Source organism: Ornithorhynchus anatinus, chromosome 12 (genome assembly GCF_004115215.2).
Source record: "Ornithorhynchus anatinus isolate Pmale09 chromosome 12, mOrnAna1.pri.v4, whole genome shotgun sequence".
Lineage (NCBI taxonomy): Eukaryota > Metazoa > Chordata > Mammalia > Monotremata > Ornithorhynchidae > Ornithorhynchus > Ornithorhynchus anatinus.
The window spans coordinates 54,087,736-54,334,504 of record NC_041739.1 but is presented as its reverse complement, the minus strand read 5'-3'; the positions used below and the strand labels follow the sequence as shown (position 1 = coordinate 54,334,504).

At 45.4% G+C, this 246,769-nt stretch overlaps 5 protein-coding genes, 1 non-coding gene and 1 pseudogene across 9 annotated transcripts; 4 read left to right on the top strand and 3 right to left on the bottom strand.

The window, feature by feature from the left end:
• The first annotated feature begins 24,985 nt into the window (after nucleotides 1-24,985).
• SPP1 (secreted phosphoprotein 1) lies at nucleotides 24,986-35,669 on the top strand. Its single transcript, XM_001515917.6, has 7 exons — nucleotides 24,986-25,157; nucleotides 26,358-26,424; nucleotides 26,545-26,595; nucleotides 28,553-28,633; nucleotides 31,198-31,242; nucleotides 32,269-32,523; nucleotides 34,759-35,669. Exons 2-7 carry the CDS (start codon nucleotides 26,371-26,373, stop codon nucleotides 35,188-35,190), a joined length of 918 nt encoding a protein of 305 aa, XP_001515967.1. The 5' UTR covers nucleotides 24,986-25,157; nucleotides 26,358-26,370; the 3' UTR covers nucleotides 35,191-35,669.
• A 9,527-nt stretch (nucleotides 35,670-45,196) lies between these two features.
• On the top strand, nucleotides 45,197-45,714 carry LOC120638730 (polycystin-2-like; the record flags this gene model as incomplete). The annotated part of the gene is made up of 1 exon (XM_039913705.1): nucleotides 45,197-45,714. A coding segment is annotated over exon 1 (333 nt), but the record flags the coding sequence as incomplete, so codon positions are not given.
• A 20-nt stretch (nucleotides 45,715-45,734) lies between these two features.
• On the top strand, nucleotides 45,735-94,757 carry PKD2 (polycystin 2, transient receptor potential cation channel). 2 transcript variants are annotated; one of them, XM_029076808.2, is made up of 15 exons: nucleotides 45,735-45,775; nucleotides 59,225-59,338; nucleotides 61,615-61,748; nucleotides 63,702-63,952; nucleotides 65,087-65,311; nucleotides 72,680-72,908; nucleotides 74,648-74,815; nucleotides 76,273-76,454; nucleotides 79,617-79,737; nucleotides 83,613-83,711; nucleotides 86,680-86,801; nucleotides 87,302-87,419; nucleotides 88,748-88,908; nucleotides 89,959-90,106; nucleotides 92,543-94,757. In XM_029076808.2, exons 2-15 carry the CDS (start codon nucleotides 59,245-59,247, stop codon nucleotides 92,783-92,785), a joined length of 2,295 nt encoding a protein of 764 aa, XP_028932641.1. In that variant the 5' UTR covers nucleotides 45,735-45,775; nucleotides 59,225-59,244; the 3' UTR covers nucleotides 92,786-94,757. The 2 variants fall into 2 exon arrangements, with proteins under 2 accessions (XP_028932641.1, XP_028932639.1); XM_029076806.2 differs by having other exon boundaries at nucleotides 88,745-88,908.
• A 4,113-nt stretch (nucleotides 94,758-98,870) lies between these two features.
• ABCG2 (ATP binding cassette subfamily G member 2 (Junior blood group)) lies at nucleotides 98,871-151,791 on the bottom strand. Of its 3 annotated transcripts, XM_029077154.2 has the most exons (17): nucleotides 151,704-151,791; nucleotides 141,414-141,507; nucleotides 137,927-138,140; nucleotides 131,702-131,761; nucleotides 130,732-130,846; nucleotides 129,988-130,140; nucleotides 126,917-127,074; nucleotides 124,682-124,833; nucleotides 122,145-122,249; nucleotides 121,197-121,447; nucleotides 116,209-116,291; nucleotides 114,555-114,644; nucleotides 111,074-111,198; nucleotides 108,281-108,435; nucleotides 105,508-105,597; nucleotides 104,323-104,408; nucleotides 99,236-99,383 (listed from the first exon to the last, which is right to left on the bottom strand). In XM_029077154.2, the coding sequence occupies exons 3-17, from the start codon at nucleotides 138,118-138,120 to the stop codon at nucleotides 99,236-99,238; spliced, it is 1,965 nt and encodes a 654-aa protein (XP_028932987.1). In that variant the 5' UTR covers nucleotides 138,121-138,140; nucleotides 141,414-141,507; nucleotides 151,704-151,791. The 3 variants fall into 3 exon arrangements, with proteins under 3 accessions (XP_039769678.1, XP_028932987.1, XP_028932988.1); XM_029077155.2 differs by lacking the exon at nucleotides 141,414-141,507; XM_039913744.1 differs by lacking the exons at nucleotides 141,414-141,507; nucleotides 151,704-151,791 and having other exon boundaries at nucleotides 98,871-99,383; nucleotides 137,927-138,120.
• On the top strand, nucleotides 147,530-147,667 carry LOC114815823. Its single transcript, XR_003763624.1, has one exon. It is a non-coding gene; the product is annotated as a small nucleolar RNA SNORA7 (small nucleolar RNA).
• Nucleotides 151,792-184,964: 33,173 nt separating the features above from the next.
• Nucleotides 184,965-185,997, bottom strand: LOC100085902 (annotated as a pseudogene).
• Nucleotides 185,998-191,719: 5,722 nt separating this feature from the next.
• On the bottom strand, nucleotides 191,720-240,378 carry FGF2 (fibroblast growth factor 2). The gene is made up of 3 exons (XM_029076753.2): nucleotides 240,182-240,378; nucleotides 216,826-216,929; nucleotides 191,720-196,701 (listed from the first exon to the last, which is right to left on the bottom strand). The coding sequence occupies exons 1-3, from the start codon at nucleotides 240,366-240,368 to the stop codon at nucleotides 196,516-196,518; spliced, it is 477 nt and encodes a 158-aa protein (XP_028932586.1). The 5' UTR covers nucleotides 240,369-240,378; the 3' UTR covers nucleotides 191,720-196,515.
• Between the last annotated feature and the right edge of the window lie 6,391 nt (nucleotides 240,379-246,769).

Sequence of the window (246,769 nt, the reverse complement as noted above, 5' to 3'; positions counted from 1 at the left end):
TTATCTGATTACCTGGGCTGTTGCCATTTGTAAGTGAACACTGGGGGAACTGGCATTCTGAACAATCTTTCCATTTTGAGTTGTGTCTTCCACGAAGTTCCCTCATGGAAAATTTCTGACAGCCACCAACTGCCTTTCCTGGGGCAGATGTAGAAATTCTGTGGAAATTTCCTCCTCTGTGGAAAATTTTGGCAAGGCATGTCTCTTGCTTTGCATGCAGATCAGGTGCCCTTGCCCCCCCAACCCCCCAAATAATGAATGTTAAGGCCATTCAAACCCAAGTGAGCCAATGTGGAAAAAAAAAAGCATTCTGGGAAGCAGCACGCAGGAGTGGGTGTATTTACATGATCAGAGTGCAGTGGTGAATTGGACTTGTTCCCAGTTTACCAGTCTGTCCAGTTCCAATTCACTGGACAGACTGGTAAAATGGGAACAAAGACAGTGAATGAGTGGAGGAGGGAGAGAAGATAAGAGGGAGGGAAATGGAGAGGGTGAGTGGAGAGATAAGGATGAAAGGGGAAAGCAGGAAGGAGAAGGGAGAAATTTAATTAATTAATTCATTCAATCATATTTATTGAGTGCTCATTATGTGCAAAGCACTGTACTAAATGCTTGAGACAGTAATTTCCTTGGTAACCCCTGGAACTGAACACTACATTCAGAATTTCCCTTGGGGATGCCTTTCTCCATACTGCTAAGCCCTTCCTGTCAACTACCCTGTTTGTCCCTTACTATAGCAGTGAACATATGACCCCTAAACCCAAGGGCATTAATCCAGGGAATTGAACCTTAATTCAAGTCGAAGCAACCTCATATTCTCTTGGGTCAAATTGCTCAATCAATTATCTATTCTTCTTCTTATGGTATTTGTTAAGCACTTACTTTGTGCCAGGCACTGTATTAAGTGCTGGGGTCTATACAAACTAATCGGGTTGGACCTAATCGGGTTGGACAATGTCCATGTCCAAATTGGGACTCACCGTTTTAATCTCCATTTCTCAGATGAGGAAACTGAGGCATAGAGAAGTGAAGTGATTTGCCCAAGGTCACACCACAGACAAATGGAAGAGCTGGAATAAGAACCCAGTTCCTTCTAACTTCTAGGCCCATTCTCTATCCACAGAGCACAGTACGAAGCACCTTTGGAGGGTCCAATATTTCTTGTGGGCAGGGAATGTGTATGTTTATTGTTGCATTCTACTCTCTCAAGAGCTCAGTACAGTGCTCTGCATACAGCAAGCACTTAGTAAATGCATTTGACAGACACGATGCCTGCTCTCAGGGAGCTGACGTCCTAATGGGAGAGCTTTCTGCTCCCCTTCTCATCCCCACTTGGCCATAGACGTTACATTCACCGCCAAGCATTTCTGGACTCTGCTCTGCCCACGTCTCCACAAAACACCAGCCAGACCCAATACAGGCTCCTTTCTTTTCAACTGACTGTTTCCCCAGTTGTTTGCTCTGCTTCTCCACGCATGCATTGTCATTTCCCACAAAGAGGAGACTGAAAATAGCTGTTGGTAGGTTCTGTGAGGCGTCAAACATTCTATTTTCTTTTGACCCCTGATAAAAAAGACCCTGTACGGGAATTTACTCTGGAAAGTCAGTGCTGCTCCAGCATCAGACTGTGACTCATTCCGCTCTCCCGTCTCATTGGCTGGTCTCGGGCCAGCTGGGGTTACCTTTAAGAAAGTGTCCTTGAAGACAGGATCCTGGAGGTTGTTTAGCATTCACGGGAGCGAGAGTGCACTCTGGTACATATTAAAAATCAGAATCAGACTGAGGCATGCTCCTGCCTTGGCCCAGTGATTCTGAAGTGATTCAGAACTTCTGGAAGGAGAAGACTTGTGTTTCTGTAGCCAAGAGGCAGGCCGCAGTTACCGCCCGCCACAAAGAATGGTGCTCTGGAGGGTGCTTCCAGGAATGGCCTGGAGTGGGGGATGAACCCACCAAGATATCCTTAGTCTCGAGGGCAGGGGTGGGGCGTGGTGCACACTTATGAAAAGAAAATGGCTGAAACACAAGTTCTGTGGGTTACTAAGGAGGCGAGAGCCTCCTGACTAACAAACTGGAAGATGCTTTCAGGTTGAAGGAAAACTGGAACGAGTCATGACACTAAATGTTAAGAGCTTTAAGATCTGCTGTTGATGATGATGATGTTGGTATTTGTTAAGCGCTTACTTTGTGCCAAGCACTGTTCTAAGCGCTGGGGTAGATACAGGGTAATCAGGTTGTCCCACGTGAGGTTCACATTCTTAATCCCCATTTTACAGATGAGAGAACTGAGGCAGCGAGAAGTGAAGTGTCTTGCCCAAAGTCATACAGCTGACAGGTGACGGAGCCAGGATTAGAACCCATGACTTAGAACCCATGACCTCTGACTCCTAAACCCTTGATCTTTCCACTGAGCCACGCTGCTTCTGCGATATTGTTTCCTTATGTCCCGGAAAGAGGATTTGGAGCCATTTTGGTGGTATAATAGAGCACCAAGTGTAGCCTAGCAGAAAGAGCATAGGCCAAGGAGTCAGAGGACCTGGGTTTTAATCCCAGCTCTGCCACTTGACTGCTGTGTGACCGCGGGCAAGTTACTTAACTTCTCTGGAGTTCAATTTCCACATCTCTAAAATGGAGATTCAATTGAGAAAGAGTGTTACCCAGTGGGTAGAGCTCAGGCCTGGGAGTGAGAAAGACTTGGGTTCTAATGCTGGCTCTGTCACTTGTCTGTTGTGTGTCCTTAGGTAAGTAACTAAACTTCTCTGTGTCTCAGTTACCTCATCTGTAAAATGGGAATTTAGACTGTGAGCCTCATGTGGGATGGACTGTGTCCAACCTGATTATCTTTTATCTACCGCAGCACTTAGTACAGTGCCTGGCCCATAGTAAGTACTTAAATACCATAAAAAAGTACACCTGTTCTCCCACCCTCTTAGACTGTGAGCCCCACGTGGGACAGGAACTGTGTCCAACCTGATTATCTTGAACTGACTCCAGTGCTCACTACAGTGCCTGGCACACAGTAAGCACTTAATAAGTATCACAATAACGATGATGATATTAATACTTTCCCTCCCCTCACCAACAGAACACAGAACTTTTATTCGCCCTCTGATGCTCCCAAGAAAGGTAGCACAGCCTAGCAGATAATGCACAGGACTGGGTGCCAGGAGATCTGGTTTTTAATCCCAGCTTTGCTACTTGCCTGCTGGGGAACTTGGGGCAAGTCACTTAACTTGTCTGTGTCTCAGTTTCCTCCTCTGTAAATTGGGAATTAAATACCCATCTTCCCACTCCATTAGACTGTGAACCCTATGTGGGACAGGGACTGGGTTTGATCTGAAGATTAACACAGTGTTTGGGCTATAGTAAGCATTTAAATACTACAATTTAAATTACTACCACCCAAACCACCCAAACGGCTACCTTACTGTTACAGGCTCTCGTTATATCCCGGCTAGACTACTGTGTCAGCCTTCTCTCTGACCTCCCTTCCTCCTCTCTCGACCCGCTCCAGTCTATTCTTCACTCCGCTGCCCGGCTCATCTTCCTGCAGAAACGATCTGGGCATGTCACTCCCCTTCTTAAACAACTCCAGTGGTTGCCTATCGACCTCCGCTCCAAACAAAAACTCCTCACTCTAGGCTTCGAGGCTCTCCATCACCTTGCCCCTTCCTACCTCTCCTCCCTTCTCTCTTTCTACCGCCCACCCCGCACGCTACGCTCCTCTGCCGCCCACCTCCTCACCGTCCCTCGGTCTCGCCTATCCTGCCGTCGACCCCTGGGTCACGTCCTCCCGCGGTCCTGGAACGCCCTCCCTCCTCACCTCCGCCAAACTGATTCTCTTTCCCTCTTCAAAACCCTACTTAAAAATCACCTCCTCCAAGAGGCGTTCCCAGACTGAGCTCCTCTTCTCCCTCTACTCCCTCTGCCATCCCCCCTTTACCTCTCCGCAGCTAAACCCTCTTTTTCCCCTTTTCCCTCTGCTCCTCCACCTCTCCCTTCCCATCCCCACAGCACTGTACTCGTCCGCTCAACTGTATATATTTTCGTTACCCTATTTATTTTGTTAATGAATTGTACATCGCCTCGATTCTATTTAGTTGCCATTGTTTTTACGAGATGTTCTTCCCCTTGACTCTGTTTATTGCCATTGTTCTCGTCTGTCCGTCTCCCCTGATTAGACTGTAAGCCCGTCAAACGGCAGGGACTGTCTCTATCTGTTGCCGACTTGTTCATCCCAAGCGCTTAGTACAGTGCTCTGCACATAGTAAGCGCTCAATAAATACTATTGAATACAATTATCATTATCTAAAAGACTTGGGGATAGAGATCTCGATTATAGGTTAGAAGTTTGCCCAGGACCCCCTCCATTGTGTCATCTCTGTCTGTAATGCTTCCACCTGCAGCACAGCATGCAGACCATAGCATAACTAGACAGACAAGGATGCAGCATATTGCAGTGGCACCCAAGATTTTTATTACAAAATCCATATGTAGACCAAGCAATGCAAGTAGAGAGCACTGTACGAAACACTTGGATGAGTACAACAGAACCAGAAGAGATGGGCTCAGTCCTTCAGGAACCAGAGCTATGTATAAGCTTAGCTATATGTTCACTTCTACCACTCCCTTCTGCACCACTCTTATTTGCTCCTTCATTCAGCCTCCCTCCCATCCCCACAGCACATTTAAATAGATCTGTATAGATCTGTATTTTGATGTCTGCCTTCCGCTCTAGACTGCGAGCTCATTGCGGGCAGGAATGTATCTGTTGTTATACTGTATTCTCCCAAGCCCTTAGTACAGAGTTTTGCACACAATAAGTACTCAATAAATAAGACTGAATGAATAAATGCAAGAATGTCACGAGTAAACTATGTGATCTAATAGACACTGGGCCCTTGATCCTGGTGGAAAGGGAATCTGTCTAGCAATTCTGTTGTATTGTACTCTTCCAAGCATTTAATAGTGTTCCCTATACAGTAACCACTCAGTCCTTAGCACTGACTGATAAACGTGTCAGCAAGATAACCTTCCTCTCCAGTGACCACCAATCTATTCTAGTAGAGTGTTATTCTAGCTGTCTCTGTGAAGAGAGGAATGGTTATGCATTCATGTCTTCCTTTTCTTCACTGGTTCTGCCACCCAATTTGTCCCTGTAAACTTTTTTAAACTGTAAACCTGTGGGTAGGGAACGTATCTGTCAACTCTGTTGTATTGTACTCTCCCAAGTGCTTAATACAGTGCTCTGCACATAGTAAATGCTCAATAAATACTGTGCTGATCGTGAAGCCCTGAGCTCTGCAGACTTCTCCGGCCCATTTGGAAATAAAACTGGGGTAATCACCAGCTACTAATATAAACTGGCCTTCTAGCTCATGTGTCTTTCTTTTAATTGCAAGGTAAAGTTGAAGCTGAATCCAAAATATCCATCCTTCGGGTCCCAGAAATAGTAAATAAAAAGACAAGTTCCACAGCTTCCTGAGCTGGGTTTCAGTCCACACGACTCATTCAACCCAGAACTCACACCCACATGACGAGCAAGACATGAATGATTCACAGTCTCACGAGAAGCAGTCTCACTGTGCTGGCCTCTTAACCTTTAAGCTTCATGGAGGAAAGCTTCGAAGTCAACAAACACCTTGTGGCCACAGACCATAAACTGAGAGAAATAAAAACAACTAGTGCTCTAGAATGCCTCCAAGCAGGGTCAGGAAAAAAAAAAATCCTCTCCCAAAAGACTGGGTCTACACTAGCAAACTAATACCAAAACTGGTCTGTAAAGCATATCTTGACCTTAATTGTCTAGATATTTCAGGAGAAAGTGGGGTATTGATGGTGGGGAAGGAGTAGAGGGCAGCCACATGCCCAGTATCCAAAGTGTATTGTTCAATATGAATATTATGGGTAATTTTCTAGTGGAGACTCAACATCTGTGTTTTCCTGGGGCAGGGAGGAAATTCTAGGGAATTTTAGCTTACTGAGAAATATGTCTAGACATTCATAGGTCCAAGTTGGAATCTGTTGGAAGTTCCTAGTTGGAATCAAGTACACAGACACGCATGCAGACACTGTAAAGGTCTTATCTCACACAGACACACACACACACAGAGGCATGATCTGGGGTGAGCCTTGCTTTCAGAGACCCTGCACTTTAGGGGGTTCAGCTCCCCACCACACCAGAAGCAGAGTGTTTGGCTGGGCCTGTTTTGAATGAAGCAGGGATTCCCAGAACCAATATCTTGCTGGTTCAGATGGATTAAATAACCGAGCATCTGGAACACCCACCCTGTTCCCCACCAGAAAATGGCCTTTCAGGCCTAAATTGACAGCCTCAAGGGTGTAACATGGAGCCACCGAAATTCCTACAAAGACCAGCTTTGACACTCGAGACACCTCCTCACCCAACTACATCCACTCTACTCTATGAGGTGTAGGATGGAAACTTAGGCCAGTTTAGGCACACACCATGGTTGAAAATTGGACTGTCCCTCTTTTCACCAGCCTTTTGGCAAGTGTTGGGACCAGACGGTTGGATTGTGAAACTGCCCCACCATAGGCGAGAAGATGGGCATGTTCTATTTCCTGCCCTGCCACTATCTCCCCAGAAAGGTACTGTTGGTGTGGCTTAGTGGAAAGAGCTCAGACTTGGGAGTCAAGAGTCTCAGGTTCTAATCCTGGGCCCACCACTTCCCTGCTGTATGACCTTGGAAAAGTAACTTTACTTCTTCATACTTCAGTTTCCTCATCTGTAAAATGGAGTCCCCCTTCCCTTCCCCTCAGCACTGTGCTCATTTCTATATATTATTTATTACCCTATTTATTTTGTTAATGAGGAATACATCCCCTTGATTCAATTGATCATGATAATGTTGTCTTGTTTTTGTTTTGTTCTGTTTTGCTCTGCTGTTTCCCCCGATTAGACTGTGAGCCCGTCATTGGGCAGGGATTGTCTCTATCTATTGCTGAATAGTACATTCCAAGTGCTTAGTACAGTGCTCTGCGCATAGTAAGCACTCAATAAATACTATTAAACGAATGAATGAATGAAATACCAGGTCTCCCTCCCTCTTAGACTGAGAGCCCCATGTGGGACAGACACTGTGTCCAATCTGATTATCTTGTAACTAACCTAATCTAGAGGAGAAATGGATAAATTTTGAAAGTCACTTAATTCTATGCTTCAGTTACCTCCTCTACAAAATGGGGCTTAAGTCCTACTCCCTTCTAGTGAGATGGTGAACTCCATTAAGGACAGGGGCTGTGACCAACCTGTGTAACTTATCTACTCGGTACTTTAGGACGGTTCTTGGTGCTTAGTAAGTGCTTAACAAGGACTATTATCTACCCCAGTGTAGACCCCAGTGATTGGCACATAGTAAGAATTTAAGACCCCAATTATTATGATCATAACTCCTTTGACCCAGCAAGACAGCTCTTTTGGTTGAAAATGATTGGCTGGATTTTCTTCAGCTATTTCACTCTCCCTGGGGTTTTGTCCAGGTCATTAGTCCTGCTAAGGACAAACCTAACTTACCCTTCTGATTTGGCCTGACCCTGCACCCTGGTCATTTTGAACTAGAACAATGAAATTTTCTCGAGAAAGTCATCTAATTCAGTATCCAACAACTGACTTTGTGTGACAAAACATTCCCATACACTCATTAAAGGGCAGAATTAAACAGTAGAAAGAGAGATAATTCCTTTATTGTTTGATTTCTATGAAAATTTGAGTTTGGGGACATGGAAGGAGACCACTGGAGAGTTATTTACTTGCAGCCTGATCCTGGGGTCCTTGTTTGCTACCTCCCTTCTCCTCCCTATTCTCCTCCACCTGCTCACCTTTTCCTATCCAGAGAGTAGCCTCAGGGCCAATGCCTTTGCTCTCTTCAGAGCAACAGAGGTTTTACTTGGATCAAGGGAGGGAGATAAAAGCAAAGGCAACGACTCCAGCCCAAGAGGCAGACACCTCAGAGCTGATGAGAAAATCATATGTGATCCTGTCTTTTCCCTAGTCGGTCTATAGCCAACTTTGTATCTGTTTGGGTTGGATTTGGGGGGCATGCAGCAATTGCCAGAGCAGCGTGGCTTAGTGGAAAGACCACAGACCTGGGAGTCAGAGGACCTGGGTTCTAATCCTGACTCTGCCACATTTTGCTGCGTGACCTTGGGCAAGTCACTTCAATTCTCTGGACCTCAGTAAAATAAAGATTAAATCCTACTCCCTCCTACTATGATTGTGTCCAACCTGATACACGTGTCTCTACCCCAGCATTTAGAACAGTGCTTGGCACATAGTAAGTGCTTAACAAATACCATTATTATTATTATTATTAGAGTCTGACACCAACGATTCATGCCAACCTAGCAGCTATGCCAAAATATACATATATTTGATTGTTGGTGTTCAAACCCCCTATAGCCTCACTCATTGGCTAAAGGGAAGTAAATTTCTTCCAGGGAATGAACTATTATTAGAGGTTAGGGTAGCCCTTCCCAGACCACTGTCTCAGGGCTTGAACAGGAAGTTACAGTGCAGACTGCTTTTTAACAAACCAAAGTTCACCGATTTGAAATCGCAGAAACCAGAACCCAAAATAACTGCCTCGAAGCTCATGCTTGCACTCTTAATTTCTCTCCTCGCTCTGCCTCAGAGCCAGGAGAGAGCCCAGTTTCTGCCAGGAAGCAAAGTCTGAAGATGTCATCCCAAACAAGCTACACAGCGATTACCATGATGCTCTGCAGGAAGCAAAGTCTGAAGATGTCATCCCAAACAAGCTACACAGCGATTACCATGATGCTTGGAGACATCAGAAATACAGCAAAGATTCCCGGAGATACAGCAAAGATAACCTCATTCTCCCACTCTCAATGGCTGAAGCATCAGGTGTATTTTGTTTCCCATTTATCACACTATAATTCGTGATTTTTAGAAGGAAAGAAGGACCCGAGTAGGCTCTAGGGCAGACACCTGCTAATAGGACTCTCCCAAGTGCTTAGTATGGTGTTCTGCACTTAGTAATAATAAAAACTGTATTTGTTAAGCACTTAACTCTGTGCCAAACAGTGTATCAAGTGCTGGAGTAGGTGGTAGAGCACAGGCCTGGGAGACAGAAGGTCATGGGGGCTAATCCCGGCTCCGTCACTTGTCTGCTGTGGGACCTTGGGCAAATCCCTTCACTTCTCTGTGCCTCAGTTACCTCATCTGTAGAACGGGGATTGAGACTGTGAGCCCCATGTAGGACAGGGACTGTGTCCAACCCAATTTGCTTGTATCCACCCCCCAGCGCTTAGTACGGCTTCCCTCTTCTAGTGTTAATCTTCTCATTGTATCTCAATCTCGCCTATTTCACCAACTCCTACCCCACATCCTGCTTCTGGCCTGAAATGCCCTCCCTCTTCAAATCCAACAATTACTCTCCCCTGCTTCAAAATCTTATTGAAGGCACGTCTCCCCCATGAGGCCTTCCCAGACTAAGCCCCAACTTTTATCATCTCCAACTCCCTTCTGCATTGCCCTGACTTGTTCTCTTTGCTCTTCCCACCAACCAGCCCCCACAGCACTTATGCATGTATCTGTAATTTTATTTATTTGTATTCATGCCTGTTTCCCTGCCTCTAGATTGTAAGCTCCTTGAGGGCAGGGAATGTGTCTGTTTACTGCTCTATTGTATTCTCCCAAGCGCTTAAAACAGCGCTCTGAACAAAGTAAGTGCTCAGTAAATACAATTGAATAAATGAATATCATGGATTAGTGTTTGCATGACATCATTGCACTACTCTCCCTACCCACACTTAATACAGTGCTCTGCACATAGTAAGCACTCAATAAATATGATTGAATGAATAAATGAACAGGGTGCATGATGGATTTTTCACCTCCTTTCTATGACTGAAGATTGGAAACCAGCCCAGCTTGGGGGTGGGTAGATAATAATAATAATGATGGCATTTGTTAAGTGCTTACTATGCACCAAGCACTGTTCTAAGCGCTGGGGGAGATACAAGGTAATCAGGTTGTCCCACGTGGGGGTCACAGTCTTAATCTCATTTTACAGATGAGGTAACTGAGGCACAGAGAAGTTAAGTGCCCAAAGTCACAGAGTTGACAAGTGACAGAGCCAGGATTAGAACCCACCATCTCTGACTCCCAAGCCCGTGCTCTTTCTTCTAAGCCAGGCTGCTTCTCCTGATTTTGTACTGCCTCAGTTTCTCTTCCAGTCACAGCCCTCTCAACTTCCCAGGTTGCCTCTGATTCCACCCAAATTTCCCAGGCATTTTGTGGTATAAATGGGATTAATACAATATTTGCCTTTAAATCATCCGTATCTGTCTGTGTTTCTCTAAGAAGTATTGCCATTTCCTTCATCATCATCATCAGTGGCATATATTGAGCACTTATGTGCAGAGCACTGTACTAAGCGCTTGGGAAAGTACAATATAACAAAGTTGGTAGACATATTCCCAGTCCATAACAAGATCAAGAGGGGAAATGGGCTCAGTATTCATCTCCAAAATGTATGAAAGTCAATGATATTATCTTCCTCACCCTACCCAATTTGATCCGTACAAAATCATTTATTTCATCAAAAAATATTGGGCTCATCCACTCGGTTCAGAAGTCCAGCTCCCTTACAGCTCTTCATTTTCCATTCCCAAAGAAAAGCCATTTGACTTAAGCTAAAGAAACCTTCAAGACTGCCAACACGGCTTTACTGTTAATGACATTTTTCAGACAAGATTTCCCAAGAACTGTTCCCTTCATTGCTCTGCTCATCTCCCAAACCAAACCCTAATGGATTTCTTGCCCCACGTTAATGTATCGTTATGGCAAATTTCTTCTCAAAATGGGCAAGCAGCAGGTGATGGAAAGGGGAGGGCGCATAATGATTCACCCCATTATTAGTCACTTCCAAATAATCTGGTCAATCTCTTTAAATAATTATAATAATAATTGTGGCATTTGTTAAGTACTTATTATGTGCAGGCACTGAACTAAACTCTGGGGTAGATACAAACTAGTCAGGTTAGACGCAGTCCCTCTTCCACATACGGCTCACAGTTTTAATCCCCATTTTACAGACAAGGCAACCAAGGCACGGAGAAGTTAAGTGACTTGTCCAAGATCACACAACAGACAAGTGGCAGAGTCAGGATTTGAACCCAGGTCCTTCTGACTCCCAGGCCTGTGCTCTATCCACTACACCACACTATTTCTTACTTCGCTTACTTTACTTCCCCTTTGTCTCTTTTTTTTTCTGTTTGCTGTGAGCCCTAAGTGGGACCTGATTATCTTCTATCTACCCCAGCTCTTAGTACAGTTCTTGTCACATAGTAAGCGCTGAACAAATACCACAATTTTCAGTGTTATTATTTCCTTTCACTTAATTATTCTTCTCATTTTTCCCTTCCTATTTTCTCCTCTTCTCCTTTAACGTATCTTTTTCTATGCTCCCTGTAACCCCCATCTTCCCCCGTCCCCCGATTACCTCCATATTGCTAAACCTGTTAATAATATTGGTATTTGTTATGCACTTACTATGTGCAGAGCACTGTTCTAAGTGCTGGGGTAGACACAGGGGAATCAGGTTGTCCCACGTGGAGCTCACAGTCTTAATCCCCATTTTACAGATGAGGGAACTGAGGCACAGAGAAGTTAAGTGACTTGCCCGCAGTCACACAGCTGACAGGTGACAGAGCCGGGATTCAAACCCATGATCTCTGACTCCAAAGCCTGGGCTCTTTCCACTGAGCCAAAGGCTCAGCCTCTTGTCTGCTGTGTGACCTTGGACAAGTCACTTGACTTCTCCTTGCCTCAACTGCCTCATCTGTAAAAAGGGGATAAAGACTGTGGAGTCCTTGTGGACAGGGACTGTGTCTAATCTGATTAACGTTTTTCTACCCCAGCCCTATGAATAGTGCTTGACACATAGTAAATGCTTACTGAGTCCCATAATTATTATAATTATTAAGAACCTTAATTGATGATAAGCAAACCTTCCTCTGCCTTTTTCACCGATTATAATTCTGGCTGGCAGTGGCCTGTCTACCACCACCATTTCCCCATTACCCCTCCTGCCACTCGCACCCACACTCATGACCCACTAAGCCTGGCATCTTTGCCTCAAGTGGCAGAGGACCTAGATCTTCTCTGACTGTGCCTACTTCAGCACATAGCACAGTGCGAAGCACTCGAAAAAAAAAAAAAAGCATTTGACAGATACCACAGTTATTACCAACGTCACTATTATTAACTGGTCTTTCAATGTCCAACAAGTGTCCCCACTCAGTCCTTTTTACATGATTTGTCTTCAGAATGAACATCTCCTCCCTTTTAAAGTCTGTAGTTGGTGAATTTAGAATGGCATAGCTTAAAAACAACTTTTCTTAAAAGAGTCTCTCTTTCTGAGCCATCCTGGTATTGTGGAAATTGGGGTTTCACCAGATAAGCTCATTGTGAGCAGGGAATTTATCTACCAACTCTGTTATATTGCACTCTCCCAAGCGCTTAGTGGTCTGCACATGGTAAGCACCCAGTAACATTGATTGATTGGGGGAAAAGATTTGTCTGTTAAACTTTTTTGGATGGTATTTGTTAAGCACTTACTAGGGGGTCAAGCACAGTTTTATGGTATTTGTTAAGAATTTACTACCGGACATTTAATGGTGTTTTTAAGTGCTTACTATGTCTAGGACACAGTTTCTCTTCCTCTCAAGCTAACCCTCACCCTCAGTGCTTCCACCTCCAATCTCTTGCTCAAACCCTTCCTCCTGCCTTAAAACTCCTTCTCCTTTCATATCTGTCAGACTAGTGCACTCCTTATGTCCAAAGCTGGCTGAAATCATATCTCCTTCAGGGGCCAAATCGATTTCTTCGCTTCCCCAGATTCTTCCCTGCAACCACCACTCCAGCCTTTGTGCCTAATATACACTTAATCAATAAATGATATTTATTGAGAGCTTACTGTGTGCAGAGCACTGTACTAAGGGCTTGGAAAATATCATACAATAGAGCTGGTAGACGTGATCCCGGCCCTCAAGGAGCTTACAATTTACAGGGGGAGAGACAGAAATACAGATGGGGGAAGATAGGTACTTATAACCTCTTGTTGTACTTCGTACAGACCCTATTACTTAATCACTCTCCTAAATATTCACTTTCCTCTTCCTTTCTACCTGTAAACTATTTCAATGTCTGCCTCTCTTCCTTAGACTGAAAACTCTCCAGGAGCAAGGATTGTGTCTACGAACTTGATTGCGCTCTCCTAAGTGTTTAGTTCAGAGCTCTGCACACAGAAGTTCCCAGCGTTTGCAATCTAATCGAGTGGACAGACAGAAATTAGCAACAGACAGTGAGAACAAGTGGCCGTTTTCACCTATGTAGATCCAGCCAGAATGTGAAATAGAATTTAGAACATCAAATCCCACTTGAAACAAGTGGAAGACTGCTGCCAAGCTTGTTTCTCAGCAAAGCGAGATGGAGAGTACCATTATCTAACTTTCTAATTTCAGAGAAAGCAACTTCCTCACTTGTGCATAAACTCAATTGTTAAGGGCACGAAGCCAGAAGGGACAAGATAAATGCCAACGACTGATGCAGTGGCCAGGGAAGCCGCAATATTGTTCGTGCAAAAACCAACTTGCATAAACATGCAAGGCTGAAACCCATAACTAGCCAAGACCCTTGGCAGTGTCTAAAGAAAATATTCCGCCATTGACCCCAGCCCCCACTTCCTCCCTGGCCCCAGACAAGTGGGTGTATAGCCTGGTACCCTCCACCTAACCTCTTCTGCCACATAACTGAAAAGTCTGGCTGAACTTTAAACTTCGCTCTGTGCTGCAAAGATCCATTTCAACCCATAAAGCTCCACTTCCTGCCCAGAATGCCGAGGAGGCCGAGAGGCTAGGGATCTCAAAAAACACATGGAAAGTTCCCACTTGATCGTGCAACATGTAAACTCCACGACACAATGCTAAAGAGCTTTTATAAACAAGTTTGTGAGCCAAGGACCATGTAATCACTCTGATAATAATAATAATTATTATTATTGTCATTGTGGCATTTGTTAAGCACTTATTATGTGCCAGGCACTGTACTAAGCGCTGGGGTGGATAAAAGATAATCGGGTTGGACACCATCCCTTGCCCACAAGGGCCTCACAGTTTTCATTTTACAGATGAGCTAACTGAGGCAAAGAGAAGTGACTTGCCCAAGGTCACACTGCAGGCAAGTGACAGAGCCAGAATGAAAACCCAAGTCTGCTAACTGCCAGGTTCATGCTTTTTCCACGAGACCTTGCCGCATCTCAGCAAAAAGATGCCGCCGCCAGTATTGAGACTGTATCCGCTAAGCTCATCATGGGCAGAGAATGTGTCTGTTTATTGTTGTATTGCTCTCTCTTGGGAGCTGAGTACAGTGCTTTGCACACAAGAAGCGCTCCATAAATATGATTGAATGAATAAATGATGAGAATCACTTGTACACTTGCACAGGGTGCCCATGTTAACAGGGCAGTGGCCCCTTATGGCTCTCTAGGCTTTGGGGGGAGTAATGCTCAGTCATTGGTGGTTAAGAGAGGAAAGGTACACTCTAATGCAAGAAAGACCTTGGGCTCAAGTTATTTGGACGCATAATCAGGAGGACTAATTCCCTGGAGAAGACACTAATGTTAGGAAAAGTCCAGGGAAAACGAGGAAGAGGCAGACTGGCAGCTAGATGGCTAGAGACCATAACAACAATAATGGAAGAGCTGTTAGAAAGGTTGCGGATAATGGCAGAGGACAGGATATTCTGGAGAAAACATATTCCATGAGTCGCTATGAATCGGAAATGACTCAATGATACTTAATAATAATGATTAATCATATCAACCATCTCACCCGATCCTATGTCGAGTTGTGTTCATTGCAGGTTGGCTAGTAGGAAGAATGGGTGGCCACGGACCAGACTGTCTCAGCGCTCGTTACATTTTAAATGTTTAATCCAAGGAATTTACCAAAACAGCAATGCCTTGATTCTAAAGAAGAGTAGGAATAGTAGTAGAGTAATTGTAAATACCCCTAACCTTCAAGAATAACTAGATTTAGTATTGTGACAGACTACTGAGCACTTACTGTGTGCAAAGCACTTGGGAGAACACAATATAACAATAAATAGACACATTTCCTGCCCATGACGAGCTTGCATTTAGAGGGGGAGACTTGTGGTATTCATGAAGCACTTATTATGTCCCAAGCCCTGTACTGAGCCTTGAGGTAGATATAAGGTAATCAGGTGGCATCTAGTCCCTGACCTACAGAGGGCTCAACGAGTGAGGGAGAACCAATACTGTTACGGGCTCTCGTTATATCCCGGCTAGACTACTGTGTCAGCTTTCTCTCTGACCTCCCTTCCTCCTCTCTCGCCCCGCTCCGGTCTTTTCTTCACTCCGCTGCCCGGCTCATCTTTCTGCAGAAACGATCTGGGCATGTCACTCCCCTACTTAAACAACTCCAGTGGTTGCCTATCGACCTCCGCTCCAAACAAAAACTCCTCACTCTAGGCTTCAAGGCTCTCCATCACCTTGCCCCTTCCTACTTCTCCTCCCTTCTCTCTTTCTACCACCCACCCCGTACGCTCCGCTCCTCTGCCGCCCACCTCCTCACCGTCCCTCGGTCTCGCCTATCCCGCCGTCGACCCCTGGGTCACGTCCTCCCGCAGTCCTGGAACGCCCTCCCTCCTCACCTCCGCCAAACTGATTCTCTTTCCCTCTTCAAAACCCTACTTAAAACTCACCTCCTCCAAGAGGCGTTCCCAGACTGAGCTCCTCTTCCCCCTTTACTCCCTCTGCCATCCCCCCTTTACCTCTCCACAGCTAAAGCCTCATTTTCCCCTTTTCCCTCTGCTCCTCCACCTCTCCCTTCCCATCCCCACAGCACTGTACTCGTCCGCTCAACTGTATATATTTTCGTTACCCTATTTATTTTGTTAATGAATTGTACATCGCCTTGATTCTATTTAGTTGCCATTGTTTTTACGAGATGTTCTTCCCCTTGACACTGTTTATTCCCATTGTTCTTGTCTGTCCGTCTCCCCCGATTAGACTGTAAGCCCGTCAAACGACAGGGACTGTCTCTATCTGTTGCCGACTTGTTCATCCCAAGCGCTTAGTACAGTGCTCTGCACATAGTAAGCGCTCAATAAATACTATTGAATGAACCAATATTAAATCCCCATTTTGCAGATGAGGAAACAGGCCCAGAGAAGTTAAGAGACTTGCCCGACACACAGCTGGCAAGAGGAAGATCTGGGACTAGAACCCAGGCTCTTTGATTCCCAGTCCCGATGCACTTTCCACTAGGCCAAATTGCTTCTCTACAGAATACAGACTCTTTCTCTCCATTCGCTCCACATATGGCAAATCAGGTATAAAAACATGAAAGCAAAGATTGACTTTCACTGATGCACGTAATTGACTAGGAAAAGTGCTACCACCCTCACTTCTACCTCCTTTCATCGATTCACCTCTTTAATCAGAGCACCACTCTTTAATCTCCTTGGCTCTCTTTAATCTTATTTCTATCTGATGAGTCCAGGAGCTGGGATAACTAGGTTTCTCTTAGGCAGTCCACTGGTAAAAAATCGATGCACTACTCATTTCAAGCTATGTTGAGAGGAAGGTAAATAAGTGATAAGTGGAGGATTTTATGTCGGTAAAAGGAAGAGAAAAGGAGGGGGAAAGAAGAGATGGGATTAAAAATAAAAATTGGTCATTGGTCTCACTAATAAACCATCAAGCAATGCTCTCTGGGAAATTGTCTAGTAGTCTAGACTACTGTCACCCAAACGGCCTTGCTCTGCAGAGGATGTGACTGGGAAAAGAAGATCTAAAAACATCCCATGATTTTATGGAAAGTCCTGATGTGCCGGCATCTGTTTTGCAATGGAACAGTCCCCTATAACCACAAGGTAGTTTTCCGGAAAGGAACAAGTCAAGTCAGCCTCCTATCAACTACTTCCAAACTCTCTGTGCTTATTTACCAGAAATACAAAGAAACACATCCAAACTGTTTTCAGACCATGCAACTCTAACACAGAACAGAGGCCTAAAACTGACCTTGAGCATCCCGAGGTTCATAACATTTCCAGGAAGAGTGACTAAACTCAACATCTAGGTCGTGGTTTCAAATCCCCCTCCACCATGTATCACCTCTGTGACTTTAGGCAAGTCACTTAACTTTTCTGTTAACTTAACTGAATTACCTCATATGTAAAATGGAGATTAAGACTGTGAGCCCCACGTGGGACAACCTGATTATCTTGTATCTACCCAAGTGCTTAGAACAGTGCTTGGCACATAGTAAGTGCTTAACAAATGATGGCATAGTACTGAATTATTCCAACTGGTCAAGGGATAGTGTTAGGCACTTTTGATGTCTCATCCCCAGAACACCTCTCGGGAATCTTTGGGGAGATGAGACGGGGGGTACAGTGGGGGCAGGAAGGGGAAAGCAGGGCTGTCAGCCTGGGGGATAGAGGAAGACAAGAGTTCATGAAAATGAAGGTGCCAGAGATGAAAGGTGAAAAGGTGGGAAGGGAGCAGGAGATACGAGGGGATATGGGGACGGGGGAGATGGAAGGATGAAGTGGGGCACAGGGATGAGACAGAGAAAAGACAGAGGGAATTGAGGACAAAAAGGCAGGGGACTATGTGGTCTAGGGACACCACTGTTGCAAGTTAAATTTACAGCCTATATAGTTGAACATGATTCTCTTCCAGAAATCAGTCATGTTTATTGAGCCTTTCCTGTGTGCAGAGCACTGTACTAAGCACTTGGGAGAGTACACTAGGACAGAGTTGGTAGACACATTCCCTGCCCACCATGAATTTACAGTCTATAAATGCTGGAGAAGGATGGAAGTGCTGTGGAGCTGAAGGAGGGGTGAAAAAGGGAGCAAACCCAAGTGCAAGAGTAAGGCAGAAGGGATTAGGAGAAGAGGAAATAAGGATTTAGAGGTGACCAGGTGGAGTTGAGCAGTGGGGTAACTGACTCTTCAGGCTCTCACTCAGGGGGCAATGCCCCTCTCATTGGGCTGGGAGCATAGGGACTCTGGATATGGCAGTTTACTTCTAGAACAATCCCAGACTCATGTGAACATCCCACGTTCTTCGGCCACTCTGTGTCCCCATAGAATTCAACTCATTGCATGCTTGGGCATCAGCTCTGTGCCACCCACAGAATTACACCTGGTGCTGCCTGCTGGGTTACTCAGCAGAACGGCTTACTTAGAATTTCACGGGTACTCGGGATATATGGAAACAAATGTTTAAGCTGATAGATCCTATCCATCAATGAAATTATTGAGGAACTACTGAGAGCAAAGTACAGTTATAAAGAAGCAAGATTGATGGGCATTCTCTGACCTCAAAAATTACAATGGCATTTGTTGAGCACTCGATATGTACCAATTACTGTAATAATAATAAATGTGGTATTTTTAAAGACCTTATTATGTGCCAGGCTATGTGCCAGGCACTGTACTAAGTGTTGGAGTGGATACAAACAAATCCGATTGGACACAGTCCCTGTCCCACGTGGAGCTCACAGTCTCAATCCCCATTTTATAGATGAGGGAATGGAGGCCCAGAGAAGTAAAGTGACTTGCCCAAGGTCATACAACAGATAAGTGGTGGAGCAGGGATTAGAACCCATGACCTTCTGACTCCCAGTCCCAGGCTGTATCCACTACACCACACTGCTTCTCCTGTACTAAATGCTGGGATAGATACAAGATAATCCGGTCAGACCCGATACCAGTCCACATGGGGCGCACAGTCTAAGCAGGAGGGAGAATAGGTATTGAATTCCCATTTTATAGATGAGGAAACTGAGGCTCAGAGAAGTTAAGAGACTTGCCCACGGTCATCCGGCAGGTGGTGGAGGAACCTACCACCTCACGAGGGAAGACAGGCCAAAATTATTTATGAATAATGGAAGCAGTAGGAAGGACAAACATTGAGCAAATTTGTAGCCTGATCCTAGATCTCTTCATGACAATTTTGGATACTCAAAGGGGAGAAAAAAGTCTGTTTGTTTTGAAGTAAAACTACTATTTACCAATAGCAAATCATCTTTTCTTTGGCAAGCCTTTCCTACCCAATATGTGTTTAGCTGGACACTGCTAAATAGTGTTCTATAGTTTTAGTTCTTAACTTCTTGTGCTTTGTAATTTTAACTCAGAAACCTGCAAACAGTCCTGCTTCTCATTCCATGGTTGTTTTCTCCAACAGGGTCCTTCACTCTTCTGTCCAGAGTGGCCAACTTGGCTTTGATTTGTTGTGACGTCCTATCTCTTTCTTGCCTCAGAGACCTCAGAACTATGCCAGGGCAACAGAGTGCGTTCTCTAAAATAAAATATCTAAGCAGAAGCTTAGACGAAGCCATTTGAGTATAAACTCCTTGTGGACAGGGTACATTTCTCAAGTTTCTATTGCAAATTCCCAAGCATTTAGAATGGTGCTGTGAGAGGCATTGTGTCTCAATGGATAGAGAATGGGCCGGGGAGTCAAAAGGACCTAGCTTCTAATCCCTGCTCTGCCAATTGCTTGCATTGTGATTTTGGGCAAGTCACTTAACTTTTCTGTGCCTCTGTTCCTTCATATGTAAAATGGGAATTAAGACTGAGACATAGACTGTGTCCAATCAGATTAGCTTGTTTCTACCCCAGTGCTTGGTATAGTGCCTGACACAGAGGAAGTGCTTATTACCATAAAAATAGCAAAAACCAGTGCACTGCACCAGTGGACTCTCAAATACCACCACTACTAGTATTGCTACTCACAGCAGTAGTAAAAGCAGAATGTTTTGAGCACCCACTGGGTGCAGGACACTGTATTAAGTGCTTGGAATTACCGAAAAATAGAGTGATACTTTTCCTACCTACAGGGAACTTACAATCAAGCAGGGGAGAGAAATATAAAAATGTTTACAACTAGAGAAGCCAAAAATAAATACAGCAGCCACATATATTCATTCATTCAACAGAATTTACTGAGCACTTACTATGTGCAGAGCACTGTACTAAGCACTAGGAATGTACAATTCGGGAACAGATAGAGACAATTCGTGCCCAATGGTGAGCTCAAAGTCTAATAAAGCGAAGCAGCATGGCCTAGTGGACAGAGCATGGGCCTTAGAGGCAGAGGATCTGGATTCTGAACTCAGTTCTGCCTCATACCTGCTGAGTGATCTTGGGCAAGTTAACTTCTCTTTGCCTCAGTTTCCTCAACTGTAAAATGAGGATTGAATCCTGTTCTTCCTCCCACTTCGACTTGGAACCCATGAGGGACAGGGACTGTGTCCACCCTGATAGACTTGCAACTACCCCAGTGCTTAGAACAGTGCTTGACATATATTAAGCACTTAACAAATACCATAATCTATATAGTACTGAGGTTATAAATAAGTTCATAAATATTAGAGTTGGGTCAAGGTGCTGGGAATTCAAGGAAAGTTGGTTTGAAGAGGTGGGATTTAAATGGGGGTGGGGAGTTGTATTTTAATGTAGGGAGAGTAATGGTCTGTCTGATTTAGGGTGGGAGTTCCTAACTGGGGGAAGAGCATGAGCAAGGGGATGGGTGCAGGAAAGTTCAGAGCAAGGTACAGCTAGAAGGTTGGCTTGAGAGGAAGGAATAAAGATGGCAAGTCGAAGAACAGCGGAAGATAATTACAGATAGGTAAGGTCAGGACAGACGGTGGAGAAGCCTTGAAGCCAATCATGAGATTTTGTTTAATGCAAAGAGAAAGAGGCAGTAGAAACTTCTGAGAAGAGGAGAGATTTGGGCGGAGTGGTGATTCAGACTATAGCAAAGACAGCAGCATCGACCCATCAAGTCGGTTAAATGCATTGTACTATAATTGAACTCTTTTAAGCGCTTAGTAAACCGGGAGCTTGTTTTAGGCAGGGAATGTGTCTACCAACTCCATTGATTTGTACTCTCCCAGGCTACTCTCCCAGGCATTTAGTATAGTGCTCTATACACAGTAAGTGTTCAACTAATACCATCGATTGATTTATTAATGTGAAGTCATCAGCATTTCCATTTTTTATGGCATTGGTTATGCTCTTACTATGTGCCAAGCCCTGTACTTGGGGAAGATATAAGTTAATCATGTTGGACAAAGTCCATGTCCCCTATGGGGCTCACAGTATTAATCCCCATTTTATGATGAGGAAACTGAGGTCCAGGGAAGTGAAGTGACTTGTCTAAGGTCACCTAGCAGACAAGTGGCGGAGCTGGGTTTAGAACCCAGGAAGGTTCTTTCCCTCTCCACAGTCTCCCTCAAGCCCTGTGTCCCTCCCTTACCACTCACTCCAAGGGAGATTCCATTCCCATCCCCTATTCCCCTCACAAACCATTCCAAGGGATTTTCCCAACTCTTTCTCCTTTGTCCTTCCTCCCTTGAATACCCACTGCTCTAGCTACGGTGGAAATACCCTGAAGAGGAGGAGCGAGGGAAGATTGAGGGATAGATAGGAGTGGGAAGCCTCATGTCTTGGGGTATGGAGAGTGAAAAGTGAGAGGCACAGATCCCCTCTGGAAAGCAAAGGCGAGTGAGATAGAAGGGAGAGAGTAAGCTAGACTGTAAGCTCAGTCTAGCAGGGAATGTGTCTGTTTATTGAAGAAGCAGCATGGCATAGTGGGTAGAGCATGGGCCTGGGAATCAGAAGGTCAGGGGTTCTAATCCCGGCTCTGTATGCCTCAATTACCTCATCTGTAAAATGGGGATTAAGAGTCTGAGCCCGATGAAGGACAGGGATTGTGTCCAACCTGATTATCTTGAATTCACCCAGTGCCTGGCACACAGTAAGCACTTAAATACCACAGTTATTATTATTGTTGTACTGTACTCTACCAAGCACTTTACAGTGCTCTGCACACAGTAAACGCTTAACAAATATGATTGAGTGATAGAAGGGAGAGAGGGAGGGTATTAACCCACCACGGAGCAGAGTGCCCAGCCCATAGCAGTGATGGTGAAGTCATCCATCAACAATGATGGTTCTTCTCGGTCTTACATTCCCACTCCCACTGGGACAAGGAAGGCAACTGATGAAGAGGAGGACCATATTTTTATGCACAAGATACATTTACAGCTGAAGCGGCCACAGCCCCGTACCTTAATGCCATAACCCAATAAGTAGTTGCTTTGGAAGCCACCGAGGTCACATCAGCCATCTACTTTCCAGGATTCCTGCTAGGTTGGTTCACTTCATGTAATGATCTATGTGGCCCGTTGGACACTTTACCACGATGGCATAGCCCCAAGCCAGAACCAGAACCCAGGTCTTCTGATTCCCAGAATGGTGTCTTTCTGCTGGACCCAGAGCAGAGCCAATATTGGCACATAATAAGTACCATCACTAAAGTTCCCAGAGGTCTCAGGGCAAAGGCATTCCAATTATCGAGCTGTCAGGGCAGAGCACCAAAAAGGATAGTCTCTGCCTTATTTTGTTGCTGAGAAGCAACGTGGCCTCTTAGAAAGAGCCCAGGTCTGCTAGTCAGAGGAATTGGGTTCTAGTCCTGGCTCTGCCACCTGCCTGCTGTGTGATCTTGGACTACTCACTTAACTGCTCTGTGACTCAGTTTCCTCATTTGTCAAATGGAGATGACATATCTGGTCTCCTTCCTACTTAGAATATGAGCCCCATATAGGACAGGGGCTGTTTCCAACCTGATTCTCTTGTATCTACCCTAGTGCCTAGTACGGCGCTTGGCACAGAGTAACTGCTTAGCAAATACCACAGTTATCATCAGCATTATTATTACTCCCAGCATCTTACTTTTTCCCCTTTTACCTCCCTACCAACCTCTCTGCCTTTACCAGATTATCACCGGTGAGCAGAGATGTCAGAAGGGATGGGTCTTTATATTTATTATTATTTATATATGAATAATAGATATTTATTATTTTGTTTTGCTATAAAATACATGGAAATAATCCCCCAAACAGGAGAAAGGCAGAACTAGTTTGGGTATCGGAAGGGCATTTTCAGAAAGAGTGCCATCTGGTGGCACTTTGGAAGTGTGACCGGGAGAGGGGAATGTGGGGTCAACTGGTTCAACCCGAAGACAGTATTCCAAAATCTATTCCTATAAGACTCTAGGTTTACATTAAGCTACATAAGCAGCTCCCGAGTAAACTGCAGGGGATGTTGTGGACATGAAGTTGGGATTAAAATATATGAGCTTCCCCCCACAAAATGCAAAACATGGTAAGTATGGGCGGTTGGGTGTTTTAAGGAAAAAAAACAGATTGGAAACGCTGAAATAACATTCCTATTTTGATGCTGAAAGTCCTGTTAACTTGATACCTACACAAACTGAGCTATTAAAACATATCGCCCCTGTAGGCAACCCTAATAACACCAAGTCATCTGGCAAACTTGCAATTTTAAGGAAGAGCGTGGTCTCATTTGCCGGTGTTTTCTCCAGGCCATAGATTGAATATTATGTTGATCTCATCAAAGAACGTAGACACAAAGAAAAATCAAGATTTGTGCTTCTACTTCAGAGGGCTGTTTGGCAAAATTTCAAACAAAATAAGAGCTGATTTTATAGCTCATCATAAATCTCTCTTATGTCTTTCTACAGTTCTTGAGCTAAATGAATGACATAACTTCAGTTAGCCACAAGGAGGGCTGGAACTGGGACCTAAGTGAGAAACCCTAGGGTTCTAGGGTCCAGTCCAATATTCCCACTATATTTTGTTTCTATTATTCCCCTGACAAACTTTCCCTCTCTCTCCCTCCCATGTTTTCAAGCTTTCAGAAGCATAAATAGGAGAACGAGAACCTAGTCGGCAGAAAAACTGATTCCACAACAATGCTTAAATTTGCCAGTGGGAATGAGCTGGGGGAGTTGTGATTCAGAAGCTTGTGCCCAAACTAGGGAACAGTTTATACATTGCTTGGAAATACAGTTTGCAATGCTTACATACATAGCATATCCTCCAACTAATGAAAAATCTCTTACATTGTCCCAAAATGTAATATTGAGGCAACTAATCTCTGGCTTGGACTATACTACTGTTCATAATAACATGTCCACCTGATTCACCCTCCCTCGTTGCTGAATATCATGCAGCCAAGGTCGAACAACAAAAAATGATGCATCATAGTAAGAAAAATGTAGGCCCTGCTCAAGGTCACATTGGGATGTTATGAAAGCTGAAGCTACTTCTTCTGCATAAATATCTTATTTGGAAATATCGATCCACAGGAACATTTGAAATTATTGGCCAGGAGTAAGAGAGAAAGGCGATCATGTTTCACTGATGGGAGGCGATGTGGTCTAGTGCAAAGAGAAGGGAGAAAGGAGAGAATCCAAGCTTTGAAATTGATTTACTGTATAACCTGAGAAACCTCACATAACCTCTGGGCCTCAGTTTCCTCTTCTGTAAAACGGGGACAATATTGCCGGCCTCACAGGATGTGATTAGGACAAAATGAGATGAAAGATAGGAAAGTCCACTGGAAAATAAAAGTGCTACCCAAATGGCAGCCAACTCAAGTTACTGACATCTTCATGTGTGTGAGACCAACACTTCTTTGAGATTCTACACCCCTGGAATTCTGACAAAATTGATAGTAGAAAGTGGGCCCCACCTTAGCCAAAAGCTATGCAACCCAGTTCAATTACTATACCTTATCATTCACAGACTGTTTATTAGGATCTATTACCTCCTGAGGACTACAAAATGAAGAAGACTTTTCTAGGGATCCACTTCTACCTTAAACAAGATAATGTCTAAGGGTGTCCTTAAATCCTTCTTAACATGATGTCGAATGCGGGGCATTCAAAAGAAAACCTGGTTAATGATATTGTACATAAGTTACGTTTTAACTGTAGAGTAGTTTTTGTTGTTGTTTAAAGCCACAAAACCAAAAGGGAAGTGTGGGAGAGGGTGGGCTGGACAGTGGCAGGAAACCTCATGACATGTCTCTCACTCCGCCTCCTGGGGTTGGCTGGTGATGCCCGGGACAGCATTTAAATTCAGAAGGGCACAGCTGTCCAGCAGCAGAAGAGGAAAAAGAAGAAACGGTGTCCGGCACCAGAACAGATCTCAAACATTGACCTTCTTTCTAACTGCAGCTTTCCGGCTGAGTTAGACGCCAAGTAAGTGTGCATTCTGCTCCTCTACTTATTTTTCAATGTTTGCTTCATGCTGCTTCCAAGTAAGTGGGCTTAAACATCATTCTATTATTCTATTATTCTATCATTCTATTATGTTTCAAACAGAGATTTGAAATGCTCTGTTTCATTGATTGAAAGGTTTGACTGGACTAATGGTCCTCTCGCTGACAAAAGGGAAGAGACCCCCGGGTCATAATTTTGATCCAGCAGAAAGAGAAATGAATTAATTAGCTATCAGTGAGTCCTTAGGAGAAAGAAACCATCTTTTCCAGCCAAAGGGAAAAAAGTCTATTTTACAGTGACTTGAAAGGATCACTAACTTTCTTGACAAGTACAATGTGTATGTAGCTTGACCTTGGTGCGATTTCCTTTTTTATGGTGGCAATTATCAGTTGGAGGAACTGAAAATTCTTCCCATCAGTCATTTAAATTCTGGTTTAATCTGTCCTTTTGCAGGAAATAAGTCGAATTTTGTCTTTTCTATACATTTCTAACATCTCATCTTTGTGCTTCTAATTTCCTGCTGAATGTTTACTTGAAAGCATTCTGGAATCTGTGATGCAAACTAGAAAACCTTATTTTCTGCTGAATATTTTCTCTCTTTCTTTTCAAATTCCTACCCAAAGTCTAGGATCAGTACACCTAGTATCTTAAATCCAAGTTTTAATGAAATACTAAATCCAACTCATCAGTAATCCCTATAAGGATGCAAAAAGGAAATTTGATTTTCTCCTTTCTTGAGTTCCTTTTCTCCAGTCACTAAAGAGTGATACTTCCTTTTATCAATTTATCAATTTCATTCCTAATGATCTATTTTTTATAAAATCATGTGGTAACCTCAGCCCCAGGTAATAATGGGCTAATCGCTGCAGCTAGAGTAGAAAAGTGGAATGGTAAATGAATTGCTAATTTGCCCCCCTTTTTGAAGGAAATCTTTCAGATTCTGCTTCTTTAGAGTTGTTTTTTGGTATAGGATGGGAGAAAGAACTCATCTTGAGCAACTGAATTCCCAAGGGGAATTTCAACTCCATACAATAATGCATAAAAGGGGAGAGAGGAAAAAATGGAGAGGAGAATCTACTAGAAGAACATTATTCCTTGTTTTGGAATGTGGCACTCAAATAGACAGCATTGTTTTAAGCGGCTGTGCCCTCACCTGGGAAATCTTGAACTATTTTACAGGAAAGATACCAAGATGAGAACTGCAGTGATTTGTCTTTGCCTCATCAGCATTGCTTGTGCATTGCCGGTAAGTGAATCTATATTCTAACCTACATCCTGCAAGGAATTGATTGTGCGCAGTAGTTTCTTTTGTGGCCCAAGCCAGACATGCATATTGAAAACGATTTTCATCTCTCCTGCTCAAAAGGTTAAACGATCAGGTCCTGAAGCCAATTCGGGAAGCTCTGAGGAAAAACAGGTAGGTTTATTTCCGAATCCCACTATTGTTTCTATTTTACACTGTCCTCGTTATGGCATAATGCAAAGTAGGAAATGCTTGTAGCAATTACATCTGCTCCCCCCAAAAGAGCTGAGATTGCTACCTGAGATCATTCAAGCATGCTACGGGCTCATATTTTTCAGATATGCAATCTAATACACAAAACCTAATTGGGTCATGAAAAAGGGCAAAGGAGTTTGGCTCTGGGTGATTATTTTTCACATATTACGCGATGGCACAATCTTTCCCTTCCCTGAACCAGTACATTGCTATGGAAGTAGATCATTCTATTGTTTAACTTAAATAGCTTAAAGTGAAGTTTCACACATGATATTGATCTGTTCTGGACATTGGAACAGTAGAACAGACAGTGTCTAAATGATTCGCTGCATAAGCTCACTCTTAAAGGAAAGTTCATTTAATGTTGGGGGGCAGAGGGGATTGTATCAGCTAGCTTAAAATAATCCACTATTTCTCCCAAAATGAACAACAACCAAAAAAAAAAAAAGTCTAAAACTGATGTTTTGAATCCTGCCATTAAGGTACTGGCTGGTTCACAATAGATTAAACGGTGCCAACCAAACAAAAAAACATTCTGCCTGAGGCTTTAAAAGCACCAAGTGTTCAATTCCAGAAGAATGGAATGCAATAGAGACAAACAAAGAGTGCTTTGAGGGCAATTAGACCGCTTAGTGGAGGAATAGGAGGATTTTTGAATGGTCTTTTTTCTAATTATTAATCATGTGACTCCCTCGTGAAATGGAGATGATATCATTTCCCAAGAGAACAGCCCCTCATTTGGGCCTGAAATTAGGAGCAGAATAACACAGAGACAACTGGATAATTTGCCCCAGTGTGTCTGTGAGCATTAGAAAGGTTGGGGTTGGGGGGGGTGGGTAGGGGGAAGGGAAGCGTTGTACTTGGTGATAGCGGTCCACACACCCCGCCCCGCCTCACCTAGCCCTCCTGGCCGGGGGGCAGGGGATTCATGATCCCGGCTCCTCCTGAGGCTTATCTGTCCTAAGTGGTTCCCATCCATGTTCATCCTTCAGCATTTACTGAGCACCTACTGTGTGTAGAGCCCTGTACTAGGCGCTTGGTAGTGAACAATAGAAGTAACAGACATGAACCCTGCCCTTGAGGCTCTTATAATCAAGATGCAATCTCCCTGAAGTTCCCTGTGCTTGATTAAAACCCAAATACAACCCTGAGGACCCCTAATAAATGGCTTCATGTCCACCATAACAGCTTTCCTCGTTTAGTAAATTATACTCAAATCAAGGCAAGAGGCATCCACAGATGGTAGGGCCAGTTCAGGGGTCAGTTCATGGTATGGCCTCACTTGGAATACTGCATACAGTGTCTGAGGGTAGATTGGAAAGGTTAGAATTTCATCTGGAAATATGAGACCATATGTGGTAGTAGCCAAGAATCTATCTGGTTTTTGAATAATAAGAAAATAATATAATAATAGTAATAGTGGTATTTGTTGTACAGGTCAAGCACTGTACAACCTGATTCCCCTATGTCTACCCCAGCGCTTAGAACAGTGCTCGGCACATAGTAAGCGCTTAACAAATACCAACATTATTATTATTACTAAGTGCTGCAGTAGGTACAAGTCAATCAGATCAGATGCATTCCTTGTCCTATTTAAGGATCATAGTTTAAGGGCCTCAAGGGAGAACAGGTATTTAATCCCTATTTTACAGATGAGGAAACTGAGGAACAGAGAAGCTAAGAGACTTGCCCAGGGCCACACAGTAGACAGTAAGTGGAGCCAATATTAGAAACCAAGTCTCCTGATTCCCAGTTCTGTGCTCTCTGCTAGGTCATGCTGCTTTTTTTTCTCTTTCTCTCCTAGCATCCTTTTCTCCACCAAAGTTGACAATCAGTAGTTTCCCCTTTTCATTACAATATTCTGTTTTCTGTCTAGCTTTACAACAAACATCCAAACCAACTTTCCTCATGGCTGAACACAGATCCATCCCAGAAACAGGCCCTGCTAGCGCCTCAGGTATTTCAAACCTCAATCTTTTGTGATTAAAAATGGCTGGCCTTCTTGACAGATCCATTGGGTTGATTGAATTTATCAATTACTTGTTCCACCCACCTGCCCCCCAAAAATATATGAGAAACAGCCTAGAGCTTTAAGAAATAAAATATTCTATCACTTGCCATCTACATGCAGATAAATAAGCTCATATGTGCAAGAAGGTAAGAGATGCTTGGAAATAGCTCTTTCTCCTAGTCATTCAGACGGTCAGTTGTATTTATTGAACACTTACTGTGTTCAGAGCACTGTACTAAGCACTTGGAAGAGTACAGTATAACTGGCACATTCCCTTCCCACAACGAGCTTGGATGAATAAAAGGAGCAAGTCAGGGAGAGGTAGAGGGAGTTGAAGAAAAGGAAAAGAAGGCTGTCAGAGAAAGCCTCTTAGAAGAGATGTGTCTTCAATAAGCCTTTGAAGCAGGGGAGGGTAATTATCTGTTGGATATGAGGAAGGAGGGCGTTCCAGGCCAGAGGCAGAACGTGAGCAAGAGGATGGGGGTGAGATAGATGAGATCAAGGTACAGTGAGAAGGTTGGCATTAGAGGAGCGAAGTTTGTGGGATGAGTTGTAGTAGGAAAGTAGGGAGGTGAGATAGGAGGGTGCAAAGCGATTGAGTGCTTTAAAGCCAACGGTAAAGTTTCCGTTTGATGTGGAGGAGGACAGGAAACCACTAGGGGTTCTTGAGAAGTGGGGAAACACGGACTGAATGTTTTTGGGCAGCCAGAGTGAAGTATGGACTGGAGTGGGGAGTGGGGAGAGACAGGAGGCATGGAAGTCAGCAAGGAGGCTGATACTGTAATCAAGGTGGGATAGGATAAGTGCTTGGATTAACACAGGAGCAGTTTGGCTGGAGAGGAAAGGGTAGATTTTAGCATTGTTGTGAAGGTTGAACTGACAGGATTTAGTAATAGATTGAACAAGTGGGTTGATTGAGAGAAGTCAAGGATAACACCAGGTTTTGGGCTTGTGAGACAGGAAGGATGGTGGTGCTGTCTACAGTGATGGAGACGTCAAAAGGATGATAGGGTTTGGGTGGGAAAATATGCATTATATATGTTATATTTAAGGTAATTGCAGGACAACCAAGTAGAGATGTATTGAAGGCAGAAGGAAATGTGAGACAGCAGACAGGGAGAGAAATCAGCACTGGAAATGTAATTTTGGAAATCATCTGTATACACATGGTAGTGGAAGTCAAGGGACAGAATGAGTTCTCTAAGGGAGAGAGTATAGATGGGGAATAGAAGAGGACTTTAAAAATGAACTGTGCAGAATACCCACAGTCAGAGGGTGGGAGGCAGAGAAGGAGTCCACGAAAGAAGCTAAGAATGAGCGGCAAGAGAGATGAGCAAAACCAGGAGAGGACCTTTTCAGTGAAGCCGATAATGTTTCCAGGAGAAGAGGGTGGTGGACTGTGTCGAAGGCAGCTGAGAGGTCGAGAAGAATTAGAATAGAGTGGAGGCCCTTGGATTTGGCAAGAAGGAAATCATTCTTTGATTTCCACCCTCTGAGAGGGTGGTTTCTATGGAGTGAAGGGGACAGAAACCAGAATGGAGGGATCAAGAACAGAACCAGAGGAGAGGAAGTTGATGCCTTAAAGGCAGAAGGAAATGTGCCTTAAAGCAGGCATCTACGCATGAGTGCTAAGAAGGGTACAAGTTCAAGTGTTAGAATTGGCTGAAGGGTTCTTATGGCTCAGGGTGCTGGGAAAATATCAATTGAATTTATTGAATGCTTACTATGTGCAGAGCACTGTATTAAGCCCTTGGGAGAGACTCATACAATGTTGATAGGCACATTCCCTGTTCACAACAAGCTTATAGTATAATTGGGGAAGGTTTGTAGGAGGAATTGGGATTTAAGGAGGGATTTGAAGATGAGAAGATCTGTGGTCTGTCTGATATGCAGAGGAAGAAGTTCCAAGCCAGGGAAATAGTGTGAGCACGAGGACAGAGGTGGGAGAATCAAAAGTGAGCTACGAATAGAAGGTTAGCCTGGAAGACACAAAGACAGGCAGTTGGGGAATAGTGGTTGGAGAGAGCAAATCAGAGAGGCAGGAGGAGACTGAGAATTACGGGCCTGGAATCGCAAGATGGAGGGACCCAGAAGCTCTCTCCTACCCGGCCTGGATCTAGAGAGGGCTCCACCAAAATGGGGAATGGGTCCACCAACTCTGTTATGGTGTACTCTCTCAAGCACTTAGTACACTGCTCTGCACACAGGAAGTGCTCAATAAACATCAGACTGACTGATTGGTCTGAATCGAAAGCAATTTACAGCCGACTTCCCCGACAAACCCTGTCCCTACTTAGGAATAGTCAATGCTCAGTGATTTAGGGGATAGACAGATTTGTGATAGGTAATGTGGGACTGGCATATTCCATAAGCCAAGAGGGATAAGTCTCCAGGCTTTTAGGTATCTGTGATAAAACCACCCTTACGGAACACTCAACTGAGTTTTTAGAGACTGAATCTATGGGTCAGAAATGAATGATCCTGATGAATATCTGTGTCTTCCATTTCAGAATTTGGTGTCGTCTGAGGAAAGCAAAGAGAACATCCAACAACAGGTCAGTTTCTCAATCCCAATAAATGACCCAACCAGGTCAACAGATCAGCTGTCAAAATCAAGCTTCTCTGCCTAATCACAACAGGCTTGACTCTCTGGTGTGGAGATTTTAATGGAGAATTTTCTGGGAATTTGGTAGACACCCCACTTTGCAGTCTCATGATTTTCACTGAAAACCCTTAAGACCAGTCATCATGGTAGGGTGCCAGTTGGAGAGAAAAAATTTGAAAAATCAAATTGAGAAAGGTGTTATTCAGAGAGAAAAAAGTTCACATTTTCCCAAATGAGTGTGTTGTCTCTTCAGATTAATTCATTCAATCGTATTTACTGAACACTTACTGTGTGCAGAGCATGGTACTAAGTGCTTGGGAAAGTACAACATAATAAACAGACATTCCCTGCCCACAGTGAGCTTACAGTCTAGAGGGAGACATTAATATAAATAAATTACAGATATGTACATCACTACTGTGGGTCTGGGATGGGGGAATGATAAGGGCGAGGGAGAAAAGAAAATGAGGGCTTAATCAGGGAACCCCTCTAGGAGGAAATGTGCCTGCAAGAATGAATATTTGTGGATCAAAGTAAATCAAATGTTACCTCAAAGATTACCTCCTAGTCCACATTCATAGCCTGAAAATCACTTTCAATAAACTATACTTCTGAAAAAGGTAAACAAAAGATTCTTACTCGCAGTGGCCTCTGAGTCCCTTTATAGAAAGATGGTTAGAACAATGTTTCTCATATGCTCAGACAGCAATTCTCCAGAATGTTCCGAAGCTGTCAAACTACATAGTATGGTACAGAAAAGTGGCAGAAAGCAAATGAAACACCAAACTTACAAACATCTTCAGGCAATGAAAATGGGGATTCAATCCCTGTTCTCCCTCCTACTTAGACCGTGGACCCCATGTGGGACCTAGTGATCTTGTATCTACCCTAGCACTTAGTACAGTGCCTGGCACATAGTAAAAACTTAACAAATACTAGAATTATTATTAATTTGATGGCCAACTCTGCTTTTCAGACCCTCCCTAGTATCTCAAACGAAAGCCATGATGACGTTGATGATGCAGATGACCAGGATGACAGTGACCACAAGGACGAGTCTGACGACTCTGATGAATCTGATGAGGTTGTCACTGATTTTCCCACTGATGTCCCAGCAACTGCAGTTTTCACCCCAGCTGCCCCAACCCGGGGTGATAATGGTGGCAGAGGAGACAGGGTCTACCGTGGATTGAAGACAAAACCTGGGGTGCTCTATAAGGCTGCAGTACAGGTAAGCGCCTCTGGAAATCATATAAATGGGCGGTACCAAATAAACTTGTTTTCAAGAAAAAGTGGGTCATTGGATGAGATCAAGGAAGGCACATTCAAAGATGTGCATTTGGAATTAGTTCAGGAACTGCTTATAAGTAGCAGAAATAGCATGGCTTAGTGGCTAAAGGACGGGCCTGGAAGACAGAAGGACCTGGGTTCAAATCTTGGCTCTTTCATTTGTCTGCTGTGTGACCCTGGGCAAGTCACCTCACTTCTCTGTGCCTCAGTTGCCTCATCTGTAAAATGGGAATTAAGACTGTGAGCCCCATGCAGGACAGGGACTGTGTCCAACCTATCTTATACTTAGCCCAGAGCTTAGTAAAGTTCCTGGAAAATAGTAAGTGCTTAAATACCATAAAAAGTAGTGGATTAGGTTGTCTAGATAATAGCAGGAGTAATGGTATTTATTGAGCACTCACTGGGTGCAATGAGATAGTAGAAGGTCCCAGGACCTGGGAATAGAAATTAATTTGTGACATGGAAAAAGGCACCTAATCCTTCAGTACTTCAGGCACCACTTTAAAACTTTAGGTGTCACTTTCTGTAAATGTAAGGTGACAGCCTAGTAGGTCTAGACTCTTAGCCAAAAACAAATTTTGCATTGATCAGCACCTGTAGAAAAGGGGGCACAGAGAATTTCAGATGGGTGTGCTTTATGAACCTGATCCTTGGTTTTGCCGTCTACCAGCTCCGTTATACTATACTCTCCCAAGTGCTTAGTATAGTGCTCTAACCAGAGTAAGCGCTCAGGAAATAAGACTGATTAGACAATCTCATTTTAAGCCATGTGTGTATATGGGGGTCCAGACTCTTCCTCTTTCTGAATCGAGTTTCTGCCGAAACAGGAAGGAATGGAGCTTCCCATACTCCTTACTGAAAGAGATGATTCTGGTGAAATATTGATATTTTCACTAATGATCATAAATACGGTACTTAAGTGCTTACTCTATACTAAAATAATCAAGGTAATCAGATCAGACCTAATCCCTGACCCACACAGTGTTCAAAATCTAAAATATAGGGAGAATAAGTATCTTATTTTACAGAGAAGGAAACTGAGGGACAGTCAAGTTAAGTGACTTGCCCAAAGTCACATAATAATAATAATTTAAAAATGAGTAAAGTGCTATTTACCAAGCACTGTACTAAGAGCTGGGGTAGATACAAGATAATTAGGTAGGACAGTCTAAGAAGGAAAGAGTACAGTTTTTAATATCCATTTTACAGTTGAGGAAACAAGCACAGAGAAGTTAAGTGACTTTCCCTAGGTCACACAGCAGGCAAGAAGCAGATTGGGGATTAGAACGCTTGCCCCTGAATCCCAACCCCCTGCTCTTTCCACTAGGTTATGCTGCTACTCTAGTAACAGAGCTGGGTGCTAGAACTCATATTTCCTGATTCCAATTCTCTAAGTTCTCCTACCCCTAGGCTCTGCAGCCTCTGCTAGAAATTTTCCCCTCAAAAATTTAATTTCTCCCACATTGAATTGTTCAAAAGATGTTAAACTGTAAGTTCCAAGTGGGAAGAGAATGTCTACCAAATCTGTAATACTGTACTTCCCCAACACTTAGTGCAGTGCTCTGCATACAAAAAAGTTCGATAAATACCAATGATTGACAAACAGAGTAGGGGAGTAATCCCCTATCTTAGCCATGCCACCACCTAACCGCTATTTGACCTTCCCAGCTCTCAATCAAGCTTACCCCCAACATACCTCCTCAACCAAACCTGGAAGTCAAAAGTTCAGGCACTTTTGGGTAGGAAGACAAGAAGCATAGTCACTGTTATCCTTTGGGAGAAAGTCTTACTGAATCTTTTCAGAAGTTTCAATATTTTTCCATTAATATTTTTAGGAAACACTCAGAATTTTCCCTCATTTTCTCTCTGGAACACTTGGTAACTTTTAAATCTGGGCCTAAAAGTTCTTCTGACATAGGGATTCCTGAGAGGGAAAAAAATTATCCTCTCAGGAGGTACATCTTTAGAGATTTACAATCATTTAAGCCACATGCTAAAGCAGAAAATAGAAAGACCAGACTTAGCAGCAGAAAGGCTAAATCAAGCACGGACCTCAGTAAAAACTGCAGCGTCTCCTCTAATTTGTTCACAGAGAGCAGGGAAGATTAATTTGCTCCAAATAAAAAAGTAAAGTGAGGCAGGCTCACTTACTGGGCTTACCTTGTGTCTGACCCAGGGGCACGATGCTTCCGATGATTTCACATCCCGCCTGGAAAGCCTGGAGTCGGATGAATCTCCAGAGGCGTACCCCGATGCCCACAAGCTGCAGAAATCTTCAGAATGGCATAGCAATGAGGCCAGCCACCAAGACGATCGGAGCATGCAGAAATCTTCTGAATGGCACAGCAGTGAAGCCAGCCACCAAGACGATCGGAGCGTGGAAACACACAGTCACGAAGAGGCCAAAGGCTATCGGCTGAAGCAGGAAGATCACAGCAGCCAGCAGGATGATCTGAATGACAGCCAGGAGAGTTATAAAGTCAGCAGAGAAAATGACAGCCAAGAGAAGACAGCCCAAGACGCTGACAGTGATGAGTTCAACAGGAAGCATTATCTGAAGAGTCATACCTCCCATGAATTTGATAGTGCTTCATCTGAGACCCATTAAAAGAGCCCCTGGGCACCCCACCACCCCAGGCAAGAAAATGTATCCCTACTGTGTATAAAAAAAAAGGTTTTGCAGTAGAGCTGGGTGGGAGGGGTACAGGAAGTACTTATTGCTAAACTTGTATGTGAGGGAGAGTGTTTTGGTGTGTGCATACCTACAAACAGTGTCTGGTTTTGACCTGAAGCTATAGCTGTGGTTAGTGGTAGCTTGAGTAATCATGTAAACTAAAGTCGCAGCGTAAAGTCTAGCGCCTTCCATCTGCGAAATGCAAACTCTCCTACTGCATATTATTACTGATTGTTATTCCTTATGAAGAAAAATACTGCCTAGAAGCAAAACACAATTTTACCCAAACCCACACACACTAGAAAAAGCATTACTTTTTATGGATACTGTGCCTTTTTTGTTTTATAAATCATTGTATATTTTTGTTGTGATTTTTTTTGTGCGAGTTAAATAAAACTTCATAAAACCACAAACAATGGATTTAATATGAATGTTGACTGAGAAGTGTGCGCCAATGTGGTGGCATCAGGAACTCTTGGGTTCAAAGTGTAATAAGAATTCCTAATTCTAAGGGCTTCCTGATTCATAAAGTTCACTACCTATCAATCAATCAATGGTATTTTTTGAGAGCTTACTATGTGTAAGTTCACTCATTCAATCATATTTATTGAGTGCTTACTGGGTGCAGTGCACTGTACTAAGCATTTGGAAAGTACAATTCAGCAACAAATAGAGACAATCCCTACCGAACAACAGGTTCACAGTCTAGAATGGGGGAAACAGACAACAAAACAAAACAAGTAGACAGGCATCAATAGCATCACTAGGGAGAGAAGAGTACAACTGAGTTGGCAGACACACACCCGATTTACAGACTTACAGACTAGAGGGATTGCAAGTAACCTAAATGGAAAGCTGAGAACAGACCATAAATCAAAAGGTTTAGGCTTAAGCACAACTTTCTCATCTATTTCTTAACTCAACGGCACATTGGAATCTATTTGAACTCTCTCATCGTATTCGCCTTCTGGATCCAGGAAGGAAGTTAAGCTACAGAAAGGTTTCTCTGTCACTTTGAAGGATTTATAAGCTTTCTTTCAGGGACTGCCTCTCCAGAAATGATTGATTGTATCCCCACTTCAGGGCTTAATAGGAAACTCGTTCACAGGTGCTATGAGTGGCTGAAGGAGCCATTTGGTGGCTGTGGAAACTCCTATCTCGAAAGGGTTATCTCCAGCCTGATATATAATCAATCATATTTATTGAGCGCTACTGTGTGCAGAGCACTGTACTAAGCACTTGGGAGAGTACAATACAACAATAAACAGTCACATTCCTTGCCCACAACTAGCTAAAAGTCTAGAATATCACTGATTGATTGCCTGATTTCCAGGGCAGAGGGCTGGTGGAGTGAAACAGCCAGAAGAGGGAAGTCTGGCCATTTGACCAGAGAACCACCACGCCATCTCACACGGTGGCCTGGCTCCAAAGGAGTCCCAAATGAAAAATAGCAGGCTAACAGGGCTGGTGAAGACCGCAGTGGCTTTGGAGGTGTTTACCCGGGCAACGGCTAGCTGGGCTTTGGCACCGAGGTACAGCATCTGCACTATCCTGTGGTTACTACTTCTCACTGTACTGGACTCCTGCCCGCCTCCTCGTTCGTGTTATTTCCAGCAAGAACAAAGCTGGCAGAAACAGAGAGTCTGAGGGTCTCTGTGCAAATGATATTTGTCAAGCGCCTACACGTGTCCAGCACCATTTTAAGCGATGGGGTAGATACAAGCTAAGAAGGTTGGACACAGTCCCTGGCTGTGAGGTGGCTCACAGTCTCAATTCTCATTTTACAGATGAGCTAATAGAGGCCCAGAGAAGCGAAGTGATTTGCCCAAGGTCACACAGCAAACAAGTGGTAGAGTCAGGATTAGAACCCAGATCTTTCTGATTCCCAGGTCCTTACTCTGTGCACAGTACTGTAACCATTATTACAGTACTTTTTAAGCATCCATTCATTCATGTGTTTGGGAGAGTATAATATGATGATAAGCAGACACATTCCCTGTCCACAACACTTAGTATAATAATAATAATGGTATTTATTAAGCACTTACTATGTGCCAAGCACTGTTCTAAGCACGGGGGTAGATATAAGGTAATCAATCAGGTTGACCCACGTGGGACTCACAGTCTTAGTCCCCATTTTATAGATGAGGTAACTGAGGCACAGAGATGTTTAGTGACTTGACCAAAGTCACACAGCTGACAAGTGGCAGAGCTGGGATTCAAACCCACAGTCTCTGACTCCCAAGCCTGGGCTTTTTCCACTAAGCACTGTTCTAAGCACTGGGGTAGATACAAGATAATCAGGTTGGATATAGTCCCTGACCCTCTCGGTGCTCCTTCACGCAGATTCTCAGTCCCCGAGTCTTTGGGGCTGGACCAAGGCTCGTCTGTCATATTTGATGGGAGACCATCACAAATCAGAGAAGGCAGCAACAATATTTTGGAATATTCTTGTTTGATGAGCAATCTATTAGCAAGCTGTTGCTGTCTACACAGAGTAAGCTATCTCCAATCAGTGATATTCATTGGCATCTGAAAGCTGAACCCTGATCAAACACAGTTCAATAAAAGATGCAATTTTGAAATTGGAAAGACATTTTTGAAACTCATAATTTTAAATCTTTCTGGAAGTTCACCCGGCCAAGAGCATGTCTCAGTTCTCTCAGAGCAAGCTGGGCTCTGGTATTTGTTAGAATATTGTCCTTCTGTTTTTCCATGTGGAATGAACTGTCTGAATTTGGCAAGAGCTAAAGTAGCTCGAACTCCCCGATAACTGCGATTGGTCACTGAGTCACAGTCTCCGCCTTCAAAAGGAAGTCCAAAGAGTTCTGTCATGGGTAGTGTAACCTAGCAACGCAAACAAACATGTTTTTCCCACCCCTACATTTTTTCTTGACCAGTTGCTATTGATTCAAGAATGCTGTCGGATATATTTTTGCTAGAATTCTCCAGCGCATTCAGGATTCATTAAAAGAGAATCTGATGTTGTGAGTTCTGTAACAACTTCAGGACTAAAAATCCTGCCGGGAGGAATCTGATTTTGATTCCCAAACTCCAGGAGCAAGAATTGAATTGTGAGGGGATGAGCACACATCTTTCATTCTGGGCTGTTTTTGTCCTTTTGTATCCATGTCAAACCGTTACTGGATGTTTACAGGATGTAGAGTACTCCTAGGTCAAGCACGCACCTACCCACGGTATAACTGAAAAGTCCCCGGTTCAAGGATTAGGATCGGGTGAATTTGGGCAGCAAAATGGAACCAGAATTCCCTAGGAACTTTGTTATTAACTAAGAGGTGAAGGGTCAGTGTTCAGCTTTCAGGTGCCAATGAATATCACTGTCCTGGGGATAGTTTACTTTTTGGGGCCAGTGTTAGCTTGCTAATGGTAATAATGGTGGCATTTGTTAAGCACTTTCTATGTGCCTGTACTAAGCACTGGGGTAGATACAAGGTAATTGTATTGGGCACAGTCCCTATCCCACATAGGACTGAGAGTCTTAATCCCCATTCTCCAGATGAGGTAACTGAGGCCCAGAGAAGTGAAGCAACTTGCCCAAGGTCACACAGCAGACACGTGGCAGAGCTGGGATTAGAACCCAGGTCCTTCTGACTTGCAGCCCTGTGTTCTATCCACTAAGCCACACTGCGAGTGCAGGAAAGGCTCAGGATTGGAGTTTGATGTCAATGTGAAGCCGTCTCCGGTTACCCTGACCCAAACCAAAGACCATCCCAAGGAACACAGTGGTGGTAGGGCCAGCTTTTTTTTTTTTTTAAACAAATGATATTACTTAAGCACATTTCATTCATTCATTCACACTTACTGTGAGCAGAGTCCTCACCTAAGCACTTGGGAAAATACAATATAACAATAAATGGTGACATTCCCTGCCCACAATGAGCTCACAGTTTGGCGGCGGGAGGCGGGGAACAGACATCAATACTGCACATAAGTGCTGCACGTATTAAGTGGCAGACACCGTTCTAAATACTGGTAGAGATACGAGATAATCAGTTTGGACCCACTCCATGTCCCACTTGGGGCTTACAGTCTTAATCTTCATTTTACAGATGAGGTAACTGAGGCACAGAGAAGTGAAATGACTTGACCATGGTCACACAACAGACAAGTGGCAGAGCAGGGATTAGAATTAGAGAAGCAGCGTGGCTCAGTGGAAAGAGCCCGGGCTTTGGAGTCAGAGGTCATGAGTTCGAATCCCAGATCTGCCACTTGTCAGCTGTGTGACTGTGGGCGAGTCACTTAACTTCTCTGTGCCTCAGTTCCCTCATCTGTAAAATGGGGATTAAGACTGTGAGCCCCAGGTGGGACAACTTGATTCCCCTGTGTCTACCCCAGCACTTAGAACAGTGCTCTGCACATAGTAAGCGCTTAACAAATACCAACATTATTATTAATTAAGGTCCTCTGGGATGTTTCCACTAGGCCACCCTGCTTCTCTGATATGTACAGAAGTGCTGTGGGGTTTATTTATTCCTATTATTGTCTGTCTCCCCCTCTAGACTGTAAACGTGTGCCTGCTAATTCTCTTGTACTCTCCCAAGGCCTTAGAACAGTGCTCTGCACATTCATTCATTCAATTGTATTTATTGAGCGCTTACCGTTTGCAAAGGACTGTACTAAACGCTTGGAAAGTACAATTTGGCAAGAGAGAGAGACAATCCCTACCCAACAATGGGCTCACAGTCTAGAAGAGTAAGCGCTCAATAAATACAACTGATTAATTGATTCAGGGTGGGGTGACTGTCAAGTGCCCATTGTGTTTGGATGGTGGAGACAGCCCTGGCTGACAGCCATTAAGGTGAACCTAGGCAGCGAGGGGATTGGAAGCATGTGATGGGCTTTCATGTTAGTTTCCCAATTGGTCTCCGAGTCCACCCCAATGACGAAGGTCTCTTTGGGTGCTGGGTTGTTCCTCTCCTCTGCTATCATCCTGCCTGGTCTCTGGGGATCACCTAGAGGTGTCCCCACTGCTCAATCGGGCTGGGCTGTTGAGCCCCAAATGCCTTCTGTCAATAAGGCAGATGGTTTGACCACTGAAGCAGGTTCTGGGACAGGACTGAGAGACTAACCTGGTCTAATTAAAAGAGCATGACTCATTCTGGACATTCAGGTTCAGAGGTCCCAGTAATGGCACAGTCTGCAGCGTGATCTTGGGCGAGTTGTTTCACTTCTCTGGGCTTCAGTGCCAGAGCTTTAAAATGAGAATAATAATAATATCTGCTCTTTCCCGCCAGCACAGAGGCATGTGGTGAGAATATATTATTGATAATATAGTAGCTAACACTGAACCAATTAAAAAGAATGTAAAACCAAATCAATATATCGATGGTGTTTATTGACCTCTTACTGTGGGCAGAGCCCTGAACCAATTGCATGGGAGCATACAACATGACAGAGTTAGTATACACATTCCCTGCCTACAACTCATAATAAGCTCCAAAGACATTATCTCTGTGTGGATTTGGAACTGACTGTTAGATAAGCTCCCTTCAGATTTGTATTGCAATTGGAAATGGCCAGAAAAAGGACCCTCTCTAAAAAGCAATTTGCCTCTTGCAGACAATTGTCGATATTCTGCTTAAATAGAGTATGTAAGTCAATATGTATTCTATAATCTACTAGCAAGCTGCCACTGTCCAATATCTCTATTTCGGATTTAGACTTTCTGCCATCACAATAAATTCCCTTGATTTAATCATACTTTTCTTTTTTCTTGCTTGTGTTCACATTTCACTTTGTACGTATATACTACAGTGCATTTACAGGCTTCTTTATGATTCCTTTATTAAGGTTTGTATTTTTACCCTGAGAACAGTTTATTAAGATAAGTAGCAACATCAGCCTTTTTTCCAGGAAAAATTCATAATGACATAAGACACTGCAAACTAATATTAATTTACATCCCACTCGATTTTATATTTAAGAAACTCTATCAGCTCACTCCTCCATACATTTTCACCCTCTTCACAGACTACACTCCAGCACACACCCATTCTTCCAAAATCCACCTCCTCTAAAGGCCTCATTCCTGGCTTTTCCCATCTCCAACCCCTGACTCCTGCCCTTCCTCAATCAATGGTATTTATTGGGGGCTTACTATATACAAAGCACTGTGCTAAGTGCTTGGGAGAGTACAATACAACAGAGTTGGCAGATATGTTCCCTGTCCACAATGAGCTTACAGTCTAGTGGGGAAGACAGACATTAATATAAATAATCATGTATAATTTAAAGATATGTACACCTGCCTGCAAATTCAGATCTGCCAGCCCTCAGCTCTCCTCATCTTCCAGCACCTGAAATCCCACCTCCTCCAGTTTTTTCTTCTCCCCAGATCACATCGCTCGAATCACCTTCTCAGCACTTTGCATTCACATACTCCTGTTCACTTCTCTACATATTGATTTACATACTTTATTGAAGCACTCCTTCCTCCTATCTAGAAATTTTGATGTGCCTCTCTCCCCAAATTAGATTGTAAACTCCTAGTGGTCAGGAATCATCTCTCCTCCATTTACTCTGGTCTTCCAAGTTCTTAGTAAAGTGTGGGGCCCACCGTAGCCTCTCCAAAAATCCTACTGATGGACCGATTGATTGAACGCCATCCTTGCCTCTACCCTCCAGAAGCAGTTAAAGGTTAACGGGACCATGGAAGAACTGAATTATGCTGTACCAAGATATTGGAATCCTAGAAGATAATAATGTTGGTATTTGTTAAGTGCTTACTATGTGTTAAACACTGCTCTAAGCACTGGGGTAGATAAAAGGTAATCAGGTTGTCCCAAGTAGGCTCACAGTCTTCATCCCCATTTTACAGATGAAGTGAGGCACAGAGAAGTTAAGTGAGCTGCCCAAGGTCACACAGCTGACAAGTGGTGGAGCCGGGATTAGAACCCATGACCTCTGACTCCCATGCCCGGGTTCCTTCCACTGAGCCACACTGCTTCTCAAGATAAACCATTATGTTGCTTGAGTGGGTTGAATAACATTTTAGGGTCAAGACAAACCACCATAACACGTTTAAGGGGTTTGGCATTTGTCATAAATGCAATCTGTTTAGTGCCCACAAAACTGTATAGTTTTTGTACTTGTTCCAGGAGGTACCCGGTCTCCTCTGTTGAATCAATTTGCTGCCCTTTTATCCCATTCATTAAAGGATCATTCAGTAATAACAAACGCATGTTGCTGTGAACTCAAGCCCCTCTCAGCTCTGGGATACAATCTTCTTGGATTGGCCTTGCCAGTTGCTCAGCTGAACAACAGCAATAAAAGTGGCAGGCGAGTGCTTAATACAGTGTTGTGCACACAGTAAGTGCTCAGTAAAAATACCATTGATTCAGTAGGGTGTTGACAAGATCAGTAACTCTCTTTGGGGCTCATCCCTTGCTGTCTGCAATCTCACACTGCTCACCTCACCACAGTTCCTCTCCCCACCCTCCCCACTAACTTGCATGGGGTGGGGGTCCCATGAAATGACTCATTGGGCCACTTGCTTCAGTTGCCATTGGGTAAGGGAGAATAGTAGTTAAATAGGACATGTGTGAAAAGGGTAAAAGCAGTACTAGCAAATGGGGGGGGGAGGGGTGGAGGCAGGTCATGAGTATGTAGAAGACAGTCTGTATTCTTTAGACCTGAACTCATCTTCCCACCCAAAGCCTAGCCGCCCAAGATTTTCCCATCATTGTAGCTAACATTATCATCTTCCCGTTCTCACAAGTCTTTAACCTCGGCTTAGACACCAATTCTCTCATTCAACTCACATATTCACTCTTTTACCAAATCCTATCAGTTCTACCTCTCATTCAATAGTATTTATTGAGTGCTTACTATGTGCAGAGCACTGCACTAAGCACTTGGAATGTACAAATAGGTAACAGAGACAGTCCTTGCCCTTTGACGAGCTTACAGTCTAACTGGGGGAGACAGACAAGAACAATAGCAATAAATAGAATCAAGAGGATGAACATCGCATTAAAACAGCAGCAAATAAATAGAATCAAGGTGATGTACATCTCATTAACAAAATAAATAGGATAATGAAAATATATACAGTTGAGTGGACAGTGCTGAGGGGAGGGGAAGGGAGAGGGTGAGGGCAGAGGGAAAGGGGGGAAAAGAGGGCTTAGCTGAGGAGAGGTGAGGGGGGTAGAGAGGGAGCAGAGGGAAAAGGGGGAGCTCAGTCTGGGAAGGCCTCTTGGAGGAGGTGAGCTTTAAGTAGGGTTTTGAAGAGAGGAAGAGAATTAGTTTGGCGGAGGTGAGGAGGGAGGACGTGGCCCAGGGGTTGACGGTGGGATAGGCGAGAACAGGGGACGGTAAGGAGGTGGGTGGCAAATATTTCTCAACTCCTACCTTTCCTCTCAATCCAAACTGCCACCACACTGATCCAAACATTTATCATATCCCACCTTGACAATAATAATAATAATAATGTTGGTATTTGTTAAGCACTTACTATGTGCACAGCACTGTTCTAAGCGCTGGGGTAGATTCAGGGTAATCAGGTTGTCCCACATGAGGTTTACAGTCTTCATGCCCATTTTACAGATGAGGGAACTGGGGCACGGAGAAGTTAAGTGACTTGCCCACAGTCACACAGCTGACAAGGGGAAGAGCCTGGATTCGAACCCATGTCCATGAATGACAACTACATTCATTCATTCAATAGTATGTGCGCTTACTATGTGCAGGGCACTGTACTAAGCGCTTGGAATGTACAATTCGGCAAACAGATAGAGGCAATCCCTGCCCAATGATGGGCTCACTGTCTGTCCCCCCTTCCTTTCCGCTGTGCCCTCCTCTCCCCCTCCCCTGTGCTCCACTCTAGTGCCCCTTTCCCTGCGTCCCCCTCTCCTGTGCTCTCCTCTCCCCTGTGCCCCCCTTCCTTTACCCCTTTGCCCTCTCCCGTGTCCTCCTCTCCCCCTCCCCTGTGCCCCGCTCTTCTGTGCCCTCTTCTCCCCCTCCCGTGTCCCCTTTCCTTTACCCCTGCACCCTTCTCCCCCACCCCCGTGCCCTCCTCACTCCCTCCCTCCCTCCCTTTACCCCTGCATCCTTCTTCCCCACTGCACCCTCCTCTCGCCCTCCTTTCACCCCTGCACCCTTCTCACCCATTGCGCCCTCCTCTCCCCCTCCCTTATCCCTCCCGTGTCCCCCTTCCTTTACCCCTTTGCCCTCCTCTCCCCTTCGTCCTCCTTTCCCCCTCCCGTGTCCTCCTTCCTTTACGCCTGTACCCTCTTCTCCCCTTCCCCCGCACCCCCTCCCCTGCGGCCTCCTCTCCCCCTCCCTTTACCCCTGCACCCTCCTCTCCCCGTCCCATTACCCCTGTGCCCTCCTCTTCGCCCTCCCATTACCCCTGCACCCTCCTCTCCCCCTCCCTTTATCCCTTTACCTCTGTGCCCTCCTCTCCCCTTCCCCTTTGCCCCCCTCCCTTTACCCCTGTGCCCTCCTCTCCCCTGCCCCTGCCTCCCTTTACCCCTTTGCCCTCCTCCCCCCCTCCCCTTTGCCCCCCCTCCCTTTTACCCCGTGCCCTCCTCTCCCCCTCCCATGTCCTCCTCCCTTTACCCCTGCACCCTCCTCTCCCCTTCCCCTTTGCCCCCCTCCCTTTACCCCTGCGCCCTCCTCTCCCCCTCCCCTTTGCGACCCTCCCTTTACCCCGTGCCCTGCTCTCCCCCTCCCATGTCCCCCTCCCTGTCCCCCTGCACCCTCCTCCCCCCCTCCCCTGCCCCATTCGCCCCCCTCCTTTTACCCCTGCACCGTCCTCTCCCCCTCCCCTTCGGCCCCGTCCCTTTCCCCCCCGCTCCCTCCCTCCCTCCTCTGCCCCTCCGGCGCGGGGTGTGCGATGGGGCCCGGCGGAGGGCGGTGCGTGGGGCGGGGGGCAGGCGGGGAATTGGGGGGGGAGGGGGGCGGGGAGCCGCCGGAGAAGGAGGAGGAGAAGAAAGGAAGATGGCTCCGGCGTGTGGCCGGGCTGCAGGCATTTCCCGGCAGGGGCGCGGCCGGTTGCAGGGGGGCTCCCGCTGAACCCGGGCCCCGCCGCCCCGGCCCAGGCCCAGCAGGACCGGCCGCCGCCGCCGCAGGACCAGCCGCAGCAGGACCAGCCCAGGGCGGCGGATGGAGGGGCTCCCGGGGTCCCCGGGGCCGGGGGGCGGCGGCGGGGGGCCGCCCCGCGGGCCCGACATAGAGATGGCCCCCCTGGGCCGGACGCCCGGGACCCCCGGGACCCCCGGGACCCCCGCGCCGCCCCCGGCGTCGTGCTGGCGGCAGGCCTGGAGCCGAGACAACCCTGGCTTCGAGCCGGAGGACGGGGACGAGGAGCGGCGCCCACCCCCGGGCCAAGGCGACGACGACGACGACGACGAGGAAAGCGAGGAGGGCGGCATGGTGGTGGAGATGGACGTGGAGTGGCGGCCCGGGGGGCTCCGGGCCGCCCCCCACCCCCGCAGGACGGCCCCCACCCCCCCCGACCCCGCACCCCCTCGCCACACCCTCCTCAACACGCTCAGAGGTATGCCCTCCCCCGCCCCACCTTCCCCCTCCTGCCATCCTAACAGTCATAATTCATCCAATAGTATTTACTGATCGCTTACTATGTGCAGAGCACTGTACTAAGCGCTTGGAATGAACAGGTCGGCAACAGAGACAGTCCCTGCCCTTTGACGGGCTTACAGTCTAATGATGGTTAAGCGCCCACTATGTGCCAAGCGCTGGAGTGATGATGATGATGATGATGGTATTGGTTAAGCGCCCACTCTGGGCCGAGCACTGTGCCAAGCGCTGGAGTAATCATAATGATGATGGCATTGGTTAAGCGCCCACTCTGTGCCGAGCACTCTTTAAAGCGCTGGAGTAATGATGATGACGGTATTGGTTAAGCACTTACTATGTGCCAAGCGCTGGAGTAATAATAATAATGATGGTATTGGTTAAGCGCCCACTCTGTGCCAAACACTGTTTTAAGCGCTGGAGTAATAATGATGTTGGTATTTGTTAAGCGCTTACTATGTGCAGAGCACTGTTCTAAGCGCTGGGGGAGATACTGGGTCATCAGGTTGTCCCACGTGAGGCTCACAGTTAATCCCCATTTTACAGATGAGGTCACTGAGGCACAGAGAAGTGAAATGACTTGCCCACAGTCACACAGCTGACAAGTGGCAGAGCTGGAATTCAAACTCATGACCTCTGACTCCCAACCCCGGGCTCTTTCCACTAAGCCACGCTGCTTCTCCATAAATAATAATACTGACGGTATTGGTTAAGTGCCCACTCTGTGCCAAGCAATCTTCCAAGCGCTGGAGTAATAGTAATAATGGTGGAATTGGTTAAGCGCTTACTATGTGCTGAGCACTGCTCTAAACCCTGGAATAATAATAATAATGGTGGTATTGGGTAAGCACTTACTATGTGCCGAGCACTGTTCTAAGCACAGGGGTGGATATAGGCTAATCAGGTTGTCCCACGTGAGGCTCACAGTCTTCATCCCCATCTTACAGATGAGGGAACTGAGGCACCGAGAGTAGAAACGAGGCCAACAGGGGGTCCCACGTGGGGCTCCCAGTCCTCAACCCCATTTGAGGTCACTGAGAAGTGAAGTGACTTGCCCAAAGTCACACAGCTGACAAGTGGTGGAGCCGGGATTAGAACCCCTGACCTCGGACTCCCAAGCCTGGCCTCTTTCCAGGGAGCCACGGTGCTTGGATCAACCTCCCCAGCGGTTGGAACAGTGTTTGGCACGAAGGAGGGGCTTAACAGATCATTGGGGCGGGGTGGTCTCTGTCGCCGAATGGTACATTCCAAGGGGTTAGTACAGTGCTCTGCACATAGTAAGCGCTCAATAAATACGGTTGAATGAATGGATGGTCTCTGTCGCCGAATGGTACATTCCAAGGGCTTAGTACAGTGCTCTGCACATAGTAAGCGCTCAATAAATACGGTTGAATGAACTGATACTACCCTCAGCAGCAGCACGGGCTGGGGAGACGTGTCGTGGATTCTGATCCCGGCTCCGCCGCTTGTCAGCGGTGTGAGTTGGGCCAGTCACTGAACTTCTCTGGGCCTCAGTGACCTCATCTGGAAAATGGGGATGAAAACTGTCAGCCCCACATGGGACAACCTCATTAGCTTGCATCTACCCCAGCGCTTAGAACATAGTAAGTGCTTAACAAATACCAACATTATTATTAACAAATACCATCATCATCATTTCCTCCGTTCCCAATTGTCCCTATACCCTCCCTCTACTCTACCCCCTCCCCTCCCCACAGCACTTCTGTATATTAGTATATATTATTACTCCTTTTATTGTAATAATGATGTGCATTTATCTATGGTTCTATTTATCTGTTTTGATGGAAGTGATACCTGTCTACTTTGGTTTTGTTTTGCTGTCTTCCCCCTTCTAGACTGTGAGCCCATTGTTGGGCAGGGCTTTTCTCTATCTGTTGCTGAATTGTACTTTCCAAGCGCTCAGTATAGTGCTCTGCACGCAGTAAGTGCTCAATAAATACGATTGAATGAGTGAATCTTCTGGACTAAGTGCCGCGGGTGGGGACTGGTCACTCGCTCGCTCCTTCGTCCATTCAGTTGTAATTAGGGAGCGCTTAGAAGCAGCGTGGCCGAGGGGAAGAGAGCCTGGGCTCAGGAGTCAGGACCTGGGTTCTAATCCCTCCTCTGCCACCCATCAGCTGGGTGACCTCGGGCAAGCCGCTTCACTTCTCTGGGACTCAGTGACCTCATCTGGGAAATGGGGATTCAGACTGTGAGCCCCACGTGGGACAACCTCATTACCTTGTATCTATAAATACTATTGAATGAATGAATACCCCAGTTTTTAGCACATAGCACTTAAATACCATTATTATTATTATTATTGTCACTATGCACAGGGCAATTACAAGTACTTTATTGCTGTATTGTACTTTCCAAGCACCTAGTACAGTGCTAAGCGCTCAGTAAATGCTGTACTGTGCTTTCTAAGAACTTAGTACACTGCTCTGCACACAGTAAGAGCTCAATAAATACTACTGAATGAATGAATACAATACAGCAATAAAGAGTGACAATCCCTACCCACAAAGCCTTGTAGTCTGGGGGGTGAAGACATCAAAACATGTAAACAGGCATCAATATAAGTAGAATAGACTTGATTGAGCACTGTATTAAGTGTTTAGAAAGTACAATTCAGCAAGAGACAATCCCTGCCCAAAATGAGCTCACGGTCTAGGAGTGGGGAGACAGACATCAAAACAAGTAAACAGGCATCAATATAAGTAGAATAGAATTGATTTAAGCCCTTATTGTGCCCAGAGCACTGTACTAAGCGCTTGGGAAAGTACAATACTTGTATTTTCCCAAGCGCTCAAGAAATATGATTCAATGAATGAATTCAGTACAGCAGTAGAGACAGACATCAGTACAAGTAAATAGAAATCAATAGAAATAAGTAAAATGACAGATCTATGCATAAGTGCTGTAGGGTGGGAAAGAACCGAGGGAGCAAGTCAGGGTGACAGAAGGGCGGGAAAGATGAGGAAAAGTGGGGCTTAGTCCCCCTCCCACATGAGGCTCAAAGTCTCAGTCCTCATTACGCAGATGAAAGAACTGAGGCCCAGAGAAGTGAAGTGATTTGCCCAAGGTCACACAGCAGAAGAGCTGCAACTCTGGGACGCTGGTTAAACACTATGTGCCAAAAACTGTTCTAAGCACTAGGGTAGGTACAAGTTAATCAGGTTGACACAGTCCCTGTCCCACCTGGGGCACACGGTCTTAATGACCATTTTTTACAGATGAGGTAACAGGCCCAGTGAAGCGAAGTGATTTGCCCAAAGTCACATAGCAAAAGAGCTGCAGCTCTGAGGGACCTGAGCCACCTACCTCCAGTGCTCAGTGCCCCTTCCCCAGGACTAAGCCTTGCACACGATTTTAGACTTGTACTCTCCCAATTAATCAACCGATCAGTGGAATTTATTGAGCGCTTACTGTGTGCAGAGCGCTGTACTAAGTGCCTGGGAGAGGACAGCACAAGAGAGGTTTAGTTGGCAAAATCGTTTCCTGCCCATAACCGCTTACAGTGTAGAGGGGGAAGACAGGCATTGATATAACTAGTACAATGTACCCTACAAAAGTAAGCGCTCAATGATGTTTTTTAAGCTATAATTTCTTAAAACCACCCACAATTGCCCCTTGCCAGGATAGCCCGGAATCGTTGGGCTTTCATAAGAGGGATCACAGATTGCCAGCGGCACCTAAATCTTTCTCAGTTGTACGAAAAGCAATACTGTCAAGCATCAGGAGCATTCGGAATCTTCAACAGCTTGTTAGGAGAGGACTTGTCCTCAGATCCTCAGCCGTTTGTTTTCAGCCTGAGTTCTGTAATAACTGAACACAATTTCTAGAGTAATCTCACTAGAGCCAAAACTCCTTAGTCACTTCTGCTGTGTCACATAGTCAACAAATATGCCGGGCACATGGTTCTTCATTAACAGTGATGTCTAGTGGGAAGTATGGCATTACAACATCCATCCAATCCTTAGGGTGGCTGGAAAAGTTGCTACAATGCAGATTGTAGGAGGAGGATTTAGGATTTTTTTTTTTTTTTAAAGAGTTACATTGGCTAGTTCAGTTTTTTTGTTTTGTTGTAATCATTTCAAAGAAAAACACCCATTGAAGTGGGAGGGGAAAATTGAAAGGGAATATAAAAAGCATCGTACAGAGTTAACCAATAGCCCCTGAGTGGACCTCACCTACCAAATTCCAGCAGGTAAACACAAATGAAGTTAAACTAAAATAAAAGTATTTCCATTAATGTCAGTCTCCCGATGTAGATTATAAACTCATTTGGGGCAGGGAATGTGTCTACCAACTCTGTTATGTAGTACCTTCTCAAGTGCTTAGTACAATGCTCTGCACACATAAAGCTTTCAATAAAGATCATTGATTGATCAAATACCATTGATGATGATGATGATGAGGTAAACAGAAGGAAAGATTATGTGAGAATGTACCCTACCGCTAGCCACCCACCCTCTGGGAAGTATGGGGAAGAGTTTGCAAATGAAGTGGTAAGGCTTAGGAATGGAAGTTTGGTGACTACAGCTTGGAAAATTGAAGCAAATTTTTCCATGAACCTCAAATGGTCTGGATTCTTGGCTAAAATCACTGTGGATACAGCACTAATACAGAATTAATGAACTTTTCAGACTTACATCTTTCTAAAATGACATTTTACAGCTTTAAAAATTATAGTTTATATTAGGTGAGTTTATACACTCTGGAAAACCACTTCTTTGGAGTCCTTCAGCTGCAAGCATCTATTTTCATACTTTAAGCTTTTAACATGTTAAATCCTTTGTAAACTCGTTCATACATTTTCAGATAATGTTTTCAAGGAGGGCCATGTTCTCTGAGGTCAAATAACAAGGTGTGGTTTTCTGTGAGCAATGTTATTAGTAGACGGTCTTTCTAGATACATTTGGGAAATAGAATCATCTTTGACTAGACAGGTAATGAGGGATAAGGAGGGGCAAAATATATATTTTTCACCTGGACTAGATTTCATCAACTTGAATTCAGAGTTTCATTTTTGTACTTCCTCTTACTTGTAGGATTCATGGCTGAGGGGTTGGTTGGAGAGGAGCTGGTAGAACTATCTGCTGCCCTTCTGGAGCAGACCATTGAGTCAAAGATTCAAATGCCTAGAAAGACCTCAAAAGTGCTTCTAGTAACATATTTCGGAAGCAGGGTGGCCTAGTAGATAGAGCCCAGGCCTGAGAGTCAGAAGAATCTGGGTTCTCCTCCCGCATCTGTCATTTGTCTGCTGTGTGACCTTGGACAAGTCACTTCACTTCTCTGGGCCTTAGTTGCCTCATTTGTAAAATGTGGATTAAGACTGTGAGCCCCATGTGGGACATGGATGGTGTCCAACTCGATTACCTCGTATCTACCCCAGTGCTTAGAACAGTGCCTGGCATATAGTAATTACTTAAATACCATTAACAAAAATAAAATTATCGAGCCTTCCTGGGCACTTGGAGGGTGAACTAATAATAATAATATTGGTATTTGTTAAGCGCTTACTATGTGCCGAGCACTGTTCTAAGCGCTGGGGTAGACACAGGGGAATCAGGTTGTCCCACGTGGGGCTCACAGTCTTAATCCCCATTTTACAGATGAGGGAACTGAGGCCCAGAGAAGTTAAGTGACTTGCCCACAGTCACACAGCTGACAAGTGGCAGAGCTGGGATTCGAACTCATGAGTCCTGACTCCAAAGCCCGTGCACTTTCCACTGAGCCACGCTGCTTCTCAATGGTTTGGCCATTCTGCTTAGTGCCTGGTGCAGCCGTGTCACTTAAGGGCTGCATAGAACATACAGCTTTATGTACCTTATTTTCCTGTGAGTGCAATATGTTCTGTTACACCTTGGGTCAGAGAATAACTGCAGTTAACAGAGACTACTAATGAGCTAAATAATTGTATACTTTTAAAACTAAGTGTGCCCCTGAGCTCTTAAATCAGATGAATTCCAGCTTTCCCAGTGTCTAGTCATTAATGCTCCTGGTTCTTGGCCTGCTTTTCTCTTTCTGGAAGAAAGCTCTATAGACCAAGAATGGTAACGGTAAGGCCTGGCTGAAATATCCAGGCAAGAAAAACTGTAGTGTGGCAATCTCCCGAGATCAAAATCAGTCAATCAGTGAACAGGGTTGCTGAGCATAAATTGAGTATGGAACCCTGGGGGAGTTTACAATACAACAGGAGAGAGTCAGAACAGACTCAGGACAGTCATATGTAACGACAGCTATGTGGACATGGGTTCTAATTTCAACTCTGCCACTTGTCTGCTGTGTGACCTTGGGCAGCACTTCACCTCTCTGTGCCTCACTTACCTTATCTGTAAAATGGGGATTAAGACTGCGAGTCCCACCTGGGACAACCTGATTTCCTTGTATCTACCCCAGTGCTTAAAACAGTGCTTGGCACATAGTAAGTACTTAATATCATTATTATGAAATTACCAGGTCGGGTGTTGATGGAGGCACATCGAAACCACTCATCTTAATTATCACAGAATCTCTCTGGCACATAGGTTTTGTGTTCACTTTTCTGACAGCTACAAGATGATAGAGCAATACGAAGGGAAGGCAGCATGGTCTAGTGGAAAGAGCACGGCCTGGGAGTCAGAGGATTTGGGATCTTTCACAGCTCCACCACTTGTTGGCTGTGTGACTTCAGGCAAGTCACCTCACTTTCCTCATCTGTAAAATGGGGATTAAGACCGTGAGCCCATATGGGATTTGGGGCGTGTCCAAACCTGATTAGTTTGTATCTACTCCAGGGTTTAGGACTGTGCCTGGCACATAGTAAGCCTTTTACAAATACCATTAAAAAAAAAAGGACTTGAGCCCTAGTGAAGAAGAAAAGTACCAAGATTGTTCTTTCAGGTATATTCTGCTCAGAAGTACAGTGCAGGTACCAGGGAGTTCACTTAATGATCCTATTATATGGGAGTTGCATTCTAACAAAAAACTCACCCAAGTCTGCCGCATGCACTGGCTCACCACAGTTCCTGACACTAAACTGAATCCAAACAGGCTCTTGCTGTTGGAAGAACATTCCCTAACAAGAGTTTTTGCCAAGGCACAGTGAAGATAATGGTTGTGGCAAAACCAGGTACCTGATGATACCCAAATCTCCATCTCCAGCCCTGATCACTCTCCCTCTCTGCAGTCTCACATTTCCTCCTGCCTTCAAGACATCTCTACTTGGATGTCCTCCCATCATCTCCAACTCAGCCTAAAACATAAGTCCTTATCATCCCACCCAAACCTTGTCCTCCCCATGACTTTCCCATCACTGTAAAGGGTACATAAACCCATAATCTTGGTATTACCCTTGTCTCCTCTTTTGCATTCAATCAATTCATCACTAAATTCTGTCAGTTTTACCTTTACAACATCACTAAAATACATCCTTTACTCTCCAGCCAAACTGCTACCACATTAAGCCAAGCGCTTATCCCCGCAACTACTTGATTACTCTACCAACCTCCTTGCTGACCTCCCAGCCTCCTGTCTCTCCCCCCTCCAATCCATACTTTGCTGTCTGTCACAAGCCCTCCTCTTACCAGTCAGGATCTTCCTGGACTGGGGGAGCATCAGTGACATTTAGTACAGTCAAACCACACCACCGACCACCAAGGTTACTGTGGAAAGTTTTTTTTTTTTTTTTACTTAGTTTTACCAATGTGCAAGGAAGTGATACATACACTTATTCCACCAAGAGCCCAATACTAGTCTGCTGGCCAAGAGAACTCAATGTACCAATGCTTCTTCTTTCTACTTCCAAATGCTGTTCCTGCTTGCTTCTCTCTGCATGTTTCTGCTGCTTCTCTGTGTGCTTCCACGCAGTTCAAAAGGACCACCTATAACCTGCCTTAGATGCCACACTGGAGTGCTACATGGCAGTCATTGATTGGTCCAGGCCTGTTACCAGGTAGAGTAGTGAGAGAAGGCCACGCCCCCTTGCTCCACCCCCACAGGCCAGCCATCACCTACCTCAGATTAAGCCCATCAGTGCCTTCGTGAGTCTTTTCCTCGTTGTTCGCGGGATCACAAACATTCACTAATAAGGCAGCTTGTTCATTCATTCATTCAACAGTATTTATTGAGTGCTTACTATGTGCAGAGTACTGTACTAAGCGCTTGGAATGTACAAATCGGCAACAGATAGAGGCAGTCCCTGCCCTTTGATGGGCTTACAGTCTAATCGGGGGAGACAGACAGACAAGAACAATGGCAATAAATAGAGTCAAGGGGAAGAACATCTCATTAAAACAATAGCAAATAAATAGAATCAGGGTGATGTACATCTCGTTAAACAAAATAAATAGGGTGATGAAGATATGTACAGTTGAGCGGACGGGTACAGTGCTGAGGGGATGGGATGGGAGAGGGGGAGGAGCAGAGGGAAAGGGGGGAGAAGAGGGTTTAGCTGCGGAGAGGTGAAGGGGGGGTAGAGGGAGCAGAGGGAAAAAGGGCAGCTCAGTCTGGGAAGGCCTCTTGGAGGAGGTGAGCTTTAAATAGGGATTTGAAGAGGGGAAGAGAATGAGTTTGGCGGAGGTGAGGAGGGAGGGCATTCCAGGACCGCGGGAGGACGTGGCCCAAGGGTCGACGGCGGGATAGGCGAGACCGAGGGACGGTGAGGAGGTGGGCGGCAGAGGAGCGGAGTATGCGGGGTGGGCAGTAGAAAGAGAGAAGGGAGGAGAGGTAGGAAGGGGCAAGGTGATGGAGAGCCTTGAAGCTTATTGTGGGCTTACCACACTAACCAGGTCATTTTTCTACAAAAACATTCAGTCCATATTTTCCCCACTCCTCAAGAACCTCCAGTGGTTGGTCATCCACCTCCATATCAAATAAAAGCTCCTCACCATTGGCTTTAAAGCATTCAATCACCTTGCCCCCTCCTTCCTCAGATCGATACTCTCCTCCTACAAACTAACCCACACACTTTCCTCCTCTAATGCTAACTTCTCACTGCACCTCAATCTCATCTATCTCACCACCAACCCCTCGACCACATCCTGCCTCTGGCCTGGAATGCCCTCCTTGGTCATATCTGACAAAGAATTACTTCCCCCCCCACTTCAAAGCCTTATTGATGGCACATCTCCAAGAGGCCTTCCCTGACTAAGCCCGCTTTTCCTTTTATTCAACTCACTTGTGCATTGCCCTGGTCTTTCCCTTTATTCAGCCCCACAGCACTTAAGTACCTATCTGTAATTTTTTTCATTTATATTAATGCTTGTCTCCCCCTCTAGATTTTAGTCTCCTTGCAAGCAGGGACTGTGTATGTTAGAGTGCACTCTCCCTAGTGCTTAGTACAGTGCTTACTGCACACAGTAAGTGCTCAATAAATGCAATTGACTGAATCCCCATCACTGTCTTCCCACTCCAATATTCATTCTTCCAACCTGGTGCAGCATTCCAGGGTTCAGTCAGCATGCTCCAGGAGGGACCTAGGCCATTCAAGCAAATGAGATCCAGCACCCCAGTTCCTGACACTCACCTGAAAGGAAATATACAGGCATAGCCCTGTCAAACCCACGGTAATGGGGACCAGAGATTGCCAGAGTGCACATTCATTCATTCAATCGATCGTATTTATTGAGTGCTTACTGTGTGCAGAGCACTGTACTAAGTGCTTGGGAGAGTACAGTACAACAATAAACAGACACATTCCTTGCCCGCAACGACCTTACAATTTACAGACTCTCCCCACATATCAAACCACCAATCGATGGTTGGGACAATTGAGTATCTGAACTGAGACTAGTTTAGATAACTCTCCCCAAGAGAGTTGGGATAACTGAAAAGAATTGGGCCAGTGCCAGTCTGTACAACCACACTCAATTTCATCCTACCAGGGAACCTTGATCAGTGACAACAAGGAGCACACTTAAGTGATTTGTGTTTTGCCTGTCTCCTACTTCCCACAGCTGGTCTCTGTCTGTGCCCTTTATAACCACCATATGTGGCAGCAGGCCAGAGCCAAGCCCCATTGGAGCTTGTGATTAAGGATAGTTTTGGAGCTTTAGAGCCATTTCCTTTTCAGAGATAGTTGCTGATGTTTTCTCATGTTTTCAGCAACTGGAGTCTGGGATAATCCTGAACTCTAGGGCTGTCTCTGCTAAACTAAGACATAAGATTTCCACAATACTGGGACCTCCACTTTGGGGCAAGAAGAATGAACTCTGTGCTCTGGTATGAACTCTTTAAAATGTGCCAGTTCCAAGTCCCACACCAGGATGAATTTATTAATCCAGGTAGCATTCTGCTAAAGCTGGTCGACCAGAGTTATTGGTCAACGAAACAGGGAAAAGTTAATGAACATCTCCTTTGTTATTAAGTCATTTTAGACACCATCTTAATTGTTCTAGTTAGAAAAAGGAGAAAGTCTAGATCCAAATGCCCATACTTCTCAAATTATACAAGATTCAGTAAATCCCTAAACTTCTATATACAAGTATGTGAACTTTCATGAATACAAAAATGCAAAGACAAGTTTCCTAACAGTGTACCAAGTGGCCAGTGAAACTACAGGGGTAACACTTCAGCAAAAAATCACAGAAAAAAGGGCTTGAGCTCTGGTTATAAATACTGTCTCAGCTGCTGATTGGGTCACCCCTCTTCCCTGAATTCTGGGTAATTGTACCTTCAGTTATATAGTATGAGCTGGAAGTTTTCCATAGCTAAATTATACCCGTTCTCTGCTCTATATTATATTCCTTTATAAGTCTGGAAGGATCAGTGGGTTTCAGAAGACAAACTTTTGTCTCACACAGTTTCAGGGGTAATGAACTCAATTTAATTAACTAATGTAAGAATAGTGATTTTAAGACATTGTTTCTGACCCCTGTTTCTGAAGTGGGACAGAAGCTGCTATTAAATTTGATCATTCTTATTCACGTGGTGACACTGAGAGGATGTGAGAGGATCCAGAATTGGGAGTCTTCCTTTATGACCACCTCTTTCCCGTGTCCTCCGCAAACCTAAATATAATAACAGTTCAAGAGATTAATTTTTACTCTAAAAAATACAGTGAGCTATTACCCATGAGCAAGTAAAAATTTTCTGTCTTATTTTGAATTAGTATAGGTGAGTTGGGTTTTTTTGTTGTTTGGTTTTTTTTTGTTTGTTTTTTGTTTTGGTATGGCTCAAAGGACCATAAAGTAACCATTTTGGCTTTACTCACCATCTTATTCTTCCCATACTGGATGGCAGTTTCTGCCATTTTCCACTTGCCATTAAGAAAAATCTTGGTATTTTGTCCAAAATGTTGTAGACGGCATATCATCTACAGGAGTGCAACCAGTTAACTTTCTGATTAGTACACCCATCTAGGGAAAAGTAGCATCTGAAGTATGTCTGTTTGGCAGTTCTCATCTTCAAAAGAAATATTTTCAAGTTAATGGTTTAGTGGTGAGATATTTTAATGTTAATCCTAATCTTTGGCTGCTTCTGAGTTGTTATTCAAAGTGGTAGTTTTCCATGTCATTTGAACTTATAATAATTCTTCTACATGACAATTTCAGCTTGCTAAAATTTTGTGAGTTGCATTTCTTCTGCATGAGTAATGTACAGACCACTACCAGACCTCGGCCAAAGTGAAACTCATAATGTACTCTGCTTTTGCGTTCAGATGTGGCAAAACTTGAAATGTGTAGCACAGTAATATCTGTGCCTTTGAGGGTTTAGGTTTTGTTTTTTTTTTTGAAGAAATTGAACATTTGAAGTACTTTCATTTAGTGGGTCAATTCATTTTGGCTGTATTCAAATGAAAACATTTCTTAAAAATAGATAAACATTTGTAGCAAAGTCATTCCAACCCAAGAGTAATGGGTTTCCATTAAGTTTTCCCATGTGACTTAAGTTGCTACACTTTGAAGGTGTGAGTGTGTGTGTTGGGGTGGGGGAGGTATTCAGATTATTGGACATGTTAATGTTTGTTGAGGGAAATACGAAATTACATCCAGATTCCAGACTGGTTTTCATTAGTGGTGTTCTCCTGTCCATATTGGAAGGAGTGCGGGCCATTTAGAAACTCTCCAGTTCTCTCAAGTAATCAGGGCAGTTCATTAAAATGGGTTTGGACTGGCTGTTGCAATTATTGAACGATTGCAATGACTTTCTCTAGCAGATAGCACCAACGCTGGTGTCTTTGTCGGCTAACCTCTTCAGCCATTTTTTAATGTAGGATGAAAAATAGGAAAATATTAAAAGTTGACTATTAAATCCACCAAATGTTTAAAACGTATGAACATTTCTATTCAGTTTAGAAGCTAAATTGGTTCACTTTTAGCAAAGCAATGAAATAGAGGACTGCCTTTTGGATTAAACATGGCGTGCTTAGTTTCCCAGTATTTTAGACCTGGTGATAGGTGGCCAGCCAGGGTAGAGAGTAGCAGCCAGCATAATGCCAAATGCCCTGTAGACATTAGCTTAAATGGAGTAGCCATAATTGTGTTATTTGTTAAGGGCTTACTTTGTGCCAAACACTGTACCAGATGCTGGGGTAGATGAAAGATAATCAGGTCAGACCCACTCTCTCTCCCACTAGGAGCACATAGTCTAAGTAGGAGGGAGAATAACCTCTCAATACTGTCCACTGTCCTGTGGACAGTCCAGGGCCTGGAAAAATGAACATGATTTGGACTAGGCCTTTAACACGTTTGTATAGATGCAGAGAATTTTTAAGAACAGCTGCAACTTTCAGATTTGATATTGAGAGTACAAAACATATCATTAAGATGTAATTGACAATTTCTTTATAACAAAATATGAAGTTTCTGTATCAACACTATCTTATTCCTCAGCTTAATCAGGACATTAAGCAGTATAATGTAGGCATTTAGAATACATTATTATGCTCCATTATTGAATATAATTGAATATAAATGTTCTGGATGGATGACAGATATCCAGAGGACAGCCCTAGCTTTCAGAATTCAAGTCTTCCTGTTAGAGCGCCACTTTATTTTATACTTCCCAAGCGTTTAATACAGTGCATTACATCCAATGGGTGTACAGTAAGTACTGTTAATGCCACTGAATTCCCATTCCTGAGGTGGTTAGTGTCTTAATAATGATGGTATTTGTTAAGCACTTACTATGTGCTAAGCACTGTTCTAAGTACTAGGGGGATTACAAGGTATTAGTGTATGTGGAGTGTGCAGTCATTAAGATTATAGGCTTTACTTTATTATCTTGGTGAAGGCAAGTATCTTAGTCTGCTGATATTTAAAAAGGGGATTTTAAGATCCTATAGGGTAAATGAGTGAGCAGTTTTATCTTGATTTATGTGGTTAAAAACAGCCTCAATGCCCATTTTCCTTTCAAATTGCATCTTCCCTTTGACATTCATATTCCACCTGTGGTCGCTCTGCTCATGTATATCTTCTTGCAGGTTTGTGGGGTACCCGATTGATGGAGGAAGGCAACACAAGCCGGGAGAAATACCTGAAAAGCGTTTTACGAGAATTGGTCACGTACATTCTTTTCCTTGTGGTCTTGTGCATCTGTGAGTATGGCATTTTTTTCCCCCATTCACAGCTGGGTTCTAAAAGAATTGCGTGCTACTGCTGGGCCATAGTGTCACACCATGGAGGGTGGTTACCTTGGTAGCCACTGCAGTCTTGGCGACCCAAGTTAGCCAGCTGTGATTCAGGACTCCTGCTGGGCCGGACTACCACTCAGGATGCCCTCGGTGGTTCTTTTGTCAGAAAAATTCTCCATTTAGCGGCATAGCCAGCAGGAACCCCATTATGTCCCTACCTGTGGAACCATGACTAGAACATAGATCTCCTGATTCCCAGAGCTGGGCTCTTTCCATGGGACCAACAACCGGGTGATTGGGGAGTGTCAATCAATCGATCAATCAATGGTATTTATTGAGTGCTGACTATGGGCAGAGCACTGTACTAAGTGCTTGGGAGAGCACAATACAACAGAAGGGGTAGACACATTTCCTGCCTACATAGCTTACAGTCTAGAGGGGGAGGCAGTTACAGAAGTTAGGGCAGCCATCTGCCCCACAGATAACCATGAACGTGGACTGTGGTTGTGTGCTTTGAGGGAGCGTTTATTTCCAGTCAGTCAGTCATGAGTACTCATTGTGTGCAGAGCAGTGTACGAAGCACTTGGGTGAGTACCATACAAAAAATTAGTAGGCATGATCCCTGCCCTCAAGGACCTTACCATCTAGGGGGATAACACCCAGTCAGAAGATCTCTGTGGAATTCACTTAGGTGATTTGTGGGTTAGGAGCTTTGGAGTGAGAGAGGGAGGCATTCAATCTGAAGAATGAGACAAAATTATTTCCTCACTTTGACTGGGTTAAGAAAAGCGCTAGCAAAGAGTGGGATTTGGAGAGGCCTTGGAAAGAGAGGCTAGGTGTTTGGAGGCGAGAGTGAAAAAAGTCCTATGCGGGTATAGAGAACAGTATGATGAGTGGAGACCAAGCCATATTTTAGATGACATAATCCCTGACCACCAAAGTTTTCAGCCTAAAGTCAGAAGCAGTGCAGACTTTAGAGACATACAAATCATTTGTTCTAAAGCCTAATCGTTATTTTTCTGTTTGGTCTTTCTTCTCTGGTATAGTTTGCATTCTAACTTTGCTTTCTATGAGGAAGCAAGGGATAGAGTGGATGACAGGAAAAGTGTTGTTGGACTTAACTTCTGTGCTCTCCCAATCCCTACATGGACTCTGAGACTTCCCCTTCTATTTTATTTTCCCTTTAAGTTCATTTGTCCTATCCTAGTGTTCTCGGCTTGGGTCTCTCATTTCTCCCTGTTCATGTCAAAGCTTGAGCAAACCAGTAGGATGCAATTATTCTCCTTCTCTGTAGACTGTGACCCTTGTGTGAAACAGGGACTTCTTCTGATCTGCTTATATTGTATATACCCCAGCTCCTAGTACAGTGCTTGGTGCAATATAAACTCCTAATTATTATTATTATTATAGTTATTATTCATTGTCAGACAATTCATTCAACTATTCCTGTGTTGTGAGCCACCCTCTGCAGGCTTCCAAGAGGAAAGAGAACGAGCCTGAGGATTTTTCTCATGGTAAATGAGAATGCCTAGGGTTTAGCCAGGCTTAGTTAGCTTCCATCGTCCTTCTGGAGCTGCATTTTTTCCTCCGGGTGACCAGGAGGTGTCACTGGAGACAAGGATTAAGCTCAGAAAAGGCTAAAATTGCTGAGTCCTAAACCGTACCTCGCAGAAGGCAATCGTAAACCACTTTCGGTTTTTTTTCCAAGAAAACTCTGTGGATATACATACCAGAACAACTACAGATATGACAGAAGATAGGACATTCTGGAGAAAATATGTCCATAGAGTTGCTATGGATTAGAAACGGCTAGATGGCATTTGCTGATAATAAAACCCAAGCAGGCATGACCCAAGCCGAATTCTAGAATCAGTCAGTGGTATTTATTGAGCGCTTACTATTGGCAGAGTCCTGCACTAAGTACTTGGGAAAGTATAATACAAGAGTAGTACTTCTCTCTTGGTCTGGGAGAAGAGAGCACATGCAGTCTCTCTTGAATCAAGGAAAGGAATTGAGAGAGAAAGGGGAAGTTTTATACATATACCTTTGAGAGAGAATCTCCTTCCCACTTGTCTGAAAATACAGGAGCATCTTTCCTGGCCTTTGCTCACCCACTAATGATTAAGAAAGGAAAAATATGTAGGTATGTGTTTCCTCAATCAGGATATGTGTATGAGTTTTTGTCGTAGTGGTAAATATGGTGAAGGAACTTTCGATTTGTCAATTTTCCTGTCTTTCAGTGACCTATGGGATGGTGAGTTCCAGCATGTACTACTACACCAGGGTAATGTCCCAACTCTTCTTAGAAACTCCCGTTTCTAAAATGGAGAAAACCAACTTTAAAACCCTGTCTACGGTGGAAGACTTCTGGAAGGTATTTAGAAAATCATTTCATTTTCATGGTCCTCGAGAGTGTAAAGGTTTGGCTTCAGGGATTGTGACTGGACCTGAAGTTCAGTGCTCTGCACACAGTAAGCACCCAATAAATATGATTGATTGATTGATCTAGAAAGGTTTCATTTCAACTTTAAAAAGTTCATCCCTCTGACAAGTAATTTAAACTCAGATAATACGGATACTGGTTTAGTCAATGTAAATGGATTTTTTCTTCAAAATATAGTCACAAGTTTGCACTCTGCTCAGTGTTGTAAAAAGTCTATTAAAAGTTTCAGTGTTCTTATCACTGGGGTTTCATAACAGAAAATTTGTGGCACAGAGAGTGCCCACCCCCCCATGACTTTTGGGACACTTTTTAAAATGGTATTTGTTAATAATAATTATGCTATTTGTTAAGCACTTACTGTATGCCAAGCACTGTTCTAAGCACAGGGTTGGGTACCAGAAAATAATAATAATAATAATGTTGGTATTTGTTAAGCACTTACTATGTGCAGAGCACTGTTCTAAGCACTGGGGTAGATACAGGGTAATCAGGTTGTCCCACGTGAGGCTCACAGTTCATCCCCATTTTACAGATGAGGTAACTGAGGCACAGAGAAGTGAAGTGACTTGCCCACAGTCGCACAGCTGACAAGTGGCAGAACTGGAATTCGAACCCATGACCTCTGACTCCCAAGTCCGGGCTCTTTCCACTGAGCCACGCTGCTTCTCTCAGATTGAACACAGTCCATGCCCCATTTGGGGCTCAGAGTCTTAATCCCCATTTTATAGATGAGGTAACTGAGGCACAGAGAAATGAAGCGACTTGCCCAAGGTCACACAGCAGACAAGTGGCAGAACCGGGATTAGAATCCAGGTCCTCTGACTCACAGGCCCGTGTACTTTCCACTAGAACTGCTGCTTTCTTCAGCAAAAGTATCATGCACTTGAAGTACAGAAAGGAGAAATGCTCTGTGTTTTAGTATAGTGCTCTATACCCACCAAGCACTCAGTAAATGCCGTTGATGGATTGAATTTGCAAAATGAGCAATTATTCTTTTGGTAAATCAAATCTACATTAAAGTCAAACATCACAGCAACTGTTCTTGGGGCTAGAGAAAGCTATTCCAGACTTTCTCATGAGGAAAAGGTTCCCAGAGCGAGTTTGGCTCTCATTCCCAGGAATGCCAGTTGGTCAGTAGTAGACCGACCGCCAGCTGTACCGAGAGCACCAGTGAGGCCCTGGGGAGAGTTAGAGAACAGGTGCAGTTCTGAAGCTTCCAGTCAAATGGGTGTAGCCCCAAATCTGAATAAGGACCCACACCGAGCAGGCTGGTATACCCATGATGGAAACGCTTGCCAAAAGAACCATTAAGAACACTAATGACAGAAACACACACAGCAGAATTCCCTATCGGACTCCCCATCCAGACTTTATAAAGGACAAACAAGCTTATCCAGAAAAGTTGAACTTTTACAACCTTGAAGGTGACACTATTGATGGTGAAGTTCACCACTGGGAGGTGTGTGAGTGTATGTGTTTATGTGAGTGGGAGGGTGAGGGTGTGACTAGAAAGGCCAAAGAAAGACCACGGTCTGCATACACAGAGACCACTCTTTGGTCTTGAGCTCTCAGGTTTATTGTTCCTTTTCTGGATGGTCAGTTTGCCTTTACCTGTGTAAAAGCATGGAAAAACAGATTATGTAAATAAATACATGAAAATACACTCACCTAATGTAAAGTCCAAATAAAGCAAGTGTCCGCCTATTTAAATCACGTCTGGACAACTTTCCAGTCTTTTCATTAATCAGAAAGGGTGAGCCAGCCCCCTCTGACTCTTAGAGTCCCCTACACCTTGGGCTGCTGACCTTCAGGGTGGCCCAGGCTGTTCTCAGCATCAAATATTCCTGTGACTTTGGACTTTTCAACATTTCCTTTCCCTCTCAGTTCACAGAAGGCTCACTGCTGGACGGCCTCTACTGGGAGATGTGGTACAACAATAACTCAGGGGCTGAAAACCGAAGCTTCATATACTACCAGAACTTGCTGCTAGGAGTTCCTCGCCTCCGCCAGCTAAAAGTCAGGAATGGCTCCTGCTCTGTCCCCCAAGACTTGAGGGATGACATCAAAGAGTGTTATGACGTCTACTCAGTCAGTAGTGAGGACACGGCTCCTTTCGGCCCTCGGAATGGAACAGCGTATGTATTTTTTTCTCTCAGACCTGTGGGTGCACACTGGCTCTCTCTCTCTGTCTCTCTCGGTCTCTAGCTCTCTGTTTCTGTCTCTCTCTCTGTCTGTCTTCCTCCTTTGCCTCAGAACAAGGGTGTTTAACCTTTATTTTTAGAAACTCCATATAATAACAATGATAATAATTGTGATATTTGAAAAGCACTTATTTTGCCAAGCATTGTAACTAACCAATGGGGTATATACAAGATAATCAGGTCCCACATGGGGCTCACACTGTAAGTAGGAGGGAGAACAGGAGGGAGAAAATCCCCATTTTGCAGATGAGGGAACTGAGGCTCCGAGAAGTTGTGACTTGCCCAAGGCCACACAGCAGACCAGTGGCAGAGCCCGATTTAGAACTCAGGTCCTCTGACTCCCAAGCATGTGCTTTTTCCACTAGGCCATGCTTCTTCTCTAATATCTACAAGCTCCAGGTTTCACCTTCCCCCATCACTTATGTTTCCCTCACAGCCTCCTCTCCTCCTCCCTCAACTTCTTTCCACACACATTCATACAGAATTTAGTCCAGAGGGAGGTTAGAATTTGGTGACAAAAGGAACCAGCCCTTGTTTTCCTCAACCTAAAACTCCAAGAGAATCTCTCCCCTCTGTTGCCACTTCTCACTCATCCCTAACATTTCATTTGCCCCTTCCTGTCCCCAAGTGTGCCATAATGGCTCCTCCTCCTGCAGTGCAGTGGTGAGGCCCAGGAGATCCGAAAGGCAGGCCGAACTCTCAACCTTATATTTAGCCAAATGCATGTTCCCCCCAAAAGAAGCCTTCTGGACTTTGGCAGGGAGTGTGTTTGTATGTGTGGTATTCCCAGACTCTCTACCTGCGGTAGCATCTAGTGATCTTGCCACTAAAAATATTTCTGTTGACTGGTAAATGGAGAAGCTTATCAATTCCATTTTAGATGCTCCCTGGCAGAGAACCATAGATATTACCATCTGTTGAAATAATGTTTTCTGAAACATCTAGTGCCTCCTTTCTTGTTACTAAACTCCTTTCTGCGGTACAGCCATCTCTTTCCATACTGACTAGAGATGATAACATTTATACAATGGGTGTTTTTTGTTTTTTGCTGCTTTTTGATTTCACCAGTTGGATCTACACAGGGGAAAAAGACTTGAATGGAAGCAGGCACTGGGGTTTGATTGCTACTTACAGTGGGGCCGGCTATTACCTAGATCTGTCAAGAACCAGAGAAGATACGGCGGCCCAGATTGCTATCCTCAAGAATAATATGTGGCTGGACCGGGGAACCAGAGCGATCTTTATTGACTTCTCAGTGTACAACGCTAACATTAACTTGTTTTGCGTGGTCAGGTATGTGGTTGCGTTCTCAAGAATCCTGCAGGGAAGCAAACCCTAAATAATGGTTCACTCGTTGGCTTCTGTTCCTGTAACTTTGGGATAGGAAAACTGGGTGGGGAAACGTGCTGAACATAGCAGGTAGCTGAGATTGACAGAATTCAGGGGATTCATGGGTAGGCAGGAAGCCATGAGATGATTATCAATCAGTAGTATTTACCGAGAGCTTACTCAGTGTAGGGCACTGAACTAAGCCATTAGGAGAGTACGGTAGAGATGGTGGACACGATCCTGACCGTAAGGAGCTTACAATCTAGTGAGGGATTAAACTTCTTGAGGGTTCTCTAAACTGTAAACTTCTTGTGGGCAGATCTGCCAACTTTGTCGTAGTGTACTCTCTCGAGGGCTTAATTCAGTGCTCTGTACAAAGTAAATGATCGATAAATTTCATTAATTGATTGAAGGTAGAGTGGCATCTAGGTGGGCACTGATGGCATTAAAAGATACCAGATCCCCTTTGCTGACCAGGAAGTAAGAGACAGTTGGTACATGCATTATGCAGGTTTTGCAACATAGGTTAATGACATCATTCAGGACCCTTGATAGAAATGTGCAGAACCTTAGGGACTGCCACTTTGGGCGCCTCTGTCCTTTCCCCTCCCTTCTCCCCCGGCATTGCTCCAGAGCAGTTCCATCCCTCTCTTCCACATCCCTGTGGACTCATGTACCGTGTCCAAGCCAAGGTAATTGACAGGTCACAGATTAGCTGAAAACCAGGCTGTTTAACCTAAAACCAAATGAGCGGCCACTTTGCTTGCATAGTACACTCCTGTATGTCCTCTGAGTGACGAGTTAAAATGTTTTCTCCCAGATTGCCTAGGGACTTGGAGTCTAGGAGACCTCCCAGTCTTAATCCCAGTTTTGCCACTGGCCTCCTGGGTTACCTTGGCCAAGTCAGTTAACTCTAGGCCTCAGTTTCTTCATCTGTGAAATGGTGGTGATACCTGCTTTCCTCACCTCTTAGATTGCGAGACCTGGGTGGGGCAAGGACTGTGTTTGATTATGTTGTAGCACAGTGTTTTGACACCTGGCAAAAGTCTAATAAATACCCTTATTATAATGATAATACCGGGAGTGGGTCAGGTGATGATGATGGCGAGCAGGACCATTTTGCTCAGTGGACCAACTGGGCCAAAAGAGGAGCCTGGGGAGTTCAGAGAGGTCACTGCCACTGACTTTTAATCACCTCTCTATCCCCTGTCCCCTCTAAAAGTAGCCCAGGAGTGTTGGGAGGAGCGGGATCGTGCAGGGGAGAGACCAGGCTCCATGAGGCAGAGGAAAGGCATGCCTACTGGATAGAGCGCCAGCCTGGGAGTCAGAGGACCCAGGTTCTAATCTCCACTCCACCACTTGCCTGCTGTGTGACCTTGGGCTAGTCACTTTACTTCTCTCCACCTCAGTTATCTCAACTGTAAAATGAAAATGAAGCCTAGGAGCCGCATGTGGGATATGGACTGTGTCCAACCTGATTAGCTTGTATCTTCCCCAGTGCCTAGTACAGTGCCTGGCACAGAGGAAGTGTTTCAAAAATACCATCTAAAATAAAAAACCACTTGAGGCCAACTGGAAGCTTAGATAGAGGAGCAGCATGGTGTAGTGGATAGAGTAGAGGCCTGGGCGTCAGAAGGTCATGGGTTCTAATCCCAGCTCTGCCACTTGTTTGCTGTGTGGCCTTGGGCAAGCTGCTTCACTTCTCTCTGCCTTGGTTACCTCATCTGTAAAATGGGGATGAAGACAGTGAGCCCCGTGAGGGAGAGGGACTGTGACCAACTTGATTTGCATGTATCCACCCCAGCGCTTAGTACAGTGCCTGGCAAACATTAAGTGCTTAACAAATACCACAATTATTATCCCTTCTAGACTGTGAGCCTGTTGTTGGGTAGGGATTGTCTCTACCTGTTGCCGAATTGTCCTTTCCAAGTGCTTAGTACAGTGCTCTGCACACAGCGTGGCTCCGAGAAGCAGCGTGGCTCCAGTGGAAAGAGCCCGGTCTTGGGAGTCAGAGGTCGTGAGTTCTAATCCCGGCTCTGCCGCTTGTCTGTGTGACCTTGGGCAAATCACTTAACTTCTCTGTGCCTCAGTTACCTCATCTCTAAAATGGGGATGAAAGCTGTGAGCCCCACATGGGACAAACTGATTACCTTGTATCTCCCCCAGTGCTTAGAACAGTGCTTGGCACATAGTAAGTGCTTAACAAATACCAATATCATTATTATTATTCAGTGCTTAGAACATTGCTTTGCACATAGTAAGCGCTTAACAAATGCCATCATTATCATTATCAAGCGCTCAATAAATATGATTGAGTGAATGAATGAATGAATTAATTTACCCCAATGAATAGTATGGGTGGAGTTAAGGGCTCAGCTGTGTTCAAGGTCTGAGACAGGCAGCTGATAGAGGGGAGGGGAGAGATTAAGGAGCTTTATGAGACCCTGTCAAGGGGACTGGGATGGGGAGATGGAGGAAGCTCAAAAGGATTCAGTGTCCTCTGGGGGCCAAGTGGTGTTCCAGAAACACCGTCAGGCACAGCAGGATGAGATGTGGAATACAGCCATCTGTCCCCAGAGGGCTGAACCTATAAAGATTCAATCTGTGGATTTAGAAAGATTCAATCTTTATAAATTCATTTTAATTCAAGATGACTCCTGGTGAGTCATCAGCCCAGGCTCATCTCTTTTCCTCCTTTCCTGATTCATCCCTGAGCAACAGACCCCTCAAGATAAACCTGTGTACTCAATGCCAGAGACAGAAATAGGATTTAAGGCTAAATTTTCACAACATTTTCTACTACAGAAATACGGAAGTTTGATTTCAGTGTGCTGGACTCGGCTTAACACATTTCCCTATGGAAGCAGCGTGGCCCAGTGGAAAGAACATGGGCCTGGGACTCAGAGGATTGGGGTTCTAATCTCAGCTCTGCAACTGCCTGCTGCGTAACCCTGGGCAAGTCACTTCTCTAAGACTCAGTTTCCTCATCTATAAATGGAGGATTAAATATTTCTTCTCCTTCCTTTGAAGACTGTGAGCCCCTTGTGGGACAGGGACTGTGTCTGACCCGATTAAAGTGTATCTATCCCAGTGCTTAGAATAGTGCTTCCTAACCTCTCTCCAGAGAAACCAGCTGTTGCCTAGTGGGGATGATGATGATGATGATAATAACAATAATAAAATTATTATTATTATCCCCACTAGGCAACAGTTGGTTTCTCTGAAGAGAGGTAAAGAAGGTGACTCATCCATGGGCATTCTTAGTTTGGTCTTAGTCACAGAAGTTTGAAACTTGGACTAAGTGGATGGTCAGGATCTCTCCCAGCCCCCATTTTATGGATTACAAATGACGCCATCATCCAAGATTCTCAAAGCAGTAGTAGGCTGACCCAGAATCCCCTGGGTAAACAAATTCATTGGGGTTCAGTAACCCCACCAGTACAAGCCAGAACAAGGCATACAGCAGCTCTTGACATATAGTAAGTACCTAACCAACACAATAGTTATAATAATAATAATAATGATAACAAGTGCCCACACATGCAGAAATGCCCCACTCTGCCCAGGAAGCTGGAGTCTGATCATGTCTACCCACCTGGTCATTCTGTGTCTCTTGTTCAGTTCTCTGGAGTGATCAGGTCTGGTCCCCATCCCTCTTCTTCCTCTCCCCCTTCACTCACTTCCCTCTATCAATCAATCAATGGTATTTATTATGTACTGTGTGCAGAACATAGGATACATTTTTTTTAATGGTATTCATTAAGTGCTTACTATGTGCCAGGTACTGCCCTAAGCACTAAGGTAGATACAGCCTAATCAGTTTGGACACAGTGTCTGTCCTACCTGGGGCTCACAGTCTTAATCCCTATTTTACAGATGAGGCAACTGAGGCACAGAGAAGTTAAGTGACTTGCCCAAGGTCACACAGTAGATAAGTGGTGGAGTCAGGATTAGAACCTAGGTCCTCCTGGCTCCCAGACCCGTGCTCTATCTACTAGGCCACGCTGAGCTTATTGTCTAGAGGGGTTCAGACAATGATGTGAGTAACTATATTATGGATATTTCCATAAGTTCAGTGGCGCTGAGGGAGGGGTGCCAATTTGGGCCAGAGCACGGACAAGGAGAAAGCAAGAGAACCAGGAAAAGAGAATGACACCAAAGGGCGGGCTTTCCTTTATTTTTATTTCACTACGTCTTTCCCTGCTTCTGGCCCCAGAGGGCTCATCCTGAACAGCTCTAAAGGCTACACCAGATAACCTCAGCCTTTATGCTAAACTCATGTCCCAAAATTCAGTGACCGAATGTTTTTTTTCCTCATTTTGGTTGGTGGACCCTGTATTTGGTTAATGACCAATTAAACTCTTAGAACTTGTAGAGATGGATTTTTAGGTTTTATGCGATTAACCAATTTCAATAACTCCTCGCCTCCCGGCTCCTTTCAGGAATGTATATTTTTTAAATGTCCTTTAGTTCTGGCACAAATTTAACGTTTTCTTCTTCCCACTTCCGCTGCCAAAATTGACTTAAATAGGTTTACAAATCCAACCTAATTCTGCCAAGGCTGATTTAAGTCAATTCAGTGCATTTAGATGAATTGGCAGCATCTCCACTGTTTGTAGACTAAACATGTATTTTGCGTTGTGGTATCTAGAAAGTTTGGTCATTTTTAAATGATCATAAGTTTTTTTTTCCTGAGGTATTTTCCTTCGCCTCACTCTGTAAAGAGTCTGGAGTTTCCCTGGGTAACTGGCCCCTGTGGTCAGTCTTTGATTATCTCTTGGGCTACTGTCGTCATTCTTCTCCCACAAAAATAAGATCTAATTTAAACATGGTATTCATTAAACAGTGACTATGTGCCAAAGCTATGGGGAAGTAACAGGATAATCAGATTGGGCACAGGCCCTGTCCGATAGAGCCTTGCCCAATCTTAGAACTAGGAAAAATAGTTACGGATGAGTCATTTACGGATGAGTGAAGCAGCCTGGCCTAGTGGAAAGAGGACAGACCTGGGAGTGAGCGGACTTGCGTTCTAATCCCAGCCCCTTCACCTTGGGCAAGTCAGTTAACTTATCTGTGCCTCCTTTACCTCATCTGTAAAGTTGGGATTAAGATTGTGAACCCCATGTGGAACATAGACTTTGTCCAACCTTATATCTACCCCAGCACTTAGTATAGCGGCTGGTACATAGTAAGCACTTAACAAATACCATTAAAAACAATGAGGAAAATGAGGCACAGAGAGGTTAAGCGACTTGCTCAGATCGCACAGCAGGCCAGTGGCAGAACTTAATTAACAACCCGGTCTTTGGCTTCCCGGAGTCTCATGCTCTTTCAGTGGGCCATTCAGCCCTCCCTTCAAAAACAATCTTTGGCTATTGTCCTACTTCGGCACCCTGCTCCAAATTAAATTAATTTGCCTTTGAATTTGCAGTGCTCACCCAGAAGTAGCAGTGATGTTTTACAGTTGCTGGAAAGGGGAACATTGCTGAGGAAATAGTTGCCATGTAGATGTAGTTGTATTTAAGGTGAGCAGTCATCTGGTTTTTAGCTCACCCTTTTTTTTTAAATGGTATTTGTTAAGCGCTAACTCTGTGCCAGGCACTGTACTTAGCTCTGCCTTCTGACCAGCAGGGATCCTGCCCCAGATGCTTTTATGTCTGGGATTTTCATTTTCAGCTCTCAGCCTCCCTCCTCCTTGGCTCCCATCACCAAGTTCCAAGACTCAGAAGTGGAGTCCATTCTTGGAGGGGCCTGGGAGGAAAAAACAAAGGCTCCGAAGCAAATTGTCTGGAGAAATGCTCTAGGTCTGGGCAAACTATACACTGTTGCAAAATGTCTATTACGTTGATGTTAAATTGCACTGCAAGGCCGGCATAACAAATGGGTTAGTCACATGCTTAATACATGTGTTATCATGTGTATGCCTTGGTCCGATATTTTTGAGTACTATCAGTAGCTATCCTAACCCTATATGAGTCATAAAAATACAGAAGTGAAAAGAAAAGTGAAACTTTTGAACTATAAACCCAGTTTTTACACAAGTTAAAAAAAACCCACCTGAATATTATCCTTACATACATCAATCACAAAATCTACATCTTACAGATGAGTCTACCTCTGCTAACTGACAATAAAGCAGTGCAACCTAATGGATAGAGCATGGGCTTGGGAGTCAAAAGGACCCGGTTCTAATTCTGACTCTACTACTTGTCTTTTGTGTGAGCTTGAGAAGGTCACTGAACTCTTCTGGGCCTTAGTACCTCATCAGTAAAATGGGGATTAAGACTGTGAGCCCCATGTGGGACAGGGGCTGTGTCCCACTCAATGAACTTGTATCTACCCCAGTGCTTATTAACAGTGCCTGGCACATAGTAAACACTTAACAAATACCATTAAAAATTAAATGTAAATATAGACCTGTGTTGAAGATAGGGGAGCCGAAACTCTGATTTGCCATCAGGCCTCGTAAAAAGTGATTGGAAAAGCCTTTTAATACCATCCTGTTTCCCTGGTGACAGAACCCTGTAACCTCATGGGCTGCTTCTTTTAGAGACCTAATCAGCCCACAGCAAAGTTTCTATGCTTCCCAAATTGCCCCGAGTCAGAAATATTTGATCTGGAAGATTTTTATGAGTCTCTTCTGACAGTTAAATAGGCTCCTATCTCTTTAGAGATGCTTCTTAGGGCTACAAAACCCCCTTCCCATAGCCATATTAGCAGTGTGGGCTGACAGTGGATTGGGTGTGGTGTCCGATTTAGAGCTAGGCTCATTCCCAAACAGTGGTTCTGCTCTTGGTCCAGTCAACTTGGCAGAAACACAGAGGAATAAAAAACCCCAAGAGATTGTAACTTCCTTTGGCACTTGTGTGTCCTGTCTTTTGTTTTTGTTCTTCTGAAGTACTTAGTAGGGTGTATTGCATCCAGTGGGTTTTCAGTAATACTATTATTACTGTTGTCTGACCCCGAGAAGTATTGTAACACTAGGGCTTGATACGTCCGACAAAAGTTGCAAATGAGCCATGGTTGTCTTAAGGGGGCATTCTTCCAGTAGATCAGGATTGGTTTTCCACAAGAAGCACCCTCAGAATACTTGGTGCAAAGCAACTTGGACCTGCTGGGAGTCCAGTTGCTTGGGAATAATGAAGTCACACAGGTCTTCTAAGAGATGGTCTTCCATTCAAAGAGATGGAACAATTTTCAAGACTTTCAGGAACAGGTTAACAATGAGGAGACCCAGTCAACCTCATCATTGCTGTAGATTTGCATGCTGGGACCACATCTTGACACTCATACTCAAATGCGTGTGCTGTTTTCCTTCTTATTGCAACACAGATTACTGGTTGAATTCCCAGCAACTGGTGGTATAATTACCTCTTGGCAATTTCAGCCCGTGAAGCTAATCCGCTACGAATCTACTTTTGATTTCTTCCTGGCGGCCTGTGAGATTACCTTCTGCTTCTTTATTCTCTACTATGTGGTGGAAGAGATCCTGGAAATCCGTATTCACAAGCTGCACTATTTCAGAAGTCTCTGGAATTGTCTGGATATTATTATTATTGTGGTAGGTGCTGGAGTCAGGCATAATCCTGTATTACCCATCTTTTTTTATAGTTGTGCATATGGGATACTCATACCAGAATGACTTTATGACAGAAGATGGGTTGTTCTGAAGAAGGTGTGTCCATGGAGTTGCTATGGGGCAGAAACAACTAGTTGGCATTTGAAGAAGATGTAGTTCATTTTAAAATTCTTCAGCTTGCCTAGTCTCACCATCTATGAAAGAGGGTCCAAAACGCCTCAGGGATTTTCATTTTGAGTATGAGGGTGAAAAGGGGTTGGGATTTTAGTGGGGGTGTGGACTGGAGAATCAATCAATCAATGATATTTATTGAGCACTTACTAGGTGCAGAGCACTATACTAAACACTTCGAGAATACATACAACAAAGTTGGTAGACCCATTACCTGCCCACAAGGAGCTTATAGTCTAGAGCCTTGATGGGAATCCTTCAGATCTTGTCAGAGACATGGGATGAGCAATCCTGGGAGTCCATCTGAAAACAGCTATGGGGACATAGCCCTTGTGGAGTGGACATCACTGGCTAAGGGCTAGAAGACTCTCTCCTTGCCCTTCTGGGTTCTAGGGAGTTTAGAAATGTGAGTAACTGATTGTTCAGATCCAAGGTCAGCTGGTGGACTCTGGGTCCAACTAGTTGCCTACTGTTCTGCCAATGATAGGTGCTCAATAAGTACTTTTGATCGACTGATTTGATTGCCTCTTCAGAAAGCTTCACTTGAAATATTGGTCAGAACAGTGAAGCCATGCAGTATGTTTTAGCTTATCCAGATCCTCCTTAGCCAGACCATGTTGAAACAAGCATCAATGCAGACGGGAGTGTAGAGGTGTTAGGCAGTTCAATTCTGGGCTTTCCAATTCTTGGCCGCCAATGTAGTTTGTTCTAAAATCTCAACTCCTTTGATTAGTTTTTCTTCTGCATATAATTTTAATCTCTGTTTCCATACCTATCTATCTTTGAGCCAAAAGGTTTTCAGAGAACCATCTTAAAAACAATCCCTCCAGCTAGGACATGAAAATAGAAAATATCCCAATGGGGATAGTAATGTGAGTCAGTGAACCACAGTTGTACAGTGAGATGTGTCTGCTAATTCTACTGTATTGTACTCTCCCAAGCGCTTAGTACAGTCCTCTGCACATAATTAGCTCTTAATAAATACCACTGTTTGATTGATTAAGATTTTACTTCTAATTAGACAAAATGATAATGTCCCCTGCTGGACCCTGCTGAATGTGCATCCATCCCACCACCCCCAACCATGGATAAGAGGACAACTCTTCCCCTGCAAGGGTCCATAAACCCCCCCATATAGTGCATGTGAAGGATTGTGGCAAGGCAGGGATTGGACCTTAATTTCCCTTGGGTTTATTTTCTGGTTGCCTTTTTCTGGGTGAGGATCCCACCCTTTACTGCAAATCCAGAGAGCTGACAGAAGTTTCTCCTGTGTCTGGGTGGTAGTCTGGGGGAAAGGGAGAGTGTCCATATTAGATGCAGCTGATTTTAATTGGAGGGAAGGCATGGTGCTCCTTGATGTGACTCCTCCAGCCCCTAAAGCAGAACCTTGTTCATGAAGACACTTCCCTACATGCTGTTTCAGTCAAGGTGATGTGACCTGAGGATTTCTGCATCTCTAGCTTTAAACAACTTACTGAAATATTAAGGGGTGAATCCAAGTTGCAGAGGGCATTGTTCTAAAAATGGCTATTTCTCCCCCCCTCCCCCAGCTATCGGTGGTAGCTATCGGCATCAATATATATAGAGTATCAACTGTGGAGTTACTGCTGAAATTTCTAGAAGATCAAAGTACCTTTCCCAACTTCGAGCCTCTGGCATATTGGCAAATACAGTTCAACAACGTTGCTGCTGTCACTGTATTTTTTGTCTGGATTAAGGTAATGTAAAGCTTTCCAGTTTGGGACATTTAAAGGAAATTGTGGGGATTGTACACTTAACAAATTCAACTATGAATCATCCCACTGCCTCCCGTGCCTTTGGCATGATTTTTCTCGCTTGGCTCCATTCAACAGCTCTTCACTGAAAGGGAAGTAGGAAAAAAATCTCCATGACTTTATCTGGTGTTAGACACTCCTTGGACGAAGGATAGGCCCAGATTCCCCTTGGGGCTGAATGGGGAGAAAATGACCCAGGAGGGCGGAAGAGAGGGAAGAAAACAAACTTCGAAAAGCTCACTGGGTGTTTCACCTGATTGCTGCCTCTGGACCCGGCGGGGGTTTCAGGGAGCATATCCTGTTTAATATTTAAGTTGGAGCCAGCACCATGTTCTGCCCCACCAAGGCTCTGTTTACTCCCAAGGAGGGCTCCTTGCTATGGCCAGGATGTTGCAAGGTCCCATCCCTCATGACCCAAAGACCCAAAGACAGTAGGAGCTATCTGAGGACCCAAACCTGAACCATTTTTTAAATGTGAAACAGTGTGGTGTAGTGGAAAGTTCACAGACCTGCAAATTAGAGGACCTGGCTTCTAATCCCGGCTCTGCCACTTGTCTGTTGTGTGGCCTTGGACAAATCACTTTACTTCTCTGTAGCTCAGTTTGTAAAATGGGGATTAGTTACCTGTTTTTTCCCTTATTTTGATGGTGAGCCCCATGTGGGACAGGGATTGGGTCCGCTCTGCTTATCTTCCGTCTACCCCAATGCCAAGTATAATGCTTGACACAGAGTAGACACATAACATATTCTACTTTTATTATTATTATTCCTATTGCTATCAATAAGTACCCTAGGCCAGCCCCCATGTCTAGGGAGCTCCCACTTCCTTATCTTCATTCCCTGTAGAAACTCCCAGAGAAATTCTTAACCTCCAGTGAAATAATCAAGGTCTCTATTTGTATCGATATCTGTCTTCCCTTGCTGTAGACTGTGAGCTTGTTGTGGGCAGTGAATGTCACTGTTTATTGTTGTATTGCAGTTTCCTAAGCACTTAGTACAGTGCTCTGCACATAGTAAGCACATAATAAATGCGATTGAATGAATGAATGAAAGGTCTCCATTGATTGGGATTGCAGTATGGCATCACTTAACTTCCCCAAACTGGGAAATAGCTGTGGGGAGGAATTTGTAGTGAAATTGCCAGAAACGTGTCTCCAACCATGTACTTTCTGATGGAATTTTTTAGTGGTTTGGAGGGGTATTCCTCATTTTTTTTAAAGCCCTGCTTTGGGGGAAAAACATTAAATAAAAGTATTTTTTTTTCTTTTTGCTTGAAATGTGGTTTCTCCATGAGGCACACAAACTTGTTAATTTGGTGTCTCCATGAGGCACACAAACTTGTTAATTTGATGTGGTTATTGTTTTATTTGTTTTTGATTATTATTTCTTTTATTTAACAGCTCTTTAAATTCATCAACTTCAACAGAACGATGAGCCAACTGTCTACCACTATGTCACGCTGTGCCAAAGACGTTATTGGCTTTGCCATTATGTTCTTCATTATCTTCCTGGCATATGCTCAGTTGGCATACCTTGTCTTTGGGACTCAGGTAGATGACTTCAGCACTTTCCAGGAGTGTATGTAAGTAAAAGGGGATATTGTGAAAAGTTTAGCTTGGGGTCTAAATCATTGAAAAACACATTGTCCAAATGGTTCTCCATCGCCATTTGGTCAGATAATGAAAAGAAAAAAATGTGAATTGACTCTCACAGGAGTCACTGAGTCTCTGGAGACTGTTTTTCAAAAAATGAATGTTTGAAAACCCTACAGTCTCTGTAGTTTGAGATCACCGATTGCAGTCAGTCAATTTATTGAGTGCTTACTGTTTGCAGAACACTGTACTTAGTGCTTGGGAGAGCGCAATACAACACAGTTGGTAGACATGTTCCCTGCCCCCAAGAAAGATTCACTGATGTGTCATTGGCAGGTATTGACATTTGAGTGAATCCTTTGTTCCTAGACATTCCCCTTTTCCCAAGATCTTGATTCTAGGTGTCAGCTAAATAGGACGATTGATTAATCAGTGGTATTTATTGATTTAGTGAGTGAAAAAAAGGGTACTAAGTGTTTGGGAGAGTCTAATAGAGTTAGAATACATAGCCCTCAAGGAGCGTACTGTGATCTAAAGAGAGGGAGAGAGACACACTAAAATAATTTTCAGTTGGGAAGATAGAAAAGTTGACATATATATGATTTAGTGTTTATGTAACAGATTGGGTAAATAGTTCATGCATTCATGATATTCCAGGTAGAGTACTGTATCGTTCTCCCTGCCTCTGGTCTCTCCTCTCCAAGCTGCAAACCCTTCAGGAACCTTTAGTAACTTTATAATCCTCTAGTATCCCCTCCTCTCATAGATTCAGGGAAGAAAGATTATTGGAAAGGCTATCCAAAACCCTTCTAAATCCCTATTTCCTTGTAACTTCCCTAACTTTGCTTTCTAATGGCTCTTTATGGACCCCTGGGCCCCTCTTGATCCTATTGAGACTTTCTACCTGCAGAGTTCAGGAAAGCAGTGTGGCCAAGTGGAAAGAGCATGGGCCTGGGAATCAGAGGACCTGAGTTCTAATTCTAGCTCCGCCATTTGCCTGCTGTGTAACCATGGGTGATCTCAACTTTTCTTTGCCTCAGTTTCCTCAGTGGTAAAATGGGGATTAAATCCCTCTTCTCCGTCCTATTTATCCTGTGAGCCCTCTATGGGATAGGGAATGGGTCTCACTTAATCTTCTTGTATCTATGACAATCCTGTGAGCCCTCTATGGGATAGGGAATGGGTCTCACTTAATCTTCTTGTATCTATGACAGTGCTTACTTAGAGTGCTTGGCACATAATAAGCACTTAACAAATACCACAATTCTTCTTCTGATTTTATTATAATTAGTAGTAGGATTACAATAAGTATATAAGAACAATTTGTTTGGAAGAGTTGAGCTCAGCCGAAGCAGCGTGGCTCAGTGGAAAGAGCCCAGGTTTGGGAGTTAGAGGTTATGGGTTTGAATCCTGGCTCTGCCATTTGTCAGCTGTGTGACTGTAGGCAAGTCACTTAACTTCTCTGTGCCTCAGTTACCTCATCTGTGAAATGGGGATTAACTGTGAGCCTCACGTGGGACAACCTGATTACCCTGTACCTACCCTAGCGCTTAGAACAGTGTTGTGCACATAGTAATAATAATAAAGTTGGTATTTGTTAAGCGCTTACTATGTGCAGAGCACTGTTCTAAGCGCTGGGGGAGATGCAGGGGAATCAGATTGTCCCACGTGGGGCTCACAGTCTTAATCCTCATTTTACAGATGAGGTAACTGAGGCCCAGAGAAGTGAAATGACTTGCCCACAGTCACATAGTTGACAAGTGGCAGAGCCGGGATTCGAACCCATGACCTCTGACTCCCAAGCCCGGGCGCTTTCCACTGAGCCACGCTGCTTTTCTAGCAGCTTCTCTAGCCACGCTGCTTCTCTAGTAAGCGCTTAGCAAGTACCAACATTATTATTATTATTATTACCTGCAGGCCAAGGCTGGGGTTTAGAAGATATTTTTGGCTATGTGGTTCTCTCCCCTAAGCCTAAATTTACACACTTCAGGAAAGCAGAACAGAGAATATCCTGGAAATCCAGAAGCAAGGGGACAACAATTACTCTCTCCCCATTCAAAGTCTTATTGATGGCACATCTCCTCCAAGAGGTCTTCCCTGACTAAGCCCTTCTTTACTTTTCTCCCACTCTTTTCTGTGTCACCCTGACTTGCTCCCTTTATTCATCCCCCTTCCCTGCCCCATAGCACTTACGTACATATCTGTCATTTATATTACTGTCTGTTTCCCCCTCTAGGCTTTAAGCTTGTGGGCAGGGAATGTATCTGCCTGTATGTTATATTGTTATAATGTATTGTTATATTGCACTCTCCCAAGTGTTTAGTACAGTGCTCTGCACACAGTAAGTGCCCAATAAATACAATTGAATTGAATGAAAGAGATTTTGCTAACAAACCTCCTCAAGGCCCTTGATCCCCGTTGATGAACATTTTCAGGCTGAAAGTAATAGTTGCCTGGAAGGTTTCAGCCTAAAGTTTTGTTGACCACTTTTAAAATAGCATTGTAGTTTAGTGCAGGCCTGGGAGTCAGAAGGACCTGAGTTCTAATCCCAGCTCTGCCACTTGTCTGCAGTGTGAATTTGGGCAAGTCACTTAACTTCTCTGTGCCTTAGTTACCTCATTTGTAAAATGGGGAATAAAGAGTATGAGTCCCTTGTGGGACAGGGACTGTGTCCAACCTGATAAGCTTGTGTATTTACCCTAGCAGTTAGTAAAATGCCTAGAACATAGTAAGCACTTAACCAATGTCATTTTTAAAAAAAAAAAACCTTTAAGAAGGTTCCCTTCCTCAAGTTTTCAGTTTTAAAAACTTACAAGATTTGAATTAGGAAATACCATTTTATGTGACAGCCAGCTTCTGAATTTATGCTGCAGAGGAATTTATGTACTCCACTTTACATATAGCATGTAATTACCGTATGTTTCCTCATTTTTTACCTCTCCCAATGATAAGGTCACTTCAGCACAAGGTCCATTCTGGTGTCCATTAACGTGTGATGCTGATGCTTTTCCAAAGGGGAGAATCTGTGTTGTTATTTGCCTGAGTTGGGCTGTGTAGAAAGACTTGGTTGGGTCCAGATGTGGGAAATAACATTTTGAGAAATGATAAATCACCAGCCGGACGCTCCGTGTTTTTGTATTTTTATGTTGTAGCTTCACTCAGTTCCGTATAATTTTGGGAGATTTCAACTTCACCGAGATCGAGGAAGCTAACCGAGTTTTGGGACCCATTTATTTCACCACCTTTGTGTTCTTTATGTTCTTCATTCTTTTGGTATGTATGGTTTTGCTTCCAGTGAGGTGGTTTTGTGTGTGCAGGATTTTTTTTTCTTTTTAATCATCATCTTTTCTTCCATCTTCATTATTTCATTATCATCTTCAAATTCCCTAGCCTTTAAGATCAATCAGTCGTATTTATTGAGCACTTACTATGTGCAGAGCAGTGTACTAAGCACTTGGGAGAGAACAGTATAACAGAGTTGGTAGACACGTTCCCTGCCCACAACAGGTTTACAGGCTAGAGGGGGAGACAGTCATTAATGTAAATAAATAAATTATGGATTTGGACATATGTGCTGTGGGGATAACACTAATTTTAACATAAACCCAGAGAAGCAGCATGACCTAGTGTTAAGAGCATAAGCCTGGGAGTCAGAGGACCTGGATTCTAAAGCCAATTGCTTGCTGTGTGACCTTGGGCAAGCTGACTTAGCTTCTCTGTACCTGAGATCATCAATTGTAATAATAATAATAACAATGGTTTTTGTTAAGCACTTACCATGTGCCAAGAACTGTAGTAAGTGCTGGGAGAGGATACAAGGTAATCAGGTTGTCCCATGTGGGACTCATAGTCTTAATCCCCATTTTATAGATGAGGGAATGAGGCACAGAGAAGTGAAGTGACCTGTCCAAAATCACACAGCTGACAAGTGGCAGAACCGAGATTAGAACCCATGACCTCTGACTCTGAAGCCTGGGTTCTTTCCACTGAGGCACGCTGCTTCTCAATAATAATGGTATTTATTAAGTGCTTACAATGTGCCAGGCACTGTACCAAGCACTGGAATGGATACAAATAAATCAAGTTGAATACAGTCCCTGTCCCATGTGGGGCTCACAGTCTCAATACCCATTTTACAGATGAGGGAACTGAGGCACAGAGAAGCAGAATGACCTGCCCAAGGTTACACAGCAGACAAGTGGCAGAGCCGAGATTAGAACCCATGACCTTCTAGCTCCCAGGCCTATGCTCTATCCATGGGGTTTAATTACCTGTTCTCCCTCCTACTTAGATTGTGAGCCCCATTTGGGCAGGGACTGTGTCCAACCTAATTATCTTGCACCTACCCCAGTGCTTAGAACAGTGTTTGACACATAGTAAGCGCTTAATACCATTTAAAAGAAAATTTGTAAAGCAGTTTCTATGAAAGAATCCTCTTCAAAGTCGATCCAATTGGTTAGCCTCAGATTTGAGGAAATATATTTTTTTCCCTTAAGGGCGGTAACCACACACTCTTGCTGTAGTTTAGTATAAATCTGAGGGAGGGAGATTGTCCCACATTCTGAAAGGGGTGTACACTCTGCCCTGCACAACTGCATAGGGCAGAGGTAATGTAAATACTCTCAGTTGATCGCTATGGGGAGTTATTAACGCCCCTAGTTCCACCCCATATGTGTGAACTCGAAGTCTTCAAAATACTAGAGATGGAGCTCTTCTTTACCAGCTGGTCTTTCTTTTACTTTTGTTTCACTGTGGGTGCGGGGGAAGGTCTCAGAGTGTCCACAATGTCATTGTACAGCACCTTATCTTTAAATATAAGCATCTCAGGTGTTTTATTTCAGTGGCTATAGTTAACAGTCGATAGTCGATTAGACTATAAACCCGTCAATGGGCAGGGATTGTTTCTATCTGCCGAATTGTACATTCCAAACGCTTAGTTCAGTGCTCTGCACATAGTAAAGCGCTCAAATAATACCATTGAATGAACTCGCTCAGAAATGAAAATAATACACCCTGTCTCTCCTAGAAATGTTGGGAGAATAAACATAAGGTGCCTGACATGAGAGCATTTTGGGAATGTTAAAGCAAAATCACTTGATTATTTCAAGGGATTATTATTATCTCCCTCTCACCGCCTTCAGGTAAAAAATTCAGGATTGGGGGAGAGACATAGGTGACAAGGTGACATTTTATCTATTTAAAATGTTAGCAAAAATTCAGTAAAACTTTTAGTGCAAGACAGTTCTCCTTGGAGGGGTAACAAGCAACTCCCCACTCTACTAAGAAAGAGCAAATCATTTTTTTGCCACTGTCTCTTTAATAATGAAAATAATCGCATCAGTGGTAGTTGTTTGCTTAGTAGTTGTTGGAATAGTTACAAGGAATAGATCACTGTGTGGGACAAAGTCCCAGTTTCACATGGGCTCAGAGTCCAAATAGGAGGAAAAACAAGTATTGAATTCTCATTTTATAGATGAGGAAGCTGAGGCCCAGAGAGGTTAAATGACTTGCCCAAGGTCACCCAGCAAGCAAGTGGCAGAGGTGGGATTAGAGTTCAGGTCCTCTGACCCTCAGACCTGTGTTCTTTCCATTAGGTCACACTGCTTCTCAGGTGGATGTGGTAGAGCACCCGTCTCCCTTCCTCTCTCTGCAACTGACCTAAAAAAGTGAAGTTTGACTTCTCATCTTCCCCAGTTTTCCCAACTGCAATGAAAGGCAGTTTCTCAACTTGGTGGGAGAATATGACTTCTGGATTCTGTTACAAATGGAATCCATCCATCCATCCATCAATCCTTTTGTCAGACAGCCTCAGTGTGGGGAAAAAAGCAGCCCCCTGAGGTGTGTAGATGGAATGGAACCTAAGTGGGATAAGAAGCTGGAGGAAGATTTTAGGCTACCGTTCATCTAACCATTTGGTTTGAGAAAGTGCTTGCTTTCCTGAGAGCAAATCCGTGCTTTTCAGGATACTTCTGAGTCTAGTTCAGAACTGTGGGCTCTGGATTCAATAGGAGGGTTTTAAGTAAAGAGAAGAGGGTTATTTATAGGGAGCATGGTATATGCAGGTCTGCCCAGAGGCAGATGGATGGAAGCATCCATATAGCATCCAGGCAGGTAGCTCTGTAGGGTTTTCTTCTAATTCTGTCAGTCCTGCCTATAGAGAGGAGCAGTCAAGGGGAAACAGATAGAGCTGAGTAGACTCGGCTTTGGCTAACTGCCTCCTAGCTAAGGCCCTTGATGGGGGTGTACTGTTGTGTGCATTTTGACTCTGTCACAAAACAGCAAAAGATCAGATGGCCTAGTGGATAGAGCATGGGCCTGGGAGTCAGATGACCTGGATTCTCATCCTGGCTCTGCCATTTGCCTGCTTTGTGACCATGGGTAAGTCACTTCTATGAGGCTCAGTTTCCACATATATAAAATCAGGATTTAATATCTGATCTCCCTTCTACTTGGACCGTGAGCCCCACGTGGGCCAGAGACTATGTGACCTGATTATCTTGTATCTACCCCAGGCTTAGTATAGTGCTTGGCACATACTAAGCACATAACAAATGCTATCCAAAAAAAAAAAAGAATGAGGTGAGACTGCGTGACGAACTCAGAAACACTTTGAGCTTTTCGGGAAGAAATGGGCCATGGAAATGCAAAGATCTGGGTATAGTAAGAAGCGCGCTGCCTCCAGAATCAGAGTGCAGACAGAAAGAGCTAAACATCACAGCAGAGATGGCTACTTTTGTTTTTATGGCATTTTGTTAAGCCCTTACTATGTGCTGGGCACTGTACAAAGCGGTAGGTACAAGCTAATGAGGATGGACATAGTCTGTGTCCCACATGGGGCTCACAGTTTTAATCTCCATTTTACAGATGAGGTAACTGAGATACAGAGAAGTGAAATGACTTGCCCAGGGTCACACAGCAAACAATTGGCAGAGCCGAGGTAGAGGCCATGTCTTTTTGACTCCCAGGCCCGTGCTCTATCCACTAGGCCAAGGCTGCTTTCCACTGCAGAAGCATGGGACTATTCCCAGATAGGTGTTTCCAAACTCTTCAGAGGCAAAGAGTTGGGTCGGGGATAAGCTCTGTGACTTTATCTTGGGGCTTGGCACTATCTTTTGGGAGTATTTAAGCCATGTCTTATTTTAAACTAGAATATGTTTCTGGCCATCATCAATGATACATATTCTGAAGTGAGAGCCGACATGGCCCAGCAGAAGACTGAGATGGAACTGTCAGATCTCATCAGAAAGGTAAATATAAATTCAAGAAAGATATGTTATGCTATTTAAAAACTCTTTGGGTTTGGCCAGATTGGCAAGCGAGCTGCAGAGGGTTTGAAGGAGAGGGTAGAGTGTGATCTTTCTGGCCCAGTTGAAAGGAACCCTGCCCAAGGCAGGTGGATGGATCGGAGTCCTCCGATGAGCAGGTGATGAGCCCCCGGAGAAAGGAAGCTTGGGAGGGGAGATTGGTCTCCTCAGAAGCCCTGGTGAGGGGGAGGTGGGTAGACCCAAGTGTGTCTTGCAGCTCAGCGCTGAAGGTTTTGCAGCCCAAGTCCTCCGCCACCCACAGAAGGGATTCCTAATTGATGAGCTGATGAGATCACCCCCCTCCGGAGACGCAGGTTACAGGTGAGTTGCCCCAGGGTAGCATCAAGGCAAACCTCGTCATCGTCATCAGTATTGATGGGCATCCACCGTGGACAGAGCCGTTCTAGGGGCTTGGTACGATGGGGGAGACCCGTTCGATGTGAGGACAGTTCAGACTTTGGCTTGCCTCTCAACGTCAGGAATTTGTGCAGGTGGAATTATCAGGAGGTTCGGGAAGGCTTTGGCAAGACTCACAGATGGTTAGTCGGTGAAGGATCATTAGGGGACAGAAATTCATAATGGTTTGTTCCCCCCAAAATGAGGGGGGATGGAAACCAGCACCTAGCACCCCTTGGTCCTGGGGTGCTCCTGTGAGAGGCTGATAGCCGTCCTGCCCAGATCTAAAAGTTGAGATGTCTTCAAACCCGGGATGATATTGCTTGTGTATATCTGTATGGAAAATCATTTTTAAAAGGGAAATGACTCGCTTCTCATTAGCTGGAGGCTCTCTGCTGTGACGTGGCATGGCCTAGCAGAAGGAGTCTGAGCCAAGGAGTCAGAAGATCTGGGTTTGAATCCTGGCTCCTCCACTTGTCTGCTGTGGGACCTTGGGGCAGTCACTTCACTTCTTGGTGCCTCAATTTCCTCATCTTCAAAATGGGGTCTCAATTCTTATTCTCCCTCCTACTTAGACTGTGAGCCCCATGTGGGATCCCAATTATCTTGTATCTACCCTCAGCACTTAGTACAGTGCTTGGCACATAGTAAGTGCTTAAAAATATCACTCATCCTTATTATCATTATTCTTACTTAAACTTGGATTGCCCATTCTTTCAAATATCTTTGCTGTTAGAGAGTAACTTCTGTCCTGAAGGCAGCTTCCCAAGTTGTTTCCGAAAGTAATTATTAGAGAAGCAGTGTGACTTAGTGGAAGAGCCCGGGCTTGCGAGTCAGAGGTCATGGGTTCTAATCCCGGCTCCGCCACTTGTCTGCTGTGTGACCTTGGGCAAGTCACTTAACTTCTTTGTGCCTCAGTTACCTCATCTGTAAAAATGGGATTAAAAAATGTGAGCCCCATATGGGACAATCTGATTACCCTGTGTCTACCCCAGCACTTAGAACAGTGCTCTGCACATAGTAAGCGCTTTACAAATACCATAATAATAATAACCATTGGATGTTCTGGATCATTCTTCTGTCTTTTTTTTTTAATGTTTTGGTCTCTCCTCCCTGCTTGTGTGAACCCCATTTTCCCAGTTATCCATCAGGCAGCCGCTTAGATGTCTTGCTGTCGTTCATTCTCCTTATACCTCCTACCTGGTGAAATGGTGTTGCACTGACTGCACGCAATCCCTTGGTTGATGATCCTGTATCGCCATTTGCTTTTGAGTAAGGTTTGTAGGGGACATTGGAGAATCCACTTGAGAAGCAGGTGGATCTTCTGTGGTAGGTTCAGGACACTCAGCCATCTGAAAGGGTGGAAGCCATCACATCTGTGTACTCTGCACACCGTAAGCACTCAATAAATACGACTGAATGAATGAATCTTTATAGCTTCTCCATTTGGAGCAAAGCTTGAGCCCCTTTAGCCACCTCTCAATCTCCCAAAGAGATTGGGATTCATTTTTCTTCTTGTCTTCTTGTCTTTTCTTCTTTTCTTCTTGTCTTGTCTCAATTCATTTTTCTTCTTGTCTCTCATCAGTGACTGAGTGCACACTGAGCAGAGCACTGTTCTAAGCCCTTTCTATGGAATGGTTCATCACTGGGTAGTGTATTGCCTAGTTAGCAAGATTTGGAGGTGGCATGAACCTCTTCGTTGCTTTGGTTGGGGGTAGGGTTTTCTGGAGGCAAGTTGGGACACAACTTTGGTCTTCTGATGTTCTGACTGCACAGGTGTACGTGTTTGACTGCGTATCCTTTTGGGCCTGCATTTCCAGAACTCGGTCATCAGCAAAGAGTGATTCTTGGATAACTGCTGAGACTTTTGATGATGCTCCTAGCCCATTGAGTTTTCCAGTGTGATCAAAAGTGCCTTCCGACTCTACCTCCAGGTTCCTCATCTTATCCTCACACACAAATAGAAAACTTAGATTCCCACTTCCTTGATTACTAGGGTAGAGACATTGCACACTTCAGCAGAGCAATGTAATGTAGTGTGTAAGGGTCCATATCACTTCATTAATAAAAATTGGGATTCTTGCAGGCCAACACGAGAAACAGCACCGTATGCTGAAAATGGCAAATATGCGCGAGGGTTTGCCCACTTTTTTTCCATGAGATTGTAAATCAGTCTGCAGTGGGGATTGGATTGTGGGTGTGGGTGTGTGTGTGTGATCCACAGTAAATCCTCTCCCCACAGAAGGTACTCAGTAAATGTTGTTGATGATGATGAAGTCTCCGGGCAGCAAAGGAGGCTCTTCACCTGCCATTTGTGTGGGTGTGTGGGTGTATGGGTGTGGGTTGTCACGCAGTCAGCCACACCCATATTCATGAATAGGGTCTTAGAAAAGAAGGACAGTGGGCACTTTCTCTCTCTCCAGGTAGGCTCGACATAAAATGACTAAAATGACCACAAACAGATTTTACCATTACCTATAGAAATAATAGCATTGCTCTCTTCGGTCATCTGCAGGGATATCATAAGGCCATGGTGAAACTTAAACTCAGAAAAAACACAGTGGATGACATTTCGGAGAGTCTGAGGCAAGGTGGAGGCAAGTTAAATTTTGATGAACTACGACAAGACCTGAAAGGGTAAGGATCCCACCTATCGCAGCCCTTTGGCAAGTCCTGCTGTATAGGCCCAGTTCATGGGTGGAGGGAGGGGTTAATGGTATTTGTTAAGCGCTTACTCTGTATCAAGCTCTGTTCTAAGCGCTGGAGCATATACAGGTTAATCAGGGCAGACATAATCCCTGTCCCACATAGGGCTCACAGTCTAAATAGGTTGGAGAATAGGTATTTTATCCCCATTTTGCAGTTGAGGAAACTGAGGCACAAAGAAGTTAAGTGACTTGCCCGAGGTCACACAGCAGACTACTGGTGGAGCTGGGATTAGAACCCAGGTCCTCTGACTCCCAGGCCCATGTTCTTTCCAGTAGACCTCGCTGCTTCTCTTTCTGGGTAATGCCTATGTTTGCAGACATCAAATTTTTAGGAAGAAAGGATTGTAACGGAAGAAATAGTCTTTATGCAAGTTTTGGTCAGGGGTATGTGATTTGGATGAATCTACTTAAGACACTTTCTTCTTTCAGGAAGGGCCATACTGACGCAGAAATAGAGGCAATCTTCACCAAGTACGACCAGGATGGGGATCAGGAACTCACAGAACACGAACACCAGCAGATGAGAGATGACTTAGAAAAAGAGAGGGTAGGTCCAACTTGAGACCATATGATTCCATCTCACAGCTAAGGTTCTGGGAATGAGAGACTTTTGGCAAACTGTTCCGTCATTTTGGTTATCCACTGTGAATTTTGAACTTGTCTAAACAGGGATTTTTGACCTCTTTAAGAAACCGTAATCTGACATTTCCCTCATTTCCACATTGAGTATTGGGAAGCCCCTAAGTAGGATGGACAATGCAGTGAAGCTCTGTTAAATTATGGGTGCTGTGGTAGTGTCATTACTAGTTCATTTTTTATTTGGGTAGCTTCTAGAAGTTTTATTTTGGTGCCCTTTCCATCTTTCGCATATTCGAAGAGATATTTAAGTCCTGTTTTCCCAGTTAGGAAACCAAACCCATATTGGTTAAGTGACTTGCCCAGGGTCACATATCAGACAAGTGACATAGCCAGGATTAAAACCCAGGTCTTCTGACTCCCAGGTCTGTGATTTTTCCACTAGGCTATACTCCCGGAGGGTTGGCACAAGGCAGGGCCAGGCTGGCTTCGGGTAGGAATTTGTTCTAGGCGGGTGTGGATTTGATGAGGAAAGGCAATTTGGAGAAGGCAGGAATTGACGTAGATCAGGGCATCCAGCAGGACCACAGACCCTTTCCTCATTGAAGTGCTGCTGTTGGAGGCAGTGGTAAGAGAAGCAGCATGGTATAGGGGAAAGAGCAAACACCTGGGAGTCAGAGGACATGGGTTCTAATTCAGGTTTTGCCACTCATCTGCTGTTTGAACTTGGGCAAGTCACTTCACTTTTCTGGGCCTCAGTTACTGCCTCTGTAAAATGAGTTTAAAGATTGTGAGCTCTATGTGGGACAGGGATGGTAACTGACCCTATTATCATGCATCTACCCCAGTGCTTAGTATAGTGCCTGGCACATAGTAAGTGCTTAACAAATACCAATCAAGAAAATATCGATTAAATCCATGCCTCTCTTTCAAACTCCCTTGAATGATAGTGATAATTATATTAAGGGTAGATAGAAGAATCAGATCCCTCAGAAGGCTGACAATCTGAGGTAGAGAATAGCTAGCACTGTCCCATTATATACCTGAGATAACTGAAACTCAGAGTGGTTAAGTGATTTACCCAAGGCCACTCAGCAGGCCAGTAACAGAGCTGGGGCTTGAACATAAATCTCCCATGTCTGTGCTCTGGTGTAATCTCTGGTATCTCCATCCCCTGACTTATGGGTGATTGTATACAAAAATCCACTCTGGGCCACCCGGCCCGGGACCTAGATCGGGGTAACTGCCTATTGGATCAGCCCCCCAACCCCCCTCAGCTCCTTTGCTTCCCCCCAGGAGGACCTGGATCTCGATCGCAGTTCATTACCACGGCCCCTGAGCAGCCGAAGTTTCCCTCGCAGCCTGGACGACTCTGAAGAGGATGACGATGAGGACAGCGGGCACAGCTCCAGAAGGCGAGGGAGTAGCTCCAGTGGTGTTTCCTACGAAGAGTTCCAAGTGTAAGTCATAATCAATCAATGGATTTTTTTTGAGCTCTTACTGTGTGCAGACCACTATACTAAGTGCTTGGGAAAGTACAATATACCAAGTCCCCTAAGTGCACACCTATGTGACATGGACCAATCTTCCCCTTTGCCTAGCACTCCTAATCTGCTCCTGTCTCTCTCTCTCTTCCACAACTGGAAGACTCAAGAGCTTTGTGATATTTTGGAGTCTCTCTCTATCAGAGCACATGGCCTAGTGTAAAGAGCATGGGTCTGGGAATCAGAGGACCTACCTTCCAATTCTGGCTTTGCCAACTGCTTGCTCTGTGACCTTGGGCAAGTCACTGAACTTCTCTGTGCCTCAGTTTCAGTTTCCTCAACTGTAAAATGAGGATATTCAAAAACTATTTTCCCTCCTACGCAGACTCTGAGCTCCAAGTGAGACAAGGAATGCATCAAACCTGATTAATTTGTATTTACCGCAGCTCTTGGAACAGTGCTTGACACATAGTAAGTGCTTAACCGTAATAATAATCAATCCATCAATCATTGGTATTTACTGAGTGATGACTCTGCAGAGCACTGAACTAAGCACTTGGGAGAGAACATTAAAGTTAGTAGACAGGAGCAGCAGAGTTAGGAGCAGAGTGGCCTGTTGGATGGAGCATGGGCCTAGGAGTCAGAAGCACCTGGGTTCTAATCGACCCTGCCACTTGTCTGCTGTGTGACTTTTGGCAAGCCCTTAATTTCTCTGTGCTTCAGTTACCTCATCTGGAAAATAGGGATTAAGACTGTGAGCTCCATTTGGGACATGGACTGTGGTCAACTTGATTATCTTGTAATCAGTGTACAGTGCCTGGCACATAAAAAGCGCTTAACAAATACTGTTTTTTAAAAAAAGATCCCTGCCCTCAAGGAGCTTACCCTAAAGGTAGTGTCTCTTGGCGGGGGGTCTCTTAGAACAAGTGCTCCCAAGGCATTCATTTTTACAGGCCAGCTGTCAAAGCAAAGAGCAGCCGGTGACCTTAGCTCTTGGGACTCAATGCCTTTTCTTCTCTTCCACAGTTTGGTGAGGCGGGTTGACCGGATGGAGCACTCCATCGGCAGCATTGTATCCAAGATCGACGCTGTGATTGTGAAGCTGGAAACCATGGAGCGAGCCAAGCTGAAAAGAAGGGACGTGTTAGGCAGGCTGCTGGAGGGAGTGACAGAGGTGGGTGGTCCCGCGATGGTCGACTTCTATCTGGCCTCCAGACTGGGGGCAAAGAAGCTAAAGGGGACATAGTGTTTGGCCTCTTGGGGACCCACAGTAACTGCAGTTACTGTGGGAACAGCGGGAAGCAGTGGGTCCTAGTGGAAAGAGCGTGGGCCTGGGAGTCAGAAGATTTGGGTTCTAAACCCAGAAGATTTGGGTTCTAAACCCTGCTCTGCCACTTATCTGCTGTGTGATCTTGTCACTTCAAGTCACTTCTGTGTGGCTCATTTTACAAATGAGGATTAAGACTGTGAGTCCCATGTGAGACATGGACTGTGACCTATCTGATTATCTTATATAATTAATAATAATAATAATCATTGTTATTATTCTGGTACTTGTTAAGCCCTTACTGTGTGCCAAGCATGGTTCTAAACCCTGAGGTAGATACAAGTTAATCAGGTTGGACACAGTCCCTGTCCCATGTGGGGCTCACACTTTTAATCCCCATTTTACAAATGAGGTCACCGAGGCCCAGAAAAGTTTAAGTGACTTGCCCAAGGTCACCCAGCAGACTTGTGGCAGTGCTAGGATTAAAACTCAGGGTCTTCTTACTCCCAGGCCCATGCTCTATCCACTAAGCCATGCTGCCACTACATCCTAGGCTTAAATCAGTGCCTGACACATATAAAGCACTTAACAAATACCATAAAAAATAAAAAAAAAATGGCCTTCTTGGTTAGTCTCCCACACCCCAAAGTGGATAGAAGTACTAATGGGATTTACTGACTGGAGTGTATGATATTAAGCGCTTGGGAAGGTACAGCATCTTCTGGGCCAACTTGAAATTACTGGTTCTATAACAGGTGTGAGGTGCAGGATTCTGTTTTACCGTATTCTTAAAGAACTATACCTCTCCGGGGACCAGTGGGGGCACCTCACTTTCCCTCTTGCTAGAGGATGTCTATCTGGATTCTTGCACAAGAGTTGACACACAGGATGGAGGCTTTGTTAGCAAGGTGACTGGCCTCCGCTCTGAAATACTCACTGGCCATGGAGAGTTCCTGGCTGGGATGCTAAGAACCAGAAGTACAGAGTGCCCTACTCCTATGCATCCCCTTTTTTTTTTTAAAGTTGAGCTTTGGGAAAGTTAATTCTGTCAGAGGTATCACTTTGATCTGTTTTTGGGCATAGAAAAGAAAATCTGTCTTGAGGTGGCCTTACTGGTCTTCGATCAGATTATGGGCCCAACCAAGGGGTCAGACCACAAAAGTTATCAGTTCCTCTTGCTACTTTCCACTAAGTCACTAGCAGGGTAGCCTCGAGGAAACAACAGGCTTGAGAGTCAGAAGACCTCGTTTCTAATCTTGGGACTATTACTTGCCTGTTGTGTGACTTTGAGGAAAGTGAGCCCCTCATGGCATAGAGACTGTGTCCAGCCTGAGAAACAGCATGGCCTAGTGGATAGAGCACAGGCCTGGGAGTCAGAAGGATCTGGATTGTAGTTTTGCTCCACCACTCTGCTGCGTGTTCTTGGGCAAGTCACTTAACTTCTCTGTGCCTCACTTCATCTGTAAAGTGAGGATGAATACTGTGAGACATGGACTGCATCATTCATTCAATCATATTTATTGAACACTTACTGTGTGCAGAGCACTGTACTAAGCACTCGACTGTGTCCAATCTGATTATCTCGTATCTACTCCAGTGCTGGGTACAGTGCCTGGCACGTAGTAACTGCTTAACAAATACCTTAAAAAAAAGAAAATGAAAAATTGCTGATTAACTTATTTACCACAGTATAGTGCTTGGCATAGAGTAAGCGTGTAACAGATTCATTCAATAGTATTTATTGAGTGCTTACTATGTGCAGAGCACTGTACTAAGCGCTTGGAATATACAATTCGGCAACAGATAGAGACAATCCCTGCCCAATGATGGGCTCACAACAAATACCACAGTTATCAGTATTCCCTTATTTCATTTCTAGTGCCCTGGCACTTAGAGGGTCTGTAAGAGAGAGAATGGGATTCCCCACTTCAGTCCCCAGACCCCCAGGGGTAGGGAAGGGTGGGGAGGGAGGGAGGGCTGCTCTGAAGACTTGGACTCCCCCTCTAGGCTGTCAGCTTGTTGTGGGCAGGAAATATTACTTTACTGTTGTATCGTACTTTTTCGAGTGCTTAGTACAGTGATCTGCACACGCTAAGTGCTTAATAAATACGATTGGATGAATGAATGAGTGGATTCACCCATAGTCATTGGGCACATCCCCTCCCACACCCCAGGGCAGTCCCAATTTCAGTCCCCCAGAAAGCGTTCCTTTCCAGCTGCCTCACGCCTGGATGTCCTCAACCAAACCTTTTCAGAGAATAGCAGCCCCGTTCAAACCCTGGCTGTAATCTACGCATCCTGCCCCTCCCTCCATTAAGCATTTCTCCTTTCCCGCTTGCTCAGGACGAACGGCTGGGCCGGGACAGTGAAATCCACAGGGAGCAGATGGAGCGGTTAGTGCGTGAGGAGCTGGAGCGCTGGGAATCAGATGACGTGGCGTCGCAGCTCAGCCATCGCCTCGGCACCCCGCTGGGCCTGAACGGGCCCCCGCGGCCCAGGACCTCCCGCCCATCGTCTGCCCAGTCTACGGAAGGCCCTGAGGGGCTGGGGGCAGAGGGAAACGGGAGCGGCAGCATCCATGTCTAGCGGGGACCTATTTAAGGGCAAGGCGGGAGTACCCCTGGACGCAGTGGGAAATACGCTGTTTACGTCTCCTGCCTCACCATGGTACGCCGTTGGTCACCACGACCAGATGTTCTCGATGTTCTGCACTTTAATTTATTTTATGTGGACTGTGCCCGTGGAGATCAAGGAAGTTTCTCTTGCTCCCGTAAGAGACAAATAGGTGTATATATTGAATGCAGAAACGCCCCAATCGCTATTCGAGCGGGTCGGGAACCAGTTGCTGGCGGGGTTGGCTCTTACCCAGGTGACAACGAAATACCCTCTGAAGCTGAAGCAACACCCACGAGAGGTTTCTAAGCACCACCAGCACCCCGAAGTAAGCATTAGATCGAGCCTGCCCAAGGACTCCAGGGCAGAAGGCAACACTCTTTCAGCCCGGGCTTGCCTCTTAAGTGAAGATGTCACCCCATTTCACCGGCTCACCTCTCGCTGATGGCACAGCAAGTAGTCCTTCTCTCCAAGCCCAGATCCCAGGGCAAAAGCTCGTATCGGACATTGGAAAAAATCCAAAGCAACAAGGAGGCCTATTTGCTCCAGTGGAGTCCGGCCTGAAAGGAGTCACTTTCTTCTTGATGTGGTTGAATCTCTGTCATCGCGCATCGAAGTAAAGAGTGGTTCAAAACAGCCATATTGGATCAGGGTTTGAAAGTAGTCGGTGAAAAAACACCCGAGGGTAGATAGGATGCACTAAGATGCCTCCGTCCTTCGGAAGGTTTGATCTGTCAACTGATGGACTTATAGTAAGTGTGCACTTGTTCGGGGGGAAGCCAGAGAGATGTGCCCCTTACCAGGCCAAAGGGAAGATTGCATCATGTGATCTTCTTAAGTGAATGAACTGACACATGACACGCTGTTTTAGTCAAGGTCAGCAAATGCCAGAGCGGTGGTTGAAAGGCTGCTTGTCAGATGCTTTTGAAAAAGGCCCATTTATTTCACTTCAAAATCATAGTAAGCTACCACAACTACCACAAGCGTGCCCTGGGATTTTTACCTCCGCCCAGCAGGATATTTGAGGTTGAAAACTCAACCACTATCATAAGAAGTTGACTAGATTTCTGGGTTTGCTTACACACCGTGATTTTATAACACCCATAGGGGCATCTTCTATTTCGTGTGAAGCTGGAATTTTCTTGACAATGAAGCAAAAAACGGGTTCTGGGAAGTATTAAGTGGGTGTACTGATAGCCACAAGAAAAAAAACTGGTAAAAGGCATTACCACCTGATTCAGATCACTGATGGCATTGAGGTGTATTAGAGTTGTAAGAGTTATGGCTGGTTTACTTGAATTCCAGTGAATTCATGACTTTTGAGGAAAAACTTAAAGCATCCTGACCTCTTAGATTGAAATCTGGGGGAAATGACACTTTTTTTTTTCTCCACAGAATCTTGTTTTAGCCTGACTTCAGACACACACCTTTTTTGGAAAGTAAGACCTTTCTGAAGTATTCTATTTCACCACATGAAACTGCATATTAATATATTATCCAAAATTCATATTAATATGGGACCCAAAAGTGTTTGGAAACCTTTCGGTGTGTGTCTGTCTCTGAACTGTGCCAATGCTTATGAACAAACTTCAATTTTGAAGTGCATTAAGTTTCATGGTATATCCATGTATGCGTTGACCATGTGCCATACAGTAATTATGGCTACTAATGAAGTCTTATAATTCTTTATATTATGGCACTCTGATTTAAATGTAGACTTTTGTATAGCTTTCACTCTTTAGCCACTATGGTAATTATCTTTTTTTTCCTATAATTGAAAAACTTAGTCTTCCTTCACCTCCCTTCTACCAAACTGTGTTCGTTACTGGCATTACTAGGAAGCTGTAACTTTTGCGGTTTCCACTGAGAACAAGTTTTTTTTATTATTAATGTGTAATACTGAGCACTTTATTTCGTAATAAAGATTTTATATAATATATGATACCATGCAGAACAGATGTCTTCCCAGGTTAAAAAAAAAACCAAAAACATAAGTGTTGCTTATTTGTAATCTTGGTTTTCCAAAGGTGTGAGGATTTCCCACTTTGAGGTTGGAGCCTGAAGATCAACTGGGGAAATAAGATGCAGCCTTCCTGTAGACTAAGGTAGAAATAAAAAAAATCCCTCTCTGTGACACTCAATTTGAACCTAGAGTGTGATCGAGCAGCAAAGCCCGTCAAGTAGTATTTTGGAGTCTCCTCAGATGAGGGCAATGCCCATTCTCTTCTTAAATCTCCTAATGGGGGGGCAGCAAGGGAAATGGCAGGGTGAAGAGAGAATTGTTGTTCACCAAATCCCACAACTGCAGGGAAATGGGGAAATACGCAGTTAACCTTGAGAAGGAAATATTTAAAACACACCCAGGAAACACTTGCTCACTCTCCATGCTTGGGTTACCCTGCATGTGTACCTTGGTTCCATTTATCAGATTAGTCTACCCACTGAGCGCTTACTCTGCACAGTCAGTACAGTAGACATCATCCCTGCCTTCAAGGAGCCCACAATCTACAGGAATTACTGTGAACTAAATTCCACATCCTGCATTCTACCTAGCTCTTGAACTGTTGGTTGAAAACGTTAACTCTCAAAGCTTATTTTTGGGAGCGGTAATGCACCTTGTCCTCAAATTCATCTTTTGGGCCAATTGTCAGCTTGGGGTTATTAAGGATTCAGAAGGGAAAGGCATAATAATAATAATAATAATAATGTTGGTATTAAGTGCTTACTATGTGCAGAGCACTGTTCTAAGCGCTGGGGTAGAGACAGGGTAATCAGGTTGTCCCACGTGAGGCTCACAGTTAATCCCCATTTTACAAATGAGATCACTGAGGCACAGAGAAGTTAAGTGACTTGCCCACAGTCACACAGCTAAGTGGCAGAGCCAGGATTCAAACCCATGACCTCTGACTCCCGAGCCCAGGCTCTTTCCACTGACTTGCAGCATTTATTTGTGGTACCCAGAAGGCTAAAATTGAAAAAAAACAAAACAACTTTACAAATTGGCATTCATTTGTCCATTCTGATTCCAGTTCAGTAAATGAGTTCTAAGGTACCTCCGTGGAGTTAGGTTTCTTCCCCAAAACGAAACTGTCGCGATACTAGTTGAAGTTGAGTTAGAGAAGACTCAGAGTTCCAAAACAATCATTTATGTAAGCCCCATATTCCCACATGCAACCGAGGGGACAACCTGCCTCCACCTGCCAGAGTGATGCTATCGGTAACACCTTTTAAGCTTAGTTTTTTGTGTGTCACTTCCTTAGAATCCTGCCCCAAAGGTCACTATTTAAAGGGTCAATTGTAACTAATCTGTAACCTTGAGGGTTCCCTTTATCTTATTCTTGCCCACCAGTTGTTGCTTCTATCTTTTTGATTACTCTATCAGGAGAATTAACTGTTTTTACTCCTTTGGTTTTTTTTTTTATGGTATTTGTTATGTGTCAGATACTGAACTGAGCTCTGGAGTAGATACAAGCTAAGCAGGTTGGACACAGTCCATGTCCCACATAGAGCTCACAGTCTTAATCCCCATTTTGCAGGATGAGGTAACTGAGGCACAGAAAAGTTAAGTGACTTCCCCCTCTAGACTGTACACTCATTATGGGCAGGGAACATGCCTGCTAATTCTCACTCACCCAAGTGCTTAGAACAGCACTCTGCACATAGTAAATGCTCAATAAATACCATTATTTATAAATACTATTGATTGACTCAATCGTGTTTATTAAGCGCTTACTGTGTGCAGAGCACTGTACTAAGCACTTGGGAAAGTACAGTACAACAGTAAACAGTGACACTTCCTGCCCATAATGAGCTCAGAGTCTAGAGTTTGGGAGACATCCATACCAATAAATAAAATTACAGATATATACATAAGTGCTGTGCAGCTGGGAGCGATATGATTGATTGCCCAAGGTCACTTGCCCAAGGACAAGTGGCAGAACCAGAATTAGAACCCAGGTCCAGAGAGTGTAAGTCTTGCCACGAGATCAAGCTTTTGTGAAGGAATGATGTAGGATTACTAGAGTACTGAGACGTGTTCTAGTGGGTTTTACCTATTTGCCACCTGAAGGAACACTGTTAGTGGAATTGGGTGGGTGGGGTAGGGGGAGAGAAACTCCTTGATCACTATGATTCTCCTGTTTGTCAGTGATCAATATTCTTCAACAGACTCTGCAGGATGATTCTAGCTATAATCTTGCTGGCCACAGAGATAGTGAAACCTCACAGAAATTTTTTGAGTTTTCTAACTGTTTCTTTTGAAGATGGCGATTTATGGTAGCATCCATGACATATTGTGGCATTTCATCTTTTTGAGCTGAGTAAAAATGAAAATGCTGGATCACTTTGTATTCTCCATCATGGAGGCCCATTGTTAATATTCCTTATTCTGACAATCAGAAAAAATCATCAGGTTCCACATGAGGCTCGCAGTTTAAGTAAAGAGGAAGCACAGGTAGTGAATCCTCATTTTGCAGATGAGGGAACGGAAGCACAGAGAAGTTAAGTGACTTATTCAATGTCACACAGAAGGCAGATGGCAGAGCCAGGATTGGAAGCCAGGTCCTCTGACTCCCAGGCCTGAGTTCTTTGCAATAGGCCATACCGCTTCTCTTAGGCTGGTTGTGATTTGATATGGCTGAGGCACTTTGAGGTCCACTCTGTGCCCAGAACTGTATTTTGTGCTAAGATTTAACATCAAGCATTTTTATTTTGCAGCTGTCCAAAGTTTACCCCAAACAGAACATTTTGGCCCACTTCGGCATTCTTTTTCCCTCCAGTAAACATGGCAGTCTTCACTTCCCTGTAGTAAGATCCAGAATAAACAGTGTGTGAATACTACCCATCCAACTTGAAATCTCCAACTACCTCCCCTCTTCAACTTCATAGCTTCATGTGGCCCAAATTTTAAATCGCACACCTCTCCTAACATCAACAAGCAGCTAGTCAACTCATCTGGAAGTCAGAGAACCTGGGTCCTAACTCCAACTTCACCATTTGCCTGCTGTTTGACCACGGGCAGTTCAATTAATTTCTCTGTGCCTCGTTTTCCTCATCTATGAAACAGGAATTAAATATCTGTTTTCCCTCCCCTCTAGACTGTGAGCCCATGTGGGACAGGGACTGTGTCCAACCTGATAATCTTGTATCTATCTGCAGTACTTAGTACAATGCTTGGCCCATAGCATTTAGCAAGTGTCGTAATTATTATTATCCTTAGCAGGGTTAAATACTGAAGGTAATCAGGTGTCCCACATGGGGCTCACAATCTTCATCTTCATTTTACAGATGAGGGAACTGGGGTGCAGAGAAGTGAAGTGACTCACCCAAGGTCACACAGCAGACACGTGGCAGAATAGGGATTAGAACCCAGGTCCTTCTGATTCCCTGACCTGTGCTCTATCCATCAAACCACACTGCTTCTTTCCTCATCTCTGTGCTCGATCCATCAAGTCACACTGCTTCTCTCCTTATCTCTGCAGAGGAACCTACCACGATACACTGGTGGTACACCCCGGGTGTTCTCAAACATTTGTTGATGCTAGAGCATCACCTCCCAAAGCGGAACAAACAAGCCTCTTCCACCTGCCACGCCAACTCATTTTAGAGTCCTCGGTATCATAAAGCAGCCTGCCTTTCTAAAGATCTCAACTTTCCCCAGCCAATTCATTTCTCACAGCAAGCAGCCTGGCCTTTGGGAAGCAGTGTGGTCCAGTGGAAAGAGTAAGAATCTGGAGTCAGTGGACTTGGGCTGCCACATACCTGCTGTGTGACCTTTTGTAAGTCATTACCGCCACACTGAGCTTGGCCAGAAAACCTCCGTGTTAACGCCCAACCGAGAATTGCTTGTATTTTCCATTTGTATCTCGGGTCTTTCTAGGCCTGATTTTCTCTTGTTCCTTCAAGAGATCAGCTATCTCAGACATCCCTTCCAGAATTCCCCAAATCATATTATGCCAGACCTTTGATGGGTCTCCACGACACAAAACAATGACAGCAGAATAAGCCTTCAGAATCATCAGTGAATAATGCCATTCTTATTATTACAATGATACTCGTGTTCATGTCATCAATAAATATTTATTGAGCAAGATTAATAAATTAGAACTACATCCTCTTAAGGCCCCCAGTCTAATTTGACTAACAGGGAATCGTCACCATATTAGTTCACAGATTTTTTCCCCAGAAATGGACATAGCTGGGTTAATTCTGACAGGCCTCTTGAGGTCATAATTTAGTGAGGAGAACTCTGGTACAGCACTTTGGAAGCGAATTAAAGGCAGCAGCAGGTGAGAACAAGTTAATCTGTCTACTGTGAGGAGGCAGAGGCAGTGCTACAAAAGATGCAAATGATGAATTCTTAATACAGGTCAGTTCTCCAAGCGACTGCTTTGAAATCCTATGGCACCTCGTTCCTTGAATCGTTTAAGAAAACTTCTTGATCAAGAGCAGCTTCAGGTATGCAATCGTGAGGAAGATCACTATCATGCATGCCAAGGCTACATGATTCTGCCAGAGGCCCCAGGGGGACAGGTCGATGCCTTGGTTTATCAGATGCTGCTCTCCAGTACACCTGAAAGTCAACAGAGGGCAAGGATGTTAACCAAGGCACTGGGTGGCAGTAGGTAAACCCATTTGCTCTACCTGTTCCCTCTGTAACCCCCAAAGATAAAGCACCAGAAATCCCAGCCTTAACGAACCCAATTGACATCATAGCTGTTTCCTCTTGGGTCCACAGAGCGAGGTACAAATGGATGGGTGTTCACAGCTCTATCCTACAGGCCAGCGTCAGCTTGCCAGTGACATATCGCTTTAATCGAGAGGCTTTTCATTTTTTGCCTTCGCAGACTTTCATATGGGGTTTGTTAAACACTTACTACGTACCAAACACTGTACTCAGCGCTGGGGTAGATACAAGATAACTAGGTCCGACACAGTCCATGTCCCAATGGGGTTCAAAGAAGGGAAGGAGAACAGGTATTGCATTTCCATTTTCCAGATGAGGAAACGGGCACAGAGAAGTTAAGTGATTTGCCATAGGTCACACAGCAAGCAAGTGGCAGAGCTGGGATTAGAACCCAGGTCCCCTGACTCTCAGGCCTGGGCTCTTGCCACTGTGCCACAGTACTTCTCTAATATAGAAACAACAGAACCCTGGAATGATCTGCATTTCCCCTACATTTTGCTTTGGAAAAACACTACACCCTTCAGAGACCCACAGCACGGCAAAGTGAATACAGCACGGGCCTGAGAGTCAGAAGCTCAAAGGTTCTAATCTCCTCTCCACCACTTGTCTGCTGTGTGACCCTGGGCAAGTCACTTCACTTTGTGCCTCAGTTACCTCATCTGTAAAATGGGGATTGAGACTGTCCCACATGGGACAGGGAATGTGTCCAATCTGATTTGCTTGTATCCACCCCAGCACTTAGTACAGTGCCTGGCACATAGTAAATGCTTAAAAAATACCATTATCATCATTACTGTTCACTTCAAATGCAAATAAAGCACTTAGCTCATCCTATTTTCTCCTCAACCTTGAGAACTTAGAAAATGTCTCCTCTAACCCCTCAACCACTCAGGGGAAAAAGGGTATATAGATGACCAGTGTCCTCCGAGACTCCTCCAATCCCTACAACCTCCCTCTGTCTGGCCATCATGCCCCAGACATCAGGGATGGGTGTGGCTGTCCAACTGCTTGCGGGTTTAAAATCATCATCATCAATGGCATTTATTGAGCACTTACTGTGTGCACAACACTGTGCTAAATGCTTGGGAGAATGCAATACAATATAGTAGACAAGTTCCCTGCCCACAGTGATTTTATAGTCTAGAGAGAGAATCAGACATTAATACAAGTAATCTGTAGGCTTTCCTGTTTATAGGTCTGCCAGCCCTTTTTCCCCACAACAATCTTCAGGGAAGGGGGGTTCAAGTTACTCAAGTGCAAAAAGGAATAAATCCCAGATTGTATAGGAAACTCGATCAATGATGATCTTGTAGATGTAGTGGGGAAGAACACGGGCCTGGGAGTCAGGAGAGCTAGGTGCTAATCCCAGTTTCCAGCTGAGTGATCTTGGGCAAGTCACTTCATTTCTCTGTGCCTCAGTTTCCTCATCCATCAACTGTTCTCCCTCAGACCATGTGAGGGAGGGCACACCGTGTGAGGGACTGTGTCCGATCTGCTTATCTTGTATCTACCTAGTGCTTAGCACCTAATAACTGCTCAAGAAATATCATGATTATCATCATTCTGAGTTTTGTGGCATGACAGTTTGCAGTGGGATCTGAGCTGCGGGTTATCTCCTCTTCAATCACTGAGGAGCACTGTTCCATGTCCTCTGGCAAGAAGGCGTAGGGTGGTAACTCTGTAGGAGCCCCGGGGCCCAGCAGCAGTAGGACTCGGATCAAAAACTCACATACTAGAACTTGCAGGCCTGGACCCCATTTCCTCTCCCCAAGAAGTGGATCAGTGCCACCACAGCCCACCTGTTTGGGGATTTTCTTTTATTTTTAAGGTATTTGTAAAGTGCTTATTTGCCCCACATCGTTCCTGTCCATCAGTCTTCATCCCCATTTTACAATGAAGTAACAGGCATATAGAAGTGAAGTTACCTGCCCATGGTCACAAAGCTGACAAGTATTAGAGCTGGAACTAGAACCCAGGTCCTCTGACATCCAGGCCTGTGCTCTTTCCAGTAGGCTACACTGCTTCTTATGAAGGACTTTGGTGAAGGAAGAGGCCTGGATGGGGGCCCAGGGGAATCCAGAGGCAGAAACAGATTGGGAGTCAAAAGGCCTGGTTTCTAGGCCCAACTCCTCTATTGGTCTATTATGAATCTTTGGGCCTTAAGTTTCTTATCTTAGGGCATGGACCTCGGAGACAGAAGGTCATGGGTTCTAATCCCAGCTCCACCACTTATCTGCTGGGTGACCTTGGGCAAGTCGATTCACTTCTCTGTGCCTCAGTTATTCTCAGCTGTAAAATGGGGATTGAGACTATGAGCCCCACGTGGGACGGGGACTGTGTCCATCCTGATTTGCTTGTAATCACCTCAGCGCTTACGATAATAATGTTGGCATTTGTTAAGCGCTTACTATGTGCCAAGCACTGTTCTAAGCGCTGGGGTAGACACAAGGGAATCAGGTTGTCCCACGTGGGGCTCACAGTCTTAAACCCCATTTTACAGATGAGGTAACAGGCACAGAGAAGTGAAGTGACTTGCCCACAGTCACACAGCTGACGAGTGGCAGAGCCGGGATTCAAACCCATGATCTCTGACTCCAAAGCTCGTGCTCTTTCCACTGAGCCACGCTGCTTGTACCACACTTTTTGTTATCTGTAAAATGGGAGGCAGTCAGGAAATCAGAAGCCAAATGCACACAGGACATGGGCCAACAGCAAACAGGACAGAGGATCTGGAACCGGTATCTGCTTCCAGCACTATCACAGCGAGAAGAATAGGAATTATGGTATTTGTTAAGCGTTTACTATGTGCCAGGCACTGTACTAAGTGGTAAGGAGAAAGCCCCCCACAAAAACTCGGGAGGACTAACATCTACTGTAGTGATTGCTGTGAACATGTTGGTGCCTTGGACTCTGCTTAGCTACAAAGATCTTGAATTTCTGCTACTCTAGTCAAAATATCCTACTGATTTTTTGTTTTATTTTGTCTATTTGTCCTTGCTTTTGTTTTTATTTATTTTATTATTTCATTCCTCATGTTGCCAGTACCCTCTTACCCTTTATATTCTTCGATCTGTGAGCTCCTTGAGGACCCATGTCTAATTTCCATATTTGCATTTTCTTCCCAGCACATAATACAGTGCTCTGCATAAAGTAAGCACTTAATATTATTACTATATTATTATATTACTATATTACTACTATAGAACTCCCAGCTCTGCCATTTAACTGCTCTGTGACCATGAGCAAGTTACTTAACCCCTCCTGATCTCTGTTTCCTCCTCTGTAGAAAGGGGATAAAATACTTGCTCTCCTTTTCTCCTCAGATCGAGAGTCCTGTTTGGAACTAGGATTGAGTTCATTCATTCATTCAATCATATTTATTGAGTGCTGTGTGCACAGCACTGTACTAAGCACTTGGAAAGAACAATACAACAAATAAAGAGAGACATTCCCTGCCCACAACAGGCTTACAGTTTGGTGGGGGGGGGGGGGGGGGAAGGGAGGGTCTGATTCTGATCTGATCTGAATCTGATCTGATTTTCTTGTATCTAGCCCAGCATTTAACAGATGGTATATAGTAAGCTCTTAATACCATCGTCTTTACTCATAGGGATGTTGTGAGGACAAATAAAAGACAGGATATGAAAGTGCTATGGACAAGTGCAATGTGTTACTACAACATATCATTCAAAAACATAACAAGATGTACATTATTGTCAATAGAGGATTGGCCTTTTCATTTATCTCATTCTGTCTTCAGCCACCATTTCCCCTTCATCCTTAATCTGAGCTTCATATTGTACTCCTAGGAGGAAGGAGCACTTTTTTTTTGCTCTGGGCAGCACCTAAGCACAGCTAGTGCTCAAACTGTAAAAATTAGCACCTTCCATATCAGAACACTAAGGTTTAGAGTTGCTGGAAAACAGACACAGCATCTCTAGAGAAGACACTAAAGCTAGGAACAGTCCAGGGAAAATGTGGAAGAGGCAGACCAGCAGTTAGGTGGAAAGAAACCATAACAAAGATAACAGAAGCACTGTTAGCAAGGTTACAGATTATGGCAGAAGACGGGAAGTTCTGGAGAAAAAATATCCTTAGAGCCGCTCAAGATCGTAAATGACTTGACGGCTTTTGATAATAAGAAGAGCTGGCAACTGTTCAAGAAATCCAATCAGGTCCTTTTTTCCCTTAACGGTATTTGTTACACGCTTACTGTGTATCAATAACTGTTCTACACACTGGGGTAGATACAAGACAATCATGTCAGACACAGTCCCTATGGCACTTAGGGCTCACAGCCTAAATCAGAGGGAGGATTTAATCCCCATTCTACAGATGGGGTAACTGAGGCACAGAGAAGTAAAGTGACTTGCCCAAGGTCACAAGGTCCCCTGACTCCCAGGCCCATGTTTTTTCCACTAGGCCACACTTCTTCTTGCATTGTGTAACTACTGTCATCTCATGGGAGAAACTGGGGTAAAATTAAGCTGGGGTAAAATTACCCTTTAAATCAAAATAATCAGAAGAGGAACAATCAAACCAACTGTTGAAAAGCCTTGATCAACATGAAAATTGACAGAGTTGAGACTTCCACAGAAATATCACTCTTCCCGGGCTTGTCCTCGTTTTGAACTAGGTCGCCTCGTATTTTGGTAAACAGATACCGCACTCCCACCCCTCTGGCTGCCCCTTCCTCTGAAACCACATCTCCAGAAGGACTGGGCCCCAAATCCTGAAAATGGAGAGAAGCTTGGCCTTAGGAATTGGGGCTTGAGGAGAGAGGAAATGTGTAATGGACGTGAGGCGATACACAATCAGGACTTACACTGCAAAGTGACAGGTGGAGTTTTCGCTCGTCCCATTGATGCCAGGGCAAAAGGTTAGGCCTCTGAATTCATTATACTGCAAAGCCTTTTGAGGGAAAGAGACAAAGAATGGATTAAAACAATTTACTGCTTCAAGGAGTTCCCAACAATAGCCCACTAGGGTCCTTCATTTGAACTCCGCTGGGCTTCACTGCCTTTGGTAAACCCCAGGAACTCCTGTGGGCGAGAAAGTAGGCTTTGGCTAACTTCCATCCCCACGGTAAGTGGGGATGGCTCCTCATCTTGGCCTTCCCACTTCCCCCAGCAAGATGGCATGAAATTGGGCAAAAAAATTAAGGCCTGGATTTTTTTTTCAGGTTGGACCAATCACCTCTTCAAATTTGAGTCCAATCCCCAGCCATTAAAAAAAAAAAAAAAAATGCTACCTTTTTCTCAACCCTATTACTGCCCAAATGGACTTGTCAGTTTACACATCTACCATAAATCTGGTTACATTGCTTTGTCCCACTTTAGAATCACCCCATCCCTAGTCTGCTGAATCACCATGGGCGAGTCACAACCTCTCTGTGCCTCTGTTTTGAGAGGGAAAATGATACTCGTTCTCCCATTCTCTAATATTGTGAGCCCCTTTTAATATAGGGAGTGTGTCTGATTTGATTATCTTATGTTCAGCAAAGTGCTTGGCACAACATCCACCCTCAATAAACACCATAATCAATCGATCCTATTATTTATTGAGCACTTAGCATGCAGAGTAATGAACTAAGGGCTTGGGAAAGGACAATATAACAGAGTTGGTATGAACATTCCCTGCCCACAACGAACTTTCATTCAGGCATGGAATGAAGCCGAACCTCTTTGAGGATTGAGGGTTTAGAGAAACAAAAGCATCGACCTGTCTACTTGTTACCCACAGGTACCATCCATACAGGTGTCGTGTAGCACTTCTCCCACTATGTCCTGAACGGCATTCAGTCAATTGTATTTACTGAGCGCTTGCTGTGTGCAGAGCACTATACTAAGCACTTAGAAGGGTGAGGTCACCTGGCCACCCACCCTCATTCCAGCAGGTGAAGCAGTGGAATGAGAGTTCATCTATAGCCACTGGTGTTTGTGTCTTTGATCGCTCCCCATCAGACCCAAGAGGTTTATCCCCCTAACTGAGAGAAAAACACAGCACTTACTGCAAAGCCATATCGAGGAATGCTGAAGTACTTTAACCAGGAGATCCAGCTTCCAATGGTGGTAAGGTTGACTAGCAGTCCAGAAAAGAGCTACAGGAAGCAAATACAACACTGGGTCATGAAACTGATTTCACAGTTAGAGAGTTCAGAAACTCAGCTGCCTGCTCTGGAATGACGAGACCAAATGAACTCTTCCAAAGATCAGAGCGGAGTTTATGGAAAAACAAGTGGCATGGCCTAATGGGAAGATCACAGGCCTGGGAGTCAGAGGAAGGACCTGGGTTCTAATCCTCGTTTTGCCAGCTCTGTGTTGCATGACCTTGGACAAGTCTCAACTTCTCTGTGCCTCAGTTATGTCACTGGTAAAATGAGGATTAAATCCTCCTCCCCACAATTTAGACTGTGCCCTATGTGGGACAGGGACTGTGCCATCCTGGTTAACTTTTATTATCTACCCCAGCACTTAGAATAGTGCTTGACACACTGTAAGTGTTTAACAAATAACTTTTTAACAAATAACATAAAAAAAGAGACAAGCGAAATTAGGCTATTGGGTTAGCCTAATTCATAGCCTTATCCCTTCTAGATTTGCCTTCAAACTTCAAATGGTGTCCTTCACTCTGGAGTTGTAGGATTTGATGGATAAAAACTCTGTGTTCACCCTGTCTACAACCTTCATGCTTCTATAAGCTTTAATCATGACCCTTCACCATTACCTTCCCTTACTGAGGAGATCAGTGTGTTCTAGTGGATCAGAGGACCTGGTTCTAATCCCAGATCCACCAATTGTCCACTGTGTGACATGGAGCAAATCACTTAACTTCTCTGCTTCATCTGAAAAATGGGGAGACTGTGAGCTTCATGTGAGACATAGGTTGTGTACAACCTGATTAGCTTGTATGTACCCCAGCCCCTAGTACAGTGCCTGGCACTTAATAAGTGTTTAACAATTATCATAAAAAAAGGAGAACAAATCTTTTCTGTCTGTCCTTTTGAGGAAGCTGCTCCCAAATCTCCCAGTCATCTTGCTTGCCCTGTCTCTACGGCCTCTCCTGGTAATCTTCCTTATTTGCATCCAGAACAGCACCTGGTTCTTTAGGTGAAGGTGTATTATGGTTCTAATAATAATAATTATGGTAATTGTTAGTACTTACTATGTGCCAAGCGGTGGTCTAAGCACTGGGGTAGATACAAGTTAATCAGGTTGGACATAGTCCCTTTCCCACATGGGCTCACACTTTTAATTTACACTTTACAGATGAGGTAAACCCAGAGGAGTGAAGTGACTTGCCCAAGATCACACAGCAGACAGGTGGAGCCAAGATTAGAACCCAAGTCCTCCTGACTCCCAGGCTCATGCTCTATCCACTTAGCCATGTTGTTTCCATGTAGTGGATAAACAATATTCCTTGGTCCTGTATCAAGAACTACAATGCAAGGTCGAGTTTATATGCAGATTAGACCTTTTTTTTTTTTTTTTTTTAATAAAGGACTCCACTGGGTTCTACTTATACTGATTTTGAGAATTTACAGACACTAAAAGCAATGTGGCCTTGTGGAAAGAGCACAGGCCCGGGATCCAGAGGACCTAAGTTCCAATCCCGGCTCTGCCATGGGTCTGCTCTGACTCTGGGCAAGTCACTTAACTTCTCTATGCCTCAGTTACCCCATCTGTAAAATGGGGGTTAAATCCTTCTCTCTCCTACTTAGACTGTAAGGTCCATATGGGACAGGGACAGGGTTCAACCCGATTAACTTGTATTTACCCCAGCTCTTGAAACAAGACGTCACCAAGTAAACATTAAATTTTTTTTAAAAAAAAACAAACCTCTCAAATCCTTGTCTAGATTGGACTGTGGTTGTTGGCTTTTATAGGCCAAAAGAAGGATCTCTATACACACCGTACACTCGGGTTATACTCTTGACGAATCCCACATTAAAGAAAACTCAGTTTTCAGAATTCAGGCCTTGACCAAAGGCACATATCTATGTACAACTCTTCCTTATGATAACTCATCACAGTCAATTGCACTTGTTGGAAGAACATTCCCTAGTTCTCTAACAGTATTCCTTCTCAAAATTCATTCAATCATATTTATTGAGCACTTACTATGTGCAAAGTACTGTACTAAGCACTTGGAATGTTCAATTCGGCAAAAGAGACAATCCCTGCCCAATAACAGGCTCGCAGTCTAAACCGGGGAGACAGCAAAGCAAAACAGAACAAAACAAAACTAAACAAAAACAGAACAAAACAAAAACAGAACAAAACAAGTAGTCTGGCATTGTCAAAACACATGCTCTGGAAGAACAGAGATAATCATACTTATGGAGCAGTTATTGTGTGCAGAGCACTGTACTTAGCACTTGGGAAAGTTCAGAGTTGGTAGTCATGTTCCCTGCCCATAATAAGTTTAGAGTCTAGAACTTGTAGTCTAGAGTGTAGCGTATTTTTATTATTAATCTGGTACCTAGAAAAAGAAAAAAAATCAAAGGACCTCCAGACAAATAAAGAGGGGAACCAAAGTAGAAATGGGATCATTTCCAAGCACACAGTTCCTCCACATTGCAAGTATAGCAAAGTGGGCAAAAGTCAGTCTGTGTGGAAGAAACCCAGGCTCATTAAGTGAAGGAAGGCTTTAAATGGACCGCCCCTGAAGAGGACAAGAAAGCTATTTTTTCAGAGCAGTTCTTGACAAGATTTTAATCAAGTGACTCAAATCAACATCCACCCACCCACCCTTCCTCCCCATGCACCAGAGTGGCTACTTACAATCATGAAGACGAAAGAGATGGTCATGAGAAGGTTGGCAACGGCCACCACGCTTTGACCTGCAGCGATAGCCAGGGCCATGGAACTGGCCGTATACGCCACCATCATCAGGGAAAACATCATGATAAAGAAGGCCTCAACCGTGGGCTTCAGACCTGGGGGAGCAATAGGGTCAGTCACGGGGAGCCTCGTCTGTCCGTAGGGAGCTGGCTGCCCCTCCTTCCAGCCTCCCACACCCTCACCCAGAAGGGAGAGAGGTGGGGGGGGAGGGGGCGTAGGGTTGTCACCTGCCGATAAAACCCACCTGACTTATCAGGTGGGTCGTCTTGCCTGATAAGGTGTCAGGCAAGAAATGCCTCCTTATCATTTCCCTAATTTTTCAGGAAATAGAACAATGGATCTGGACTGTGACTAAGAGACTCCATTGTTACTTGAACATGATCGGAAATACCCAGGATACTGCATCTCCAATTTCATTTCTCCCTTTTACTCTAGCGTAATTGGAAGTCTTCTCTCCTCTCCTGGTCTCTTTTCTCTTCCTCTCTCCTTCTTCCCTCCCTCACTGGACTCCGCAGTCCATCTTTCCGTCCCTTCCTTTCTCTTCCCCACCCAGCTTTCGCCAATCTAACATCTCTCTCTCTGACTCTTTTGCTTCTATTCACCCTGTCTCCCCTCCTCCATCCCCTCTTGTAGTTAATGCCTGGGTGGTTCTACACAGGGAATGGAGAAACCACAAGCACCCCTTGTTTGCTCCAGTTTGGGGGAAGCTGCGTGGCCTCATAGCAAAGCATAAGAGTGGACGTAGGATGACTGGAGGCTAATCCCAGTTCCCCCACCTATTTACTGTATGACCTTGGACAAGTCATTACATTTCCTGTACCTCAGTTACCTCATTGGTAAAATGGGGAATAAATTAATGTTCTCCCTCTCCCTTAAGACTGAGAGACCCTTGTGGGCCAGGGACTATGTCCGATCTGATTGTACTGGGAGAAGCACCGTGGTCCAGTGGATAGAGCCTAAGGCCTGGGTGTCAGAAGGACCTAATTCTAATCCTGGCCCTGCAACTTGTCAGCTATGTGACCCTGGGCAACTCACTTAACTTCTCTGTGCCTCAGTTACTTCCTCTGTAAAATGGTGATTAATGCTGTGAGCCCCATGTGGGATATGGATCGTGTCCAACCTGATTAGCATGTATCTATGCCAGCGCTTAGAACACTGCTTGACACATAGTATGAGCTTAACAAATACCATTATTATTACCTACTTCAGTGCTTAGCACAGTGCTTGGTACATAAAAAATGATTCAATCTCATAATGATATACTATTATTTTGATACCTTCTTCAGAGAACCAGAGAGGACTTGGGAGGAGAGAGGACTCTGCTAGCAAAAAGGGAGGTTGACAGATCAGTGCTCTGCTCCTTCTGGCCAGGGGGACCTGCATCCTCAGCAATGAGTCTCTTTAAAGTGGCTGATGACCATAGCTCTGCCTGCCTTCTCAGTGGGTCCTGCTTGACACAGGAGTGGTGGGGGTTGAATATTTTGGTCGGCGAGGTCTCTCTTCCCTTGCTTCTCTACTTCTCTACCAAAGGTGCAGGCACAAGGTAAAAGCCGGCACTCTGCTCCAAATTGGGCGCAGCAAAAAGGCCCAAAGCAGAGGCTGCTGGCATTACCCAGCCCAGCCACAACTCCAGCTAGTTCTTCCTGTGCCATCTGAGAAGTCACAAGGCGTGATGGATAGGATCCGAGCGTGAGGAGGTCATGGGTTCTAATCCTGGCTCCGCCGCTTGTTTGTTTTGTGACTTTGGGCAAGTCACCTCTCTGTGTCTCAGTTACCTCATTCGAAAAATGGGGATTGAGACTGCAAACCCCATCTGGGACAGGGACTATGTCCAACTTGATTTGCTTGTATCCACCTCAGTGCCTGGCATGCAGTAAACACTTAAATTCCACAATTATTACAATCATCATCTCTGCATCCAACCCAAAAGGCCGTTTTTCTGGCTCCCTGTGATCCCTCTTTTTGGTCTCTGAGATTCTTACTTTTTTGCTTTGTAGTCTCAATCTTCAAATGGGCACATACACAAGAGCTACCCAAGGAAGTCTGGTTCACATGCCCAGATTTCCAGAAATCAATCATGTTTATTGAGCGCTTGCTGTGTGCAGAGCACTGTACTAAGTGCTTGGGAGAGGGAGACATAACAGTTGGTAGATACGTTCCCTGATCACAACGAACTGACACTATAGAGGGGGAGAGATATATTAATATAAATAAATAAGGGATATTACAGAAACCCACCCAGAGGCTGATCTCCAGCAAAATATTTTAGATTGAGTATTCAGAGCTCAAGAGAGTTGCCCCTAGCAATTTCAACGTGGAGAATCAAGGCTTTGTGGATCTAAAACAGAGTGCACAGGTATAAGATCTTTTTCTTTTTGCAAATATTGTGATTGCAAATATCCCTGCTGCCCCTCCCCCTGTTGCCATCCAAAATGGCGGCACATTTAATCTCAAACTGAATCCCAAAAAGGAATTCAAGCCAAAACAAACAGCGCCTATCTTTGAACCATTCAGTTGGGTAAATTTTAGACCCCACACTCCTAAGGGCAGGAACAGATTCATTTGGCATCTTCTGTGTCCAGCAAAGTGCCCAGAATAGGCACACAGATCTAAATCTAGACCGTTTTATTTCCATCTTAGAGTTGATCCTTTCTTCCCAACAGCCTAGTGTCAACCTTTTCTCCAAGTCTGTCACTTAATCTTTTTGGACTCGTCTTTCCTGCGGTCACTTACCCAACATGAAATAAGTTACACAGGTGAAGATGATGCTCGGCATCACCCTCATGGGTAGTAAGTCCGACAGCAGTTTCCCGAAAAAGTAGGCCGACACTCTGTAATAGCCACTGATGTACTCATGTCTGGAAAGCCAAAATACACGTGTCCATTACACACCCTACCTTTTTTTTTTTTAAATGGTATTTATTAAGCACTTACTATTTGGCGAACACTGTTCTAAGTGCTGAGATCAGACACCATCCCTATCCATGTGGAGCTTATAGGCCAAGTATGAGGGAGAACAGGCAAATGAATCCCCATCTTGGAGATGAGGAAATGGAGGTTCAGGAATGTGAAGTGACTCACCCAAGGTCACACAGCAGGCAACTGCCAGAGCCAGGATTAGAATTTTGGTGTTAAGGACTCCCAGGCCCATGCTCTTCCCACTAGGCCATGCTCCTCTACAACCTGTATAACCATTTATGTAGTAACAGTAATAATAATATTTATTAAGCATCTTATAGGTGCACTATACTCTTTTCAGAACTTAAGATAGTAGCTAAAAGCAGCCTAGCTTAATGAAAAATGCCCAGGCTTGAAAGAGTCCCGGCTCTGCCACTTGTCAGTCTTGTGACTTTGAGCATGCTGCTTAACTTCTCTGTGCCTCAGTTATCTCATCTGTAAAATGGGGATTAAGACTGTGAGCCCCATGTGGGACAACCTGATTACCTTGTATCTTACCCAGCGCTTAGAACAGTGATTGGCACGTAGTAAGCGCTTAACAAATACCACAATTATTATTACCTAAGTGAAGGGTAATTCTAATAGTTCACAGTGCTATCAGTCGGTAGTATTTACTGAGCGCAGATCACTGTACCAAGTGCTTGGGAAAGCACAATAGAGGTAAAAAAAAAAAAAGGATTGCACTTTGAAGATGGTTGATTTTGTAAGGAATGAGTGAAAAATTAAGCACTGAAAGTCCTAGTGCTCAACACACATTTTGGGGTTAAGAAGAGATCCCTCAGTAATGAATGATGCAATCTACATCTAAGTTATCCCAGGAAGAAATCAAGTGCTGATAACAGCCCCGCCGCCACTCCCCCTCCCCCCAAAAAATAGCTGCTGATCCCTTCAAAAATCACGGACAAGTTTTAGATTTGTCCATCCAACCATTTAATCCCATTTCTACATACAGTAAAGGGTGAGGACAACTACAACAATTTGTTTAAATACTCTGACCTATTGTACTGATGGGGTTCCTCATTCTTACTTGCCAGGGAAAGTGTTAAGAGGAAGTGCCTTCAAGGAACAATTTACTGGAATTAAAAATCTATGTCACCGCTAATAGGAATGACAGCCAATAAGATATCTAGACCAAGTTGGCAGCAAAAATCAGCATCTGATGGATGAGGCCTTCTCCAGGTAGAATATGGCTACTGGCCTGCTAAAAAAGCTACCCAAATAGCATTGGCCAGATGCCACTAAGAGTTGGTTCATAACCTAAATGATTCTGGATTAGGGGGAGAAAGTTTTGTTCAGGGAGCATGTGCTGTTTCTCAAGAATTATCATGTAACATTCTTTAAGCTTCTGCAATTTGTTTATAAAACTTTATTATTATGAAATGGGGCTCACAGTCTACTTAGGACGGAGGACAGGAATTTAATCCACACTTTGTAGATGAAGTAACTGAGGCCCCAGAGAAGTTAAGAGATTTTCCCAAGGTCACACAGCAGGCAAGTCACAGAACCAGGATTAGAACCCAGGTCCTCTGACTGCCAAGCCCATGCTCTTTCCATTAGGCCAGGCTGCTTCCAAATAAGTCCTTGCTCTCTCTACATCTGATATACAGCTCCTATTTTTCATCCGTGGTTGAGTTTGGGTGGGGCAACGACCCACCAAATTCTCCCAAGAATGTGCATTATCGCAGAATCCTGGGTTTAAAGAAAAACTGTGCTGTGATCCTTATCCATTCCCCACTGACGGCGGCCAAGCAAGCAACCAGACTCGTGGGACAACCAGGAGCCAACACCAAGGATAAAACTTACATTAAAACCCCTCTCTATTCTGCCTCAAATAGCTTTTGGTCCATCTATATCACTTACAACAAAAACAGCCACAGGAAAACCTCACTGAATTTGGAATCTGCAGTGATTCAGACTGAGCTTTTGCTGTGCATTTCAAGAAAAACAATGCCCTACCAACTTGGAAGAGAAATTAGCTATTGCAGAGAAGAAGGCTGCCTGGAAGAAAAGCTAGCTGTTGCAGAGAAAGAAACTGACAGAGGAAGCTGAAAAATAGGGAGAGGAGGGGAAGAAGAAATGGTTTGGGGGCGGAGGGGTGGGGGTGCCAAAGGGTGTTGGCAAGAAACTGGAATAGAAGTGTAGAGCAAAGCAGAAGTGGGAATGGGAAGGTGGGGAGACATAAAAATAACAACAGAAAGTATAGGTCGAGTTTTCAGGCTTCTAATAGAGAGCCCTGCTGGGACTGGTGAAGGAGAGTTGGAGAGAAAAAAGGGAGGAGACAAAAAGAACCAATCAATGATATTTACTGAGCACTTACTGTGTGCAGTGTATTGTAATAAGTTCTTGGCGAGGGGGTAAAATAGCTTGCTTTGGGCAGTGAATGAATCGACTGGCTCTGTTATGTTGTACTCTCCCAAGCTCTTAGTACACTGCTCTTATTGCTTGATTACAATAGAGTTGATATTCTCAATCTGTGTCCCTCAAAGTTTACTCCTTGTGGGCAAGGAACATGTCTCCTAACCCTGTTGCACTATGCTCTCCCAAGCACTTAGTACAGTGTCTTGCACATAGTAAGTGCTCAACAGATAGCGTTGATTACTTGATTACAATCCTGGGGGAGGAGTATGTAATCTAGAGGGAGGAGCCTGCAATCCCGAAAAAATGGGAGCAGGAAAGAGAGAGAGGGTGTTTCGAAAGAAGTTAAACAGCTTCACAGATTCAAAACCTTTCCCAGCCCACCCTTATAGCAAATTAGAGAGGTTTTGAGAAGCAGTTTCGCCTACTGGATAGAGCATGGGCCAGAGAGTCAGAAGAACCTGGATTCTAATCCCCACTCCACCACTTCTCTGCTGCGTGAATTTAGGCAAATCACTTAGCTTCTCTTTGCCTCAGTTACTTCATCTGCAAAATGGGGATTAAGACTTTGAGCCCCATGTGGGACATGGGCTATGTCCAACCTGATTGGCTTGAATCTATTCCAGCACTCAGTATAGTGCCTGTCATGTACTAAGCGCTTAATACCACAAACAAAACAAGGTTTTACTGCAGTTGTAAATTTTACTGCCATTTGCACGTTTGCACAGTTACAGACCCGGGTGGACTTGATCTTTTTGGGCAAATGAGTTGGCAGGTTCAGACAACCGGGAATGAAGTATTTGAAAAAGAGTCAATGCCAACACCATAGTAACTCCTCTCGCCTTTCCCTCTGCCATCCTGGACTCCAGCCCATACCATTTCACAAAAAGCATTTACTCACATAAATAGTTTTTTTTCCACCACAAACAGTTCAATGGCTGAGATGCTGCTGAAGCACTGGTTCGTGGTCAGGAAGAACATAACGCCAACCCTGCAAGGACATCAAATTTGCAACACCATAAGCAGTGAATGAGACTCTCCAAACAGCTCTCCTGCTTCAAATGGTGATAACCACACTGAGTATCTAAGTGCCGTTGGTGGTGTCAGGAGGGCCAAGAGCTGCCCCAGTGGACTGGCAGTACCAAGGCTATAATGCCGCTTTTTTTTCTTCCAGAGCCATTCATCTACACCAGTACCCTGTGCTTGAAGCAGAGGATTGTAGGTCTGAATTTGCCAATAGATTTTAGCTGGAGAGACCCAGCTCACCGCTATGGGGGATGAAGTCCTCTGTTCTCCAAATGATGATGCAGCATCATCTCCGGTGCCCAAACCCAAGTGATTTCACTGGGGTGTTAAGAGCTGAACTCCAATTTTCCACTAAGACTCAATGCCTTAGCTTCTCTGAAGGCCAAATAATAATAATAATAAAAAGACTCGGTCACCTTACCAGCTCAAGGCCTCCAGATAATACTTGGGGAGAGAATGAGAACAGAGAACAGTTACCTAAACTTTCAGTGGAAACTTTTTCCTTTCCAGCAGTTTCTGCAACCCATTTGTTTTTTGGATCCATACCCCTGGAAGGAGTAGTAATGGGATTTGTTGAATGCCAAAGGAACGCAATATACTGTATTAAGCACCTACCATTGGGAATGTCACATCAAAGCCACAGGCCACATCAGGGTGCAAATGTGCCCTTATGGAAAGTCAGGGAGGACCAGAGTCAGGTCAATTTCCAACAATTCTTAGCTCAGCCCAGAATCCTAGTCTGTACAATAAACTGGAGCCTCACCCTTTCCCAGTCTGCCCTTTCCCCTGGGGTCTTCCTAACACGTTCTAGATGTAGGAATGATCAGTTTGGGGGTCTTGTTGCATTTACTCTCCCAAGCACTTAGCACAGTGCTCTGCACACAGTAAAGCGCTCAGTAAAGCTCAAACTGAACACATTATTATCTATCTGAAATTTATTTATATGAGTGTCGGTCTTCCCCCTAAAATTAGAGTTCTTCGTGGGCAGGAATGTGTCTGTTGTTACACTGTACTCTCCGAAGTGCTTAGTACAGTGCTTTGTACAAGGTAAGTGCTCAATACAATTGTATGAATTGAATGAATGAAAGTAAATAATGACTAATTGATTGGGGAGGGGCCAGAATCTTCAAGTGGCTGAATAAACTGAGTGCTCAGAAAAAACTACTGAAAGAAACCAGGGCAGTACATGTTCCACAGATAAAATGGGTTCCGCCATACCGTATGTTTTCACACACAATGGGGCTAGAATGGGAATTAGGGACCCTTCTCCCAACAAATTAAACATGGTTGGGCTCTGTGGGCTACGGTTGTGAGGTTCTTGTGGAGAATTTTCCTTAATGTGAAGCTTCACAAGAACACAACCTCCATGAGAACCGGGTCCACGACTGAATGACTGAAGGTTATGGAAATCCATGCATTTCTCTAGCTCAGGCAGCCTCTCTGGTACTTTATGTTAATTCATCAAATGACCAATTCCTAGACTTTAATCAAGTTCTGCCTTGTGGCACCCAGAGGGAAAATTCACTTACCGATTCTGAATTCCAGTCTGATTGTCTTCCAGTCCAAAGAATATGGAGCCTACAACCAAGCCCATGATAGTGGTGACAATTATCTTGGGAAGGAAAAACAAAGGCAACATTGTTAATGATGGAAGATTGAAAAAAATCCCAAAACTATAAACATTTGATGTGAATCAGCTCTGAAGCACTTCAGTGATACAGATGGATAATTGAGGAGAAATTGCAATGTACATGGGAAGCATGGGCCTGAGAGTCAGAGGACCTGGGTTCTAATCTTAGCTCCACCACTTGTCTGTGCTTTGTGGCCTTGGACAAGTCACATAACTTCTTTGTGCTTTTTTTACCTCATCTGTAAAACAGGGATCAAATCCTACTCCCTCCTCCACAGACTACAAGATCCATGTGGGACAGGGCTTATGTCCAACCAGATTACCTTGTATCTTACTTCAGGACCTTGAACAGTGCACAGCACATGTGTTTAAATGGTACCCTAATTATTATTACACCCAGTTCTCTTATAATGCGAGGGCTGTGCCCTTGCAAAACTTCATATTTAGGAAAACTCCCACTATCCTGCTTGCTTAGTGGATAGAGCACAGACCTGGGAAGCAGAAGGACCTGAGTTCTAATCCTGGCTCCACCACATGTCTGCTGTGTGACCCTGAGCAAGTCACTCAGCTTCTCGGGGCCTCAGTTACCTTATCTGTAAAATAAGGATTAAGAGTGTCAGTCCCGTGTGGGAAAGGGACCGTGTCCAATCCAATTTGCTTGTATCCACTCCAGCACTTAGTACAGTGGCAGGCACATAGTAAGCGCTTACTGAATGCCACAATTGCTATTATTATTATTTAAAGCCTCACGCTTGTGCCCACATCACACAGGATACAAACAAGCTTACACAAGTTTAAACAATTTACCAAGCTGGATGAATGTTTCCTAAGTCCCTAAAAGCATTCAAGCCAAAATGGGTAGTGATAGCAAATGCTCAGGCAGAACTAACTTTAACCCTTCAGAATCGATGCTCAGAATTTGGGTCTAAGTTTTGCCTTCTATTAAATTGGAGGCACTGATTATTCCCTAATGCCAAAGTGGCCTTACTCAAAAGACAATCAGGGCTCACCACCAATTTCCACATCTAGAGGTGTCACGACCTGAAATATCCTCCTCTCCTTGGGTGCCACAGGGAGTTTTTGTTTGATGTGGAGGTGGATGGACAATCACTGGAGATTCTTGAAGAAAGGGGAAACATGGACTGAACGTTTTTGCAGAAAAATGATCCAGGTAGCAGAGTGAAGAACGGACTGGAGTGGGGAGAGACAGGAAGGTCAGCAAGGAAGCTGATACAGTAATCAAGGAGGGATAGGATAAGTGCTTGGATTAATGAGGTAGCAGTTTGGAATGCACTCCCTCCTCAAACCCAACAATTACTCTCTCCTCACATTAAAGCCTTATTGAAGGCACCTCTCCACTGAGGTCTTCCCTGACGAGGCTCCCCTTTCGTCTTCTCCCACTCCCTTCTGCATCACCCTGACTTGCTCCCTTTATTCATCCCCCCAGCCAGCCCCACAGCACTTATGTATATATCTGTAATTTATTTATATTAATGTCTGTCTCCCCCTCTAGATTGTAAGCTCACTGTGGTCAGGGAATGTGTCTGTTTGTTATATTTTTCGCTTCCAAGTGCTTAGTACAGTGCTCTGCTCACAGTAAGCACTCAATAAGTATGACTGAATGAATGACAGATTTTAGCGATGCTGATGAATCAACAGGACTTAGTAAGAGACTGAATATGTGGGTTCAATGAGAGAGAGAGAGAGAGGAGTCAAGGATAACACCAAGGTTATGGGCTTGTGAGGCAGGAAGGATGGTGATACTGTCTATAGAGATGGGAAAGTCAGGGAGAGGACAGGATTTGGGCGGGGGGGAGGAGAGATAAGGAGTTCTGTTGTATACATGTTAAATTGGAGGTGATGGCAGGACATCTAAGTAGAGATGTCTTGAAGGCTGGAGGAAATGCAAGACTGTAGAGAGGGAGAAAGATCAGGGCTGGAGATGGAGATTTGAATCATCCATACAGAGGTGGTAGTTGAAGCCATGTGGGCAAATGAGTTCTCCCAGGAAATGGGTGTAGATGGAGAACAGATGGGGACCCAGAACTGAACCTTTAGAGATACCCACAGTTAGGGGGTGGGAGACAGAGGAAGAGATTGTTAAAAAAGACTGAGAATGAGCAGCCAGAAAATTAGGAGGAGAACCAGGAGAGCAGTGTCAGTGATGCTGAAGTTGGATAATGTTTTCACTAGAAAGGGGTGGGTGACAGTGTCTAAGGCAGCTGAGAGGTCTGGGAGGATTAGGACGGAGTAGAGACCATTGGATTTGGCAAGAAGGAGATCATTGGTCATCTGAGAGGGTGGTTTCTGAGGAGTGAAGCGGGGGGAAGATAGATTGGAGGGGGTCAAGGACAGAACTGGAGAGAGGGACTTCAGACAGCGGGTGTAGCCAACTCACTCAAGAAATTTGGAGAGGAATGGTAGGAGGGAGATGGGATGATAACTGGAGGGCGATGTGAAGTCAAGGGAGGGGGTTTTTTTAGGTTAGAGGAGACATAAGCATGTTTGAAAGGAGTGGGGAAGAAGCCACTGGAGAGTCAATAGTTGAAGATGGTAGTCAGGGAGGGAAGAAAGAAAGGGTGAAGGTGAAGTGTGTAGGGAGTCTCAAAGTGAGAGATGAACCCTTGGCAGATACCCTCAGAACAGAGCTTGGAATTTTCTTTACCTCTGTAATTCAAATTTACAAACTTCCCTTCTGGCTAGCTCCAGGAGCTCTTCAGGGGACTTTCCCTTGATAGTGACGATGGTATTTATTAGGCACTTACATACCAAGTACTGGTACTGGCCCAAGTGTTGGGACAGATACAAGATCTCTATACTGTAAACATGTTAAGGGCAGAGAATATGTCTGTTAATTCTGTTGTATTACACTCTCCCAAGTGCTGAATACAGTGCTCTGTACACAAAGTAAGTGCTCAATAAACATGCTTGATTGACTGATACTTGATAATCTGACCAGAGTGAGTCCCTGTCCCATATGGAGCTTCCAGTCAAAGTGGGAGAACAGGTATTTTAATCCCATTTTACAGATGAAGAAAGTGAGGCAGAGAGACGTTAAGTGAATTGCCCAAGGACTCAGAGCAGGCTCATGACAGATGCCAGACTGGAGCCAGGGTCTCCTGAAGCCCAAGGTCCATGCTCTTTCCACTAAATCACCCTGTCCTCAGCCATGCCACAGTTCTTGCCTGCCCTGCAAATAGCTTAAGTGCAGGAGAAGAGAGAGGGGAAGAATTGAGTTCGGGATTCTCCTTGCTCCTCTCTGCTTAGCTCTCAGTATGGACCTGCACCGTCCAAGCTAAAAAAAGGTAACTGTGTCTTAAAATTTCTAATCTATATAATCCACTCAAATCTCACATGCACAGCTCCCCATAAAGAATCTGCCCTGGCCAAGTGAGTCCCAGAACAAGACGTTTCAAATAAAACCAAGAAAGTCAAGGGGCCTGGGAGTCAGAAGGTCATGGGTTCTAATCCCAGCTTCACCACTTGTCTGCTATGTGACTGTGGGCAAGTCACTTCACTTCTCTGGGCCTCAGTTACCTCATCTGGAAAATGGGGATTGAGACTATGAGCCCCGCATGCAACAAGGGACTGAGTCCAACTAGATTTGCTTGTTTCCACTCCAGCGCTTAGTACAGTGCCTGGCACAAAGTATGTGCTTAAATACCATCAATATCATCATCATTATTATATAATCTAATTCTCTAGATTGTAACTCATTGTGGGCAGGGAGCCAACTCTGTTATATTGTACTCTCCCAAGTGCTTAGTATAGTGCTCTACAAACAGTAAGCGCTCAATAAATACGATTGATGTATTATTTGTTTTTTAAAACTAGGGAAAAAAAATGTTGGGCAAATCAATCTCTTGGCTGGCTACCAGTAAACCAGGATGGAGTCAGGAGGTCCAGACTTAATAACGATGGCATTTGTTAAATGCTTACTATGTGCCAGGCACTGTAGTAAGTGCTGGGGGGGATATAATCAAATCGGGTTGGACACAGTCCCTGTCCATTTGGGGCTCACAGTTTCAATCTCCATTTTACAGATGAGGTCGCTGAGGCCCAGAGAAGTGAAGTGACCTGCCCAAGGTCACACAAACAGGCGGTGGAACTGGGATTAGAATTTAGAGGAACAGCAGGGCTCAAGGGAAAGAGAACAGGCTTGGGAGTCAGAGGTCATGTTTTCTAATCCTGGCTCCGCCACTTGTCAGCTGTGTAACCTTGGGCAAGTCACTTAACTTCTCTGTGCCTCAGTTACCTCATCTGTAAAATGGGGATTAAGACCGTGAGCCTCATGTGGGACAATCTAATTACCTTGTATCTGCCCCCCACCCCCCAGTGCTTAGAACAGTGCTTGGCACATAGTAAGCACTTAACAAATACCATCATCATTATTATTATTATTTTTATGACCTTCTGACTCTGACTCCTAGACCCATGCTCTATCCACTACACCATGCTGCAGATTTGGTCATGGGTCTTGGGCAACACAAAGTCCAGGGTGAAACCTTGATTCTGGTTCCCTGGCCTCCCTAAGCACTTAGCACTATATAGATGCTCAATATATGACAAAAATGACACAATAATTATAATAATAATATTTGTTAAGCGCTTACTATGTGTGTTAATGAACTGTGTGTCAGATGAGGTAACTGGGGCACAGAGAAGTGCAGTGTCTTGCCCAAGGTCACACACCAGAGAAGTGGCGGAGCCAAGATTAGAATCCATGACCTTCCCATTTCCAGGCCTGTGCTCTATCCACTATGCCATGCTGCTTCTCCGAAACTTCTCGCTGGCCCTGACTGCCCCCTCAAGTTAAACTGAGCTACAACAGTGTTCAATTCATACCGCTCCTAATCACAGTCACATTTAAAAAGTCAGTAACGATACCTGAGCAATAGAGGCCTGCGGGTTCCCCAGCAAGTTTTTAAATGAACGCCTGGTCACCCACTTGAGTTGATGAAAGAAAGGAGTGATATATGTTATCTCTCTGAAAGTCACTGTCGCCTTCCTTCTATTCCCCAGTGTAAATTTCTCCAGTTCGGCTTTAGTTTGTTGGTGGTGGGTGGAATTGACATAGTAGTCTGCTAATTTCTCCAAAATAGTTTTGCCGCTTTTGGGTGTTTCTACGTCTTCATTAGCTTTAGGATAAAAGAAAAAGTTGGGGAGGGGGGTAAAGAGAGGGTATGGAGAAGAAAATAAACCATGAATAAGAGTTCCATCCTTTTTGTTTTTATTCTTTTCTAATTTCCCAATAGTGGAGTTTCAGATCAATATTCCGCTCATGCAAACACCAGCATTCATTTCATTTAAAACAGCAATTATTCATCCCTTCTCCTCACTCATTTATGAGCATGATGATCTTTTTTGGGTTATTCTTTATGGGGGTGGAAGGGCAGGAAGAGTTCCCCATGCTTGTTCCATTTTGGGGATGAATTTAAATTCCTACTTTAAAACCTGACCACTGCTGCCTCCTCCAGGGATAAGATTTCCAGATAAGATGCCTTATGATTGGGAATCCCAGCAGAAGTTGAAACTCTAATGCCTCAGCTCAGGCATTGACCCCAGCAGTACCCCAGGGAAACAAATAAACAACCTTGGGGTTCTAGGGAAAACAATCAGTTCATCCATGGCTGACTAGTGCTTCAAATAGTGCTTCGCATATAGTAAGTGCTTAATAAGTACCATAAGTATTACTATTATTATTATTAAACACCCACCGTTGGGAGGGGGACTATAAATCCACTTCCCTCAATTAAATCCCAAAATGTATGCCTGATATGAGTTTATGAATGCAACACATAAAAATTCATGAACAAATCTCTTCGCTTCCACTACCTGTACTGCTTCCTTCCTCTTTGTTTAGCAATACGGCAGTGGATTCGCCGTTTATAACATCCAGGAAGAAGTCTGCTGGGTTGTTGAATGGCTCGCACTGGTAACCTGCAATGATAGAAAGATGTTACTGTGGCCACACCTGACCATCTTGGAAGCCAACCGTGCTTGGCCTCGGAGGCTGGGAGAAGAGAGGGTTATGGGAAAGGTCTAGTCTAATCTCTCCTCTTCCATGCCTTTCTCAATCTTTCTTTTTCTCCCTCTGCCTTGACCCCATGCTCCAAGGGGCCAGAAGCAGTGGCTGGCCTAGGTGTTGTGGGGTGAGGAGGTGGGGAGGAGAAGGAAAAAGCAGCATTGCCTAGTGGATAGTGCACTGGCCTGGGAGTCAGAAGGATCTGGGTTCTTAACCTGACTCCGTCACCCATCTGCTGTATGACCTCGAGCAATCACTCACCTTCTCTGTGCCTCAGTTACCTCATCTGGAAAATGGGGATAAAAAGTGTGGGACAGGGACTGTGTCCAACCTGATTAGCTTGTATCTACCCAGCGCTCAGTGCAGTGCCTGGCACTTACTAAGTGCTTAACAAATACCTTAAAAAAAAAAAGAGCAGTTTACCATCGTGAACTCCATCTCCCCAAAGCTGGGCAGTGGGAGGTGAGATGAGGGGAGGGGAGAGGATCCAGCAGTAGCTTGAGCAGGAGAGCCCATCACTGCCAAATCCCCTTTAGCACCAACATCTCTCCTGCCCACAGATTAGAGACAGGAGTCAGGCCTGGAGGGGTTCAAAGATCCTCTGGAGTTTGTTGGCAGCCAAATGGGATTCAGGATGTGCAGGAAGACCATGCCAACTCAGAGAACCCCAACCCCATGGGCTACTGAAGCAATGCTCTCTGCCAAAGATTTCTGAGAATTCAATGGCACACGAAGAGCCCTTCTAACCACTTCATGCTCTTGAATGTGGCCCATGGAAAAGTTCTAAAAGAGACCTTGGAGGGAAATGAACTAAGCCCAGAAGGAAAAGAATGCCACAGTAGGTGATCCATTTTATTATTCTTATTATGGTACGTGATAAGTGCTATGTGCCAAGCACTGTTCTAAGCTCTGGGGTAGATACAAGTCAATCAGGTTGGACATGGTCGCTGTCCCACATGGGGTGCCCAGTCTGAGTAGGAGGAAGAACAGAACCTGGGTCTAATAGAACACATCTCCTAGGGTAGTACATTGCAGGAGCCCAGAGAGCTCTCAGCCTGGGCGCCCGAAGCAGATCTCTTCAGTGTCACCTCACTCAGGGAGCAGGAGGACAACTAGCTTGCTTTCAATTATTCATTGCAGTAACTGTTTGCTTCCAATAACTTTTGGGTCTCTCACATTCTGTGAGTCGGTTAGTGTAAGTGTTTGCTTTCATTCTCCTTTCTGGGAAAATAGATCCCTGCCCTCCTTCTGCTTGGCTGAGGGACAGAAAGGGTGGGACTGAACAGAACATGGACAAGAAGTGGAAAAAGCCCCACTCCCAGAGACCCAAGAGATGCCAGAAAGTGGGTCTCACCCACTGTCCCTATTCAAGATTTTCTCCCTATCCCCCAAATCTGGGCAGCTGGGTCATGTGATTCCCCCACACTGCCTCTCTCCCTCTCTACAACATCTGCTGTGCCCCAAGAGAGGGGTGAACTCCTCCAATCCATGCCTCCTCATTCCTTATGCTGAGACCCAAGACCTTCCCCAGTTTGGGTACATCATGGTGCCTGGTGTTGCAGAAGTGACCAGCCACATCCAAGCCAGCGGGCCTAGCCTCTGGGCTGCACAAACTCCAAAGTGGGGAGACATCCCAAATTAAAAAGAAAAACAAAAAAGCTTAACTAGTTCCAATTCAACCAACCTCACCGATGAAGAGAGAAAAAGAAAAAAAAAATCAAACAAAAAGAAACAAATATCCCAACCACACCTACTAGAAGTTTTGGGGCCCCTTGAACTGCTTGAATTTTAGATTTTTCCTGACACCATATGAAAGGTGATGTCAAAGAGGGTTAGAGTTGACTGGAGAAACAGCATATTACTGGTGAAGCAGTACAGCCTAATGGATAGAGCCCAGGGCCTGGGAGACAGAAGGACCTGGGTTCTAGTCCCAGCTCTGTCATTTGTCTGCTGTGTGATCTTGGGCAAGATTCTACCAACTTGATTGTATTGTATTCTCCTAAGCACTTAGTACAGTCCTCTGTTTGGCCTCAGTTAGCTCAACTGTAAAATGGGAATTAAAACTGTGAGCCATATGTGAGACATGGACCATGTCCAACCTGATTACCTTGTAACTCATCCGGCTTTCAGAACAGTTACTTGCAAAAAGCAAGCATTTAACAAGTGCCATGAAAAAAAAAGTTGACCTCCCCTCAGAAAGGAATCATGGGTTGGTGAGGCCTTAAAAAAATGGCCAATAACTGTTGGAATTGTTTGTTGTTCCCATTCAATTCTATGTGTTGCTGCCTTATTCAGGACGCAGTTCATGCAGCGCATAAGCACTGCGGCCCTAACACTGGACCATTACCAGCAGATGAGAAGTATTCCAATGCTTCCTGGGCAGGACCGTGGTAAAGGAGCCGTCCAGATGCCAGCAAGGTCAGGCTGTCGAACAGTTTGAAGATAGAGTAGCGGGGCTGGTGGATGGAAAAGATGATGGTTCTTCCATGCTTAGACATCCTGGATTGAAAACAGATGGCGTGAAATAACAACAATAATAGTAACAATAATTATAACAACCATTGCCATATTTGTTAAGTGCTTACTATGTGCCAGGCACTATGCTAAGGCCTGGGATATATTCAAGCAAATCGGGTTGGACACAGTCCCTGTCTCAAATGGGACTCACAGTCCTAAGCCCTAATTTACAGATGAGGAAACTGAGGCTCAGAGAAGTGAATTGACTTGCCCAAGTTCACACAGAGCAGACAAGTGGTAGAGCCAAGATTAGAACCCCTGTCCTTCCAACTCCCAGGCCCATGCTCTTGCCACTAGTCACGGTGAAACCCCTGCACAGACGAGCTGCCCGGCTCCTCCTTTCATCTCTCCTCACACCTCCATGCTCTTACTGACTCTTCACGTACTGAGGTACTCACTGAATGCCACTAATAGATTGACTGAGCCTTATATTCTGCTGCTTTCCCTATCAGTAATTCATTTTAATGTCAGACAAGGGAATTAACTTCTTGTGGGCAGGAATCACATCTCCCAACTTGATTGTATGGTACTTTCCCAAGCACTTAGTACAGTTCTCTGCACATAGTAAGCTGTCAATAAATACCACTGATTAGTTGATTTTTTTTACGGTATTTGTTTAGCACTTACTAGGTCCCAGGCACTGTACTAAGCACTGGAGTAGATTCGAGCTAATCAGGTTGGACACAATCCCTGTCTCACATGGGGCTCCCAATCTTAATCCCCATTTTACCGATGAGTTAACTGAGACACAGAGACATTAAGTCACTTGCCCAAGGTAACATATCAGACAAGTGGCAGAGCTGGAATTAGAACCCAGCTACTTCTGACACCCAGGCTGATGGTCCATCTACTAGGCCACACTGCTTTTCTTGAAGCAGCGTGGCCTTCTCAATCAACCTCTCTTGATTCGACTGCCACAACGATGAGTTTTACCTCAAAGGCCACAGCTGGGTCAGGAAAGCATGATTTACAAAGAGAATATTTCAGTAGAAAAATACACTTTGGGTTTGCAAAGGCCCGGGCACAGAGTATAAGCTTCTTGCTGGCAGGGAAAGCAGGCAGACACCCAGAAAAAAAATCAATAAAAAATAAACCTCAACCAACTTTAATTCAACCAACCTCGCTAACAGAGAAAAAAAAAAACCCAACTAAACTGAAAGAAGAAACACAGTATCCCAATCAGATTCCCTGAAGTCTCAGACCCCCTTGAACAGTTTGAATTTGGGTTTTTCCTGATGTTGAAGTGGGTTGGAGTTGATCTCTCCCCTCAGGTAGGCGGCAGGGCTTGGGGAGGCCTTAACAACAAACAATTCCAATAGTTAGTCTATTTTTTAAGAGACTCTTCCCATTCAATTCTACATGTCACCATCCTACTCAGGGTGGCTTTGTGAAGCATAAATTTTGCTTTGTGAAAGGAATATTTCAGTAGAAAAATACATTTTGCAAAGGCCTGGGGCACAGAATGTAAACTTGTTGCTGGCAGCGAATGTGTCTTATGCATCTGCTGTACTTCTGAAGGGCCCAGTACAGTACATGCATTCATTAAGTACCATTATAAATGTCATTATTGCTTCTAATGGGAGACCTCAACCTGACACTAGTAGTGACTGTGTGTTAGGGATGCCCTGGAAGTTCAGTAGGCAGGGGGAGGGAAGGTGGACTGACAGAAACAGGAAAAAAGATTCAGTGTTAGGCCCAAATCATCATATTTGGACCATTCAACCTCATGGTTTTCAGGCCTCTTGTGCTGGAATGCGACAGGAAGTTCTGGGCCTTTCCCTCAACAGTTAGATTGTTATTTGCGCCACACAGACCCAAATGATCTGACACCTCCACCCTCCACCCCCAGGTAGCCCCATGGCTTCAAAATTGTGCCCTGTTCCCACTGCTTAAATAGTATTTGCAGTGTTTATTAAGCACTTGCAATGTCCATCAGACAATCGTTACACATTGGCTCGCCTTTATGCCCAGCAATATCAGCCCTACACCAGACCTCAAACAATGTGGGCACTCGAGGTGCCAAAGCAACCACTCCTTGACAAATTCAGCCCCACCCCCATCTTACTTCTTCAGGAGTAGCAGAACAGCATTAGCCGTACTAGCATCTAAGCCAGTGGTTGGCTCATCCAAGAACAAGACTGCAGGATCTGGAATCAGCTCCATCCCAATGCTGGTCCTCTTTCGTTCTCCTCCAGATACCCCACGGGTGAACTGGGTTCCAACCTAGAGCAGGAAAATCAGCAAGCTTCAGTCCATGCAGGATGCTTGGGAAAATCTTCTCTCTGGAACAGTGAGGAGCTGAACTGTCTCCTTCATAAGTCCTGAAAAACTGTATACCATATTCTAGTCACCTAATAGCTAATTGGCTCTTGGTGGTAATCCATTCATCAGACTGTGAGCCCTTAGTGAAACAGAGCCCATGTCTAAATTGTTTACTTTGCATTTTATCCAGTGTTTGGGCTTTAGTACGAGCTTAATAAATTCCATGAATAATAACCAGTGCAGTCATTTGAAACAGGGAGAAAGGAGCTTCTGATCCCATGAAATCTCAAACAGTGGTAGACTAAAAAACACCTTAAAAAAATCAAGATGGGGAAAGCAGTTGGGAGGGAAAGTAGGGGGAGATGAATTTTCATTTCTTTGCACTTCCCTCAAGAAATTTCATGCAACAAATAGCAGATGGGTAGTATGTGTGAAAGACATAGGGGGAGGGAGGACGTAAAGAAAGGGTTTGAGGGAGTGATGAGAAAGTGAACTGGAGGAAAAAAAAATGAGTTCTCTGGGAAATAGGGAAAATCGATCACAGACAAAATAATACACCACTACCAAGCTGAAGTGTAGACAGGAATACACTGTACACAGAAGATAAGCTAAAAGAGATAGTCAAAGTCAACTTTTGCTTAGTTGTGGTCAACAGAGGATAAGAAAACCATGGATTACTGAGCTCCATGAAGGATCCTCAAAATAGGTTCTATCCAACAGCTTCAACTCCTCCCAACAAACCTTTTATTAATAATAATAATAATAATGATGGTATTTGTTAAGCACTTACTATGTGCAAAGCACTGTTCTAAGCGCTGGGGGATACAAGGTGATCAGGTTGTCCCACGTGGGGCTCACAATCAATCCCCATTTTACATGTTAGGTAACTGAGGCCCAGAGAAGTTAACTGACTTGCCCGAAGTCAACAGCTGACAAGTAGCGGAGCCAGAATTAGAACCCATGACCTCTGACTCCCAAGCCTGGGCTCTTTCCACTGAGCTACGCTGGCAAATTAACCGATCCAGTTGCCACACAGGCTGAGCTTCACCTCTGTCCTGCCACATTTTGGAGTGGGAGATATGGAGATACACTGTAAAATAGCTAAAATGTGGGACCCAGGAGGGTAGAGGAGGAAAAGAAGCTTTGGCAATTCACTGGATAGCTGGCCTTTCAATAATCAAAGCTTAACTGCATTTAAGTTGTGAGTTTCAGAAGCTTCCTCCACAGGTAGAGCAAAAATAAGCCATTATTATTCTGTAGGCTGGGCTGCTAGTGTTAATCTAATTAGAGTCCTTTGTTGTCTAACATTGCTCACAAAGGTATCTTCTATAGGATAAAGTGGTGCCATTCCCAAGAACGTTAGGAGACAGGGAGTTGAAATCCGCATCCAGAAGTGACAGGGAGAAGGAGTTGGAAGTTGTTTGGGCTAGAAGGGAAAAAGAGGGGAATAACATATGCAAAGTCATTACTGGGTCAAACTAATGATCTAACCATCTGTTGCCATTGGCAGCAGGGCACATGGAAGAACTACATAATGGTTGTCCTTCTGGCAGAGGAACAAAAGGAAATTCATCCTCATCTAGTGTGATGAGCATATGAAAGTGATTACCACAAAAAGATGTGCAGGCCGAAAAGTGTTCAGAGCTCCAAGAAGGGCTTGGATAGACCAGTGAACAAGTAACGTGGTGAGCATATGAAAATGATTACCACAAAAAGTGGGGCAGCCCAAAAGAAGTTTGGATAGAACCATGTGCTCTGCACACAGTAAGCGCTCAATAAATATGGTTGATTGATTGATTTGGACTTCTAGGCGGAAAGTTGAAGATGACATTTTGACACACTAGGATTGGTGACAAGGAAACCACCTTCCAAACATCCTCTTGCCCTCTTTAGGAGACAGAATATTGGACTGGATTGACTATTGATTCGACAAATGGCCTCGATGGACAAATGTTCTTAGAGAATGATGGGAGGGGAAATAAATATAAAAAGTGGAACAGATCTGTGCCATTATATATTGGAGGGAGAAGCAAAAATGCTAGAATGGCATGTCGCCTCTCTCCCAGTTCTAAATTTTACTATTTGCAAAACTGTCATTATAAGCCTGCAGAGAAAATGCCATTGCATATTAACTAATGCACAGTAAGGAAGCAGGGTGGCCTAGTGGAAAGAGCAGGACCCTGGGAGTCAGAGGACTGGGGTTCTAATCTTGGCTCTGCCACATACCTGCTATATAACCTTGGGCAAATCACTTCACTTCTCTGTGCTTCAGTTCCCTCATGGGCAGAATGAGGATTTAATATCTGTTCTCTCTCCTACTTAGACTGTGAACCTCATGCGGGACCTGATTATCTTTTATCTAACTCCAGCGCTTAACATATAGTAAGCACTTGATTCCATTATCATCATCAACTAATGAGTTCTCAGGGCATTCTTTCTTAGAAATGGTCTTTTAATCCACTAACCAAAAAGTGGTGAAAGCCATCCATTCAGGAATGTAGTGTTGCTAAGCCTGGAATGTCACAGGCAAAGAAAATAATAATGATGATGGTATCTGCTAAGCGCTTACTATGTGTCAAGCACTATACTAAGCACTGGGGTAGACACAAGCAAATAGAGTTTGACACAGTCCCTGTCCCATGTGGGGCTCACAGTCTCAATCCCCATTTTACAGATGAAGTAACAAGCACAGAGAAGTGAAGTGACTTGTCCGAGGACACACAGCAGACAAGTGGTGGAGTCAGAATTAGAACCCATGACCTTCTGACTCTCAGGCCTGTGCTTTATCCACTATACCATGCTGCTTCTTGCTTCCCCTAGAATTATGATATCCTTCTGGGTATAGAGTGCCACAACCCCATTTTGGCCTATTACCTTGGAATCAGCCACCTTGGTCAAACCAAGCTCTCTAAGGACCTTGTTGATCCGCTCATTCTTCTCATGATTCTTCATGGTGGTTGGAAGCCGCAGTGCTGCTGAAAACTGGAGGTTCTCTCTCACGGTCAGAGTCCCCATCACCACATCGTCCTCACAAGGCAAAACAATAATTCTCTTTTAAAATGAAGAATTGGCATTCATTCTGCAGCACTGTTTAAATGAGAAGCTGCAAGCGGTCAAATGGAAATCTAATGGATGGAGACCGTCAGAGAACTTTTTGCAGAACTTTAGAACTTTTCTGAAAGCTAGTCAACAGACGTTCTAGGGAGTCGTGGAGTTTTTGTTATGATGGATAGCATTGTCCTAAATCACCAAATAGACCGTGGGGCCGAAATCTGCTTAGCTGATCCATACGAATCCCACCTCGATATCAGATCGGCCTAACAGGGCAAGGGCACCCATTCTTTTCCTCACCCAACCTATGGCCGAAACCCAAATGTTTGTTTACAAAGGGTAGGCAGTATGGGGGCTGGAGTATGGACCTCCAGGAATTGTATACTGCCAAATTCAGGATGACGAACCAAACTCCTCTCACCTTCCTCCTATCCCCTGCCAGCTGACAAAGCCTCCTTTAACAGGCTTGGGGGTTTGGAAAGATAGATTTGGACAAATTGACTCCCAGCAATGGAGGCTCCAGGTGGAACTAGAGGTGCAGAAAACAGAGTCCAACTCAGCACTCACCTGCACCACGTAACCCGAGCTGCATTTAAAGTTGGAGGGCTGTGGAGCACCATTTACCAAAACATCACCAGTTAGTCCTTTGGGATCTTTCCTTGCAGCTAAAACATCCAACAACCTAATTCAGGAAAAGATGGTTAGACTCAGGTGGGAAATTTGTCTCATAAATAGCATCTCAGTAGTTCCATTACAAAAAATTGAGATGATTACATAATTCTGCAGCTAAGTTGTAAATTCTAAAAAAATGGAGCAATCTCTCTTGGGTGTGTGCATTCTCCCTCTTTCTTTCTCCTGGAAAAGAAATTTAACCCTTTCAGAGGCTAAACTGGGAATCTCCCTTGGGGACTGAAGGAATGGGCAGGGGAAGGACAGTCTCTCTAGAATTCTCAACCTCCATGATTAGACCAGCTTCCGAGTGCTACTCGCACCTCTACCATTCTCCAGTAGCAAGAGTAATTAGTAATTGCTTATTATGCACAGAGCACTGTGCTAAATGCTTGAAAAGACTATGCAGATATGAATTAACATGGTCGCTGTCCCCTGGGGGGCTCACAATCTAAAAATCAGTGGAAAAGGGGGAAGAGACCTAGAACACTTTCAGAGTTCCATATACCAGCTTTGGACCCCACTCCCAGTTTCTAGAATCCAAATCAAAGATAGCATCAGGGGAGGGTTCAGCTGCTCCCAACAGGTCTTGGAAACAGGCAGTGGAGCAAAAATGAATGTTTCTAGAACTACAATTCCCAGAAACACTTGCCTGGTCCCAGATATATCTTCCTATTCCTCTATCCTCAGGAGGAAAGGTGAGAAGAATGTGTCTATTAACTCTGTTATTCTCTCAAGCACTTAGTATAGTGCACTGAACACAGTGAGCCCTCAATAAATACAACTGAAGGACAAGTCAAATATTTCCCATTGATAAGGTCACAGAAAAGTTCACAGACATTTTGACCTTTGCTCATTCAATACTTACGATGATTTGCCACCACCCGTGGGACCCAGAATTGCGTTGAGTCCGGGTTTCATGATCCCACTATAAAGCAAAACAGAGGAGGCCACTGACTCAGGATATCACCTTTAAGCTAATTTTGCATCTGAAATGTTTAATATGGATGATTGCCTTGTGGTTAACATCTGGGAATGAGTCAGGACCCAAGAGACTGCATGCCAGGGGCCCACCACACCACCACCAGTGGGGAACCACCATGGGACCACACAGCATGAGCAAGTGGCATGGCCTAGTGGAAAGAGCACAGGCTTGGGAGTCAGAGAATCTGGGTTCTAATCCCAACTCTGCCACTTACCTGTGTGACCTTGGGCAAGGCACTTTTCTTTCCTGTGCCTCAGTTTCCTCATCTTGTTTTGTCATACGCTTTCGGTTGTTTCTGACCCATAACGACTTCATGGACACATCTTTCCCCGCTACTAGACTGCGAGCCTGTTGTTGCATAGGGATTGTCTCTGTTGCTGAACTGTACTTTCCAAGCACTTAGTACAGTGCTCTGCACACAGTAAGTGCTCAATAAATGACTGAATGAATTAATCTTTCCCAGAATGCCCCGCTTTCCATAGCAATTGTTCTGGCAGTGTATCCATAGAGTTTTCTTGGTAAAAATACGGAAGTGGTTTACCACTGCTTTCTTCTGTACAGCAAACTTGAGTCTCCACCCTCGACTCTCTCCCATGCTGCTGCTACCCAGCCCAGGGGAGTTTTGCCTTGTAGCAGATTGTCTTCCCCTCGCTAGCCACTGCCCAAGCTAAGAATGGAAGGGGGAGGCCTCTGCTTGATTCTCCCGCCTGTAGCCAGTCCAGTCTGATGATTCTTCTTTGTATATTAAGTACAGTTTTCATTCATGTCAATAGAGGCCTAGTAATATCAGGAAGAGAATCTGGTGCAAGATGGGACCTACGTTTTCTCATGTGTCCAGTTGGGTGTTAGCCAGCAACTGTGTACTCTCCTGGTCATATCCAGAGCCCGCTTGTGGATTTTCCTTTCCAAGTGGACCTTAGCAGCCCTTTTCCATAGTAATCAGGTATGGGGAGATCACCCATCCGACTGATTCCCTTCACTCTCCACTGCTGAATAAATGGGCAGAAAGATCCACTTTAGAGGTGCATTATACAACACAAGGGGGAGTAGCAGAGAGCCAAGGATTTTTTCCCTCTTTACCAAGATAAGATGCAAAGTCTAAGGTTTGTTTGCTCACCTAGGATAGAGGATAACGCTGGTGAGTTAAGTAAAACAGGGTGTAGGAAGTTTCAGGGGAGAACTTCCATGGCCAGGGTCACCCTGACACGTGTGTTTGCTCCCCTCAAATTAGGGACTTCAACTGTATGCCCCAAAGATGCCCTCCAAGAGAAGACCGGGTTTCAAAAATGGAGAGGAAGAGACTAAAGAGAATCTCCGGAGGGAACATTTCACTCCCAAGAGTTGCTCACAGCCCTATGATGGGTTCCTCCTCTGCCTCCCACCCCCTTACTGTGTGTGTCCCTCAAGGCTCAGTCCTGGGTCCCCTTCTATTCTCCATCGATACCCACTCCCTTGGAGAACTCATTTACTCTCATGGCTTCAACTACCATCTGTATGCAGATGATTCCCAAATCTACATCTCCAGGCCTGATTTCTCTCCTTCTCTGCAGTCTCGCATTTCCTCCTGCCTTCAAGATATCCCACCATTGGATGTCCCACCATCACTTCAAACGTAACACGCCTAAAACAGAATTCCTTATCTTCCTACCCAAACCCTGTCATCCTTCCCCTGACTTTCCCATCACTGTAGACAGCATCACCATCTTTCCTGTCTCACAAGCCCATAACCCTGGCGTTATCCTTTGCTCTTCTCATTCAACCCATCACTAAATCCTATTGGTTTGACCTTCACAACATCGCTAAAATTTGCCATTTCCTTTCCATCCAAATTGCTACCGTGTTAATCCAAGCATTTATCCTATTCTGCCTTGATTACTGTATCAGCCTCCTTGCTGACCTCCATGCCTCCTGTCGTTCCCCACTCCAGTCCATACTTCACTCTGCTGCCCAGATCACCTTTCTACAAAAGTGTTCAGGCCAGGTTTCCCCACTCCTCAAGAACCTCTGCGTCAAACAGAAATTCCTTATAATTGGTTTCAAAATATTCAATCACCTTGCCCCCTCCTACCTCACCTCACTACTCTCATACTACGACCCAGACCCGCCTCTTTGCTCCTCTAATGCTAACCTTCTCATTACACCTCGATCTTGATTATCTCATCCCCGACCTCTCACCCACATCCTGCTTTTGGCCTGCAACACCCTCCCTCTTCCTATCCGACAATTACTCTCTCCTCCTTCAAAGTTTTATTGAAGGCACATCGCCTTCAAGAAGTCTATCTTGATTAAGTTCTTCTTTCCTCTTCTCCCACTCCCTTCTGCATAGCCTTGATTTGCTCCCTTTATTCACCCCCCACTCCCAGCCCTACAGCACTCTGTACATATCTGTAATTTTACTTATTTATATTAATGTCTGTTTTCCCCTCTAGGTAGTAAGCTCATTGTGGACAGGGAATGTGTCTGTTATATTGTCGTATTGTGCTCTCCCAAAATGCTTAGTGCAGTGCTCCCCAAATAATAAGTGCTCAATAAATATGATTGACTGAATGACTGTTTATGCAGTGCTAATGTCCTGGAAGTCAAAGTTTCCGGAGTGGTGCCCTACCTAACTACGTGATACCATTAGGCAAACATGATGAGTCTAGGGAATTTGCAGTTAGCCCTTGCACTATTATTCAATCCTGAGATATTCATTTTCCTTTCACCCAGAGATGTACATGGGTCAGTGAGGCAGCCCAAAAGCTGTTAATAATTAACAACATTGTATTTATATGTAAAGATAGACCTATGGCTGACTGCTCTTATCAGTGCTGGTTTTATAATGATTTGTAAAATTCCTAACATGTGATAGCCCTAGAGAGATAGAAAGTCACGTTGTCTTCATTTTCTAAACTGTTAGCAAGGCACCCTAGATTTTGAGGGGTCCTCCAAACAAATGCTGTTACTTTCTTTGTGGCTACAAGTCAATTGGAGAGACAGCCAGATCCCACAAATACAAAAATACAAAAATAAAAATGAGAAAGATAAAAAAAACACCCCTATCTCTCACCAGATCTCTCTCCCCAATTCTTCTAATGCTCCTCAGGAGGGAGCAGTCAAACAGAAATTGATTGATCAGAAAAGCTCAGTGTGGGTGCCAAAGATTCTGAGAACCGATCTACATTGTTGCTATGTTAATTGTGAGAAAGTAGGCTAATCAATATCTTAACACAAAACTACAGTTACCCACAATTACAAGTGTGGTTATAAAATGAATGGTGATGGAGAATTCCCTATTTAATGACCTCCTGTCTCTTTATCAGAGTTTATCTTATTGATAAACGTGGTCAAAATGGCCATTCATAAGGACAAAAATCTACATGAACTATGTTAATGGTGAGAAAGTAGGTAAGAATTAGAGAGCAGAGTGATTGCTTCCATTACATGACAATTCCTTGAACTAAGACACAAGTAGCTTCTATAATCAGCACTGTTCTCAAAAGAAAAAGTATTCATTGAGTGACTACTTTGTATTGTTGCTTTCATTTTAAATGGAGCCTAGATTCAAAGATATGATTTTATCAGTATATTTGGAACTTTTATCTGCCACTGATGTGTGATGGACAATCCCAGCCACATTATGCTCAAGTAATGACTATCTTCTGCTGCTGTCACATTTCTTTCCCAGACTTCCTGGTGCCCTCTTCATTTCTTCATGTGGAGATCTTGTTTTTGTCCCTATTAAAAGACTTCCTATTTTTGAAGACCATATGGTCTATTTATCTTATCTTCCAAAAATCTGACCACACCCCACTATTTATCACTATCTGCCTAGGTGCCAGACCAGTGGGGGAAATGGAACCTTTGCCTCATTGGGTTTCCAGAGTTTGTTCTGGACTCTAGACTGCAAATCCTTTTAGGGCAGGCATCATATCAATCAACTATATTGCACTGTACTCTCCCAAGCACTCAGTACACTGCTCGGCACAGAGTAAGCACTCAGTAGGCACCATTCTAGACTAAGCCCGTTGTTCGGTAGGGATTGTCTCTGTTGCTGAATTGTACTTTCCAAGGGCTTAGTACAGTGCTCTGCACACAGTAAGTGCTCAACAGAGAAGCAGCGTGGCTCAGTGGAAAGAGCACGGGCTTTGGAGTCAGTGGTCATGGGTTCAAATCCCAGCTCTGCCACTTGTCAGCTGTGTGACTGTGGGCAAGTCACTTCACTTCTCTGTGCCTCAGTTACCTCATCTGTAAAATGGGGATTAAGACTGTGAGCCCCACGTGGGACAACCTGATTCCCTTGGGTCTACCCCAGTGCTTAGAACAGTGCTCTGCACATAGTAAGTGCTTAACAAATACCAACATTATTAAATACGATTGAATGAATACCACTGATTGATTACTAGGCTTACTCCTCCCTGATCTCCAACAAGACTTGAAGAATTTAGTCAGGCCTTCCCTAAATCCTCATTTCCCCTTCTCCCACTCCCTTCTGCATCACCCTTGCACTTGGATTTGTACCCTTTATTAATTCTTATCTCAGCCCCACAAGACTCATGCAGATATCCGTAATTTATTTATATTAATGTCTGTCTCCTCTTCTAGACTGTAAGCTCGTTGTGGGCAGGGGAAGCGCCTACCAACTCTGTTCTATTTCCTCTACCAAGTGCATAGTACAGTACTCTGTACAAAGTGCTTAAAAATATCAATGATTAATTGACTGATTATAAAGAGCAGGGATAAATAGAGCAAAGCTTCCAAGTGGGCTGAAAAGACTCAAAATTGTTTGTTTTTTTTTCTGGATCATTAGCTCTCTGAGGCTGTAAGCTCTTTGTGGGCAAAAATGTGTCTGCCAACTCTGTTATACGGTATTCTCCCACCTGCTTAGTACATAGCTGCTTAGACATAGCTTATTGAGTAAGCACTCAATATGTACAATTGATTGATTGAGGCTTCCCTCAAATGCCATCCCTCTTGCCCCACCTCTTCTCAATCCCCATCCTCTTTTCAACCTTACCCAAAGGAAAAGGTGACATCTAGGATCATCTGCTTAACTGAAGGGCAAAGTCTCCTTTCCTTCCTCAAAAAAAGTGTCTTCTAGTGTCTTTTCATTTGCCATGTAAAATCTGTCCAGTTAGTAATCACTGAGGTTTCTCCTTTCCTCCAACCCGCCCTGAATTTCCAGAAATAATAGCTTTTCTTCACCCTCGCTGATGTTCCCCTGCACTGTCAAAGACATGCACGGACTGGACTCTGGGCAGAGAAGGTCTCTAGTTAGAAACTGCTTGTGAGGGGCTAAATTTCCCATTTTCTAGGTTCCTGGGGGACACAAAACTATGTGATAGACACCTGTAGGAGGCACAGTCCTTCATTGAGCCTTACTAACAGGAAAAGGAAAGAGGACCAATTTGGAAAGCAATGCCTTGCGTGCTATTGACTGTAATCTGGCAGTACTCCCAAAGGTAACCTTGATCTGCAGCCATCTGTAGTTAAATATCAATTCACTAATCTACAAGATGAAAAAAAGGAAGCAGGACTGGAAGATAAATGAATTACGACTAGCTGTCAGTTCTTCGAAAATTGGAGATGGTGCAAACAAATGAAATCCAAGATCCCTCCCTCTCTCAACTCCCCCCTATTCCTTCTTAAGCGACCAACTCCTCCCAAACATTCCTCCCCTACCCCAGTTAACCCAGATGGGTTTTCGTCACCTTTTTAAGGGTCAAAAAGATATAAGCCTGTCAGTGCTCCAAATGAGTCTAAATGATCCGGAAACTCGGCAACATCTTAATTATGGTAATTGCTAAGCACTATGTGCCAAGCACTGTGCTAAGCGCTGGAGTAGACACATGATACTCAGACTGGACATCATAATCCAAGATAATCAGGTTGGACTTGGAGTCCTAAGTGGAGCTCACAGTCTAAATAGTAGAGAATACGATTTAATCCGCATTTTACAGATGAGGAAACTGAGGCACAAAGAAGTTAAGAACCTTAAGAGCTTGCCCAAGCCCACACAGCAGACAAGTGGAAGAGTTGTGATTAGAACCCAGCTCCTATTAAATCTAGTTATTTGCTAAAGTGAAACCATCCATATCAACTTTATCCACACAGTCTTTAAACACATACTTGATGTCATGCAGAATTTCCTTAGTGACAGTTTTTCGAGAACCGATGAATCCACTCTTTAATTTAACTCGGTAATAGATGTTGTGGAAACTCAAGATGCTCCCCATGGACATTTTCTTGGGGTCTTGTGCTGGGAGACCATTCCCCCTTGTTTCCGACATTGGGACGATGACTTGGATGTTGTCTGCAGACATTTTGAGGTGGTCTTATCCTCCTGTGTAATAAAGAAACAAAATGGAGCAAATTTTTAACACCCAGGGTAAGATCTTTTCCCGCCTACCCGATAAAATTCTTAACCTCTGGTTCTTGAATCAATCACGTTTACTGAGCACTTACTGTGTGCAGAGCACCATACTAAGCTCTTGGGAGAGCTGGTAAAATCAATTTGAGGACGTAATTCTTTCGTATTGATACTCTCATACTAGATAAATACTCTCGTTTACTCTCCAACACTCTAAACTCGTGAAATGGCCAGTCCATCAGTCCTATCTACCTAGTGCTTACTGTTTGCAGAGCTTGGGAGAGTACAATATAACAGAGTTGGTAGACACACTCCCTGTTCAAAATGAGTTTACCATATTGAGGGGAAGACAGACATTAATATAAATAAATTATATTACAGATATGTACTTAAGTGCAATGAGTCCAAGTGAGAGGTGAATAAAGGGGGCAAATCCTAGTGCAAGAGCGACGGAGAAGGGAGTGAGAGAAGAGGAAAATGAGGGCTTAGTCAAGGAAGGCCTCTTGGAGAAGATGTATTTTTAAGAAGGTTTTAAAGTGGGGGACAGAATGTCTGTCAGACATGAAGAAGGAATCAGTTTCAGGCCAGAGGCAGTATATGCATGAGGGGGTCGGTGGTGAGAGATATGAGACTGAGGTACAGTGAGTCGACTGGCGTTAGAGGAACAAAATGTGTGGGCTGCGTTGTGGTAGTAAATCAGGGTGGTAATGTACGAGGGGGTAAGGTGATAGAGTGTCAACTCTACAATGGTAATGTACGAGGGGGTAAGGTGATAGAGTGTCAACTCTACAATAATCTTACAGACATGTGGAAATGACCGCCAACTTAAAAGTAATGGAAAGAGCATGGGCTTGGGAGCCAGAGGATGTGGATTCTAATCCTGGCTCTGCTACTTGCCTGCTGTGTGACCTTGGGGAAGCCACTTAACTTCTCTGTGCCTCAGTTACCTCATCTGTAAAAAGACTGTGAGCCCCACATGGGAAAAACCTGACTACCTTGTATCTACTCCAGCTCTTAGAACAGTGCTTGGCACACAGTAAGGGCTTAAATACTGTTATTAATATTATTATTATTATTAAATTCCTTGGTCATGAAGGGGCAGTGTTTTCAGTGAGGCTGATGTATTCAACTACTTCTTGGAAAAAAAGAAGTTTAAATTGTAGTTTAAGGGAAGGCATCTAAATCCTGGCAAGTGGTTGGCTGGACAGCCTAAATTTGGAGTCCTTATCTGCTACTACATAGTGAATTGTACAGATTGATCTTGTGTGAGTCTGTGAGGGTGGGGTTTGGTGAGTCAAACAGAACCTTGGGACTAGAGACCTTTCACTTCTACTTGATGAGTCTCTGTCATGTCTCTCCAGGCCTGTCCAAGCCAATAGATAATGGTCCCAATGGGTACTGATGATGATGATGATAAGCACTTACTACGAGTCAAGGACTGTTTTAAGTGCTGGGGTAGTTATAAGATAATCAGGTTGGACACAGTTCCTGTCTCACATGGGGCTCACAATCTTAATCCCCATTTTACAGATGAGGGAACACTTCACAGAGAAGTGAAATGACTTGCCAAAGGCCACACAACAGGCAAGTGGTGAAGCTAGGATTAGAACCCAGCTCTTTCTGCCTCCCAGGCCCATGCTCTACTTGGCCATGTTGCATCTCTATTCTCTGTAGTTTTCATCTGAACTCCCAAAGCAAGGCTGTTTGGCACTGCACATTCTTGATAGTTGCTCTCGCTGGCTTCAAAGGAAGTATGTCTCCATCTCATCCCATCCTTATGGGGGGCAAAGGACAAGCACAATCAGTTCTACATGATAAAGGCCCAGAAGCACCTGTCCTAAATCATAAAGTCTCAGACTGGGGAAGAGGCCACAGCAGTTTGCATGATTTGAAATAGAAAGAGAAAGACAGATCCCCTCATACTAGAAGAGAAGGAGAAGGGGAGAACGAAAGAAATAGGGCTTACGAAAACAATCCCCAAGGCTTCCTCCAAATCACCTCGGGCAGTTATCTTTAAAAGAAGGAATATGAGGACCCTCCTGAGACAAAGTGGCTAAATGATAATATTAAAAATCAATGGCACTTATTGAGCCATTGCTATGTGCAGAGCACTGTAGTAAATGTATGACAGAGTACAATACCACAGAATTAGTAGATGTGTTCCCTGCTTATAAGGGGCAATTAACAGTGTTCTGCCCTAATACATCACCAACCCCACAGTCAGGCTTCGGGCTCACACAGAGCCATAATAGAGTCATTAGAAAGTCACTGTACTGACAGTCCTGGGCCGCACTGAAAGCCACGCTAAAGTGGTCCTCCCACCTACGCCTCTTTTTCCGGGTTAACAATAAGTAGCTGGGCTGGCTAGCCAACACTGCCGTTCCAGGGAATTGCTGAATGAAGGGTTGATCTTAATCTCAGCATGTCCCCTTACCTCTACCCGATGCCTGGCAGAAAAGAGTTTCAACCGTCACTGCATACAGTCCTAAGAGTTATGGTATTTATCGAGCATCTCCTGAGAGCAGGAAACTAGAAACTGCAAGCACTCCTGCTCCCAAATTTCATGACATTCCTTCTTCTAGAGTGGAGAGCACTTAACTAATCAATCATACTTACTGAGTACTTACTGTGTGCAGAGCATTGTACTAAGTGCTCGGGAGAGTGCAATATAACAGAGTTGGGAGAACACTTTCCCTTTCCACTCAAGTTGAACCCTATTGTGGTACTGAAAATAATTATAATTTGGGTTAGGCTGCTACCCTAAATATACCAGTTCCCAGTCAGTGATGATAATCCCCTGTTGCTAAACTCAAGACTCATTTGTCCTTTTTTCCATTATTTGACAGAATTCTGATTATTCAGAAATATCTATAACTTCAGGGGATGAAAGCTGAAGTTTCTTTCTGAAATATCCATCCCATGACTTTCTCGGAAGCTTTCCATTCTCTTCACACCTTCTTTCCAGGAAGCTTCAGGACTATGAAAATAGGCATTGTCTCTAGGGCCTTTCCTAACCATTTCAGCAAATAAAATTATCAATTGTTTTTATTCAGAACCTATTCTATGTAGATTTCTATAGCTGTGCACAGGAAGAATAAACACACAGGTCCTTGCCCTGGAGATGCTTACAATTTCACAGGGAAAGTAGCCCAATTCCCAAAGTTGGCCATTTAATTAGAAAAGTTGCAGGACAGGGATGGTTAAATTTAGAGACATAATTAATCAATCATTTTATTGAGCACTTACTGTATGCAGAGCACTGTATTAAGTGCTTGGGAGAGTAGGAGTACTGTACAACACACTCGGTAGCCAGGTTCCCTGGTCACAAAGAGCTTGCAGTCTAGAGGGGGATATGAGAAATACATAAAATCAGTCTACACACAGGCAAACAACCATACAGATAAATATTGCAGGTGTGGGAATGGACAGGCTTGCATACAAGGGGGTTGAGAGATGGTTAACAACAGTTTTTTGGTAGAAATTAAAAGGGTGGCCTGCGGTTTGGTGAAAGGAGTGGGAAGAAAATTACTGAATTGGATGGGTCAGGAGAGGGAGAGTTACGGGGATACTCCTTGTGAGCTGGTAATGTGTCTACCAAATCTACTGCATTTTTTTTAAAGTGGCATTTGTTAAGTACCTTCTAGTTGCCAAGCACTCTACTAAGTGCTGGGGTAGATAAAAGACAATCAAGTTGGACATAGTCCATGTCTCACATGAGCTCACAGTCTTAATTCCCATTTTACAGAGAAGTGAAGTGACTTGCAAAGGTCACACAGCAGGCAATTGGTGCAGCCAAGATTAAAACCCAGGTCCTCTAACTCCCAGACCCATGTTCTTTCTCCTAGCCCGTTCTGTTTCTCTATTGAATAGTAATCTCCCAATTTCCTAGTATAGTGCTTGGCACATCAATCAATCAACAGTACTTACTGACTGCTTATGTGCATAACACTATACTAAGCACCTGGGAGAGTACAATACAACAAAGGTGGAAGAAATGATCCCTGCCCACAAGTAGTCTACAGACTAGACAGCAAGACAGACATTAATAGAAATAAATTATGGATATATACAGAAGTGCTGTGGGGCTGAGGATGGGGTGAATATTAAGTGCCCAAAGGGTACAGATTCAAATGCACAGATGACACAAAGGGGGAGGGAGTCAGGAAAAAGAGAACTTATTCGGGAAAAGCCTCTTGGAAGAGATGTGACCTTAATAAAGCTCTGAAGGTGGAGAGGGAGTTCCAGGCCAGAGGGAGGATGTGGGGAAAGCACTGACAGTGAGATAGATGAGACTGGGGCACAATAAACTGGCAAGAGAAGAGCAAAGTGTGTGGGCTCAGCTGTAGTAGATCAGTGAGTTAAGGTAGGAGAGGGTGAGCTGACAGTGCATTAAAGCCAATGGTAAAGAGTTTCTGTTTGCTGCAGAGGTGAATGGGCAACTACTGGAGCAGTACATTTACTACAGTGGTCTGCACATAGCAACGGCTCCTTGAAGAATAGGGAAAAATGAACTGAACAATTTTCTAGAAATATGATCCAGGCAGAGTGTAGTATGAACTGGAGTGGGGAGAGGCAAGTAGGTCAGAGAGGAGGCAGATGCAAGAGTCAAGTGGGATAGGATAAGGGTTCTTTGAAGGTGTTCAATAAAGACTACTGATTGATTGCTGGCAGAAGACAAGTAGATGTGAGGGCAGCAAGTGAAGAAACAAAGTGTGAGACCTACTGAAACCAATTTGATAGCCTCAAATATTCCTCAAACATTTTGTATTCAGTGAAAGAAGCTGTTACTTAACCTCAGACATGTAGCATACAAAGATGTGGGAGTCTGTTAAAATACGTGGGAAATCACTACGATTGAGACAATATACAAAGCTATGTTTCCAAGTAACAGGACACACTTAGAAGAGAGAAGGCCGCTAACCCTGAATCAATTTTAAGGACCATATTTACTTACATAACTGCCTTGGCCACCTCAATTTTTAAGGATAAAATACATATTTTCAAAGCTTACACAACTGTAAGCAGTAATAGCTGCATGTGCTGGGTGAGGAGATGGAGCAGAAGGGTGGCAAACTACGTGGGAGAGGATAATTCATTAAGGCTGCTTTGGACCAGGGGAGGAAGGGCAGAGATAAAAATCAATCAATAGTTTTTATTGAGCGCTTGTTATGCGCAGAGCACTTCTTAAGTGCTTGGGAGAGTACAATGCAATAAAGTTGGTAGACACATCCCCTGCCCACAATGAAAATGGTTTAGAGGGACAGCGGGAAAGAGGAGTTAATTCATTAAATGTATAGCAAACTAGGGATGGAGAAGCAGAAACCAGACCATACAGCAGCTAGGGGAGGATGTTAATTGAGTACCTACAGTATGCAGCACAAGGCAATCTCAAGTGTACCCTTATTAATCAATGGTTAATCAATGGTATTTAATGAGCACTTACTGTATGCAGAGTTCCGTACTATGCTCTTGGAAAAGTATAATACACCTCCTTTCTCCTTTTTTCCCCCCTCCTTCATTTAGTACTAGACTTAATTCTTTATTTGCCCTGAATATTAGCCCTTCTCCCTTTTAGTGTTACAAAAATTGGGCAATAAGGCAGTTGTGTAAGTAAATAGCATAGATTGGGATGAACAAAGATGAAACCATCTGGGGGGTCAAGCTGGCAGACAAAGCCAAGTCCACCCAGTTCTCCTGCAGGAAAGAAAATTCACACTATGGTATTTATCTGTTCTTACCCTAGGCACATACATGGACACAGACTGTTTTTTCCAACAGCACGCCCGTCTCCAAACAGGTTTGAGGTGTCTGATGAACATTGCCTAATGATTTGTCAAAACACGGGCCATGGCAGAACTGAGTATACAGGGGCACTTAATAAATAGGACAGTTTGAAGTCATCTGGTTTCAACAACAGTTTGGAACAAAGGACATAGTTTGATGTTATTGTCCTACTCATTTACCATTTCACATCATAAAGGCAAAACCCAGATAAACTGAAACACAGTTCTTAGTCACTGATATTACCAGGTGGGTAAGGTGAGAGAGGGAAGGTAGGTGACCAACAGATTTTGTACTTGATGTTTCCTTATCATCTGGAGCCCCTTTGGGGGAAAATATTTTTTTCATAAACAGGAACAAATATTGCTGAATATCAGCATTCCTACAATGGAGAGGCAGCTCCTCTCCATTGATCATTATCAGAAAAGTTAAAAATCATATTAAGCATTATAAATTCCTCAAGGGCAGGAATTCTGCCTATTAACTGTATCTTACGCTTCACTGCAGCATGTCCTAGTGGCAAGAGCACAGGCTTGGGAGTCAAAGGATGTGGGTTCTAATCCTAGCTCCTCCACTCGTCTGCTGGGTCACCTTGGCCAAGTCACTTAACTTCTCTTTGCCTCAGTTACTGCACTTGTAAAATGGGGATTAAGACTGCGAGCCCCATGTGGGACAGGGACTGTTTCCAACCTGATTACCTTGCATGTACCCCAGTGCTTAATACAATGCTTGGCACATAGTAAGCACTTAAATACCATTATCCTTCTTCTTCTTCAGGGCGTGGCTTTGCAATTTACAGCTCTTCTTGGAACCAAATGCACTCTACTTCTGCAGAATACTCCTCCGCCCTCCGCAAAGCCCAGTGCCACTATGAACGCAATAGTGGCAGATGTTATAGGCTTCTGGGCTCTGTCTGGCCCCTTAGGGCTGGAGCATGGGAAGATAGCAAAGGCAATCTACTCGGGGCCCTCATGCACTCCTTGGCTCCAAAACCCAGAAAGACCTCCACAGAGTGGAAGGGGCCTTGCCTAAAATGTCTCCTTGCAGTGCTTCCTTTAAAGCACTGCCACTTAGGTCAGACCGATAGCCAGTCCTGCCTGGCGCCCTCAGTTCTCCCACAGCACATTTTTTGAAAGTTTGGATATTAAAGATTAGGGAACATACAGTGAATTGAGGAATTAGGGAACAGTCTTCTGACAACACAGCCCAGTGCGGGAAGAAACACGCCAAGGCTCAAGGGTTGGAGTTCAAGATTTCCTACTGCAGGATGCGTCCAGAGCCTAAGGCCTGCATGGTATAATGGAGTATTAAGCAATGAACTGTGGTATCAAGAGACACAAAGGAGTGTAAAGTTGCCCTCCTTTACCTTCATCTTCCCAGATACATAAGTCCTTTCTAACATCCCTAATTTTTCCTCCCACTAACCCTCAAGGTCTATGCCCATGAATTTAGCCAGATCCTCCTTATCTCTCTGCATCTTTGAATAGTAACAATAACTGTGGTATTTGTTAAACATTGACTCTGTGTCAAGAACTATACTGAGTGCTGGGTTACATACAAGACAGTCAGGTCCCACAGGGAGTCATAGTATAATTAAGGCAGGAGCACAAGTATTGAATCCCCATTTTGCTGATGAGGGAACTAAAGTACAGAGAAATTAAGTGATTTGCCCAAGGTCACACAGCAGATAAGTGACAGAGCTGGGATTAGAACACAGGTCTTCTGACTCCCGGGACAGTGCTCTTTCCACTAGGCCCCACTGCTTTCAGTTTCTCCCAAGCTCCCCTAACCTAGCTCCTGCCATTCCTAGCCCAGAACTCCTTTTACCACCAATTTTGTACCACAGTTTTCCCCATCTTTAAAACCCTCCTAAAAGCCCACCTTCTCCAAAAAGCCTTCACAAATTAGTTCAGACTAAATACCCACCCTCAGTACTTGTGCTCCTGACTCCTAGCCATGTTTATTCATATATTTTATTTATATGCTGAACTGTACATTCAATGTGTTGAGCTTTTTCACTCTGACATCAATAGTACTGGAGTGCTCACTATGTACAGAGCACTGTACAAATCATTTGGGAGAGTGCAATATAACCGAGTTGGTAGACCTGTTTACCTAGGCTTACAGTCTAGAGGGGATATAAAAATAGTATTTGTTAAGCGCTTACTATGTGCAGAGCACTGTTCTAAGCGCTGGGGTACATACAGGGTAATCAGGGTGTCCCACGTGAGGCTCACAGTCTTCATCCCCATTTTACAGATGAGGTAACTGAGGCCCAGAGAAGTGAAATGACTTGCCCACAGTCACGACTGACAAGTGGCAGAGTCAGGATTCGAACCCATGACCTCTGACTCCCAAGCCCGGGTTCTTTCCACTGAGCCCTGCTGCATATGTTTTTTCCTGCTTTACAACTGTGCTTCCTCTGGCTTTCCACTATGGGTAGATTATTTTTCTCTCCCTCCTCCCATTATATTGTAAATGCCTTGAGGGTAGGGAATGTGTTTCTTGCTACTACTGTATTCTTCTTCTTTCAAGCACTAAATACAGTGTCAGACTCAGTAGGCCACTGAATGATTAAATTCAGCACCACTTAGCTTTGTATGCAATTTTTTTTATGTCATTAACTCTTTCAGGTTGACCAAAGGACACTAATTTTTCATGACTCAGTCACTTCTGAAGTCAAGCAGAAGCTCAAACAGAATAATTGCACCTAAAAATCAGCCTACATGGTCACTGGGAAAATGTTCAATCCAAGGTCTCATTTTGTTCAAGGAATCTACACTATAAATCTGATGCTCCCCATATACTCTGGTTCTTTTTTTTAAAAAAATAATATTTATTAAGCACATACTATGTTCCAGGCACTCTAAGCAGGGGGATAGATACAAGGCAAATCAGGCTGGGCACAGTCCATGTCCCACATGTGGCTCACAATCTTAATCCCCATTTTACAGATGAAGTAACTGAGGCATAGACAAGTTAAGTGACTTGCCCATGATCACACAGCAGGTAAGTGGTGGAATTAGGATTAGAACCCAGGTCCTCTGACTCCAATGCCTGTGTACTTTTCACTAGGCCAGGCTGCTTTTCAAGTTTCCTATCACTTAAAACAAAAATGTCTGAAAGTTTAAAGAGAGAAAACAAAAAGGCCAATCCCCTTAAAAAAAAGAAATTTCAACTTCCAACATCATGAGGGCACTGGATTCTAAATTGGATGGTAGGCAGATTCTGGGACCTAGAAGCCCAGGAAACTGTGGGCTGCCATCTTGAAGAACCTGGTCGATCAATCAGGTGTTCCCACAACTGAGCCCTCTTAATCCCCTGCCCATAGCTCCTTGGCAACTTGCCAAAGGACCAGACCACCCAAAGGAGGGCTCTGGGCAAAAGATTTCAAAAAGACATTTTGGCTCTGGGTTGTGGTTTCCCAGCCCTGTTGGGGGTGGGGTTAATTTAGGTCAGAACTCCTCTAGCAGCACCTGGGACCAATCTCTGATGCCAAGATCAGCTAAACTCATGAGAGGCCTTGGCCTTTTAGCCCTGGAACCAATTAAACTGGTTTTGCGTAGAACTGGACCTTCTTGCCGCTCTCAGGATCACACCTGGAGAGCTTCCAGTATTCTACCAGTATCAGCTACTGGAGGGAGAGTCAAGCAGAGGCATACTGATTCCATTACTAGCTTGGGCAGTGGCTAGCAAGTGGAAGGCAATCTGCTACAAGTCAAAACTCCCATGTGCTGGGCAACAGCGGCATGGGAGAAAGTCGAGGCCAAGGACTCAAGTTTCAGTTTACTGTGCGAAAGAAGAAGATGGTAAATCACTTCCGTATTTTTACCAAGAAAACTCTATGGATACACTACCAGAACGATTGCTGGTGGAGGTGGAACATTCTGGGAGAGATGTGCTGACTTGACAGCATAAGACAAGACAACGCCCTTCTTGAGTGTGGCCAGGCTCTTCCTGGTGCTAGAGAGCATTCATTCTGCCTCTGCATTAGGTTTTCCTTGCCTGAGTCAAATGCCTGCTGCTCTTGAAGTTTCCTGGGGGGAACTGACTAACCTGCAGTGTCCTACTGGTGTTGGCCAGAGCAATGAATAAAGGTAGGTCTGCTTGGCAGTCTCACCCTCAGGAAACTTGCTTGAACAGAAAGAATGATTTCAGGAGGGATAAAAGCTTATGTGATGAACCTTATCCAGTGAAGAGTTTTCAGCCTCAGGCAATCATGCTGTGTCTACCAGCACCTCCTTTATCTCCCCCACCTGAGGTCTTAATCAAGGTTCTTCTAGACATCAGCAGCTCAGGTTTAAACAGGGAGACTAAACATCCAACCAGGTCAGTCCACCTATAAAGACTGCCTACACGATCAGGGAATTTTTTTTTCCAACTTGGGATGGACATCAGCTTTCTTTTCTACTTAAAGCATCTTGGAGCAGGCTAACTCCTCTGAACATCTCTCTACAACTTTGAACACCTCACAAAACCTGCTGTTTCCTAGATTGGGCATGGATCAGGTGGGATTCCAATGGGATTGAGTCAGTAAAAGCCCTAACCTCTGCTCTTCTAGTTATGCACCCAACAGCGTTTTGGTTCTTATTTTCTATATTTGTCCTTGTCCTATATTGTTTTTAATTATTTCATCTCTCCTTAAGTGCCTACCACCAGTCCCCACTTCCTCCATACTACTACTTGTGGTATTTGTTAAGCACTTACTATGTACCAGGTACTGTACTAAGCACTGGGGTGGATACAAGCAAATGAGATTGGACACAGACCCTGTCCCACATGGGTTTAACTCTCTTAATCCACACTGTGCAGATGAGGGAACAGAGGTACAGGGAAGTGAAGTGACTTGACCAGAGTCACACAGCAGACTTAGTTAGAAGGTAATGGAAATGAATAAGTCATTGTAAAGTTAAAGTAACCCAACTCCCATGACTGAATGCTTTCTAATATCTCCCATGTTTGTACTGCAGAACACCACAGACCAAGGTTAAAAATTCAGTTGCAAGCATATACCCTACAAATAAAAAAAAAATATATTCCACTGTGGACCACCCCTTTTGGAAATACTGTCAAATCTTGGGTTTCACTGACACTGTACTTTTCTGGTTCTCCTATTCATTCAATAGTATTTGAGTGCTTAATATGTGCAGAGCACTGTACTAAGCACTTGAAAACGAATGTTCCGTCCCTACCTTTCTAGCTGTTCCTTTTTGGTCTCTCAACAGCTCCTCCCCAGTTCCTATCACTTAACTCTGGAGTCCCTCAAGACTCAATTGTGGATCTCTTTCTACTCTCCATTTACACCCACACCCTTGGAAAGCTCATCTTGACTTCGGGGCATCTCTACTTGGATTTCTTATCACACACGTCCACAGCTGAACTTTTCATCTTCTCTCCAAACTCTTTCCTCCCCACAGTCTTCTCATCACTGTTGACTCCACCATTCTTTGACTTACAAGCCTCCAATCTGGGCAGTATCCTTGCCTCATCTCTTTAAACCTGCATATTCAGTCACTAAATCTCATCCAGTTGTCATATTCCATCCACAGTTCACTCTGCTGCCTGGACCATTTTTCTCTAAAAATCCTTCTGCATCTGTCTGCCTCCCCAACTCTTTAAGCATCTCCAATGGTTGTTCATTCATCTGTGCACCAGGCAGAAATTCCTCATCATAGGCGCCAATCAGCTCTCTCCATACTAATTTTCACTCGTCTCCCACAACTATCCGGCCCACACACTTCACTCTTCTAATACCACCCTCCTCACTGTGCCTCATTTTCATCTCATCCCCTTGTGGACCCTTGGCTCACACCCTCCCTCCTGCCTGAAACTCCCTCCCTCTTCATATCTGACAGTCCACTACTCTCCCCCTCTTCAAAGCCTTAATTAAAATCACATGTCCTCCAGGAAGTCTTCCCTAAGCTCTCCATTTTCTCTCCCTATTATTTCCCAACCTCTAAGCATTGAGGTACTTACGTCCCACCCGTCCAGATCTTCTCTTACCTGTAATTTATTTTAAAATCTGTTTCTCCCACTAGATTGTGATCTCCTTGAGGCAGGGATCATTTCTATTTGTTCTATTGTCCTCTCCCAAGCGTTTAGTAGAGTGTTTTGCCCAAAGTGAGCACTCACACACCAGCTGACTTGATTGACAATTAAACAGGAGAAAATGTAATCATAGAAAAGAGTCATTCATTAGGCTGTTAATTTTCACTACACCCCGTTCTTTGGGAGAACCGGTGCACAGTTTAACCTGAGAAGTCCCCCAACTTTATACAGCTACAGTTTCTACATCCAACCTTATAGACAAGCCAAGACCCTGGACCCAATATGAAGGCCCCAAAAAGACAGCCCTCCAGCAGAGCCACCGGTGATGACCTCCCACAATCTGCTCTGAGTTATTCATTATTTTCTCTTCCCTAACTTTATTTGCAATTGCAAAAGTCTTTCTAAATCAGCCCTAAAACCCGGTCAAGCCACTGAGGGAAAGGACGCAGGTGGAAGCTGACAGAAGAAGATGACATTCTAAGCACTTTGGTAAGTGCTCTGCACACAGTAAGTGCTCAATAAATACGATTGAATGAAGGAATGAATGAAAGAACAAATTTGGTATTTGTTAAGAGCTTATTATATGCCAAACACTGTTCTAAACGCTGGGGTAATAATAATAATGGTATTTGTTAAGTGCTTACTATGTGCCAAGCACTGTTCTAAGCACTGGGGTAATAATAATAATAATTATGGCATTTCTTAAGCACTTACTATGTGCCAAGCCCTGTTCTAAGGGCTGGGGTAGATAGAATGTCATCAGGTTGATCCATGTGGGGCTCACAGTCTTATTCTCTATTTTACAGATTAGGTACCTGAGGCACAGAGAACTTAACTCGTCAGCTATGTGACTGTGGGCAAGTCACTTAACTTCACTGTGCCTCAGTGACCTCATCTGTAAAATGGGCATTAAGATTGTGAGCCTCATGTGGGACAACCTGACGACCCTCTATCTACCCCAGCGTTTAGTACAGTGCTCTGCACATAGTAAGCGCTTAACAAATACCAACATTACTATTATTAAGTAACTTGACCAAAGTCACACAGCTGACAAGTGGCAGGGTCGGCATTAGAACCCACGACCTCTGACTCCCAAACCCGTGCTCTTTCCACCAAGCCATAGAGCAGCACTTCTCACAATTAAATAATAATTGCAGTATTCGCCAGGCCTTATTTTACCTGCTAAACTCCACGCTCCGGGGGGGGGGGGGGGGGCAGGTGGATGAAAATCAGGGCAGGGCCCCTCTGCAAGGCTCCCACGCTAAGAGAAGCATTGTGGCTCAGTGGAAAGAGCCCGGGCTTGGGAGTCAGGGGTCATGGGTTCGAATCCCAGCTCTGCCACTTGTCAGCTGACTTGGGCAAGTCTTGTCTGTCCGACTCCCCCGATTAGACTGTAAACCCGTCAAAGGGCAGGGACTGTCTCTGTTGCCGATTTGTACATTCCAAGCGCTTAGTCCAGTGCTCTGCACATAGTAAGCGCTCAATAAATACTATTGGATGAATGAATGAAAAGTCACTTAACTTCTCTGGGCCTCAGTTACCTCATCTGTAAACTGAGGCTCACATGGGACAACCTGACTACCCTGTCTCTCCCCCAGCGCTTAGAACAGTGCTCTGCACAGAGTAAGCGCTTAACAAATAGCAACGTTATTATTATTATAATGGAGAAGTGGTGTCTTACGGATAAGGGGAAAGGGGGCTCTCTACCTGGGTGGACCTCCACGCCGACGGATAATCCAGTCGGGAAAGGAAATCTCAAGAAGACCGCCGCCTCCACGCAGCCCTCCGGCTCCAAAGTGCGGGGAGAGGAGCCGGGAGCGGCCAGAGTAATGCACGGAGGGGGCGGGGCCTGGAGGGGGCGGGGCCTCGGGCGGGGACCAATGGGAGGGCGGGGCTAGAAGGGGGGCGTGGCCTCGGGGAGTGGGCGGGACATGGAGGGGAGGAGTTCGAAGGGGCGTGGCCTCGGGCGAAGGGGCGGGCCTGGAGGGGCGGGGGCCAATGAGAGGGCGGGGTACGAAGGGGGCGTGGCCTCTAGTGAGTGGGCGGGGCCTGGAGGGGCGGTGACCAATGGGAGGGCGGGGTCCGAAGGGGGCGTGGCCTCGGGTGAAGCGAGCGGGGCCTGGAGGGGCGGGGACCAATGGGAGGGCGGGGTTCAAAGGGGGCGTGGCTAGGATATGTGGGCGGGGCCTGGAGGGACGGGGACCAATGGGAGGGCGGGGTCCGAAGGGGGCGTGGCCTCTGGTGAGCGAGCGGGGCCTGGAGGGGCGGGGACTAATGGGAGGGCGGGGTTCAAAGGGGGCGTGGCTCGGATGTGTGGGCGGGGCCCGAAGGGCGGGGACCAATGGGAGGGCGGGGCTCGAAGGGGGCGGGGCCTCGGGGAGGGTCCCTCCCGCTCTCTGCGCGTGCTCGAGGAGCGCGCCCCCCCCCCCCCCCCCCCCCCCCCCCCGGCAAGGTCCCGAGCGCACGAGGCCGGGGTGGGAGCCGGTTTGTCCCGGTTCCCGGAGTGGATGGGACCCGCCTCAGGGACCGGCTTCTCCTGAGGAAACGCAGCCCTTCGAAGCCGGGCCCGGTAAGTGCCAAAGGCCCCCGGGCCCCCGATGTGGGGTCATCAGCCCGGGCCGCGCCCGCCAACCCCGCCGCCCCGACCGGACCCCGGAGGGGTTGACCAAACTCACCCTTTCCCAGAATCCTTTGGGCCACAGTTGCCCCCCCCCCCCCCTGCAAAACCTGCCCCGAGGGGTGGGCATCACCTCCCGAATAACCATGTTGGGGATTTACTAATGTTGGTATTTGTTAAGCGCTTACTATGTGCAGAGCGCTGTTCTAAGCGCTGGGGGAGCGACAGGGGCATCAGGTTGCCCCACGTGAGGCGCCCAGTCTTCATCCCCATTTGACAGATGAGGTCACTGAGGCCCAGAGAAGTGACTTGCCCACAGTCACACAGCTGACAAGTGGCAGAGCCGGGAGTCGAACTCATGACCTCTGACTCCCAAGCCCAGGCTCTTTTCCACTGAGGCACGCTTATAATAATAATAATAATAATGTTGGTATTTGTTAAGTACTTACTATGTGCAGAGCACTGTCCTAAGCGCAGGGGTAGATACAGGGTCATCAGGTTGCCCCACGTGAGGCGCCCAGTCTTCATCCCCATTTGACAGATGAGGTCACTGAGGCCCAGAGAAGTGACTTGCCCACAGTCACACAGCTGACAAGTGGCAGAGCCGGGAGTCGAACTCATGACCTCTGACTCCCAAGCCCAGGCTCTTTTCCACTGAGGCACGCTTATAATAATAATAATAATAATGTTGGTATTTGTTAAGTACTTACTATGTGCAGAGCACTGTCCTAAGCGCAGGGGTAGATACAGGGTCATCAGGTTGCCCCACGTGAGGCGCCCAGTCTTCATCCCCATTTGACAGATGAGGTCACTGAGGCCCAGAGAAGTGACTTGCCCACAGTCACACAGCTGACAAGTGGCAGAGCCGGGAGTCGAACTCATGACCTCTGACTCCCAAGCCCAGGCTCTTTTCCACTGAGCTACGCTGCTTATGTGCCAAGCACTGTTCTAAGCGCTGGGGGAGATACAAGGTCATCAGGTTGTCCCCATGTCGGACTCCCAGTCTTCATCCCCATTTGACAGAGGAGGAGACTGAGGCACAGAGAATCCTGCCATAGCCACTTGCCAGCTGTGTGACCTTGGGCAAGTCGCTTAACTTCTCTGTGCCTCAGTTACCCCATCTGTAAAATGGGGATGAAGGCTGTGAGCCCCACGTGGGACAAACTGGTTACCTTGTATCTCCCCCAGCGCTTAGAACAGTGCATGGCCCATAGTAAGCGCTTGACAAATACCAACATTGTTGAAGGGACTGGGCCAAAGTCACACAGCTGACAAGCGGCGGGAGGCGGGATTGGAACCCATGACCTCTGACTCCCAAGCCCGGGCTCTTACCACACTTGCTAATTCTGTTGTACTCTCCCAAACATTTAGTAGCAGCCTGGCTCAGTGGAAAGAGCCCGGGCTTGGGAGTCAGAGGTCATGGGTTCTAATCCCGGCTCTGCCACTTGTCAGCTGTGTGACTTTGGGCAAGTCACTTCAGTTCCTGGGCCTCAGTTCCCTCATCTGTAGAATGGGGATGAAGACTGTGAGCCCCACGTGGGACAACCTGATGACCTTGTATCCGCCCCCCCCACAACGCTTAGAACAGTGCTTTGCACATAGTAAGCGCTTAACAAATACCAGCATTATTATTATTGTTTAGTACAGTTCTCTTCACAAAGTAAGCATTCAATAAATACAATTAACAGGCTGCTACTTCTAGACTGTAAGGTCACTGTGGGCAGGGGGTATATCTACCGACTCTGTTATAGTGTACACACAGTACATCCATTCAGTAGTATTTATTGAGCACATATGCAGAGCACTGTACTAAGCGCTTGGAATGTACAATTTGACAACAGATACAGACAATCCCTGTCCATTGACGGGCTTACAGTCTAACTGGGGGAGACAGACGGACAAAAACAAGACAACTTAATCGTTGAGGCTTTTATCCCCGATTAGACTATAAGCCCATCAGAGGCCAGGAACTGTCTCTATCGGTTACCGATTTGTCCATTCCAAGCGCTTAGTACAGCGCTCTGCCCATCGTAAGCGCTCAGTAAATACTATTGAATGAATGAATGCCCTTGTCTGCTTTCTCTTATGTCATGGACACTTCAACACATGCTGATTTGGAGGAGATTTGTTATATTTACCTTTATTCCTAAGCCATGAAAAAATGGAGTGGAATTTATTAAGGTATTACTGCAAGCAGAGGACTGTACTAAGTGCTTGGTAGAGTACACAATTCAGGTTCCAGTTGGGGGGACCGTGGATGCTACTTGGTGCTACAGGCCCTTCTGGGCTAATTCTCAAAGCTTTGGGTTTTCATCCTTGTGGACTTATTTTGGCTTGAGTGAAAGGGTTGGCCAGCGGAGGTTGGTTTGTAAAGCAGCGTGGCATGGTGGAAAGAGCTCGGGTCTGGGAGTCAGAGGACCTGCGTTCTAATCCCAGCTCCCCCACTCATCTGCTGTGTGTCCTTGGGCAAATCACTTTTCTGTGCCTCGGTTATTTCATCTGTAAAATAGGGATTAAGAGAAGCAGAGCAGCAGTGAGAACGGGTGGATAAAGCACAGACTTGGGAGTCAGAAGGACTTGGGTTCTAATCCACTTCTCTGCTCTGTGACCTTGGGCAAGTTACTTCACTTCTCTGTACCTCAGTTACCTCATCCGTAAAATGGGGATTTAGACTGTGAGCCTCATGTGGGACAGGGACTGTACTCGAAAAGGGAAATGGAACTAAAAGGCAGTGAGGATTCGAACCCAAGGTGGTGATGCAAGCAAGGAAAAGCAGCAAGCAAGGAAAAGCAACACTCAGAGACAGTGTTGGATAGATCAGAAAAGGGAGGAAGGTGACCGAGTGTCCGTTCACCTCCCAGAGAGGTAGGAGTGACACAACGGCCCCCCTCTCCTGTTTGGCTGTGCCTTTATTTGCAGCATATAGGAGAAGTAGCCAATCACAAAAGAACTCGAACAAGTGTGTTTTCTTCAATGACAAAAGAGACTCTTCAAGCAGGCCTTATCTGTTTTGGGTAAGAAGCAATCTCCTGTCCAAGCAGGACTTATCTGTTTTGGGAAAGAAGCAATCTCCTGTCCCCCGGAATTTGGAATTTGCAGATGTGATATACATCCCACCTGAAATGGGGGACTTCCTGAGACAAAAACAGAGTCATTTAGATCAAGAGCTGCTATGCTCAGAATGCTGTTTTTAACAGGCAGGGACTTTGTCCAACCTCATTACCGTGTATCTAGCCCCAGCTCTTGGAACGGTGTCTGGTACATACATAGCACTTAACAAATACCAGAAAAAAAATTGTGAGCCTCATGTGGGACAAGGACTGTGTCCAACCTGATTATCTTATATCTACCCCAGCGAGTAGAACAATGCTTGACACACAAGCGCTTAAGAAATGCCGTAATTATTGTCACAGAGTTGGTAGACATCCCTGCCCACCAGGAAGTTACAGTCTAGAGGAGGAGACAGATATTAATAAGACGACATTACAGATATGTACATAAATGCTGTGGACCTAAGGGAGGGGTGAATAGCAAGTGCATAATGGGTAATAATAATTATTTGTTAAGCGCTTACTGTGTGCCAAGCACTGTTCTAAGCACTGGGGTAGATACAAGGTAATCAGGTTGTCCCACATGGGGCTCACAGTCTTAATTCCCATTTAACAGTTGAGGTAGCTGAGGCACAGAGAAGTTAAGTGGCTTGCCCAAGGTCACACAACAGACAAGTGGAGGAACTGGGATTAGTACCCGTGTCCTCTGACTCCCAAGCCTGTGTTCTTTCCACTAAGCTTCGCTGCTTCTCTAATTGGGTACAGATAATAATGTTGGTATTTGTTAAGCGCTTACTATGTGCAGAGCACTGTTCTAAGCGCTGGGGTAGACCCGGGAATCAGGTTGTCCCACATGGGGCTCACAGTCTTAATCCCCATTTTACAGATGAAGTAACTGAGGCAAAGAGAAGTGAAGTGACTTGCCCAAGGTCACACAGCTGACAAGTGGCAGAGCCAGGATTCGAACCCATGACCTCTGACTCCAAAGCCCGTGCTCTTTCCACTGAGCCATGCTGCTTCTCTATCCAAGTGCAAGCGTGACGCAGAAGGGAGGGAGTGGGGGAAATGAGGTCTTCGTCCAGAAAAGGCCTCTTGAAGGAGATGTAATTTTAATAAGGCTTTGAAGGTGAGGAGGGTGGTGGTCTCTCGTTTATGGAGAGGAAAGAGTTCCAGGCCAGAGGGAGGACATGGGCGAGGGGTCGGCAGTGACCGTTCCTCCAAAAAGTTCAGGATTCTTAAAAGAGACAAAGATGGGTGGTCAGTCATTAGTGTTATCTATTGACTGCAAAGCACTGAACAAAGCACTTGGGAGAGTACCACAGAAACACATGCACATTCTCTGCCCTGCCAAAATTTATAATCCAGTGACTCTGGATCAGCCTGGAAGGGATAATTGACTTGCATTTTCTAAAGGGGAAATGGTTCCATTAAGGATCTTTATGGATAAACTGAATGAAAGAATCTGGAATAGTAATTGTTTGACAAGTTCGAAGTAGTGCAATACATTCAAGTATAGAATGGGGAAAATTTGACAGAGCATCAGTACAGAAGAAAAAGACCCCAGGGTCAACTGTGCTCCAGAAGCTAAATATGCATTAGCAATGTAGTGCTGTTATGAAAAAGACAATATGGTATTGAGTTGCGTTACCAGAAGTATGACATGCAAGAGCTAGGAAATTATCCATGATGCTAATAGACCATTATGGTCCTTAAGAATGATGTGAAGAAAGTGGACAAAGTCCAGAGAAGAGCAACAAGATGGTTGAGATTAGTATAGTGTTCTGCACACAAAAAGCACTCAGTAAATTCCATCGACTGATTGTAAGGGAGGAAAGGTTTAAGGATTTGGGGTTGTTCAACTCAAGAGCAATCTAAGGAGTAGCCCTGTAATCCTCAAGGGCAGAGACAGTGTCTTCTACTTTTATTTTATAGTCCTAAGCATCGTGGACAGTTCTGGGCCCAGAGCAGGGCCTCAGTGAATTCTGATAATGGGTGATTGTCTCCAAGTACTTGCATTTTTTCTGGAGGAGTTAACTTTAGAGTAAAAGGAGATGTTTTGTTTGGACAAAAGAAAGAACTTGTTGACTGTCAGGGGAATAAACCGTGGAATAAACTGCCCAGGGGAACCGTGGAGTCTCTGTCCCCTGTATATCTCCAGCCCAGTGGAAACAGAGGACCTGGTTTCTAATTTCAGACCCATCACTTGCCTGCTTGGTGACCTTGGGCTAGTCACTTAACTTCTCAGTGCCTCGATCAATAGAATAATCATTAGTCTTTGAGTGCTTATTATGTGCTGGAACTAAGTGGTTGTGAAAGTACACTGTATAGATGAGATCTCTACCCACAAGGATCTTACAATCTAGAGGGAGAGACAAACATTAAAATATAGATATGGGAAAATAGAAGAGTATCAGAATATATACATAAGTCCTAACGGTGCTTAAGGAGTGCAGATCCGAGTGCATAGGTGACTCAGAGGGCATCGGGTAGGGGAAATGAAGTCTTAGAGAAGGCCTTTGGGAGGAGATATGATATTAGGAGGGCTCTGAAGGGGGGGAGAGTAGATATGAAGATATGAAGTGGGAGGGCGTTCAGGCCAGAGAGAGGATGTGTGCAAGGGTTGAGTGGTGGGTTAGACAAGATAATAATAATAATTATGGTATTTGTTAACCACGTACTATGTGCGTGGTTCTAAGTACTGGGGTGGATACAAAGTAATCAGGTTGTCCACTTGGGGCTCACAGTCTTAATCCCCATTTTACAGACGGGGTCACTGAGGCACAGAGAAGTGAAGCAACTTGCCCAAGGTCTCACAGCAGACAAGATCAAAGTAGAGAGAACAGGTTGGCGTTAATGAAGTGAAGTGTAGGGATTGGATTGTTTTAGGAGATCAGGTTTCTGTTTGATGCGGAAGTGGATGGGCAACTACTGGAGGTTTTTGAAAAGTGCTGTTCTTATGGACTGAACTTGTTTTAGAAAAATGATCTAAAAAGCAGAGTGAAGTACATACAGCAGAGGATCGAGGGCTGGGAGTTCAGCGAGGAGGCTGATGCAGTTGTCAAGGTGGGATTCTGTAAGAGTTTGGATATAGAGGAAAGGGTGGATTCTAGAGATGTGGCGAAGATACAACCAACAAGATTTCGAGATTGAGTGAGAAAGATGAATCGAGGCTAATAGAGAAGCAGCGTGGCTCAGTGGAAAGAGCAAGGTCTTAGGAGTCAGAGGTCATGGGTTCGAATCCCGGTTCTGCCGCTTGCCAGCTGTGTGACTTTGGGCAAGTCACTTCACTTCTTTGTGCCTCAGTTACCTCATCTGCAAAATGGATGAAGACTGTGAACCTCACATGGGACAACTTGATTACCTTGTATCTACCCCAGCGCTTAGAACAGTGCTCTGCACATAGTAAACGCTTAACAAATACCAACATTAATACCAACGTTACAGGCTTATGAGGCAGTGGATGGCAAGGTTGTCTACAGTGCTGGAAAATTCAAGGGGAGGACAGGTTTGAGTGGGAAGATTAGAGTTCTGTTTTGGAAACTCCTCATTTTCCTCATCTGTAAAGTAGGGATTCAGTACCTCTCATCCCTCCCCCTTAGTTTGTGAGTCTAAGTGGGGCTCACAGTCTGAGGAGAGAGAACAGGTACTGAATTTCCATTTTGTAGCATGTGACCTTCCAGACTGAACTCTCCCACCTCCAGGTCTCCCTCTCAAGCCTGTCCCTTCTGGTCCTCCTCCCACCATTCTTTGTCCCCATCCACCTGTCTCTCACCCATATCCCCCATTTTCCTGACTAATGGATCAGTCCCTTGCCCTACTTTCCCTAATCTTCACTCCTCACTGAGGCTCTTCCTCTTTTACGAGCTTCCCGCAAGCCCTGCGCACCTCTTTCCCTTCTACTCTCTGCTGCCCGCACTAGTCAGGGCATGCAGGGGCAGAGCGTTCTTTTGCATATTGGGATAAAGATTGAGCCCACCAGACTGAATTTAAAAAAGACTGCTAATGACAAGAACTATTTTTTTTCCCCAAAACTGCCAGAACCACCGAAATTAATCCTCCATCTGTGGGATTCATGTTGTGGCTGTAAACATGATAGGTCTTTAATGACTGGTCTGATTACCTTTTAGGTAGCTTAGCCCATAGCAGTGGCTGGCACAAAGTAACCCATAATAAATTCCATAGCTACTACCTACAGAACACTGAAACTTCAGATTTTATTTCGTGATCTATAAACAACTGTTAACTTTTATTGCCAGTGGGGATAGAGTTTAATTATAGGGTAATTATCCCAAGCACACAACCTTTGAGCCTCATCTTGGTGTAATTCAAAACAAATTCTTTTTGTGGCTCCCGGGCATCCTTGTTCGATGACCTCCTTCATGCCAAATCTTCCTCGACCTCTCATCTCCCTTTGACACTGTGGATCATCCCCTTCTCCTCAATACCTTATCCAACCTTGGCTTCACTAACTCTGTCCTCTCCTGGTTCTTGTCTTATCACTGGCCATTCATTCTCAGTCTCCTTCAGGGATTCCTCCTCCCCCTCCCATCTCCTAACTATAGGGGTCCTCAAGGTTCAGTTCTTGGTTCTCTTCTATTCTCCACCTACACTCACTCCCTTGGAGAACTCACTCGCTCCCACAGCTTCAACTATCATCTCTATGCGGATGGCACCCAAATCTATATCTCCTCCCCTGTTCTTTTTCCCTCCCTCTAGGCTCACATCTCCTCCTGCCTTCAGGACATCTCTACTTGGATATCCTCCTGCCACCTCAAGCTCAACAAGACAGAGCTCCTTATCTTTCCTCCCAAACCCTGTCCTCTCCTGAACTTTCCTATACTGTAGATGGCACAGCCATCCTTCCTGTCTCACAAGCCTATAACTTAGGTGTCATCTTTGACTCCGCTCTCTCATTCACCCCACATATCCAATCCGCCACCAAATACTGTCGGTCTCACCTTTCACAGCATCTCCAAGTTCTGCCCTTTCCCCTCCATCCAAACTGCCACCAAGTTAGTACAATCTCTCATCCTACAAAATAAATTGGAGATGGGGAAATGATAACAGATTGTATGGCTACATAAGTGCTGTGGGGTGAGTATCAAAAGGCTTAAGAAGAATAGAGCCAAGTTTATGGGGGTCACCAAAAGGAAAGCAAAAAGGGTGGCAAAATGAGGAGTTGAAGGAGGGGAGAGAGGTGGTCGGTTGGTAGGAAGGGGGAAGGAGTTCCAGGCCAGAGGGGGGACATGGGCTAGGGGTGGGCAGTGAAACAGATAAGACTGGGGAACAGTGGTATTTCTTGAGCTCTTACTGTGTGGAGAGTACTGTACTAAGAGCTTGGGAGAGCACAGTACAACAGAATTAGGAATATTGACTAGGTTGGCGTTAGAGGAACAAAGAATCTGGCCTGGGTTGTGTTAAGAGATTAGCAAGGTTAACTAGAATAGGGAGAGCTAATGGGATGCCTTAAAGCCAATGGTAGGGAGTTTCTGTTTAATGTGGAGATGTTTGGGCAGCATTGGAGGTTTTTGACGAGTGGGAAGATATGGACTGAGCAGCTTTTTGGGAAAATGATCCAGCCAGCCGAGTGAAGAATGGACCAGAGAGGGGAGAGACAGAAAGCAGAGAGGTCACCAAGGAGTTTGATGCAGTGGTCGAGGCGGGATATGTAAGTGCTTGGAGGGGAAGGGGCAGATTTTCGAGATGTGAAGGTAGAACTGACAGGGTTTGGTGACAGATTGAATGTGTGGGTTGAATGAGAGAAATGAGTCAAGGCTAAGGCCGAGGTTATGGGCTTTTGAGACAGGAAGGATGATGTTATGATCTACAGTAATGAGAAAATTATGAGGAGGACAAGGTATGGGTGGGAAGAAGAAGAGTTCCACTATGGACATATTCATTCATTCATTCAATCGTACTTATTGAGTGCGTACTATGTGCAGAGCATCGTACTAAGCGCTTGGAATGTGCAATTCAGCAACAGATAGAGACAATCCCTGCCCAACAACGGACTCACAGCCTTTGAGGGTTTAGAACATTAGGAGGATAACAACTACAGCACGTGACGCTCCTGGCTCATCTCTCATGTAGCACTGTGGTTTAGCATAGACCTAACAGGAGAGAGGGAGCAAGGGAGGTCGAGAGTCAAGGTCTGGTTAGTTTGGAGAGTGCAGCTACAAGGCTATCAGGGAGCAAAGTCCTCTACTCGAATCAAACCCAGAGGAGGTTGCCAAGGCAGAAGCTGAAATTTCACAAGCTGTTTTAGTGAGGGTGGAAGTTTTTTTACACAGCATTATGGTGGCTGTCCTCTTGTGTTTCTTTACACACCCCCGTGTACACACCTCTTATCTCTTCAGTTAATCAGTCATTTATCCAGTGCTTTTTGTTTGCAGAGCACTGTGTAAGCACTCCTGAGAGTGCAATAGAGTTGGTAGAGACAGATTCTGCCCACAGCGACCCTACAATCTAGTTGGACCTGAAGTAGGCCCAGCCTCATTTACTTAGGGTTCATGGTCGTTACATGCTCCAGGCCAGCTCCTGGGGTGAGAGGTCCTACTAGAGGACACAGGCACTCTTCCAGCCTGTTTCTAACTTGAAGGAGGTCCAGGACAGACTTCCCAGTCCAGGGCACCACTTGGGATAACAAGGGCAGGCAGGGGCTGGAGAATTCCATCTCTTCAGGGCTGTCCCATTAGATCCAGGAGCTTCAAACTCTGATGGCAGCAATGTCCCCTTTGTAACATCCCCATTAGATGGTAGGAAGCTTATGGGAGCAGGGAATGTGCCTGCCAATTCTGTTGTATTGTACTCTCCCAATTGTATACTACAGTACTCTGCAATCAATCAGTTGTATTTATTGAGCACTTACTGTATGCAGGGCACTGTACTAAGTGCTTAGGAGAGTATAACAACAATATAGCGGACACGTTCCCTGTCCGCAGTGAGCTTACAGTTTGGCGGGGAGACAGAAAACATAAGCATATACATTATGGATATGTGTATAAGTGCTGTGGGGCTAGGGGTGGAGGTGGTGAATAAAGGGAGCAAGTCAGTGCAATGCAGAAGGGAGTGGGAAAAGAGAAATGAGGGCTTAGGGAAGGTCTCTTGGAGAAGATGAACCTTTAAAAGACTTTGAAGCTAGGGAGGGTAATCATCTGTCAGATATGATAAAGGAGGGCGTTCCAGGCCACAGGGCAGGATGTGGGCAAGAGGTTGGCCGAGAGATAGGTGAGATTGAGGTACAGTGAATAGGTTGGCATTAGAGGAGTAAAGTGTGCAAACTGGGTTGTAATAGGAGAGTGGCAAGGTGAGGTAGGAGGGGACAAGGTGATTGAGTGCTTTAAAGCCAACAATAAGGAGTTTCAGTTTTATGTGGAGGAGGATGGGTTCTTGAAGAGTGGGAAAACATGGACTGAGTATGTTTGTAGAAGAATGATCCGGGCAGCAGAGTGAAGTCTGGACTGGAAAGGGAAAAGACTGGAGGCAGGAAGGTCAATAAGGAGGCTGATACAGTAATCAAGGCGGGACAGGATAAGTGCTTGATTAAGATAGTAGCAGTTTGGATGGAGAGGAAAGGGTGGGGTTTTAGTAATGTTGTGAAGGTTGAACCAACAGGATTTAGCAGTAGATTGAATATGTGGGTTGAATGAGAGAGAGGAGTCAAGGATAATGCCAAGGTTATGGGCTTGTGAAACAGATAGAATGATGATACTTGTCTACAGTGATGAGAAAGTGAAGGGGAGGACAGGGTTTGAATGAGAAGGAGTTCTCTTTTGGACATGTTAAGTTTGAGGTGACCGAAGGACATCTTGAACATTGGCTTTAAAGCATTCAGTCACTTTGCCCCCTCCTACGTCACCTTGTCACTATTGTGCAACAACCCAGCCCGCATACTTTGCTCTTCTAATGCTTTCTCACTGTACTTTAATCTCATCTATTTTGCCACCAGCTTCTTGCCAACGTCCTGCCTCTGGCCTAGAATGCCCTCCCTCTTCATAACTGATAATTGACAGAGAAGCAGCATGGCTCAATGGAAAGAGCCCGTGCTTGGAGTCAGAGGTCATGGGTTCGAATCCTGGCTCTGCCACTTGTCAGCTGTGTGACTGTGGGCAAGTCACTTCACTTCTCTGTGCCTCAGTTACCTCATCTGTAAAATGGGGATTAACTGTGAGCCTCACGTGGGACAACCTGATTACCCTGTATCTCCCCCAGCGCTTAGAACTGTGCTCTGCACATAGTAAGCGCTTAACTAATACCAACATTATTATTATTATTAATTACACTTCACCTCCTTCAAAGCCTTATTGAAGGCACATCTCCTCCAAGAGGTCTTTCCTGACTAAGCCCTCCTTTCCTCTTCTCCCACTGTCTTTGACTTCGTCCTGACTTGCTCCCTTTATTCACCCCACCCCCAGCCCCACAGCACTTATGTTCATATCTGTAATTTTATTTATATTAATGTCCGTCTACCACTCTAGCCTGCAAGCTCTCTTTGGGCAGGGAATGTATCTGTTATATTGTTTTATTGTGCTCTCTTAAGCATTTAATACAGTGCTCTGCACACAGTAAGCACTCAATAAAATAGGATTGACTCACTGACAAATAGACATGTCTTGAAGGCCTTTGGAAATGTGAGACTGCAGAGAGGGAGAGAGATTAGTGCTGGGGTTGAAGACTTGGGAACCATCTGGATAGAGGTGGTAATTGAAGTCATGGGAGCGAATGAGTTCTCCAAGGGAGTAGGTGTAGGTGGAGAATAGAAGGGGACTGAAAACTGAACCTTGAGGGACACCCAAAGGGGGTAGGAGGCAAAGGAGGACCCTGCGAAAAGAGAATGAGTGGCCTGAGCTATGGGAGAACCATCCTATCAGAGTTAGGAGAACTTTTATTGTCAGTGAAACCGAGGTTTGATAATACTTCCAGGAGCCGTGAGTGGTATACAGTGTCAAACATAGCCGAGAGGTCAAGGAGGATTAGATGGAGTAGAGACCACTGGATTTGGCAAGAAGCAGATGATTTGTGACCTTTGAGAGGATGGTTTCTGTAGAGTGAAGGGGAGTGAAGCCAGATTGGAGGGGGTCAAGGAGAGAATTTGAGGAGAGGAACTGGAGATATCAGGTGCAGCCAACTCACTCAAGGAGTTTGGAGAGGATTGGTAGGAAGGAGTTAGGGTGATAACTGGAGGGAGCTTTGGGGTCAGTTTGGGAGACAAGAGCATGTTTTATAGCAGCGGGGAGAAGCCATTGGAGAGCAAACAGTTGAAGATGGTAGTCAGGGAGGGAAGAAGGGAGAGTCGAGTGGTTTGATAAACTGTGAAGGGATGTCGTTGGTTGCCCAGGTGGAAGGGGTGGATTTTTAGATACTACTGGGAAGGATGGAAGAGTTGAAGGCGGGGCAGGAGAAGGGAGGGACTGGAGAGGAGCAGGAGAGATTTTAGGGAGATTACTCCTCATAGTTTCAATTTTTGTAATAAAGTAGGTAGGTCATTAGGGGAAGGGGATAAGGGAAGTGAGGGGAAAGTGGTGGGGACTGGGAGGGAGTTAAACGTCTAGAACAACTGGCAAGGGTAATGGGCATAGGAGTTAATAAGAATGGAAAAATAATTTTGCCAGGTAGAAGAGAGGGCAGAGTTAAAGTACACAAGGATGAAATTAAGGTGGATAAGGTTGGCCTGATATCTAGATTTCTACCATCAGTGCTTTGAGGCTCGTGCACAGGAGCAACGGAAGCGGATTGTGGAGGTGTGATCCAGGGCCGTGGGTTAGTGGTGTAAGATCGACGAAGGGATGGGGAGCAAGTGCATTGAGTAGGGTAGAGATGGTGGTGTTTAGGGCATTAATTTGGTCATCCTGGGAAACTAGTTTGGGTATGGAGGCTAAATGGGGTATGATGAGTTGAGTAAATTGGGTAGAGCCAAAAGATTGAAGTCTCTATGGGGGAACAGAGCAGATTTGCAGGGAGGAGGCATGAGGGAGAGTAGGCATTGAGGTTGTGGTCAGATAGAGGGATTTCACAGTTGGTGAGGGTAGAGATTGTGGAGTGACTAGAGATGATGAGATCAAATGTTGGTCCAGACTGGTGAGTGGGAGAGCTGGGGTGGAGCAGGAGGTCGGTGGAGTTGAGGAGCTATAGAAGGTGGGTAGCAGAAGGGTCCCCAGGAACATCTTTATGGATATTGAAGTCCCAAGGATCAGTTTAGGGATGGAGAAAGAAGGAATCTGAGAAAGGGATCAAAATGGTTAATGCAAAATTGAAGGTGGGGCCTTGGAGGATGGTAGATAATCATGACCAGTATCTGGAGTTGTGGGGGGGTGGTAGAGGTGGATGATATGGGCTTCAAAGGAAGGGAAAGAGAGGGATGGGGGAGGTGAAATAGTGTGAAAGCTGCATTGGTGAGCCAAAAGTAACCCAACTCCTCCTGCTTTCCCAGTGAGTCTTGGGGAGGGGTTGAAGATGAGGCCCCTTCTAGAGAGAGCAATAGGGTAGACCCTGTCATCTGGGGATAGCCAGATTTCAGTGATGGCGAGGAGGAGGAGTACCTGGATCAGGAACAGGTCAAGAATGAAGCGAAGCTTTCCCACGATGGAGTGGGGGTTCCACAGCCCTCGTTTGGGTGAGGCTGTGGGGCCGGTCCTAGGGGAAGGGGCAGCACAAGGGATAGAGAGAGGTTGGTTGGGAGTGAGTTGATGGCTGGCCCAGGCGAAAGGGATGAGAGGCAGTGCTGGGACAGAATAACAGAGATGAGGTGGAGGAGTGGGGTGGGGGTGGCCCAAGGGGTCAGGGGTTAGATGGAGGGGGGGAAGGAGAGGAGCTGGGAAGGGGGGGGCAGGGATGGGCTGACTGGAGGGTGAGGTTGAGGGGTCATGGTGAGGTTAGAGAAGATTAAGCTTCCTAGGTGGGGTTATTAACAGCAAAAACTACTTGATCTGGTGATTTCCTGAGTAAAGTGTTGAGTTGTATGGAGTTCTTTGGGTCTGCATACAATCTGCACACAGTAAACACTCAATATATTCCACTGATTGATTGAGGACATTCTAGGCTTCCTTCCATATACATAATCGAGGCTCACTACTTCTCAGAGGGGCTTCGTGACATGTTAGCCTACATAAATACCAAGTTCTGCATATAAGTCCCACATCACTGATGAGATCTTGGCTCAAATAGCTTTGGGTTTCATGAGGGATATGATTAGATCTTGACTAGTGTTCTTGTCCATAAGCTTCATTCACACAAAAACTTTGCACCCACAGAGAATAGCATTGTCAAAAGTATCAATCCCAATCACAAAGTATATTGAAAGGAAGATTCTGGAGTGAAGAAAAGAACTAGTTTATCATGAATTAGCTCTCTCATACACATCTTAAAGTATGTAGTCTTTAAAATTATTATCCTACTAATCTTAACACCAAATCTATGAAGGCTTTATAAAAATAAATGTCCAGTGAATAAAGCACCAGAACTAGATTACTGTTTCTAGTAATTTCTTCCACAAAATTTTCCCTTTTTAAAAATAATTTTTCTTCCTCCCCAGATCCAGCCTTTTCTGTTTGGGGTATGTTCTTAGGGACATACTTTATGTCCCTAAGAACTTACCCCCTCCTCAGTCAAGTCCCATTGTTTCCACTTCAGTCATCGTTTTCTGGAATTGCAAAATTCTCCCGTGTATCCCACTGAATGAGTGGCAAAGCAAATATTTTCCTCAAGCAAACCTTGAGGGCTTCCACACCTCCAGTGGTTGCCTATCAACCTCAGCTCCAAACAAAAACTCCTCACTCTAGGCTTCAAGGCTCTCTATCACCTTGCCCCTTCCTACCTCTCCTCCCTTCTCTCTTTCTACTGCCCACTCTGCATGCTCCGCTCCTCTGCCGCCCACCTCCTCACCGTCTCTCGGTCTCGCCTATCCCGCCGTTGACCCCTGGGCCACGTCCTCCCGCGATCCTGGAATGCCCTCCCTCCTCACTTCAGACAATCTAATTCTCTTCCCCTCTTCAAATCTGTACTTAAAAATCACCTCCTCCAAGAGGCCTTCCCAGACTGAGCTCCCCCCACTTTTTCCTTCTGCTCCCTCTACCCCCCCTTCACCTCTCCGCAGCTAAACCCTCTTCTCCCCCCTTTCCCTCTCCTCCCCCTCTCCCATCCCACCCCCTCAGCACTGTACTTGTCCGCTCGACTGTATATATCTTTACCACCCTATTTATTTTATTTTGTTTAATGAGATGTACATCGCCCTGGTTCTATTTAGTTGCCATTGTTTTTATGAGATGTTCTTCCCCTTGACTCTATTTATTGCCATTGTTCTTGTCTGCCTGTCTCCCCCGATTAGACTGTAAGCCCGTCAGACGGCAGGGACTGTCTCCATCTGTTGCCGACTTGTTCATTCCAAGTGCTTAGAACAGTGCTCTGCACATAGTAAGTGCTCAATAAATACTATTGAATGAATGAATGACTTCCATTAAAAAAGCAAAAACAAAAGTCTAGCATTGCAGTAAGGTTGCAACAACATGTTATCCTTGACTCCTCTCTTTCAACCCATATATTCAATCCGACATCAAATCCTGTCGGCACCACCTTCAGAACATCACTCAAATCCACCCCTTCCTCTCCATCCCTACTGCTAGCATGTATCACTCATCCTACCCTGCCTGGATTACTACATCAGCCTCCTTGCTGACCTCCCAACCTCCTACTCCAGTCCATACTTCACTCTGCTGCCCAAATCATCTTTCTGCAAAAACATTCTGGGCACGTCACCCTGCTCCTCAAAAGCCCCAGTGGTTGCCCATTCACCTCTATCAAACAAAAACTCCTTTCCATTGCCTTTAAAGCAGTCTATCACCTTGGCCCCTCCTACCTCACCTTGCTTTTCTCCTACTACAATCCAACCTGCCCGCTTCACTTTAGTACTAATCTTACTTTGCCTCGATCCCGCTTGTCTGGATGCCAACCCCTGGCCCTCGTCCTGCCTCTGGCCTGGAACACCCTCCTTCCTCTAATCCGACAGATAACCACTCTCCCCTCCTTCAAAGCCTCACTGAAGTCACATCTACTCCAAGAGGCCCTCCCGCACTAAGCCCCACTTTTCTTCATCTCCCACTCCCTTCCGCATTGCCCTGAATTGCTCCTTTTGCTTTTCCTGTCTCCCAGCCCCACAGCACTTAAGTACATATTTGTAACTTTATTTATCCCTTTGCTCTTCCTCCCTCCCAGCCCCAGAGCACTTACGTATGTATCTGTAATTTTATTTATTTGTATTGATGTTTGTCTCCCCCACTGTAGTCTGTGAGCTTGTTGTGGGCAGGGAATATCACTGTTTATTGTTGTACTGTGCTTTTCTAAGAGCTTAAAACAGTACTCTACACACAGTAAGGGCTCAGTAAATATGAATGAATGGGAGTTAGGATCTAATCCCAATGTTAGGGGAGGGACATAAAGATGGGAATGGGAGAGAGAAAGGTAGGGGAGGGGGAGGCCAACAAAGGGGAGTAGGACTAGTATTTATTAAGGGCTTACTGTGTGTGGAGCACTGAACCGAGATCTGGGAAAGAGCATAAAGGTGTGAGTTAGATTCAGTCCCTATCTCTTGAGGGTCTTTTGGACAGGGGACTGGAGACACATTGGGAGCAATGAAACAGTAAAACACCGAAAAGAACAAGGACAAATACACAGCACACAAAATAAAAACAAAAGTCAAAGGGAGCTGTGACAAAAGGAACAGAGTTTTAGGCTCTTCGTGGTTCCGAGCCCCAGCGATACTTTCACAACCACCAACCTTCCCGAGGTTGTATGAGGCTTTGTGCTGCAGGGGCTGTTTTCTTACTCTGGTGTTAGGCAATTCAAGTGCCACAGGGTGGGGCTCGGAGAGCACACGGGGTGGGGAGGCTGCAGTTACCGGATGTTTCATTCAGCTGCAGTGAAGAGGTAGGCGAGGCGGGAGACAGTTGTCACTGCCTTCCTCTTTAAGTCTTTCTGTCCTTCTCTTAGCCTTTCCAACTCTCGCTTGTCCCTGTTCTTCCTCTGGCCTGTAACTCCATCCCCTTCTACTCAACAGACCACCACTCTCCCCATCTTCTAAGCCTTTCTAAAATCATATCTCCTGCAAGTGGCCTTCCCTAAGTAAGCTCTCATTTCCTCTATTCACCCTCCCTGCTGCATCACTGCACCCCTCTAAGCATTTGGTACCCCACTCTCACATATCCCTAAACTCTGACATATCCCCTCTCGGTAATTCATTTTATTGTGTGTCCCCCTCTCTAGTTTGTAATCTCCTTGTGGGCAGGGATCATGTCTACCAACTCTATTATATTTCATTCTCCCAAGTGCTTTGTAGAGTGCTCTGCACACAGTAAACAGTAAATACCACTGACTGAGGTAGATAGCTCTTTCACAGAGAGCATTGAGAGGAAGATCCTGGGACGAAGAAAAGAACTAGTTTTAGCAGTGGACAAAGTAATGTGTTCTCGCCTACACTCTTAAAGTAGATATTCTTTAAAATTATTATCCTAGTAATCTCAGCACAAAATCTATGAAGCCTCTGTGAAAATAAATGTCCATTAAATCAAGCACCAGAGCTAAGATGATATACTTAGTCATTTTAACTTCTACCACAATTTTTTTTTCTTTTAAAAAATAACTTTTCTTCCTCCAGAAACCCTAACTCCAAACTGAGCTATCTTGCTGCCCTTTCTTTGGGTAATGTGGGTCATGGAGGAGCATGGGACATGCTTCAGGGGTTCCCAGTGAAATACTTGGGGAGAATGATGAAAGAGCAAGGAAAAGAGAGAAGTCTTGTGACTGGATTTTTTTTGTATGAAAGAGATCAGGTGGCAGAGGAAGAGGTGGGTTGATTCTTGGATGGCAGTGTGGCCTGGTGGCAAGAATAAGATTGAAGAGTTTTTCAGTTTTGGGTTTTGATCCCAGGCCAGATCAGTGACCTTAGGAAAATCATTTAACTTCCTTATCCTGTAGCTTTCTTGTCTTCAAAATGGCGATGATAATATCTGCCTCTCCCTACTCCATAGGGACACTGTAAAAATAAAAAGTATAATTCATGTGAAAGTTTTTTGGGAAAATAAAAGCAAATGACAAAATATGCATTCAAGCTATCGTTGCCTTCTGTAAAGAATCAGGTAACTCTTTTAGGTGATGGAAGACCAGGAATCAACTAGGTTTTCTTCTTTAGTTCCCAATTTTGAATTTTTTGTTTTAATTTTGGTTTTACTTTCCACCTGTCCTGTTCACCAATGTCGAGATCATTAGCCAAATCTCTCTTTCTACAGGAATATGACTCGTGAAGCCAACTAGGTCTGGAGAGTTCTGGGAATTCTGATGGTGTTATTGCTTACCCACTAACAGGAAACCAAATGTTTTGTTTTCAGGCTTGCAATGAGTTGGCCGGGCTGTGAGCCCAAGGCCCGAAGGTGGCCAAACCAAGTCCTTGCACCCCCTCGAGGCCTGGCCTGTGGAAGAGGCAGAATTAGGCTACGGCCCCACCTGACGCTTCCCCTAATTGGCGTTCCTGACACAGACCCTGGGTCCAGAGGTGAGACACCAAATTGAAATGACTTTCAAAGGTTGCTAGAAAGATTCATGTTCTTTTATGTCAGTAGGCAGTCTAGAGTTTGATTGTTCAAATAATAGCTGGGTTAGTTATCTAAATATGATGATAATGTCTCAAATTATGCTTGCATTAGTCCACTGTTGTGTGGTTGAGAGAACGGCGATAACATCAGCAGGCAAATAGCCTGACTCTATAAATGGGATTACTTGGAAGACAGTTGTTGGTGGTTTGAAATTTCCAAATTATAATCTGTCAATCTCAACTAATGGTGTGGGAGGATCTTATAGGAAAATCATGTAGAAAGAAGAACACTGTGTAATGTTTACCACCCGGCCACATAGCCAGTTTCTGCCTGTGCACTACGCACTTCTAACTCAACATGACTTGAGCTGTGTTTTCAAGAAGCAGCTTTGGCAAGAAAGCAAGAGTATTGGAAGCAGTGGACAAGCATGCTGAGTTCACATAGGGAGACAGAAGATTAGACAGCAAAATTAGTCTGCCTCTTCCCACAGACGGCAGCAAAATGAATTGTCATTTTAATCAAATACGTATTTTGTTGTACAGTGTTGTCTCCTTAGTTTTAGGTTTCTGGTAGATCATGCACTGCATGACTTGGATACTTTAACTGCCTGCCCCCATACGTGAAAAGACAGGAGTGCTTGAAATGAGCTACTGTTAGTCTCAATGCGGTGTGGTCTAGTGGAAAGAGCTCTGGCCTGGGAGTTGGGAACCTGGGTTCTAATCCCACCTTTGCCACTTACCTGCTATATGATCTTGGGCAAGCCACTTCATTTCTGTGTGCATCAGTTTCCTCATCTGTAAAACGGGGATTCGGTACCCGTTCTACCTCCCTCACATCCTCGGAGCTCCATGTGGGACAGGAACTGTATCCAACCCTATTGTCTTGTAGCTGCCAGCACTTAGAAGAGTGCTTGGCACGTAATAAGTGCTTAACAAATGCCATCATTATTATGTGCCTCTTCAAAGAACCAGGGAGGGAGAATGCTGTGGCCCGTCCTTTCTGAACCCCAAAATGGCATGAAGAAAGCCTGTAACTAGACGCTAGGAAACCTGGGTTTTAGTGCCACCTCCACCGCTGACCAGTAGCATGACCTTGGATAAAGTCACTTAACCCCTCTCAGCCTCAGTATTCTCCTTTGTAAAATGGGGAAGAGACCCCTGATTCCCCACATGGGAGAGGGCTTGTGTTTAATCTACCGCAGCATGTGGCATATAGTCAGTGCTGAAGAGACAAACCACTTAATGCACTAAGCGCTCAGTAAATACGATTGAATGATTAACTGGCCCTGGTGAGTAAGGCCTGCCTCTGAACTAGTTGCTTGCCATTTGGGCAAGGAAGGGTGCTGCACCAGGGGAGGGCAACGGGGGCTGAGTCTCAGTCCAGACTCCCCTGGCGGGAGCTCACAATTTGCGCAAGCTGAGACGTCACCTCAGTCTTATGACTTCCAAAAGAGAAATCTTTATCTTCCCATCTAAACCCTGTGCTCCCCGACTTTAGACAGTACCACCATCCTTCCTGTCTCATAAGACCATAACCTTGGCATTAGCCTTGACTTCTCTCTCTCATTCAACCCACATATTCAATCTATTATGAACTCCTGTCAGTTCCAACCTTCACAACATGGCTAAAATCCATCCCTTTCTCTCCATTCAAACCGTTACCACGTTAATCCAAGCACTTATCCTGTCTTGCCGTGATTACTGTATCAGCCTCCTTACTGACCTCCCTGCCTCCTATCTCTCCCCTCTCCAGCTGCCCAGATCATTTGTCTACAAAATATTATGTCTATGTTTCCCCACTCCTCAAGAACCTCAGTGGTTGCCCATCCACCTCCACATCAAAAAGAAACTCCTTACCATCAGCTTTGAAGCACTCAATCACCTTGTCCCCTCCTATCTCACCTTGCTGTTTTCCTATTACAACCTAGGCCACACACTTCTCTCCTCTCATGCCACCCTACTCATGTACCTCGATCTCGTCATTCTGGCCAGCGACCTCTCGCCTACGTCCTGCCTCTGACCAGGAACTCCCGCCCTCTTCATATATGACAGACAGTTACTCTCCCATCCTTCAAAGCCTTATTGAAGGCACATCTCCTCCAAGAGGCCTTCCCTGACTAATCCCTCATTTCCTTTTATTCCACTCCCTTCTGCGCTGCCTTGATTTTCTGTCTTTATTCACTGCTCTCCTCAGCCCCATAGCACATATATACCTATCGGCAATTTATTTATACTAATGTCTGTCTTCCCCTCTAGACTGTAAGCTCATTGTGGGCAGGGAATGTGTCATATTGTACTCTCCCAAGCACATAGAGTGCCCTGTACATAATAAGAGCTCAACAAATACTATTTATTTGTTGATTTTGCACTTGGACCCCTTCCCAGCATCCAAAGTGGCTCCCTTTCCCTGACCTCAGTTTGGTTCTGGTGGTGGGGGCAAGGAGGTGGTGGGGGACTCATTTTAGATCTCCCTAAGCGCTTAGGACAGTACTCTGCACACAGTAAGTGCTCAGTAAATACAATTAAATGTACCACTTAAAGGCTCACCACCCCCACCTCTGGTCAGAGACAGGGTAGTTCCACTGGATTATTGAGTTTTTCAGGCATATGGACCTAATAGAGAGTGTGATCATTATTCCTCTACTGGGGGCTCTGGTGTGTTTGTCCAATGTATTTAGAGCTTGAACTAACAGAAAACAAAATTCTGGCCTTAGGATAGCTATTCTTAGCACCTATGTATATATGTATATTGTATTGAATGTTTACTCTGATATTTCCCCTTGACATAGTCATATTGTTGCCTATTCTAAACTGGCTCTACCTCCTGCCGTTTCCTTACACCAGCTTTGCTCCTCAGCGACTAAGCTAGAGAGGTCAGAGAGAGAAACCAAGGGGAAAAAGTAAGAAGTGTTCAGGGAAAAAACTAAGACAGGGATGGTTCTCTTTGGTATTTAATTTGTCTCCTCATCTGTAAAATAGAGATGAAACACCTGCTCTCTCTTCCTCTTAGATAGTCAGACACGTCTGAGAGGGTCTGTGTCTAATCTGGTGATGATTTTGTATCTAAACCAATGCTAAACACAGTTTAGCCAAGCACATAGCACTCATTTAGTTTGCATCACCAACTAAATATAAGGGGATTGGGAGGGGAAGGCCTATCCTAAGTTCCAGAAGAAACATAAATGATGGCTAAAATTCAGCTCCCAAAAAGCAGAAAGTCATGGTGTTGCTATTTTCTCCCTACTTCCCTGCTTTGGAATATTTCTGTGTCTCCCCCATTTGAGTGTAAACTCCCGAGCAGGAAACATGTCTTGAGCTTCTGTTGAACTTCTCAGGAATTCAGTACAGCTCACTGACTTCAGAAATGGTTTGATAAGTACCAATACTACCACACCGAATGTGGACGGTTTCCCCCTGAATGCCACCTCAGTGGAGAAACTTGGGGGGTAAAGGAAAAAGGAGGCTGCGTTGTCCCTCCAGCTACAGGGTTGCCAGCATAGAAGTTGGCACATGTCACCTTGCAGAAGGTAACTAGAGATTCGGTGGGGGTGGTGCTCACAAAGATTTCCAATTTGAACTCTTTGGGAATGAGCTGCTCAAGGGTCAGCATCGGGGTAGGCTGGAGCTACAGCCCAGGAACAGTGAGGGAGTGGTGGCACTGGTCAGCTCGGTGGATGTGCATTGGCCTTTGAGGATGACAAGAAGGAGAAAGACCAGAAGAGTTGCCAGACCCTCCATTTGAAATTTCAAGGTGTGTCTTAATTAAACTGCATCCTTGTTGGCACAGAGTCTTGCTGTCTGCCCTGAAGCACATACAAACAAAGAGTTTTGGGAAATGGCCTTCAGAATTTCCTGTTCAGATGTATGGGCTCTTTCCTCAGGTGAAGAGAGCCTGCCATTGGCAAGGAGCCTGGTACCCCTCCTCCTCTTTGGACACAATACCACAGCTCTCCGTGGCTTCTTGTCTTCCATTTTGTTGCCTACACCCACTACCTCTATTTCCTCTCCTCAGAATCTCTCCTTGACTCCCTCCGTTCTGGCTTCTGCCCCCTTCACCCCACAGAAACTGCCCTCTCAAAGGTCACCAGTGACCTCCTTCTTGCCAAATCCATCAGCCTCTACTCTATCCTAATCTTCCTCGACCTCTCAGCTACCTCTGACACTGTGGACCCACCCCTTTTGGAAATATCATCTAACCTTGGCTTCACTGACACTGTCTTTTCCTGGTTCTCCTCCACTCTCTCTGGCTGCTGCTTCTCAATCTCTTACACAGGCTCCTCCTCTGTTAACCACCCCCTTTAGATGTGGGAGTCCCTCTAGACTCAGTTCTGAGTCTCCTTCTATTCTCCCTCTTCATCCACTCCCTTAGAGAGCCCATTCACTCCCATGGCTTCAACTACCCTCTATGCAGATGATTCCCAAATCTATATCTCCAGTTTGACCTCTCTTCTCTATAGTCTTACATTTCCTCCTGCCTTCAAGACATCTCTACTAGAATGGCCTGCTGACACCTCAAACTTAGCATGCCCAGAATTAATCAATCAATCCTATTTATTGAGTGCTTACTGTGAGCAGAGCACTGTACTAAGTTTGCGGGAGAATACAATATAAAAGTCAGAGAATGTACCCTGCCCTCTAGCTTACAGTCTAGAGCTTACAGCCTGTTCAAAACAGAACTCTTCATTGTTGCACCCAAACTCTCCCTGCCCAGCCTCCAACTCTCCCATCAATGTAGACAGGATCACCAATCTCCATATCTCACAAGCCTGTAATCTTGGCATTAACCTCCACTCAACCCACATAGTCAGTGTCACCAAATCCTGTTGGGTCTTCCTTCACAACATCTCTAAAATCCACTCTTTCCTATCCATCCAAAATGCTACTGTATTGATCCAAGCACTTATATCCTGCTTTGACTACTCCTCTCTGACTTTCCTGCCTCCTCTCTCTCCCCACTCCAGTCCCCACTTCACTCTGCTGCTGCATCATTTTTCGAAAAAAAACATTCAGGTCAAGTCTCCTCATTCCTCAGAAACCTGCAATGGTTGCCCATCTACCGCCCCATCAAGCAGAAACTCCTTGCCATCTGCTTTAAAACAGTCAATCAAATCACTTTCTCCTATCTTACCTTTCTGATTTCCTACGACAGTCCAGCCAACTAGACTGTGAGCTTGTCAAGGGCAGGGAATGTGTCCGTTTATTGTTGTATTGTACTCTCCCAAGTGCGTAGTACAGTGCTATGCATGCGGTAAGCGCTCACTAAATATGATTGAATGAATTTCATTCCTCTAATGCCAGCCTATTCACTGGATCTCAGTCTTGTCTGTCTCTCCACCAACCTCTTGCCCACTGCCTCCCTCTGGCCTGTTCTGTTGTCAGCAATATAGTAACCAGAGTACTAACTGGACCAGCTCCTGAAGAATATCTTGGACCACACACCTCCCGACATACATTTTGTGGCATGTCAGGCATATCAGAGAGCACTTTCCAGATATTTCTGCACTTTTCATTGACCTCCTGAAAGCATTTGACACTGTGAGTATGATGAGTCAGATACTGCCTCAGGCTATGCCAGAGCTAGTGATGCTCTGAATTGACACATTCCCATGGATGTGGGTTGGAGCTGGTCCTCTTTCGATTATTCTGCACAGCCATGCTAAAGGATGCCACAGGCAACCTGGATGCACGTGTTAGAATATATTTCCACACCTCTGGGAAATTCTTCCAACTCAGCAGCTTTCGGACATCAGCCAGAGCTTAGAGACAGTCATACAGGAATTGCTATACACAGGTGACTGCGTCCTAAAAGCACACTTCCAAAGAGATAGACAACTGACAGAAAAGTCAGCTTCCTGGCATTGAAACTGTCACACCTTGCTAGGGTAGATGTGAAAAGGTTGGATGATACGGTGAGCTAAAATTGGGCAAGAACTTCCAAGTCAAGATTAGCAAGCCCACTGAATAGTTTTACTGGCTTTTGGGAGCCATGCACTATATTCAGTGTCTGGCTACTGACCCAACGGAGATACACTTCAGTTGTAAGATTTATTTTCCCTAGTTTCTAGTTTTTCTTCTGTTTTTCAGCTGATCTCTAACAGATCCCTAATGGGCTGAGTCACCCCGATACTTTGACACCCAACATTGTCCTCTGGGGCTGAGAGCGTGGGGTGTGGAAGAGCTGATTCAGAGGCCCAGCAGGCTTTCCGCCCCCAGAGGCTGAATTACCGACTGGGCAGGGGAGGAAGGGTCCTTCTACCTCTGCTGTCCTGGGCCTACGACTAGGGCTGACACCAGGATGGCAGTGGGAGCCGGGCACCATGGTGTAGTGGGAGAGCATCAGTCTGGAAGCGGGAGGACGTGAGTTCGAATTTGTCCTCCGCCACCGGCTTCAGTCATCAGCTCGATATGGGCAGGTAATGTGTCTGTTTATTTTTATATTGTATTCTCCCAAGTACTTAATACAATGCTCTGCACACAGTAAGCACTTAATAAATACTATTGAATGAATGAATAAATGACCGTGGACAAGTCACTTAGCTTTCTTGGGCTTCAATTTCCTCATCTGTAAAATGGGAATAATTATTCCTACCATTTACCTACCCCACAGGGTTATTGTAAGGGCAAAGATGGACTAAGTAATGCTTGAGTGTTTAGGGAATGAAAGCACTTTACAAAAACCAAGAGTGAAAAAAAGAAAAGAAAATGGAGATATAGTGTAGCAAACCTGAATGAGTCAAAAGTAAGTTGTTAGAATATAGCTGAAGTGAAGGAAGTAGACAAATATTTGGAGCTAGTCTGACTCTTGGCTTAAGCCTCCTAGGACCAAGTGGTAAAGCACTTCGCAACAAGCGCCTTAAGAAGACAACCCATGAAAATGAAATTCAATCCTAGTATGAATTCCTCCTTTGAATCCATCAGCAGTAATTGTCTTGCAGAGCATGGTACTAGGTGATTGGGGAATGCTCAAAGAAGGTAAAACATGGGATCAGTCATTTAATCTGGTATTTTTTGAGCAATTACTGAGTCCAAGACATTGTACTAAGCACTAAGGAAGCTTCAGCAGAAGCAAAACACAGTCTCTGTCCTCCATGAGGTCACAGTCTAATGAGCCAATTTAGGGATTTCGTTTTTGCTCTGTGAAAATAGTTCTTGAGTTCAATTTGCTGCAAAGGATTAATGTTATTTATTAAGTGTTTACTGTGGGCAGAGCATTGCACTAGGCATTTGGAAGAGTGCAGTACAGTAGAGTTGATAGTACACTCCCTGCTCTCGAGGACCCTACAGTCTAGAGGGGGGTGACAGGCTTTAAAATAAATTACCTTTGAAACTTCCACAGTTTTGAAGGCTGTGGAATTTCAGGCTCCTGTAGGGGATGAGGTGGCAAACTGGGACACAGTGGTCATCTGTACGTGATCATTTGTGTGTTTTCACAGCTCCACGTTCCTCAGGCAGCCAGCAGAGCTGAATTTTCATGCCCTGTAGAAAAGGGGAAAAGTAGCGTGGCTTAGTGGCTGGAGCATGGGCCTGGGAGTCAGAAGGACCCGGGTTCTACTACCTGCTCCACCACATGTCTGCTGACTTGGGCAAGTCAGTTTACTTCTCTGGATCTGTAAAACAGGGATTAAGAGTGTGAGAGCCATGTGGGACAGGGACTGTGTCCCACCCTGATAACCTGCATCCACCCCAACATTTAGAACAGTGCTTGGCACATAGTAAGCCCTTAACAAGTACCATTATTATTATTAATAATTGAAATTGATTATTTCCTGATTCAAATGTGTGGAGATTTTTTTTTTGGTAGCTTTCCAGAGTTCAGAATCTGCTTTAGGCAAGAAGGATGCAAATATGATACAGCCAGGAAGGAAACATTTGCATTTTCAGAGAAGGAACAGCACAGTTGGTTCAGAATATAAAGACAGCTAGATAAAGAACTTAATTTGTACTGAAAGCCATTACACTTTAAATGTATAGTGACTGTTTCTGAAGTGGTATTCTTGTCATCATTACACTGCCAGAGCTAGGACTGATTTCTGTAATCCTGAATCTCAACAATCTCAACAAGCCTAGGCACACACATTCACCACTAGCTACAGAGATCAATCAGTCGTATGTATTGACCACCTACTTTGTGCAGAGGACAGTGTTAAGAGCTTGGGGGTGTGCTGCAGTACAGTAGAGTTGGCAGACCCGATCCCTGCCTTTTTTATTTTGCTACCTTATTACCCTCCCCCTCTCCCCACCCCCATCCACCATGACCATTTCAGCACTTCCACATCACTTAAACCCTTGGGTACTCACACCATGCCATTTTGTTTATGTATGTCTCTTTAGACTCTATCACTTCCCCCTAGTTGTAATTTATTTTAGGAAATATGTCTACCAACTCTGTTATATTGTATTCTCCCAAGAGTTTAGTGTTACAGTGCTCTGCACACACAGCATTCAGTAAATGTGATTGAGGGAGCACGTAATATTCTCCCTCCCCTCAGCCCCACAGCACTTTTGTACATATCCGTACACTCTGCCATTTCCCTTATTCTGTAATTGATTTTAATGTCTGTCTTCCCCTAGAGACTATAATCAATCTCGTGGTCAGGGATCGTTTCTACCAACTCTGTTTTATCGTATTTTCCCAAACACGTAGTAGAGTGCTCTGCACACAGTAAGTGCTCAGTAAATACCATTGGTCAGTCGACTGATAGAGAAGTTAAATGATTTGCCCCTGCTAACCCAGCAGTCAAGTTCCAGGTCCAGGATTAGAACCCATGTCTCAAGACCTCTCAGTCCTGTGCTGTTGCCACTGGGCCACAAGGATGCCCTAAGGGCCTCTTACCCCTCCTGTCCTACATTTGTGTTTTCACTGGAGTACACATTGCAACAAACAAGTATAAGAAAAGGGGTGCAGTTAGTTTTTAAGTGAATGCAACTTCTTTTGACCTACAGGACCTTTTACGGCCAAAATTACCTCAGGACAGCGTCGGTGCGGTGCCTCAGCTTTGTGTCCCGATGTGGTGGCATGAGAAGCCAGCATTTATAGGTTATGCCGTCCTCAGTAGCCCGCCAGTTTCAGGATGAAATAATATTGAGTGATAGAGTCGATGAGACCTAATGGAAAGAGCACGGGGCTGGGAGTCAGAAGACCCGGGATTGAGCTCCAGCTCTGCCACTGGCTTTCTGTATGACCTTAGGCAAGTCACTTAGCCCCTCTGGCATCAGTTCCTCATCTGTGAGGGGCAGATTTGGTCTGACCTGATAACCTTGCATCTAACATAGTGCTTAGCATAATTATTAAGACTTTCTGTTATGCTATTTCTGGTGTGATGGTTGCCATTTAATATTGCAGGTTAATGTTCTCGCCCATTAACTGAGCCTGACATACCCCATTGGGCCCTAGTGGTACCGGCCTGGAATTTTAGCTTACCGACTGAGAGTCTGGAGACCCATGTTCCAGCTCCTCCACTTGCCTACTGGGTGACCTTGAACAAGTCACTTGGTGTCTGTGTGCCTCACTCTCCTCATCTGAAAAATGTAAATAACACTTATCCCTCCCTCTTAGACTATGAACCCCAGGGGGCCCAGGGACTGTGTCTGCCTAGTTATCTTTTCTTGTCTCCAGCCCTTAGCACAATGCTTGTCACGTAAAGTAAGCACTTAATACATACCATCATTATTATTATTATTCTGCAGGCAAGAGGCTTGTCCTGAAGCCAAACTGTACTTGTGCACATCAGTCAGTCAGTGGTATTTATTGTACTTACTGTGTGGAGAGCCCTGTATTGAGCACTTATGACAAGCACAGTCTGGGCCATAGTGCCCTACTCAAAAGGGTGAAGGCGGTGACCCCGAACAACCCCAAAGCACTAATTAAAAGGGACAACTCCAATAATTGTGGTATTTGTTTAAGTGCTTACTATGTGTCAGGCACTGTACTAAGCGCGGGGGAGGATACAAGCAAATCGGATTTTACATAATCCCCATCCCACATGAGGCTCACACAGTTAATCCCCATTTAACAGATGAGGTAACTGAGACACTAGAAGTGAAGTGACTTGCCCAAGGTCACACAGCAGATAAGTGGTCGTCAGGATTAGAACCCAGGTCCTTATGACTCCCTAGACCCATGTTCTATCCACTAGGCCATGCTGCTTCTCTAATACCTTCAGTACAGCCGCAGGGATGGGGTTCTTAGACAACTTCTCCAAGATGCAAATCAGTCCCTCGGGCTTAAAGAACAAATTTACTTAAATAATTAAACCATTTAAAATGAACTTGTCTTCCCCCCTTCCCCTCGTGCTCTGCTGCAATCCCTCCTGGTTCTTCTGGCCTAGAATAGTATTCATCTCAAAGCAAACTATTTCACCTGAATAAATGTTGACTTATTTTTGTATTTGAATAGCTGTTTACTTTGAAGAGTGTAATGAGCTTCACTTGTCTGTAGGCTGCCTTCTCACCCTATGCGATTTTCATAAGGGAAACTGCACATACAGGTGGAAAGAGCATAGAACTGGCTATCTGGTGACACAGCTTTTATTCATTCATTCATTCAATAGTATTTATTGAGCACTTACTATGTGCAGAGCACTGTACTAAGCGCTTGGAATGTACAAATTGGCAACAGATAGAGACAGTCCCTGCCCTTTGACGGGCTTACAGTCTAATCGGGGGATTGGGTTTCAGCCCCAACACTGCCTATTGCCTGCTGTGTGACCTTGGACAAGTCACTTAAACACTTTGTGTCTCAGTTTCCTCCTCTCCAAAATGGGACTAAGATACTCGCTCACCCTCTTTTTATACTATGAGCCTCATGAGTGGCTGTGATTGTTCCTGATCCGATTGCCAGCGCTTAGCACAGAGCTTGGTACATTGTGAGTACTTAACAAATACTATAATTGATATTCTAAAAGTGTCTTGTCCTCTGTTTTGACTTGATTATTTTCCTTTGAACTGTGTTTCTGGTGCTCTAGCACTGTCTAGGTTAATCTCATTCGTCTTCCTTGAGTCTGACTTTTCCAAAACCTCATTCACTCTTGTTGGTTCTCCTTGACTGATGGTTGTTCCCCAGGATTCCCTTCTCTGCTGTAAATCTGTCCCTTTTCTGCTTTATTCTCACATGATCTTAACAATATTTTCCCTTAAACCACATAATTTTACAATTATTCCTTCATTTAGGCAAACTACCAGAACACCCATTTCACTTTTTTATTTTTGTTAATAATGATAATGAATGCTTATGGTATTTAAGTGCTTACAATCTGTCGATCAGTGGTATTTATTGAATGCTTCCTATGTGCAGAGTACTGTACTAAGTGCTTGGGAGAGTACAGTGCAGCAGAGCTGGTAGATGCGTTCCTTGCCCACCAGGAGCTTACAGCCTAGAGACTACAAGGTTATCATGAGTCTGTCTCTGAGGTCCTTGCCCTGCTTCACCTCTCCCAGGCTGCTAAGGATTTACCTCCCGCTACCATCAGGCACGCACTGCTTTTAGTCTGCCTCTGAGGATTATCCTCCCGTGTTGGCCTCCACCACGGAGCCGAACTTTGTCAGGCGCTTAGTCTGTGAGCCCGTCTGTCAGCCAGTCAGTGACAAGTATAAAAGTGAAACTGGATGCATATACAACCCCCCAACCCACTGTAAGTCTGTGATGGTATACTATTTGTATACTTTTCTCAGTCTGTGGTAGTGAAAGAATTAAATTCTGCCTACCACATATTTGATTTGTTTAAATCCACTTCACTCACTTGCAGGAGATCATGCACACATTTATTATTACAGTTAATGTTTGAGCTCTAAGAGATGTGCTAGGGTTCTAAGGTGAAAAATTGAACTTCCTCAGCACTCATAGTGTTGTTAAAGAGATTGCAAAAGTTGCATTTCTTGCCTGACATTTTCTATAGCGTTCAATCATTCCACTGTCTTTAGCAGTTATGAAATCTCAAGTCACCTTCTGTAGTTAGAGCTTCTTATTTTGAAATCGGCTATAGTAAAACTCTTAACGATTTAAGACTGATGTTGGGGTCCCCCGTTAGGAATGACTGGCGATCCTTGGTCCCTTGGGACATCAGGAACGGGATTCCGTGTGAAAGAATTGATTGTAGAGGATTCTCCCCACTCTTCTCATCTGGCTTCCTCCCCCTTCACTCCACAGAATCAAAGGTCTCTAACGACCTCCTTCTTGCCAAATCTAATGGCTTCTTTTCCAGCCTAATCCTCCTTCACTTCTCAGTCACGTTGTACTCTGTGGACCACACCCTTCTTGAAACATTTTCCAGCGTTGGCTCCACTGACAGCCCTCTCCTGTCCCCTTATCTCTCTGGCCTTTCTTGTCCAGGCTCCTCCTCTGCCTCCCACCCTCTGACTGTGGGAGTCCCTCAAGGCTCAGTCTGGGTCCCCTTCTAGTCTCCGTCTACAGCCACTCCCTCATTTGCTCCCTCAGCTTCAGCTATCATCTCTATGTGAATGATTCTCCAGTCTACATCTCCAGCCCTGACCTCTCTCCTCTGCAATCTTGCATTTCCCCCAGCCTTCAGGACATCTTTACTTGGCCGTCCCTCCGACACCTCAAATTTGGCATTGTCCAAAACAGAGCTTCTCATCTTCCCACCAAACCTTGCCCTCCCCCTGGCTCTGCCATCACTGTAGATAGCACCACCATACTCCGTGCCTCACAAGCCCATAACCATGGCATTATCTCTCATTCAACCCACATATTCAATCTGTTACCAAATACTGTCGGTTCTTCCTTGATGGCATCTCTAAAATCCACGCTTTCCTCTCCATCCAAACTATCGTGCAGAACTGAGTACTTATATCTCACTTTGACTGCTGAACCAGCTTCCTCACTAACCTCCCTGCCTCCTGTCTCTCCCTTCCACAGTCCTTATTTCATTCTGCTGACCAGATTATTTTTCTAAAAAATTTTAGTCCTCATCATCCCACTCCTCTGAAACTCCAGTGGTTGCTCATACACCCCTGCATCAAATAAAAGCTCCTTACCATTAGCTTTGAAGCACTCAGTAAGCTCCCCCGCCTCCTACTTTACCTCACTGATTTCCTACTAAAACCCAGCCTACACAGGTCACTTCTCTACTGCTAATATACTCACACACTACCTCCATCTCATCTATTTCACCACTCGCCCCTAACCCAAGTCCTCTCTACCCTGGAACTCCATCCCCCTTCGTGAAGGGCCGACTACCACTCTCCCCAACTTTAAAGCCTTTCTGAAGTCACATTTCCTCCAAGATGCTTTCCCTGACCAAGAGTTCATTTCCCCTACTCACTCTCCCTTCTTTGTCACCTTTGCACTTGGATCTGTACCCCTTAAGTCCTAAATATTCACCCTCTTAGCCCCACAGCACGTATGCTGTGTGATCTTGGGCAAGTCTGTTAACTTCTCTGTGTCTCAGTTTCTTCATCTGTAAAATGGGGATTTGTTGCCTGTTTTCCATCCTACTTAGACTGTGAGCCCTCTATGGGACAGGGACTCTGTCCAACCTCATTATCTTAAATCTACCCCAACATTTAGTACAGGGCTTGGCACACACTAAGCAATTAATGCTGCTATCGTTACTGTTTTATCTGTAGTTCATTTTACTGTTTGTCTCTTCCCCCTTTAAACTGTAGGTTCCTGTGGGCCAGAAGTGTGTCTACTAACTAACTCTCTTGTATGGCACTCAAACAAGAACTTAGTACACAGTAAGTGCTCAATAAATAGCATTGACTGACTAATAAGGATCCACAGTACCCAAATCACACAGATTCTTTAGAGCTTTTGGGTATTTGCTCTCTCTCCCAGGTGATCTAGCCACCTTTGACAGAAGGCAAAGTTCCCCGAGTTTTCACAGATAACATTTAACAAGTGTTTGGCTCTTGGAAGTCTTATTGGCTCCTAACATCAGAGTTTCTCCTATAATGTGAATATTCCATGTCATCCTGGACCACACCTTTTCCTCTGCCCCCAAAAGTTTCTGCAGAGGAGTTACTTCTTTCTCCATTCTTGTCGCTTCTCCTTTCACAATGAGCACAGTTTTGCCAACATATATTCCATATTTTTCAGTCGAATGTCCACTTGGAGTATAAATTGGTTTAATTTGATCTGTTTTGCCATCAATTTCAACCTCATTAAGATCTTGGTTGGCTTCACCAAGATCACAGAGATGGACATCAATTTTAGCACATTCCAGTGTACTTAGCATCTTCTCCTTGTGGGCAAGAAAGGTATCTACTAAGCACTTTACAGCACTCTGAACACAGTAAGCCCTCAAATGCCATTGATTGACTGATTGCTCTTTTATGGCTTTAAATAGTGTCATATTTTGGATTGAAAGTGACTGTAAAAGCACAAGTGACAATCCGGACACTAATGTTTATGCCACATTAATTTTACTGATCTCGCTACACTGCAAAATTTTTGGGTCCCCAGCGGGGTAGTAGCTGCAGAATCAATCACTTAATTAGTGGTATTTACTGAGCATTGAGTGCAGAGCACTGTACTAAGCACTTAAGAGAGAACAGTCCAAAGAGTTGGCAGGCCCACTCCCTGCCCACAATGAGCTTACAGAATTATTCAGAGAACATTCAGTGGGGAATGTTTAAACCGTTTAAACCATGTTTAAACCCTATTTAAACCATTCTGTCGCTCGGTGGACAGCCCCTCCTGCTTTTCACAGATTTCTGTACTGTCATCCTGGGCTTAATCCAGCTCGTGATAGATTTTCTTTGAGTAAAACTCAGAGGTCCACAGTCCTTGAGGCCAAGCAAAATGTGGATTTAGTGTTTTTGTGGATTTAGAGTATGGTTTGAACATTCCATAACCTAAAACAGAGTGTTTTGCCATGCCAGGGGCAGTCCTAGAGACTCTGTAATGTATTTAAATATATGCAGCCAGGCCAAAATGTGGATTTGTAGGAAATGTCCACCCATTTCACCCTCTTGTTTGTTACCCAGAATATCAGCCGCAGCATTAAAAGGGAAACACTGTGGAAAGAGTCAACAGTGGACCTGGAAGTGTGTTTAGGACAGGGATTAGGACCAGCAGAGGGAGCCAGCAGACCATGCTTGAAGAAACTGCTCTAATAATTGGAATTTCCATCTCCTACATCGTCCTTGATCATCGTAGATTATCATAAACTGTTTTCTCCCGACAGCTTCTATGGCAGATGAAGACACTAGGAAAGTACTAGTTTAACAAGTCAGAAGTAAAGCTGCGTTTCTGGATAGAAAATGCAAATAGAGGTTTTTATTTCAGCTTTAAATTGGCCCATGATAGAGTTGAGGTGCCTTTCACCAACCAAAAAGAGACAGATCTGTCTGCCCTAGCTGTGCTCGGTTCATTTCAGCTGAGAAGTTTAATTCTAGTCTCACCTTGCCTGGGTGGGCACAGAGTATGGAACCCCTTTAAGAGAATGGGGAAGTCCGCCTCTAGTTGTGGCTGTTGTTTGGCTCTGGATTGTTTTCCTTGCTTGAGAGAGAGGGCATGGTTGAATGTGCATTCAAAGGGAATCTTGTCCAGTGAAGACAGTTGAGGTTGTCCTACGAAGGTACAGCGAGAGGCAAATAGGAAAATTATTTGTTAAAATAATAAACATGTTTTCACTCCGTATTTTGAGGCAAAAGCTCATGGGGGATTAGAGAATGTTCTCCCGACAATGGGTGTCTGTCTGGATAGAGTGTGATGCCGTGTGGGAAGGAGTTGTTGTTCCGTGTGCCCATGGCATCAATCAAGCCTCACCGCTGTAATGCCAGTTTTCCTTAATGTGGGTTGGCCAGAGAGTAAAGTAGCCACTCTTTTGGATTTACATCGGGCAGTCCGGTTTTCAACTGGTCTGTCTCCTGCCCGGTACGGAAACGGCACTGGAAGCCGTTATTTTAGCTCCCCACCACTTCAGCTCCCGTCTCAGAAGCAGCACTGGTGTTCCCTGGGCAAGAGGAAAACAGGACATCCCAAACCTTCCTATCCTGGAGCACCCAGTACTGCCCAACTGCCCTTCTTCCTGCCTCCCTTCTTGGTCCACCCCACAGAGAGAGATAGAGACTGTTAGAAAACACCAGTGCTGTAGCTCTACTGGTGTTTCTCTCCGGTGAATCTGGCCCCTTCGTCCCTACTAACTTTTGGCAGAAATGGTAGGAACAGACATCATGCCAAGAAATTAATCTGAATACCCGAAAGGCTTTGCAGTCTGGGGCAGTTCCCAATTATGCTTCCATCATTTCTGTAGTCCTATAGGGCTTAGGAAAAGCCTGGGCTCTTTCCACTGAGCCACCCTGCTTCTTTATCAAGTGGAGAGAGCTGGCAGAGAAGACCGTGGTACACGGCATATCTGCTTGATGCGGAGAGAGATGAGTTTTCTGGAGGTGTTTGAGGAGTGGAGAGATGTGTGCTGAACACCATTTCAGTACTACGATAAGCCCCCTCTAGATTGTACGCTCACTGTGGGGAGAGAACGTGGGTACCAACCCTGTTGAACTCTCCCGAGCACTAACTACAGTGCTCTGCACTCAGCAGCATGTACCGAAGACTGGATAGGGCAGAGGCTGGAGGCAGAGAGACCAAGAAGGAGGCTGATACCTAAATGTAACCGTGATATGAATGACATGTCTTTGAGTGGAGAAGACAGGACAGGTTGAGGAAGTGTACTGTCAGTAGAACTGGCAGTGTTTAGTGGTTGAGTAAATGAATGAATCAATCAGTGGTGTTTATTGAGCACTTACTGTGTGCAGAGCACTGTACTAAGCACCTGTGAATATGAAGAGAGGGTGTTCTCTTTGAGTACAGAGAATGCCCTCTCTCTTCTTTTTCGAAATCTGTAATGTGCAAATCATTATAAAACCCAAGTGTAGGATAAGGGTGTTTTTCAAAGTGAGAAATCCACATGTACAGGTATGTGCTCTCAGTGATATTTACTAAGAACTTACCGGGTGCCGGGCACTGTACAAACTGCTTAAGAGAGTATTCATTCATTCATTCAATAGTATTTATTGAGCGCTTACTATGTGCAGAGCACTGTACTAAGCGCTTGGGATGAACAGGTCGGCAACAGATAGAGACAGTCCCTGCCGTTTGACGGGCTTACAGTCTAATCGGGGGAGATGGACAGACAAGAACAATGGCAATAAATAGAGTCGAGGGGAAGAACATCTCGTAAAAACAATGGCAACTAAATAGAATCAAGGCGATGTACAGTTCATTAACAAAATAAATAGAGTAATGGAAATATATACAGTTGAGTGGACGAGTACAGTGCTGTGGGGAGGGGAAGGGAGAGGTGGAGGAGCAGAGGGAAAGGGGGAAAAGAGGGTTTAGCTGCGGAGAGGTGAAGGGGGGATGGCAGAGGGAGTAGAGGGAGAAGAGGAGCTCAGTCTGGGAACGCCTCTTGGAGGAGGTGAGTTTTAAGTAGGGTTTTGAAGAGGGGAAGAGAATCAGTTTGGCGGAGGTGAGGAGGGAGGGCGTTCTGGGACCGTGGGAGGACGTAGCCCAGGGGTCGACGGCGGGATAGGCGAGACCGAGGGACGGTGAGGAGGTGGGCGGCGGAGGAGCGGAGCGTGCGGGGTGGGTGGTAGAAAGAGAGAAGGGAGGAGAGGTAGGAAGGGGCAAGGTGATGTAGAGCCTCGAAGCGTAGAGTGAGGAGTTTTTGTTTGGAGCAGAGGTTGATAGGCAACCACTGGAGTTGTTTAAGAAGGGGAGTGACATGCCCAGATCGTTTCTACAGGAAGATGAGCCGGGCAGCGGAGTGAAGAATAGACTGGAGCGGGGTGAGAGAGGAGGAAGGGAGGTCAGAGAGAAGGCTGACACGGTAGTCTAGCCAGGATATAACGAGAGCCCGTAGCAGTAAGGTAGCCGTTTGGGTGGAGAGGAAAGGGCGGATCTTGGCGATATTGTATAGGTGAAACCGGCAGGTCTTGGTAACGGTTAGGATGTGTGGGGTGAACGAGAGAGACAAGTCAAGGATGACACCGAGATTGCGGGCCCGAGAGACGGGAAGGATGGTCATGCCATCCACGGTGATAGAGAAGTCGGGGAGAGGACCGGGTTTGGGAGGGAAGATGAGGAGCTCAGTCTCGCTCATGTTGAGTTTTAGGTGGCGGGCCGATATCCAGGTGGAGACGTCCCGGAGGCAGGAGGAGATGCGAGCCTGAAGGGACAGGGAGAGGACAGGGGCGGAGATGTAGATCTGCGTGTCATTTGCGTAGAGATGGTAGTCAAAGCCGTGAGAGCGAATGAGTTCACCGAGGGAGTGAGTGTAAATGGAGAACAGAAGAGTATAGGACGACAGAGGTGGTGGACCTGGTCCCTATTCTCTGCCTCTCCCCCTATTTGAGAAGCAGCATGGCCTAGTGGATAGAGCACAGGCCTGGGAGTCAGAAGGACTTGGGTTCCACTCATGGCTCTGCCACTAATAATAATAATAATAATGTTGGTATTTGTTAAGCGCTTACTATGTGCAGAGCACTGTTCTAAGCGCTGGGGTAGGCACAGGGTAATCAGGTTGTCCCACGTGGGGCTCACAGTTTTAATCCCCATTTTACAGATGAGGTAACTGAGGCACAGAGAAGTTAAGTGACTCGCCCAGTCATACAGCTGACAAGCGGCAGAGCCAGGATTCAAACCCATGACCTCTGGCTCCAAAGCCCGTGCTCTTTCCACTGAGCCAGGCTGCTCTGTTCTGTGTTTCTGCATATCACTTAACTTTTCTGTGCCTCAGTTCCCTCATCTGTAAAATGGGAATTAAGACTGTGAGCCCCATGTGGGACATGGACTGTGTCCAACCTGATTGGCTTGTATCCACCCCCAGCTCTCAGCACAGTGCCTGGCACATAGTAAGTGCTTAACAAATACTGTTAAAAAACAACAACAAAAAAGACAATCAGGACAGAATCAGTCCCTGCCCCTTTAAGAGGCACACAGTTCAAGAGGGAGGGAGAATATGTATTTAATACCCATTTTACAGGCAAGAAACTGAGGCACAGAGGAGTTAACTGACTTCCCTAGGGTCACACAGAAAGCAAGTGGGAGAGCTGAGATTAGAACCCAGGTCCTCTGACTCCCAGGCCCCAGCTCTTTCCGATTGACTGTGCTGTTGTTTTAGATTTCTCATGCTCCTGTCTGGATATTGTGTGATTATCATTTTAAAGTAAAATTATGACAGGTAGGAAACTGTATACTTGTCTTCAGATCTCAGAGACTCTTTATCCCAATAAGTCTGTAGTTAAGACATGAAAAAGAAGTCCATTTTAGGGACTTGTAAAATGTACATGTGAATATCAAGCCAGCCTTCACTGATATGGTATGAAATTGTCTCAGTGATTAGATTGTAAATTCCGTGTATTGAGGGAACATACGTTTTAATGTATTTTCCTAAGCATTTAAGCTCATAACTTTGCTCTCAGTAAATGGCATTCGTTGATTGAAAGACAGTGAGGAATCTGGAGTGGGGACTTCTGGGGGTAGGGAGGATGGCAGTGTTATAGACAGAGATGAGAAAATTAACAGGAGAGGTAGGTTTGAGATGGAAAATGGAAAAATTGGTTTTAGGGATATTGAGTTTGTGGCGCTGGTGGGACATCCAATTAGAACTATCCTAAAAGCAAGAGGTAATGGGGACTGTAGACTAGGTGAGAGGTCAGGACTGGGGAGGAGGATTTGGGAGTCATCTCCATAGAGGTGGTAGCTCAAGTCTCGTGATGAGATTCTGACGTCGCCGAGGGAGGGAGTGTAATAATAATTGTATTTGTGAAGTGCTTACTTCGTGCTAAGCGGTGGGATAGATACAGGTTAATCAGGTTGGACACAGTCCCTGACTCAAAAGGGGCTCTCAGTCTAAGTAGGAGGGAGAACAGGTATTGAATCCCCATTGCACAGGTGAGGACTCTGAGGCCCGGGAAAGGTAACTGAGTTGCCCAAAGTCACTCAGCGGATAAATACTGGAGCCGGGTTTAGAACCCAGATCCTGAATCCCAGGTCTGTGCTCTTTCCGCTGGGCCACGCTGTTTCCCAGAATTCCCGAAATGAACCACTCACTTAGGAGCTTTTTCAGTCTGCAGCAGGACAGTAGAGCAGCCACCCTGGTCTGCACCAGCCTGGGCAGCCGGGCATGTCCATCTTTATCAGCGTGGGCAAGTTCAAAGAAGATAGACCGTGTAAACCACGGGTCAGTGTCTGCAAGAGAGGTCATTTCTGCCACCCTGGGTGACCAGCCCTGCCCCAGAGTGAGACTGTTCTTGTCTGGAAGGCTTTGAAAGTATCTGGGCAGGTAAGCTAGGATGGTGCACAGCTGTATCTACAATAATGACCGCTGGGTAGACCCACGTTTTAATAAGGGAAAAAAAAAACCCTCTTCATTTCTCAGAGGTTACCTCATTGCCACCAACAGCAATAAAAGGTAAAGAACTTTAAAAAAAGAGAAACAGTGCCGAAATGGGCTCCTGAGACTCTTCGCTTGAGGGCTGGGGAATGAGGGGAGAGAGAGAGGCATGAGCCGGGTTAAAATTATAAATCTATTTATTCACTCGAGCTTGAAAAGCAATTATACTTTACATAAATCATTTTAAGAATACAACTGTAATACATCCATAATATCAGTTTGCTGATTAAATTGATGCTACAAGGGTGAATTTTAAGGTGACACTTCAAAGTAGAATACATTGATGGTTAAATATAAGATTATTCAGAATATATCTTGTTTGTAGCAGCTTCTTTAAGAATTCCCTATTTCTTTAACTAGTCACCTAGCAGCAAACATGGGGAAAAAAATAATTCCAGACATTCAGGAGCTGTTTCCCTCCTTTGTTTCAGTCAAAGCAGTTTTTGAACCCCATCAACTAAAACCCCCACACAGTTTCTATCGAAAGAAAACCCTTCCTCCTGAAAGGCTGTGAGGGAATCTGCTTGTAGCCTCCCCCGCCCCCCCCCCCCCCAGGGAAAGTGCCCAGGAACATTACCCCCCTGCCGCCCCCGGCCCCATTCCCTTGGTGGGGAGGGGAAATAAGGAGTTCTGGTTTTTAACTCTGGGAGGCAAGTGGAGAGGCAGCCCCGGGAGGCCTCTCCAAATGCCCCAAAGAAAATACTCATGAGATTTTTAGATGTGCCACCTTCTCATTGTGAAGAGAGGAGCTTAGCGAGGGTAGGATTGGTGAGGGGACTGAGGGGGAGGGCACAGGCTTCAGAAGGCCAACAGGCTGGCTTTTTCAGCCTCCCCCTCCCCCCCCTTAGTGGAAACTGGCAGGTCTCATTAGGATCAGGAATGAACAAGAAGGGAAGTCCTGCCCAGAGAGTGGTGGGGGCTGCCTCCCCCTTGGACTTGGCACCTAAGCTTGCTGATTCGTATCCTGATACGGGCCACAATCAACTGAAGGAATTCAGACTTTCCCTAGCCAGGTCACAAATGGGGGCCCAGATTGGAACATTTCTAAGGACCTGCCAGCTAACTTCCAATTATGGAGTGGGTCCGAATGAAGAGGGAAAGGACACTGTGTATGTGACATTTCGGTTTATCATACTGATCTTTTGGAATGCATCTCCTTGGTTTTTCTGCTGCTTAGAATATCCTGCAACTTGGCAGACTGAAATCCCCCGAAGTAAGATGTTAAAAAGAAATGACAAACATTGCTAGGCGATGAGCTGAGGTGGATGTAGTCTTCTGTACTACACTGACATTTGATCACTAAGTTTGCAGGGAAATGAACTGAGTTCATATCAAACAGACTGATCTTTCTGTGGATTTCAACCATCTCCCAAACAGGACCCTAATATCTACCTCACCTACAGAAGCATCTTCTTGTAAAGCTATACAGGAGAACTGAGCTTAGTTTTACTTCAGATTTTACTTTTAGCATATACAAACTTCATTTTTGGCAAGCTTGATCCTTAGTTAGTGATCCTTTTTCTACCGCTCCTAGCATTTTGTCCCATTCAGCAAGAGGAATGCCAAAACGGGCCTCCGCAACCCTGAAAACAGCATTCTGGATCCTGTATCTGAGAGGCAAATTAAATTCTTTTCTAAACTATCCAATGATTTTTTTTGGAGTGCTTATTCAATGAATCAATCAATAAATGGTATTTATTGAGCACTTACTGTGTGCAGAGCACTGTACCAAGCACTTGAGGGAGTTTAGTCTAACAAAGTTGTATTGTAAATATCTCTGAAGTTATCTACCAAATGTCCCAGAGAGGCCAGTGAGAGTTCACAGTAAGCACTATCAAAAGCCATTCATGGATCCATATGAATATTGCTTACTGTGCCCGATGCAACTTCTGTCTCAAACCCAGGAATAAAGACTGATTTAGAATCCGACGCAGGAAAATGAGAAACTTAGTTGGCTTTTAGAATACTTTGTCCCAAGTTTTCCTCTTCTTTCCTACTGTGAACCAGTCAGAACTTGGAAAAAGACATTGCAGCAGAAAGATTATTGTGTTCTTGAAATTTGTTGTACAGTTTATAAACATGCATAGCAGTGTCATAAGCATATGGTACTTATATTTACATGGTGGGGTGGTGCCTGTAGAAGAGAAGGAAAAGCCAAATCCTTGGGAATAAATTCCCTGAAAGTTCGCAAGGAAGCTGAGAGCTTCTCTAAAGTGTCTTTGTTGCCCTCTCCTGAAGGAGAAAACTACTAATGTTGGGAAAGTGCCCCTTTCAGACACACTGAATGAAGTCTCAGGTCTACCAGAGACAAGGTAGCAGTGATGGGGGTCACCAAACATCAATGCACACAGGTCCATGGGAAATAAGAGGGGATGCTTTCATTCTGCAGTGTTTCTCCCACCATTGTTATATATAATTTACCGTAACCGCAACAACATCTTATTTTTTAGATTCTCCAAAAATCGTATTGAAATAAATCTAAGGAGAGGCAAAAAATAATCATAAAAAGGGAGTGTGATTTTCCATTTGCTCTCCAAACTCACAATTTCAAATGGTATTGCCAGTGAATTTACAGTACATTAAAATAATCTGCAATAAGGGAACAATAAAACAAATATACTGTCAAAAAAAAAAGCTCAGGTTAGCCAGGTTTCCTCTCTTTGGTTTAGGGCTGACTGTTCTTGGTGACATATTAATAATCTCTTTGAAGTCCACTGGTCCCCAGTATCAGAGTAGAGGGAAAAAGAAAGAATATGCATTTCTTTTCTCTTATTCACCCAGTTTTGTGTCCTGATTGACGTTGGTAATGGGCTGGGGACGGCTCTGCACTCTGAACAGCAGCAGGACAGTTAACTCAAGTGGAGAATAACTTTCCCCAAACCTGGGTTTTCCAGAAGCCAAGACTGGATCTGTTCTGGTCTGTGGCCTAGCAATGACAAAATGTAAAAAGTGCTCCCGACTAGGCCTCGGGCCATTTAAAAATATTTCATGAAAAGGTAGCAGCTGCTCCCAATAGTCTAGACCATATAGAGCACTTCTGTGGAGATTTTGGTTGAAATTTAGCAAGCGTCCTTGTAGGCGAACACTGAGAATTCTGCTATAATGAAAAGCAAAGAGTTTTCAAAAAGTTGGGAACAAATCTTGTTTAACCAAATAACTTTCCTAACTTAAAGAGGAATAGAAACCTCTTTTAATGCCTTCAGTTCTGCTTAAAGTATTGTGTAGTAATAGTACAGCAGTGTGGCCTGGTGGAAAGAGCATTATGGATGGGAACCCCAGATTCCCGCCCAGCTCTGTGACCTCGGGCATAATACTTGGCCTCTCTGCAAAATGGGGATAAGATATCTGCTCTCCTTACCTCTTAGATGTGAGCCCCGTATTGGCCAGGGACTGAATCTGATGTGATTGTTATATCAATCAGTCAATCAGGGGTATTTTTTGACTGCTTACTGTTTGCAGAGCACTGGAGTCTACAATACAACAGAGTCAGTAGATACGTTCCCTTGCCCACAACGAGTTTACAGTCTTGAGTTGTATTTATCCAGATTATCCAGAGATGTTGGAAAACATTCTTCAATTGGATTGATTTGCAGCCGTCCCACGCTTCCATACTTCAGGATCTGACCCGGAGAGGGTTACGTCAGTGTGGACATTTACATGCAAGTCCTCCATGGACTGATTGATAGATGTTAGACAAGAAGTGATATGGGAAATTGCTGAAGTTGTTTCATACTGTCTTGACTCGGGGGAGAGAAACATATAAAGCTGTGTGTCTTGTTTAGGTTAAAATCTTTCCAAGAATAGCCATTTCAGGAAGGCGCTGTTACATTCATGCCATATGAAGAAAATCATTTTGTAGTGTCAGTCATTTTCCGGGGGAACTGAAGACAATCCAACAGTCTGTCGTTCTTCAAAGTGCAAGAACCAAGCCTGCTCCCGCCAAGCATTTTAAAGCTTTGTGCCTTCAAGGTGATTTTCACCACTGCACATAACAGAGGCCTCCTCAGTGGAAAAACTGAGATGAGGACTGAAACACACGTTCCCCATTAAGGTATTCTACCCTACATTTTTCAGTTCCCCCTGGAAGTACGGCAGTTGGGGAGGTTTCTGCAGAGACTGGAATCAAGTTAGAGTCAAGTCCCTTCTGAATCTGAGATGGGAGCTTCTGAGAAGTCCTGATGAGTCTAGCCTCTGTCTTGTGGCCTTCCTTCTTCAAAATAGAATTTTATCAACACACCCATGGGCAGAGGAATCTCAGTGTCCTGGTAAACAGAACCAGGGACAAAGTGCAGATTTGCTAGCTGAACAGTTTAGACCTGTGCCTTATGGAGACAGAAGGATCTGATGATTGAGAGGAGGCCCAGCAGTTTACACTGGCTGATTCTAGAAATAGCAACAGGGAATGGGCTGGGAGGGGAACGTAGAGCAGGACTGTAATAATTCACATTTGTGTATTAATAATTTAAAAGCTTTACATCTAGAACTAACGTGTGCCTTTTTAAAGGATTTTTGTTTCGGTGATGATTAAACATTTACTTCTTTTGCTAAGATCTATGGATATATTATAATTATAATTATATTATTTCTCTAAGGGTAAATATTTCTGTAAAAAGCACATCCTTTAGAGTCCATTAAGAAAAAGCAAAACCTAAAGCACAAATCATAACTAAGTAGGATTCGCCAAGTAGAAAGTAGATGTGGTGATTAGTTATAAATTTCTAAGTAGTTTTTCCCAAATACTTTATCTTTCATATTTGCCTAATGGTGTAATTACGGTTGGTTCATTCCTAAAGGTTATTTGTAACTATTTTGTTGAGTATTGTCCAAATTTGACAAAAAAAATTTGCTCGTGTTTCCACTGTAAGCTACTTCCCATGGATGTGGTGTCAGAGTTAGGTGATGCAGGTACAGTCAATCAGCTCTTGGCGGACATCGGGAGGAAAAGGATGGCTTTCTGTCCTGGTCTCGTTTGGGGGCCGAGCTTACACTGTCCAGTTCGTTTCAGTGCCACGTACCAATTGGAATGTTTCCGTGACTGGTATGTGTTGTAGTTGTTGGATTCCAAGCGTTCAAAAAAGAAACATTCTTCAGTTGCCCATTTCTGAAACCAAAAGAAAAGATTAGCATTTCTGTGCTCCAGATACTCTGACCTGGGAGAGTAGAACCAGGTGGGCAGATATGACAGACAGAAGTATAACCTTGTTATAGGGGGTGGGAAAGAGGCAGTCAGAGACCCAGTGAGGGACCCAGAAAATGAACGAACCTAAGTGCCAACTACAATATCTGTCACAATAGAATTCTTTGGCATGAAAAAAAAATCACCCCCAAAAGTGGTGCATGAATGTTGCACCTTTTTTAGTATTTATTAGGCCCCTACTGAGGGCCATGTACTTGCTTGGGACGACCCATCAGAAGTCCCAAGCCCAGTCTCTCTCCACAAGCAGTTTCCCCTCTAGTGGCTGAAGCGGTTTGCCACCTAGATTTAAGGAAAATGGCAGGCATCATCCGTCACCAGAGTATCTCATTACATGTAAGATTCAAATTTCCAATCATTCAGTGATAGTTAATGTGGAACAAACAATGTGCACTCTATTAGTTTTTGGCATGAGTGATACTAAGTGCTAGTAACAGAATGTATGAGTTTATTTTCTGGGTCTGTTTGTCCTTTCAACTGCTTAACAGAAGTAAAATTAAGAACTTGTCTCATGCTCCCTTGCCAGGAACTGCTTGACCCCTGCTGGCCCAGTTTTTAATAATTAAAAATAAGTCACAACCACTCGGTTCTAAGGCTTTCACTCCTCCCCCGATTATAAATGAGAAGAGGTACGAATGGGTCGTGCCCATCTGGCCCCCTCGATCACTGCTGTCTTAAGAGGACAAGGCCGTAGGCTTCAGGGAGACAAGCCATCCCCGTTTTCAGAGACTCACACAAGGAAACCGAGGTCAGGCAGGCATCCTTCAAATCCTTCACGGTGCCCTTGGCCTCCCTCCGAGGAGCACTCTATGGCTAAAGGATCCACAGCTTCCCTTCCGGGGCCTCTGTTTGTCTCGGGTGGGCCCAGCGGTGGGGCAGGCGGCCCGGCCCCCAGGGAAGACCACCCAGCAGGGCAGGGGGTTCATCTGCGCTCGAAGCCCTGTCCTACCCTCCGCCATCCCAGGGCACCCTTGCGGGCTGGACTGAGGGCTTGGTGCGCTCAGCTTTTTCTGCTTAGTAAACACATGCCCTGCCCTGGAAAACAAACTGCATTACTGTGTCCCGCAGGGAACTGCGCCAGAGTGTTCTCCTCAGCAAAGCCAGATGCTTAGGAGCTCAACAGGCTGGCCTGCCCTTGTTCTCTCCATCTTTAAATTTCCCAGTTGACTTCAGAACAGTGTTTGGCAAATAGTAAGTGCTTAACAAATACCACAATTATCATTATTATTCAAAATTACTTCAGCCTCCCATTTAACTTGCTTGTATATACATGCAGTTAGGAAATAGGCAAACATTTATATTTCCTTGCTCCACCAGGGTTTTACTGCTCTCCAATTTTACGCAAATAGTGGGGGGAATAGCCTTCTTTGGAAAAAGTAAAGAATCATATTTTGATCAAATACAGTTGTGTATTGCGTAGCCTCCTCTGGCCCCTCCCAAGGTCTTCTGCAGCTAAAGGAACAAGGAAAAAAAAAAAATCAGCGCTTGTATGCCCATAACAGTATTGGCACTCAGAAACCCATTACTTGCAGAGAGCAACTTCACCCTGTGAAACAGCAAATGATCATTTTAAAAAACATTGGAGGGGATTCAATGTTGTGGGAAAGTTTAGGGCTTGAAATCTAAAGCAAAGCCTTTTTTTCTCTAAAGATCCCCATAAAGACAGTCAAAGCACACTGTGAAAGAACTGCTTTTACTCCGAAGTGAAGATGTTTTCTCATTACCTTCCTCAGTTTAAATATTTGAGTTAAGGATTTGGCTTGGGAAAAGTGAGATGGTCACAGAGAGCTCTCTGCCCAGAGTCATGCCGTTTTGGTGAGTAAAGCATGCAAGCCACTGGCCCTAGGGAAGGGTGGACTTGAAATAGGTCTACTCCTTCTAATTCCCGCCTCTGTGTAGGGCCTGGGTAACCTAGGATCATTTCTAGACTGAGCCTGGTCTCCTGATTACGTAGTGTTGAAAAGCGCTTAGTATAATGATTGATGCTCAGGGGGTGCTCAGTAAATACCACTGAATGTTGATTGAAGGAACTGCTGTATCATTCTGGCACACTGTTTCTTCCCGGAATGGTTTTACAGCAAGCTGAGGAGGAAGAAGACCCTTCCTCTTGGATCCTCTCAACAGAGAAGTAGTGTTGCCTAGTGGAAAAAACATGGGCCTGGGAGTCAGCGGCCCTGGGTGTTAATCCTGTCTCTAACATGCACCTGCTGTGTGACCCTGAGCAGGTCATGTCACTTCTCTGTGCTTCAGTTCCCTCATATCAAAATGGAGATTCAATACATATTCTCCCTCCTACTTTAGACTGTGAGCCCCATGTGGGACCTGATTGTCTGGTATCTACCCCAGTGCTTAATACAGTGCTTGGCACACAGTAAGCACTTAGATGTACCACAGTTGTATTCTTACTCTCCTGAATGTGTTATTTGCAAACAGAAGACCATTCGGTCAGTGTTTCCAAAGGTATTTGGAAATAAAATTGGCTAACCAGATTTATCTTGACATAGACACACTTCTCCCAAGGGACTTTAGGGTGCTGTCACCAAAGCGTTTCTGGATTATTTGGATTTGCAAAACTTGACTGTAAATCTTTCCAGCAGCGTCTCATGGCATCGGTTGGATACGGTTTCCAGACTCATGATGACAATACTCCAGACTGGAAAAAACAAAGATTTGGAACTTTTCTAATTCATATTCCATCCAGAAAGGGAAACCAGAAGAGAGGTAAGTGAGGCACTTTTCCTTAGCCAGCATCCATCCCTCCTTTCCACCTCATGTCTGCTTTCTTGAACCTTCATAGAAAGCTAAGGGAAAACTAACCTTAAAAACCTCCTTTCCAAAACCGAAAAGACCTTTTCAGAAACATTCAACTGGATGGAAATTCACTGTACAGTTGGGCTTATTTTCTTTCTCCTCAACCATTTTGTCAATGTCTGGGTGCTGAGACATTCCAGATGGCATTAGTGAGGTAGGAATGTCCCCATAAGAATTCAAGATGCCTTACTTTATTTCCTCTGTCAGTCTCCCAATCTCTCTGTGAGGAAGGTAAAAGACAAGGGCTTCTCAAGAAGTGGAGAAACTAGACAAATTACTGAGGCGCTTTCTTCTTTATGAGGGCCTCTGCAGGTGGAAAGGAAACACTTAGGCTTATGCAGACCCCACCCCAGGGAGTTAGACCCTTCGTCTGTTGGAGCAGCATCCACAGGCCCATTGTAGTGCTACACTATATATTACACGGGGATGAGTAACTCAGCCCTAGAGAGACTCAGGCACATTCACCATCCCTATGTCTTCTGCCAACAAAGTGGGAAAGCCGCTCCTTCCATTCAGTTAATCAGTCAAGCCATCGGTGGTAATTATTGAGCACTCACTGTGCCCAGAGCACTGTACTAAGTGCTTGGGAGAGGGCAACAGAGTGGCAGGCAGATTCCCTGCCTGTAAAAGGCATATGATCCCTGCCCACAAGGAGCTTACAGACTGAGGGGAAGACAGACACTGAAACGAATGACATTATCAAGGAAGGGGAAGAGTATAGCGATGGGGTTAGTATCAAAATGCTTAAGGGGTATAGACTCAAGTGCCTAGGTCAGGGTATAGAAAGGCTTCTTGGAGGAGTTTTAAAGATGGGGAGAGTGATGGTCTGCTGGATATGAAGAGTGACGGGAATTCCAGGCCAGAGGAGGGGAGCAAGGAAGAGACGAGGTGGAGGTACAGTTAGTAGGTTGGCATTAGAGGAGTGAAGCGCGTGGAATGGTTGTAGTAGGAGAGAAGAAAGGTGAGGTTAGGAGAGGGTGAGCTGTCGACATGGGCAGGGAATGTTTCTGCTAATTCTGTTGTTCTCTCCTAAGTGCTCTGCACATAGTAAGCACTCAGTAAATACCACTGATTGATTTAAAGCCAGTGGTTAGGAGTTTCTGTTTGTTGTAGATCCCGTTTATTTCTAAAGAGTTATTCTCTTCCTCTAAGGTCCTGCGCTTTGCATCTGAGCTGTACAGTACAGCACTACAGCAGTTTGGACTTTTTCCATAGGATCTGCCTTGGGGAGAGCAGATCATAAGGTGAGTATTCCCTGACTGCCTCCTCCAAGCTTTCCTGTTCTCCTCCGCCCCCTGTGATCTGCTCAGTGTGCACTGCTGCTCCCCCTCCTCCCTGCTCTGGGTGGATGAGGGCAGCGGCCACAGGCCCTGCCCCCAGTGTCCAGCTTTGTGGCTGCTGGGGGCAAGGAGATGCCCGGGGCTACCAAGGGGTTCCCCCTGGGTGAAAGGGCAATAGCCACCTCAGCTGCGGCCCTCGGGCTGCTCTGCTGGGGTCTGCACATCTTATTGTTGATGCTGCGGCGCCACCAGCACAAGCTCCGGCCCCTGGCCCCATCTTGCTCTCCCCCCTCCTTTTCCTCTTTCACTTCCTCCTTTCTCTGTCTTTTTCCGATTTTGTCTCTCTTAACTGTCCTTTTTTTCTCTTTCTCCCTCCCCGATCCTGTTCTCCTCTTTCTAATTCTTTTTCTTCCTCTAGTTCTCCTCTCTGCCCTACCCTGTGTCTCCTCTATCACTTTTCCCCCTTTATTTTTCTTTCTTCTCTTTCTGCTCCTTCTCTCATCTTTTTCTTTTTCTCTTTCCTTTCTCTTCCCCCCATTCCTTTCCATTCTGTCTCTTTATTCCTCTTCTGTCCCCCTCCCTTTCCCCATCTCTTCTTTCATTTTCTCCTTCTTCCCTTTTTGTCTCTCCACTTTATCTTCACCCCTTTCTCATTCTCTCTTCCTTCCCTTTCCTGTCTGTAATTCTTTCTCTTCTCTTCCTTTCTTTTCTCCCTGTAATTCCCTCTCAACCTTTTTCCTCTATACTTTCCTTGCTCGCCTTCCTCTCCTCTCGCTCTTTCCTTTAATTCTCTTTCTCATTTCTTTCTCCCTTTTCTAACCCATTCTCCTCTCTTTCCCTCTTTTTCTATTCGTCTCGGATTTATCTTCTTTCTGTTCTGATCCCTGTCTCTATTTTTCCCCTTGCTTGCTCTCACCTCTCTTAAATCCTATCTGCTTTCTCCTGTCTCCTTTCTCTCCTCTTTATATTCGACAGTCCTCCATTCACCCCATCTTCAAAATTCTCATCTCCTTGAAAACGACTTTCCTGAGTAAGCCCTCATTTCCTGTATCCTACCTCCCATCTGCACTAGGCTGTGTAGTGGGTACCCCTTCACCTTGTTGATACTCACCCCAGTGCCTTGTGCCAATATCCTTATATGCTCATATTTCCCCCATCTGTAATTTATTTTAAAGTGAGTCTCCCCCTCAAGACTGTAAGCCCCCTGTGGACAGGGAACACACAGTAATTATTATGGTATATATTAAGCATTTACTATGCACCAGGCACTGTGCTAAGCGCTGGGGTGGATACAGGAAATTTGGTTGGACATAGTCCCTGTCCCATGTGTTCTCACGGTCTCATCCCCATTTTTTACAGGTAATACCAACTCTACTGTTTTGTACTTCCCCAAGGACTTGTAGAGTGCTTTATACACAGTAAGTGTCAATACAAACCTTTGATTCTCTTCCTTCTCTCTTTTTTTTCCTTTGTCCTCAACCCTCTTTCTCCACTTTCTTATGCTCTTTTCTCCTATTCTCTATTTGTCCATATTCTTCCCTTTCTCTCTACTCACTCATTGTCCTCCCTGTCTTGCATTTCCCTCTGTCTTCTCTCTCTCCTCTTTCTAATTATTACTGCTCTCTTCCTCCTGTCTTTTGCTTCCCCTTTCTATTTTTTGCCTTTTTCTCTTTATCCTCTTATTAATTTCCCATCTTCTCTCTTCCTCTCACTTTTCTTACACTCTTTCATTGTCCCTTTCTCCTGTTTTCTTTCTCTTACCTCATCTTTTGTCCTTCCTTCTATTTATTTCCCCTTTCTCCTTTCGTTCATCTCTCTGCTCTTGCTCCTGTCCTCTCTTCCTTTCACATTCTCACATTTCATCTGTTTTTCTGCCTTCCTCTGTGTCGTTCTCTTCTTCCTCATTTCTAGTTCTCCTGTTTCTTTTCATCCTTCCTCTGTCTCTCATTTCTCTCCTCTATCCCCTCTATTCTCATTCTTCTCACTTTCCCTTCTCCTTTTTCCTCTTCTACTCCTGTCCTTTCTTCTTCATATCTTATTCTCCTTTTCTTTCTCCTCTCTCTCCTTTCTTTTTCTCCCCTCTCCCTCTCTTTTCCTCTCCTGCTTTCTCCTCACTTTGTCTTTCTCCTATCTCCCATCTTTCCTCTCTCCCTCCTCTTGGTTACTTCTCTCCTTTTTCCTCTCTCTCCTCCTCTTCGTTTTTTCTACTGTCTTTCTCCCTTTTCTCCTCTCTACCCATCCCTCCTCTTTGTGTCCCTTCTCCTTCCCTTTAGCCCCACCATCGTTTTTCTTTCTCCTCAGCCTCTCTACCTCTGCTCTTTTCCTCTCTTCCCTCTCCCTTTTCGCTTTCTCCTGATGCGCCTCTCTTCTGCTTTAGTTTTTTCCTCTTTTGCCTCTCTCCACTCTCTCCACTGTATTCTTTCCCCTCCCCTCCTCATTGATTCTCGTCACCTCTCTTTTTCTCTCCCCCTTTCCATTTCTTTCCATTCCTCCCCCCCTTTCTTTTTTTTGTATCTAACTCCACTCTCTGTTCTATTCTCTTCCTCATCTGTCTCTCCCTTCACTTTTTCCTCCCTCTCCCCCACTTTTCTCCCCTACCTCCTCTTTCTCTTACCATTCTGCAGTGGCTTGTCACTTTTCTGGGCTCACCTCTCTTTTCTTCAGCCTCCCCTTTTTAGATCCACAGGGCTTTTGCAACGAAATAACTCCATTGCTCTTTCTGGCTTTTCCTGCCTGCACTTCTGCTTGCCTTAAAGGGATAGACAAACCTGGGTAAATGTACCCAATTAGACCTACCCATGAGCCTCTTTCGGCTAGATCATTGGTAGGCACATTGCACAGTACAGTACTATATTTTTTATATTACATTAACTTCATTAGAGTTTTGTGTCACAATGATTGCTAGTTATATATTAATGTAGCTGCTGTTTTATTCATCTATTATTAAGCACCCAATTTTGGGCTTTCAGCTCCTTCCCTCGACTGAAGGGGCACTCTCTCTAAGGTGACTTATAGCCAATTCCAAAGGGCTCTCCTGGTCTCAGGTGCCTTTGACATTGTAGACCCCTCCTCCTTGAATTAAAAAAAAATTATTTGAATGGTTAAGTGCTTACTATGTGATAGTGGGGTAGATAATGAATCCCCCTCTCAGGATCACACCTGGAGAGTTTCCAGTACTCTACCAACCTCAGCTATGGAAGGAGAGTCAAGCAGAGGCCTACCTATTCCATTCCTAGATTTGGCAGTGGCTAGTGAGTGGAAGGCAATCTGCTACAATTCAAAACTCACCTGTGCTGGGCAGCAGCGACATGGGAGAGTCGAGGGCGGAGATTCAAGTTTACTGTGTTGAAGAAGGTAAACCGCTTCTGTATTTTTACCAAGAAAACTCTATGGATACACTAACAGAACGACTGCAGATGGAGAGTGGGTCGTTTTGCGAAAGATGTGTCCATGGAGTCACTATGGGTTGCTAGCATAAGACGAGACAAGATCATGAATATGGTCCAGTAGGGCACAGTTCCTGGCCCAGCTGGGTGGAGCACACAGTCTAAAATGGAGGTAAACTGTACATTTTACCTCCATTTTCCAGATGAGGAAACTGAGGTAACTATGAAACTTAGTGACTTGCCTAAGTCGACACAGCAAGGAAGTAGCAGTGCTGGGATTGGAACCCAGGTGTTCTTTCCCCTAGGCCACAGTGTCAGGCCTCTAAATTGCTGGCAGAGCACTACCCTGCTACCTTGCTTGTCCTCCCACCTCTCGTCCCCCTCCTCAGTCTTGTTCCCCAACTGTGGTTGTTCCACCCGGTTCTGTCTTGGGAGCCGCTTTACCCTTGGCCCCACCTATCTCCTCTATCTTTTTACCTCTCCAGCCTTGGCCAAAAGAGGAGCAGCGTAGCCTAGTGGATAGAGCACAGTCCTGGGAGTCAGAAGGACATGGGTTCTAATCCCAGATCCCCCTCTAGTCTGCTGTGCGACCTTGGGCAAGTGACTTTACTTCTCTGGGCTTCAATTACCTCATCTGTAAAATGACTGAGCCCCATGTGGGACAGGGACTGTGTCCAAACCAATTTGCTGGTATCCATCCCAGTGCTTAGTACAGTGGCTGGTACATAGTAAGCATTTAACAAATACAACAATTATTATTACTATTACTCTCCATCTCCTCTTACCTCTAGGACAGCTCCACTTGGATGTCCCACTTTATTCGTACCCATCCTCGGCACTTCCGTATGTGAATTGTAAATTTGGTTATTTATTCCAATCAGTCTTTTGGTAAATATTTTATGCCTGCTTCCCCCTTTAAAGTTTCTGAGCATCATGAATGTATTAAGTGTCTTGGTTTTGTTTTACTCATCAGTGGGCATCACTCAATAAACATTACTTGAGAACCTAGGTTCTTATCCTGGCTCTGCCACTTACTTGCTGTATGACCTTAGGTGAATCACTTCACTGGGCCTCAGTTTCTGCATCTGTAAAGCGGGGTTTTAATGCCTGTTCTCACCTCCTACTTAGACAGGGACTGTGTCCAACTTGATTACCTTTTACTAGAGGGTCTTGGCCCACAATAAGCACCTAACAAATACGACTCATCATCATCATCATCATGCAGCATGGCCTAGAGGAAACAACCCCAAAGCCTGGGAGTTAGAGGACCTGGGACCTAATCCTAGCTCTGCCGCCTGCCTGTTGTGCGACTCTGGGCAAGTCACTTCACTTTTCTGGGCCTCAGTTTCCTCATCTGTAAAATGGGGATGCAGTACCTGTTCTTGTGAGTCCCATTTAAGATAGGGACCATGTCTGACTTGATTACCTTATATCTAGAACAGTGCTTTGCCCGTAGTCACTGCCTGGCAAATCCCACTCGGATTAGGAAGCACCTGTCATAAATCTGAGGACTTCCTGTTCTGGATTTTAAGTTCAGGCGATTACTGCACGAATCAACGACTTGAAATTAGCTTTTGTAATTAAGTAAAAAGGGTCATAAGCAGCAAGTAAATGCATCCCATCTGTGGAAAAAAAATATGCTTTCATTTTTATCTGTCTCTGCAGGGGACCTTTTGCCTGGGTGAGGTGGGGGAAAAGAAAAAAGAACCGACTTTAAAATTCTTTACCCACATTTCAAAAATTGTATGCTGTCCAATCTGTGAGTTGAAACTCATAAAATTAGATCCGAGACCATCATCCGAGACTGAGATCTTCTGATAATCGCTAAGGCAGGCGGGCAGGTCCCCGTGGCCAGGGAGGGAGGTGACGGCACCCTGGAAACCAACCCTGACCGGCACGCAAAAGGTGCAGACTCGGGGAGCGAGGAAGCTCGGTCTCAACCCCAGCGTGAAGGGCGAGGGGGAAGCTGCCAACCGTGGGCAGACCCCTCACCCAGATTCCAAGAAGAACTCATCTCCATCCAAGTGCCCCTTTAACTTTTGGCAAGGGGGAGAGGGATGAGAATCGATAGATGGTATCTATTGAGCACTTACTGTGTGCAGAGCACTGCCTTAAGATGAGAGCCAAATCCAAGTTCCATGGCAGGGTCACAGAAGGCTGTTTTTTAAATGTCCTGTCTTCCAAGTCCCGCTTAAATCACATCTTCTCCAAAAAGCCTTCCACAACTCAGCTCTCATCCCCACACCCTATTTCCCCCATTATTGCATCACCTATTTATGCCCTTAGTCCCTCCCCTCTCCCTGCCTCCAGCCTCTACCCTATCACCTAGGACCGTAGTTGTAGTCTCGCAGCTTCTCTTACCCGAGAGAAATCCACCTGCCTGCAGAGTGAGCAGCTCCGGGCCCAGCCAGGAAGGTGAGCCGGGGCTCGAGGAGGGCGGCAGGAAGGGCCGGGTCTTCCCGCCGGCCCCAGCCCTGGTCTACTCAGACCGACTGTGAGCCGTGGGACTGCAGCGAGAAGCGGCCTGGCCTAGTGGTCGGAGCACGAGCCTGGGAGGCAGAGGACCTGGGATCTAATCCCAGCTCTGCTGCTTGTCTGCTGTGTGACCTTGGGTGAGTCACTTCTCTTCTCTGGACCTCGGTTACCTCATCTGGAAAAGGGGATTAAGACTGTGAGCCCCAGGTGGGACAGAGACTGCATCTAACTTGATTAGTTTGTATCTACCCCAGTGCTTAGTACAGTGCCTGCCACACAGTAAGCACTTTAACAAGTCCATTTTGAAAAAAAATATATAGCAGGTCTGGCAGGGATCCCTGAAAAGGAGGCGCCTGACAGACAAATTCCCAATCTGGCTCTACATTCCCAAATAGATGGGAATCACACAGAGGAGTTGGGCTTTCTCTTTCTGAACACTGAAATCAAACTCAAATTACACATCCAACTGCACAGCCCCCAGGCCTATAACTTTGCCGAGAAGCTTCTGAGCCAATCAATCGACTATTTATGGAGGCTTTCTGTGTGCTGTTTGTGAGTACTGTACTAGGTGCTAACGAGAGTACAATACAACAGAATTAGCAGTCACATTCCCTGCCAATAACAAGCTTACCATCTAGAGGGAGAGACAGACATGAATATGAATAAGTAATTTATAACAGATAATCTGGAAGAGCATACATAAGTGCTGTGGGGTTTGGATTTGGGAGTGTGGTGAATATCAAATGCCCAAAGATCACAAATCCAAGTACGTAGAACGGACCCATTTCTTACATATACAGTATACAAAAGCCTGGACTCACGGCAGGTAGCAAAGTTTTTCCCTGAGACTCTGAGTTCCTCGGGAGGCAGGCAGGAAGCTAGTCCAGAGGCCGTGCCAGAGAAAGCAGCAGGTAGAGAGGTTACTGACTTTCAAAGGGTCCCAACTGGTTCACTGGTTCCTATTCCCAAAGTTTGGCTTTCCAGTTTCCTTGTTCAGCTTTCCTCAGGTCCCTTAGCTCCACCTTTCAAGGAAGCAAGAATATTCTGACATACAACCCTGTCATTGAATATGCCCGAGTATGCTCTCTGACACATGCATGTGTACACACACTCTCTCTCTCTCTGACACACACACACCTACGCACACAGCCTATGAGTGTGACCATCCAAGGCCCAATTCACCTTCCCACGGACAGTCCTAGTGGGTGACCAAAGAGGTTTGCACATTCACTTCCTCCACCTCCTCCTTGCCTGGCTCCAGCCTTTTTACATCCCATCTTGTATTTCTTTGCTTCTGTCCCCTCTCTGTGGCTGCTAACACCTGGAATAATGGAATCCTAAACTGAGGCTCCAGCTAATCTCTTCCACAGGCTCCTCCTCTGCCTCCCACACCCTAACTGGGTGAATCCCTCAAGGCTCAGTTACTATACTGTTCTTTTCCATCTTAGTCAAGTGCTTTCAAGTGTGATCTCCCTAAAATCGCCCCTGCCCCTCCACCGTCCCTCCCTCCTCCTCCTCTTTCAACTCTTTCATCTTTCCCAGCAGTCTCTCCAGAGACCTCCTGCCTTCTCTCAAAATCCACCCCACCCCCCACCTGGGCATCCGACCTCATCCCTCTGCACCTTATCAAAACACTTGCCCCCTCCATTCTTCCCTCCCTAATCATCTTCAACTGATTGCTCTCCAATTGTCACATTAACCCACTTTTCTCATTTAGGAGGACCCAGGAGTCCTCTCCTGGGTGATCTTTAGGTAGATTAAGGGCTCATTATTTAGAATAAGCATTTCCATTAATTTCATGACTTCACCAGTGTACATTTTATCTATTATTGTGTTTATTGAGTATTATGTATATTTTAAGTTTAATTTATTTTTGATTAGTGTTATATGCTCTTTCCAAGCACGGAAACAACAGCATTCTCCTACTTCATTCTTGTGGTCCCACACAAGTTATAAATTCTAGTATTTACTAAGGCTTTGGGTTTTCTCTGCCAGAATGATCTGCTGGACAGACCACCTCACTACAACAGAGCTTTGGGGAAAGAGAAAGACCAGCTCCGTTTCTCTGCAGTAACGACAGAGATTAAGGTAACGAGTTCCTTAAATCACAGAAGAAGAAAACATCATCCAATCCCATCCTAAATAATATCAACAACCCAGTGCTCTTTTGAACGTACATAAGAAATCAGAAATCCCAATATTTGTCCCAGCCTCTGGTTGCTCTTAGCAACAGAGCTGCCACTTCTGAGGAGTGGAATAAGGAATCTGTTGTGCATTAAGGAACTATCCAACTTCAGACTCCAAATATAGGCTCTGGCAGTTAAATATAGTTGCGATTTCAGGGATTTTCTGGCTTGTGGAAGGAAGGAAAAAACCTTGAAGAAGCTGCTTCGAACCCTGAGCCATCCTGCCTGTCCACGTTCTTACGTCCTAATCAGAGAGCGGGAGAAGCTGGGAATAGGGTGTGTATTTGGTGGGGGGGGTGTCTCAGCAACTCCCATGATGGGGACGGTCAAACTACCACCGTCTCAACCCGGGGACCGCACTCAGAATCGAATGTGCCGGGGGCTTTAAAGTTCCTTTCGTTTGCAGGGCAGGGAAGGCAGACTGCCCTCCACTCTCCCTACTGGACCAACTGGCTCAAAACCACGCTCGAAACTCGGAAAGGCCGATCCAGGCGCCACCACAGGGTAGAACTGGAAAGCCGGACTCTCCAGGAGGGGAGAAGGAGGAAGAGAGGAGGGAAGCCAGAGCTCCGGGTTGGCAGAGAGCCGTGAGCTAAACCCCGCTGTTTCCAGAAGGTTTGGGAGTGCTGCCCGGCCTGGCGCTCTGGGCCTGCTGCGCTCCCACCGCCCATTTTACGGCACAAGAACCCGGCTGTGGCGGGCGGCCCGGTGCCCGGGGCAGCGGCCGCGCGTGGGGCCGGGCCGGGGGGGTGACTCAGAGAGAAGCGCGCTTCCTACTGAATCACCAACCCCACTTCCTGGGCTGGCCCCGGAGTCTCCCCTCATCCAGGGACTGACGCGGCCCAGGCCAGACTCGTTGGTGCGAGACGGACGGGCTGCGTGCTGACGTCCGGAGGGGGCCGGCTGACGGGGTCAGCCTGGCCGGATGGGGCTGGATGATGGGAAACGCGTGACAGCGGCAGCCGGGAGCCCTCCAACGTTCACATCCCTCACCTTCGGCTGGGCAGGTGGTTCCCGACGGCCTGCTCCAAAATGGGCAGCGGAGCGCGAATAGCTCTGCCTTCAGGATGCCTGGGCTCCAGGCAAGACCAGAGTGGGGCAGGAGGCAGAGACTACCTGCCGTTACCCCATCGGGCCTGAAGGAGGTTGCTCCTTCTAGCAAAGAATGGGAAAGAGTGAAGACAGAGATTGCTTACTTGTCACTTTGAGGGTGGAGACCAAGGGGGAGGGAGCAGAGATTTGGGGAGGGGACAGGTTTCAAACAGCTAAACAGGCCAAAAAGCCAACAGTTGGGGGGCTTTTCTGCCCCGACCAGAAACGGCTCAGCGAGGACCTGGTGCTGCAGTTCCTTGGGCCCTAAATGGGTTTAGGCCCATTTAAATTCTGTCCACCTGCTCACTTGGTTGCATCCAGTGCTCCGGCAGAAACGAGATTGTCGTGGACGAGAGAATGCCGGAGACACCGCCCGAACCAGGGGTAAGGACTATAATCAGTTCTCTTCTAAAGGATCTGTCGGTCCCAAAGACTTTGTGACTCAAGTGAGACTCTTCTATCATTCTCAATAAAAGATTCCATCATCGCTAACAGAGCAGAAGGCTTTCCCCTTCCCTGGCTGGTTCGGAGAGCAACTTCCTAGTGGATTGGAGGCTGTCCATCACTTTGTACACACAGGCCGGTGGCCTTTACGCCTCACAGCCCACAACCCAGAAGTGATGACGGACTTCCGGCGTTGGGACCGCCGACCACAGCCATTCGGTCTTCCGGGCGAAGGAGTCACATCTCAACCAATGGAAAAATCCCCGGCTGACAGGTCCTCTCAGCTCCCTAGTGGAGCTCAGTCATTCGAGCCAAAAAGAACTGAAACCACAAGACAGAGCCCAGATTTGGGAAAGACTGAAGCTCTCCAACCCTGCAAAGAGAGCTCACCCAAGTGAAGCCAGATTAAAAAAGACACTGGCTTGGGGCCTCCCCAATTTCCCCGCCTCACACATATACCCAGCCCCCAGCAGACGCCCCATGATTCACCCTAAACGTGTTGACTGAATCAGGGAGTCATAAACTCAGCCCAAGTTCTTCCTCCCTAGCCTGCCCAGGAACCTCAGAACACCAAAGCTGACCGATGATTCAGTTTCCTGGGAGAAGCCAGCCTCCCTAAATATGGACATGGCAAGACTGGCTCCCTCGGAATTCAGGTCAGGGTCTCCAGGAGTTGGCCGGGAATCCCTGGGCCCTCCTCCACTCAGATAGGGAAGCTTCAGAACTAAAAGACATCCTTAAGTTGTGGGAAACGACATGAGAGAGGGGCTACATTTCAGAGGGGGCTGAGGAACCGGGAGTTGTCAAGTGAAAGGGAGAGAGGGGGAGGGATGAAGATGGGGAAGAAGAGGGAGGAAAAGGAAGGAAGGAGGGGGAACCGGGAGAGAGGAAGATGAGAGAAAGAGGTTGCCCTGAGATTTACCCAGCGTGACTTCATGGAAAGAGCCCGGGCTTGGGAGTCAGAAGACGTGGGTTCTAATCCTGGCTCTGCCACTTGTCTGCTGTGTGACCTTGGGCAAGCCACTAAACTTCTCTGTGCCTCAGTTACCTCATCTGTAAAATGGGGATTGACACTGTGAGCCCCATGTGGGACGGGGACTGTGTCCAACCAGATTAGCTTGTAGCTTCCTTCATTCAACTTCCCCTCACCCTAGTCTCCCATGTTCGGATAATCAGGTTGGATACAACCCCCGTCTGAGCAGGAGGGGAGAATTGGCCTGTCAGAGTCGCTACCTCGTCCATGTGTAAAATCCTAGGTTCCTAAATTCCAGGGCACTCAGTGGCAATGGGTCATCCGGGCCAAGAAAACATGCATAAACTGTTCATCCCCAGAGCATCTGCCAGAGGGAAGGCAAAGACTAATGCTGAAATGGGATTAAGGAGCAATTTGCTATGGAACGTTACTGATTTAGCCTGGATTCAGCATTCACATATCAGAAAAACGAAAGAACTGGCAGTGCCACTGATTTAACGGTGAACTACTGTTCTCGGTTCAGTAAAACAGTCCTGAAACCAAACAGATTCTCCATAATAATCTCCTCCCACTGTTGCTTCCCTGGCCTCTGGTACCTCTCCCAGATTATATTTTTTAAAGAGGGACAATCGGTGCCCTTGAAATCCCTCCCTGCAGCTCCCAGAGTACCAGGGTGCCTGTAAAGACCCAGAGCACTGTCTTTGGAAGAGCTGCCAGGGCTTGGAAAGCAGCATGGCCTAGTGGAAAGAACCCGGGCCTGGGATTCAGAGGACCTGGGTTCTAATCGAGGATCTGCCAAATCCCTGCAAATCACTTCTCTCTGCCTCAGCTTCCTCATCTGCCAAATAGGGATTAAATGCTCTTCCCTCCTACTTAGGCCATTGAGTCCCATGTGGGACAGGGACTGCGTCCAACTTGATTATCTTGTATCTACCCCAGTGCTCAGTACGTAGTAAACGCTCGATAAACACCATAATTTAATACCATAATTAAGTCAGACAACCTGCTTGCAGCCCACAGCCCAGGGTTTTGAGCTAGTGGGGAGACAAAGCCCAAGTCAGCTGCCAGAGATCAAGGAGCAGGATGTGGAGCTGCCAGAGTGATAAGCAGGTTTTTTGGGAAGTGAAGGGAGGAAAGGGAAAAGAGGCCAAAGGGAGGAGGGTCAGAGGGAGTTTAATCTTGTGTGTCTGTCTCCAACCGCCCCATCCCTGTAAGTCTCGCCCTCTCCCACTGTGAACTCACACCTGCCGAGCTGACCCCCAAAGATAAGTTACGTCCCACGACTAACAACAAAAGCAAAACACAGTAACAAGGGATTTCCAAGCCAAAACACCAGCCATCACAGAAAATAGAGTTCTGGAACCTTTTCCAAGCAGGAAAGATCTGGGTTCTTCCAGGGCCAGAGAGCTGAATGGCCCATCCTTGCTCAGATTCAGAACAGACTGGAGACCATGTGTAAGATGGTCCTCAGGTAAAAAAAAAAAAAAAAAGCTGCTAAACACTCCCTGGACCAGACATTTCCAAAAGTGAGCCCATCAAAAGGACTCCATTACGAACTGGCCAGCTGGAATAATCTTCCTTAATTAGCCAGCAGCTCTAGATTCTGTGGAATGTGCTGGCTGTTTTTATATATAAATCTCTCTCTATATATACTGCATTCCCCAGGCTACAAGCTACAGCCACTCCACGACGCATACGAGCCAGGGATACCTCCAGGGATACCGCCATTGTCTGACACCTCAACAATCACTGCAAGGTACCAAAACAGATGAATAAAAAGGTGGTCTTTTTTACCATTAGCTCAGATTTGGAATCTTGCATCAATTTCAAAGGCAGCAAATGAATTTCTAAAAATGATGGAGTTTGAAAGGGAACAGAGGGATTCAGAAGGAGTTGGCCTGCTACAAAGTACTCGAAGTCAAGAAGGAGGCTGTTCACCCTAAATTAGACAAATGCTACATTCATTACAGTTGAAAAACCACGACCACAGTCAGTAGAACAAGCCTCTACCTTGGTAGCCCCGGGCAAAGTTTCATAATCACACTAGAACTTAGAAGTATTGCCTTACTTTAAGATTAAACGATAGTTCAGTGATGTTTAATACAACAGTATACGTATACAGCCCATACATAAAGGAATTGCTTATTTTTCAAGAGGTTTTTAGGACAGGTCCCAATGTATAACATGTAAGTGCAGAAAAAAAGGCAGTCCACAATATGTCCATTCACTATCTAATTACAGTTTCAAGGCAGGCATTATAACTATAGCATGGGTTTTGCCTGTATAAGAACATGCCCTCAGTAACACCGAGAAACTCCATAAGTTTAGACCTTCTGTGATCACGGCACTCACCTGAGAGGTGTTGTATGCTGGTGGCGGGACCCCCAAAAGATTGTCACTGGTTAAGAAACACTCTGGACTAATATATTATGGCTGAATTCAATAAATGGTATTTATTGAGCACTAACCGTGTGGAGAGCACTGTACTAAATCCTTGGGAGGGTATAATGCAAGAGAATTCATTGGTAAACACATCCTCTCTCCATAAGGTAGGCTATATCATGGGATGTATGTCTGTTCACTAAACAAAATAGCATCTGTGGATGCACAAATACACTCAATAAAGGCCTCTGCTACTACTAAACAAAATGGTGTGGGTGTGTGGGGGAGAGACATAGAGATTTATTACATAAACAAGCAATGATATATACTGAGGGCCCACTGGGGACAGAAGTACAACAGAAGCTCTTTCCCTTACACCCTAATGGAGGAGTTTAGTATTTAATATTGGGGGAGAGGGGGGAATCCGGTCGCCCCCACACAAAAAAGAATGAAATCAAGAAAATAAGTCTCTTGGGCCTGCTGACTATATATTGGTAAAATATGACTAGATGGGTCACTAGCAAACAGGAAATAGAATTTCCACAAATTATGGGAAAGCATTGGGTGTGTGGAAAAGGCTTTTACCATTCTGGGTAGCAGATGGGGAAATTTGGCCTCAGCAAGATTGCTGTTTTAAATTTTCCTGGATAACCCAAAGGGGCCCCTTGTTTTGATTCTCCATGAACCAGCATACCCACACACACTCTCCTTTTCTTTTGTGTGTTTGTGTGTGTGTCTCCCTCTCCCAGAGGCAAATCCCTCTCGCCTATGGTATGTAGGGGGTAAATCCAGGGTGAGGGGAAGTTGGGTGAAGGAAGCCCTCTGCCAAGAGTGAATGAAGGCCGCTGGATTCATCTGCAGATTCCACATTCAAGCTACGATATCCTGAAGAGACGGAGGCCTCCATCCAAAGGTCAATGCCTTGTTGGGAATGCTACAGCAAACCCTGGTGGGTAGGACACTAGGAGTGGGGCATTTACACACAGTCTACTCTGCTTTTCCACTTGCAGGCTCTAAGATAATTCCTCTCTCTCGTCTACATAGAGATCGGACTAAATTCTTCGGGCCAAATGAGGAGACACTTTAAATAATAATAATAATAATAATAAAATAATGTTGGTATTTAAGCGCTTACTATGTGCAGAGCACTGTTCTAAGCCCTGGGGTAGATACAAGGAAATCAGATTGACCCATGTAAGGCTCACAGTCTTAATCCCCATTTTACAAGATGAGGTAACTGAGGCACAGAGAAGTTAAGTGACTTGCCCACAGTCACACAGCTGCCAAGTGGCAGAGACGAGATTCGAACCCATGACCTCCGACTCCCAAGCCCGTGCTCTTTCCACCGAGCTACGCAGCTTCTCTACAACAAGTGACTGGTGCAGGGTACCCCAAAATAATGACAAAGGTGAGTGAGAAAAACACAATTACTAGGGAGCACTACACCGCAATATCAATATCATATCCTGTCTCGTCAAACCCCAGCTTGACTTGGGCCCCTGCATCCTAGACTCTCCCACCCTCCACCCCCATCCATGCCCCCACAGATCCTCCCCTTCACTCTGCCGCCTGGATCGTTTTTCTAAGATGTGGTCTTGGGCACGTCTCCCCCAACCCTCAGATACGTTCAAAGGTTGCTCACCACTCTTGGCCTCAAGCCACTCAATCAGTTCTCTCTCTCTCCTCCTTATCCTGGCCTTGTTCTCATCTCTCTCGCAGCTAACCTCCTACCTACGCCTTCACTTCTGCCGGGAAGTCCCTCCTGCCTCACATCCAGCAGACCCCTGCTCTCTCTCCATCTTCAACATCCTTTGGAAATCACTCCTCTTCCAGGGGGCCTTCTCCGATTACTCTGTCACCGCCCTACCCTATTTCTAGTTGAAGAGATCCTGATCTGCAGCTGAAATATCTCTAAGTTCAAGAAGGGTTTGGATCAATCAATGGCATCGGGGAATCCATAATGGGAAGACAACTAGGGGCGAAGAGGGAAAATTTAGGGAGAGAAATGGCACACTTGTCTTAGGAAGATCAGTCAAGGGGAGAAGCAGTGTGGTCTAGTAGAAAGAACACTGGCCTGGGAGTCAGAGGACCTGGTTTAATAATGATAATGTTGGTATTTGTTAAGCGCTTACTATGTGCAGAGCACTGTTCTAAGCGCTGGGGTAGACACAGGGGAATCAGGTTGTCCCACGTGGGGCTCACAGTCTTAATCCCCATTTTACAGATGAGGTAACTGAGGCACAGAGAAGTTAAGTGACTTGCCCACAGTCAGCTGACAAGTGGCAGAGCTGGGATTTGAACTCATGACCTCTGACTCCAAAGCCCGTGCTCTTTCCACTGAGCCATGCTGCTTCTCCGGGATTGGTTTCTAATCCCGGCTCCACTATTCACTCCACGATTTACCCGCTGTGTGTGAATTAGGGCAAATCACTTATCTTCTCTGTGCCTCAGTTCCCTCATCGGTAAAATGGGGATTCAATATCTGTTTTCCCTCCTACTCGGTCAGTGAGCCCCATATGAGAGACCTGATTATCTTGTCGCTACATCCTGAACATCCTGTACAGTTATCAAACATCCTGTACAGTTATAGAATTGAGAGTAAATTTAAACAGCATATGCCATAACTCGGTGAGGGAAGAGAGTGTTCGGAAGGTCAGTCTTAGTAGTCGTCATGCTACTTAGGGAATGCCTACTGAGTGCAACACACTGAGCTAAGCGCTTGGGAACGTAACCCAGAAACCAGACCGGTGCTCTCTACCCATAAAGATGTACCTATGCTACAGCAAGAATGGGAGGAAAACAGAGACACAAAATTTTCCACAAATAGTCAGATAGGGTGAAATATTGAAGTGCTAATGTTTGTGCTAAATACCTCTCTGCTGATGCCTAGAGGGTGATATCCACAATTCCATTTTCCCAAATGCCTGCATACACTCAATGTAGTAAACCGAAGATCAGTGACGACTGCAGCGAAATATGTGAAACAGATAAGCATTACTCACCAAAGCCGACAACCTGCCGTCTTCATTCATAGCGAGATAGCGGTTCGCACCCACGCCCTTGATAGACACCACTCCTCTCTCCTCTGCCTGAAGTTGTAGTTTGACTGTGATAAATGAGAAAAAGAAGAAGAATTACAGAGGTATTCACTGCCAGAACATCCAGCAATGTGAAAAGAAAATAAACGAGAGAGTTCAACCAGGCCATTGTCCTGCTTCCAAAGGCAGAAGTCAACTAAAAGGAACACATTTTTAGGAGGGGGAGGGGGAGGAGGAGAGAGAGGGGGAGGGGGAGGAGGAGGAGGAGGAGGAGGCAGCAATAATCATGGGCTGGATCCTCAGCTTTGCCTGCACTCAGAGAGGCCACCACCATTGTCCAAGCCTTCTTGAACACTTGAAGTTGAGAGCACCCTCTGTCCCTCTCTCGCCCCCTCTGCGGATGGTGACTCCAGAGGCCGGCCACGGCCACTCTCTGCTTCCAACTCAGGAGGGGCCACCTCACCTGGTGAACAGGAGGGGGTCCGGAGCACTTAGTACAGCGCTCTGCGCAGAGTCGGCACTCGCTTAATATCACTGACTGACGGATTGGAGCCTTTTTATGTCCAAGAGAGTCCTACGCGCAGCGAGAGAGAGAGAGAGAGAGAGAGAGAGAGAGAGAGAGAGAGAGAAGTCTTTCTGTGGTTGGACATCCACAGTGACTACGGCCAGCTCCCGAGCCGGGCATTCCCACTGCTCGGGAGCCTCCTGTGGGATAGGGACTGAGTTCAACCAGATCAGCTTGCGTCTCCTCCAGCACTCAGTTCAACGGTTGGCACATGAGAAGCGTCTGACAAATACCACCGTTATTCCAAGAGGGGTCCACGGAGCGGTCATCGGAAACCCCCGCCTCCATGCCTGCTGGGTCCTCCTCTGCTCCAGCCAGGGCCACCGCTGCTCCCAGTGATGTTCAAGGCAAGAGTAGAGGGGCTGCAATAGAGCAGCCCCTGGGGAGGCAGAGGGGGGAGCAAATCCCCGCTCACCCTTGATGCCTAATAGGCCAAGGGACTCTTCAGGTCTTCACGCCAGGCCCAGCACCCGGGAGGATCAGGCTTCGGGGGATGAATTCCAACAATGAAGAGCCATTTCGCCAGGAGAGATGCCGAGAGCCACAGGCATCTTTTGTGTTTACCTCAGCAGCCCGGGTGGAAAACAGCTTTTTGGTGTGATCTGCAAACCAGCCATCAAAGGCACGGGGAGGGAAATGGGAAAGCAAAATGTGGGAGGGCCTCGGGGGAAAAAGTCAGGGGGCGGTCAGACCCAAGGTGAAAATATTTGCAACAGCAGACAGACGGTCATTTGTTCGGCGCCTGGAGGCCTTTCCGACACCAGCCTCCCTCTCCCAGTCGGGACTCCGCTTCCCTCCAAACTTACTCCCCCGCCCCCAACCCCCCGACTTGTCCTGACTCCCTTCCACTCACTTCATTAGAAGCCAGCAGGTCACCCCTCTTGATGAGGCCAGCTGAGCCCTGGGGCCACTTTTGCCAAGAGGCAAGGGCACCCCACCCTCAGCCCCGCAGTACCTGCGTATACAGCCATAATTTATTTGCTTTTATTCATGTCTGCTTCCCCTTCTAGACCGTTAGCTCACGGAGTCGGGGACAGGGAAAGTGTCTACCAACTCTGTTGTACTGTGCTCTACCCAGCACTTAGTACACTGCTCCGCCCACAGTAACCACTCAATAAATACGACTGATTAAAAGATGAGGGGCACAGCCAAATTCCAGGAGGGGGCAGAGGGGAAGGCTCTGAGCTATTCAGAAAAGGTCATAAAGAAGTGTGAACCATAAACGTGGCTGGGATTACGGGTGCCGTGGAATGCAGCTATTTTAGGAACTGGATGGAAAACACATCAGATCTGGCCTGGAGGGGCCTGAATCGGAACAATGTGCAGGGGGCAGCGGCTACAGTTTTAAGACTTCCCTTGCAGCCAGGCGGGTTACGGGAAACGGTGAAAAGAACAGGTATCATTCCCAGGAGCTTGGCCAGAAGACAAGGGGATATACAGTGTCCAGCCCCTATGACAAACACAATTCCATTCGGAGATTTTGCAAGGCAGTCGATAAATCGCTGAGTTCTTCTTACTCTTCTTGGAATTATAGCATGACCTGGTGAAAAGAACCCAGGCCTGGGAGTCAGAGGACCTGAGTTCTAATCCAGGCTCTTTCAAGTGCCTGCTTTGTGACCTTGGACAAGTCACTTAGCTGCTCTGGGCCTCGGATTCCTTCATTTGAAAAATGGGGATTCATTGCCTGCTCTCCCACCAGACTATGAGCCCCAGTTGGGACGGGGACCCTGTCCAACCTATCTTGTATCCACCCCAGTTCTTAGAATGGTGCTTGACACATAGTAGGTGCTTAACAAATATAGTAATAATGATGATGATGATGATGATAACGACAACAACATTTGTTAATAAAGCAAATAGAAACCAAGAAAGCGGCCTTTGTTTAAAAAAAAAAAAGGCAATCAAGCCAAAATGTTCTGTCTGTAAAAATGCATAAGATGTGAAATAAATGCATATATGGAGTGTGTAACGAGTCCACGCAATATCATAATGAAAGGAAAGATTTCCACCCCCTCAAGGAATCAGGATCGGGATTTGACGACTTGCTATTTGGACAGGATCCACCCTGCCCAGATAAATATCGTCTGCCACATGCAAATATACTTAGGGGCATATTCAGCCACTATTGTGCTAAATGGATCATCTTCTATATTGAAATCTCACACCCCATCATACTGATGAAATGTTATAAAATTTCCAGACAGTTCAGAGTAAGAATTTTCCAAGTTCTCCGGGAAATGGAACGATCAGTCAAACCAAAGGGCAGATGAACGTAATCTGGAGAAATGTGAAACAGCTCCTTGGATCCATCCGAAGGATCCATTTGACTTCCACTGGTTGCCCATCCACCTCCGCATCAAATAGAAATGCCTCACCATCAGCTTTAAGGCACTCAATCAGCTCTTCACCATCTACCTTACCTTGCTGATCTCCTACTATCACCCAGTCCGCTCCTCTAATGCCCACCTACTCTCTGTACCTCAATCTCATCGACCTCGCCACTGACCCCTGGCCCACATCTTCCCTCTGGCCTGGAATTCTCTCCCACGTTCTGACATTTGAACATCTGAATCTGACATTCAAATTCATTTTACCATTCTCCCCACTTTCCAAACCCTGCTAAAATCACATCTCTTCCAAGAGGCCTTCCCTGATTAAGCCCTCATTTCCCCTATCCGCTTTTCCCTCAGTTGACTACACACTTGGCTCTGAACCCTTAGGCATTTTGATACTCATCCCTGTCCCACAGCACTTACATACATATCCTTACACTCTACTATTTCTATCTGTAATTTAATTGCCTGTCTCTTCCTGTAGACGGTAATTTACCAACTCTATTAGATTATACTTTCCCACATGCTTAGTAGAGTGCTCTACACCCAGTAAGCACTCAATAAGCACCACTGATTGCTTAATTGATTCTGAATTCTGGGGGAGCAGCTATTCATGACCGGCTCTCTTTGCCCAGCATTCTTAGCAGGAGAATCAGAATATGTCTTCTTCCCTCAGTTCCCGCCTCGCTCTTTCCAAGGACCGCTTACTGCTTGGAGTGCAATTGAGGTTTCAATCAATCGTATTTATTAAGTACTTATTCAGACCTCACAGTGCCCATCCAACACTTCCTTCTTTACATTGAAGCCTCAAGTCTTTTGGCAGCAGTAAAAAGGACAGTGGGGGAAAAGGGCAGTTCTGAGGGTGCCCGAACTCAGATTTGTGTTTTTCTCTCTCCATCAAACAGCGGTTCAAATGATTGCTGAATCCCGATTCGTATTTTTTCTACCTCGATCAATCATCATCATCATCAGTGGAACTTATTGAGCACTTTCTATGTGTAGAGTACTGTACTAAGCGCTTAGGAGAGTACAGTACGACAGAGTTGGTAGACACGCTCCCGGCCCATAAAGAGCATACAGTCTACAGGGGGAGACGGGCATTAATCACCAGTAAATAATGATCTGGATGCAAGCAGGGGAAGAGGGCCATTTCAGTTCAAACGTCTCATAGGCGACTAAACGAGATTCAGCTCTCAGAGGTATAGAGGGGAGCAAAAGGTGGAGGTAATCTAGTGGCGATACAGACCTCCTAATCCTGAACTCAAAATACAACTCTTAGCCAAGGCGGCTGTAAAAAGAGAAAAGTACAAATGTACTTTGGAACAATTTGGAGAAGCATGGAAAGTCTGACACCCTATTCTGCCTGGTTCCCAGATTTCATTCTGAATATAGCACGGCCAGGGAGAGTAGGCATTCACACCGGGAACAAGGGAAGGGCCAACCAAGCCCCCGATGGAAAAGAGGACTCATTTCATGTTCCAGCCACATCCAATCAGCTCCCACGCACACCTTCCAGAAGGCACCGGGGGCTCTGCCACTGAACACTCCCGGGACGGTGCCACCGTCACAGTGCTTCCCAAAGCTGCACCCTAAGACTGGAATGGCTTTGGTGTATGCCCAAATACCGGGGGGGGAAGAGGGCAAAAGAAGGCTCGTGAAGGATGTGGGGAAAGAAAAAGAGCCCGGAATGGGGAAGAGAAGAGACAGGAAGTGTGAGCCTCCGGAGGCACAGGGACCATGTCCAACTCCCACCTATGTAGTCTCTCAGCATTTGGCACAGTGCACTGCAGCCAGTAAGTGCTTAATAAATACTATTCTGCTTAATAAATACTATTCCTACTACTACTTTACTGGGGGAGGGGAGTGTTAAAGGAGGGAGCAAGCAGGCAATAATTCCAGAGATGCCACGGTGTACACGGCACTGTACGTAAGTGCTTGAAATATTTACTTGTTGCAGAAGATATGATTGATGCCTTCTTCCAAGGGTCTTAATGGGGGTGGGAGGTCACACTCAGAAAGGGAGGCTTTCGAGTTTGGCTAGATGCTCAAAGGGATCGTCTGCAGAAGAAAATGCAACCCAGGGGAAGCGGTATGGCCTAAGGAAAAGAGCATGAGCCTGGGTATCGGAGGACCTGAGTGCTAATCCCACCTCTGCCACGTACCTGCTGTGTGACCTTGGACAAGTCACTTAACTTTTCTGTGTTTTGGTTCCTTCATCTGTAAAATGGGGATTCAATACCTGTCTTACTCCTACTGAGCCCCAGGTGGGACCTGATCGTCTTGTATCTACCCCAGCAGTTAGTATAGCACTTAGCACATAGTAAGTGCTTAGCAAAAGCCACATTTACAACTATCCCTGCACTTATAACTAAATGCTTGGCTTTCTCATCCTTCTTTTCAGTGGATAAATAGGTATCTTCCCAAACAATGGAAAGCTATTATCAAAATGCATCTGTAAAATGGTGAAAAAAGATCCTAAGGTATCGAAACACCTTTAAACCTTAGTAAAGAGTTCTGAGACATTCAGCTAAAATGAAATTTATCCCCAAACTTCCCCAAAATATCTCTTCCTAAGATTTCCCTCCCTTCTCAGCTATGCCATTTCAGTATGCCTGGTATTTTTGTGAAGGTTTTTTTTTTCCTAAAAAATTCCTACTGAATTATGCCAAGAAGTAGCTGCCACCGGTAATTGCCGTCCATAAAAAAAAAAAAAATTATGATCGATTACGGCACTTCCCGCTCTTCCCACGTCTACCCGGCCGGGATTATTACTTGCATCTCTCAGAACGGAAGTATTTACTCTGGCCGAGACACAGGCTGGAGCTTCCTGGAGTATAGGGCAAACAGTGGCAGCCACCAGACAGTTCCTTACTGCCTCACCCAGCCCGCCCCCGCTGGGCCGCAGCCCTCTGGGCCGATCTGAGGGGTGGCGTCCAGGCCCGGGGAGAGGGCCCGTCCGGGCCGGAATGCGAAACTCCAAAGGGCCCTCGGAGAGGGGTGGAGAAGGAGGGGGGAGAATGAGAGTTTGAGGAGCGAAGGTTCCTCTACTTAATAATAATTATGGTATTACGCATTTACTATGTGCCAAGTGATCGGGTAGATTCAAGTTAGGCGCAGTACCTGATGCACATGGGGTTCACAGTGTAGACGAGGCACTGAGTTCAGTAATTCACCCACTCTGCCCTCCTACCTGGCTCCTTGCCACGGATTCAGGTCTGGCAGCACGGTACAGGGAAGGAACTTCCATGAGCTACTTGGACGGGCCCTGCCGAGCCAGCCCACAGCGGCACACTCCTGCACTGACCATCCATTGGGGCCCAGTACAGTTGCCCCAAAGATAATCCCGCCTTGAGGGCACCTCTGCTTCTGCAGGATTAGCCAAGGGGCCAGATGGACAAAGAGAGAAAGGGGAGGGACAGTCCTAATGAGCTACAACCCATGCCAATGCAGAAGTCTGAGAAGCAGCATGGCCTAGTGGAAAGAGCACAGGCCTGGGAGTCAGAGCTCTAATCTTGGCTCAGCCCCTGGCCTGCTGTATGACTTTGGGCAAGTCAATTCCCTTATCTGGGCCTCAGTTACTTCATTGGTAAACTGGGGGTTAAGACTGTGAACCCCATGTGGGACAGGGACTGTGTCCAACCCTTTTATCTGGTATCTATCCCAGAGCTTAGTACAGTGTCTGGCAAATTAATAAGCACTTGACAAATACCATAAACAAAAAGTTTGGGCAATCAATACAATTGCTGAAATCTGAGACATCATAGAATCCAGCAGGAGATCTAAATTGCAGGATTGGGGCGGGAAATGACGACTCTGGAGCAACATGTGATCACGAGTCCTATTGCTCTATCACTACCACTATAAACCCTCCACCCCCACCTCACCACCTCAAAAAACTCTAAGAGGAGAATTTCCTGCTCAGGCCAATCAGGGGTCGACGGACTGGCTACCCGACCCTGGCTTTCGATGGCTTTAGCTCCTCGCCTTTTGGTGTTCAAATGTCCAATGTCGCCTGGCGTAGTGCGACAAGAAGTGATCATCCTCAAAACCTGGCTCTAACTCACAAGAGTCATAAGGTCAGTGCAGGGCCTCAAGAATGCATTCTGTTTCACATTTCATGTTGTTGAAAAGGACACATCAAAAAAATACAGTTAGCCATCTTAACTACAGTACTTTAGAGCTGCTCTCTGGCTTGGAGAATTAGCATCTGAAATCTGCACAATAACCTGCATACCAAGTTAGTAGAAAAGGGAAAGACTGGGCCAAAAAGAAATATTTCACTTTTAAGAAAAAAAATGCTTTTAAATGTGCTAGCTTTTATTGAGACATGGATACCGTAAACCCAGCCAATAATTTAAGCCAGTAAGGGAATATCATCTAGTTTCAAATTCCATTGTATCATTATTCAAGTGGAGCCTGTCTGATTTCTTAATTTAAGAGCCACTTCATATTTGAAGTGCTTGTTTTTCATTGTGCAGAGTTATGGAAACTCGGCAAAGACAATTCGACAGATTCTCAATCTTCATGATCTTCTTTCAGGTACAGTACGTCATAACAGAGTCCAGCAAAACAACAACAACAATTGGGCGGTTGTCCCTTTAAATGGCTTTCCCTTTGCTTAAAGTAGTCAACCCTCAATTTCCCAGGGGCGATTTTCCTTAATTTTTCCTCTTCCTGCTGCCTGCTAAGAGCAACGGCAGTGAAAAATGTCCTTACTGAAGAACACGTAGATAACACGTAATACAGGGGTGAAAATACATGAGGGAAGTTTCCCCTTCCACTCTGCCATTGTGGTTTTTTTGTTTGTTTGTTTGTTTGTTTGACTTTGCTGGACCAAAGTTCCCTCTAGTCAGCTGATCTATTGAGCAGTTTCTCTGTTCGGCTGAAAAGCGCCATGAGCCGATGGCAGGGTTGGAACTGAGAGAGGAGAAGGGTATCACCCACCCTGGGTAGAGAAGGGTTGGAGGGAACTATATTCCAGACCAAAAAACCTGAGGAAGATCTTCAGTGGAATGGACAGACATTTCACTCCCCAGAACTGAGACCTTATAAAATGAGGCAGAGAAAAGGAGCAAAACTCATATTATCCAAAACACCTTCACACTTTAATAAATATGAACATTTTTGACATTCAATCTTTAACAAAAACCATTTTAATTAGTCATTAAGACTCTTCAAACTCTTCTTGGCCTTCCCAAAGTCTCCTGGCCTTCCCTATTTTTTCTACTTCAATACTGTCATTATTCTGAACAGCACTATTAGGTAAGCCTTCTCTTAACCTTCATCTTTTAGGAAAGAAGTTATTTTCCCCCAAAATCTTGGGCTTTTCTTGGATGGCAGGGGTTGTAAATGTTTCTTATGCCTTCTGTACTGTCCTGTTTTCCCTTATGACCCACAGCCCCCATTTCTGGCTATCTAGCCCCTGCCAAAGGCATTGCATATGATTATTTCCTCATAGAGTAACTTTATTTTAATGGTTTGGCTTAAATCCAGTTCTAGTGTTCTTTCTTCCTGTCTGCCCAGTCTGCTCATACTTTTTATTCCGATTCCACTGCGATCACTAATGAAACTCGAATATCAGAACAGTCAACTTGATTCACCCTCTTTAGCACCACTAGGGAGGTTGGGAAAGTTTCAGTCAATCGATGGTATTTATTGAGCACTTACTGTGTGCAACGCACTGAACTAAGCATTTGGGAGAGTAGTAATAACAACAATGATGGTATTTGCTAAACACCTACCATGTGCCGAGCACCGTTCTATGGGCTGGGTACAAAATAACAGAGTTGATAGGCACGACCTTCTTCCCAATATCTTCCCTGAACTTCAGAGATTGATCGTCCATCTCACTGGTAAACAGTCACTCTGGGTTAGTGGGTTAGAAGTTCCTGTTCTGAAGGTTCGGAGGGACGAAAGCTATTTCCAAAATGAGGCGGCTTCTTTCCATCCTGCGCATACTGGTCTCACCGTCTTTGGAGGATTCGGTTGCTCATAGGATTGCGTGTATGGCCTGGTGGAAAGAGCAGAGGCCTGGGAGTCAGAGGTCCTGGGTTCCAAGTTCCAGCTCCACCACGACTGCTGTGCAACCTTGGGCAGGTGCCTCAGGTTCCCTCATCGGTAAAACTGGGATTTTTTTAAGACTGTGAACCCCAGGACGGACATAACTATGACCAGCCTGATTACCCTGTATATACCCCAGTGCTTAATACAGTGCCTGGCACACAGTAAGTGCTTAATAAATATCATTAAAAAGAAACACCTCCTGTATAAAACTTTTCTGAGCACAAGTAACATTGACTGCCCAATTTAAAGCTTTAAGCACTTTTAGCTCTTCCCTATGTTAACAGGTACCTTAATAGGTATCTTTCCTCCATCACTAACCTGAACTTATTTCACTCAATTCCCAGTAACTTGTCAGGTACTTCCCCTGAACTCACACCAGGCACTGCATATTTTATTAAACACTAAGTACCCTGTTTGTTTCAGCTCAGGTCCTCTGCAGCTTTCTGTTGCCTCTCAGGGATTTCTGTTTCTCCCTGGAACTCTTCCCATTAAAGCACAGCCTATCCTGTCACACTCATAATAAACAAATGGGACAACAGAAAGGCACTTTTATCACACAGGAGGAAACATAATTTTATTTTAAGATAAAGGATATTTTAAAAGGATCCCCAAAACGATCTTATAAGCAAACACTACCCATGAACCTCTACATTGTGAGCTCCTTGTGAGCAAGCATATGCTTACCAACACTACTATTCTCTCCCTAGAGCCTAGTATTTATTCATTCAATCATATTTACTGAGCGCTTACTGTGTGCAGAGCACTGTACTAAGCGCTTGGAAGGTACAATTCATCAACAGTTAGAGACAATCCCTACCCAACAATGGGCTCACAGTCTATAAGACTAGTACAGTGCTTGGCATATGGCAAAAGCATTCAGTAACACCACTGATTCATAAAAATTTTCAAAATAGTGACAGAGGAGGAAAATAAAATACCCTATCTCTTGTACCAAACCGAAGAGAAATTTAGACCTGATATATGAAGGATGAAGAAAAAGTCAAACTGCTTGCCAAAAGGCAGGCCACTAACCCTATCCCTGTCATGAGCTCACTGCACTTTGGGAAAGTGGAAATTGGAATAAAAGTTCTCATCATCATCCAAATAAGTTGGAGGTGAGCCTGTCATATATTTGCAGTGTATTTCCTCGCAAAAACACTTTCCTAGCAACCCATCATACTGAGAGTTAGCCTTCTGGCTTCTGTGGGATAATCACAATCTCTGAGGCGCTTTCTTAGCATAGTCACATCTGATAGGGCTGGGGTCTCCCAGGGCAATGACTTCCCTGCAGGGAGTGAATGCAGTGACCCTTAACTATAGAGGTCCTTCCTGGCTCAGTTCTGGGTCCCCTTCTAGTCTCCACTGATATCCACTCCCCTGGAGAACTCGATCTCTCCCGTGGCTTTAACTACCATCTCTACATGGTTGATTCCTAAATTTACCTCTCCAGCCCTGATGTCCCTCCTTCTCTAGGGACTCGCATTTCCTCCTGCCTTCAATACATTTCTACTTAGATGTCCCACCAACACTTCAAACTAAGCATGTCCAAAACAGAACTCCTTATCATCCTACCCAAATCCTGTCCGCTCCCTGACTTTCCTATCGCTGTAGACAATACCACTGTCCTCCCGATCTCACAAGCCCGTAACCTTGGTATTTTCCTCGACTCATCTTGCATTCATCCTAAACATTCCATCTGTGGCCAAATCATGTCGTTTCTACCTTCACAACCTCTCTAGAATCTTCCCTTTCCCCTCCATCCAAATAACTATCATGCCGATTCAAGAATTTATAATTCCCCACCTTGGTTACTTCATCAGCCTCCTTGCTGACTTCCCTACCTCCTGTCTCTTCCCATTCCAGGCTGTACTTCCCTTGGTTCTGTGTATCATTTTTCTAAAAAAAGTTCAGTCCATGTCTCCCCATTTCTCAAGAACTTCTAGTAGCTGCCCTTCCACCTCCACATCAAACAGAAACTCCTCCCCCATCGGCTTTAAGGCTTCAAAGCCCTCCTAAAAACTCATCTCCTCCAAGAAGCCTTCCCTGCCGAAGCCCTTGGGTTTTCCACCCTGGAGGCTGTAGAAATGCTAGTCCCTGATTGAGGGACATGCTGCTCCGTTTTTATGTTTTGTTTTTCATAAGAACACGTGAAATCTCTCTTCTCCTCCACCACTGTGGAAAAGTGGTGTCCATTCCAATAAAACAACTATGTGGGAGTGAAAAGTTTCATGGGTCCCCTGCTCCACCTCCCGTCCCCCCGGCCCCTCCTCCCTCCTTTCCCTGTCCCGGTCCACAATGAGCTTACAGTTTAGAGGGGAAGAAAGACAATTTATTTGACTGTCTTTCTTCCCCTCTAAACTGTAAGCTTATTGTGGATAGGGATCATATCTACCAACTCTCTATTGTACTGTACTTTCCCAAGGACTCCGTACAATCTGCTGCACACAGTATGCGATCAGTGAAGAGCATCACTGATTGACTGATTGATTGGACTGGAAGAGAATTGAAAGGGGATGGAAATCCAAAATGTCTGCCACGACCAACTGTGAGGGAAAGAGATGGATCTGCAGGAAATAGACAAACTAATCCAAAGCCACAGAGAAGGCCGGGGGCCAAAGCTGAAACCTCTGGGCCTTTGGCCTCACGATTACACCTTGTCACCATCCTGACCCTTCCACTGATGCCACTGCAGCTCAAGGTGGGGGAAGACAAGTAAGCAATAAGCAAGCTCCAGTAGGCGCCTTGAGCCTCTAGTCATTAAGGTTAATCTCTCACCCAAGAGGGATGCCACCACGGCCGAAGCGAGCAGCAGTCCCCTGGCGATGCCAGAGCGGGGCACGCTGGCCGCCGTGACCCGGCGCATCACCCGCAATCCCGGGACGGAAATCATTTCGCTCCCGGTCGTCACCCAGATCAAAGTGCGTCAGAGCCGGAGCTCACTCCCGGGGGGGCCAACTCCCATACCGAAACAAGACGGCAGCAAAACCAAGATCCAAAAAACAGGCAGTCCCAGACCGGGGCCAGTTGACGTGCCAGGCAATTTCCCAGCATGCACACTGCTGGCTGGGCATTGCACCCCCGAGGGATCCCACTGGAGTTTGGCCTGACAGAAATGGATGTGGCAGACGGAGAGTAAACGGAGAGCTGGGAAGGGAAGGAAAGAAGGAAAGATCAGGCAAAAGTCACAGGTTTTCTTGCATCCTATGGGTTTCACCATTTCCTTGACCTTGCCCTGGCTGAACTTCATGGTCTGAAAAACAAGGACTCATTTCAACTTGATCCGAATGGTAGAACAATAGGACCCTATACCGTCAGCTTCACCTCCCCATCACCCGCTCCGGTGGGGCGCTGGGAAAGGCCCCGGCATCTGAGCACAGCCTCCTCTTCTCGATGAGCCTATTTCTCGCAGAGGGGGGAGGGGACATCTCAGCCACTGTTTACACAACTTTGCTCCCCGTTCACCATCCTCCTGCCCCCTCCTGAGCATCAAGGAAAGAGGGCCACTTCCTTCAAGGTGCACTGCCAAATGAACGCCCACATGGCTACAAAGAGGCACTTAAGAGAAGCCGCTCGGCGTTCCCAGGAGATTCGCAGTCTCATGACTGCATCCTTTGAGGAGCTATTCTCCCTCACTTTAGACGCCCAGATCGGATGATTTATGAAAGGCTGAGGTTTTCCTCAAAATTAAGTGCCCAGGGGAGACAGTAACCCCGATCTGGTCAAGCCATTTACAGGCCACTTCCTCACGGCCAGCATACCAATTAGCTGGCCTTCCAACAGACCGCCCTGCATTCCCGTCCATTGACCAGGGTCCCGCGATCCAGGCAAGCTGAAACGGAGAACAGAACTGCCTATGTGTGCCTCGGGGAGCTGAGGGAATGGGGAAGGAAGGGAGGAGGGGCCAGGGGAACAGGAGGTGGAGCAGGGGACCCATGAAACTTTTCATTCCCACATAGTTGTTTTATTGGAATGGACACCACTTTTCCACAGCGGTGGAGAAGAGAGATTTTACATGTTCTCATGAAAAACAAAACAAAACAAAAAAACGGAGCAGCACACCCCTCAATCAGGAACTAGCATTTGTATAGCCTCCACGGCGGAAAACCCAAGTTCCCGCCAAGACCCCAAGGCCCATCTCCAAAACTCCTGACGAGGACACGGGAGAAAACCTTTCTCCTGTGGCCCTTGCGCGGCCCGCGTGATGGCGGAGTGAGCCCCTCTGAGCTGTCGTTCCCGCCCGACCCACTCGGTCCTGGGAGGAGGAGGGCCTCATAGGGGAGCAGGGGCTTCTCTTTATAGCATCACTTCCTACCACAGGGAGGGGGGGAAAGGGGCAGAAAACATCAGGAGCCTCCACAGGTTTTGCCCCTTTTGCAGCAGGCTGGAAGGACTGCCTGACCAGGCATGTCCGGGAATCAGATTCCACTGGCAACTCGTTCCTAGGCAGATCCTGGGGACTAGTCCCTTTAACAATGAAACAAACAACAACAAAACAAAAAAAACCGTCTTTTCACATGTTAAAGTGCTGTTTGGCACCCTTGAGATTTGGTGTCCCAAGCAAATGACAGGAAGACCTCAAACTCTTTTGAGAAGCAGCATGGTCTAGTGGATACAGCACAGGAATCCAGGACATCTCTACATGAACGTCCCACTGGCACCACAAACTCAACTTGTCCAAAACTGAGCATCTCACCTTCCCTCCTCAATCTTTTCTGGCACCACAATCATCCCTGACACTCAAGTCCGTAACCTTGGCATGATCCTTCATTCCTCTCTCTCTCTCCTTTGATAAATCACCAAATACTATCAGTTCTTCCTCCGTAACATCTCCGGAATCTGCCTCTTCCTCCTGAGAAGCAGCATGGCCTCGTAAAAGAGCACGGGCTTGGGAGTCAGAGGTCCTGAATTCTAATTCGGGCTCCACTGCTCATCTGCTGTGTAACCTTGGGCAAATCACTTCACTCCTCCATGCCTCAGTTACCTCATCTGTAAAAATGGGGATTAAATTCTACTCCTTCCTACCTAGACTGCAAGCTCCATAGGGGACAGGGACTGTGCCCAAACTGATAACCTTGTAAACACCCCAGTACATAGAACAGTGTTTGGAACCTAGTAAGCGCTTAATACCATTATAATTATTATTATTCCTCTCCAAATAGACTGCCATCAGGTGATGCTGGTTCAAGCACTTGCCACATCCTGACTCAACTGCCTTAAACAGCCACTTGCACACATTCCTGTTTCCAGGATGTCCACTCTTCAGTCCATATTTTACTCTGCTGCTTCATTTTCCTCAACATCACTCTGTGCACATCTCTCCACTCTTCAAAAACTTCGAGTGGCTGCGCATTCCTCCTCGCATCAAGCAGAAACGCCAGACCACTGCTTTAAGGCACTCAATCAGCAATTTCCTTGTATCGTTCTTGTGAGCCCCATATGGATACCTGATGATCTTCTATCTATCCCAGTGCTTAGTACATTACTTGACACAGAGGAAGCACTTTACAAATACCACAATTATTATTTTTATTATTAAAAGGATGTATTCAACTTTGGGATTTTGTGTTTCTTCTTACATAAGTAGTGTCTCACTTGTTTTGCTTCTCGACAGAAATTATGCACATATCTTTAATTTATATAATGAATACAATTTATTTATATTAATGTCTGTCTTCCCCTCTAGACTGTAAGCTTGTTATGGGCAGGGAACAAATCTGCTAATTCTGTTGTGTGGCTTAATTGGCCGGAGTGCCTGTCTTGTAAACAAAAAACGGTGGGTTCGAATCCCAGCAGTGACTTTTTTGCACTTACTACAGTGCCTGGCACACAGTAAGCGCTTAATAAATACCATCATTATTATTACTCTCCCAAGAGCTTAGTGCAGTTCTCTGCACATAGTAAGCACTCAATAAATACCACTGAATGATTCAACTTCAATAAATACTGCTGCCTTTACCCAAACAGCCTCAAACACCCTGTGTTTGACTTTACCTTTTCCCTACCCCACTGAATAGTTGATAGCTGTTCCTACCACAGACAATATTTTTTATTACTGGCCAAAGAGGATAATTTTCTGCTTTCTCCAAGTGAGCTGGAAGAGTGCTTCATTGGGCCTTTCAATGAAATCCAAGTGGAATTTTTTTTTTTTAAAGGGAATCGATATGAGATCCAGCCCAACCTTCTCCTATTTGACCCTCAGGCAGGCGACCGGAACCACCCTCATCACAACCGCGACAGCCACAAGTCACGGAACCCCCGACAACCCACTCCTCCCTCGCTACCCCCAACCCTCAGCAAGGATAATAGGAAGGTACCCGCTTGTCTTAAGGGCAAGTGGTCCAGAAAGTTGTCCAGCAAAAGATGCGTACCAGTCTTGAAACCTAAAATCTCTTCACCTATCAAGGTCATTGTGGAAGACCATGTTTTCTTTCTAATCAGTCAAGCGTATATGTGGAGTACTTTCTTTCCTTCTCAAAAAGCCTAACTTCCAGGAAGCGTGGTACATGGCTAAGTAAGGAGAAAATTCAATAAAGAAATTTCCACTAATGTCGCAGAAGTCCTTTTTCAAAAACTGTAGCCGTAAAGATTCTTCCAGCCTTTTCAGGGAATCAATAATGTCTCTGAATAAAGCAGGTTTTCCCGGTGGTAACCTATGATCCAGCATTAATCTCTGGGAGAACTGGCACATGATTTGGGCCAAACACAAAATTGTTTTATTTTACGAATAGAACCGCAGACATTACAAGCAGAAGCGATTAAGCCACAGTCCCGCTTCCTAGTCAAAGCTCACACTAACTTCTTTTACTTTCCCTTTCTCTCCCTGGCTCCAATGTGCTCTGACCCTAAAGCCCTGTCTAAAAGCCCATCCCCGATGTGGCATTCAGTCAGATTCCTTCCCTGTCGGCCCAAGATCCGGAAGGACTGCTCGCCACAGACCACAGATGGGCCCAAACCACATCGATGGTATGGATCTGAGGGGGGGTGACTCAGATCTCGTTGGTTCAGCCCTCTAGCCCAACACTGCTGTTTGTAAGAAACCCAAGAGTGCTTTCGGTGGTCTGCGTCTGCCCACGAACCACTTGGCAGACACATTTCAGCGAACCGACCTGACGGTCTTTACTACTCGGCTGAGTTGGGTTTCAACCGGTAGCCCAGTTGTCACACAGACCCCGAACTAGCTTTTTCTCTTCCTCGGGGAGTATTTCTATAAAAACCAAAGAATGTCTTCACCACAGAAGGTCGGTCTCTCCTATTTGACCGCAAGCTTCTCAAGGGCAAGCACCGTTACTTTTATGGTATTTTCCAAAGTGCGTAGTGCAGTGCTCTGCTCAATAGCAAGTACTAAATTTATACTGATTGGTACATAAAAGCAAAGTTTTATGAATAGATTCCAAACTTCCTGTTTGTGGCAATGCTTCCCAACGCTCCATCGCCATCCTGATCTTCTTATTTTCTGCCTAAAGGCAGTGTACTCTATACAGCTGATACAGAAGTACCCAAAGTTCGTGGGATCCTCAAGGAATGGACCAGATGGTCTCCCTTGGTCCCCTTCGGTTGACGGTTGTTTCAAAAAACAAAGGTGACAGATCCAGCAGAGTGAACACAAACCACCAACGGGGAAAGCCCGACCAGGAGAGGGGTGCAGAGAAAGATGAAGAGAGACGGTCCAAAGGAAAAGAAAGCCTGGTGAGGAAATGGTGAAAATCCCGCCCCTTGAGAAGAGGAAGGAGAGAATAAATCACATCAGTGATATTTAGTGAGAGCTTTACTATGTGCACAGCACTGTACTAAGCGCTTGGGAGAACACAATACAGCAGAATTAGCAGACACGTTCTCTGCCCACAAGAAGGGAAGAGAAATCTGAGGGGAAAGGCAACCCCAGGCTGGGTTCCCATATCAGACCACAAATTCATGACGACAATAGGCGTTTAGTTTTATCATTCCTACTGGGCACTTTCAGATGACTCTTTTTTCCTCAACTTTTCTTTCCACTTTACAACCCTTTCTCTTCCCTCTCCCCACTTCCGCGCAGATGTTGTTTTCCTCCCCCACGTCAAAATGATTCAGTTTGGGAAGGGGTGTACTGAAACTGACCATTCGGCACGGACTCCCACCCAGCCTCACAGACATCACATCACAACACAAAACCAGTGACTCAGAGGGACAAATCATTCCTAATCCTTGAAGTGCAGATCGGCCAGCCAAGAGACGTCGCTGAGTACTAAAGAGGGAGCCACCTGCATTGTCTCATGGACACCGAGAGCCCAAACAATATCATCAGCAGCGTGGCCTAGTGGAAAGAGCATGGGTCTGGGAGTCAAAGGACCTGGGTTGTAATCCCGGCTCTGCCATGCACCTGTTGTGTGACCTTCAGCAAGTGGCGTCACTTCTCTGGGCTTCAGTTTCCCCATCTGGAAAATAGGGAATAAGGGCTGTGTCCAACCCGATTAGCTTGTATCTTCCCCAGCGCTCAGTACAGTGTCTGGCACATAAGAAGTGCTTAAAATGGCACATCTACTGCTATTAAAGTCTCAAAGCCTCCAGCACCACCACTATCCTATGGTTCTCTATCACAGGGGATGAAAGAAAGCTGAAAAATGAGTGACCTTTAAGCAACAAATTGCCGGTAGATATCGCAGATGGCCTACCTCCTCCAACTCACAAGAACAAGATGCAACAATGTACTGCCAACAAGACCGAGAGTCGGGTGACCTGGGTTCTCATCCCAGCTCCCTGCTGGGAGACCTAGGGCAAGTCACTTAATTTCTCCAAGCCTCACTTGCTCATCTGTAAAATGGGGTTTAAATACCTGTTATTCCTCCCCCTTAGATCGGGAGCCCTGGGTGGCCCAGGGACTCTGCCCAACCTCATTACCTTGCATCTACCCCAGTGCTCAGCCTTCTTATTGGTACCCAGGAAGTGCTTAACAAAGACCACAATTCTTCTTACTATCAGTGATGACAAGAACCCTCAAAAAATATTTTTCGCATCGCTTTCTCCTCTCACCACAGTTCCGTCTTCTCCGTTCCTTTCTTTTCCCTTGTTCAGTAGGGAAAAGGTTTGGGGAGGAAGAATGTGAACTGTTACGCCACAAGACTCGGATTGCCAACTAAGAGCAGAGGGATTTAGCACCGGTAGGGTTGTCTCACAGCCAATCCATTCACATATCTCACTGCGTTAGTTTTGGCTTCTAGTTTTGGCAGGACAATAATTACGTGTGGTAATGAGACTTTCCTTGGTCGCCTCTAGCCGGAGGAAAGCATTCTTACCAACTATCTTTGGGCTACAAATTGACAATCCATTCACTGCCTCCTCCTCCGAGCCCCACAACGTCTACTCACTGGGGTAATCCTCTGAGTGGTTCACTGTTCTTTCCAGGATATCCATAATGAAAAACGATCACTTTGTCACTTTAGTGAACGGAGCTCTGCATGCAGTTTAAGCACTCAGTCGATACCATGGATTGGCTGATAGTGCACCTTAGGGAGGAAAGTAGTTGGAATCTGAAAACGATCTCGGGAAAGGATGAGGATTTTCTTTCTTCTTTTTTCCATCCTCCTGACTGTGATTTCCATCACTGGAAAGTCAGAGTTCTTTGACTTTCTTTCCTCCTGCTATTGCCTGTCTGCTGGGCCATCTCTCTGCCTGCCTCTGCCCCCCAGCATGTGCCCTGCTCTGCTTTGCCTCACTATTGAAATTTCTTTCCTGCCGTCGTCAGCCCTCTCTAGTAATTAGCTTCCAAGCCTCGATTTTAACCATCGTGACGCAAAAGATGGGTGACAGTGCCGATGGCATGATTGTAGCGGCCTTATCTTTGTGATACTTTCCCTTGCTTCCTAGCTGAGAAGCAGAGGAAGCTTATTAAATGGGGTAAGAGAATTAGTTATTGGATTCAAAAACTGGAGACAATCTAGCTTTCAGCTTGAAAAGGGAGTTTGGGGCACAGTGAAATGTTTTATTCTGGAATTCAATTCCCCAAACAATAAGCATCAATTTAAAAAAGAAATCATTTATTTCAAGGGGAATGCTGAAAACCACTTCTTTTGACCACTGGCCAAATCTAATTGCATAAGGGCCATTTTATAAACACAACAAAAGCACTTCAGGGTGTGTCACAAGGGAATATAGCGGTTTCTTAGCTGATGTCACTTGGCATCTAACACATTTTACAATGCACACGAGGCGTGGCGATATCTATGACGCATGCTGTGTCCTGTTTATTGCTCCACTGAACACCCAATTTCTAAGGTTATGTGGGATTCTGGATTTTTATTTTCCTCAAGGTATTTTTCACTGCACAGGGTTTCTTCTCACAGATATAATTGGTACTCCCTGAAAAAGGCACAACAGCTGAGTCTTTGCTCGTCACTGCAAGTAGATAGATGTGCTGAAATCAACAGTCCCCGGTACCCAAAAAGGGATGGCGGGCTGTGGAGAGACAGAGGATGGAGATGCTTTGTGGGAAAGGTCTCTGGGATATTTTCTTGACTATAAATATGGCAAGGGCCATAAAAATGCTCTTTGAGAGAATAATCACCTTCCTGACTCAGCTTTGGTCACCTGCAAAACTTTCTGTCCCCTCTAAGTGAGCCTGGCTTCACAAAAATAAGGTTTTCAGGCAACTAAAAGTAAACTTGGTTGGGGAAAACTTTTATTTATTGATTTAGTTATCTGCCTTAGTTTTTTATTCCCCTTAGCCAAGGGCCAAGGATTTAGTCTTCCACTCAATATTTCCTCTATCCCATTTGAGGTTTTTGAGGACATTTTAAAGGGACGCTCCAAAAATCCGCACGAGCCAAACAGCAACCGGGTGAACGAAGAATCGTTCCCTTTAAGAAACACAGCTCTCCCATTTCTAACTTCCCTAAACTTTCATTTGTTTCCAAACAAGAGGGTCTGGAGCAAATTTACTACAGTGAGGGGGGAAAAAAAGATTTAAATGGCATCCACTGTACTAGCTACCCTCTGCTACATGTGGTACGTGCTGCTTAGAAACAAATGTTCCCTGTTTTGAATGTTTTAGTAAGCCTTCCTCGCTTAGCGTGTAATTTGAACGTCATATTTTTGCATTAAATAAAACCCATTCACTCTGCGGAGACCAGCCGGTCGGTGGCCCTGCTTCCCCAAGAGAAGGAGCCGTTTCGGGAGGGCGAGGTAGCTGTGTCCGCTCCCCTCCAAAATCGTGACCTCCCACCAAGTGGTTTCTCTCGGGTTGGGAGGAAACTGCAGCAAATGGTCCGGAGGCTTACTGCACGGGGATCGAGCCGGGCCCGGGCGATGTGCTGGTTTGGAAAGAAATGGCTTAGAGCGAAATTCCCCTTTATACTCAGATGTGCGGGGCCTGTCACCCTGGACCCGGGGCCCACATACATTAATGGGCATCAGGCTGTGCAAAAGGAGCTAACGTTTAGTCATGGGCCACTGGTCCCGCCCCAGAGTCTGCCCCCCTGATCCCTTTGTTGGCAGGTCTTTCTGACTGGCAGATAGCACTTAGGGACTTTCCATCCCCCACCCCTGCCCAGCCAACCCCAGGTCTCAGGAAGAATTAGGAGGCCCACAACAAGACATGATCTCCCTTCACAACAAACAGGCACCTCCTCACCCCCCACCCCCCGAGCCTGCCTTTGCATTCCCAGCTGAATTGCAACAAAAAAGCACCAAAAGCCAATCAGAGTTGGACTTTGGGTAACTACTGGGGTAACTGCTTGGTGACCTGCTGTCCCCTTAGCCCCCTAGCCCTAGCCTAGTCCCCTTATGCCGCTTAAAGAAGCAGACATCACCTCTCCTCTGCATTCCCTTGGAGCTAATTCCTCTTCTCCAGGAAACCTCAGAGTCAGCCAATCAATCAATGATTATTTATTGAGAGCTAGTACCCTGGCTGACACTCTGTTCATTTCCCATGCAGTTCAGCACTGAGACCATCACAGCCGCCACATGTCTCAGAACAGACTCACTCCAGTCTGGAGGACTGGTGGCTGCGAACCCGGCTGGAGCTGAAGCTGAAGAACCAGAGCTCTTACTGAAAGCTTGATTTGGTAAACAGAAGTGCCCACGTAAAGTCAGCGGCACCAAATTCAACGTGAGGGTGTCTTTCCTCTCACTAGGGGATGGTAACTCTAAACTAATATTTAGGTTTTCCCAAAGTTTTCTTCCAGGCTTTTGGAAATAAAAGCCATAATTGGGTGGAAAATTGTGTGACTACCACCAGCTCTGCCCTACTTAAATTTCTTTGTGGTTCCTTTTAATTTTTTTTTCCCCCTGCAAGGATGTCTTCATTTCTCTCAGCCTCGTTGCCAAGGCCTACGTTTCCCTCTTTTTCTCTCCCACCCCGACCCTCCTTACCCTAATTTATCTAACCGACAAGTGCGCACTAGGCATTTATGAGCTTGCTATTCTGAACATCGGTCTCATCTTTATAAAGAGGTCTTGCTAAATACCGTGGAGAGAAACAGTCTGCATGGATCAGTTTAATTCTAGTCACTGCCCTGGTCAAGAATGCCAACTCCGCAGCTGGCTCCTCATGTCCCCCAGGTTTTGGGGGGAGGAAAACAGTTCCCACTGGATTGTGAACTCCACTTGATTGTAAAATTACTGAAGGCGGGTAGCCTGTCAACTTGGTCGATTGTTCTCTCCCAAGTGCTTAACAGAGTGCTCTGCAGAGTAAGCACTCAAGAAGCAGTGTGCACTGGTGGAAAGAGTTGAGGCCTGAGAGTCAGAGGACCTGGGTTCTAATCCCAGCTCCATCACCTGTCTGATCTCAAGCAGGTCACTTCACCTCTCTGTACCTCAGTTACCTCATCTGTAAAATGGGGATTAAGACTGTGTGCCCCTCATGGGACATGGACTGTGTCCAACCCGATTATCTAGTATCTACCCCAGTGCTTTGCAGTCCTAGCATGTAGGAAGCACTTTAATGCCATTAAAAAAAAAATGCATTCAAGAAATGCCATAGATTGATCATTTCACTCCTTCACTCTTTGAACCTCCTCCATTCCTGATTCTCTACTCCCCACTGTAATTCTGAAAGCAACAAAGAAGCTTCTAATCCTGTCTATTTCCTCTCTCAAAACTTAAACATAGATTTCTCTGCAGATCTCCCAGCCCCTTTCCCCCTTCTTCCCTCCATGACATTCCCACAGGGGAAATAAACAGCCCGCAAGAGCTCCTGAAACAGGTGTCTTTCATTGAGTGTTTCACCCACGTGAAACCTGCTTCCCATCAGGCAGAGGCCCCAGCTGAAAGCCCTGATGAAAAGTTATGGGCTCCTCTGTGTAATTTCCTCCAGCATGACCCCTGGCCTGACCCCCTAGGATGCATACCGGGTGAAGATTTTGTATCCTTTCTGCCACCGGACTGAAGGAAAAATATAGGGTGAAGAAGGTCGGGGCAGGATAGGGACGGCTTGACAGGTTAGTTGGGATCGGCAATTAGTAAGCGCTTAACAAAACACCGTCATTTATTTGATCTCCTCGGCCCTGGGCCACGCACAGCGGGTGAAAAGCAGGACTGCCAGCCACCTCGGAGTCGGCAGGAACCAGGGCTTGGGAGCCTCTCCACAATGAAGGAACCCACTTACGTTTCTATAAAAATGTCCTTCTCCCTCCCTGTCCTCCTGGTAAAGGGCCCTTGACCGAGAACCTCACCTAGGACCTTTAAAAGGCTCAATTTTAGGGACAGAGAAACACTTTAGTGGCTAGGGCACGGGACCGGGCGCTAAAAGCACCCGGGGTCCACCGCAGGCTCTGCCCACCTGCCTGCTGGGCCCCTACAAGTGCCACTTGGGCCAGTCCTTTCACTCCTCACTTCCTCGGTTACCTCGTCTGTAAAAGGGGGATGAAGTCTGTGATCCCCGGGTGGCCTAAGGACTGTGCCCGGCCTGATTGGCTTGCATCAATCCCGGGGCTTAGCCCCGTGCCTGGCGCGTAGAAAGGGCCGATATCGAGCATCATTTAGAAGCACACGAAGCAAACAAGTCGGCGTGTATCCATCCCAGTGCTTAGCCCGGTGCCTGGCGCCTAGAAAGGGCCGATACCGAAGACCATTTAGAAGCAAACAACTCGGCGTTTATCCATCCCAGTGCCTGGCGCGTAGAAAGGGCTGATACCGAAGACCATTTGGAAGCAAATAACTCGGCGCTTATCCATCCCAGGGCCTGGAGCGTAGACAGGGCCGATACCGAAGCCCATTGAGAAGCAAATAACTCGGTGTTTCTCCATCCCACCGCTCAGCCCGGTGCCTAGAAAGGTCTGCGACCGAGCCCCACTTGGAAGCAAACGAACAGAAGAACTGCGCGTTTCAACCCTCCCTCCGCCCCGAGGTCGCCTTCCTCCCCGGCGGGGAGGGTCCGGGTGCTACTCACTGTGCGGGTCGCTCTTCTCCCGGACGCCGTCGACTCTGCCGTCGGGTTGGATGCGCAGGAAGAAGCCCCCGTTCTTGCAGTAGAGGCGCTTGGGCTCCTTGAAGCTGCCCGGGGCGAAGGGCCCGGAGGCGGCGGCGGCGGCGGCGGAGGCGGCGTCGGGCAGGGTGGTGATGGCCCCGGCGGCCATCCTCCCCGCGGGACCCTCGCCGGCCTCCCGCCGCCCCCCGCCGCCCCCCGCCCCCCGAGGACCCGCCGCCGCCCGGGCCCGGGCCCCCCGCCCGCGGCCCCCCAGCCTGCCGCCCCGCACCGCCCCGCACCGCCCCGACAAGCTCCGCCCTGGCCCTGCCCGTTCCCGGCTCCTCCTCTCCGCCCGGGGGTCGGGGGTCGGGGGTCGGGAAGGACCGGCTGCGGGGCTGCTCTCCTCCCGGGGCCACGAGGAGCCTCCACCGACCCCCGCCTGCCCGCCTGCCTGTGTGTGCGTGCGGCCCTGCCTGTCTATATATCCGCGGGCGAAGAGATCACTCTGTGTATGTGTGTGTGTGTGTGTGTGTGTGTGTGTGTGCGTGGGGGTGGGGGGAGCTTGGCGGCGTCACTCCTCCCCCCTCCCGGCCTCCGGATTTGGCGGCTATCGCGACGACCGGGCGATAGGCAAGGGAGGTGGGGGGGAGGGCAGAGCCGGGGGAGGCGGCCACCCCAGGACCGGCCCGCAGGGGACGGGGGCGCGGCCCACGGCCTGGGACCGAGCCAAAGCATCCCCACACCCAACCCGTGTCTTCTCCCTCCCGCCCCCTCCTCTGCACCCCCGGACCCCGCTGCCCCCTCTTCTGCAACCCCTGACCCTCGCTGCCCCCTCCTCTGCACCCCCCGACCTCGCTGCCCCCTCTTCTGCACCCCCCGACCTCGCTGCCCCCTCTTCTGCACCCCCCGACCTCGCTGCCCCCTCTTCTGCACCTCCCCGACCCCCGCTGCCCCCTCCTCTGCACCCCCCGACCCCGCTGCCCCCTCTTCTGCACCCCCGACCTCGCTGCCCCCTCCTCTGCACCCCCCGACCTCGCTGCCCCCTCCTCTGCACCCCCCGACCCTCGCTGCCCTCTCCTCTGCACCCTCCGACCCTCGCTGCCCCCTCCTCTGCCCCCCCCGACCCTGCCTACCGGCAGCCCTCTCTCTCTGTTTTGCAGGCTCAACTTGCAAAGTTGCGGCCAACTCCTCCCCCCAGCGGGGCTCCCTCGGGCCTGGGGGCCGCGCTGCCCCCTCTCCGGGCAGGGGGGTGGACGAGAAAAATAATAATAAATAAAAAAGAGGCCCTCTCTAGGGAGAGGGGGTTGGCCGCGTCGAATCGCGCCCGAGTCGGCTCCAGGCTCGACGGCCCGTCCCCCGGCCTGCTCCTCGGACGCACGTGGGAATTCTTGCTTCAGAAACTCGTGGGAACCCGCCCGCCTCACGGCCGCCCGTCTCCCTTGGCATCTGAATGGGACACGCGTCAACTTCACCAGCGCGATTATTGCTAGGAATAGTAACAGCCGTAATAATACATTGAAGAAGAAGAATGGTATTTGTCAAACGCTTCCTATACGCCAAGGACTGTTCCAAGCGCTGGGACGGATACAAGGTTAATGGGTTGGCCCGCTTGGGGCTGACGGTCTTAATCCCCATTTTACAGATGATGTAACTGAGGCTCAGAGAGGTGAAGTGACTTGCCCAAATCAGCCGACAAGTGGCCGCCGCGGTAGATGCAAGGTTAACGGGTTGGCCCGCTTGGGGCTGACAGTCTTAATCGCCATTTTACAGATGAAGGAACTGAGGCGCAGAGAGGTGAAGTGACTTGCCCAAATCACACAGCTGACAAGTGCCCGCTGGGGTACATACAAGGTTAAAGGGTTGTCCCACTGGAGGCTGACAGTCTTGGTCCCCATTTTACTGATGAGGTAGCTCAGGCGCAGAGAGGTGAAGTGACTTGGCCAAATCACACAGCTGACAAGTGGCCGAGGTGGCATCAGAACCCACGGCCTCTGACTCCCAAGCCCGTGCTCTTTCCACTAAGTCACACTGCTTCTCTAGAATAGGAATTGCAATCTAATTTTTCCAAACCGCCTTCTCAATAGTGGCGGTTTATCCTTACAACATTCCTGGGCATCAGAACGGTTATCATCCCCATTTTACAGATGAGGAAATTGGGGGGCACAGAGAGGCTAAGAAACTGCCAAGGTACAGGAGGGTGACAGCGCTGTACCAGAACCCAAGCTCCTGAATCTCAGACCTGGGAATCTTTCCACTAGACCTACAAGGAGGCTTCTAGGAAAAACTAATTTACCTCCTGAAATTTACCAAAATATTGAGCTAACGTTAATAAACCTCTACATTTTTCCAGCTCAAAAGGCATTACCCGGATGGCCGTGCTTGATAAAAGCTTTCCTCAGGAAAGTATTTTCAACATGGAAGGAGGCCCCAATTGTATTAGGGTATTTGGAAAAGAAAGTACTATTTCTAATCTTCTCAGATGAACAGTGAATACATTTGCAAGATGATTTTCCATTTCAAACTGGAGCTTCTGATTTAAGCACTGTAATAGTCCATATGCACCCAGGATGGCTATAAGCAAATTTACATAATGAAGAAAACCCTTTTAATCTGTGGCATTAGAACCATCCCTACTAGGTGCCCTTTTTAAACAATCAAGCTGGGTCAGAAGAATTCTGCTTTCATGGGATTTTCTAATATTTCCAAATTCTAATTTCACCTTTAGTCATATGAGGAAAATGGAATACTTGTATGTTGCACCTATACTATATACATTTAACTTGAAAATTAAATGAGGGGAAAGAGCTGTTTTCTGATGAACTTCAAATAACTAAACATGAGCAGGATCCTGAATACCAGTAAAAACACCACAAAACACTAACCATTATAGGTAACCCCTGAATTTACTCCACGTACAAACACTAGTGAATAACGAATCAGAGAAGCATCACTGATTTCATGGATACTATAGGAATGTCAGAGCTCTGAAAGGATGAAGTACTTCATTTACATCTGAACTGCTATTACTAATTATATATACTCTTTCATAAATGACCATGCCCTAGCCCATACTCTCTAGGCTTGCCCTAAACAGTTCCTCCCACTTGGATCTTACTCCCCTTTGCTCAATCTGCCCCATGTTCCAATTCTTCCACACCCACCCTCCCCTTTTGCCAATCACAGCTCAGATCCACCTTCTTCAGGAAACTTTCCTTAGGAAAAACCTCACCCATTTTCCTGCCAGTCTGTACCACCAGAACCCATGCGTTCCCTCTGTGTTCCTGGGGGAGATGGGGGGCTTGAACAGAGAGACCTGGGCTAGAATGGCATACAGAGCACAGCAAATTCTCCACTGGATGGAAAGTATTTTCCTGAAGCTACTGTGTCCTCTGATAATCATCATCCTCATCCGGACTATAGAAGAAAAAGGTGTTCTAGAAGAGGTTTTTGTGGCAAAAAGAGGTGGAAGGTGGCTGCTTTCAAAAACCCAGAGCACAGAGGAGGGAGTCTGTCAACTGGGGCCTGAAGCTGCATAAGCTGGGGTTCACGGCTCAACGAGGGTTTGGCACACTCCCTGACAGGACTAGCTTCAGGTGTTTGGCTTCTCTGAGGCAGGGAAAAAATAAGGCATCTCTGGCCATTCCATACGATGTCATCACATTACATAGCGTGCACACTCGGCATTATGTCATGACGTCACACAAAAATCCATTCAAACTCCTAAACCTACAGTACTTCTCTGAAGGGGCAGATAAATGGCCACCGAAGCCCCAGAGCCAACCTCCCCCACCCAGCCCACTTCACTTCTCTGCCCGGCTCTCCATTAGCAGCTTGGACTCCGTGTTCTAAACCCTTGACCTCACCCATACCACTCCACGCTCCCTCGCTTCGGCTCTCTTACATTCACATCAATGCCACTGCCCCCAGCCACCATCCCCATCCTTCCTTCTGGTGTTTTGACCCCACCGTCCCCTCTGACAACATGCCCTGAGGCGGTTGTCCGTCTCAAGTAAGGATAATTATAATTAATAATAATAACTACGGTACTTAAGAGCTTACTATGTGCCAAGCATTGTTCTAAGCAATGGGGAAGATACAGGTTTACGCGTGGGACAGAGTCCCTCCCTGTCCCAAATGGGACTCACAGTCTCGGTAGGAGGGAGTAGGATTGAATCCCCATTTGATAGATGAGGAAAAGGCGGCCCAACAAAGTTAAGTGATTTGCCCAAGGTCACACAGCAGACCCATTCAGGATTAGACCCCAGGTCCTCTGACTCCCAGGCCTGTGTTCTTTCCACTGGGCCATGCTACTTCTTGATACCAGCCCTGTTCTCTGAGCATGAGCAGACCATCGGTATTTAGCTTTCCAAGGGTCTGTAGTTGATTCATCCGTGCTTTTCAATATCCCATGATGTTTACCTTGTCAGATTTGTCCAATTCCAAAAAACCTGCTCAGATCCTCTGACAATTTTTCTGTGGCAACAGTCAAAAGTTAGACAAATCCAGCTAGGGAGAAAGACTGTTTAGAACCGGTGATGTGGGATTGTGTATTGATAATTCAACATTTTTGCCTAGACATGCCTGGGTATCATGACCAACATCTGGGTTCCATTATTTAATTGCTGGTGAAGGGGAATTCCCAGAGTTCATTATTTAACATCTGCCTCATTTCCCTCAATCAGTAAACACGAAGAATGATGAAGCACCTCATACCAACAACTTTTACTGACACAGTTTGCACCAGAGAATAAAAACTGTAAAAATGCAACAGGTAGGCAAAATCATGTAATTATGGGAGAGTGTTAGCCTGAGCCTCTAGCGAGCTAGTTAGTCCACTTTACAATCCTGCTTCGATAGACACTGTTTTAAGCTTCGCTTTTGATATTAGTACTCTCGGCTCACTAAAACCTCAGCTTCAGAATGACATACTCGGATTACCACATCCTTGAGCAGGTGCCAAAGATCTGTCAGACATGAAATCATTACACTATGACAACAGTTCATATAATCTCTAATTTTATAGTCCCGAAAAAGTGGTAGACAGGTTTTAATTCTGCCTCTGATGAATATACAGAGCATTCAATACCCCTGCCACTGTGCTTTCCATTATTAAACTATTCTTTTCACTTTGAAATTTACAAGAGAATTCAGTTTAAAAATCCATATGCTCCACACAGTTGCCATCAGACTTTTCCTGTCTTACTAACCTAGTCTTTTCCACTTAGAAGCCATGCTTCCAGCAACCGTCCAAGTCCACGAGCAGTACAAAAGGCCCAAGTCCCATTTTTTAAAAAATAGTATTTGTTAAATGCTTACTATGTGCCAGGCACTGTACAAAGAGCTGGGGTAGATATAAGTTAATCAGGATGGATGTAGTTCATGTCTCACTTGGGGCTCAAAGTCTTAAATCCCCATGTTACAGATGAGAAAACTGAGGCACAGAGAGTTAAATGGCTTTCTGTTATATTTCTTAAGCATTTATTGTGTGCCAGGCACTGAACTGAGCACTGAGGTTTCCCCATCTTGAAGATGGACCCATTCCTGCCCGCCCCCTCTCCCAGGGGCATCTGGGTTTGGATCCCCCTGGCAGCTCTTCCCTTTGCCCGGACACGTGACACCTTAAGAGAGGAGGCCAACAGGTGCTTTGAACACTACTTTGGGCAGAAGAACAACCAGGTTGTATAATGCAGCCTCCTCCCCTTCCCTCTGCTACCCACCACAGGCCTGGGTGAGGGAGGACCAGTAGCCCACACCGGCCCGGACCCCCTTTCCACTGGCACTCGGTAGGGCTGGGGGCCAAGAGACCAGAGGCGAGAGAGGGGCAGGGCTTGAAATGGTCCCTGCTTGAAATGCAAGGGGTGACAGTGGATAACAGCTTCCACGAGGAACAGCTAGTCTTTTATCCATCTTCTGAACTGATTAACTTGTATCTACACCAGCACTTAGAACAGTGCTCGACAGTAAGCACTTAAGTATAATAAAAATGTGTCCAACTTGATCATCTTGTATCTACCCCAGTGCTTGGTACATAATAAGCACTTAACAACTACCTTATTATCATCATCATCATTATATTAAACACAAACTATTTAAGAAAGGGTCTACTTCTGTTCCCCTCACACAGATCCGGTTAGGTGGGGAAAGGGATCAAAGTCTTCCAAGAGCTTGAAAAACAGGCCAGGCAGCCACCTAACTGAGATGCTCTTAAAGATTACTCCAATTTTGGATATTTCTCATGGGCCAAACACTTTCTCCCAACCACAAATAAACATATACTACGGACAGCAATGCATCCTAGGCTCAGGAGTCCTGTAAACCCCAGAGCTCCAGTCGACTGGCTCTAGTCTGGACTTGTTTGTTTCTCAGAGTGAAAGGCTGAATATTTTCTTCTCTCATCACTCAAACAAGTGTCAGCTTTGGTTCCCCCAGCCAAATGTACTGTACAGTCAGCCAAAGCATGACTTTCTTTCTATTGTCCAGCCAATGACCTCAAGTGTAACCTTCAGCAATCACCCCACTAGGGTGTAAGGAGTCATTTAATCCCATCAGCTTCCCATTCCAGTCGCTGGC

Bases quoted from the DNA above. Each gene is read 5' to 3' on its own strand.
- SPP1 (XM_001515917.6), top strand. From the start codon at position 26,371: ATGAGAACTGCAGTGATTTGTCTTTGCCTCATCAGCATTGCTTGTGCA. The intron at 26,425-26,544 runs GTAAGTGAATCT...CCTGCTCAAAAG, and splicing joins GCATTGCTTGTGCATTGCCG to GTTAAACGATCAGGTCCTGA. The intron at 31,243-32,268 runs GTCAGTTTCTCA...TCTGCTTTTCAG, and splicing joins AAGAGAACATCCAACAACAG to ACCCTCCCTAGTATCTCAAA.
- FGF2 (XM_029076753.2), bottom strand. From the start codon at position 240,368: ATGGCCGCCGGGGCCATCACCACCCTGCCCGACGCCGCCTCCGCCGCC. The intron at 216,930-240,181 runs GTGAGTAGCACC...CATTTATCACAG, and splicing joins GGAGAAGAGCGACCCGCACA to TCAAACTACAACTTCAGGCA. The intron at 196,702-216,825 runs GTGAGTAATGCT...TTTTGGTTTCAG, and splicing joins ACGGCAGGTTGTCGGCTTTG to AAATGGGCAACTGAAGAATG.
- PKD2 (XM_029076806.2), top strand. From the start codon at position 59,245: ATGGAGGAAGGCAACACAAGCCGGGAGAAATACCTGAAAAGCGTTTTA. The intron at 74,816-76,272 runs GTAATGTAAAGC...TTTATTTAACAG, and splicing joins TATTTTTTGTCTGGATTAAG to CTCTTTAAATTCATCAACTT. The intron at 79,738-83,612 runs GTATGTATGGTT...ATTTTAAACTAG, and splicing joins TTATGTTCTTCATTCTTTTG to AATATGTTTCTGGCCATCAT.
- ABCG2 (XM_029077154.2), bottom strand. From the start codon at position 138,120: ATGTCTGCAGACAACATCCAAGTCATCGTCCCAATGTCGGAAACAAGG. The intron at 122,250-124,681 runs GTAATGGTCCAG...CTATCATTGCAG, and splicing joins GGAATACTTCTCATCTGCTG to GTTACCAGTGCGAGCCATTC. The intron at 104,409-105,507 runs GTAAGTGCTGTG...TTCCCTCAAAAG, and splicing joins TTCCTCGATATGGCTTTGCA to GCTTTGCAGTATAATGAATT.